This window comes from Cynocephalus volans, chromosome 5 (genome assembly GCF_027409185.1).
Source record: "Cynocephalus volans isolate mCynVol1 chromosome 5, mCynVol1.pri, whole genome shotgun sequence".
In the NCBI taxonomy this organism is placed as follows: domain Eukaryota; kingdom Metazoa; phylum Chordata; class Mammalia; order Dermoptera; family Cynocephalidae; genus Cynocephalus; species Cynocephalus volans.
This window is the reverse complement of record NC_084464.1, coordinates 17469825-17703178: the sequence shown is the minus strand read 5'-3', so window position 1 is coordinate 17703178 and position 233354 is coordinate 17469825. Positions and strand designations below refer to the sequence as shown.

The 233354-nt window shown below is 41.4% G+C and overlaps 3 protein-coding genes and 1 long non-coding RNA gene across 9 annotated transcripts; 2 read left to right on the top strand and 2 right to left on the bottom strand.

The window, feature by feature from the left end:
• Nucleotides 1-3009: 3009 nt before the first annotated feature.
• On the bottom strand, nucleotides 3010-10093 carry FAM217A (family with sequence similarity 217 member A). The gene is given in 7 exon segments (XM_063098200.1): nucleotides 3010-3056; nucleotides 3059-4218; nucleotides 7308-7375; nucleotides 7468-7542; nucleotides 8168-8181; nucleotides 8310-8394; nucleotides 10031-10093. Coding segments are annotated over 7 exon segments (1512 nt in total).
• Nucleotides 10094-10824: 731 nt separating this feature from the next.
• On the top strand, nucleotides 10825-62543 carry LOC134378891 (testis expressed protein 56-like). The gene is made up of 4 exons (XM_063098199.1): nucleotides 10825-10870; nucleotides 17420-17615; nucleotides 38915-39113; nucleotides 62267-62543. Exons 2-4 carry the CDS (start codon nucleotides 17426-17428, stop codon nucleotides 62541-62543), a joined length of 666 nt encoding a protein of 221 aa, XP_062954269.1. The 5' UTR covers nucleotides 10825-10870; nucleotides 17420-17425.
• Nucleotides 62533-78223, bottom strand: ECI2 (enoyl-CoA delta isomerase 2). 6 transcript variants are annotated; one of them, XM_063096541.1, is made up of 10 exons: nucleotides 78113-78223; nucleotides 75467-75619; nucleotides 73944-74042; nucleotides 73530-73718; nucleotides 71719-71788; nucleotides 70398-70500; nucleotides 69121-69241; nucleotides 65191-65280; nucleotides 63509-63652; nucleotides 62533-62851 (listed from the first exon to the last, which is right to left on the bottom strand). In XM_063096541.1, exons 2-10 carry the CDS (start codon nucleotides 75587-75589, stop codon nucleotides 62696-62698), a joined length of 1095 nt encoding a protein of 364 aa, XP_062952611.1. In that variant the 5' UTR covers nucleotides 75590-75619; nucleotides 78113-78223; the 3' UTR covers nucleotides 62533-62695. The 6 variants fall into 6 exon arrangements, with proteins under 6 accessions (XP_062952611.1, XP_062952608.1, XP_062952607.1 ...); XM_063096538.1 differs by lacking the exon at nucleotides 78113-78223 and adding an exon at nucleotides 77865-77950; XM_063096537.1 differs by lacking the exon at nucleotides 78113-78223 and adding an exon at nucleotides 77865-77949 and having other exon boundaries at nucleotides 75467-75629.
• On the top strand, nucleotides 78119-221127 carry LOC134377815 (uncharacterized). The gene is made up of 3 exons (XR_010023575.1): nucleotides 78119-78342; nucleotides 199767-200078; nucleotides 220443-221127. It is a non-coding gene; the product is annotated as an uncharacterized LOC134377815 (long non-coding RNA).
• The last annotated feature ends 12227 nt before the right edge of the window (nucleotides 221128-233354 follow it).

Genomic DNA, 233354 nt, shown 5'->3' with positions numbered 1-233354 from the left:
AAATAACAGTAGAAGTTGGCTTCCAACAGGCCTGAAAAGTAGCCTAACTGTTCATTTCTACAGTTTTCCCCCCAGCTTTGAACTTTCCCTTTCACTGAATTCATATGTATTGGCTAGTTGAACCAAGTTCTTCCCCCCATCAGTCTATAGGATAATCTTGAGATGGCTACATCTCTGGTTCCTACAAGCTTGCTAAGTATGGTCTCATTTAAACGCATAGAAAAAATCCCAGCAGTTGTATTTTTACCAATTGATCATGACATGTTAAAATTATTAGTTCCTTCACCTTGTGATTGAAATTGGCAATTGACATTTTTGACATATTTCAAATAATTTTGGACTATAATTGAAAACCACCTGGCAGGTGTTTCAGTAGCTCTGTAAGTCTCATGGCATCGTGAATAAAGTACCCTGGTTATGTTTCCAATAAGTTTGCCCATAGGAACCTTGTTTCCATCCATTTACCACATATTTCAGTCTGATGATCTAGCAGGTAAACTCATATCCAAAATTTAAAAAAAAAAAAAAAAAAGTGCCCTTATCCGAGATGTCAAAGCCCAGAATCAGTTTTTTCACTTATATTAAAACTGACCAAAGCAATCTCTAGTGCAGGATTCCTACACAGTACCCCTTACAGACTTTATTATTACCTCTACCTCTACTTATTATTTTCCTAATTCCTGTTTCCCATCTCCCATGCCCACTCCCACTCCTGACCTCACTGAAAGTCAGGGTTTGTGTCTGTTACCTCCACATCATGACCCTGTGTGTGGCACATGCCTTGTAAGAAGCAGGATATTAATTTTTTAGGAAATGTTATTTCTACACTGACAATTCAATACCAAGGCAGCTCATTCTTAACTGGTCTGCCCTTCTGTGTTATTCTTATTTCCCCGAGGTATTTTCTGAATATTTTCCTGAGTATTCTCTATATGCCAGGCAGTTTTACTGTTAGTCACTTAATCCTCACATGGAGATAAAAGATATTCTGCCTAATTTACAAATCAGCAAAGCGAACCACATAAAGGTTAAGGAAACTGCCTCAGGTGTTAGAGCTGTTAAATGGTAGAGGCTGGGTTCGAATTCAAATACTCTGGGTATGGAGCCAGTGCTTATGTCCTCAATGATGGGAAAAGTCCACCCGTCAATCAAATACTTTTAAGTGTCTACTACCTGCCAGGATACAATGATGAACAAAACAGGTGTGTCCCTTCCTGAAGCCTTTACAAATAAAAATTACATCATTATGACTTTAGAGGTGAGGGGATAAAATCCAAGTAGGTGAAAGTAGAAATGGATACAAAGGGCTGGTCAAAAGTAAGTTTCAGGACTTGAGGTATAGGGACTTGGAAGAATGAAAGTAAAGATGGTTGGCAAGAACAAAAAAGGTTATTGTAAGTTGGAATTGAGTGAAAATATAAGCTCATTTTTGCATTATAATTCTGTGAAAGGAATACTGTGCCACTTTGAAAGGAATAATGAGACTAACTATGGGATACAGGTAAAATTCCATTATACTAAGGGAGCCTGACCAGTTAAGTTTATTTCTATTGCTGTTTTGATATGGTTCCAGAACATTCTTTGAAATTAACCTAAAAACTAAGCATGCTTCCCGTGACACCTGCCTGTAAGAAAACTACTTGAGCCTTACTCTTTTACTAAAGGTAGAGAAGAAGAAACAAGCTACAGTTGCTCTCTTACACATTTGTATGAATTACCCTTTAATCCATCTCACCCATCCCTAACTCAAATATTCCATCTCATTTGTGGGGGATGATACACAAAAACTTACAGTGGCTGTCTTGTGTGTGGGGGTTGGAAGTGGGGAGAGGACTCTTACTTTTTATTTGATACTTTTGTGTAATGTTTGAAGCTTTAATCATGGATGTTATTTTTTAATGTTTAAGAAAAATTTGAATTCATCAACCATCCACTTAAAACTAAATCACACTATACCTTCAAATATCGAAACCTCAGATTTATGCATGTTAACATCAAGTCTTTATATGTTTCAAAGTATGAGCCAAGAACCACCTACATTGAAATCATCTGGGATGTTTCTTTATAATGTGTCCATGGATCCCACTCCCAAAGATTGTTTCAATAAGCCTGTGCAAGACTACTTTTTTATTTGTTTCCCTGACTGTTATGTGCAGTAAAGTTAATCATGCAGTTTCCCTTTTTTCATCAGTTAATGTGTTAAGCTTTAGCTGTTAAGAGTGTCAACTAACCAGGGATAAGACCCAGTAACATAGAGCCTTGAAAAAACCTCCACTAACATGAGATTTTGGCTGCTCTGTGGACAGTGATCCAATTTTTCCATCAACATTTTAAAACTATTAGGTCTAAGTGGAAGAGGGTTATTTCATGCCTAAACCTGTAGTTGGGCCTCAAAGAGAATTTATCTTACTTTCATGTATATGACAAAGAAGGGTCTGGGAAACAAAGTTTTTAAGGATTTGGTAGGATCCAGCAGATCTCATATATTAATTTAACAGAACAACAGCTTCTTTAGCTGTTAAGGGCCAATCAAATGCCTAAAAGATAGGTCAAAATGATAGACTTGTGGAGATGGGGAGGGAGAAAAAAATAGGTACCAGAGTGGGAAGGACTAAAAAAAAACACTGATAGAGGTAAGTGCAATTCTTATGAGTATAATAGAATACAATAAAAGACTACCGCAGCAATAAATCAATTATACCATTTATGGATGATGGAATTATACTGGAAAACAATCACTACAAAAGAACAATCTTTTGAATAGTCTACTTTGTGCAACATCTCTTTAAAACATGCAAAAGGTTGTCAAAAATGTCAATGTAGAAGCCCTTGGGTTTATATATAGTCAACTCAGCAGTGATTTTCACGTGTTCCACTCCACATCACATCAAGTAATTATTTTGTGTGGTTTTTGTTGTTTTTAATACCTGTATCTTGGAATGATTTAACCATATTTTAGGTGGGCTCCTTGGAATAGATTTGTTTACACTGAGATGCAAGAAAGAAAAGTTATTTTTGGTCAATGGGTAAACACTTATCAGCTATAAATGAAGGTGACAGTTTAGCTTCTGAATATAAAATGGTCTGTTCAGTACTATATTTTTTCGGTAAAGTTTCGTTTTGGTCCTTGGTGCCTTAATTTCTTCCCTCTGATTTTCAGGAAAAGACACAGGTACAGGTGAAACTGGTATTGGAGACCTTGGTGGCAGACATCTTGTTGAGACCATTTTAGCCAGTGATTGAGTTGTTTGGGCAGTAGTAGGCTTGGATGAGAGTTCTTGGCACGGATTTAAAATGGAACTTTTGGGATTCTTAAGGTCTTCATAAGTTGCAATCAATTGTTTTGTGGTTGATGAATTTTTTAGAGATGGTGGTCTAGAATTCCATTTATATTTGCCAGCATTGCTCCAATTCCATTTGGAAGCATTCTGTTCAAGCCTGCATGAACCAGAATTGTTTTTTCTTTTTTCTCGACTCTTATCTACACAAGATGTCTGAAGACTCAAAGCCTCAGAGAGTTTTGGCTGTCTCACTTTTGGTATGGCTTTGGAAGAAGAGGGTTGTTCAGTAACTGCTGGAGTACAGAAAGTAGTCTGTAGTCTTGGCTTCTCCTTTTGTATAGTCGCATGTTGTAATCTTTCCAGTTCCAGTAAACGAGTTATCAAGTGTTCAATAGAGCTTTCTGGAGGTTCCATTGTTGCTTTCCAGTTTTCAGATTTTGAGAGAGCTAATTTATGCAAGTCCAGAGTATTAAAAGGAGGAGGGAGAAAATCAGAATATGGATATACTTCATGTGGTTCCTCAGTGAAAGATTCTTCAGAGTTTTCTATTGTTTCTGGCTTTAAGTCCAGGTCCATCTTTCTGAAATAGCTGAGTAAAGTATCATTCGCCTTCTCATTTTCTGATAAATCACTTTCATCTGTTAAATTTTCTTCCACATTGCTGTTTCCATATTTCAAATTCCAATTTGGAGCAGATAAAGTTTCATCATTGTTGTTTTCTATAATTGAACATGAATTAATATGAAGCTCATTTCTATCCTTAAAAAAGTCTCCATCAGCGTAGGGCCAGCACAGACCTAATGGCATCGGCAGCCCAGGGTAAGAACTGACTTGCTTATCAACTGCAGCACTTGTTGATAAGTTGTTCAGAGTGAAGAGCTTTGTGGGATTATTGGTTACATGAATGCCAGTTTCCATTGGAGATTTTTTGAATTCCCTTTAAAAAATAATTTAGTTAATGAATGGTTTGTTGACTAGAATTAAAATTCTATTAAAATGATAAGTAACTTTATCGAAGACTGGTTAATGTTCAGTTCCTAACAGAAATATGTTAATTTCCAAATATGCTCTAATTATACAAAACTATATGTTTTTTAAAGTTATAGATTAAAATATTAACTGGGCATCCCTTTGTGCAGGCACAGATGATTAGATTATGATACCTAAAATGGCTAACTGTGGCTATAAATAACACTCACTTAAAAGTGCATAATTATATATATTTATCTATATTGTCCAGGCAATTTTGATGTCTGAAAATGAGGAAATCCAACTCAAACTGAAAATACAGTGAAATGTTTGTTTATTGACACGGAATTAGACAAAAGGAAACTTTTAAAGAATGTAGTTAGGTTACTTAATAAAGGCTTCTATGCTAGCCACTGTGGTTTGTAAAAATTATTCTAACAAAAAGGAAGCAAACAATGTCTATCTATAAAAAAAAAAAAAAAAAAAAACAGTCCCAGATAGAGTCCCTAGTAATTTTCATTAAAATAAAAAATTGCAGGGCTGGCCCCGTGGCTCACTCAGGAGAGTGTGGCACTGGTAGCGCCAAGGCCGTGGGTTCGGATCCTATATAGGGATGGCCGGTGCGCTCACTGGCTGAGCGCTGTGTGGACGACACCGTGCCGAGGGTTGTTGCTCCCCTTAACGTTCAGAATAAATAAATAAAAATTAAAAATTGCAAAAAGCCAGGCCATAGAACACTGAGTTTCTAGGAGTTTTTTTGTTTTTTTTTAAAGATAACTAGAAATACTGCCATTAAAAGACTGGATGCAAGGGCCGGCCCGTGGCTCACTCGGTAGAGTGCGGTGCTGATAACACCAAGGCCACGGGTTCGGATCCCTATATAGGGACGGCCGGTTGCTCACTGGGTGAGCGTGGTGCTGACAACACCAAGTCAAGGGTTAAGATCCCCTTACCAGTTATCTTTGAAAAAAAAAGATTGGATGCATTCTTGCTTCAAATGAATGAAAGTTGAGTTGACACAGAGTCTCAATATCATTTTGCTTCTTTTAAGGCCAGTTTACATCAAAGATAAAGTAACCTAGAAGGATTTTGAAAAATAGTTAAATTTCTACAGAAAATGATAAAAATTTATTCATTTAGCTAAATACTAGGCATACTGCCTTGCCTTTGAAAAACCACAGGAAAATCACTTTAAATCTACAATTGTTAACAGATACGAGCCCATGTATCATAGTAAAAAGAGCATGAAACCTGGAGGCGGAAGGCCTGGGTTTGACCCCTTTGCCACCAGTGAATGAGTACAATGGAAATGATAATAAATGCCTACCTCAGAGCTAGCTGGCCTGAGAAGCAAGACAAGTTATATGAATGTACGTTGCAAGACGTTAAACACTAAGTGAAAAGTTTCATTATTTTTATTCTCTTCACTTGTTTATGGTACACTGAGGAGAAAAATCTTTTTAAAAAAAATTATTTTTTTTAACATTTACTTGTACATATTTGTGGGGTACAGTTTGTAGTTTCAATACATGCATATGCTGCACAATGATTCACTTAGGGTAGGTGGCATAGTTTTATACTGTTAGTCCACCACTTCAAGGAGAAAAATCTTAATAAAATATTTCATTGGTACCAAATTTCCACCTCTGCAACGTTATTAAGCCGACCTAATATTAATAGTGAATACCTATCAAACACGTTCTGTTTAGTCCTCACAACAACCTCATGAGATAGGCACTTTTACCTTCTACATTTTACAGACAAGAAAACGGAGGTATAAAACAGTTAAGGTCACACATTTAGTAAGTAGTGGAGCTGGAATTTGAACCCAGGTGGTAGAATACCATGTCCGTGATCCTAACCTACATTGTACTGCCTCAATTTATGGTTGCTCCTCTGGTACTAAGATAAAATCCAGGGCCGGCCCGTGGCTCACTCGGGAGAGTGCGGTGCTGATGACACCAAGGCCCCAGGTTCGGATCCCATATACGGATGGCCGGTTCGCTCACTGGCTGAGCGTGGTGCTGACAACACCAAGTTAAGGGTTAAGATCCCCTTACCAGTCATCTTTAAAAAAAAAAAAAAAAAAAGATAAAATCCAATTCACTTAATTTGACCTCGTACCTTGAAATCCTTGTTTCCCGCTGAGTTCTTTCTCATAAAAAGATAGCCTCTCCTATCCCCATCAGCACCAGCATTTCCTTAGGACATGAGTCACCACAATTCCCTTTAGCACTTCTTAGTTTCCCGCTTGAATTAAAAATCATAAGGTGAGCTTCACTCGGGGCCCATGTAGGTGACTTTGACTGCTATCAAAGTGAACACTCTACTGTTGAAACTGGATAAAAGAGAGGCATGGAACTCAGGATCTCCATGAACTAAGACACTGAATATCAAAGTGACACAAAGCAGTGCTCAATAAGTGTTAATTTCCAAATACTAGTAACCTGCGTTTTTAAGAAGCATCCTAACTGGTTCTAATGCACAATGAAGTTTAAGAACCAAAAAATAAGAATTCAAACGAGGTAAGGTCCGAGAAGAGAGACCCTGGAGTGGCTATGAGCATGGACCAACCTACTTTTACATCCTAGTTCTACCATTCATTAATTGTGTGACTTTGGGCAAGTTACTTAACTTGTCACCATGCCTCACTGTCTTCATCTTTAACAGGGATGACAATAAGAGTACCTGCCTTAAAAGACTGGTGTGAGAATTTAATGAGTTAATACATATAAGGAGTTAAAATAGTGCCTGGCTCATGGAACAGTACTGTCCTATTAGAGGTCCTTTTCCTTTCAACGAGAAGTGCAAACTCTGTCCATCTAAACCTTCACTATAAGGGCACAGTAAACTCTTAACTCTACCCACGTAGTGATTATCTTGTGGTGTCTGCAGCCACTCCTTACTTTAAGGTGTATTTCTATAATTTCCCACTATTCACACACAATACTTTTTTCTTCTGGTTGTCTTTGGTCCTTGAATTTCAGGTAGTTAACTTGTCTGTATTTAAATTTATTTCAGTAATTTAGTGTTTTACAAAAATAAATATTCTCTCACCTGTTCTCTATCGTGCTTCCTTCATTAAGAGGGTAACTCCATAACTGAAATATCTCTTGTTTACTATTCTGATAATAGAAAAAGTCACGGATAATATTTTAGAAACTGCAATGAATTTTTTAAAAGTAATACTTTAGGAGTATGATGAATAAAATCTCACCTGTGTTCTTTTGTGGGCATGCTCTGACAAATTAAGTTCTAGCATCAGTTGCTCTACTGGAATTTCCAAATGGTTCTATAAAGCAGCAGAAAACTTTTAAACACCCGATATCTGTTTTCCCTGTTCTTGTTCTAAGAATATATAGCTCTCGTTCTAACCAAGGAATATATAGTAAAGTCCAATGATACTACCTTTATACATATGGAAATCATTTGCTTTTACTGATTCAGAAGCAATATAATCTATTATAAATACCAACTAAACAGTGTTAACTAATGAGCCTTGAATATCATTAAGACTGTCTTTGTTTTACAGTTAAGTGTTTTGTATTTTGATCAAAAAGGGCAAATGAAAAGATTAATTTTCTACTACTTCAAAACAAAATATTGACCATTTCATCTGTTTCAAGTCATCTTAAGGACTAAGACTACTTCCCTTTTGGCAAGACTAGAAAACACTATATTCACTACAATGTCAATTCCCATTTATAATATTGTTATCCTGGAAAAATCTTAATACAACAAAATATTAATTTAATGACCAGTTTGCATCCCTGTAAAACAGTAAAGGCTTTGATTTGTTGGAAGAACTCTACAGAAATGAAATTTAAAGTTTAACTTGGAGTAAGAAAATTTTAAACTACATATAATTTTAAAACAATATGTTTTGTGAATTATTTAAAACCAAACATTATCCTTACCTTGTTAATTTTGCCTGAAAGAATGTGTATGAAAAAAATAACAATTAATAGTTACATAAAACTGGTTATATTGAAAACAATCCCCCTTTAACATGAGTGATTATTCATTCCAGTATAAATATACACATCTAGAATTTCTTACCACCTGCTGCACTGTCCCTTTCAGGTGAGAGGATTTGATTTTCAGGAACAGGTACTTCCACATCCAAATTCCAGTGAGATAAGTTCTAAAACAACATATGTTCGGGAATAAACTTAACATTAAGAAAACTTAAAAAGCTCAAGTACATAATCTTACATGTTCTTTGGGTCAAGTATGACAAAAGGCACCTAGCTTCATGACCTCCTCTCCCTCTTACAAGAATATTATCAGCATCTTCGAGAAGCATGCAATTTTCTCTTATTAAACCATTATCAGCTTGATAATACCTATGTTCAAGGAAATGGAAAGGCTTTTACAATAATTTATGGTTTCACTCTCATTTTGTTAAACGTAATGACACACAGGTTTTTAAAATTGATTTTAAAAATATAATAAAATGTCCTGTTCAGTGTCTCCCTGGTACACAATGGCACATTTATCAAATTTTCTGTATCTGAGCACCAGATCTGAAAGCCTACAAAACCTTTCTAACAACCAAAGAAAATCTCTAGTCCTCATGTTCTATTCAACACTAACCAGCATACTACTCATTCTGGATTCCAGATGTTGAGAAACACTCAGGAAATATTCAAAAGAAAGCCAAAAAATGATGACAAGGGAAAGGTACTAATATCTACTGAGCATTTATGTTCCAGACATTGTGCAGAATGCTATGGGGAAAAATGTGGGGGGTGTGTAGGGGAGAATTACAATAATTCATCCTGCAAAGTGAGGAGGTGATAAGTTTATAGGAAAGTAATTTTTTAGGAATGAACTCAGTTTTTTTCTATCTCAAATGAGAAAAACTCTTGTACATTAAACTTTAACCAAATGAAGTTTAGATATTATTAGGTATCATATCCACACTAAGGATAGTACTTAGGTACAGGGAGAAACAAGCTTCAGTACAGCATAGGGATTTAATTTATCCACAAAGAGGTGTCTCCTGATAGAAAAGATAGTTGGAAGGGAGGCTGCAGATTACCTTTCTCTGGAGGTTTTCGAAAAATAAAATGAATAAAATTAATTCTCTGCTCTCTGGGATAATACGTATGACGTCTACTCCCTACATGAGACTCACCTGGGGAACTTCTTTAAAAAATTGTTGCAAAAAAATACTACAGATTCTGATTCAGTAGGATAAAACTGAGGCCCAGTTATTCTTTCAGCTATGTGATCCTGGTACACTAATGAACAAAATGTACATGTGAGAGAAATATCCCTAAAATGGTAAAGGGAAGTTGATGAAGACTGTGCTATTGAGGTCATACAATAAAATAAACATAACCACATTTGTCTAATGGTAAGGAAGGCTAGTCCACTAAACACCAAGTCAGATAGTTTGCAAATTTCTTAAGGGTTGGGACTTGGTTATACTTTTTGATATCCCACCTACCTAACCAATATTTTTCACAAAGTATGTGTGTGAGAAAATAAAAGTGAGCACTGCTTGACTGATAACAAGGTAGCATCTTGAATAAAACCCAATTCTGATTAGAAATATTTTGAGATTTGGAGAGAAGCTGGCTAACATTCCCATCGTTCAAAGCCATAAAAATTCTCCATTTGATATTCCAAATGTGCCAAGAGGAAAAGTCAGTACAGAGTGCTCACAAAAGCAAAAGCAGCAAGGGTATCTCAGCAGTAAGACGCAATGGGAACTACGTCTTAGCAATGGGAGCTGCTGCCCAAAAGTTCAAGTTAAACAGCATCTGCCATACCTCACAAGAGATGTCCGACACACGTGGGGTGGTGCCACAGTTCTCACCATTTCTTCTCCCCATTTTGTTGTAGCTGCTCCTCTGTTTCCTTAAAACCCTACACAGTTGTGGGACAGGCACATTTATAGGTAAGATTCAGCTTTTACGTAAAAGAAAGCATGAGCTTTGGCTTTCTATCTAAAGGAGGTGAAGAAAATACTTAGAAAGCGTAAGAGAGGGACTCTCGGGGCAGGGTTGAGGTAACAATACGAAATCAAACAGAAACAAGGGGCAAGCCAGACCCAACACGGGCGCTGGCAAAAGCAAACTGGAAGATCTGACTGACAGAAGATCAGGAAACCAAGTTCAGGGGTGAGAAAGGAGATATCAGATAAGAAGATGAAGTACGAATTGGAAAATATATGGTGAATTATCTGGCACTTGTAACACAGGGCCATTAAGTTTGCTTTTAGTCACTCAAAACAAGTGCTCCATTCAAAAGCAGGGCTGACCTTACATGTAGACAAAGCAAGCACCCCATGCACGTTTCAGACACTAGAAGGCCCACGGGCCAAACGTCTTCCACACAAACTATCACAGTGTCTAAAACACCCGCTACCGTTTAAAGTAAAAGGGATTGGAAAGCCACTGTATAGATAACAAAGGAATTAGGTGGGATTGAGGGATGGCTCTCTGGGAGGAATCACAAATTAAAGCCGCCGCAGTAACCAGTGTGTTTGCCAGTCGTTTACAATTCGTCGTCTCCTGGAAGGAGAGGTGTGTCCTCAAAAACTAGGAGACACGGTTCCGGTCGGTTTCGAACCGACCCGTCCTGATCCACCTGCTGTGTGTGTGAAGAAGGTAGGAACCGGGAGGTCGCGGGTTGGGTGGCCCTGCCGGGGGCCACCCAGGTGTGTGCCATGGAGGGGGGCACCAGGCGCCTGGGCCCGGGGGGCCCAAAACCACTGTGACTGCGGGCCCAGGGCAAGGAGCTCCGGGGCGGGAGAGCGGGGAGGCGCCCGGGAGAGACTGGCCGCGTTTCCCTCCGCGCTGCGGCCGGCCTCGGTGGCGGGCCCCGGGGCCCGGGCCTCTTACCTCACGTTGCCGTCGGCCCGCGTGTCCTCGCCGGCGTACCGGGCGGGCGGCGTGGAGGACGCCCCCTCCGGCTCGGCCGTCCTGCAGCGGGAGGACAGGGCGGGCGGCGGGCCGGGGACCCAGGCCGCGCCCGGGGAGGCCCGCCGAGGCCGGGGCAGCGCTCCGCGGGCTGCCCACTCGCCGCGTCGCCCGGCCACCAGCCTCGAGCGGGGCGCCACCACGTTCACCGGGATTCGGGGGCCGTGGGGCGGGCGGCGGCCCCGGCTCGGAGCCTCGCGGGGCTCACCCGGCCGCCAGCCCCGCGGGACGCACGACGCCGCCGGCAGAGGGCGCCGGGCCCCTCAGGGGCGGCCCAGCCCGCTCGGCCGTGCCCGGGTCCAGCGGGTCACGGCTGCGGCGTCCCCACCGGCCCCCGGCAGGAGCCCCGCTCGGCGGCCTCCGCTCCGTCCCGGTTCTAATAAAGCCGGGGCCTCTGCCCCAGACTTCCCTAGACCAAGCTAGACATACGCGCAGGCATGCATGTGTGTCAGTGACAGCTCTGCTTACACATGTGACGTATTAACTAATAAGGAGGGAGGAAGAGAGGTGTCCTAGGAGAGCAAGGCCACCCCTGGCCAGTCATCGGTCTTAGTACGGGAAGCACAAAAGTCAAACTTTTCTGTCTAGGACACATTTAGTTCGGGGGGGCTCCATTTTGTACCCCCAAATGTGTATCTCTTAGTGCAGTTTCATGAAGTAAGTGTGTGTGGGGGGGGATATCTTCCCTCTCCCATAACGGTTGGACATAGAGAAAACTTTAAAATAAGACTATTATGTAGGTAAATTAATACCAAAAAATGTCAATTATATTATTTATAATAAAGAATGGACATTTGAAGAAGAAACGTTTGAAATTATTTGCTGATGGTACTAGAGTGTTTATCATGTTCTGTTGATTGAACACCCTGATCTAGATTCAAACCCCCAAATGTTTCAATAAGCATCTACATACCCTGGTTCTTAACACCTGGGGGGCTGGGATGCCTTGCCCCTTTGAGAATCTTTCCAGAAAAAATGCACATGTATACCAAACGTGGAACACAATTTCAAGGGCTTCTCAGATCTTTGATGCGTCACCTGCACCCCCATCGCACAGCTGGGGGGCTGCTCCTCCGCTCTGTCTCCTTCCTCTGCATTTCCATTTTCTCCTGGGAAAAGCCTTCCCTTTAAAGAAGCCCTTCCCACCCACTCACTCTTTCATAACACTCTGTTTTTATTTATTTCTTTGTCTTCCTCAAAATCTTGTTTGTTAATCCTGTTTGTTTCCTTCGTTTGTCTGTCTCTACCCAGTAGAGACGGTGGTGGCCTTGCCCGTCTAGTTCACTACTGTTTCCTGTCACTTTAAAACGGTGCTGGGCACAGAGTAAGAACAAAGTAGGTGAATGGATAAGATCTGTGCAGCCTCATTCCCTGAGACCTCCTTGAAGGTCTCCCTTCTAGGCCCTCTCCTCCTCCAGGCTATTTTCCATATTCTTGCTCAAAATACAGACCTGCTCAAATGCCCTCCTAATGCCTAAAGGATAAAATTCGAATTCTGCAGCCCGCCTTTAAGTGTCTGCTCATCACCTTACCAGTGCCTACTACATGTCAAGCAGGTCAGACATTTTACAACTTTCCTGAACGCTCTCCTCAGGGACATATATATAAGTTTTACTTTTCTTATAATAATAATAATGCCTTCTTTAAGCTCACCTATTTTTTTTTACCTCTGCGTAGTTAAAATCTAGTCATAATCTCACAAGTCATCTTTCCTGAATAAATTGCTACCTCCTTCAAGATCCCTGTTTCAGCTTATATAATAATGATTTATTTATAATTCCTTACTCACCATTACATTATAATTATTCATTTGCAATATCTCAATCACTATCTTTTCAACACCTTAAAGGTGAGACGTGCCCTTATTCTATCTAGCCGAGTGCCTGGCATATAGTTGGTACTCAATAAGTGTTTGAATTAATCTAATTACTGCAATAATATTTGCTAGAATGTATGATGTGGTTACTATGTGCCAGGCATGTTGCTGAACATTTTATATGGATTAACCAATTTAATACTCCTAACAATCCAATGAAGTAGGTACTGCTAGTTATTCCTATTTTATAAATGAGTAACCTGGGCCTTGAACATATTAAGTAACTTTTTCCAACTTACAATCTGAAAAATAGTAAATTGGGGTAAGCATTGGGGTCCATGTATTCCCAGCTAACCTTTCTACAAATATATCTAGCTGGGAAACTTTCCTCTCTCTGGAGACAGAAATTATATGAGTGTGTGGGGGTTGTGTGTGTGCGCACATGCATGAGAAATTCATGTATCTGGTTTACACATCTCCCATCTTCCTTCTTTTATGTCTCTGCATCTCTTTTTCCTTTTTATCAGAACTGGAACTGATTCCTGATCCCTTAGACTCCCTCTGGGATTTGTCATCATAAAAACATCTTCTAAGATTCTTTTTGTCTTTGATATAACATATTCTTAAAAACCTTCCTTCCCTGTTATCATCCATACTCAACTGTTCTTCCTTTCTCTGGAAACTTTTGAACGCTTTGACATCAGCCCCAAAATCTAGGCTGCCCCTCCCCTCATCACTAGATGTGAAAGGTTGTGGTGGCGTGAAATACAAGAGAAACCATGAGGGGATGTTTCCCTCCCCACACCCGAGGGTCTGGTTTGGCTCTTGGCATGCCAAGAGAGTTGGACAGTGGGCCATTTTCCATAGTAGCTCAGGTCCAGCTTTAACCTCAATCCTTGGTCCAAAAGAATGCACCTTCCTTCCAGACCATCCCAAAGTCATGCCCAGGATTCAGTGTTTAGTGGTCATCTCAAGCTTGTCTTACTTTTAATCTGCACCTCTTCAGCTAATCCAGAGTGAAACCATTTTTCATAAAGTAAAAAGTAGATGTGCTCTATCTCATGGCATTTAGCAAGCTCTTACATTAACTGCAACAGAGGTGGTCTAAATCGGAGGAAAAAAAGAAAAGCTTTGGGCCAGTCACTCAGCAGGTCCAGTAAGCAAGCTTCGCTCCCCACCTCAGTTTCTCCTCCTGTGAGAGGTGAGAGTATTGACCACCAGGTAATTCTTCTGGAAGCATTTTGACGTACATTCTTTTTCATCATCCAGGGTTATGCAAAGAAATGTCAGTAACAACATTTCTTAGTTACTAATTATTCTATGGGAGAAAGGCTTCTGTTTCAGTCTACCTCAGTCAGTACCTTTCACTTTTCAGTATTATTCATGCCTTTGCCCCCTCTTCCCTTTATTTTTCCCTTTGGTATTGCCAAGATCACAGCTGGTCACGTACTGTAGCAGAATCTTGTTTAGTGCAGTTATGTAAACATTTTCAGAAAGTCAGAACAATATTTTCTAATTAATGATATGCATTTTTGTTCTCAAATGAGATGCTAAATCAATATGGGCAATTCGTATTTAGCACATGGCTTAGCTAACTAGTCTCTTTTACTTACGTATTTTTTTCCTTTTCCAGCAACTACTTTATCTTTTGAAGTGGCCAGCTATTTTTATCCCAATTTAGGATTTCATTTCTGTGAACATTCATCTTAAATATCCTAACTTTCTTGTGTTTGTATAATTCCTTTTAAAAAAAAATATAGGAAAATATTTCTACTTTGGAGTTTTGTTTTAAAACTTAATCTTTAACACTTTGCTCCCTTATCTCTTATTTGGGAGGCCACCATTTTGTTGCAAAAATAAGAAATCTTTAAAATCTATTTATTCCTAGAATAAATGTGATGGTGACATATATGAATATATTTCCAAAAGGAATAAGAAAAACACATACGTCGGTAAATACTAGATCTGCCTCTCTCACAGCTAGTGCTTTTCTCCATCATATACTTCCTGCTTTATTTTGATTTTCCTGCAATACTTGATTTTAGCAGTTTGAAATGCCTATTCTCTGTAGCTGAGTTTTCCTAACCTTCTATCACAAACTCACTTTAAATTGTTGTTGAACTTTCAGCATCAGAACTTACTTTCTGGAGCTAGGAAAGGTGCAGCTTGGATCCTCTTTCTGGTAGTCGGGATCCTTCCACCTCATTTGCTGTGAACGGATCACTCTCTTTAGAACGCTTTCTTTAAGAAACTTGGAGATGGTCTTCTCTCTTTGAACATTACTGAACACTTTGCCTTCTGGAAGCCAGCTGATCTTGTCCCATCCACCATGGCAGCACGGAAGGGGAAGGTGTTCGGGAGACACAACAGCCCTCTTTGGAACAAAAAAAGAAATTGCTGTTTACCTAAAAGTCATGAATAGAAGATCAGCCTAATTAGAAAAACAGCCCAGAGTCCTGCAGCTGCTACACTGCGTCATCAATTTTGTTAATAACACAGCACTGGTACCTAAGCAGGCTGCTGCTGGCCATAGCAACTCATCCTCAGTAAGAAAAGGAACGCTGGCTTAGAATTCTTTCTAATATTTTCTTGGGAGAAAATAATTGTGTATTAAAAGCACAGTTTCAAAAAGGTAAATATATTGGTCATTGAAGAATAGAACTGGAAATAAGAAGAATACAAAACAAGATACAAAATGGAAGCCTTTGTTCCATGAAAGAGCATCGGTACCACAGGCTGAGACCCGGTGGGCTGGGGTCAGATCACACAGCAGAACATTTGCCAGCCTTCAGCCATGAGTTTCAACCCCATCCTAGACAGCATCCCTCCCACCACACCATGTAAGAGAAGGTGAATGAGATTGATTCTTGGAAGAAGCCTTACTCATTGGGGAAAATATATATATATATTCATTTGATAGTTTATTTTTAAATAAAATGTAGTAATTGTGACCTACTTCTCGTTTCAAACAAGATAGCTATAAACTTTCCATCAGTTGTTATTTAGAATAGCGATTAAGAACGTATGCGTCAATTTACATGGAGTGTAAAGAATCACGTTTTAATAGATCATTTCCTTAGCATGTTGAATAGCTTAAAATATGGTTTGTTCTTTCCTATTTATGTAAATCATCATTTAGAGAAATGCCCTCAAGTTTGCTCGGAAGAAGCCAGGGGATATGTCTTCCAGCTGCCGGAATATTTTACTCCCTTCTCCCTTACCCCCACCCATTCCCTTCTCTCTCCAAAAAACACCCATAAAATTATGGGAATCACTTTTTTTATTCAAGTGGTTCTTACTAGTTCTGTAACATATTTTAAATATGTTTGTGTTTGAAGTACACGTTTTTTGTTTATTTTTGGAAGTTTTACTTTTTAAGTTTGCAAGTTGAAAGTTAAGTACAGTTTTATATCTCCTGCTCTGGACACTAATGCATCATATGGTATAACCATGATGTTTTTACAGTCTTGGCCAGGGGTTTTTAAATTTGGTAAAAGGCTGGCCAACACTACCCGCTTCTGCCACAGCATGCTTGGCCCACGTGCCTTCCCCTGTTTCTCACCGTTCTGCGGTGTGTTTCCCCAGCTAGTTCAGAAAGAGTCGAGTAATTACAGGGAAGCTGGCTCCACGGGTGAGGCAAGCTGAAATTAAGGAGTAGCTATAACAAACCCTATTCTATGCATTTTTGTCCCAAATCCGGGAGAAGTTCTTGGCAGCTTCCATCTTGCTCAGGGCTGTGCTGTCAAGTTTGGTGGTTGGAGGTTACTGAGTATGTCTATCGTCCTCTGCTCTTTGGTCTACAGTGCAGAAGAGCTTCTTACCAGTAAAGCTGGAAAAGAGCCTTTTTTGCTTGCTTACTTTGCTTCCTCAGTATTAGTTTGGATAAGAGAATGAGAAGCAGTTTGGCTTCCTACCTGTGCTAATCTGGACATTTCGTCAGTTTTAGATGCTGAAGCTCTTTCCTCAGTTCTGCCGAGGGCGGTGCTGATGTGACTACTCCCTCTCAGGGCCTCGTAGGTCTGCGGAGCCTTAGTTATATGCAGACAGGGTGCAAGCCCTCCTCTAAGTGCCAGCTGAGAAAATGACACTGGGTGTGTGCACCCCGTTTAAACTTTCCCCTGTATAAAAGTCTCTTTTTTCCTTAGGAATTATCCAGGTCCAGACAGGAAACTGGAGTTTCCCTGAAAGACTTGGCAGGATATTTTTGATGGGCTGTTTTCCTTTCTTTGAGGATGTAGGATGAGCACTCAGAGGTTCCAAACCAGTGTCTGGGCCATTGTGACTCTCGGAATGCCTAAGCAGTCAGGGACCAGAAGGCAGCCCCAGGACGTCTCCTGGTGATGCAGGGAAGTTCGGAGGAAGAGCCATGGAAAGACCCTCCATCCTCACATCCTCCACTTCTCCCTCCTGTAACTCCACAGCTCGCCATGAAGTCAGCCCTCAGTTCCAGTGCAGTGAAACTTCCACCGCTTGACAAATGTCAGAAGCGGAAAAACTACGCCCACCCTGAAGTTCTGTGCCACACCTTTGAGACGCTCTCTAACCTTCACCAGCTGCTTCCAACTCAGCTGACGGAGGTACTTTACTCCTACAAGAGTGAAGAGGACAAAAAAAAAGGTGTGTGGGTAGAGGGTGGTGTGAACTCGTCAGTAAGCATGCATTTATCTTGGTGCAAACTGCCTCTTTAAACCGCGAGTAGGAACTTACCCTTTACATTGCAGGTGTGATGGGTTCCTGAGACCCATGCCCCGTCTGTGGGCTGCAGCCCCACACTCTCAGAGCTTGCTGTGGGATTTACCTGCACCCTGACCCCACTGTCGCTCTTCATGTTCCTTTTGTTTAAAGCATCTTTTATGAGGCAAGAGAGGTCTGTCACTCTTCTTTAGGCGAAGCTTACCTGTGGGAAGATGGAAAGGGGACTGAGTGGGGAATTCTCTTAAATTTACAATTTGAACTTTAGATTTGATGTTAAGATGAGTGAGAGGATTTCCAAGTTGAAGGTCAGCTTTTGAACATTATTCTTTGCTCTATTCCCTACTACTCCTTCCTCCTACTGCCACAAGTGTCACCCCAGAAAGGAGCTGGATATGTCCCCGAAGATCGCAAGACAGGGCGATTGATGACTGCACTGATTTGCAGAACTGGGGAGCCTACCTTTTGAATTGTTTGGGCCTAAGTAAAGGACAAACGTAGATGTCAGCCCCCTGTGCTCATGAAGTTACAAAGCAAATTAGTGGCTGCCACAGTGATTAAGACACAATACTGGGAAGGAAGGAGGGTGTTGGTGTAATGATTTTAGACCATTACGGTAAATTTAGCCATTGGTACTCTGATTAATCAATCCCTAACCCCTGAATCCAGAGAATCATGAGTTGATCCCAATATCCGGTTTACATTATGGATTACATAAAAAATACTTATAAATCATCTGCAAGAATATAAGCAACCTAATAGAATAGATAAATGTATGGACAGGCAATTCACAAGATGAACTGCAAATCATCAATAAGCATGAAAGATGAGGGCCGGCCTGTGGCTCACTTGGGAGAGTGTGGTGCTGATAACTCCAAGGCCACAGGTTTGGATACCGTATAGGGTGGCCGGTTAGCTCACTTGGGAGAGTGTGGTGCTGACAACACCAAGTCAAGGGTTAAGATCCCCTTACCAGTCATCTTTAAAAAAAAAAATAAGCATGAAAGATGTTTAAACATTCCCATCATCAAGGAAGTAAAACAAAAATCAGGGAGATATTTTTAGGCCATCATACTGGTCAAATTTTAAAAGATCAATAATGTTGAACATGTTGGGAAATTAACACCTTCACATACTATTGATGACATTTTAGTTGATTCAGGCTTTTTTGAAGGATAAATTCAAAAGACTTTGTCAAAATTTCTTTCTTTTTTTTTTTTTTAAAGACGACCGGTAAGGGGATCTTAACCCTTGACTTGGTGTTGTCAGCACCACGCTCACCCAGTGAGCGAACCGGCCATCCTGGGATCCGAACCCGTGGCCTTGGTGTTATCAGCACTGCACTCTCCCGAGTGAGCCACAGGCCGGCCCTGTCAAAATTTCAAATGTGTGTTTCTGCCTGATTGACACTGAACTTGGTGGAGTGTAAGCAGAAAGTAGTTTTTGTGTTTCTCATAACTCCTTCTTTTGGCCCATTTTGTTGACCTGTTGTTCCTCGTCCTTGCTGAAATTACAGGCAGATTTCATAGCTTTCTTGGTCATGGTTAGATGATAAGAAAAAGTCCAGTATAATATCTAAATTCTAAATCGCATCCAGTTTCCAATCTCTCTGCTTCCCAGTGCTCCAGCCTGATTTAGACTCAGAAGCCAGGGGAAGCATAGCAGTGTGGAGGGTTTCTTTTCTCTTTCTTGCTCCAACTCCTCCCTCACTGGCTTCTGTTAGGTTGACAAGGATAGGGGAGGGAGGGAGGGGAATGAGGAGCTGAAAAGCTTTTCTTAACTGGTAAAATACCATACTGTTGTCTGGCATTTTTGCCCTCTAGGAGTGGCAGCTGTTTCAAGATGACCTTTTCTCTCCTGGACATTTGTGTGGATTCTTTGGCTATTTCCCATTGCTGGGGGTCTCTTATTTGCATAGCCTTCTGCAGACACTTCCCTTCTTCTATCCCCACTTGTCTTAGTCCATAAAGGCTGTTATAACAAAATACCATAGACCAGGTGGCTTATAAACAACAGAAATGTATTTCTCATACTTCTGGAGGCTGGGAAGTCCAAACTCAAGGCAGATTTGGTGTCTGGTAAGGACTTTCTGGCTCATACATGGCATCTTCTTGCTCTGTCCTCCCATGGTAGAAGGGGCAAGGTGTCTCTCTGGGGCCACTTTTATAAGGGCACTAATCCCATTCATGAGGGCTCCATGCTCAGGACCTAATCACCTCCCAAAGGCCCCACCTCCAAATACCATCACCTTGAGGGTTAGGATTTCAACATGCAGATGTTGGGGGACACAGACATTCAGACCACAGCACCACTTCTTCTCCAGCTTCTGTATCATGCACTTTTATCCTATTTCAACTGAGATTGCCTCACCTTTTGATGAAGCCCTCTTGAGATCTTATTCAAGATTACTGAAAACCAACTACTTTCCAGGGGGTTTACATTTATCTCTTCAAAAAAAAAAAAAAAAAAACTTTAGACAAATTAAAGTTTAGTTGAGCAAAAAACAATTTGTGAATCGTGAATCAGGCAGCCCCCAGAATCAGAACAAGTTCAGAGCAGCTCTGGGGCTGCCACGTGGTTAGCTAAGATTTATAGACAGAAAAAGGAAAGTGAAGTACAGAAAATGGAAGCGAAGTAGAGAAACAGCTGGATTGGTTACAGCTTGGTGTTTGCCTTATTTGAACACAGTTGGAACAGTTGGCTGCCTGGGATTGTTATGAGTAGGTTACAGTCTGTTTGCACATCAAGTTAAGTTACAAGAGTTGGTTACAGTCTTTTGCAAATCGAGTCAAGTCACAAGAGTAGGTTATAGTCTGTTTACACATCAAGTTAGGTTACAGTTCCCTGTGTCTGAAGAAACCTTTACATCAAACTTAACTTAACAAGTCCCCCCTTTTGGTCAACCTCTTAATTTTGAGAGATTGGCCAAAACTTTAGGCATTGACATCACTCTCTGTGACCACCATAAATGGACTTATTTGGCCTCAAATTCCACTGGGAAATAACAGAACAGTAGGTTTTATAAGGATGAAACAAGGAAACAATGACATAAAAAACTGATAGGTCAACATTACGTTACTTCAGATTACTTTTTTGTAAGGGTTAGAGCAGAAGGGTCTCCCTTAATGTGCGAGAATCTCCTGTTTTTAGGAGAAAAAGGGCTGTTCTGAGATCTGTCTGCTTCTTAAAGTTTCATTCTGGTTAAGTGGCACTTAACATGAGTGACTCCATTTGGGCTTGGTCTGATCTGTTGGGGATTAGTGCAGGAGCTCAGTCCAAAACAATGGCCTCCCATGATTCTGTTGAATAATTCTCACCTATGTGAGAGCCAGACCAAAATTTAGGGCATCAGTGCTACTCTCAGTTACGATCACTTTGGGTTTCCAATCTCAACACATCATTTACAGGTTACAGTGTCCTCATTATAATGCTTTTCTTTGACTTTTTGTCATTCCAGTTGAAGACAGACCATTTGACACTCTACAAATAGCTGCATGCAAACATGTAAAATTTTGAGAAAATACAGTTCACCAGAGAGTCTACTATTTTGACTATCAGGAGGATAATACAAACAGTTTGGAGTATGCTCCTTAGCCAGGGCCCCCATGAACCAAGCAAACCAAAATCAAATAGATTAAAGAATGAGCCAGATGGAGAGTCTACCCATTTTAACCAAGCAGGCTGTTAATCTCCTGCAACTGAGTCTCTGTAATACCCAATATATCCACCCATGTGCAACAAGAAGTGTCAGCAGCTGCAGTGATTCTTCCCCATTCATCCAGTAAGTAATCTAGAGCAATTCCATTATCCAGCACAGCTTCAGCAAGAGAATGTAAAGAAGTCTGTTGTGCAACCATAGCCTTTGCAGTAGAATCTGCTGTAGAGCCTATTGTGAGGTATAATTTTTTAATCATTGCATCATTTATATTTACTTCAAGCCATGAAAGAAAAAAAAAAAACCTAACCTAATAAATGATGCCCATCCAGAAGGGTTAATGCCTTCTTGCTATGTTCTCTTTAACCTATGATGTGGGTTAAGAGGAACCAATGTTCGGTCTCTGACTGATTATGGAGCAACAAAGATACCATTAAAATTTCTAGCCCACACTGGCCCTTCATCATTTATTCATCAGGTATAAAGTTGCCCATTATAAAGCTGGCTGCAAAATCCTCTACAAATAAGAGTATACCCCCACAGGTGCACACAAGGCAACTTTTTTAGTTCTATTGTTCATAAATACATTGCTTGGAAAGGCAAAATTAACAGTTTGAAGCAAAGGGTCTGAGGCAAAGTTATTACTGATTAAAAGAGCGCTATAGTACCCTGGCACATAAATCACTTTGTAAAAAATTCCATTAGGGCTTTTGGTACTAACCTGTCTTGTGATATACTTGTTGGTCCTGGTTCTTGTATCCCATTATGGAGTTAAGTTAAAACGGAGCTCATAAATCTTACCACTAGTACAATTTGAACAATAGTCATATTGGGGATTTGCCAAAGTTACCCATTGGATAAACCAGTGAATCCCCTATGTCATGCAAAGATCTGGGTTTGGCATGACAGATTCAACACTCCATCAACTTACCCACAGAAGCTACTGATTGTGCAATTCTAATTATAGCTTTATCTTGTCAAGCAAAAGAGGTAGGCATAAGTGAGGAAAAATAAAAAGAATAAGAGTTTGACAATGGCAGAGAAGTCTTGATCTGGGAAAGCTGTCCACATCGAGGATGCCATTGGCTTTTGGGGAGAAACTTTCCTGTTTAGCTTTACCTTAAGGTCTCCAATGGATGTACAGTTCCAAGAGTCTGGAGGAGCACTTGAGCTGTGAGATGTGAATCCAAGGTTGAAGGTCCCAAAGTTTTGCTGCAGTTTGGGTGGCAAGGGTAATCTTTCTCTGATCCTTTCCAGAAGATCCAATCTCTAGGTTCTAGATTGTGATGGTTTTATTGTACTCAGTCAGTGGATCATAAAAAGCTTCTATCTGGTAAAAATGCGCTTTGGCATAATGCATTAAAGCCTTACAACATTTAGTCATACCAGGGTTTAGGAGAGCAGGAGATACATGAGGTTCTATTATTAGAGGCATAAACTTCCAGTAACTGTTTCATAAGGGGTCAACTTATGTTTTCCCCTGGAAGTAGACCTGATTGTCTTCAATCTGCAATAAATTTGACCAAGGCAATCCAGTCGATTCAGGCTAACTTAGCATGAAAATCTGCTGAAGTATTTCCTTGGTATTTAATTCTTGTCCTGCTTGATGTGGGTTAGCAGTTTTATAAACCAGTCAGTTTCTTCACTAGAGTTCTGGAAATTCTCACCTAGAGCAATGGTGTGATCTAAGGTTATCAGAAACCTGTACTTGTCAGATTCCTTTTTATCATTTCCATGAACCTCCTTGAAGACACGAGACTTTAGTATTACAACCATTTGTAAAGAGCTTTCAAAAGAAGCATCAGAATTAGTCAATTAACCGTGGACAACAAAATTTAAAATGATCATGGTTAAAGATGCAAGAAGTCTTTGACAAGAAAATTTGATCATTTCTTTGACCTATAATAATTTAATGTAATACCCATAATTATGACTGATAACATACCAAAACATATCAAAACTTTAGGAATCTCCTACAATTTTGGACATATAATAATATTCATACAAAAAAAGGTTAAACATCATTTCTAATTTGACAATATTTCATGTATAACTTACACATCAAACAAGCCTGTTTATTATCTCTCTTTTGAATGCTTCATGGCCAAAGTTAGTTTGAAGTCAAAATTTTTAATTTTATTTTTGAAATTTGATTTTGGGAATCCCGTCAAATATGTCAAAGGATCAAACTAGGATCACAGGTTACTGTAAAATAATAGTCATTCATTTAGCCAAAATGATCATTAAGATTTTGAAAAGCAAAAACCTTTACGCTTTGATAGAAAGGAGACTCAGTTTCCAAATAATCAAAAGACCAAATAAAAACTACATGAGGCTATAAAACCAATTCTAGTTTTGTATAAGTGTACTTTTGATATTAGTGCTCAATCTTTAGAAAAACTTATAACTAATTCTCTTCTAACGTTAGCCAGCTTGATCACATATACAATTTTTTTCAAAAGATTTATCTTCCACAGATCTTCTCCAACCTATCCTCTTTCTCATTTTAGAACAATCAATTATTTTACTTTAGGATCAAAATTACCCCCCTTTTTTTTCTTAACTAAAACACATATTTTTACTTTCCTCGCATAAGGAGTGGTTTTAATTACCATGTATTAATTATAACAATTTTTAACTGTAGTAACCTTAATTTCTAGTGAAAACCTAGGAAGTAATTAATTTTGAACTACTTTATATAGCATTTTGAAGATAAGAATCATTTTATAATTTTTAGAAACATGTTTCCTCATAACATAATTTTTTCATGTTTATTAACAGACCCAAATATATTTAGCTTCTCTATACTGTATAAAAACAAGATATTGAAGTATATATGTATGTACACACACACACACACACACACACACACACACACACACCCTAAACCTATGTTTAGTGCTGGGGGTGAAATATGTCTCCCAAAAGTGTATGTGTTGGAAACTGGATCCCCATTGTAACAATGTTAAGAGAGTGGGAAGTCCTATTATGGTAATAGAAAGATGGGGCCTTTGAAAGATGATTAGATTGTGAGGACTGTGCCCTAGAACTGATTGATCCATTCATAGAGTAATGGGTTGATGGTTTAATTGGATGGTCATGGGTGTGGTTCTGATGGCTTTATAAGGAAAGTGAGTGAGTTTAGTTCTCTTGCTCACCCCTTTCTCACCATGCAACATCCTTCATCTCTGTGGAGAGTCACCACCAGATGTGTCACCTGGACATAGGACTTCCCAGCCTCCAAAACTATAAGAAATAAATTATATTTCTTTATATATTACCTAATTTCAGGTATTCTGCTATAAGCAACATAAACGAACTAACATATTCAGCAATCAATGTTTCAGTATTTTAATCTACTTACAAATAACTCAGATATTTAATGAGTATTTGTTCTTTAATTTAACATAACTTCAAGACTTTGATGTTGCTTTGCCTCCCACGGATTTGTCACCCCTTTTCCCCTGGGTGATGGAGCCTCTAAAGATTACTCAAAGCCCATCTCTTCTGAGCAATGAGAAGCCCCAAAAAGGGGTTAATCTCCTGGAACCTTCAAGAGCAAGGCATTACTTCCATTTGGGAAATTAACCATGAATTGGTGTACTCTTCCCGCACTTATTCTCCAGACCAGGAAGTTTCAAGAAGAGAACATAGGTGGGGTTTTTGCTAAGTATAGTTTAACAAGTTTAACAATAGAAGCTGGGAATATTCACTAAGACAGGCAAGGTGACATTCCACAATGCAATTTTCAAGAAGTTAAGTTGATCCACCAACAAAAGCTTGACCTTAGCAAACATTCTCTTCTTATAGCAATTTCCCAGTATCTTTACATATCAATCATTAACCTGTCTGTCTTTGAGCCAGCAACCTTGCTGTGTTACAATTCTTTATCTTACAACAGAGACTATAGCCTGGGGAAAATTTCCTGTCCTTTTGCAAGGTCAATATTTGAAACTGCAAGGCTTTGGAAAACCAAGCCCTGTGAAATACATTTGCTTTATGCATGCTCCACTCTTCGAATTACTAAAAAAGAAATTCGAAACTATCACAAGTTCATCTATAAACTTTTATTCTGTTACAACAAAGGATTGAGTCAAGATATTTTCCCTTTTCTTAATTGACCTGATTATTAACCTATGTGATTGTTACCTAGTTTGCTCATTGTAACTTCTTTCTTCTGACTTTTTAAATTTCTTCAAACTGAGATAGAGTGGACTGGTTTGGGACCCTGTAATGTTGGGGGATCAGCAGGGGTCCCTCTGGTCCATCCAACCTTTGGTAGATTTAGTCTTTGTTCTAATCTCATCACTGTGTGCTTTACTTATGCCATTTTTAATAACCATCTAAATTTTTTTCTTACCCTAAATTTGCATTTCCAAAGGTCAGACAAGGTAGAAAATTTACATATCTAAAGCACAGAGCTGAGACTCAGGCCTAAATATCACGATTTGCCCAAACCAAGGAAGGACAGGTTGGCCAGGAAAAGCACCTTAAACAAAAGGCTTGTTATGTACATTTAAACCAATGCCTTTTCCATTGTAAGAGTTTCTGCTGATTCAATTCTTTCGTCCTGGTGAATGGAGGCAGACACACTTAAAAAGGTGATTTCCCTTATAGATGTAAATTTCTTTTTTTAAAACAAGTGTTTCAAAATAGCTAGCTAAATGCCAGAAAAGTCTATTTTGTAGACTGAATTAGTTCAATGGGTGGTCCTTTTAACTCAGCTTCTGCTTCTTAGCTAAAATTACTGAGTTCAGGTCAAAGCTTATTAACAAATAGGGCGAAGAAAACATTCTCTATGCCTGGAATCAGCATAGATATCTCTGAATAAGAAGCAAGCTTACTTTTCCTGAAGACCTACCTTTTATAAACACTTTATCCAGCTTTCTTTTTGCCTTTGGGGAGAGATAGCAACTGAGCAAGAAGGTTAGCAGATTTCATTTTTCTTTACCAAATACTCGTTTAAGCTTTTTTTCTGCCTATTGTAAAGTCTTTTGACAGAGGTGCTAAAAATTTTTAAATCTTTTTAGGAGCTTCTTCTTATCAATGGGTTTTCTGGATAAGCCTAATTTCGGAGCCATCATTTTTAACTGCACTGTTGTTCATTTGGAATGTTCCACCAGAATTTTAAATAATCTTTAATAAGATCTTAATATCTATGTATGCATATGCTACTTCTGGGGCCCACTGTTGCCAGTGTCCATGTCCTGCTGCTCTCTGCTCAGAAACAAAAGTCTCATCAATCCCAAATGCTGGTGTGAGGTAGGAAGTTTATTATCAGATGTCTGAGGAGACAGCCTAGAACTATCTCCCCAGTCCAGATTTTGTGGGGCTGGTTAAAGAGGAGCTGAGGGAACAGAATGTGGGGAATGAAAAGCAAGAGGGAGGGGGATGTGTAAGGAGCCAGGTGCAATCTCGCCATGACTCCTGGTTTCTGTTTCTGTCTTTGTTATCTCATAGTCCTGCTGGAGAGGTGGAATCAGCATAGCTCTATGGATGTCTTCCATAATTTCCCTTAGATAGTACATACAAGTCTGCAATTCCATGCTGACCAGAAAACAGCTTTACGTTCATGTAAACAATGTCATCTTGCCCCATAACCAAGGTTTAAAATAACGAATAACCATGGGAAAAGAGGGTACTCAGAGAAATGCATGTTAAGAAAAAAAACTGTGTCCTTTTAAAATCCTTTAGATCCGGTGTGGTTTTAGGTCCCAACACGACTTCAGTCCTGCTACCTTTGACAACAATAGTTATACATGTAAAGGTAGGTATAGCTGGAAGGTGGAGTACTCAGTTCTTCAAAAATTAAGGATCCCATTTTTATGTTAAATCTTGGCTTTGGCTCTGAGATGTCCTTGGTCAACTTAGCCAAAGATTTTTCTCAACCTAAGCATACAAGAAAAAGAGACAAAGAGGATAAAGCACAAATTCACTGCGAATTTCCCAAAGCCTGAGTTCATACCCCCTGCAGTAATTTCCATTTGCTATCTATCAGTTTCTGTCTGACCCAGCCAGACATCTGAGACCTCTAACTGGATCCAATACAGTTAATTATCAGATCCTATCTGATCCTGGACCCAGTCCAGTTTTTGTCACTACTTCCAAACCCAGTCCAAATCAAAAATGTGGTCAAGCTCAGACAGCTCAAAACACAAATCCGTGGAGCTTTCGAATCCAAGAGAGAACTTACGTACGATCCCCTGTTGCTGTGAGAGAGCAATGGATGCACTGAGTCCTGTAGGCTCCCTGCCTGTTCACTCAATGTTTCTGGGGGTTGCTGGGAGCTCTACTTCAGATCCCACTTCTGGCACCATCTGTTAAAAAAACAAACAACTTTTAGACAAAATTTAAGAAAAAATGATCAATTGTGCAAAAAATAATTTGTGAATTGGGTAGCCCCCAGAACCAGAACAGGGTCAGAGTGGCTCCAGGACTGCCACATGACTGGCTACAATTTATAGGCAGAGAAAGGAAAGTGATGTACAGGAAATGGAAGTGATGTACAGAAACAGCTAGATTGGTGACAGCTTGGTGTATGCCTTATTTGAACAAGGTTAGATCACAGTTGGCTGCCTGTGATTGTCTGACTCAACTTCTTGTTCCAAGAGTAGGTTAGAGTCTGTTTACGTATCAAGTTAGGTTCCACTCATGATGTCTGAAGAAACCCTTAGGCCATACAATTTAACAATGTGTACAAATGCAGCCCTGTTCTCCAGACTCTCACCCAATTGGTGAAAGTACAGCTGATTTCTAACACTGCCCTCTTTTCTCATGGCCACAGGCAGCTATGGTCCCAGCCATTCACCATTAAACGTTGTCAGGTGTTAGGGGTTGAATTGAGTACGCCCCAAAAGATAATATTGCAGTTCTAACCCCCACTACTCCAGAATGTGACCATATTTGGAAATAAGCTCTTTACAGGGTACAGATGTAATCAATTTCAGATGAGGTCATACTGGAGTAGGGAGGACTCTTAATCCAATACGGCTGGTGTCCATATAAGAACACAGAAACACATCTGGAGAGGATGATCATGTGACAACAGAGGCAGAGTTGGGGGAGTGATGCATCCGTAAACCAGGGAATACCAAGGATTGTTGGAAAACACCGGAAACTAGGAAGAGACAAGGAAAGATTCTCCCATACAGGTTTCAGAGGGAGCATGGCCTTGCTGACACTTTAATTTCTGACTCCCAACTTACAGAACTATGACAAATTTGTTGTTTTAGCTCACCTAGTTTGTGGTACTGTTACGACAGCCCTAGAAAAATAACATGCAAAGTGTTAGGGAACATAGTCCAATTCTTCAGGCCTTTCTCTTGGATCAGTTGAACAATTTGTCCCTCAGATGTATGAATTTTCAACTGAAGAATTTGTCCCTGGATATTTGTGCTAAACATAATAAAACCAAAAGTCAAAATCATATTAGTTAACAGAAAATTGTTCTGATGTATGCATAAAAGGAAATTGAAAGCATTATTTCCAAATGTTGGAAACTAAGGAAAGGCTGAATGTTGTTATACACAGCCCATTGAGGGATTCGTCCTCCAGGGACAAATTGTTCAATTGATCCATTCTCTTAAAGTACCTCTTAAAGCCAGAGGGGAGGGGAAAGGAAACGCTATAGTACACCGCACTAACACAACTCTGTGCCTAAAGAAATTCTCAAGTGCCTTAAAAATACTTAGCTTTTTCTTATGTAGATAGGTATGTTGCACATAGATGGGTATCTGGCACCTATTGAATTTTTCTCAGACTTTGGAACCTTAGGACAAAACTGAGACAACAGAAAAATTTATATTTTCACACCCTGTTACATATGCATGTCCTTCAAATTAGCAATTCCACTTCAAGTTATTATCATACAAAAATATTGCACCCGTGTACACAGATGCATGAACATGAATGTGCGTTGAAGCGCTGTTTATAATGATGAAAAATTGTGAACAGGCTAATGTCATTCAAAAGCAGAATGATTAAATGAATGGATATATCAAAACTGGAATACTATGAAAAAGAAGGTTGACATTAAAATATTCCCAGATATACTGTAGACTTTTAATAAATGAGCTACAAAAGAAAAAACACAATATGAATCCATTTATACTGAAAGAAAACTGTACATTTGTACATATAAATATGTATGTAGATACATAGAAAAGAGTCTGGGAAGGAGACTCAGCACATTCAGGACAACGGCTACCTCTGGAGGAAGTGTAGAGCTTGGAGAAGGAAGTTGAAGAAAAACTTTCCATTTTTACTATGTAGACTTCTCTGAGTTGTTAATTTTATTTATTCCAATGGAAATATTTTCACATATTATTTTTGTAATTAAAATGCAATTTTAAAATAGAAAATGCAGTGAGCGTTTACACGAGGTTGGAAGCCAGTTTTCAGAAGTGCGTGATGCAGCTGCAGTAAATAGCACTGGAGGGGTGCTATGGGTGAAATGTGTCCCCCAGAAGTTCATGTACTGGAAACTTCATCCCCACTGTAACAGTGTTAAGAGGGTGGGAAATCCAATTATGGTATTCAAAAGGTGGAGCTGCCTTGGATTGAATGTCCCCCCCAAACTTATTCCCCACTGTAACTGTTGAGGGTGGGAAATCCTATTATGGTAATTGAAAGGTGGGGACTTGAAGAGGTGATTAAGTTGATGGTTTAATGGTGGTTATGGGTGTGGTTCTGAGGGCTTTAAAAAGAGAGCACATAGGCCGGCCCATGGCTCACTCGGTAGAGTGCGGTGCTGATAATACCAAGGCCGTGGGTTCGGATCCTATATAGGGATGGCCGGTTTGCTCACTGGCTAAGCATGGTGCTGACAACACCAAGCCAAGGGTTGAGATCCCCTTACTGGTCATCTTTTTTTAAAAATAAAAAAGAGAGAGAGCGCATGAGCAGCTTTCTCTCTCTCTCTCCTCTGCCGTTTCCTGCCATGTGAGACCTCTGCATTGCTATAAAGCCACCACCAAAGAAAACCCTCATCAGATGTGTTCCCTGCACTTTGGACATCCCAACCTACAAAACTGTAAGGAATAAACTTTGTTTTCTTTATTAATTACCCAGTTCCAGGTATTTCATTATAAGCAACTGTAACAGACTAATACAGAAGATTGGTACCAGAGAAGTGGGGTGTTGCTTATAACAAATACTTGAAAATGTGGAAGCAGATTTGGAATGCAGTGTTGAGGAGAGGCTGGAAAAATTTGGAGGTACAAGCTTAGGAAAAGCCTAGATCCTGGTGAGGAAAGTTTGGAATTTCTTAGAAACTGCTTAAGTGGTGGTGACCAGCATGCTGTTAGACATATGGACAGTAAAAACTATTTTAAAAGGTCTCAGATGTAAATGAAAAGGGACTTATTGGAAACTGGGGCAAAGATCACCCTTGCTATGAACTAGCAAGGAACTTGGCTGCATTCTGTTCATGCCCCAAAATTTTATGAAATCTGAAACTTCAAGGTACTGACCTAGAGTATTTGGCAGAAAAAATTTCTAAGCAGCAAAGCATTGAGGAAGCTGCATGGTCACTTGTGACAGCCTGGGCTGAGTTATGGCAGAAAAGGCATGAGGTAAAGCCTGAATGTATAATTAAAAGGAAAGCAGAGTGTAAAGATTTGGAAAATTTGCAGCCTGCCCATAAGGTAGAGAAGCAGAGAGCATTTTCAGGAGAAAAATTGTGCTGCCCAGCAACTGTTTGCTAAGGAAATTAGCACAGAAGAAAGGGATTGTCAAGAGAAGGGAAAAAAGACCTTGAAGGCATCTCAGAGATTGTGGAGGCTGCATCTTCTGTTACAGACCCACAGACCTAGAGGGGCATAATGGCCTTGGGAAACAGGCCTGAGGTGCCCTTCACAGGCTCCCTGCTCTGGGCCCCTTCAGGAAGCTGCTTCCAGCATCACCCCCAGCTGGTTTGGCTACTCCAGCTGTGGCTAAATTGGCCTCAGATGTGGCTGGACTCACAGCTTTGGAAAATACAAGCTGGAAGCTTTGGCGGCATCCACATGGTGTTAGGTCTGCAGAATGCCAGAGCTGTGGAGGCTTGGTAGCCTCCACCCTGATTTCAAAGGATATATGGAAAAGCCTGGGGGGGCCCAGGAAGAGATCTGTCACAGAGACAGAGTCACCACTGACAGCTTTCACTAGAGCAAGGCCAAGGAGAAACGTGGGTTTGGAGTTGAAGCAGAGAAACCCTATCAGTTCCATGCCTAGTGGAGCTGTGGAAGTAGGACCACCATGGAGACCCCAGAATTGTGGAGCTACCAGCATACAATGCCAGACTGTGAGAGCTGAAGCATGGCCTCAGACCAGGAAAGCCATAGAAGCAGAGCTGCCCGAGGACTTGGGGACCCAACCCCTGCACCCGTGTGCAGAGGACATTGAACATGGAGTCAAGGTACATGATTCGCCAGCTTTAAGATTCAATGCATGCCCTGCTGGGTTTCAAACTTGTTTTGGACTTGTAACCCCATTCTTTTGGCCTATTTCTCCCTTTTTGAACAGCAATATGTACCCTATGTTTGTCCCACCGTTGTATCTTGGAAGTAGATAACTTGTTTTGATTTCACAGGTCGGACTTTGGACTTTGGACCTTTGAGTTGAAACAAATTAAGACTTTGGGGATGAAATTAATGTATTTGTATGTGAAAAGGACATGAGTTTTGTAAAAACTCATTCTGCTTTGGATTGAATGTCCCCCCAAAACTTAATCCCCCCTGCAACTGTTGAGGGTGGGAAATCCTATTATGATAATTTAAAGGGGGGGGGCCTTTGAGAGGTGATTGGATCGTGAGAACTGTGCCCTCATGAATGGACTAATCCATTCATGGAGTGACAGGTTGATGGTAATGAGCTATGGGTGTGGACTGGGGGCTTTATAAGGTCACGTGGGAGAGCTCTTGCTCATGCCAATTCCCACCATGTGACACCCTGGTTGCCATGGGACCCTGTAGAGATTTCTTACCCAGCAGAAGGCCCTTATCAGATGAACCACCTGGACTGTGGATGTTCCAGCCTCCAAAACTGTAAGAAATAAATTTCATTCTATATAAATTACCCATTTTCAGGTATTCTGTTATAAGCAACAGAAACAGAATAATGCAAGAGAAAGAAATGTTTCCTCTGTGACCAGAGTTTGTGTCTTCAGACACCTGGCAGTGTCCAATCATTAGGGACACATTGGCCTCTGAGGCCCTGAATTCTTCACTAAAAGGCTGTTTTATTTCAAATGCCATTTCCAAGAGTAGAGTGATTGCCTTGAAAGTGCATCCTGAAGAGATGGCCTTATTTTTCACACTTTCATCTGTCAGATTATGACTCTGATAATGGATATTGATGTCTCCCTGCTATTGTGTCTAAAGCCTTTCTCCTAGTAGGAGTTTCTTTTGACCTTAAAAATAGGTTTAGTGCCTTCCCCTGCCAATCCCCTCTTCATCTGCAGGGAAGCTTTGCCTGTATTTGACTATATTGGTTACCCAGAAATGATTACATGATGAATGAAAGGAAAAGAACTAAATATCTATAACTAAAAGCTTAGGTTTTTCTTCTATATTTTATTTTATTTTTTTTGTTTTTCTCTCTTTTCTCATTTTTTTCTTTTCTTTTTTTATTTTTTCTTCTATATTTTAAACAAGAAGTTAAACCATAACAACAACATAAAAATGCAAAATGAAGATCATTATGTGGATTTAGACAGACTGCTGTTCAGATAATTGTCATCAAAGGCCTCTACTGCAAGAGGTACTCTTCCTCCCACCCCATGCCACAGTACAGCAATGTAAGAGGCTACACTGAGATCTCGTTACTCCTGGTTGTGTGATGTTTAATGCATTCTGCATACCAGTTCCCTAAATGACTGACTTGCACCAATCAAAATGTCAGATGTCGGAGGAAGTTTAAAGCTTTTGTTTATTGTTTTTAATGCTAAAAAAAAAAATACTTCTCTTGGTTAATTCCCTGTTTTCCCCCCAAATACTTTGGAAGGTTGCTCAACTGGATGGTGGGGACATGTGGGAAGAGTGGTTTCCACGGAGTAAGTGGGCTTAGGGATCAGACCTGGGGGCAACTCCCAGAAGCCATGTGTATGGGTCACACACTGGCAGTCCCACAGTGACTGCCAGATCCATGGCATTAGTAGGAACATGGGAAAACACAATTGTGAGGTGCAAAGAAACAAATCACCTGAAATCCTGGAGTTTTAAGTTATCTGTTTTTATTTTCTCTGGTGTACACACACACACACACACACACACACACACACAGTGGCTTGTTGTTTATATATGTATATTATTAGTGGTTTATATATCTTGTCTATGTTGATTTGTATAAAATGTGATTACTCATCCATCCATCCATCCATCCATTTATCCATCCGTCCATCAAACATGTATTTTATTCCACATATGAGAATAAGAAATAAAATATACCTTCAAGCGGGTCAGTCCGATATCTCCAAAATTTCATCTATAAGTTTACAATCAATATTACTTTATTTTAAATAATTTTTTTAGGTATCTCTATGCTTATTGTATTTTTTTCTGAAAACCAGAACACTTGCTTGTAATGTCAAATAAGGCTGACACTAAGGCCTGATTAAATATTGAATGCAAGTTCTGAGTTTTTTATCTCATTTTGGTGTGCAGTACTGAAATATAATTATTCATACTGGAGAATATGAGAATTTGTAATTTTTGTTAAATGTTGTTCTCTCTCTCTAATTTATCCCTAGCTTCTTACAAAGAATTTTAGACAGTTTATGATATTAAGATATGTATATGCAACAAGACGATCAAAAACAACTCACTGAGGCAAAAAATAAAAGAAATTAAAAAGTGGATCTTACCAAATACCTAAATTGAATTAATTAATTCAGTTGAATATCAAATTTAGCTTTGAAATTCTGTCAAATACTGACAATGGAAGCAAGCAGCATGCCATTGCTGTTGTTAGAGTGTGCTCATGAGAGCTTCCTGCAGGCTCCAGCTGATCACTGAGCTAAGTAAACTTCTACTCAGGGCGGTGTGTGGAGGCTGTCTGGCACAGGGCTTAGACCACCAGGCACGAGCCCCAGTTTACAGTCCTGTTCTTGATTCATTGGAATGGTTTTGAGGCCTCTAAGGATCAATCTCTATACCACGTCATAACGACGTTAGTCAGATTGCCAAGCTGTGGTCCTGCAAGCCAATTCTTGGTACTTCAGGGCCTCTCCTGCTACTGTGTGTGGAAGGGACTATTAGTCTGAGAAGAAAAAGGGAGCTGAGCCAGGTCTGATCTTATTCCTATGCAGGCTCACCCTGAATCGCTCTGAGGCTCAGCTTCTCTTCCTGCATCAGGTTTATGACAGCTCTTATTTTCTAATACACCCAAAAGGATTGCAGAGCTACTCAGGTCTGATCTGAAAACTGGCTGCTCATTTTCAAATTGTTACCAGCTGGGGAAGAGATACTTACACTACAATATGCCAACTATGTCACTTACATAGTATTATTTTAGTACTGCACACCAAAATGAGATAAAAACTCAGAACTTGCTTTGATCATTTAATTGGGCCTTAGTTCCAGCCTTATTTGACATTACAAGCGTTTCTTTCTCTCTTTGTCTGTCTTTTCTTTCTTTCTTTCTTTCTTTCTTTCTTTCTTTCTTTCCTTCCTTCCTTCCTTCCTTCCTTCCTTCCTTCCTTCCTTCCTTCCTTCCTTCCTTCCTTCCTTCCTTCCTTCCTTCCTTCCTTCCATCCATCCTTCCTTCCATCCATCCTTCAGGTCTTCTTTCAGATCCTTGCCTACTTCTCCTGGTCCTTGATGTTTGATGGAGCATCTCCCCAATTTTTAAAATGACTTCCCAAATCCCCTTCTTCTATAATGAGCAGCAGGACATATAAAGCAAATTCACTGTGCGCTGGTTACCAGCTTAACTTGTCTTTGTCCAGTGAGACAGAGCGCCCCCACACACAACAAGCTACATGAAGCAGATTTATTACTTGCAGATAGGCAGCGGGGAACAACCGAAGCCGAGGGTCCATTGTGAGCTGGCTCCCCAAGACTCCGGAAATCTTCCTGCAGTAGATGGATTCTCATCTGCATATTCCCCATTTGCACCATGGCTGAGAAACCCCAGGGTAACAGGACTCACTGGGCTAGAACACTGAAGGACATCCTGTTTCTAGTCAGGGGGCTAGAACAGAGCTCAGCCTATTATGACCAGCTCCCCCTTAACTCAGAATGTTGGATTACCAGCACATGCCACAGTTATTCTTGAGAACTACAAGAAATAACTTGTATTTCTTTCTCCTCTTGAGAAAGGAGGGAGAACTGGATCAGTCCAAGGCCACTGGAGAAATGTTCTGCAGCACCTACCTCTCATGGAGCTGCTGGCTGACCAGCAACGGATGCTATTTCATTTCTGATATTCTAGGATATAAGCCCCTCTGGTATTGACCTTGTCTTCTCAATGTGGTTACCAGCTTGTCTGTCATCATAACTATACCACTGACCATCCAGAGAGTTCCAGCAGTTGGCTGCAAATACGCAAACCCCAAGTCTCAGCTATTGGAGTCCTCAGAAACAGACATTGCCACTGACATAACTGAAAAGTAAACATGCTATAACAGAGTGAGGAAAATCAGTACATTTTTGGCTACAAATGAAATTTGTGGAATCTGGAATCAGAAAGGACTAATAAGGTACTGTACTGTCTATTTCAATTGCTTATAACAAAATACCTGGAACTGGGTAATTTATAAAGAAAATGAAATTTATTACTTATAGTTTTGGAGGCTGGGAGGTCCAAAGTTGAGGGAACATATTTGGTGAAGGCCTTGGTGGTGGTGACAGTGATCCAGGGGTCTCACATGACAGAAAATGGCAGAGCAGAGAGAGAGATTGCTCCTCATGCACTCTCCTTTTAAAGCCCTCAGAACCACACCCTCGACCACCATCTTTGATCCATTCACTAGTGCATGGTCCTACAATCTAATCACTTCAAGGCCCCCCCTTTCAGTTACCATAATAGGATTTCTCACCCTCAACAGTTACAGTGGGGATTTAGTTTGGGGGGGGGGACATTCAACCCAAGACATTCTGCCCCTGGCTCCCCAAAACTTATGTCCTTTTCACATACAAATACATTTCATCCCCAAAGTCTTAACTTGTTTCAGCTCAAAAGTCCAAAGTTCAAAGTCCTATCTGTGAAATCAAACACATTATCTACTTCTAAGATACAATGGTGGGACAAACATAGGGTACACGTTCCCATTCAAAAAGGGAGAAATAGGCCAAAAGGAAGGCGTAACAGGTCCTAAACAAGTCTGAAACTCAGCAGGGTGGACATTAAATCTCAAAGTTGGAGAATCATATACCTTGACTCCATGTTCAATGTCCTCTGCACACAGGTGTGGGGATTGGGTCCCCAAGTCCTTGGGCAGCTCTGCTTCTATGGCTTTTCTGGTCTCAAGTGATGCTTTAGCTCTTGCAGACTGGTGTTGCATGCTGGCAGCTCTACAGATCTGGGGTCTCCATGGTGGTCCCACTCTCATGGCTCCACTAGGCATGGTGCTGATGGGATTTCTCTGCTGCAACTCTGACCCCATGTTTTCACTCAGCATTGCTCTAGCAAATGCTGTCTGTGGTGACTCCACCCCTGTGACAGATCTCTTCCTAGGCCCCAGACTTTTTCAAACATCCTTTGAAATCAGGGTGGAGGCTCCTCAGCCTTCAGAGCTCTGGCATTCTGTGAGCCTGCAGATCTAACACCAAGTAGATGTTGCCAAGTCTTCCAGATTATATCTTTCAAAGCTGCAGGTCCAGCCATGCCTGGGGCCAATTCAGCCAAGGCTAGAGAAGCCATAGCAGATGGAGTACTGGTGCTGGAAGCAGCTTCCTGAGGTGGCCCTGGGCAGTGAGCCTGTGAAGGGCACCTCGGGCCTGTTCCCTGAGACCATTTGGTCTCCCTAAGCCTTGGACCTGAAGTGGAAGGGTTGGCCCCAGAAGCTTCTGCTATGCCTTCAGGGCCTTTCCCCGCTTCTCTTGATAATCCCTTTCCTTTGTACTAGTCTTAGCACCATTGCATTTTTCTTCTGAAAATGCTCTCTGCTTCTCTACCACATGACCAGGCTGCAAATTTTCCAAATCTTTATACTTTGCTTCCCTTTTAAATTGTGGCTTTACCTCATGTCTTTTCTGCCATAACTCAGCATAGGCTGTTACAAGTAGCCATGCAGCTTCCTTAATGCTTTGCTGCTTAGAAATTTCTTCTGCCATATACTCTGGTTCACAACTCTTAGGTTTCAACTTCCACAAAGTCCTAGGGCATGGACACAATGCAGCCAGGTTCCTTGACAGCTCATAGTAAAGGTGATCTTTGCCCCAGTTTCCAAAAAACTCCTTCTCATTTCTATCTGAGATCTTCTCAGAGTGGCTTTTACAGTCCATATTCCTGTCTGCTTTCCGGTCACCCCCATTTAACCAGTCTCTAAAACATACCTAACTTTCCCTGGTTTTCTTGTCTTCTAAACTTTCACCAGCATCTAGGCATTTTATAGCCTGTTCCTCCAAATTCCTCCAGCCTCTCCTCAACACCCAGTTCCAAATCTGCTTCCAAATTTTCGAATATTTGTTATAAGCAACACCCCGTTTCTCTGGTAGCAATTTTCTATATTAGTCTGTTACAGTTGCTTATAACAAAATATATGGACCTGAGTAATTTATAAAGAAAACAAAATTTATTGCTTACAGTTTCAGAGGCTGGGAAGTCCAAAGTTCAGGGAACACATCTGGTGAGAATCTTGGTGGTGGCAACAGTGACTCGGGGGTCTCATGTGGCAGAAATGGCAGAGCAGAGAGAGACTAACCTTCTCATTCATTTTCCTATTGAAGCCCTCGGAACCATGCCCCTGACCACCATTATTAATCCATTAGCTATAGCATGGTCCTACAATCTAATTGCTTCTTCAAGGCCCCACCTTTCAATTGCCATAATAGAATTTCTCACCCTCAACAGTTACAGTGGGATTAAGTTTTGGGGGGACATTCAACCCAAGGTAGGTACACTCCCAGATCTTACTGAAAAAGCATGCTCTTATTTTAGGATGAATCCTTATGTTGTAACCCTTGCTCAGGCAAAATTGCCAATAAAATGGAGCCCCAGGTTATGAAGCCAGACAATAACATTAATGTTCACTCCATTTCTTCTGAGAAGCTTCAAAATGCACATCTCTGATTAAGTATGCAATAAAAGTGAAAATGAGATCATAACAATAATGATAATAATAATTGTACATTAACTTGTCATTTGTTTGAGAATCATGCACAAATGACCAATGGTGTTTGTGTGGCCCCAGTATGACTCATTTGCTTGTTCATTCATTCATTTATTTACAGTACATGTGTTAGAAGTCTAGCACCAGGCTAAGATCTGAGTGTTGCTCAGTAATACTGTTGGAATGAAGGAATAACAGAAGCTAAATAAGAATTATTAAGTGGCATAAATATTCTTTCTCATATCAATGCCATGTTACTCTTGCTATGCAAAGATGGAAAGGAATGTTGAATTGTATTGATGCTTATCCTATTACCAGGTGAGAACGCTGAACTCTCTGGCTTAGAAAGGATCTTAGCAAGACATCAGTTGCCAAAAGAGATTCATTTGACCCCAAAGCCAAGTACAATGCCCATACGGAAAAGAAAACTTATCAACAATGTAACTGATGAGTGGAAGAAGTGCCACTTGTGGAAGAAAAACACAAAGGAGCCTCCAATGTCCACCATAGTTGTCAGGTAGGCTTTGTCTCATTTTTGTCCTATGTGGACATATTTAGAGATACACAGGGTGATCATAAGCTTACTTTACACCTTAGCTAAAAAATGATTTGAGGTGGCCTTTGAGATATACAGTGAGCATGAAAACAAGCACTGGTCTGTGTAAAAGCTCATGATCCCCCTTTTCATACACCCCAAAGCTGCTGGAGTAGCCCTCATTGGGAGAGAACTCACAGAGATGGAAGCTGTGTGTGGGTCCCCCATAGGCTGTTGCATTTTAGACTCCTGAGCAGAAATCTTTCAGAGCCACTGTGGGATTCTTGGAGAGTGACCCGATCACTGAGCTGTGGAAATTTCTGGCTACATCAGTAGGGAAGTGCCAGCCCCACTCCCACTGTTAGCATGATCAAAGGCTAGGATACAATAGTATGACATGGTAGAACCTTGGCCTATCCCTAGTCTGCCAGATTTCACACTGAGAGAAATAGGGAGCCATTGCAAGGTCTTAGCTAGAGTGGGGACATGATCTGACTCATCCTCTCTGGCCTCCACGGAAACAAGGGTGGAAGCAGGAGACCTTTTACAGTTATACAGGTGAGTGATGATGGGCTCAGACTGGGTGATAACAGTGAAGGTGTGGAATGAATTGGATTCTGACTCTCAAAGTCATAAGCTTTGGTTATTTGGTCATTATCTTTTTTGGTACATTTTCTTCCCTACTTATGCCAGATCAATGGTGTTTCTCTATCTGTTTCTTTAGTATTGCTGCATAATACCTGATAAATAATGCCTACACTTTGCACATAGTAGGTATTCAAAAAACGTTGTTATGGAGAAATGTACACTTTGCTATAAAGACAGAGTCCTGGCCAGATGCAGCTGTCCCAGAATCGAGTGGAGGTCAAGATGGTGGAAGAGGAGAGCTGCCTGCTGCTTTTCCACCACGAGTAGAAGCAGCCTGAGGCCCGCGCCAGATGCAGCTGTAGCAGAATCAGCGCAAAGGAACGGCTTCGAAAGGGTGTCATTACCCTGCTGAGAACCGGGAATCTTCCCCCAACTCACGTGCGCGACCCGCCGGTGCACCACGGCCAGCGTCCCAGTCGCAGCTGCAGACGTGGAAACATGGAGGCCTGAGCGGGCGTGTGTCACCCTGGGCTGCAACGGTAACCGCGGCTTCTGACCCCCGCCTCCACCCGCAGTCCCTGGAGCTGGAAGCAAATCAACCGGCAGCCGAGACAGGGAGACGTCCAGCGGGAGAGGCAGAAGCTCCGCAGAGACCACACGCCCTGTGGGCCGCCACTGCCTGATCCAACAGGTAGGCTTCACCACTGCCACCCGGCTTCATTCCCAGCCCAGCCCAGTGCACACAGAGCGGGGAGTCGTCCGGCAGGGGAGGCGGGAAGTCCACAGGGTCCATGCTGCTACCGTGCAATCCAGCAGCAGGTAGGCTTCACCGCCACCACCTGGCTCCATCCCAAGCCCGGCCTAGTGCGCACAGAGCAGGGAGACATCCTGCAGAGGAAGGGGAAGCTCTGCAGAGACCACATGCTCTGTGGTGCCTCGGCGCATCCCAGCAGCCCGGTCCAGAGCACAGGGAGTCACTGAGGTAGCCATACAGAATTGGCAACCACAGCAACATCTTAGTCAGTCAATAGTGTCAAACCTGTGGACTGTGAAACACCCTGCCACAATGAATAAACATCAAAGAAAAGATACCAGAAATACGAAAAATCAAGAAAGTACACCACCAAAAGATAATAAATCACAAGCTCTAGATCCTATAGAACAAGAAGCCCTTGAAATGACTGACAAGGAATTTCGAGTGATAATTCTAAGGAAACTGAATGAGATACAAGAAAACTCAGCTAGATATCATGATGAAATGAGGAAAAGTATACAGGACCTGAAAGAGGAAATGTACAAGGAAATCAATGCCCTGAAAAAAAATGTAGCAGAACTTGCCGAACTGAAGAAGTTATTCAGCGAAATGAAAAACACAACATTCATTCATGACAAAGATCCTCTATAAGTTAGGTATAGATGGAAAGTGTCTCAACATAATTAAAGCCATATATTACAAACCCACTGCCAATATCATCCTGAATTGGGAAAAGCTGAAAGCTTTTCCTTTAAAAACAGGAACTAGACAAGGATGCCCACTCTCACCACTCCTATTCAACATAGTGTTGGAAGTACTAGCCAGAGCTATCAGAGAAGAGAAGGAAATAAAGGGCATCCAGATTGGAAAAGATGAAGTCAAACTGTCCTATATATTGAACAGCCTAAAGCCTCTACAAAAAAACTCTTGGAGTTGATAAATGATTTCAGCACAGTAGCAGGATACAAAATCAACACACAAAAATCAGTAGCATTTCTATTCTCCAATAGTGAACATGCAGAAAGAGAAATCAAGAAAGCCTGCCCATTTACAATAGCCACCAAAAGTATAAAATACTTAGGAATTGAGTTAACCAAGGCTGTGAAAAATCTCTATTATGAGAACTACAAACCACTGCTGAGAGAAATCAGAGAGGATACAAGAAGATGGAAAAATATCCCATGCTCTTGGATTGGAAGAATCAACATAGTGAAAATGTCCATACTACCCAAAGTGATATACAAATTTAATGCATTCCCCATCAAAATTCCAATGACATTTTTCTCAGAAATGGAAAGAACTATCCAGACATTTATATGGAATAACAAAAGACCATGCATAGGCAAAGCAACGCTGAGCAAAAACATAAAGCTGGAGGCATAACACTACCTGACTTTAAACTATACTACAAAGCTATAATAACCAAAACAGTATGGTACTGGCATAAAAACAGACACACTGATCAATGGAATAGAATAGAGAACCCAGAAATTAACCCACACACCTACAGCCATCTGATCTTTGATAAAGGCACCAAGCCTATACACTGGGGAAGAGACTGCTTCTTTAGCAAATGGTGCTGGGATAACTGGATATCCATATGCAGGAGAATGAAACTAGACCCACGCCTTTCACCATACACTAAAGTCAACTCAAAATGGATTAAAGAATTAAATATACACCCTGAAACAATAAAACTTCTTAAAGAAAACATAGGAGAAACACTTCAGGAAATAGGACTGGACACAGACTTCATGAATACGACCCCCAAAGCACAGGCAACCAAAGGAAAAATAAACAAATGGGATTATATCAAACTAAAGAGCTTCTGCACAGAAAAAGAAACAATTAACAGAGTTAAAAGACAACCAACAGAGTGGGAGAAAATATTTGCAAAACATACATCTGACAAAGGATTAATATCCAGAATATACAAGGAACTCAAACAACTTTACAAGAAAAAAACAAGCAACCCAATTAAAAAATGGGCAAAAGAGCTAAGTAGGCATTTCTCTAAGGAACATATACAAATGGCCAACAGACATATGAAAAAATGCTCCACATCACTCAGCATCTGGGAAATGCAAATCAAAACTACACTGAGATACCATCTCACCCCAGTTAGGATGGCTAAAACCCAAAGACTCTGAACGATAAATTCTGGCGAGGTTGCAGAGAAAAAAGAACTCTCATACATTGTTGGTGGGACTGCAAAATGGTGCAGCCTCTATGGAAAATGGTATGGAGTTTCCTCAAACAATTGCAGATAGATCTGCCATATGACCCAGCTATCCCACTGCTGGGAATATACCCAGAGGAATGGAAATCATCAAGTCGAAGGTATACCTGTTCCCCAGTGTTCATCGCAGCACTCTTTACAATAGCCAAGAGTTGGAACCAGCCCAAATGTCCATCATCAGATGAGTGGATATGGAAAATGTAGTATATCTACACAATGGAATACTACTCAGCTATAAAAACGAATGAAATACTGCCATTTGCAACAACATGGATGGACCTTGAGAGAATTATATTAAGTGAAACTAGTCAGGCACAGAAAGAGAAATACCACATGTTCTCACTTATTGGTGGGAGCTAAAAATAAATAAATAAATTCACACACACACACACACACACACACACACACACAAAAAAAAAAAAACGGGGGGGGGAGACATAACAATTACAATTCCTTGAAGTTGATACAAAAGCAAACAGAAAGGACATTGTCGGGAGGGAGTGGGGAGAGGGAGGAGGGAGGGAGGTATCAGTAATGGGCCACAATAATCAACCACATTGTATATCGATGAAATAAAATTAAGAAAAAAAAAAGTGAAGACAGAGTCGTCCCTGATTTAAAGGTATCAGATACAGGGAGAGAGTTCCAGCTCATGAATTTGTCTGTATTGGAAGCATCCGCTGGGATCATTGCCCTGGTGCATAGTATCCTTGTCTACTTTTTTTTCAGTGTTGCCAGTGGAAAAACTTACCAATTTGATTTTAAAATCCATAGCCAAAGAAGGCAAAGATATATATAAAAGAAGATGGTCATTAGAACCATGATGTTTTCTGGACAATGCAAAGACACTGAATTTTTTGTCTGGAGACAGGTAGAAGTTATTTTAAATGATGATCCCTGATTACTCAAGTTAAGATTATTTGACCAGACTTTGGAGGCCTATTAAACAAAAAAAATTCAAGTTTCACAACCATAGAAGGTTTATACACCTCAACTTCAGGCCATGATATCTTCATATGAAGTGATATATCTTACTTTTCATCCTAATTTGGTTTCTGAAACTATAGCTAGATTATCAGAATAAAAGAAATGCCATATTTTTTTTTTCAAATTTCCTTCTACAAGTATTTATTTGCTTTCTTTAAAAGCAGGGACGTCTTATCTATTTTTGTATTTCCAGTGTTGCAGGCTGTGGTCTTTGGGAAGCAAGTGCTGAGTCAGAAATAAGAGGGCAAAGGTTTACTGGGGGTGGTGTAACATACAAGTGTGGGGGAGGAATCCTGTTGAGCAAGGACTCAGGTGGAGAAATAGGCTCCACACACCAGTGGGAGGAGCTGCAACGTCACGTTGCAAGGGGTGTGGATGCAAGAAAGGTTGGAGAATCAGAGCTATTATGCAATCAGTCTACCATGAACCGTTTCTCAGTTGCTGACTCCATACTACTGAAGGATCTGCTGAATTGACTGGTCTAGTTCTTGCCCTATCACCTGGTCATGTGGTGAAGTCGGTTACTTGATAATTCTTTGTGACTTGGCTGGCACCCTTGAGAGTATTCATTCTTTAGCCAGGGCAAGCCTGGCTATTGTTGAGAAATATTATCAAGACTAGCTTTGTCCTTATCTAGGCTCCGCTGACAACCTTCCTGAGTCGTGCCCTTGGGTAGCTGTAAAATGGTGCTGATAATACCTCATCTTTGCGTATTAGTAGTTGTAACCCTCTGGTGGAAAAATGACTGTGAAATTGAGTTTTGACAATTGTAAAGTACTATTTGAATGTATAGTACAGTATTTTTACATATTAGATGGAGGCAACTACAGCTACTAACCTTGAACTTGCACTGACAAAAGTTTGTTCATTTTGTGATGTGTGTCCCACTAGAATAGAGACGGCAGGGCCTTTCTTTCCATGGCAATAGCAGTTTTAAGGCCACAAAACAGGCAGACCATACATGAGGGCTGCTGGCTTTGACAAAGTTTCTTCAATTCTCTGCTATGTAAATAAATCAGGCACAAAACCCGGGAGTCCTGGGACCGTGCTGGTAAACAGATTTTCTGAGAGTCTAGAGGTGCAGATGGTGGTATATTGTCCCTGCTGGAGAACTTGGCAGGATACCAAGCCTCAGTTTTATAATACTCAAGTCCCTACTGGATACTGCATGTAAATGATAATTACTTGTAAACTGTATTTATTGGATCAATATGTCATATTCATATGGGTTCTAGGGCTTAATTTTTTTTTCTTTTGCAAAGTGTGACAAAAGCAGGACTTGAACAGGAGAGGGCTGTGTGTTTTGTGCAAGGACTTTAGATTTCAAAATGTTTTTGTTTTATTTTATTTTATTTTGTTTTCCAAAATGTTTTTATTGTATCAACATGGTAGCAGCTGAAGACAGGGCCTAGGAGTCAGTAAATTTTATTCTGCTCCCGTCTCTGTCATAGATATTTTCAGCTAAGCCTGACTTGGGGCCAGCTGGCAAGAGGCAATCATTTCTTCTCTGTACTTACCATTCATCTACTATTGCACTTACCTTACTGTAGTAGAAACATGTTTGTTTCCTACCCCAATCTAAGCTCTCCACTTGGAGAAAAATGTTTCATGTTGTTTACTGCAAGCTAATACCACAAGATAAATTAAAAATATAACTGGTTATATGTAGCTAAATGAAAGCTTCTATGTCTGTTTCTCCCCCACTTTTGTTACTTGTTCTCCAACCTAGACAGGGCCCATTGGTCCCTAGAGCTGTGAAAGCCCTGGGCAGAGCCATCTGGTCCTCCTGATATTGTTACCAGAGGAGAAGTTCCCAAGAGGTCTGATGGCTGACCTCAATCCACCCCATCTTCTACCAGGTTCTTGACTCCACCACAGGAAAGAATTCAAGGGCAGAGTAGGAGCAGAAAGCAAGAACAGGTTTAATGTAGAGAATAAGAAATACACACTTCACAGGGAAAGTGTGGGCTGGCTTCAGATGCAGTGAGCACAGCCCCACCTTCTTCCTGGATTCTACTTTTACAGTTTGGCTCTCTATAGATATTCCTGCTGTCTAATGAATATTCAGCTATGGGGGTGTGTTCCCAGTTATGTAAGAGGTTATGTAACATAGCCTTGCACATGTTCAGTTGGTTTGGAGCATGCTCATTGGTCAAATTTCACCAAATACACTTAAAATATACTAGGTGCTCTCCAGTGGAGGTCATTCATAGGATAAATTTCTTTCTACTGAGCATGCTCAGGGACTGGAATTACACAAGTCTGCCTCCTGCAGTCTCAGTCTCCACATGTTGGTGCCAGAAATAGATGCAACAAGCAACAGTAGCTCAGGTCCCAGAGGAGGAGCTAAAGTTCTAGGGGAGTCGTTTGAGACCCAGGGGAGTTGGCTGAAACCCAATCCTAGGGAAACTGAGCACTTCTTATCTCTCAAGATGATAGGGAAACTGAATTCAGGAGAGGCAAATGCCTTCCCAAGGGCAAACAACTACCCAGGGGCAGAGCAAGAGTGAGAGCCACACTTGAACATGTTGAGTTTCTTGTCTACCCTGATTCACCAAAGTTGATCTGTCTGTCAAGGCCCTGGGTTTACCTGCAGGCCAGAGTAAACCCCACTGATGGACATTTCATGTGATGGCTAATTCTGTGTGTCAGCTTGGTTACATCATGGTACTCAGTTGTTTGGTCAAACACCAAGTTAAGATGTTGCTGTAAAAGTGTTTTTCAGATGTGATTAACATTTAAATGAGTAGACTGAGTAAAGCAGATGACCCTCTGTAATGTGGGTGGGCCTCATCCAGTCAGTTGAAGGCCTGAAGAGAAAAGACTGAGGTCCTTTGAAGGGGAAGGAATTCTGCCTACAGACAGCCTTTGGACTCAAGATGCAACTCTGACTCCTGCTGGAATTTCCAGCCTGTCAGGCAGCCCTTAAATGTCAGACTTGTCAGCCCCAACAATTGCATGAGCCAATTCCTTAAAATCTCTCTCTCTCTCTCTCTCTCTCTCTTGCTCTCTGTATATAGACATAGCTATATATTCTATTATATATATTCTATTGGTTCTGTTTCTCTGGAGAACCCTAGCATATTCCAAAATTCATCATTTACATAATTCCAAAAGGGCTTAAGTAAGGATTTTTTTTTTTTTATATATTCTAAGCAGAATGGACTCACCATGAAAATTCATGGTATAAGCCAAATTGTCTGGAGAAAACTGAGGATTAAGCACTGTATATTTCTGAAGGAAGGAGAGGACTCTGTTGTTATACCTCTCTCTTCCTTCATGGGCATTGTTCACCTGGAAGCAGAGGCAATCCACCAGGCACAGTGCTGAGAGGAGGAGTAACTGGAAGCCTCAGGATAAATGCTTTGCAATGAGTTATCACTGACCCAATTTGAGAAATCCACAGAAAGTTCTACGAGGTGTCAAAGAAAACCAGAGCCAGAGAGAAATTGAAGTGGTGAAGACAAATTTTATTCAGGACTGTTGAAGAGGGAAGAGAGACCCCAGTATAGCACTCCATTCTGAATATACTAGGGATAATCGAGGATTTACAGCCAAGGAGCAGGGAGTCACTTATTGATTTGCATATGTTGAGCCATCCTTGCATCCCTGGGATAAATCCCACTTGATCATGGTGTATAATCTTCTTGATGAGTTGTTTTAATCAGTTTGCTAGTATTTCATTGAGGATTTTTACATCTATGTTTATCAGGATAATTGGCCTATAGTTTTCTTTTTTATTGTTGTTGAGGTCTTGCCTGGTTTTTGGCATTAGGGTAATGCTGGCCTTGTAGAATGAGTTTGGAAGAATTCTGTTAAAAATAGTTCTAGAAGTATTGGTGTTAGTTCTTCTTTAAAAATTTGGTAGAATTCAGCAGTAAAACCATCTGTTCCTGGGCTTTTCTTTGCTGGGAGACTTTTAATTACTAATTCAATCCTGTTATTTATTATTGGTCTGTTCAGGTTTTCTATTTATTCTTGGTTTAATCTTTGTAGGTTGTAAGTGTTCAGGAATTTATCCATTTCCTGTAGGTTTTCAAATTTGTTGGTGTACTTTGTTTATAATAGTCTCCAATGATCTTTTCTACTTCTGTGGTACCAATTGTAATGTCTCCTTTTGTATTTCTGATTTTATTTCTTAGGGTCTTTTCTCTTTTTTTCTTGGTTAGTCTAGCTAATGGTTTGTTGATGTTGTTTATCTGTTCGAAAAAACAACTTTTCATTTGATTGATCTTTTGTATTGTATTTTTAGTCTCAATTTCATTTATTTTTGGTATTATTTTCATTATTTATTATCTTCTACTTATTTAGGGTTTGGTTTGTTTTTGCTTCTCCAGTTTCTTAAGGTGCAGTGTTAGGTTGTTTATTTCAAATCTTTTTTATGTGTTTGATGTAGGCATTTGTTACTATAAACTTTCCTCTTAATACCGCCTTGGCTGTGTTCCATAGGTTTTGGTATGTTGTGTTTCTTCTTCAATTGTTTCAAGAAATGTTTTAATTTCATTCTTAATCTCTTTTTTGATCCATTGGTATTTCAGAAGCATGTTGTTTAATTTCCATGTATTTTCATAGTCTCAAAAGTTCCTGTTATTATTGATTTTTAGTTTTATTCCATTATAGTCAGTAAAAATGATTGATATGATTTCAGTTTCTTTGAACTTGTTGAGACTTGTTTTGTGGCCTAACATATGGTCAATCCTGGAAAATGTTCCATGTGCTGATGAAAAGAATTTATATTCTGTAGCCATCAGATGAAATATTCTGTAAATGTCTATTAGGTCCATCTGGTCTGTGATGCCATTTTGTAGAGTTTGGATGTGTTGTCCCCCCAAAGCTCATGTTGAAATCTGATCCCTGATGTGGCAGTGTTGGGAACTGTTTGGGTCATGGGGGTGGATACCTCATGAATGGATTAATGCCCTCCCTGTGGGGAGTGAATGAGTTCTAGCTCTATTAGTTCCAATGAGACCTGGTTGTTTAAAGGACAAAGAGAGACAACCTCTGTCTCTCTTGCTTCCTTTTGCCATGTGATCTTGCACCTGCCAGATGCCTGCCACTTTCCATTATGAGAAGCAGCCTGAGGCTTGCACCAGATGCAGCTGTCCCAGAATCATGAATCAAATAAAACTCTTTTCTTTATAAATTAGCCAGTTTTGGGTATTCTGTTATAGCAACATAAAAATGGACTAATACACCATTTAAACCTGATGTTTCTTTGCTGATTTTCGGTCTAGATGATCTATCTGTCCAATGCTGAGAGTGGGATGTTAAAAATCCCCAACTACTATTGTGTTGGAATCTATCTCTCCCTTTAGACCTGATAATGTTTGCTTTATTTATATGAGTGTTCTAGTGTCAAGTACATATATATATATTTATATATTTATAATCATTATATCCTCTTGCTGTATTGATCCCTTTATCATTATATAATGCCCTTCTTCATCTCTTTGTACAAGATTTAAAGTCTATTTTATCTGATATAAGCATAGGTATTTCTGCTCACTTTGGTTCCATTTGCGTGGAATATCTTTCTCTATCGGTCTGTGTGTATCTTTATAGATAAGGTGTGTTTCTTGTAAGCAGTATGTGGATGGGTCATATTTTTTTAATTCATTCAGCCAGTTTTGTCTTTTAACAGGGGCATTTAATCCACTTACATTTAAGGTTATTATTGATATATCAGGTCTTACTACTGTCATTTTTTTTTATTGTTTTCTGATCGTTTTGTATATCTTTTGTTTCTTTCTTTCCCTCCTATTGTTTATCTTTGTGGTTTGGTGGTGTTCTATACTGACAAGTTTTGATTCTTTTCTCTTTCTAATTTGTGTATCTGATCTATAGGTAAGTTTTATATTTCTGCATGTTTTCATGATGGTCATTATCATTCTTTCTCTTCTAGATGTAGGACTTCCCTCAGCATTTCTTGTAAGACTGGTCCATTGGTGATGAATTCCCTTAGCTTTTGCTTGTCTGAGAAAGATTTTATTTCTCCTCATTTCTGAAGGTGTGTTTAGTGTTTCTGGCTGGCAGTTTTTTCTTTCAGCACTTTGAATACATCATCCATTCTCTCCTGGCCTGCAGGGTCTCTGCCAAGAAGTCTGCTGTTAGTCTAATGAGGATTCCTTATATGCAACTTGACACTTTTGTCTTGCTGTATTTAAAATTCTCTATTTTTTTTAACTTTTGTCTGTTTGACTATAATGTGCCTTGGAGAGGAACTTTTTCAGTTGAGTCTATTTAGGGTCCTTTGAGCTTCCTGTATCCAGATGTTCATATCTACCCCAAGTCTTGGAAGTTTTCAGTTATTATTTCATTACATAGTTTTCAATAACTTTTTTGTTTTCTTCTCCTTCTGGAATGACCATAATTCAAATATTTGTTCACTTAATGATGTCCCATAAATCTTATAGGCTTTCTTCATTCTTTTTACTTCTCTCTCTCTCTCTCTCCCTGGGTTATTTCAAAAGAGCTGTCTTCAAGATCAGAAATGCTTTCTTCTGCTTGATCTAGTCTATTGTTGAGACTCTCAAATATATTTTTTATTTCATTCAATGAAATCTTCAGTTTCAAGATTTCTGGGTTTTTTGAAATGATATCTGTCTCTTTCTTACATTTCTCATTCAGATCATGAATTGTTTTTCTGATTTTGTTGAATTGTTTATGTGTATTCTCTTGTATCTCAGTAAGTTTTCTTAAGATTATTAATTTAAATTTCTTTTCCATCAAGTTGGGAATTTCTGATTCTTTGGGATCAGTTACTGGAGCATTATTGTGTTTCTTTGGTGGTGTCATGTTTCCTTGGGGTTTTTTCTCATTTTTATTGTTTCCCTGAATTGATATCTGTACATCTGGTGGAACAGTTGGTTCACTGAGTTTTATAGAGGGGCTTGTGTTGGGAAAGCCTTTTACCACAAATGTGTCTTAGGTTGTCAGTTTGGTAAGGTACATTGGCTTTGTTCTAGATGGGTGCAATAGTGCAGACTCTTTGCAGTTTCTTTAGTTGTAATCCACATTTACTTTGTATGTGAGTGCCTCATTGGCCTGGGTTGGGGGGTGGTTTGTGACAGTGGTGTCATAGTTTTGCTTGAATGGGCTTGCTGGATTGGTTCTTGGGCCAGGGATATGTGTGTGCACACTGTGAGTCAGTCATCTCAGGGGCTGGCTCACTGGGAATGGGGTTGCTGGGCTGATTCTCAGGCTGGGGGTGTGGGTGTGGCACGTCAGAGTCTCTGGGACTGGTATGTCAGTGACAGGGTCACCTTGCTGATTCTCTGATTGGAGGTGGGCCTGCCAGGGGCATATCAGCTGGGCTGTTTCTTACTTGGATATGTGGGCCTATTATGGCTCAAAAAATAAGGGGTGAGTCACCAGGGGCTGTTTCTGTGGGCCAGCAGCATGGGCATGCTTTGGCTTGGCTAGCTGGGTGTGGGTTTGCCAGTGCCTGGTCTGCTGAGTTGCTTCTCAGGCTGGGTGTGAGATTGTGAGGTGGGTCTGCTGCTTCTCTGATTGGAGGGCATAGATGTGCTTTAGCTCTGCCAGCTTGGGGGTGTGTTTGTTTGGGTAGGGACTCCTGAGCTATTCTTCTGGGTTGATAGCATGTGTGCACAGAGGCTCATTCAGTTTGCAGGGGGGGTCAGTCCTCTAGTAGTGGGTCTGCCTGTTTGATATCTGGCTAGCTTCATGGAGATGCAACAGTTCAGCTGGCCTGGTGTTGGCTTCTTGGACATGCAGGACTTAAGTCACAGCCACACCTGGGACCAGGCTCCCAGCTGCCAGGATTTCAGTAGCTACTTACATGAGTGTGTTAGAATAACAAAGGAGCCTTAAAGCTGGGGAAGCTCTGTGGCTACTGGCCCCAGGTCAGGGTATGCTCTCACAGTGGCGCTAGTCTTAAGATGGCACTGTACTGCATCAGCTTTGGTCACAAGAGTGGGCATGTACAACGTGTGCTCCTGTTCTAGAGCAATGCAGTGTATATTCTAGGCTGCTCTCCACACTTGGCTCTGGGCTGTAAGGGATGTGGTATTCTCCTGTAATAGGAATTGCAGTTTTCTGTGGTGTGGATGGGGACAGGTGGGGACCTTCTGCTTACCTTTTCTGCACAAAGGAAAGTCTTTCCTGTGTCACTCTCAGTGCTGGGGATATGATGCCTGAGGCCATGTGCCTTTCTCCCCTCCATCCCGCTATCCTGGGCTTTCATGCTCCACAGGGATCTCACCAGTCTCCTGCTGCACTCCTGCACTCTCCCACGGACACTGCCATCCATTTTTAGCTGTTTATTAGTTGTTTTGGTCCTTTTCTGTGGGAGGTACCTATAGTCAGCCATCTTGCCTGTGTCTCCCATTTTAAGCATTTTTAAGTATACAACTCAGTGGCGTTAAGTACATTCACGTTGTCATGTAACCATCATCACCATCCATCTTCAGACCTTTCTCATCATTGCAAACTGAAACTCTGTACCCATTAAATAATAACTACCTGTTCTCTTATCCCCCCAGCCCCTGGTAACCACCATTCTCCTTTTTGCGTCTATGAATTTGACTACTCTAGATACCTCAAATAAGTAAAAACATATAATATTTGTCTTTTTATGGTTGGTTTATTTCATTTAGCATAATATCTTCAAGTTCATACATGTTGTAGCATGTGTCAGAATTAACTCTTTTTTAAGGCTAATAATATTGCATTGTGTTTATAGACCACAGTTCATCCATCCATTCATCTGTTGATGGACATTTGGGTTGTTTTTACATTTTCCCTCTTGTGAATAATCTTGATATGATCATGGGTATGCAAATATCTTTTCGAGTTCCTGCTATTGAGTTCTTTAGGTTATACTCCCAGAAACAGAATTGCAGGATTGTATGGTAATTCTGTTTAATCTGGGGGGTAAGTAGTGTATTGTTATGCACAGGGGCTTCAGCATTTTACAATTATACTAGCAATGCATGAGGGTTCCAATTTCTCCATATTTTTGCTGTTAACTGAATTGAGGCTACAAAGGCAAATTTGAAAATTTATAAGATTTACTGTGAACCAACTTGAGAATCAACATGGCAAACACAAGCTAACAGAATTGGGAAGTGCTCTGAAACTTTCCATCAGGTTACAGACTTACATAGCAAAATTAGAAAAAAGAATAAAGAGAGGGCTTTTCTTTATCATAGTTGTCTCTTTTTTATTCGCTATTACATAAGAGCCAATTATTGGTTCTAAACTACAACATGCAGTCATAGATCTATAACATAGTCATAGATACATTTTAAGCAATTGTTAGAAAATTTAGTAACTTTCTATGATGTCAGAAACCTGGGTTGAGGTCTTTGTTGTCAGCAACTCCTGGAACTTAGGATAAGGGTTTCTGATAACAGGATTTTTCACTCAAGTCATGAGGCAACCCTTCAAGGTATTTATTACTATTATTATTATTATTTTAGAAAATTGCTTGTGTAGTTGAGTCAGATGCAAGTTCTTATTGCCAACACTTATTTTCTGTTTTTGTTTGTTTTTTAATATAATAGTCATCCTATTGGGTATGAAATAGTATCTCCTTGTGGTTTTGATTTGCATTTTCCTAATGATTAGTGATGTTGATCATCTTTTCAAGTTCTTCTTGGCCATTTGTGTGTCTTTGGAGAAATGTATACTCAAGTCCTTTGCCCATTTTTTTTTTAATGGTTTTTTTTGTTTCATTGTTGTTGAGCTGTAGGAGTTCTTTACATATTCTTGATATTAATTCCTTATCAGATAAATGATTTGCAAATATTTTCTCCCATTCTGAGGGTTTCATTTTCACTTTGTTGATAGTGTTTTTCAATGCACAAAATTTTAAAGTTTTGATGAAATCCAATTTATCTATTTTTTCTTTTGTTGCTTGTGGTTTTGGTGTCATATTCAAGAAATTATTGCCAAATCCATTGTCATGCAACTTCCCCTTATGTTTTCTTCGAAGAATATTATACTTTTAGCTTATATTTAGGTCTTTGATCCATTTTGAATTAATTTTGTTTTGTTTTGTTTTGTTTTGTCCTTTTTTTGTGACCAGTAAGGGGATCGCAACCCTTGGCTTGGTGTCGCCCGCACCGCGCTCAGCCAGTGAGTGCACCGGTCATCCCTATGTAGGATCCGAACCTGCACGGCAGGAGTGCCGCTGCGCTCCCAGCGCCGCACTCTTCTGAGTGCGCCATGCGGTCGGCCCTTGAATTAATTTTTATACATGCTGTCTGGTAATAATTCAACCTGATTCCTTTGCATGTGGATCTTTAGTTTTCCAGTATGATTTATTGAACGATTGTCTTCTCCCTATTGAGTGGTCTTGGCATCTTTATCACAAATTATTTGACTATATATGCAAGAGTTTATTTCTGAGTTCTCTAATTCCATTGGTCCATATGTCTGTCTTTATGCCAGTACTGCACTGTTTTGATTACTGTAGCATTGCAGTAAGTTTTGAAGTCAGGAAGTGGGCCTGCCAACATTTTATTTTTTAAAGTCTTTATGGTTATTTGGGGTCCCTTGAGATTCCATATGCATTTTAGGATAAATTTTTCTATTTCTGCAAAGCTCATTGTTGGGGTTTTGACAGGAATTTTATTGAATCTGTGGATCACCTTGGGTGCTATTAATATATCGCTAATATTGTCTTCTAATCCATGAATGTGGGATGTTTTCCCACTTATTTCTTCTGTAATTTCTTTCAGCAATACTTTGTAGTTTTTATTGTACAGACTTTTGCCTCCCTGGTTAAATTTATTCCTAGATATTTTATTATTTTTGATGTTATAAATGAAATGATTTTCTTAATTTTGGGGGGAATGTTCACTGCAAGTATATAGAAATCCAAGTGATTTTCATGTGTAAATTTTGTATCCTGCAACTTTGATAAATTTGTTTATTAGTTCCATTAGTTGTGTGTGTGTGTGTGTATGTAATGTTTAGGATTTTCAACATATAAGATCATGTTGTTTATGAACAGAGATAATTTTAGTTCTTTCTTTCCAATTTTGATGTTTTTTATTTCTTTTTCTTGCCTAATTATATTGACTAGGACTTCCAGTACTGTGCTGAATAGAAGTGGCAAAAGTGGAATCCTTGTCTTGTTCCTGTTCTTAGAGAAAAGCTTTCAGACTTCCATCATGAGTGTGATGTGTGATTTTTATATGTGGACTATATTGTGTTTAGGTAGTATTCCAAATTGTTGAATGTATTATACAACAGTGCTGAATTTTGTCAAACACTTTTTTTCCACATCAACTAAGAGATCTTTTTTTTTTTTTTACCTTCATCTTGTTAATGTGGTGTATTTTCATTGATTTTCATATGTTGAAATATTTGCGTTCCAGGAGTAAATCCCTCTTGGTCCTCATGTATAATCCTTTTAATAAGTGGTTATATTTGATTTTGCTGGTATTTTGTTTGGGGGGGGGTTGCATCAATATTCAGAAGGGATATTGGTTTGCATTTTTTTTTTTCTTTCTTGTAGTGTCTTTGTCTGGCTTTGGTATCAGGGTAATGCTGACCTCATAAAATGAGTTAGGCAGTGTTCCCACGCCTTCAATTTTTTGAGAGTTTAAGAATTGATGTTAATTTTTCTTTAAAAATTTGGTAGAATTTACTAGTGAAGCTATCTGGTTCTGGGCATTTCTTTGTTGGAAAGTGTTTGATGACTAATACAATCTCCTTACAAATTATAGGTCTATTAAAATTTTCTACTTCTTTATGATTCAGCATTGGCAGATTGTGTGTCTAGGAATTTATCCATATCATCTAGGTTATTCAATTTATTGGCATACAGTTGTTCACAGTAATCTTTTGTATTTCTGTAATACTGGTGGTAATATCCTCTATTTCATTTATTATTTAAGTCCTCCCTTATTTTTTTTAGTTAATCAACCTAAAGATTTTTCGATTTTGTTGATCTCTTCAAGTGAACTAACTGTAGGTTGTGTTTATTTTCTGTATTGTTTTTTATCCTCTATTTTATCTCTCCTGTAATCATTACTTTTCCCTTCTGTTAGCTTTGGGTTTAGTTTGTTCTTTTTCTAGTTTCTTGAAGTATAAAGCTATGTTGATAAGATTTTTCTTCTTTTTAATGTGTTTCTAGCTATAAATTTCCATCTTACCACTTTTTTTGCTTTATTGCAAATGTTTTGGCTTGCTGTCTTTTCATTTGTATCAAAACATTTTCTGATTTTTCTTGAGATTCTTTCTCAATCCATTGGTAGTTTCAGAGTGTGTTATTTAATTTCCACATATTTGTGAATTTTCTAGTTTTTCCTCTGCTGTTAATTTCTGGTTTCATTCTGCTGTGATCAGAAAAAATATTTTGTATGATTTTAATCTTTTAAAATTTATTAAAACTTATTCTATTGCCTGTTCATCCTTTCCCTTTTAACCTATTTATGTGCTTAGAACTAAGGTGAGACTATTTTAGATCCAGCATAGAGTTGGATCCTGGTTTTATATCCACTCTGCCAATCTATGTTTTTTGATTGTGAAGTTTAATCCACTTACATTTAAAGTAATTACTGATAGGGAAGCACTTACTTTTGTCATTTTGTTGTTTCCTCTATGTCTTGTAGGGGATTTGGGGGGGGATTTTTTGTCACTCGTTTTTTCCTTTCATTGTGTTTAGTTGATTTTTTGTAGTGAGACATTTTGATTCCCTTCTCATTTTCTATGGATTTTTCTATGGATATCTCATATTCTATGGATTTTGTATGTGTGTGGTTATCATGGGCATTACATATAACATCCTAAAGTTGTGATAACCTATCTGAAATTGATACCAACTTAACTTCAATTGAATACAAAACTCTACACCTCTATAGCTCTATCCCCCTTATGTTATTATTGTCACAAATTACATCATTATGTATTGTACACTTAATACTTAGTTTTATAATTTTTTATGCAGTTGTCTTTTAAATCCCATAGAAAATAAAAAGTAACAAACTAAAATTACATTAATATTATTTATATTTGTTCATGTATTTACCATTACTGGAGAACTTTATATTTTTGTATGTCTTCCAGTTACTATCTAATATTGTTTATTTCAAACTGAAGGACACCCTTCAGCATTTTTAGTAGTGCAGGTGTAGTGGTAAGAAACTCCCTAAGCTTGTATTTGTCTGGGAATGTCTACATTTCTCCACCACTTTTGAAGGAAAGCATTGCCAGATGTAGAATTCTTAGGTGACAGGTTTTTTCCTTTAAGTAAATTAAATATCATCCCATTGCCTTCTGGCCTGCAAGGTTTGTGCTGAGAAATCCACTGATAACCTTATTGGGGATTTCTTTTACATGATGAATCACTTTTCTTTTGCTGCTTTCAAGATTCTCTTTATCTTGGGCTTTTGTCAGGTTTGATTATTATGTATCTTGGTGTGGGTCTCTTTGGGTTTATCTTATTGGAGTTAATTGATCTTCTTGGATTTGTGTAGCTATGTCTTTCCTCAAAATTGGTGTTTTCAGCAATTATTTCTTCAAATAATCTCTCTGTCCCTCTCTCTCTCCTCCTGCTGGGACTCCTGTTATGCATATACTAGTCTGCCTGATAGTGTCCTGTAAGTTCCTGTTTACTTTAAAAAAATTTTTTTTAAAAATTGATATGTAACAGTCAACACATAAATAACTTACAGGGTATAAGGTGATATTTTGATACATTATATAATGTGTGATGATCAAATGAGGGTAATTAGCATATCCATCACCTAAAAGGTTTGTTATTTCTTTGTCCTGACCATATTTGAAATTATTTCTTCTATATGAAAATATACAATAAATTGTTAATTATATTCATGTAACATTACTATAGAACACTGGAACTTATTGTATCTAGTCGTAAGTTTGTATTTGCTAACCAATTTCTCCCTATCTCCTCCTCCCAACCATACTTCCCAGCCTCTAGTAAACACTATTCTACTCTCTATTTCTATGAGTTCAAATTTTTAGCTCTCACATATGAATGAGAGTATGCAGTATAGCATTCTGTGCCTGACTTAAAATATTTAACATAATGTTTTCCAGGCTCATCTATGTTGCTGCAAATGACAGAATTTTATTCTTTTTTATCTGAGTAGTATTCTACTGTGTATATATATGATATTTTTTAAAAATCCATTTATCGGCTGATGGACACTTAGGTAGATTCCATATCTTGGCTATTGTGAATAGTGCTGCAATAAACATGGGGGAGGGGTGCAGATATTTCTTTGGTATGCTGATTTTCTTTCCTTTAGATAAATACCCAGTAGTAGGATTGCAGGATCATACGGAAATATATAAATATATAAGAGGGGACTTATTTGGGGAATTGGCTCATGTGATTATGATGGCTGAGAAGTTCCACTATAGGGTGTCTGCAAACTGGATGCTAATAGTATGGCTCAGTCCAAACCCAGAAGCCCCAGAACCAGGGAGGCTGATAGTGTGATTCTCAGCCTGAGGCCAAAGGCCTGAGAGCCAGAGATGCTGCTGGTGTAAGTCCTGGGACCGAAAGTCTGAAGAGTCTCAAGTTCTGATGTCCACGGACAGAAGAATTTATCCCAGCTCCAGCAGAAAGGGTGCAAGTGATTCACCTTTTCCTCTGTTTTTGTTCTTTCTGGGCCCCCAGTGGATTGGATCTTTCCTACCCTGTTCACTCAGACTTTTCTCTCTCCTGGAAACACCTTCATAGACACACCCCAAAAAATGCTTTACCAGGCTTCTATTTATTCCTTATTCTAGTCATGTTGACACCTAAAATTAACCATTAAAGTGGCAGAGAAAACAAACCCTGTAGAACCAGTTGAAGTGGTTTCCTGAGTGAATGGAGTATACCAGGTGGTAGAACATAGTGAGATTTCCCTGGCAACAGCTCAAAAATAAAGCTCAGGTGGATGACTGCTGTTCAGTGTGGGGAACATTGTCAAGCATTTTTCACCATACCATTTCTGAGAGATGTTGTCAATGTATATGAATCTCAGTTGCAGCACCATGTTGATCAAAAGAAGATTCCATATGTGGATTCCTAGGGGCAGTTAATTAAACCAGAGAAACCAAATAGAATAAAGATGAAAAAACTTGTCTTTGATATTTTTCAGTTTGCAAAGAAGTTTGTGGTATATGAAGTATTATGGGAAGATAAGTTTCCCTCACTGAAGAATGCAGACAGAATGGGAAGGACAACCCTACTACTGCCAGGCATGCTCTGATATCTCTTCATCATTAGGGGTCCTCAATGCTGGAGGCCACTTCAAAGATAAAAATGGCTCTCACCTTGCAGCAATTCCCTGTGTGAAGGATGTCAATGATATGTCAATTCACTGTGGAATCTCTCCCTCATCTCCTATGCTGGAGAACAGAAAGTTAAAAAATTCCACGCACCTTTAATCATTGATGGGAATGGAGTCCATGCGCTGGTAAAATATAGCATATGAACCAGCTACCAAGTTCTACCACAAAAGGAATAACTTTTATTTTTGGTAGACCAACTGTGAGCCTACAGGATCTCTCCCAGAAGACTGAAGTTTGAATATCCACAGGGTTTCATTTTGCTTGTTGAACTCTTATAACCACTACTGCAAATTTCCCAAGATCCAGGTGATTAAACGTCAGGTAGCATTTTTATGATTCTCAACTCATGGAAGGTTTTATTTATATTTTTCAATTTTATTTCAAGGAATACATTTGCCATACAGGAAATTTCCTACAGGTTAACAACTATAGTCAGGATATTCAACATCACTGGAAGCATTTTTTTTTTTTTTTAAGTTGTAAATAGTAACAATACGTCATTGTATATGTCAAAAGATTTCTATGGTGCTAAAAGTCTGTTTTATCAAACATTAAGCATTTTGAAGAAAATAATTGGACAGTAAAATAAACATATCTTCTTTGGGGAAAAAGGTATGGGCTTACTTCTGTCACTTTGTTTTCTCGTTGTTCTGTATATTCTTTGTTCCTTTCTTCCTCTTTATTGCCTATCTTTGTGGCTTGGTAGTTTTCTGTAGTGATAAGTTTTGATTCCTTTCTCTTTCTCATTTGTGTGTCTTCTCTACCAGTGAGTTTTATTCTTTCACATGTTCTCATGATGATAGTATTGTCCTTTTGCTTCCAGGTGTAGGACTTTTTTAAGGATTTCTTGTACAGGCTGGCCTAATGGTGATGAATTCCCCCAGTTTTGCTTGTCTGAGAAAGACTTTGTTTATCCTTTTTAAAAAATTTATTATATATTTTTTTACATTTTAAGATGTTGTGGAGCAGTTGGGGGAGGGGGAGAAGGAATTAGGGAGGGGTTCAGATGGGAGGAAGAGGAAGGGGGCTGTGGTCGAGGCCTGTGGCACCCCCCTCATTCTGGCAGGGGAGCCCAGGAGTCTTCTGGTGGCGGCTTGGTCATGGCTTGGCTGGTTGCAGACATGGCGGGGAGGTGCCTGGCTGATCTCCATTTCTGAATGATGGCTATCCTGGATACAGTATAGATGGCTGGCAGTTTTGCTTTGTTTTCCTTTTAGCACTTCTAATAAATATTACCATTCTTTCCTGGCCTATAAGGTTTCTGCTGAGAAATATGCTGTCAGGCAGATCCCCATCTGTGACCTGATGCTTTTCCCTTGCTGTTTTTAAAATTCTGACTTTGACTTTTGACAGTTTGAATATAATGTGCTGCAGAGAGGACCTTTTTGAGTTGAATCTATTTGGGGATCTTTGAGCTTCCTGGATCTGGATGTCCATATCTCTCCCAAGACTTGGGAAGTTTTTAGCAATCATGAGGGTACTTCAAAAAGCTCATAGAAAGATTTATATTACCTTTTAATTCCATTTTTCCACAAACTTTTTGAAGTACCCTTGTATTTCATTGATAGCGTTTTGATGCCTTTTTCATTCCTTTTTCCTTTTGGAACTCCCATAATGCAAAAGTTTGTTCAGCTTTCTTCATTATTTTTTATTTTATTGTCTGACTTGGTTATTTCAAAAGAGCTGTCTAGAAAATTTTAAAAAATTGTTTTCTCTTTGATGTATTCTATTGTTAAGCTTTTGGTTGTTAATTTCATTCAATGAATCCCTCAGTTGTAACATTTTTGTTTGGTTCTTTTTTATGTCTCTGTTGAATTTCTTGTTCACATCATAAATTGTTTGGCTATTTGTTTATCTGCATTTTCTCATATGTTGTGAGGATCTGGGTGTCAGGGTTAATGCTGCACCTCTGGTTCCAGCTGCTGTTGCAGTGCGGCAGCCCTCTGGGTGGGTGTGGTGGGATGTTGGCAGGGCCTCAGGGATGTGGAGAAGCTGGGGCTATCGGGCCCCAGGGTAAGATGCACTCTGGTGGTGGCTCTGATCTCAAAATGGTGATGCTCCGCAAAGCCTGGATCCCGGGAAGGTGAGGGGACACTCAGCATGAGTTCTCTCTCTAGAATAATACAGTTGCATGGACTCCAGGAAGCTCTTTACTGGGCTCAGGACCTGCAAGGGCTGTGTGGCTCTTTTGAAGCCAGGACTGCAGGTGCTCATGGTGGGAATGTGGACTGCTGGGATTCCCCACTTTCCTTGCTCCCCTTAGTGAGGAGTCTCTGGCCCAGGCTGGGCACTTTCCTTCCCTTTCTATGCTACCATCCTGACTCCATGCCTCGGGGGGTCTTCATCAACTTTTTGAATTCCAATGTTCTCCCCCAGACACTCTATTCAGTGTGTGGTTATCTACTTGTTTTGGTCTTTCTTTGCAGAGGAGGCAAGTGCTGGGTGCATTTTGATTCCATCTCCCTCTATTCACTTCTCTTAAATTTTTCTTCTTTTTGCTCCTCAAACTCAATAATTTCATATGACCTGTTTGCAAGTTTGCTCTTTCTTCTGCATATTCGAGTTTGCTGTTGAACTCCTTTAGTGAAATTTTCAAATCAGTAATTTTTTGGCTCAAAAATTTGTTTAATTTTTTATAATTTCTATGTCTTTATTCATAGTCTCATTTTGTTCATACACAGAATTAGGGGAGACTCTTTCTCTGCTCTGGGAATCTCTTCTCACTCTTATTCTTTAACCCCCAGGAGGTTCTTTTCTGGCCAGAAGATGTTTTTCTTTTCAACTTTTATGAAGCCAGCCACGCCATGCCCACCACAGCACCATCCATGATGGGAGTCTGACTTGGAGGCAAATATCCATGCTCAGGAGAGATCCTAGCACTTTCCCACAATCTGGGAAACTCATCCCCATGCAGTTGCTTCTCTTTATTTTGACGCCCTCCCATAGTTCACCTGCTTTTGTTTAACTTCAGCATCCTTAAATAATTTTTTTTTCATATTTTCCCCAGAGATTTCAGTTTTAATTAGCAGGAGGGATGGGCAGGAGTTGGCTTCTGCTGCTACAGTGGAACTGGAGCTCTCTGCCTGGGTTTTTTAAATACCACATTAAACAAGAATGAGGATTTTGTAACAAACAAGGAAAAATTAGATACACAGCAACGCTTTCCAATAAAATGGCCCAATTTTCCCTTCATGCCTCTTTATTAAATTGGGGGGTGTGTAGAAGAAACTAAGATTCTTATTTGTTTTCTAGTAATACTACTCTTTCCATTTTCTCCCTTGCTAGATGGCTGAAAAAGAACATGCAACCCACTGAGGATCTCAAGTCGGTGATCTTTAGGCTGTCAGCGTTCGGCCCAATTCAGTCAGTCACCGTTTGTGGGCGTCAAAGTGCTATAGTGGCATTCGAAGACATGACGTCAGCTTGTAATGCTGTGAATGCTTTTCAAAGCAGGGTTCCAGGCACAATGTTCCAGTGTTCCTGGCAACAACGATTCATGTCGAAGGACGTAAGGCTTTCTGTTACCAAAAACCTACGTGAATTCTTAAAGCTTGTTTTATGAAAGTTTTTATTCATCGGGGCTGTAGTGAAATATAGTTGATATTTTAACACTGAAAAAAGGCACAATGAAGTTTCTTTAGTTCAAGTATTAGAAATCAGAAATAATAGCACATCCCTTCCTTTCACATGCTTAACTTTGCTGGAGTGTAGTCATCACAGTTTTGCTTTTTTGGATAAGAAGTTCATGACTGCATTCATGCATTCATCTGACAGCCACCTTCCCTGGATTACCCTGCATTCTTCAGCATTAACAGCATGCAGCTTTTCTTTCTCTGTATTTCTGATTATCTCTTTTGAAACTCTCATGGCCTGGAAAGACAAAACCAACAATAAGGTTAAGTTACTCTAGTAGGAGTGGAATTATTCCATGATTCTGATTCTTGTTTCTCCAATATTCATTTAATTAATCCTATTAAATCTTAAGATACATGTGTAATATAATACAGTGCTTCTCAAACTTTAATGTGCATACAAATAACCTCAGTAGGTGTGGGACAGGCCTGCGATTATACATTTCCAAAAAACCCCAGATGGATGTTAATGCTTCTGGTTCCAGGACCACATTCTGAATAACAAGAATATAAGAGTAATCAGTCACTAACCACTACATATAAATACAAAAATGCCACACAGTAAGAATCTCCTAAAGTACAATCAACCTATCTGGCTTCTCACTTGAATTAAAAAATAAAAGTGCTTAGCAAATACTGCCTACTCTTCTCAAGTTAACCCCCAAAAGAATTGTCCCTCTGCCCTTGTATCATAGAAATGGAATGTGTTTGGCAAGTTTTGTAAAAATCAGTATTTCTAAACTTGTTATGGTTATTTTTAATCCCAAATTTAGATGTGCTTAAAGCCAACAAAAGATATGTCTTGTCTTTCTTATGACATACTCTCCTAAGGCAATACATTTTTCCCTTAGGAAGTAATTTCCATGGTTCCTACAAGTAAAAGATGAATACTAACATTTGGGGGGAGCTTTGCGTATGTTTTCAGCCTGGTCCAAACTTCTTTCTGAAGAGTACTATCAGGGAAAACCTCAGTGACGAGTCCTTGAGCACATGCCTCGCCTGCTGTTAACTTCTTTCCAAAAATAAGCATCTCAGTTGCCTGAAATGAAAACAAGGTTAAGACACTAACTAACCTAAAACAAGGCTTCAGTTAACTTCAGAATTGACTGCTTTCAGGAGACACAGAGGGATTTACTCATGGTCTTTTGAGGTTGCTGGTATTTCTCAGTAAGGGAGAAATTGATGACTTCAATAAGCAATAGTTTGCAAACTGTGCTGAGACCACTGCAGGCTCTCTGGAAAGTCTGGAAGGGCTGCTGCTGTGTGTGTGTCTATGTTGGAGAAGCAAGATCAGGAAGCCCAGGGCAGAAATGACCTGAAGCAGATGCTGATTCTATAACCCATGGTAGCTATGATTTTCTGTTGTGTACACTATAAACCATTACAAAAGAAAGAAAGGAAAAAAGAAAGAAAAATCATGCTCATAGGGTCAAGCTTGAGAAACTTTTACAATTCCGTTACCTGGAAATTGTACCCAGAGTTCTAGCTCTGAGAATCTTCTTTGCACAGGTACTCATATTAGTTCTATTTCACTGAAGGAAAGTGAAGGAGAATTATGTTTAGTTTCTAAAAAAAACTGAGGTCTCTAAGCAGGTATCCTCTTTACATCTGCAATTCCTCTTCCAGAAGAGTCAACACCTCTTCACAGCCAAATGCTCTGAGCCCTAGTTGAGTCTGTATAAGCTTTCAAAGCTCAAACCTGTACAACAATTCAGGGTATGTGACAATTCAGGGTATGTAATAAGAGTTAAAAAAATATATATGTATATATATATATAGATACGTATATATATATACGTGTGTGTGTGTATATATATATATATAGAGAGAGAGAGAGAGAGAGAGAGAGAGACAACAAAAACCTAATAGTCAACAAAAACAGGCTCAATTTCTACTCCCTCCCCGACTTTGAGGTGTTGGAGAATGTTCACTAAGGTTTTCACTGAGCCCTGGCTCTCCAGTCTTGCCACGATGCCCTTGGAGTCACGCCACAGAGCACAGGCAACTAGATTTCCATAAACATAGTGAGAGACCTGAGCAGCCATTTAACCACTGAGTCCACACAGGCTGGCAAAATAGGCTGATGGAAACACTGTTGCGACTGGGAGTGGCTTTGGAAGCAGTAAAGCCCCGTAATGCCTCGTGTCTCCTGGTACTTCACATGAATATGACTCTGAAAGGGAGCGTGTTATCATATCACTCTCAGTGGACACTGCTCATCCATAAAGCCATGAAGTGGTCCCTGAGTTCAGCGAAGAAGGGAGGCTGGCACAGCCCTGGTCCTCCAACGGACAGATGCCACACAGTTATGCAGGACGAGGTCTTGTACTGCCTGCAATGCAATGAGCACCAGGCAAGCGGCTGAAAAAGGAGTGTCCCAGTTTGGGAAGTTGCAGAGAGAATTTCTAGTTTTGCCATAGTTTGGTTCCTCCATACGTAAAACTCCTAGAGTTGAGGAGCAAATAATTTGCTTCTGCCTTTTTCATCTATATCAGCAAGGGATAGAGAGAGAGTATGGGCTTACTTTTAGAATAGAGATGACTCATTAATTTTATTTTTAAGCTTTCCAAAAATTACCTTGGCAGAGCCCATTATCTTTGGAAAGGTGTACGAGGAGCATCCTTCTGGACTCTGGCCTAGGTGACTAAACGGAGTATGAAATGTTGCCTATTTGAAGGGAGAAAAGAAAACCATTTTTTCATGTGATTTTTAAAAATCACGATTTGCTTACAACTTCACAATACTTAACTGAAGAAAAAGTTTTTTAAAATCAGGATTTTGTGGTATAACATACACACAAAATTCACTCTTTTAAAGTGTGTAGTTCAATGAGTTTTAACAAATATAGAGTTATTTAGCCACCACCACTATCAAGATGTAGAACATTTCCAGCACCCCAAAAGTTCTCTTGAGCCCCTCTGTAGGCAATCCCTTCCTCCCACCCCAAGCAACCACTAACCTGTTTTCTGTCCCTGTGGTTTTTGCCTTTCTAGAATGTTCTATAAATGGAATCCTACATGCTGTAGCCTTTTGAGTCTGCCTTCTGTCACTTAGTGTAAAGGTTTTGAGATTCACCATGCTGCTGCTTACATGAGTAGTTTGTTCCTTGTAATTTCTGAGTAGTAACCCATTGCATGATGTATCAATTCACCAGTAAATGCCATTGGTATTGTTTCCAGTATTTTGGTGATTCCGAATAAGGTTGGTATGAAAAACATCAAGTTGTACACTTTAAAAATAGACAATTCCTATTTGTCAAGTATACTACAATGAAGCTGAAAAAAGTGTCTTTTTCAGATATCACTGACAAAAAAGGTTTTTATGAACATTTGTGTACAGGTCTCTGTGTGAATATATGTTTTCAATTCTCATGGGTAAATACCTAGGAGTAAAATTGCTGGTTTGTGTAGTAAATGTATGTTTAACTTAAAAGAAGCTGCCTAACTGTTTTCCAATGTGGCTGTACCACTGGACATTTCTATCAGCCGTGTATGAGAGTTCCAATTGCTCTATATCCCCAGTAAGCCTTGTTATTACAGGTCTTTTTAATTTTAATTATGCTAGTAGGTGTGTAGTGGTGTCTCATTGTGGTTTTCATTTACATGTCCCTAATGATTAATGATGTTGAGCAAATTTTCGTGTACTTATTAGCCATGTATGTATGTTCTTTGGTAAAGTAACTGTTAAAATATTTTGCCTACTGTTTTTTAAGTTAGACTGTTTACCTTATTATTCAGTTGTAAGAGTTCTTTATATATTGAGCTTACAAGTCTTATCAGATAAGTGTCATGCAAACTTTTTCCCTGGTCTGTGGCTTATCTTTTCATTTTCTTTATGGTGCCTTTCTCATATGGTTTTAAAAGACATTTATACTTCATTTTCTGTGGGTCAGTTATTCTTCTCCATTGCCCACTTCTACATTAGGTTGTTGATCTATCACTTTATAGACATACTTTAAAAAATATTTTATAGGGATTAGCCTTTCTTATGTGAATTGAAAATTGTTTTCTCCATCTGTTATTTCTCCTGATTTTGCCCCAGAGGTTTTTTGATCACCTTGAAATACTAGAATCGATTTCAAAATTGGTTATTTAGAATATAGTCATTTTTATTTTTTTCTAGATTTAAGAAATATTTTTGTATTTCTTGATGAACGATAAATACTTAAGAGCATTAATTTATAATTAATAATATGTAGAAGAATATTTAGATTTCATTTCCTATAATTAGACATGGTGTTATTTTTAGTGCATATTTGTTAGAAGATATGCGGCATATAAATCAAAATAATAAAAATACAAAAAGGAAGTTTTTATTAATGCCACTTTTCTTCTTTTTTCTCCCAAAAGAAAGCTTATTCAAGAAAATATACTGAGAAGACACAGCCTAAGGAATGTAAGCAGAAAACTGGAAAAAACACCAACCATAGCTAAACGTAGTCACAAACAGGTACATACAAAGCTGACAATGAGTAGCATTTAAACTGCTTCCTTTCAGAATAAAGCAGTAGATGCAGTTAAGGATTTAGACTCTGGCATCAGACCATTTGGTGACTTTAGGAAAGTTTCTAACCCTCTTTGTGTCACAGTTTCCTGATCTGTAAAATGGAAATGAGAGTATCTATTTCTTAGGGCTGTTGTGTGCATCATATATATGTGTGTACACATATAATGTGTTATTAACAGAGTAACTAGTACATACTGAGCACTCAAATATTTATTATTTTTATGATTCCTACCTTTTCATTAATTCATACAGGAGATGTGCCATTTGATGACAGAGAAGCTAATAAGCATTATTAACCATTGCCTATAATCAAGACTTGATAAAATGCACTAATTAATATTTCGATTATATGGGTTAAATATTAACCCATCATTTAACATGGCATTTATTTATGAAACCAATAATGGTAAATCCTGTGTAAATGATTCCTCTCCACAGGTTTTTCGTTTAGTATCTTTCCCTGATTTTAAATTTTTGGGTTTTTTTTTTTTTGTGTGTGTGTGTGTGTGATGAAACCCTGGAATCCCTGATTCCACTGATGATTAGTTTAATTCAGTTGGGTGAACCAGCGATCACTATTTGACAAATAAATTTTACTTTCAGCCAAATTTATTAGCGTCATATATATATATATATATATATATGATGTATACTAACAATAATTTTGAAATCAGTGAGAAAATCAGGACAAGACTCAGATACGATATTTGCCCTCTAAGTACTGAACAATAAGATCTCCAAGTTCAGGTCAGGAACTACTCATCCACCCACTGTTGAAAGCAGGTCAATGATTAACTAACTGATCAGCTAACACACAGAATGTGAACTCAGACTACTGACTTCTGCCTCCAAACAGAAACTTCCACCTACAAGGGTTAGGCAGCCTAGCACCTAGAATCTCATTTGCTATTTTTATGGGAAAAGTATTAATAAGAATTAGATCTGCCAACATGTCCAGTGGGGTTCAGTGGAATCCAGCAAAAGAAGACCCAAAGAGTTAAGGACCCTAAAATATGATCCTGTCTACTGGTGAAGATACCTCTTAACAAAACTAGGAATCTCTTCAGTGGTAAAAACCAAATGTTCCCCACAAGGTTGCAGACCATCAAATTTTACCACCACATAAGCAAAACTCAGTTGCAAAATATGATAACCCTAGAGGTGGGTATTAGTTCTATGGTAAATGTTCTGGGGTAGAAGTTCTAGGATAAATATTCATCACATCTTTGCTTATAATGACAAAAGTTGGAAACAGCCTAGGGTCCCAGCAGTCAGGGGCTGGGTAAATCAGATAGGTTAAATAACCCAAATGTTAGCACTGGTAATCTCAGAGTGGTAAGACAAGGAGTGTTTTTAACTTAAATTTTTTCTTTGTACTTTTCCATATTTTTCACAATTTTATTTTCCACTATGACATATAAATTATTACTGTAGTAAGAAGAAAAAATTAAAATCTGTATAATTCAATGGTGAACACAGGCCAAATTGTGTTCTTGGCAAGAAACTTCTCAGATCTTCCATTTTCTTATGTGCAGAGGAGGGAGTGAGAGTAGATAAAGCTCACAGTCCCTTCTTATCCTAAAATTCTGAATACCAGGATTCGTTTACTTAGAAAAAAGGGTCAAATAATCCACTTGCATGACCTGCAAAGATGCTGTCCACTCCCCCCCCAACCCAATAACAAGCTTTCAAGCATCTCTTGAGTATTTTAGAGTAATATGAACATTGAAAAACTGTTACATAATTTTATTAGACTATAGAACCATCAGAGTTGGAACAATGTTCACAGCAATAGTAGTGTTTAGAAACACTCAAGTTAATAATGAAGGAAAAATAAAATCAGTCAAATTAGACTAATTCTTTGAGTAAAATCTAAATTTAGTCCATTCTACCACAAGCCACATGTAATCATATACTATTAGCAAAAATCAAGGAGAATTCACAAGCTCTCATTTTCTCTCTACTTGTTTACCTTGTATGAGTTTCTGGGAGCTGACCTACCCTATCGGAAGCATACACAGCATCAAATAATCCAAGGAGGGTGACAGAAATTCCCACAGCTGGACCATTTACCACGGCAATCAGAGGCTTAGGAAAATCTATAAAACAGCCTACAAAATCCCTACAGAAATGGAAATAAAAAAAACATTAGATGTTGCAAAGCATTGTTACTGAAGTATAGAAAAGGCAGCATGAGTCTGAAATGACAAACCCTTTTGGCTAGGCTGGATATTTCCCACAACGCTAACCAGCAGGGGCTCCCTGTCTTGCCACCTCCCTGGCTTCCACCCCAGATTCATCCAGGACATCCATTGGAAAGGCACTCGATGGAAACCCAGGCAGTGAGTCCTACAGATTGACCCTGGTTCAAATTTTATATGCTAGACAGTAAGTTCAGGGCTGTAAGCCAGCTGCTGTCTTAGAGTTTAGGGCAGGTGACTGAACATGTGCTGCAATATTATAGCACAGTGGGAATTAGAGACCCAGAAAGGACAAATGAGATCGAAATCATGAAGGTTTTGCTCTTCTTTTTGTGTTTTCCGTGACTACTTCAAGTCTCCTGTGACTAGCATTCATGGAAGTCATCCATTCCTCTTGCCAGATGAGAATTTGTTAAATTCCTCCACCTCAATACGAGAGAATTTTACAGTCATGCATTGCTTAACGATGGGGATATATTCTGAGAAATGCATCATTGGGTGATTTTGTCATGTAAACATCACAGTGTACTTACACAAACCTATATGATATAGCCTACTGCACACCTAGGCTATATGGTATAGCCCACAACTCCTGGGCTGCAAACCTGTACAGCATATCACTGTACTGAATACAGCAGGCAACTGTAACACAAGCATGTGAGTAATGCATTGCATTATGATGTCACGATGGCATCCTAGATGATAGGATTTTTCAGCTCCAGTATAATCTTATGGGACCACCGTCTTGTATACAGTCTGTTGTTGACCAAAACGTCACTATGAGGTGCATGACTGTATTTACAACTGTAGAGCACCTCCATGCCTTCCAGTCAACTCTCATGTAGAGCAGCAGGATGAACAGGTATCAGAAATTTAAGTGACAGAATGAATGCCTGCCAACCAACAAAGGTAGTCTGCAGAAATACGCCTGTGCAACGTCACAATGAACTACACTGACACAGAGAAGGAGGTATTTTGCTTCTGCTGAACTAAATACCACTTATTTAGTTCAGCAGAAGCAAAATACCTCTTTGATGCATAAGAATTAGTCCTCTGGATCAGACATGTCACTCTTACCTCAAAAAAAGAGCACTATTTTTAGCTTTTTCTTCTACTCCACCAGAGGGAATATCAGTGAAGTTAGACAGATCATTTCCACTGCTGTAATAGTCACCATTTCCTGTAAACAATAAAATCAACAGACCCATGACCATACATTCATTTTTTCATTCAATAATTATTAAGTATCCACTATGTGCCAAGCTCTATGCTAGGCTCTGGAAATACACTGATGAACCAGCTATGGTTCTTGCCCTTACAGACTAGTAAGCTGGACAGTGATTTAAAAACACACGAATAAATGTAGCAAGGTAACTGTGATACAAAAGAGAGGTGCATGATGATATGAGGGTATGTAATTGGGTTTGGTCTAATCAGGGAGTTCAGGGAGGGACTTTCCTAAGGAAGGGACAACTGAACTGAGATCTGAAGACGGACGCAAGGTTGGCTAGAAAAAGACGGGGAAGGATGATTCACACAGAGGGAACAGCATAAGCAAAGTTCTTTGCAGGGGGTATGCCTGGTGTATGTGGTGGGCTGAGAAAAGAGCCTCTGTAGCTGATGCAGACAAAGCCAGGGGGGAGAAGGTGGTTTAGGAGGAGGACAGGCAAGACAGACCATGTGGGGCTTTGTAGATCCTGTTAAGTTTTGCCTTTATTCTAAGAGCCATTGAAGGAGTGCATATGTATTTAATTAAAATATAATTTACATACAATAAAATGACCAGTTCTTAAATGTTCAGTTCAACGACTTTTGATCATTGTATATATATGCATGGTCACCATCCAAAAACAAGATACAGACCATTCTCCATCATCCCAGAAAGTTCCTGTAGGCTCCTTTCTAGCCATACCATCCCCCTGCCCCAAGACAATTACTTTCTGACTTCAATCACCAAAGATTAGAACTTATGCTTACTGCAGAACTTTATGTAAATGCAATCATACAGTATGTACTCTCCAGTGTTTATATTATTTTGCTGAGCTATTTTTTAAAGATTCATCCATGTTCTTGTGTGTATCAGTTATTCAGTCCTTTTTATTGCTGAGTAGTAGTCCGCTGTATGAATAGTGACAATTTGTTCATTCATCCATCTCTTTTTGCACATTTGAGTTGTGCTGTTTTTGGCTATTGTGAATCAGGCTCCCATGATTGCTCCTGTACAAGTCATTATAAGGACATATACTTTAATTTCTTTTGGGTAATTGCCAAGGAGTGAATATCCTGTGTCCACAATATTTTTTGTATATTTATGAATTAGAGTATCACAGCATCTAGTAAGGGACCCCCCGCCTCAAAAAACAGAAATTTAATTAAGAAGCCCGAGAAGATGTCTTACCTGTTAAAACAGTTATAGCTGAGTCATCCTTGCTTGCAGCTTTAAGTGCGAGCATAATTTCTTGATACATCTATGTGAACAGGAAGACAACGAAAAACAAAGAACTCTGAAAATGGGAATTATCACCCAATGGATTCACTAAATGTCCGTCTGCAAGCCTGCTCTCAGCAAAGTGCCAAACATTTATGTTGGTTCTATTTATAACCAAAAGGGTGGACCAATTTCAGGTGCTATGGTAGATACTAGGGGCTATAACCACTTTTTTCCAAAAGTGACCAAAAAAGATACAGTCCCGAGCTTTTGGAATTAATAGAGTATATAATGCTCAAATGGGCCGGGGTGGAAAGCATGGAGCAGTAGGAAACTGAGAGGAGGTGCTGAGGCTTGCCTGGGGTGGGTAGCACTGGAGGTGGTCAGAGCAAACATTCCGCGAAGCAACGTCTCAAGGAGGAACGAGTGTCCCAGGCAGTGTGGGAAGTGTTAAAAAATGTCAAAAGGCTAGGATTTCCAAGACACTGTAATGGTATTCAAGGACAATGGCCTCCAAATTATAAATCAGCAACAGTTCTGAAAATCTTGGATGTGTGGCTATAGCTTTTAATGCATTTAAAGCAGGTGCAATTTCTACCTTAGATAAGATTGTAGTATGTGAAAGAATAATAAAAGGGCTGATATTTACAGATACAAAGACCCTGAAAAAATAAACACATGGACTTTACATAATATGTAAGTAAAGATGTAATTTCCACCAAGGGAGAAAATAAAGAAATAATTCCATTTTTATTATAGTTATGATGACAGCACAGCAGGGTGACTGGCAAGAGCCAGGAACAGGAGATGGATCTATCAGCGTTTTGATTTAGGTTTTCCTGCTTATTAGTCACGTGAACTCAAGCAAGTTACTTCTTAACCTGTCTAATTATTTTACTGATTAAAAATGAGAACAATAGGCTCTTGTGAGAATCAAACCTCTGTGTGGAGAGTGCTGACGCTTATTAGGCCCTCTGTAAAGAGTAGCTATTACTACTATGGTCATATATAAATGAGTTAAGAGAAAATGGAAACAAAGTTTTCTGAATGAAATGCTTTATTGAGTGGCACATATTCAACTTCATGAAATTCTTACTAAAGACTATTTTAAGTTAGTATACTCTTTCTACCACAGTGTAGATTATAAACCAAATGGTTCCAGTCTTCTCAAATTTTACTCCCAGTTCAGCACTAAGCATCCAATTAATCACCTATAATTTTTTTCAAGGGGAAGGGGCTAAAATGGTTTTTTTTATTATCATTTTAGTTCACAAGAGATTCAAAGGCTAAAGTCACCCTTGTGAAGCAGCTCATTTAAAGCAGAGCTGGGTTATGATTTATTTAGGATAAAGCCCTTCTCTCCTTTCTCCCTGTATTTGTACAAAGTAAAGCTCCATGTGAGCAGAAAAAGACTCATTCTAGAGTCTAACTGATATGAAGATTCTTCTGGAGACAGATTATAACCAATCTTACAGGGTCTCTATGCATATTGACTTACGTTGACATATATTTCACTTATACTAATTTAATGTATTTGTGTTTCCATTAACAGGAAAGTTGCAGTGCCTTTTGGATATGTGGAATCTGCCTGAAACTCACAGACTCCAAACAAAGAATGCACAAATTTGTTGTAATAAGTAGCCACAATTCGAATCTTCCTACACAAATCAAACCAGAGACATCACCAAAATAGGAATGATGCTGAAACTTGACAGTTTTTGAGTGAAACAAGTAGAGGGGAAAAGAAGAGCAGGACAAATTCTCAGGGCAGGTAATATTACCTGAGAGCTGATGGCATTTTTTTTGGTGGGCCGGTTTAACATGATCTTTGTGATGCCATCTTCGGAAGTCACCACCAAAGTTTCATATCCAGGTGGTTTCCTGTAGGCTCCAGGCTCCACCTGGCTAGAGGATTCAGATGGAGGACTTAAACTGGACACCAAGTCCACATAGTTCTGCCTTGCAGTTTCCTGAGGAGAAGATAACAAATAGCTTCAGCTCACTGTCAGTGAATAAGCATTCTGAGAAACTTATTATACTAATAAACAGCACCTTGAAATAAAGAAAAAGACAGAAGTTTTGATTCAATAAAAACACTCCAAGATCTCAAAGGCTCCACTGATAATGGCTTGATGAGAAGTATCAAGGGTCCTTAGAAGTACAGCAAATAAAAGCAGAGTAACACATGAACTCACCTTGGGCAGGCTGCCAAGGGCATTCCATGCATCCCACTTGGCCTTATTGATCAAGTCAAACACACCTGGTTTGGGCAAATTACAAGGTCCTTCAGTGGCCTGTGAAGAGGGGCAATTAATGGCCAAATGTCCATGCAAACCAGAGACCTACATATTTAAGATCCATAAAATCCACAACTAGCAAGAATGCCTCCCCCAAATCCTATTACAGGGTATGTAAATTGATCTGAACTTTCCCCTTGCTCTCTTTTTGAGGTTGTTGCTTAAAATGCACAACAAAAAAAAAGACTGGAGAGACAAAAGATGCTATTGGGTATTAGTCCCTTAAATAAGTTATTACTGTCTGCATATGAAAATAATGCAAGATAAGGGTGTTGGGAAAGTACTTCCTAAAAAATTCTAATTGTTCACTAGTCTTATATTGATGAGCACACTTGCACATATGATCAAAATACTCAAGCAAACAATCTTCCAAAGGAGCTAGTCAGCAAACATCTGGAAACCCACAGTATATTCTGAGAGCCCATGCAAAGGTACAGAAAACACCACTAATTCACAGCATAACTTTCTCAGAACCGTGTGAAAATAGTCTTCCAACCAAAGAAGCTCACTCTAGCCTCAGCATCCAGTTTTTACTGGTGCTCCATCATGGAAGCATGATTGTGTAACCCGAAGCCCCTACCCTAAATCACACTGTTACTACCTTGGTGAGGCCAACTCCCCAGCCTAAATCACATTGTTAGACTATTCAAGCAAACAAAGATGCTCCTATTAGGCATGACAGTTCAAGGGCTTGGATAAATTCTTCACTATTCAGTACACACCCATATGAAAGTAAGAGAGGCTCATACCAATCATAGAACAGTAAAATAGATAACACAGGAGCCCAGAGAGGCAGACATGCCAGAGACATCTTTGGCATTGCAACTTAAAAGCTTTAGTTTTTAAATTTTGTTGTAAGAATTTTCAAACATATACCAAAGTAGAATAATATAACGAATTCCCAATATCCATCACCCAAATTCAACAACTATCAAGTTTCTTTAGTTTCTTCATCTATCCTTTTCTTTTTTGCTTAATTTTTTTAGTGAATCCCAAACATCATGTTACCTACTATACATTATTTTAAAATATCAACATTTTCTTATATGACCATGACACCATTAACAATAATTCCTAGGTATCTTCTAATACCCAGTCCACATTCAAATGTCCTCAAATGTCTCAAAATACATTTTCAGTTGATTTAGTCCAGTCAAGGGCCAAATAAGATCGACACATTTGAATGTTATATCTTATAAATCTCTTTTACTGTGGAGTAATCCTGAGGGGCTCCTTTGTGCCCTAACAGTATTTCAAGGTCTAATATGCAAGAAAAACTCACAAATATGCACTCTTCAGAGGAAAGGCAGCAATACAAATCCAAAATATTAAAGCTGCATTTTAGTAAACATACAGCATATCTATTTAAGGAGCCATTTACTCAAAATGGCCCTAAATAATGTTAGACCTTAGACATTTACCTGCTTATATAGTGCGTAGAGTTTTAGCTTCACTTCATTTCCTGGATCCTTCTTCAAGAGTTTCACCTGATTCATTGCATTTTCGAAGTCTTTCTGACCGATTCCCATTGCTGTTCTGCTCATGTGCAACTGAACTACTGGGAAACCAATGACCTGCGGAGGACTACAGTTAGGCAGACTGATTTATACTTGCTCCCAGTCCTTACATTTCTGCGGTCTGTTCCCAACCCTTACATTCCAAAATGCCATGTTTCTCTATAAATATTTTCTCTATACTTGCCCCAGCAAGCTGGCTGCAAAAGGTTAGCAGTAAGCATTCCTAGATAAATCAATGCAGAAGCTAACTGTACTAATGTTAAAATAAAGGAAAAGGAATCCAGAGAGGTATTTTTAAGCAATAAAAATTAAATAGAGATAAAAGAAGCCAGAATGAGAATGACTAAATTTTGCAATAGTCAAGAGGCAAACGAAACGCATGCAAAGACAGAAGTGGCAGGAGACCAAGGGGGTAAAGTGCACAGAATTTAGTCACTTGTCCCAAGGTCATGAAACAGCTTCTGCACTTACTGATTAACAAAGTATCAACTATTATCAGTTCAATTCTTGCCTCTCTGGCCACAAAACGTGTGTCCCAACATACACCCAGGTGGAAGGAAGGGACAATGGATGAAGACACAAGAAATGTTCAAAAGGATAGATGAGCAGTTGCTGGCACTCCAGACAGAGCCACCGCCTTTTCAGCGAGGTGAAATGTAGGTAGTCAGTGAAGCAGGGCTCAGCTGGTGTACCCCGTCCTCAGGCAGGATGTTTAACCAGCCAACCAGGAGCAGAGCAGAAACAGCAAGCAGTGCTAGGTGACAAGCAAATTTTTAAAAGCACGCACAGTAAGTGGGGGTGGGGTGGTGAACTTCAATTCACAGTACTGAGTCTACAAGCAAAAATGGATGTTCACAATTATGACCCTGATAATGACGTCAGTGGCATCAAAGATTATTACAATAATACGGTTACAAATAAAGCCCAAACCTAAGAAAATGCATCACCTCCCCTGCAATTACTGTAACTTGCAGATGATACAATGAACTCTAGGTTCAAACCCTTAAATACGTGTAAAATTCAGTAAAATCAGTCAACAATAAGTTTTATATTAAATAGTTTTTTCCCCCAAAAAGGAAAAATTCTGCAACCTACATGAATTTGGCACCAAATTCCAAAAGGAAAACTTAAAATGTCCACAGAAGGCCTAAATTTGCAAGTCCCCACAAAATGTGGCTGTAAGGTAAATGTGGGACACAGACCTATTTCACCCTCCCTATGCATACCAGATTCCCCCTCCCACTGGGAAACTAACCCCGGCCGAGGTAGTTTACCCCAAGGAAAGGCACGGCTCCTTTAAGACAAATGGAAGACAGTAGGAAGGAAGCAGGAGCCCAGAGTAAACGAATTAGCATGTAAGTGTAGTTAGAATAGCAGTGTTAACTCCGGGCCGAGTTAGCTTATCTACTCAGCCAGATCTCCTGCGAACTCTGAGTCGAGTGAGGGTCTACCCATGAGCACGCGACAGGTTTACTTTCCTTTGATCCGTTCGCTATGTAACCGTTGTATGTGGCCCGTGGCGGTGCGGATTTCTAGCTGACGGCCGCCATCGGCCCCTCCCTAAGTCTAACACGCTGACGTCTCTACCTATCAGCCCGGCTGAGTTCTTGGGAACAGGCAAACACGACGCCAGGGCCCTTTCAGATTTGGGGCTCCCACAATACAGCGGTATTTACTAATTTGAAAATAAATTGCAAAAACATGGCTATTTAAGAAAAGACACGAAGTGGGGAAAACCGTTCATAATTTCACCAACTCAAGGTAACCATCACGTTCCAGGTTTCGTTCTCTAGCACAGAAATCCGTTTTGGGGCGTTACAAAGTTGTGACAGTGCACCCCATCGCTTCACTTCGCGTCACAGCGAACGTGCTCTCCCCAAATCAACTAGACTAAGCCCACGTTCCGCAGCGCTCAGCGAACAGCCTACAGCCGCCGGGCGTGCTGGGCCGCGCACCCTCCCTCCGCACGCAGCCCTGGCCGCGGGCGCTGCGGGGCGGCCCACACGCCGGAAGCCGGGCGCGGGGCACGGCGCGGAGACGCGGCGGCTGCAGGGCCACAGCCCCGGGGCCTCCCGGCACGTCCAGCCCACCCTGCCGGGCCCAGCGGGCAGGGAGACCCGCCTTTCAGAAGGTCATTCCGGAGCACCGTCTCCGGAGGTGGTCTCCGCAGGAAAACCATGAAAGCAAAATGCTGTTGCTACCCAGAAGATAACAGAGAGTACGGCTCCCACGGGCGGCCACCCCAGCAAGGACGCGGCGTCCAGCGAGCGACTTTTGGCCGGCGATGAAGCTCCACGTTTACCTCGAACACCAGCACCGCCCCAGTCTCCAGGCTACCTTCGCCATCGCCGACCCCGAGCGGGGGCGGGGCCTAGCCTCAGGGGCGGGGCCTGGCCCCAGGACGGGGGCGGGTGAGAGCTCGAGGGCGTGGGCGGGTCAGAGTTCCAGGGCGGGGCCTGGCCCAGGGCGTGGGCGGGTCAGAGTTCGAGGCGGGGCCTGGCCCCAGGGCGTGTGCGAGCCAGCGTTCGAGGGCGGGGCGCGGGAGCTCACCTCCGTGGCCAGGCGGTGAGGGCCGGCCTGGGTCCCAGCAGATTGCGAGCTGGAGGCGTGGGCCACTCCTTTAGCCCCGCGAGCGCCCCCGCGGCGCAGTAGGAGAGCGATGATGTGTAACCGGAACACCCCAGCTCTGCGAACGCTGCGGCTGCCGGAGCCCTGTGGAGCCTCGTGAGGAGTCGCTTCGCCCCAGGGCGAGCCGTGAGCTCCGGGCGGAAGGACAGGAGGTGGGGTAATAGTTGAGGGCGTGTGGTTAAAAATAACCATGGATTCGCGGGAGGTTTGCAGACCTAGTAGGACAACCAGGGATCAGAAGTGGCCAACGGAATATTTTAAACCAACTTTATCATGTCAGTAACCGTCTGTGGGTATATTTGAGTTCTGCCGTAGCATTTGTAAAGTATGTTCTTTGGGGAAGAGTTCTGAAGAGTTGGAAAGGCCTTTGGCTGTCTCACCTTTGCCAGTGCGGCAAAACGTAAACGGCGGCAGCAACAAAATCCTCTAAATCCGGGGGGCTCGGGGCGTACTATCCAGGTACGCCTGGGTTTTTTAGATACGTGTACCTGATACTTGTCGACTACCTGTAGTGAGCCAGGTCATAATTCTTTCAGCAACCCTGTCGGAAAGTGGTATTGCCTTGTTATGCAGAGGTGGAAATTAAGACCCGGAAAGATTAATCAGATGACTTGACCAAAGACTTGAGACTTGCTACGTGGGCAGAGTCCAAGTTTTTAGTAACTGAATTATTCCATCCTGATGACCCTGGTGTTTCATCAGACAGATCTGGGCGGTGGTATGGGTGGGTAGTAAGATTGAAAGCCAGGTAGAGGACAAGTTGGGCTTATTCCAAAATCTTTCTCCTGATGCTACAAAGTAGTCATTGGTAGGCTGAGCTGTCTCTTAAAGACCCTGACCCTCCCCAGGCATATAGGTGATGTGCAAGTAATAAAAATGCAGTAGTCAGAAATTGCAGATACTGGGAAATTCATTGATCTCCAGGAGATGAAACACCTCTGGCATTTTTTTTTTTCTTTCTTTTTTGACCGGTAAGGGGAGCGCACCCCTCCGCACGGTGTGGTCTGCACCACGCTCAGCCAGTGAGGGCACCGGCCATCCCTATATAGGATCCGAACCCTCGGCCTCGGCGCTATCAGCGCCATACTCTCCTGAGTGAGCCACAGGGCTGACCCAAACATTTTTAAAATCTCTTACCGGTAAGCATGTTTAGACAGTGAAATCTTTCACAGTATAGGTGAACTCTTCTCAGGCTTATACCTCTCATGTTTCACACAGAGAAGCATGGGGTGTAGGAAATTAGCTGTCTTTGTCAAAGTAAGATTTTAAAAATATAGGAGCATATGTCAAAGATTTACTTAACTCATTAATTAGCAGGATGGTAAAGACGAGTTTGAAAGCCTGGTTTATATGAGGGGTATTCAAAAAGTTCATAGAAAGTTCCCATTATCCTTTAATTCCATTTTTCCACAAACATTTTGAAGTACCTTTGTATAGTCAAGGTAAAAAGAATGCGGGACTAGATTGCAAAGTTAGGTACAAAACTGGTTGATATCCTATAGAGCAGTAAAACCATAACCTCTGGGGCAATGTTTTTTTCTATTGGACAAATCATTTGTATCCCTACCAGCTGTCATTTTCTAAAGTCCCATTACATGTCAGTGTTTTAGTGATGGGAGATGGTTGAGGAGACAGACGTTTCTGACAGAGGGTTATCCTGGGTCCACTCTTGATCTACTAAACTTCTGCCTAGAGTCTAGGCTGCCATGGCTGGGTGGGGTGGCGGGTTCTCAATGAAAGGGAACCGTTGTGAGTTGGGTAGCACTCCACCTTGAGCATGAAGGTCATTGTATATCATAGAGTTTGGGTTCTGTGCTGAGATCGGTGGAGAGCCATTGAAGATACAGCTGGCATCTGTGGCCATCGAGTTCTCAGTGCAGTCACAGATTCCCACTACATTTTCTGAGTGTAGTGCTTCTGGATAGAATAAGAAATACAGAAGCCCACTCAAGAACTCATCCAAAGCTCTGATCTCCACTCTGTTATATGATCAGGTCCCCTGGTGTTTATGAAGATCTTGGGGAGAGGGTTGTCCAGTCGGATCCTGTGTTATAGTATTGATTGCCGGGTTCGGTGCTGCCGAGGAGGGGAGTTGACGTTCTGGGAACAGTAGTCTGCCCTTATTTGCAGTTTCACTTTCCATGGTTTTACTTATCCACCATCCACCATGGTCCAAAAATATTAAGTGAAAATTCCAAAAAGAATTTATGTTTTAAATTGTGTGCAGTTCTGAATAGAGTGATGAAATCTCACGCCCTCTGCTCCATCCCAGTCAAATCCACATTGTATACACTCCCTGCCTATTAGTCACTCAGCAGCCAGCTCCGTTATCAGATCAAAAGGTCACAAGAAGAAGGGTGAGTACAGTACAATAAGATATTTTGAGTATGGAGTATGCATAAAGCAAATGTACTTCACAGGGCCTCATTTTCCAAAGCCTTGCAATTTCAAATATTAACCTTGCAAAGGACAGGAAATTTTCCCCAGACTATAGTCTCTGTTGTAAGATAAAGAATTGTAACACAGCAAGGTTGCTGGCTCAAAGACAGACAGGTTACTGATTGATATGTAAAGATACTGGGAAATTGCTGTAAGAAGAGAATGTTGGCTAAAATCAAGCTTTTGTCAGTGGATCGACTTAATTGCATTATAGAATGTCACCGTGCTTGTCTTACTGAATGTTACCAGCTTCTATTGTTGAACTTGTTAAACTATACTTAGCAAAAAACCCACCTATGTTCCCTTCCTGTAACTTCCTGGTCTGGAGAATAAATGCGGGAAGAGAACCCCAAGTCGGGGTTAATTTCTCAAATGGAAGGAATGCCTCTATCTTGAGGGTTCCAGGAGATTAACCCCTTTTCGGGGCTTCTCACTGCTCAGAAGAGATGGGCTTTGAGTAATCTTTGGCAGCTCCATCACCCAGGGGAAAAGGGGTGACAAATCCGTGGGAGGCGAAGCAACATAAAAGAGAGAGGGTATCACATTCACATAACTTCTAGTACAGTATAATCATTCTGTCAGCTGTAATCATTCTATTATTAGTTATTGTTAATCTCTTACTGTGCCTAGTTTGTATATTAAACTTTATCATAGGTATGTATATATAAGAAAAAGCATAGTATTTATAGGATTCTATACTACCTGCAGTTTCAGGCATCTGCTGGAGTCTTGGACTGTATCTCCCGTGGATAAGTGGGGACTACTGTATAGAGAATTCCAGACCTTCCTAGCAGTCAAGGTGCCCAGGAGAAGCTGTCTCTGGCTATAAGGAATCTTAGGGACCAGGGTGTCCACAGTGTTGCACTCAGTGGTGGTGCTAAATGTTTCTTTTTTAAGATCTCAGAGTAGAATCTACCATGTAAATCTGTCAGTCATAATGATTATTTTCATTTCAGATACTTAAATTGTCAGATACTGCTATTACAGCTTGTGAAAAGTCCATCGCATTCAGTCATGAGGAACTATTCTGGCACCACTGTCCAATTAACTGCAAACTGGAAATCTGGAAGAGTCCTCGATTTCCTCTTTCCCACTGACATCCACATCTGTCAGTCACCAACTACAGGCAGTTCTGCCTCTTAAATATTGATTTTTTCCCCCTTCTCATTTCCCTGTACATGGTCGTAATTCAGGACCTCATCCAGTTTTACTGTAGCAGCCACTTCCCAGTTTTGCTGATTCAGTCCCACCTTTGCAGTCCATTCTCTCTGCTTCCTGACTTATCTCCCTAGGTTGTAAATCTGACACTACACTCACAGTTCTCCTCTGATCTTCTCTTGTGACTGGAAATCTCACAGTGAGTCCCCTTTACCTTCTTAACAAATGCAACCTTCTTCACCTGGCATATGAGGTCCGCAGGAATGTGCCTTTGCCTACATGCTCACTCATCTCTCCAGCCCCACCCTGCACCTTCTGCTGCAGGTGAACTTGGGATGCTCAGCTTCTCTGAGCCCCCACATTCCCATGATCTCTCCACATTCCCGGGCACCAGCATATCCAGGAAATCTCCTCTGACCTGTCCATTGGGTAAGCTCTCTCCTCTGAGCTCCTCCAGTCTCCTGAGCTGCTCTTTCTCCTAATACCTATGTCACTGTGTTCATGTCTGATTAGTAATTTGTCTCATTATTCACCCAAGGGCATACCCTGGGAAGAATTCTGCCCTGTATTAAACTCCATTTCCTGTTCCTTGACACACTGATTGACACAAAATACTCTTAATGTTTGTTGAATGAGGGGTGAGTTGAAAGTTTCTGCCTAGCCCATGATTTTCCACATGTGCTGTGAGTCAATTGTTACCTTTTTATTAAGTTGTCAGAAGGTGTTAACATGAGTGTCTTTGTGCTTTGAAATAGTTCTTTTTCAGTGAGTGGTAGCTCGAGGGGAAGGAATTTACCTATTGTCAGGTTCTTGTGCTGAAATGGATTAGGAAAAGACGTACCAAGAAAGTGTGATGTTATTTAACTCTTTACATTTCTGGGGGGAAATTTATTATAACTTCTTCTATTAGTCATAAAGATTGTTAGTCCTTCTTCTATGTTTTCTGTCAAAATTTTTTCCTGCTTCAGTTCAGTGACATTGCTCGAGTTAAATTAATCCTATGTTATTATTATACCTTCTTTACAAAATTAATCTGCTTTTTTTTTTTTTTTTCTAGCTAGGCTTTGTATAACCTTCCTACACAGTCTTACGTGCTCATGTGAGAGATGTTAAAAACAACATGCTGGAATCCTATCTGCTTTTGAGTGTTGGTTCTTATTCACAGTTAACACATTAACCCACCTTGTGCTCAAGGATTTTTCAACTACTCTTCTCTAGCAAAATCCCCCTCAGGTATCCTCTCTGAGAATGATTGGAACTGATTGATATTACTGTGTAAGAAGTGGCTTTTTCCCAGAGTCATTCCACTTTTTTTTGTTTACACCAAAGCTTAGCATACAACCTGTCCAAATGATTAGAAAAGAACAAAAACGACAGCTACTATAAAGTCAGCTGAGGAGAGTCGCAAGAGAGTCATACAGTATGTATTAAGGCCAGTGTTGTATAATTTACTTATTCAAGGGCCAAGGAAGATTAGAGCATGGCATCCGTGGTTGATGGAAGCAGGTGGCATCCTTGTTGACTAAGCAAAGGTCATCCAGCCTTCTCCTCTCTGTGCAAGAAAGAAGTAGATGAAAAATTCATCCATAAATCACCAACTCAAGACTTTAAATTTATTAAAAAGACACAGTCGATCATCATTATTTTCGGATTCTGTATTTGTGAATTTGCTAAAATGTATTTGTAATCCCAAAATCAATATGCACGGGGCCTTCGTACGATTCACAGACATACCCAGAGGGGTGGAAAATCTGACTCACCTGGAGTACATGTTCACAGCAAGGTCCAACAAGGTGATGCTCTGCCTTTTCGTTTCAAGTGTCATACTGTAAACAGGTGTCCTTGTGGTCTCTTTAGTGCCATGTTTTTAATATTTTTGTGCTTTTTGTTGTTTAAAATGGCCCCTAATATAATGCTGAAGTGCCATCTAGCGTTCCTAAGCACAGAAGGCAGTGATGTACCTTTCAGAGGAAACGTGTGTTGGATAAGCTTCATTCAGGCATGAGTTACAGTGCTTTTGATGAGTTCAATGTTAATGAATTGACAATGTATATGAAATAAGGTGTCTTTAAACAGAAACACACATGAGACTGGGGTACGTATTGACTGGTTATTGAGAGTGTTGTAACCAGAGGTCCGAAGGAATCTAACCTCGGATTTCCCCTAGAATGATGGTTCAGTATTAACTTATTCCATGTTTGCTGTGACTTGAGAAAATCTGATTATCATGAATAATGATAATTAACTCTGCATACAGTTGTCTTAGCTTGAGTTCTCCCAGAAGCACACCCCAAGAAAAAGTTTATTTGGGAAATGATCCCAGGAAGCATTGGTCTGTGAGTAGGGAAGTAAGAGAGGCAAGGAAGGGCTGGCAGTGAGGGGTGAATTACCCAGCAAGTCACCTCTGTGGACAGATGAAGCTCAGTCCCACTGGGGAAGCCTGGGGCTGGTGAAGAGCGCATGCCTCAGAGTCGTCTTTCATGAGGGGAGAGAGAGGTGAGTTATTTCCAGGTATTTGAGGATTTTTCAGATACTTTTCTTTTATTGATTTCAAATTTGATTTCATTATGTCCCAAGAGCATATTTTATATGAATTTAGTTTTTTAAAATTTGATGCAGTGTGTTTTATGGCCCCATAGATGGTCTGTCTTGGTGAATGTTACATGTGCCTTCAAAAGAATTTGTATTTTATTGTTGTTGGGTGGATATTATTTAAATGTCACTTACCAATTATCTGTCTGCTTCTTCTATGCATTACTAAGAGAGGAATGCTTATGTGGCCAAGTATAATTGTGACTATTTATTGTGAATAAATGTGTCTATTTATCTACTGGTTCTGTCAGTTTTTGCTTCATGCATTTTGGAGCTGTGTTGTTACATGGGTACAAATTGATGATTTCTTGATGAGTTGTCCTTTTGATCATTATGTACTGTCCCTTTTTATGCCTGGTAAATAATTTTAGACTTGATCTCAAGTCTAATTTATTTGATGTTAATATAGACAGTACAGCTTTCTTTTTATTAGTGTTTGCATGGTTTATCTGTTTCCATCCTTTTAATTTTAATCTATGTACATTATAATATTTAAACTGGGTTTCTTGTAGTAGTTTTTTTTTTAACTTCCAGATTAAACTGGGTTTCTTGTAGTAGTTTTTTTTTAACTTCCAGATTTGGAATCAGGTGGCAGAATAGACAATACCAGTGTCACTCTCTCCCACAATCAAACGATTTAAAAAGCAATGACTGCCAAGCTTGGGCCCCTAGAGCTCAGGGGAAGAGGAGGAGAGACCTACAGAGTTCGTGAAGGCAGAAGAAGCCAGGATGAGAGAAAGGAAGGACCACTCTGACTGTTTCAAGCCTTGACCACTTCAAGGCTGGCCCTGGTGAGCACACGGAGCAAGAGCTGGCAAATGCCACTGCTGTGCCCTTCATATAAAGTTGCTTGGAGACTGCAGGGGAGAAGAGGGCCTTGGTGGCCTCCAAGGCCAGCAACACCACTAACAGGGTTCCCATGGACCCAAATAGGAGCAAGGGGTCACAACAACTGAAAAAATGAGCCACTCAGAGGCTGGTGAGTCATTGAAAGGGACTGGCACATGGCCCGTCCTATGGGAAGTGTTTAGAGCGAGGGCCCACTGAGGTACAGTATGGGCAGCTGATCTGTCCTCCCATTAGCACAGGCCCATTCAGTTTCACCTGGTCAGGGATATAGAACTGCAAGGGGTGCAGTTTGCTAAAAAGACTCAGGCCCAGACAGAGTTTCCACACAACTGAGGTGTACCAGACCTCACAAGACCCAGAAGTGATTACAGAGCCAACAATTAAAACCTGAGCTGCATAAAAAGCCTTCCCCAGGGAATCAGCAGCAAAGCAGCAATTTAGCTCAACCACAGGGCTCAAGTGCTGGTTCCTACAGGAAGTTCCCCCATTTTAGAAGTAACTGAAGGACAACAAATTAGTTCCAGTGCAGAATTTATACTGTTCAGAATAGTGAATAATCCAACACAACTAAAAGAAAAAACCAAAAAACCCACAGATCAGAAACAAGGTACTGATATTAACCAGTAAAGGTCTAACACTAACAAAGAATACCTATAAAACCTTGAAGACTAGAAACCCCTCAGGCTCCTAAGAGAGGTCAGGGTAGGGCTGAGGGTCTCAGCCACCACCCCCCAACTCCACATCCAGCCTGGCGACAACCACTGAGCTGCTGCTGGAAGTTCCCTGGGCTCCTGAGTCAGGGTTGGGGGACCAAGGGCCTCAGTCATGCCACTCCAGTGTCCACATCCAGCCCAGCAATGACCACTAATCCACCACTGGAAGCTTCCAGGGCTCCCCTGCTAGAATGAGGGGGATGCCACAGGCCTCAACCACAGCCCCTCTCCTCCCTCCTCCTCCCACTGTATTTCCTTCCCCTTTCCCATCTCCTCCCCTCCCCAACAACTGCTCCACAACATCTTAGAATGTAAAAAAATTATTTTTAAAACATCCACTCTGACAGTCTTTGTTTTTTAAATTATGTATTTAGACCATTTACATTTAATGTGATTAATTGCTGATATAGTTGGATTTAGGCCTACTATTTTATTTTTCTCTTTGTCCCCTCCATTTTTTGTTCTTTTGTTTCCCCTCCCTGCCTTCTTTTGAATATTTTTTAGTATTCCATTTAAATTTATCTATTAGCTCTTTTGCTACATCTCTTGTATTTTTTCTCCAGGGATTGCTCTAGGGATTATAATATGTGTATTTAAGCTTTTAGTTTACTTAAAGATAATATTTAACAACTTCAAGTAAAATGTAGAAGACTTGCAATCGTATAGTTGGATTTACCCTCCTACCTTTACATTGGAGTTGTTATGTGTTACAGCAGATGCCCTCCCAAACAGTGTTGCAGTTTTGCTTTCAACCTTCACACATAGTTTCAATAACTTTAAAAAAGAAAAATATTTAACCAGATATTTATCATTTCTGTTGTTTTTCCTTCATTCCTCAAGCTCCAACTTTCCTTCTGAGAACATTTTCCTTCAGCCTTAACTTTCTTGAGCAATTTCTCTTTGAATGGATATATTGGCAATGAATTCCTTTTGTTTTCTTTCACATGAGAATACCCTTATTTTACTTTTATTCCTGAAGGATATTTTTCACTGGGTATAGAATTCTGAGTTGACATTTCTTTTCTTTTGGCACTTGAAAGATTTTGCTCCACTGCCTTTATATTTTCTGATGAGAAATTTTAGTGTTCTATAATATCTGTAGTATTTGAATTATTTTTTTCCCTATACAAAATGTATAATTTTCCTGTGGCTCCTTTTAAGATATTTTTCTTATCTTTGGCTTTCAGCAGTTTGATTTTGATGTATATAAAGATGGTTTTCTTTGAGTGTATCTTGTTTGGAGGTTGCTGAACTTCTTGAATCTGTGAATTTATGTCTTTCACCATATTTGAGGGGTTTTTAGTCATTATTTCTTCAAGTATTTTGTCTGTCCTAATATTTTTCCCCTCTTCCTCACTGACTCTAATGACATTGAGATTGTTCCACAGGTCCCTGTGGCTGTTTACCTATTTCTTAATCCCTTTTCTCTCTGTTCTTCAGATTGGGTAATTACTATTGATCCATTTTTAAGTTCCCTGACACTTTCCCGTGTCATCTCCATTCTGCTTTTGAGCCCATCTAGTACCTTTTTTATTTTACATATTCTATTTTTCAGTTCTCAAGTTTCTTCTTGGCTCTTTTCAAATTTTTTAAAATGTTTTCTCTTTCCCTGCTGACACCTCATATCTTTCTTTTCAGTTCAGGGTGCTCACATTTACCTCATGGGGGAAAGTTGTAGTGGCTGCTATAAATTACTGACTCCCATTGGTCTGATTTTACACTGCTTTGTGGGTTTGGTCTCTTGCATTTGACCCATTGGATTTTCTCTGCATCTGACATACCTGCTTTGGGACTCCACCCTGTGTGTTGGGCTCCCCCACCCTCACAGCCTGGTCCTGCATTTGACAATGTCATGTCAAAGGTATGACTTGGGTCCCTAGCTCTAGGCTATTGGATTTTGCTAGTTCCCCACACCCCCTCAACAATGTCTTCCATTGTGCTGGACACGTTGCAATAAATTGAAGTGGACTCATTGATGGAAAATTCACAGGTTCAATCCAACAAATGTAATGCTTTCTTTATTACAATATGATTATTCTCTTGAATAACTCATTTCATTCTAAGCATCTGTGGAATTTCATGGAGCAGAAATGTAGTGCACATTGCTGACAGACCTCATAAATCTAATTACATGCCTTACAGAGATTCCATAGGTGCCCATGTCAGATAGAATTAAGATATTTAGAGTGTTGCTATCAATCACAGGGAGTTAAGACTGATAACTTACTTACATGGTTGATAATAAAATGAATGATTTGCCATGGTCATGTGGTTCATTAAGGTATTGGCAGCATTTAGCAAGGCTGGCAAATTGACAACATTCATTCATTCATTTATTCTTCAATCATTTTTTCAAAAAATATTTATTGATCATCTATTATGTGCCAGGCTATTGCAGAGGACAGTGTTGGAGTGAATTTGAGGCTTTCTGGTAGATGATTGGGTACCTTGTGGAGTGATGAGTTTGCTGAGGAGAAGTTGTGGAATGGCAGGTGGCTGATCTTTCTGCTGATACAGAGAAAGGACAAAGAGTCTCCAGCAGAACTTCTTCAAAGAAGCCACACACTGGGGAAGAAGGATCCATGTGTTTGCTATAACAACAATAACATCAATAAGAGTTCAATAACCTCTTAAGGTCAATGACTTAAGCTCACCATCGTTAATAGGCCACAATATGCCACATGTATTATCCAAAATTACCTCAGGGATAGGTAAAATTACTTCTGTTATTTTACAGATGAAGAAATTGAAGCACAGAGAGTCTAAACAGCTTGCCCAAAGTCTCACTGTTCATAAGCGGCTGTCTGATCTGGAAGCTCAAACTTTTAAACACGGTGTTCTCTCTGCTGATTATTCTTATGGGTGAACAGAGCCAAGGGCAAGGATTAGTATGAAAACATGCAGGGTTTCTAGTAAGCAATACTTATTTTTGTTAAGTCACAAGATAGAAATATTGTGTCAAAAAGTCAAATAGCTTATTATTTTAATCCAAAAAAGCTAATCTTTGATGAATTGAATTTAGGTAAATGAATTTGATATTAATGGAAAAGAATTACAGATTGGAGAAATGAGATGGAAAAACCTCTCAGGAAAATATATTTAAGGGTCTGAGGCAACCTGACATTACTATGTGAAGATTCTCACTTTTTTAAGAGAAACAGATGGAATTGTTAGACTCTAATTTTTGTTCACAATTTTTAAAAATTGTGGTGGGCCGACTCCGTGGCTCACTTGGGAGAGTGCAGCACTGGGAGCTCAGTGGCATTCCCGCCGCGGGTTCGGATCCTATATGGGAATGGCCGATGCGCTCACTGGCTGAGCGCAGTGCAGGAGACATCAAGCCAAGGGTTGTGATCCCCTTACCGGTCACAAAAAAAAAAAAAAAAAAAAAAAATTGTGGTAAAATACATATAAGATAAAATTTACCATGTTAGTCATTTTTAAGCATACAGTCCAGTAGTGTTAAGTACATTCACCTTGTTGTGCATCCAGTCTCCAAAACTCTTTTTATCTTGTGAAACTAAAACTCTGTTCCAACTAAATAACAATGTCCCATTTTCCCCTGCCCCTGGCAACCATCATTCTATTTATTGTCTCTGTGAATTTTGCTACTCTTGGTACTTCCTACTTTCAGTTCTTTTGGTATATACCCAGTTGTTGATTATTTTTTAACTAAGATTCTCCAAATATCTGCAAATCCCTTTTGCAGAAGATAAGCTATATATTGTGATAAGTGAGGAGAATAGGTAATTTCTGCAAGTTTTTGGAATAAACCTCTATTGGTTTCCAAATTGTGGTATTTTTTATTAGAAAAATAAGACTAGAAATTAATTGCCCTTCATTCAATCAGTTGAGTTAAGAGAGTTATGACAACTATCACCATGGGCCCATAATTTCTGCCCAGGGTACATCAAAAAAGTGTAAGCCCCTCCTCACTTTGGAAAATGTTGCAATAGGCTGAAGACACTCAGCTGGAAAACATGGTGCTCCCTTGGTCACAAACCCTCAGTTAAATAAGAGGCATCAGCCAAACAACCAAAGGGTACCTGCTATGGGTTAAATGTGTCCCACAAATGCTCATAGATTAGAAACTTGACCCCCATTGTAACAGTGATAGGAGGGTAGGAATCCTATTATAGTATTTGAAAGGTGGGGCCTTTAAGAGGTGATTAGATTGTAAGGACTGTGCCCTCGTGAGTTGATTGATCCATTCATGAAGTAATGGGCATGGTTCTGATGACTTTAAGAGGTTAGCTCTCTTGCTTGGCCCATCCTTACCATGTGACACCCTGGTCACCATGGGACCCTGTAGAAAGCCACCACCAAGAAGGCCCTCACTAGATGTGTTCCCTGGACCTTGGACTTCCCAGCCTCCAAAACTGTAAGAAATAAATTTAGTTTCTTTATAAATTACCCAGTTTCAGGTATTCTCTTATAAGCAACAGAAACAAAATAATACAGTACCTCCTTCAGGAGAGGGTTGGAAGCAGTGTGGGCAGTATCTGAATTTTGCATACCACTGCATTTGATTAGGAATGAGGGGACCATAAAAACCCTTTGAGCCAGTTTCTGACCTCTGATATCCTACAATTTCCATCTCCTTTCAATTAAAAGAATCAAAGTTTGGTCTGAGAGGAGAGACCACTTCCTTGTTTTGTAGGTCTTAAGATAAGAGTCGAGGAACCTTTTTTTTCCCCACTTCAAAAAGAGGGCCAGAGTCAACACTAATCCACATGGCACATTTCTATGTGAATGAAAAAGGGTGGCCCAGTTGGGCATATGCAACCCCATGAGCTCAGGGTTTGGACAGCACCTGACTTGGCAAACCAAGATGGCTGGATCTCAGCCCCCATGTGTCCTTTTGCACAGGCACCCTTAGGCAAGAAATAGGCTTGCACAACTGTGCTTGTTCCAGGCACTTTGTGGCCCAAGTGCCTGGTGCCTTGTGAGGTGGAATAAATGTTTGTTGATAAAGCAAAGCACTTGGTATTTGCCTTCACAAACAGGAAGCAGCTGTTTGTGCAAGCGGACTTGAAAGAGTTGGTTATGAGAACTCCTACTGTGGACTGGAGTGGTCAAGGAGGACCTTAGGAATGTTGGATACATGGGGATTGTGGAAAGATGCTCCATCTTCAGAAGATATTTTATCTACTTTCTTTCATTAGCCAAAGACCATACTACACAGAAATTAAATATTTTTATTTATTTGTTTTTCCATTTTATTAAATTTATTTTTTCTTAAAAATGGCAAGTTTTTAGAACAGTAGCATGCACTGTTGTAGGATATGCATTATGGTATCCACTATTGATCTTCTTTAAGAAATCCTCCATAGAATACAGAGAGCTCTAAAGTTCTCTATGTCCCTTAGAGAATTCTGCTGTATCATACATCCCAGGGAATAAGGACTCAGTACAGTAGAATAAGAACTCTCTCTGATAGAGAATTCTGTAGTATCATAACTCCAAGGGAATTTGCTCAGTCGAGTAACAGTATATTTTTAGAGAAGTAGTGGATAAAATGTGACACTATCCATAGGCTATTTCACCTTTTCTGTTACTGATGCTGTATATTAAAAGGCAATAAATCCCTTCTTAACTCTAAAGTAAATTCCTTCTTACTAAAATAAAGTTATGGCAGATACACCTAGGACCACAAAACTTTTTATTGTAGCTGGGGTTAATTTGCTTAACTGTGAATTTCTAGGCAGTGATTTCTTAAACCTTGTACTTAGCTTTATTAATTTTCAAAAGCCAGGACCAACTTGTATGCTGTTGTTATACTATTCCGAACTCATATTGAGTACTAATTGCTAATCTCAAACCCATTTAAAAAATAGTACATTGTGTTCTGGATAGCTTTATTCCTTTTTATTAATTTCACGCTGAAATTTTTGTCTATTGAATGCTGTAATCAAACTTTTCCCCATGAAACTTTCCACAGAAAAATGTTTACTTTCTTTGGTAGATTACAGATGCTCAGAATTGGAGTTCGTTCCTTTATGTCTTCAAGAGGTGTTTATTAAGCAGTTGCCATGTGCCTGACCTGTCTAAGGCACCAGGAAGATGGGGGTGAAACAGACACGTAAAGGCCTTGCTTTCAAAGGGCTCACCTTCTTAGCAGAGAGAGACAAAAAAGAATTGTCAGACAAATAAATAAAATAATTTCAGGTACTAAATATTGTGCAGAAAATTACTTAGGACCTCATAGGTTATAGTCAGAGTTTGGATTTTATTATAAAGACAAAAGGAAGTTATTGAAAAATTTAAAGTAGGAAGTGTGAAGCAAGTTCACTATGCGGTGGTTATCAACTTAGCTCTGTCGGGTGAGACAACACCCACATACCGAACAAGTTACAGGAAGCGGGTTTATTACTTACAGATAGGCAGCAAGGGACAACAGAAGCCTAGGATCCATTGTGACCTTATCCCCCAAGGCTCAGGAAAGCTGCCCTGGGCAGATGATGTCTCATCTGTACATGCCCCACATGCACTGCAGTTGAGGAATCCCAGAAAGCAACCTGCCCTAAGTTTTATTCCCCGGGGGCTGAAGTGTTAAAGGACATCTTGTTCCTAGGGGAGGAACAGAACAGAGCCTGGGTGGTTCTGCATAGCCCCTCCCTGTCTCAGGATGTTGCAGGACATTGCATTCCCAGCACATTTTACGGTTATTCTTAGAAAGTACAAATAAGAAAGGGGGAAGAACTGGGTCAATCCAAGGCCACCTGGAAACTGTCCTGCAGGAAGATATCTTAAAAGATCAAACTGGCTGCAGTGCATGAAAATGGGTTACACAGAGAAAGAGTACTTGGGGGTGTTGGGAGGACATCAATGTCAAATAAAGGATGAACTTGAACTAAGGTGGGAGCAGTGAAGATGGAAAGAAAGAAGGGTACTCTATGAACTTTAGAATAGGCTTTTAGATCACTAGGGTTATAGTTATGTTGTCCAAAAACTGATGCATGCTTTACTTTCCCTGATAGTAATATAACTCTTATTTCTGATTTATATTTGTTTATATTAGCTATAATTTCCAAAATATAAAATTGTGAAGGTTATAAGGGACATCTTTCAGGGTTATAAGTGTGATGTTGGCTTTTGGTTTAAGACAATCTTCAAGAGTTTTCAACAGAAATGGGTTATGAATTTCATTGGATATTTTCTTGGTATTAATGAAAGGATTCTATTTTTTACTGATGCCTTCCATAAAACTAATACATTTGTTAATATAAACGACCATTCTATTTTTTGTCCCTATGAATTTGACTTTTCTAGATACTCAATAAGTGAAATCATACAGTATTCGTCCTTTTGTGACTGGCTTATGTCACTAAGCATACTGTCTTCACGGCTCATCCATGTTGTAGCACGTGTCAGAATTTCCTTCCTTTAAGGCTGAATAACATTCCATTGTATGGATATGCCATGTTTTGTTCATTCATTCATCCATTGATAGATGCTTAGGTTGCTTCCACCTTTTGACTATTATTTATTTTTTTTTTTTAATTTATTTTTATTTATTTATTTATTTTTTTTTAATTTTATTTTGTCAATATACATTGTGGCTGATTATTGCTCCCCATCACCAAAACCTCCCTCCCTTCTCCCTCCCCCCCTCCCCCCCAACAATGTCCTTTCTGTTTGCTTGTCGTATCAACTTCAAATAATTATGGTTGTTATATCTTCTTCCCCCCTCCTGTTAGTGTGTGTGTGTGTGTGTGTGTGTGTGTGTGTGTGTGTGAATTTATATATTAATTTTTAGCTCCCACCAATAAGTGAGAACATGTGGTATTTCTCTTTCTGTGCCTGACTTGTTTCACTTAATATAATTCTCTCAAGGTCCATCCATGTTGTTGCAAATGGCAGTATTTCATTCGTTTTTATAGCTGAGTAGTATTCCATTGTGTAGATGTACCACATTTTCCGTATCCACTCATCCGATGATGGGCATTTGGGCTGGTTCCAACTCTTGGCTATTGTAAAGAGTGCTGCGATAAACATTGGGAAACAGGTATACCTTCGACTTGATGATTTCCATTCCTCTGGGTATATTCCCAACAGTGGGATAGCTGGGTCGTATGGTAGATCTATCTGCAATTGTTTGAGGAACCTCCATACCATTTTCCATAGAGGCTGCACCATTTTGCAGTCCCACCAACAATGTATGAGAGTTCCTTTTTCTCCGCAACCTCGCCAGCATTTATCGTTCATAGTCTTTTGGATTTTAGCCATCCTAACTGGGGTTAGATGGTATCTCAATGTGGTTTTGATTTGCATTTCCCGGATGCTGAGTGATGTTGAGCATTTTTTCATATGTCTGTTGGCCATTTGTATATCTTAGAGAAATGCCTACTTAGCTCTTTTGCCCATTTTTTAATCGGGTTGCTTGTTTTCTTCTTGTACAGTTGTTTGAGTTCCTTATATATTCTGGATATTAATCCTTTGTCAGATATATATTTTGCAAATATTTTCTCCCACTCTGTTGGTTGTCTTTTAACTCTTTTAATTGTTTCTCTTGCTGTGCAGAAGCTTTTTAGTTTGATATAATCCCATTTGTTTATTTTTCCTTTGGTTGCCTGTGCTTTTGGGGTCGTATTCATGAAGTCTGTGCCCAGTCCTATTTCCTGAAGTGTTTCTCCTATGTTTTCTTTAAGAAGTTTTATTGTTTCAGGGTGTATATTTAAATCCTTAATCCATTTTGAGTTGATTTTAGTATACGGCGAGAGGTATGGATCTAGTTTCATTCTCCTGCATATGGATATCCAGTTCTCCCAGCACCATTTGCTGAAGAGGCAGTCCCTTCCCCAGTGAATAGGCTTGGTGCCTTTGTCAAAGATCAGCTGGCAGTAAGTGTGTGGGTTGATTTCTGGATTCTCTATTCTATTCCATTGGTCAGTGTGTCTGTTTTTATGCCAGTACCATACTGTTTTGGTTATTATAGCTTTGTAGTATAGCTTAAAGTCAGGTAGTGTTATGCCTCCAGCTTTATTTTTTTTGCTCAGCATTGCTTTGGCTATGCGTGGTCTTTTATTGTTCCATATAAATGTCTGGATAGTTTTTTCCATTTCTGAGAAAAATGTCTTTGGAATTTTGATGGGGATTGCATTGAATTTGTATATCACTTTGGGTAGTATGGACATTTTCACTATGTTGATTCTTCCAATCCAAGAGCATGGGATATCTTTCCATCTTCTTGTATCCTCTCTAATTTCTCTCAGCAGTGGTTTGTAGTTCTCATTATAGAGATTTTTCACCTCCTTGGTTAACTCAATTCCTAAGTATTTTATTTTTTTGGTGGCTATTGTAAATGGGCAGGCTTTCTTGATTTCTCTTTCTGCATGTTCACTATTGGAGAAAAGAAATGCTACTGATTTTTGTGTGTTGATTTTGTATCCTGCTACTGTGCTGAAATCATTTATCAATTCCAGCAGTTTTTTTGTAGAGGTTTTAGGCTGTTCGATATATAGGATCATGTCATCTGCAAACGGACAGTTTGACTTCATCTTTTCCAATCTGGATGCCCTTTATTTCCTTCTCTTCTCTGATTGCTCTGGCTAGTACTTCCAACACTATGTTGAATAGGAGTGGTGAGAGTGGGCATCCTTGTCTAGTTCCTGTTCTTAAAGGAAAAGCTTTCAGCTTTTCCCCATTCAGGATGATATTGGCTGTGGGTTTGGCATATATGGCTTTAATTATGTTGAGATACTTTCCCTCTATACCTAACTTATAGAGGATCTTTGTCATGAATGAGTGCTCAACTTTATCAAAAGCTTTTTCAGCATCTATAGAGATGATCATATGGACCTTGTGTTTGAGTTTATTAATATGGTGTATCACATTTATTGATTTGCGTATGTTGAACCAACCTTGCATCCCTGGGATGAATCCCACTTGATCGTGATGAATAATTTTACGTATGTGTTGCTGTATTCTGTTTGCTAGTAATTTAGTGAGGATTTTTGCGTCTGTATTCATCAAGGATATTGGCCTGTAGTTTTCTTTTTTGGTTGTATCTTTACCTGGTTTTGGTATCAGGATGATGTTTGCTTCATAGAATGAGTTTGGGAGATTTGCGTCCGTTTCAATCTTTTGGAATAGTTTGTAAAGAATCGGTGTCAATTCCTCTTTGAATGTTTGGTAAAATTCTGCTGTGAATCCATCTGGTCCTGGGCTTTTCTTTGTTGGGAACCTTCTGATAACAGCTTCAATCTCCTTTATTGTTATTGGTCTGTTCAAATTTTCTACGTCTTCACGGTTCAGTTTTGGGAGCTTGTGTGTGTCCAGAAATTTATCCATTTCCTCCAGATTTTCAAATTTGTTGGCATATAGTTGTTTATAGTAGTCTCGAATGATTCCTTGTATTTCAGATGAATCAGTTGTAATATTGCCTTTTTCATTTCTAATTTTTGTTTTTTGAGTCTTCTCTCTTCTTTTTTTTGTTAGCCATGCTAATGGTTTGTCAATTTTATTTATCTTTTCAAAAAACCAACTTTTTGATTCGTTGATCTTTTGAATTGTTTTTTGGTTTTCAATTTGATTAAGTTCTGCTCTGATCTTAATGATTTCTTTCCGTCTGCTAACTTTAGGTTTGGATTGTTCTTGTTTTTCTAGTTCTTTAAGGTGAAGTGTTAGGTTGTTCACTTGCCATCTTTCTATTCTTCTGAAGTGAGCGTTTAATGCAATAAATTTTCCCCTCAATACTGCTTTTGCAGTATCCCACAGGTTTTGGTATGATGTATCATTGTTTTCATTAGTTTCAATAAATTTTTTGATTTCCTGCTTGATTTCTTCTTGGACCCATATGTCATTAAGTAGAATGCTGTTTAATTTCCATGTGTTTGTATAGTTTCCAGAGTTTCGTTTGTTATTAATTTCTAGTTTTAATCCATTGTGGTCTGAGAAGATACATGGGATAATTGCAATTTTTTTGAATTTATTGAGACTTGATTTGTGACCTAATATGTGATCTATCCTGGAGAATGATCCATGTGCTGATGAGAAGAATGAATATTCTGAGGTTGTTGGGTGGAATGTTCTGTAGATATCTGCCAATTCCAATTGGTCTAGAGTCTTGTTTAGATCTTGTGTTTCTCTACTGATTCTTTGCCTAGATGATCTGTCTAATATTGACAGTGGGGTGTTCAGGTCCCCTGCTATTATGGTATTAGTGTCTATTTCCTTCTTTAGGTCTAATAGAGTTTGTTTTATAAATCTGGCTGCTCCAACATTGGGTGCATACATATTTATGATTGTTATGTCTTCTTGATGGATCAGTCCTTTTATCATTAAGTAGTGTCCCTCATTGTCTCTTTTTATGGTTTTTAGTTTAAAGTCTATTTTGTCCGATATAAGAATAGCTACTCCAGCTCGTTTTTCTTTTCTGTTTGCATGGTAAATCTTTTTCCATCCTTTCACTCTTAGTCGGTGTGAATCTTTATGGGTGAGGTGGGTCTCTTGCAGGCAGCATATAGTTGGGTCCTGCTTTTTGATCCAGTCAGCCAGTCTGTGTCTTTTAATTGGGGAATCTAAGCCTTTTACATTAAGAGTTGTTATTGAAAGGTGTTGATTTATTCCTAGCATTTTATTGGTTGTTTGGTTGTCTTAGGTGTCTTTTGTTCCTTGCTTTCTGATTTACTGTTTGTTTTCTGTGTTTGTTGGTTCCTTAGGTTGTAGATAGTGTTTTTGTTAGCTTGTTTTCTCTTCATGAATGCCATTTTTATTATACTAGCGGGTTTAGATTTTTCTTGGGTCTTTATGGCAGTGGTAGTTATTTTTCAGGAACCAAACCCAGTACTCCCTTGAGGATTTCTTGTAAGGGTGGTCTTGTGGTAGTGAACTCCCGCAGTTTTTGTTTGTCTGAGAAATATACTATTTGCCCCTCATTTCGGAAGGGTAGCCTTGCAGGGTAGAGTATTCTTGGCTGGCAATCTTTGTCTTTTAGTATTTTGAAAATATCATCCCATTCCTTTCTAGCTTTTAGGGTTTGTGATGAAAAGTCTGATGTTAACCTGATTGGGGCTCCCTTATAGGTGATTTGACGCTTCTCTCTTGCAGCTTTTAAGATTCTCTCTTTATCTCTGAGTTTTGCCAATTTGACTATGACATGTCTTGGAGAAGGTCTTTTTGGGTTGAATACATTTGGAGATCATTGAGCTTCCTGGATCTGAAGATCTGTGATTTTTCCTATACCTGGGAAGTTTTCTGCCACTATTTTGTTGAATATGTTTTCAATGGAATCTCCATTTTCCTCCCCTTCTGGAATACCCATGACTCGGATATTTGATCGCTTATGGTTGTCTGATATCTCTCTCAGATTTTCTTCAATGTCCTTGATTCTTTTTTCTTTCTTTTTGTCTGCTTGTGTTATTTCAAACAGCCCATCTTCAAGTTCAGAGGTTCTCTCTTCAACTTCGACAAGCCTGCTGGTTAAACTCTCCGTTGTGTTTTTTATTTCGTTGAATACCTTCTTCAGTTCAGCAAGTTCTGCTACATTTTTTTTCAGGACATTGATTTCCTTGTACATTTCCTCTTTCAGATCCTGTATACTTTTCCTCATTTCATCATGATGTCTAGCTGAGTTTTCTTGTATCTCATTCAGTTTCCTTAGAATTATCACTCGAAATTCCTTGTCAGTCATTTCAAGGGCTTCTTGTTCTATAGGATCTAGAGTTTGAGATTTATTAACTTTTGGTGGTGTACTTTCTTGATTTTTTGTATTTCTGGTATCTTTTTTTTGGTGTTTATTCATTGTGGCCGGGGGTTTCACAGTTCACCGGTTTGAGACTAATGACTAACTAGGATGTTGCTGTGGTTGCCAATTTCGTATGGCTCCCTCCGTGACTGCTCAGTTGGCCTCTAGTGCCTTGTGTGTGTGGTTGCCTCGGGTCTTGGGCTTCTCCGGGGAGCCACCTTTCTGGTCAGCTTGGACTCTGCTGGGCTGGTGGATCACGTACCACAGGGTGTGTGATCTCTGTTGAGCTTTCACTTCCTGTGCAGGACTTCTCCCTGTTCCGTGTGCTCTGGCCCAGGCTGTTAGATCATGCAGTGGCGACCCCCACCTTTTGACTATTATTAAAAAATGCTGCTATGGGTATGGATGTACAAATATATCTTTGACTTCCAGCTTTCAGTCCTTTTAGGTATATACCCAAAAGTGGAATTGTTGGATCATATGGTAATTTTATTTTAAATTTTTCGATGGCCTGCCATGTTTTCCACAGTGGCTGCACCATTTCACATTTCTATCAGCAGTGCACAGGATTCCACATCCTTGTTATTACTTATTTTCTGTTTTCTGATAGCAGCTTTCCTATTTCTTTTAGTTTGTAAGTAGTCATTAATAATAATTTTTAGTTTCCCTTTTAAACTCTCCAGGAGGAGAGTTTGATTTATCACAATAAAGGATAAACCACATTTTGAATTCATCCTTATGTATAATAGCACATGTATGCTTTTATTTCCCTAATCCTCTCCTCTTCAATTTCTAGTCTTTGAAAATTTATTTAGGGGTTACAAATACAGATTTTTCTCACTGTCTGGATGTATGGGTTTTTTAAAAAAGTATCTTTTGTTTTGAAATATAATTATAGAAAAGTACATAAAATATGTACAATTTTATCAAGTAATTATTAGTAATTTTTCATTATTTAAAAAAATTTTTTTTTGGTGTCTTGCCAGTCTGGGGATCTGAACCCTTGTCCTCAGTGTTTGTTATAACAATGTGCTGTAACCAACTGAGCTAACCAGACAGCTCTTTAAAAATATTTTTAAGAATAGGTTTTGTCTTTTGTAGTCAATTTAGTATCTGTGGCTACGATAATTATTTTAACTTAATGCTGTGTTTTAAATTATTTTTAGTTCTTAATGTAATTATTTTCATATTATGCCAGCAATTCTCAACCTATTTAGAGTGATAGAATCAGAACCTAATAAAATCTTCAAGGCTATGATACATCTTACAAGGAAAATGCATGTATTTACATGTCAACAGTTTATAGCTGCCTTTCAGGGGACTTAAGGGCAACTTTCAGTGCAGTAAGAAAATATGAACTTAGTATCTCTTCTTTAATGAGTTCCAGTTTTTCATTTATGTTGGTGTGCTCAAGTATTATTTAGATCATGTAAAGCTGCATTCATGGGATGTTTTTTTATCTCTCTCATAGTTGAAATAACTTTCTGCTGCCTTTAAACTTAACTGGCAACTTGTTTGTGTACTATACAAAGGGGTTCTCTCTCAAAACACCAGGAGGCATTGCTCAGGATCTTAATGAAACCTGAGGAACCTTGATGTGTATTCCTTTGCAGCAGTGGTGTGAGGGCTGGGCTGGAGGCCTGGTGAGAGTATTTCCCAAATACAGCCCTTGTTTTCAGCCCTCTGATGTTTACCTCTGATGTTATATCTGATGCCTCCAAGTTCTGGACTGTCGAGGGTTCTTTCCTTCTGTGTGTTCTTTAGATCATTGCTTCCATCTTCCTGCGCTATCATTTACCTTTCCTTAATTTGCTTTCTTTCAAGAAATTTGTGGACATCTGTAGTCCACTAATGTCCCCTCTCTAAATTCTTTCATTTATTCATACATTTAAAAATTTCTTTGATATCAATTTTAATGAGATTTCTTGAGGGAGTGGGTATTAATATGTGTGGTCAATCAGTCATTTTGAGCTGGAATTTCAAGCAGAAGCCTTGTTATTAATGTCAGTCAAGGTTGGTTTTAAGGCAAAATAACTATATGTGACAAAGTGGCCAGTTTCATGATAATGGGACCTATGTACTATGGAAATTGCTCATGATTTTTATAATCCTGATAGCATAGCATCAAAACTGCAGGAAATAAATAAAGTAGGTGAAAACTCTATGGTAGTAAAAGACATTAACTTACTATTGCATCTTATGACAAATAATGTAGATTTTAAAAAAAGAAAGTTCCCTCTCAGACATTTCCCAAAAGCCATCCTAATTCCAACTCTCCAGAGGCAAGCATTTTCAACACTTTCAGTTGTTTTCAAATGATGTACATTCAAGTACAGTTGTAGTGGATTGAATTATGTCCCCCACAAACTCACTGAAGCTTGAATTGTGTCCCCCAAGTTTTATGTATTAGAAGCTGGCCCCCACTGTAACTGTTATGAAGATGGGAAATCCTATTAAGGTAATTGAAAGGTGGAGCTTTGAAGAGGTGATTAGATTGTAGCACCCCACAGTGGTGGATGGATTAAAAATGGTGGTGAGGGGTGTGGTTCTGAGGGCTTTAAAAGAAGAGAGTCTGTGTTTCTTTCTTTCTGCTCTCTCTTCCACCATTTTGCAATATGATACCCTGAGTTGCTGTAGTCACCACCAGGACAAGATCCTCACCAGATGTGTTCACTGGACTTGGGACTCCAAAACTATAAGGAGTAAATTTTGTTTTCTTATAAATCACCCAGTTCTGAGTATTTTGTTACAAGCAACAGAAATGGATTAATACAGTAGTGATTCTAAACATATGGTCCAGTGGCTCCTAGAAGTCTCCAAAACCCTATTAGAGGATCTTAAAACTAGTTAGGATCCCCAAAAGGGGGGTCAAAGTTGAGGTCAAAACTAGTTAGTGTTTAGACCATTTACATTCAATGTAATTACCATACATTTGGATTTAGGTGTTCCATTTTATTATTTGTGTTTCCGCCCCTTCTGTTTTTTATTTTTCTGCTTTCCCATTCCTGTCTTTTGTGTTATTTTAAAAGTTTTTTTTTGTCATTTCATCTTAATTTATTTTGATTTTAGCTACATATTTTGGTATAACTTTTTTAGTAGTTGCTGTAGGGATTAAAAAAAATACAAACCTAACATTCCAAAGGCACTTTAGAATCAATATTTTGCCACTTCAATTGGAATAGAACTGGAATATAATAACCATTATATAGATCACTTTACCTTCCCCCTTCAGGTTTTAAGTGTTTTACATATTACATCTGCATATGTTGAAAACTCCATCAATATTATACTCTATATAACATTGATTTCAGCCATCAGACATATTTTAAAGAACTCAAAAAGAGGCAGTCTGTTTACCAAGACATTTACCATTTCTGTTGCTCTTTTATTCCTCAAGTTCCAAGTTTCCCTGTGGGATCATTTCCCTGTAGCCTGAAGAACTTAGTTAGCAACCTTCTTAAGCAGGTCCACTGGTCATCAATTCTCTTAGTTTTTCTTTATCTAATAACATATTTATTTCACAGGATTCTGAGTTTACAAGTTCCTTTTTTCAGCCCTTTAAAGTGTTGTTCCACTTCCTCTGCTCCCCATAGTTTCTGATTAGAAATCTGCCATTATTCAAATTGAAAATCCTCTATTAGCAATGCATTGTTTTACTCTGGATACTTTCAACATTTTTTTCATTGTCTTTATTTTTCAACAACTTTATTATGTTGCATCTTGGCATCAATTTCTATGTGTTTAACCTTTTGGAGTTTACTCAGCTTTTCAAATCTGTAGGTTATATCCTTTGCCGAATTTGGGAAGTTTTCAGCCATTTTTTCAGCACTGCACTCTTTCGCCTCTCTTCTAGAATTCCAGCAACACAAATATGAGAATTTTTATCATTCCCCACAGGTCCTTGAGGTTCTGTTTGTTTTTTTTAGATCTTTTTTTCTTCTTCCCTATTGGTCTATCTTCAAGTTCACTAATTCTTTTCTCTGTCATATGGTGTTGAGCACATTTAGTGAGTTGTTGTTTGTTTATTTACTTATTTTTGTATTGGTTATTATATTTTCAGCTCTAAAATTTCTGTTTTGTTCTCCCTTACATCTTCTATTTCCTTAGTGATAAACTTTGTATTTTAACTGTTGTTTCAAAAGTGTTCAAGATTGCCCATTCAAGTATTTTAGATTTGTCAGATAATTCCCATATTTGTCATTGTGTCATTGGCATCTGTTGATTGTCTTTTCCCATGCATGTTGAGGTTTTCGTGGTTCTTCACAATTTTGTTTTGGGTGGAACTTGATCTGGTTAAGTTCAGGCCTCAGGTTTCAACCCACCTTCTCTGGGCTGTGGTTCCAATGTCAGTTTGATTTTCAAATCCTTTCAGTGCTATTCAGATCTGTCCCAATTGTATCTCCCCCGCTCCTGTAGTCAGTCTGGGACCTGGGGAGACCTACTTGTTAACTCAGTTCTCCACCTCTGGGGAATGATAATTAGGATCAGATCCGTACATGCTCAGGCCAGGAGTCAGCCCAGGAGTTCATAAACCTCTTTATAGGGTTGCTTTCTCAAGCTCCTCTCTCTCCACTCTCTTCCTGGTACCTCTGGTTCCCCAAGGCTCCCTTTTATGGTTGTCAACCTCTTCCATGACTACATTGTAGCAGAGTGAAAGCGGGATGGGGGGCAGAGAGAGAGACAGAGAGAGAGAAGAGGAACAATAGTGTTTGATGCCACTTCCTTGGTGCTGCAGTTCCACCAGACTGAGAGCAAGGTTTCTTTCCTCAGAGCTGTGGCTCCTGAAGTTTTCTGTTGCTGGTTTCTTTGCTGCTGTCATGGACTCTGCTGTGGGCTTGCCTGTGGGTTGCACTAGACAATGAAGAAAAAGGACAGAAAAATACTGAGGGATTTCCCCCACTCTCTTTGTGCCTTAGGAGACCAGAGCCGCTACCATGCCATCGTAATTAGCTAAAACTTCTGTGTTCTGGAAGAATCATCATTTTCTCTTTTTACATTTTCATCATCAGCTTAATCACTTGGCCCTCTTTGGAGCTGTTTTCATCAAATAAGTGACATTTTTATTACTTCATGATGGTTGCTGAGTCTGCTAAGGGGAGAGGAAAAAAGCAAGGCCCCCTCTCCCAACGGAGGCTGGATTGGCCAATTGGCTTGTTCTGACATCTGCTACTGAAATTGGGCCCCAGAAAAATTACTCATTGTTCCATATTGTGTAGACCACTGGAAATGCTTGAGAAAACTCAAATCTGTGAATATCGAATAAAAAATGACTAAGCACCACTTGACAGTTGGGTCCTGGTCAACATGTGTCTCATAAGAGACTCAGCCATGGCATTTTTAAGGAGAAGGTTAGAAATCTGGGTAAAAGCCCCTATTACTTTCTATTGTTTTTGGAGATTGAGATACATCTACCAAAGCAAGCCTTGAACTTGTGTTTCTAGGAGGGGGCTTGGTGAATAGCTTTACTTGGGATGGGGTAGGTGCCCTCGGGGCACATATCTCAAGCTTAATTATAGTTTTCCAGGAGTGGAAGAGACTTGAGACACTATCTGACCAAACCTCTTTCTGCAGAACAAGAAACTAGAGCCAACAAATGAAGAAAGAACCTGTTGAAGGTCACATTAGGTCACATCCACACTTGGGGGTGGTGTTCTTTCCTTCCACACTATCTGGTGTGCCTGGTACATGCCCTCATTCCTGCAGCCCCACTGGGGCTACAAAGGTATATATAGTTCCTTGGGGAAAAATCACCCACTTCAGAAATTTTGAAAGCAGAACAAAAGTGGCAGTGTTCTGATGGATTTTGATAAAAGATGAAGAGGTATGAGTGTCTATTTGTGACATAAAGAACTTTCTACTGAATGCAGGTGGCAGCCAGAGACACTGGAGTTACAATGTATGGAACACATTCAAGAGAAGTCTTTTGTTTTGGCAGGTCAAAGTGTAAACTTTGCTGGAAGGAAGTTTGCTCAGAGGACTGAACTGCCACTCTAGAGTTTCTAAGCTCTCTTGTGAGCATGAAGTTGAGATGCAGAAAGCTGGGACCAGCTCACTGAACAGAGAAATAGACATGAAGACACCCAGGTCTGCAGATGACTTTTATCCTTGAAAAGTGATGGGCCATTCAGTCATTCAGTGATTAAGCTCCTAGTGTGTGCAGTGTCCTGGAGAAATAATGTTGGGTACACCCAGACCTGGTCTCCAGCCTTTGCAGCTTTCTGTGAAAGACAGGAGATAGACACTGAGGCAACAAGCACCCAAATAATTGTAAAATCATGGTGGTGATAAAGGCCCTGGAGGAAGGGCACAAGCAGGGGTGGGGAGTAGAGAACAGCCGGTGAAGCAGCTCCTCTCGGCCAAGACTGGGTGGCATAAACTATAGCTACTTCTTGAACTGAACCTGCCCTAATCCCCAAAAGACACTCATTGTGAGGCACTGTGGAGTGCTAGTTTATTGCAATTGCCATGTGTTTATGAGTAATGGAATTTTAGATTTAGAAGGGACTTTGGTCATCTTCTAACCAATATCCATCCTTCCCCATCCAGGAAACATCTCTACAGCATCCCTAACTGGGGGCTGATCCAGTCACTCCCAGGCACGGGGAATAGAGTCCAATTATGCTGTTTCCATATAGGCACATGTTCTTTTAGTAAGACTTCTTGGGGCACAAGTCAGGAAACTGGGGACAATATACTTGGCTGTACCAAGGTAGTCTGACGAGAGAGAAGTGAATACTCTTGAGCCCTAATCCATACCTAGAGGTGCCTGGGACAATACAGCTATGTAAAGACACACTCAGAAGACTACCAGCTTTAAAACTGGATACTCACCATCCAGGAACACCACGGAAATGTCACATAAGTGAGAGAAAGTTCATGTGGGATATAGTAAATACCCTTGATCCTCCGGTGCCCCCGACCCACCCTAATTCCTGCCCACATGTTCATTTGATAATGATGTATTAAAATCGATTCTACACTGTGAGGTGCTTATTTTTGAAATTAATAGATCTTATGATGGTTTGACATTTTTGATGCCGAGTGGAAAAACACCACACTCAGCTATGCCAAAGTAAAGGCAGTGATTCGGCTGTCTCCCCTCCCCCATTCCTTCCCAGGCTGGTGGTCAGAAGTCACAGAAGTCCCTCTGCTGCCACCTAGTGACGACTGTGTGATACAACTACACAGTCTTCAGAGAAAAAAGTTCAGAACCGCGTCTACATGTCGAAAAGGAAGCCTGCGGTTCCATCCTAATGCTCTATTTTGACTTGAAAAAAAGAAAAATTAACTCTTATGCACATCCCTTAAGAAAATACACCTATCAAGGATTTATCCTCACTTTCAAGAACTTAAAAGCTATGCTAGCAATTCAGGGAGGAGACAGAAGATGCATTTAACAACCATCTCTAGAAATACTAAATTTATCTAAAAAATGCCTCTGGTTCTCTAGCACGTAAGTTTCTTTATGCCCCTGGGTATTCCTCTGAAAGCTAGGGGCTGTCAAACCTTAGTCCCCTGTTGGTGATCTATAGCTTTCCCTTTAAGTGGTTTCTGAAAGGATTAAAAAAAAAAGAAAAGTTGAAATTCTGATGTCTGAATGATGAAGGAGAATAAAAGAAAAAGGCCATAAATCCTGGCTCCCTGGGGGCAGTGGCTGAATTTTATCAATCTCTGTGACCATTGTGCCACCACTGTTTGGTCACAGTATAGGGCACATGGCACCTTGTGCTCAGTAAATGCTGATGAATATGGAAGAGCAAGGGGCTGACACCCTCACCCTTGTAAGGGTTCCGCAGATGGTCTGGGTTTGGTTGGAACATTTGGTATGGTCTCTCCCTGCCACTCTCTCAAATTCAATGCAGCATGGTTGGAATCAATCACAGACAGATTGAGGTGGGCACTGGGGGTAGAGCAGGTCACAGACAGCCTGACGGAGGGGTGTCCTGCCCGACCTGTCATGCCGTGCTGCCCACCTTTCCTTCTGCACCACAAAGTGGCAGGTTCCAGAAGCCATGTGGGAATTAAGGCAGTACGAGCTGACTGCAGGTCTTGGGAGAAAAATGTCTGGACAGCACTGCTGCAGGTAAGCCAAGTGCGTTAGTCAGGGTTCTCTAGAGAAATAGAACCAACAGGATGGAGGGAGGGAGAGGGAGAGGGCGAGACTGATTTAGGGAATCGGCTCACAAAATTGTGGCGGCTTGGCAAGCCCCAAATCTGCAGGGTGGGCCTGCAGGTTGGAGACTCAGGGAAGAGTTACAGTTTGAGTCCAAAGGTGGTTTGCTGGTAGAATTCCTTCTTGCTCAGGGCAGGTCAGTCTTTGTTCTGTAAAGACCTTCAACTGATGGGACGAGGCCCATCCACGTTACGGAGCGTCATCTGCTTTACTGAAAGTCTGCTGATTTATATGTTAATCTGATAAAAAAAATATTCACAGAACGTCCAGAATAACATTTGACCAAATATCTGGGCATGGCGTCCCACTCAAATCAACACATAAATTAACTGTCACAGCTGGGCATCAGAGAATTATTTAGAAGATGTGCTGAGTGGCTGTCACTGATGTGGGGGCATTCAGTTAGACAGCAGCAAGACACTGGAGCCATCCCCAGGAACATGCACTACCCCTGAATCCCAGGCAGCAAAAGGGCTTCCCTTCACCCTTGCCTTCTGCTCTCCACGACATGGCTCATGGTTTAAGAGGAACTTTCACAATACGTTTCTCAGGATAATATAAGGAGAGCGAGGAGAAGGTTTGCTCTTTCTTGCTCTTGCCCTTTCTCACCATGTGATAAGCAGGTTACGGTGGGACTCTGTAGAGTTCCCACCCTGAGAAGACCCTCACCAAATGCACCCCCTGGACCACGGACTTCCCAGCCTCCAAAACTGTAAATTTCATTACTTTATAAATTACCTCGTTTCAGGTATTCTGTTATAAGCAGCAGAAAATGGACTAATACACCACCTCAGTCTGGCTTTGGGTCAAATAGTAAAAGAGGAAATTTGCTTTTGCTCTCCTACTATATTTATATAATAGCATGTCGTCGTACTGCACTGTATTCCTTTGTTAACTTGTCTCTACTAGATTGTGGGTCCTCAAAGAGAGGGATTGTGTTAGGTGCTACTTTCTTATCACCTGCCCATCACAGGTGGTCACTGAATGGTTGGTGAATAAATGAATGAAGGAATAATGTCATTTTTGCTGTTGTTTATAATTGAGGGTGCGTGGGGTTTGGGGCATTAGGACCCTGGGAAGCCTCATAAGAACCTCAGACTCAGATGTCCACATCCGAACTCACCTTTTACCCCTCCCTCCAGCTGCTCTCCACTTTTGCCCCCTCCCCACCTCCACACACACTTCATCATCAAGCCAGAAACCCCATTATCACCTTTGGCTCCCCTGCCACCCCCTCATTTCCCACACTCAGCCATCAAGTCCTAGGACTCACCCCTTCGGTAGTCCTTGGTCCCCACGCCAGCTCCTGCCTGAGCTCCTAACACTCATCGCCTGGATCCTGCGACTGCTGCCTGAGAGGTCTGACTCCCTTCCAGCCAGTTCCGTCTCTGCCAGGGAACTTTTAAAAATTCACATCTCATCATGTCACTTCCCTGCCTCTAACCTTCTAGTGGTTCTCCAGGCTGTTAGGATAAAGTGCGGGGTGTGACCTGGCCCAGAAAGTTCTTTGTGGTCAGCCCCTGTGAGCTCCTCTTGCTTAATCTTGTCACTCCCCAGCATTGGCCTTTTGCTGCAGTCATACAAGCAACTGTATCCCCATGAAACTTCAGACCTCTCCCCTTCCTCCTCACTTAACTGATTTCTACTTTCCTGGTCATTTCATGTTTTATTTTCAGCATCTCTTCCCAATCACTCCTTAGGGGACATTTTGTCTTCATGTTGCGTGCAGGACTGTGGGTGTGCCAGTTACAGGCTCTGCCCTCCCCTTAGCCTGGGCCCCTGGATCCTCATCCCAGGTTTGGTAATGTGACTGAAGTGACACAAGGAAGGACAAGAAATGCTAGGCACTCGTTCATCCAGCTCTGGAGTTCTGGCTGGTTGGTCAGCATGTCCTTGCTGGCTGGATCCCTTGATTTGCTCTGTCTTCATTAAGTTTTCTAATTGGTCCCATTTTGCTTGAGTTGGCCAGAGTAAGATTCTGCACTTGCAACCAAAAAACCCAAATCAAAACACCTCTAACTCTCCACAATGCAGCTTCTGGAAGATTCCAGGCCTTCTAGCCTGACTGAGAACCCTCTCTCCTCTGCTCCCAGAGACCCCACAAGTGCTTCTACCAAAGCCCTGACTGCATGGTTCTGATTTGACCACTGGTCTCTGCAGGCTCGAATGCCTTTATAGCTCTGATACCTAGCATTGTCCCTGCTTCAGGATCAGCATATGATTAATGCTTGTTGCATTCCTCATTAAAAATAAACAAAGAGAATAAGGAAAGGGCAGTTTCACAGCAATCAAGAAAACAGATATTTATAGGGATCAAATAAAATTTTTTTCAACATTCTTAATGAAAATCTTTTAAACATATATAAATCCTCTGCTTTAAGCAACGTAAACTGAACACATCCAGCCCTTTATTGATGACTCTGTGAATACCCTCGGTTGCTCTGAGATGCCCTCAGGAGCTTCTCAGCGCCTTATCTTATGCACCACATGGCCCAAGGATTGCTTTGTATTTGGTGGGTCTTTAGCCTCTTTCCTGTGACCATTGTATTAGCTCCTATTTTTTAATGTTTCCTTGATGCATTATTTAAGAAATAGTTACTGAAAGCATGCCTCGTGGCAGGCACCACACGAGATATTAGAAATGCACAAATGCATTCTCAAGGGAGGGTGGCAGAGTCAGACAATTGAGCAGAAATATGGTATAGTCACCCCTCAGTATCCACGGGGGATTGGTTCTAGGATCCCTGTGGATACCAAAATCTGAGGATGCTCACATCACTTATATAAAATGGCATAGTATTTGCATATAACCTAGGCACCCCCTCCCACATACTTTAAATCATCTCTAGATTACTTATCATACCTAATACAAGGTGTAAATGCTATGTAAATAGTTGTTATACTATATTGTTTATTTGTGTTTTTTTAATTGTTTTTTTTCCCCAAAATATTTTCGATCTGGGGCTGGTTGACTCTGTGGATGCAGAAACTGTGGATACAGAGGGCCAACTGTATAAATATAGATGCATGAGGGATCTTTAAAAAAGTTTGTGGGAAGATTTGTATCGTCTTTTAATTCCATTTTCCCACCAAACTTTCAAAGTACCTTCGTCTGTGCTGGGTGCTCAGGAGCACATAGGTAGGGTCCCTAATCCAGACTGAGGTTAGAGGAAGTTTTCTGGAGGTGTCACCTGGAACGAGCCTTGAGGGAAAATGGGCATCATCCAGGTGGAGAGGAAGGATTTTCCAAACCTGCATCTGTGCTACGGGACACCTCACTCCTTCCCTTCTCCTAGTGATGGCTGCTCCTCTGCTCCATCATGGACTGCTCTCCTCGCACCCTCCCACCCCCCAGTTAATTGGTGTTATGGGTGGGCTAAGTGCCACTGTGATTGTTCAGGTGGCAGTGGTATGCTGCCACACTGAGCCCATTCAGTTCTTCCCCAGGATGCTCTGAATTGTTAGTGAAACAGGGGCTCTTTCCGGAGGTAAGAGCAGGAAGAGGTGAGACCCAGGAGTTGGCCTCCATGCTTCTTGCCTTATAAAGAAAGCTGTCCCACAGAAAGGGAGAGTGGAAGCTTCTGAAGGTGGGCACAGATATAGTTGAAGAGTCCTGAAGCACACAGACTCTGACTTTGGTTGTCCTTGAGACCCAAATATGGCTTGCTGGTCAACCCTTCCTTGGCTCACGATTCACTGTAGTACCTTCCAATAAGTTCTTTATTTAATAAATAATTTATAATAGATAACTAAATTCTTAAGAAATAATTTAAGGCTGTTCTCTGTGGAGTGTCACTCTCCATAATCAGAAAACATTCTGACAGATGCAATGTCCTCATTGCTGGGGCATTCACTTGTCATGAGTCAGTCAATGCTGGAGGACAAGCATTCTTGCTTAGAAAACTGGTCTGCATTGCAGAGGAATGGTTTTAAGAGCATAGTGAGTGTGGTCATCCAACATGCTTGAAGTTTCTACACAGATGGAGCTACAAATCTGAAATATTAGGGCATGCGGAGAATATTAAGGATGTTGGAGGCAGTAGTCATACAGGCTACATTACTTGAAGACCATCAGAGGAGGGGCTGTCAGACACTGCATTCAGATACCTGTGCCTTGCAGACCATGCACTGGTCACCCAGTAGGAACCTTCTGTTTAGTCCTGTCTCCTCTGATTGTCACCTCTTGCAGAGTGACAGAGATGCAAAAGATTACTCAGAGCCCATGTACTCAGAGCAGTGAGAAGGCTGAGGGGACTGCACCAGGGAAAACTCCTTCAAGACAGGAGAGCCCAGGCACAGCCCCAAGTCAGGTTTTGTTTCAATTTTTATTGTAAAGACAAGAAAGTTACAGAAGAAACACAGGTGGTTAATCGATCATTGTGAAAACATAAATAAACTGGCTATGTGACAATCTTCATTAAAGCAGGTATAGTTTAAAATAGTTCAAGCAATTTACCATCAGAAAGAGTCATAAAACTAAGCTATGTGACTTACAAAAAGAAACAATGAGATAATCACCAAAGAGCTTAACTCCCCAAGAAACTCAAAGAAACAGCTTAGGGCAAAATGTGGAACATCCCCCAAGCACTAACGAGCAGATTATGCTTGAAGATTTTAGCTCACGTACTTTCCCAGCATTTAGGTTTAGCTGCACCAAGGGCAACTGCCCCCAGAGCAATCACTATTTGCTGTCCTGCAATTCTCTTATCTACACCAAAGACTTTAGTTCTGTGAAAGTTTTCTGGTCTTTCTTAATTTTAGCAGTTCTACGTGTTTTCCGAAAGGGTTGGGCTTTGGCCCCCTAAGCTAGAGGCTCTGGCCTCCTAAGCTACAGGACTTTGGTCCTTCTAAGCTACAGGCTTTAGCTTAAACTAAGGACTTTGGTCCTCTACACTACAGGACTTTGGTCCTTCTATGTAATAGGCTTTGGCTCTATGAAATACAGGTTTTATTTCTATCTCATTAATGTCAATATCCTCTACATCTGATCTCACAGTGCCCTTGGCCTTGGCTTATCACATCAGCACCTAGATTACAGCTGTCTGCTATTAACTCAGTCCTTTAACTCGTCCTACTTCTCCATAGCATAGTCTTCAATGGCCTGCTTACATACACTCTTCCTGGTATATAACTACTCTCTGGAGTCTGTTTTACCTTATTATGTACAAGCTAAAGACTTGAGGGGACCCTTGAGCCACAAGGGGGCTCAAGCTAAGGGGCTACTCAAAGCCCAGCCAGACAGTCATTGGCTGAAAGAACTATAATAATTTAAGGAAATTCTTCTTGACTTTTAGAACAGCCGAGGCCCAGCGGGACTGGGGATGATGATAAAACCCCTGAAAAGTGAAAAGCAAACATAACTAAAAAGAAAAACATCTGGGGTCCCCATCTGAGGGTGGGGAGTATGATGAGAGGGTCTTGGTGGCTGCTGGGATTGTGTTCCTGAGCACCCAGCATACAAGGGAACTTCAAAGCTCCAGCGGGGTTGTCGTCCACGTCCTTGATTGTTCCAAGACTGGTGTGGTCTGGGGAAAATCAGTCTTACATCAGTCCTTGTTTTAATATTTTTTCCCAGATGTCTCTGAAAAAGCGTGCATGCCCATGGCTGGAGCTCAGCCCTGAGTCCCAGCTGTTGATAAAGTTCAGCAAAGGCATCGACCTCTGTCCTTGTGGAGGGAACAACGTTCAGTCTAATTTTCAATACCAATATCAGTTCTATTTGTCCTTAGACTTTGTTCTTTCTTTTCAAACCTCTCAGGTACCCTAAAAAGGTCAGGAAAATAGCAGATCTTTGAGGCACTTTCATTTCAAAGTGCCAAACTGAACAGGTTTTCAATGGTCAAGTGCACCTCAATGGAAGTACACTACTATGGGTGCTCTTGCTCCTGTTTGGGCTCTTGCAGGAAAACAAAAAGTTTTCCTACTGCTTGGAAAACACCTCGATGGATAAAGTGAGGGGTAACAGAGATGCTGGAGCAGCAACAAGCTCCCCATTTTCCTGGCACTGTTAATTTGTGGGCACTCTCATCTGATTCCAGTACATTGCCAAGTTTATTTTTTTCCTGGTATAAGAAATTTGGAGGAGAGATGAGAGAGAAGACTTCTTGATGAGACAGCTTTTAAATATAGAGTCAGCTCTCCCTTTCTGAGGTGAAAGGAGCCTAGGGAAACCAGGAAAGCAGGGTGGTCTCCTCTTGGGTGACAGCCTTCAACGGCACTGAACAGTGGCCTGGCTGGAGGCAGGAGGGGACACGAAGGAAATAGAACAGCCTGGGTGACTCTCAGGTGGAATTGACCCCGAATTAATGAAATGATGGTGCTAGGATAGGTTGTGAAAAGTCTGGGGAAACGCCGAATAATGTATGACCTGCCGGGAAGGAAGTCAGTAAAACAGATTCTAAAAGCCCTTGCCGAAGCCTTAAAGGAGGTGGTCCACATAGTGGGGGCACATCCTTGCCGAGGGTCTGCAGCCTGAATCGGAATGAGATGGGATTGGTCCTGGCGTACCGCAGGCTGCAGGAAGCCAGCTAGCTTTATACTGGTCAAATGTAGCTATGATGGCTCCGAGTGACAAAATCCCTTCTAATTTCTGAAGGAAAGGGGCAGTGTTCCAAGAAGGCCATGAGAAAATCTGCAGAATATATTTCCAGTGCACATAAGGGCATATTTCAAAATTATCACTTAAATTATACACAGATTTATCTCCTGCGCCTTGGGACTCTGCAATGGAGTGGAAGGTAGAGGGTGGTAGCAATACAGGGATGAGATTTCCAACCGACCTAAAAGGCCAAGGCAGCTGGGGAGCTGCCCTCATTTCGGACAAGGAGCCTGCACTTCCTCCGGGCTTTAACTGTCGAGAACAGCAGGCTACCGCGTGGATCTCCTCGGGCTAGGGTGCAATGGGGGCTTTGTGCCCACTTGTCCTCGGCTACCAGCTGCCTGGACCTCCAACACAGAGCCCTGTGGGGCTGCTGCAAATGGTGTCAGAGTCACTTGGGAGATCACGGCTACTGGGCAAGAGGCGAAGAGAGCAACAGGGGGGGCCAGGGTCCCCAAATCCTTAGAGCAGGAGCCAACTGTATCCACAGGCCTTCGGGAGAGTTGTGCAGGGAGGATGAGCGGGTGCCCGAGGCAGACTCTCTGCTTATCCCTCTACCGCTTTGCCCCCTGAATCCTGGGAGGAGACCCCGGCCCTGGATTTCTAGGCTCCTGTCCATATTGTGTGAGCCCCAATTAACAGCTCAGCAGACCGACTCGTGCAGAATCAGTTCTTCAGCAGTTTTGTCATTTGGTGAATTGGTTTTTGAAAAAGTGATTTTTGGAGGAATGAACAAGAACCCCCAGGGCCTGTCTCGCAGTCTAGTAGACACAGGTAGGCGGGAAAGTAAAGCGACAGAGAAGCTGTGCTCAGCCTGAGGGTGAGCTGGAGTTTCAAAGTGCGATGCCGCAGGTGGGAGGAATTTTCCCGAGGCAGCTGCAGAAGTCAGTGGGCAAGATCTGCGGCCGAGGAGACGGTCTCGGGGAAGCGACACGCGGGGGCTGTCGGGGACAGGAGGAGAAGGGCCGCTTTGAGCTGCTGCCGGGAGCAGGAGGGACCCGACAGAACGTCCGGTGACTTTGCGCTGTGGTGCGTGCGGTGAGTCACCTGCTGCCTTGCTCCCACCCACGCGTTTGCGGTCCTCGCTTGCCAGGACCGTCGTTATCTGAGACAGTCCGGCTGCGCGACTCCAGAGGCTGCCGCGGTCGCTGCGGCGGGGCCCCGAGCCCCGAGCCCCGAGCCCCGAGCCCCGAGCGCCGAGCCGGGCCCCGGCGGAGTCCGCCGCAGCAGCGCCCTCTAGCGGCTCGCCTGTCGTCGCTGCTGTTCCCCCGCGGCGGGCTCCGCTTGTCCCGATCTGTCCCATTCCACTCGCCCTGGGTTTCGTTGCCGTCATTTTCTTTGCAATGGCTTGCTTTCTGCTCCCGAAACGCCCGCCTTTTCCCACTCGTTCTTCCTCTCATTCAATGCACTTCAGAGACTTGCAGTTAAGATTCTTCCTTTTGTCCGGCCGATAGGCTGATGAGTTGGGGACGAGGCTCAGGGGCTGGCCGTACCTCCACCTGCCCCACGCCCGGGAAGGAGATGGTGTTCCCCGTTCCTCTTCCTTCCCTTCTATAAAATGGTGGGGGTGGACTTAAATCATCTACATTTCCTTTTTTTGTTTTGCTTTTGTTTTTAAGCAGCTTTGGGAGGTACAGTGGACCGTTTTAACCACCTTAGATGAGGTATGGTGACTACAGACGCAGATCAAGAGAAAGAGACCGTGGAGAGTCACAGTTTCATTACGCCCACAGTTCCCTGGGGAGGACAGGGCATGCCCCGTAGAGCCACTCAGGGGAAGCATGGGGTGGTTCAGAATACAGGGGGCGGGCAAGTGCCCTTACTGTGGTTTCTGCAGGAAGGAACAAAGGAGGCAGGACTGGCAGGTTTAGAATTGGCTAGTTTGACTAATACCAGGCTCTGCAGCATAGGGGCTGACCCTGGTTGTCTGGTTCCCAGCCCCGGGATGAGTAGGGTTGGCGACAGTGAATCAGTGTGAGAGCCTGATAAGGGAGGGGGTTGGGGGTGTGGACTTAAATCAGCTGCTCAAAAAAGGGAACTGATGGGCCTCTAGCCAAGACCTCAAAACTGGATCCAGACAGTATTTTAAAAGACTGTATTATACTGACAAACAATAAGCTGCACATATTTAAAGTGTACATTGTGATGATCTTTGACATATGTAAACACCTGTGAAAACATCACCACAATCAAGATAGTGAGCATATCCACCCCCAGAGGTTTCCTCGTGCCCCTTGGGAATCCCTGCCTCCCCAGGCAACAATTGATTTGTTTTCTGTCACTACAGATGAATTTGCATATTCTGAAATTTTATATAAATAGAATAGTGCAGCGTGTGTCCTCTTTAGTCTGACTTTTTTCATTCTGCATTATGATTTTGAGATTCAGCCATGTTGCATGGGTCAGTAGTTTATTTTTTTATTGCTGAGTAGTATTCATTTAATGGATACTGTACCACTGTTTCACAGTCACCTGTTGGTGAACATTTGGGTTGTTTTCAGTTTTGGCTGCTATTACAAATAAAGCTGCTGTGAACATTCATACACACTTATGGACTTCTATTTCTGTGTGTGTGTATATATGAGAAATGAAAAGTACATACATAAACATGTATATGTACATATATAAATATATATGTGTGGACTTTCATTTCTCTTGGATGAATTTACCTAGGAGTTGAATGGCTGGGTTGTATTATATGTGTATGTTTAACATTTTAAGAAAAAAACTGTTTTCCAGAGTGACTGTGCCATTCTACACCCTCCCCAACAGTGTGCAGGTGCTCCAGTTGCTCCACACCTTTGCCAGCACCTGGTGCAGTGAGTCTTTTCACTTTTATTCATTCTAGTGGGAGTGTGGTGGCTTATTGTAGTTTTAATACGTGCTTGCCTAAAGACTTAGGGGTGAGCATCTTTTCATGTGCTTATTTGCCGTTAGTCTGGCTACTTTGGTAAATTGTGTGTTCAAATCTTTTGGGTATTTTTTTTAATCGGTTTACTTGAATTCTTATTGTTGAGTTGTAAGAGTTCTTATCTAATCTAGATACAAGTCTTTTGTTGCATATGTTTTAGAAATATTTTCTCACTATCTCTCTTACTTTTTTATTTTCATGTCCATTTTGAAGGGCCAAAATTTGAACTTTGATAAAGTCACATTTGTTTTTTCTTTGATACTTTGTACTTTTTGTTTTGTATTTAAGAAGTCTTTGCCAAAGACTTCTTTGCCAAAGTCTTTGCCAAAGACCAGTAAGATTTTCTCTTCTGTTTTCTTCAAGCAATTCTATAGTTTTAACTCTTACATTTAGGTCTATGATCCATTTCCAGTTAATTTTTGTGTATGGTGTTAGAAAAGGTCAAGATTGATTCTTTTGCATGCAAATATTTAATTGTTTTAGTGCCTGTTTGTTGAAAGATTATTCTTTCCCCCTTGAATTGCCTTAGAACTTTTGTGAAAAATCAGTCGACCATATGTGTACATAGATCTGTTTCTGATATCTGCTGTTCTATTTGTCAACTTGTCTATCTTTACACTAAAATTACAGTGTCTTGGTCATTGTAGGTTTATAATAAGTCTTGACATCAGGTAGGGTTAGTCTTCTAACTTTGTTCTTCCTTTTCAAAGTTGTTTTGACTATTCTACTTCATACTCCTTTGGTCTTTGCCAATAGCATGCTATTTTAATTATACTACAGGGGTTATACTACATCTTGATGTTTACTGGGGCTAGTCCCTTCAGAGTGTGCTCTTACCCACTAGGAGTAAGGTGCTGAGCTGGAGCAGACATAGCATGTCACCCCACCCCACCCCGGCCCCATGTCCCTGCTCCTGTATGGCCTGTATTCTCCTGTCCCCAGGGAGGGTCTAGGGGAGCAGTCTTTAGAGCCCAGCAGAGCATGTGGGAGGGAGAAGGGAAGCAGAAGCCTGTGCTTTTCTCCTGGGGAGTTTTTGACTGAAGTGTGCCTGCTGAATAGTGCGGGAGCCACCTTCCAAATAGAAAGACACAGTCACGTTCTGTCTAGAGTTCTCAAGCTCTGAACATTTCAGACATAAAAACACATTTGTTTTGAGAATGATGGTGAATCACAGTAGGAAGGGGTGGAAGAAATTCCCATGGCTTTTCTTTGAAATTCTTTCACAGCAGCATGACAGGATTTGTATACAGAGAGAGTTTATTGGCAGGTTCCGAAGGCGAGAGAGACAGTGCTGTTATTTCAGGCTGCCAATGATCTTACATGTATCTCGTGTCTTTTCTTCAAGGATTACAAAATGCTTTACAAATGTTACATTGCCAGACAGTCATTTAATCCTTCCAGCACCCCCTGTGAAATGAAGAACACAGTTGAATGGTTCAGATGAATGCAAATGGCCTCCCACCTAGGCTCACTCATCCCCAAACCGAACAATGAATGAAGGCTGCATTTATTCTCAAGTGCTTGTGGGCTGTTGATGGGGCCTCCCAGAGCACCTACCCAAGAACACCCACCATCCACCATCCACTGGATTCTGAACGCTAGTCATCTAGGAGGCCCTTGCTGACAGCCAGACAGGTATTTCTCCAACAAACTTAAGCATCTTTTGGGAAAGAGATCCTGCAACCTCTCTAGGTAATCCTGTTCAGACAGAAATATTTGTGTTTTTTTCTATAAAAATCTTATTTTACGTACAAATTCTGTATGCACATATATTTAAATGTATACATTTATAAATTGTTCCTCAGGAGAGAGGAGGAGTAATTCAATTATTTTCTTTAGAGAAACCATAGAATTTTAGAGCATGAAGGGAAATTGTAAATCATTGCGTCTTTTTTGTTTTATTAGTGAGGCCATTGATACACAGAAAGATGAGTGACACTTGTAGCCCATCGACAGAGTAGAGTTAGGCCTGAAACCAGCTTTCTGGAGCTCCTGTTTAGAGCTCCTTCCACACACCCCAGCTCCCCACTCTCCTGCCCATGCAGATATCCACTGTCAATCCCAGCGTGGCCTCCACTCAATCTCACCGTCTTCCTCTACCAGACGTCCAGGCAGCCCTTTCGCTCGATGGAGTTGGCATGAGCAGGGTGGCTGAGGTGAGCACAGGCTTTTGAGTCAGACAGACCTAGAGTGGAGTCCCGGGTCATGGCATTAATAGCTGGGAGCTTAGACAAAACTACTCAATCTTTCTGAGCCTTAGTTCCTTCATTTATAAAGTAGAGATAGTAGTTATACCTACCCCACTGGTACAAGTTGTGTCAAGCCATGTCAAACAGCACACTTATGTAAGTGCTCAGCACTTGTTGGCTGTGATTTTGACGATGACCACGACGGTGATGCTAATGATGACTCCTCTGTGCCATCCCGCTGTGCCATACTCCCATGTCACACTGAAATCAACTGGGCAACTCTGTCCCTTCATCCATCTCATATGCGCTGGAGAGTGGTGTGGCCTTGCTCACTCGTTCATCCTGCCTGTTCTCCTCAGCTCCTTGGAGCTGGATCCATAGGTGTGCCCACCTGCTGCTTGAGGATGAATCCACACCCCACTGTCCATATCAGTCTGGGGCTGTGTCCCCCTCAAAACTTATATACTGAAGTCCTAACCTCCATGACCTTAAAATGTGACCTTATTTGGAAACAGGGTTGTTGCAAATGTAATTAGTTAAGATAATGTCATACTGTGTAGTGTGGGCCCTGGATCCAGTGTGACTGGTGCCCTTATAAAAAAGGGAAATTTGGACACAGGCCGACATGCATACCAAGAGAACGCCATGTGAAGATTGGAGTTATGCTGACACAAGCCAAGAGACTACCGGGGGGGGGGGGGGCACCTGCAATAGATCTGTCAGTAACACCTTCGGAGGGAACATGGCCCTGCCGATGCCTTGATCTTGGACTTCTGGCCTCCAGACACAATACATTTCTGTTTAAGCCACTCAGTTTGTGGTTCTTTGTTACGGCAGCTCTAGGAAACTAACGCAGGCTATAAATGAACATGCTACACTGTGCCCAGTTTCCAAGGGCTCGGTCATAATGGCTGGGCTCCCTGAGTGGCCCCCAAGTCTGTCTTACTGCCAGGAAGCCCAGAGTTTGGAGGCCAAGGACAGCCCTCAGCTGCCCATCATGTTGGCTTTTTCTGAAATCATTGAGTACAGAATGGTGCTTGTCTAGTCCTCTAGTTTCGCCTTTTAAGATTGAACTTTCACCTGTCCCCAGCTTACAGGACTCCCCCCAAAACCAGATCCTGCTTGGGCATCTACAGCTTGGAAAGCAAACCTCTTGTCTATGGATAGATCTGGAACAGTGACAGCCTACTGCTGGGCTCCTGGGTGTTTAACCTCTGCCCGGCCCCCACACGCCATCATCCATCCCCGTGTCCACGCCTGCTGTCAGACCTGTGCACTGACTACTTCGGGAACTAGAACCGAGCCTGCTGTGCCCTGTGCTTGAACCACTTGTTGGCTCTCCCCTGGCCCAGCAGCATCGCCTCTGCCAGGCACCAGCTCAGAGCTTCCGGCCTCTGATTCTGTTGCTGAGCAATCCACAATGACGCCCTCTGGACTTCCCGAAGATAAGGCAATTATGGCCTCAGATAAATCAAATATTCTCTGTAACAATTTATTATATCCTTTTACTCTTAAAAATGTTCATTGTAGAAAAATCAGAGGAGCAGAAAGAAAGAAAAATAATAACCTATAATGACATTACTTAGAGACACACACTCTTAATATTTTGGTTTATGTTCTTTTTAGACTTTTTTTCTCATTTCACTTTTTATTTAATTGCTTAATTTTTATTTTATCAAAGTAATATGAGCACATATTTAAAAAAAACTCAAATAGTTCTAAAAGGCTGCTAAAACTCATCTTGAAGCTTGATCCCCATCGTAACAGTGTTGAGGGTGAGAAATTCGACTATAACATTTTAAATATAGGGGCCTTTGGGGGTGATTGGATTGTGAGGACTCTGCCCTCGTGAATGGGTTAATCCATTCATGGGTTAATGGGTTAATGGATAAATGGGTTATCACAGGAGTGGCTTTGTAAGGAGAGTAAGTGGGCATGTTAGTAGGCTCAGCCCTTTCACCATGTGATTCCCTGTGCAACCTCAAGACTCTTCGGAGAGTCCCTGTCAGGAAGACTGTCCTCACCAGATGTGCCCCTTGAACTTGGACTTCCCAGCCTCCCAAACTGTAAGAAATAAATTTCATTATCTTTATAAATTACCTACTTTCAGTATTTTGTTATAAGTGACTGAAAACAAACTAATGCAAAGGCTTATGTAAAATGCAGTGGTTCCTGTACTGGCCAATGGCCACAAAACAACATGCAGCCATTCCTGATCTCTGCCCCACTCCCTCAAGATTCCCATGTAGGGACAAGCACTTTTAATTCTTTTATCTGTCTCTTCTGGCATTTGTACATCTAATCATTCCCAAAATTTAGACATTATCTACTGACTTCCTATTGTGGTAACTGAAGATTTAGCTTTTTTGCAATGTCTTACCTCTGAATCCCTTCCCCCATTCTTTCAACATAGTCATTCCAGTTTGGAAGAGACAATATTTATAACATTAATGTACATATACAGATAATCTTCACAGCTGAAGGTTGGAACATACCATGATTATTTCCTCCTCCTTCTTCAACTAAAGCTGGAAAAACCCATCCCCAGAGACCCAGAAACCCCATTCCTACAAATCCTTCCAACAGACATGCACATACATGTACACCAAAAGACATGAACATTAACATTCACAACATTAGCTGTAGTGCCCCCTTATCCATGGGGATACGTTCTAAGACCAGTGGATGCCTGAAACTGTGGATAGTACCAAACCCTATATACAAAGGTACTTCAAAAAGTTCATGGAAAATGGAATTAAATAATATGAATATGAATTCTTCCACAAACTGGATAATATGAATCTTTCCACAAACTGTTGAAGACCCCTCTTTTACTATGTTTTTTTTTTCCCTATGCATACATGCCAACGATAAAGTTTATAAATTAGGCACAGTAAGAGATTAACAACAAAAACTAATAATAAAATAGAACACTTATAATAATATACTGTAATAAAAATTATGTGAATGTGGTCTTTCTCTCTCTCAAAATATCTTACTCTACTTTTACTCACCTATTTTGGGGCCATTGTCGATCATGGGTAACTAAACCACAGAAAGTAAAACTGTGGGTAAGGGGGGACTACTGCACTTGTAAAACAAAAAAGAAAGGCATGAGACCCAGAAAACCAGGAATACAATGCAGGAGAAAAGACAAAGGGAATTACAGGAAAATCCCAGCATAAGAGCTGCAGAGGCAGCCCCGAGGGTGAGCAGCACAGGCAGGAGCACGGAGGTGTCCAGCGGGGTATCTTTGGGGAGAAATGGAACTGAAGGATCATCTGATGTCACTTAACTTGAGAATAATTGCACAATGAGGCTAGGAGATGTGCATAAAGAGTGAGCAATGGACACAAAGGAAACTAAGTAAATCTGATACATGGTTGCAAATATTTTTCTTCCTTTTGATGACTTTATTTTTCACAATGTACAGAAATTCTTAGCTTTTCCAATTCATCAGTCTTTTTCTTTAGGGATCATTTTTTTAAATGTCCTGTTTAATAAATCTTTTCCTACTCTAGGGTCATGAAGACATTTTCCTATTTTCTTTTTAAAAAACTTTATTTGTGTTACCTCTCATATTTAGATTTAAAAAAAAAAAAAAATCTCCCTGGGCCTGGTTTTTGTGTATGATGTGGGGCAGAGGCCAGGGTTTATTTTTTTCCCTAAAGATGTGCAATTCACCCGGCACCATTTATTAAAAAGACCTTTCTTTATTCCTTATCAGTGGCACTTTTGTTGCAAATCGGGTGACTTTTCCAATTCATCAAACTTTTCTTAAAGACTGATTTTTAAAAAATGTCCTTTGAGAGATCTTTGCCCACTCATGAGTCTTTTTCTGTGTGGGGGTCTGTGTTTTTATTTCTTACTGTGTGGGTCAGCTTCCTGACCTCTCTATACTATCCTATTAGTCTATATTTCTCTTCTTTCAACAGTACCATGCTGTTTTAGTTGCTGTAGTTTTATAATAGACCTTGATAAATGTGGGGTTTTGTTGTTGTTGTTGTTTTTTAATTTAAAGATTGTCTTTCTATTCTGGGCTCTTCCATTTCCATAGGCATTTAGAATAAGTTTATCAATTTCAAAAAAAAAATTCTGCTGGGATTTTGATTTGGATCACATTAAATCTATAGTTCAATTTTGCAAGAATGACATATTTACAATATTCCTTCAATTCTTGAACATGTAATATTTCTCCATTTATTTAGGCCTTTTAAAATTTTTCTCTAAAACTTTTTGTACTTTTTGTTTATGTAGAGGTATTGCAAATCTTTTGTTATATTTTTCCTATGTATTTCATTTTTGCTGTTGCTATTGTATGTAGAGTTTGCATAACATCATTCTCTAATTTTTTGTGGGGGTGGCATATAGAAGTAATGTTAATTTTTGCATATTGACCTTATAGTCTTCAACATTACTAAATTTTTTTTTTATTCTAATAATTTATCTATATATTTTTCTTTTTAGATTTTATATATATATATACAAACTTATTGTCTGCAAATAATAATAGTTTTATTTCTTTCTTTCCAAGCTTATACTTTTTCTCACTTTTCTTCCCTTACTGCAAGAATTTCTTGCAAACTAGTGCCTCCAGTAGCACAACACTGAATATATCTTGTTTTATTTTTTTTTCTCTCAGGAGAAAAGATTTTAACTTTTTACCAATAAATATGGTGTTTGCTGTAGAATTTTTGTAAATATTTTTGTTGTATTATTTAAAAAAATTTTAAGTATTTTATTTATTACTTTATTCAACCTGTTCCTAGTTTTCTAGATTTTTTATTTTTAATCTTGAGTGCATGTTGAATTTTATCAAGTGCTTTTTCTTCATCTGTTGAGATATTCACATGATTTTTCTGCCTTACTCTATTAATGTGCTCAATATATTGATTTTCAAATGTTAAACCAAAATTACATTACTGAAATAAACCCTATGATTTGTGGTGTGTTATTGTTCTTACTTGGCACTAGATTCAATTTGCTAATATTTTGTTAAATATTTTTAATCTTTGTTCATGAGATGGGCTTGTAATTTTAATTGCTTGTAATATTCATCTCAGATTTTGATATCAGGTTATGTTGTATGAACAGAATAATTTCTGAAGTATTCCTCTTTTTCTGTTCTCTGGTAGAGTTTGTATGGTACTGTAATTATTTATTTTATCTTCTAAATAGTCTAGAAGACATCACTATTGAATTTTGTGGAGTTTTCATTTTTATTGTATTCTGTCATTGTTGGATATAGTATGCTATATGTGCCAATTTGATCTAGTACATTAATTGTATTGTTTAGAGTACCTATATTTTCACTAATTTTATTTTTGTCTGCATCTTTTATCAGTTTGAGGTATATCAAAATCTACCCTATGAGTGAGTATGCATTTGTCTATTTATTCTTTTTTTTCTGTAGTTATAAACATTAAACATCTTCCAATATGCCTTTCTTTTTTAAAAAATTTTATTTTATTGTGTCAATATACAATGTGATTGATTATTGTGGCCCATTACTGAAACCTCCCTCCCTCCTCCCTCTCCCCCCTCCCTCCCAACAATGCCCTTTCTGTTTGCTTGTCATATCAACTTCAAGGAATTATAATTGTTGTGTCTTCTTCCCTCCGCACCCCCCCCCGCCTTTTTGTAGAGGCTTTAGGCTATTTGATATACAGGATCATGTCATCTGAAAACAGGGACAGTTTGACTTCATCTTTCCCAATCTGGATGCCCTTTATTTATTTACTAAATAAATAAATCCTACATATTGATATCCAGTTATCCCAGCACCATTTGCTGAAGAGGCAGTCTCTTCCCCAGTACTTGGTGCCTTTGTCAAAGATCAGATGGCTGTAGGTGTGTGGGTTGATTTCTGGATTCTCTATTCTATTCCATGGATCAGTGGGTCTGTTTTTATGCCAGTACCATTCTGTTTTGGTTATTATAGCTTTGTAGTATAGTTTAAAGTCAGGTAGTGTTATGCCTCCAGTTTTATTTTTTTTTGCTCAGCATTGCTTTGGCTATGTGTGGTATTTTGTTATTCCATATAAATGTCTGGACAGTTTTTTCCATTTCTGAGAAAAATGTCATTGGAATTTTGATGGGGATTGCATTGAATTTGTATATCACTTTGGGTAGTATGGACATTTTCACAATGCTGATTCTTCCAATCCAAGAGCATGGGATATCCTTCCATTTTCTTATATCCTCTCTAATTTCTCTCAGCAATGGTTTGTAGTTCTCATTATAGAGATTTTTCACATCCTTGGTTAACTCAATTCCTAAGTATTTTATATTTTTGGTGGCTATTGTAAATGGGCAGGCTTTCTTGATTTCTCGTTCTGCATGTTCACTATTGGAGAATAGAAATGCTACTGATTTTTGTGTGTTGATTTTGTATCCTGCTACTTTACCGAAATCATTTATCAACTCAAAGAGTCTTTTTGTAGAAGCTTTAGGCTGTTCAATATATAGGATCATGTCATCTGCAAACAGGGACAGTTTGACTTCATCTTTTCCAATCTGGATGCCCTTTATTTCCTTTTCTTCTCTGATTGCTCTGGCTAGTACTTCCAACACTATGTCAAAAAGTAGTTGTGAGAGTGGGCATCCTTGTCTAGTTCCTGTTCTTAAAGGAAAAGTTTTCAGCTTTTCCCCATTCAGGATGATATAGGCAGTGGGTTTACCATATATGGCTTTAATTATGTTGCAATACTTTCCATCTATACCTAACTTATAGAAGGTCTTTGTCATGAATGAATGTTGAATTTTATCAAATGTTTTTTCAGCATCTACAAAGATGACCATATGGTCCTTGTGTTTGATTTTATTAATATGGCGTATCACATTATTGATTTGCATATGTTGAACCAACCTTGCATCCCTGGGATGAATCCCACTTGATCGTGGTGAATAATTTTATGTATGTGTTGCTGTATTCTGTTAGCTAGTATTTTATTGAGGATTTTTGCATCTATATTCATCAAGGATATTGGCCTGTAGTTTTCTTTTTTAGTTGTATCTTTACCTGGTTTTGGTATCAGGATGATGTTTGCTTCATAGAATGAGTTTGGGAGACTCGCCTCTGTTTCAATCTTTTGGAATCGTTTGTAAAGAATTGGTGTCAATTCCTCTTTGTGAATCCATCTGGTCCTGGGCTTTTCTTTGTTGGGAGCCTTCTGATAACAGCTTTAATCTCCTTTATTGTTATTGGTCTGTTCAGATTTTATACATCTTCTTGGCTCAGTTTTGGGAGCTTGTGTGTGTCCAGAAATTTATCCATTTCCTCCAAATTTTCAAATTTGTTGGCATATAATTGTTTATAGTAGTCTCGAATGATTCCTTGTATTTCAGATGTATCAGTTGTAATATCGCCTTTTTCATTTCTAATTTGTGTTATTTGGATCTTCTCTCTTCTTTTTTTAGTTAGCCATGCTAATGGTTTGTCATTTTTATTTATCTTTTAAAAAACCAACTTTTTGATTCGTTGATCTTTTGTATTGTTTTTTGGGTTTCAATTTCATTAAGTTCTGCTCTGATCTTAATGATTTCTTTCCATCTGCTAACTTTGGGTTTGGATTGTTCTTGTTTTTCTAGTTCTTTAAGGTGAAGTATTAGGTTGTTCACTTGCCATCTTTCCATTCTTCTGTAGTAAGCATTTAATGTGCTAAATTTCCCCCTTTTGCAGTATCCCACAGGTTTTGGTGTGATGTATCATTATTTTCATTAGTTTCAATAAATTTTTTGATTTCTTGCTTGATTTATTCTTGGACCTATATGTCATTAAGTAGAATGCTGTTTAATTTCCATGTGTTTGTATAGTTTCCAGAATTTTGTTTGTTATTGATTTCTAATTTTAATCCATTGTGCTCTGAAAAAATACATGGGATAATTCCAATTTTTTTGAATTTGTTGAGACTTGATTTGTGACCTAACAGGTGATCTACTCTGGAGAATGATCTATGTGCTGATGAGAAGATGAACATTCTGAGGTTGTTGGATGGAATGTTCTGTAGATATCTGCCAAGTCCAATTGGTCTAGAGTGTTGTTTAGATCTTGTGTTTCTCTGCTGATTCTTTGCCTAGATGATCTGTCCAATATTGAGAGTGGGGTGTTCAGGCCCCCTGTTATTATGGTATTAGTGTCTATTTCCTTCTTTAGGTCTAATAGAGTTTGTTTTATAAATCTGGCTGCTCCAACATTGGGTCCTCCTTTTTAATCCAGCCAGTCAGTCTGTGTCTTTTGATTGGGGAATTTAATCCTTTTCCATTAAAAGTTGTTATTGAAAGGTATTGATTTACTCCTAGCATTTTATTGATTTTTGTTTGGATGTCTTAGGTGTCTTTTGTTCCTTTCTTTCTGATTTACTGTTTGTTTTCTGTATTTGTTGGTTCCTTGGGTTGTAGATAAACTTTTTTTTTTGTTTTCTCTTCATTGTTGCCATTTTTATTTTACTAGTGGGTTTTGATTTTTCTTGAGTTTTTATGGCAGTGGTAGTTATTTTTCAGGAACCAAATTCAGTACTCCCTTGAGAATTTCTTGTAAGGGTGGTCAGGTGATAGTGAATTCTTGCAGTTTTTGTTTGTCTGAGAAATATACTATTTGCCCTTCATTTCGGAAGGATAGCCTTGCGGAGTAGAGTATTCTTGGCTGGCAATCTCTGTCTTTTAGTATTTTGAATATATCATCCCATTCCTTTCTGGCTTTTAGGGTTTGTGATGAAAAGTCTGATGTTAGTCTGATTGGGGCTCCCTTATAGGTGATTTGACACTTCTCTCTTGTAGCTTTTAAGATTCTCTCTTTGTCTTTGAGTTTTGCCAATTTGACTATAACATGTCTTGGAGAAGACCTTTTTGGGTTGAATATGTTTGGGGATCTTTGAGCTTCCTGGATCTGAAGATCTGTGTCTTTTCCAATAACTGGGAAGTTTTCTGCCACTATTTTGTTGAATATGTTTTCAATGCAATCTCCTTTTTCCTTCCCTTCTGGAATACCCATGACTCGGATATTTGAGTGCTTAAGGTTGTCTGATATCTCTCTCAGATTTTCTTCAATGCCTTTGATTCTTTTTTTCTTTTTTCTTTTTTTTGTCTGCCTGTGTTATTTCAAACAGCCCATCTTCACGTTCAGAGGTTCTCTCTTCAACTTCCGCAAGCCTGCTGGTTAAACTCTCCATTGTGTTTTTTATTTCCCTGAATGCATTCTTTAGTTCAGCAAGCTCTGCTACATTTTTTTTCAGGGCATTGATTTTCTTGTACATTTCTTCTTTCAGGTCCTGTATACTTTTCCTCATTTCCTCATGTTGTCTAGCTGAGTTTTCTTGTATCTCATTCAGTTTCCTTAGAATTATCACTCGAAATTCCTTGTCAGTCATTTCAAGGGCTTCTTGTTCTATAGGATCTAGAGCTTGAGAGTTATTACCCTTTGGTGGTGTACTTTCTGGATTTTTCATATTTCTGGTATCTTTCCTTTGATGTTTAGTCATTGTGGCAGGGGGTTTCACAGTCCACAGGTTTGACACTATTGTCTGGCTAGGACGTTGCTGGGGTTTCCAATTTGGTATGGCTACCTCAGTGTCTACTCAGTTGGCCATTAGTGCCTTGTGTGTGTGGTTGCCTCAGGTCTTGGGCCTCTCTGGGGAGCCATCTCTCCGGTAAGCATGCACTGGGCTGGGCTGCTGGGTCATTCAGCGCGGCACCACAGGGTGTGTGGTCTCTGCTGAGCTTCTGCCCTCCCTGCTTGATGTCTCCCTGCTCAGTGCACACTGGGCTGGGCTGCTGGGTCATGCAGTGGCACCACAGGGTGTGTGGTCTCTGCCGAGCTTCTGCCTCCCCTACTGGACATCTCCCTGCTCCATGTGCACTCCTATTTATTCTTTTGTTTGAAGAATTTATGCTTTATGTATTTTGAGGCTATGTTATTAGATGCATATGTATTTAGAATTGATAGAAGTGATATCTTTGTGGTGGTCTAAGCACTTCATCATTATATAGTGACCCTCCTAATATCTTGTGGTATTTCTTGCCTTAAGAGCTACTCTGATTATAGCATAACTACATGACACTCTGGACAACAGTACTTAGCTCTGTTTTTACTCACTTTTTATCCAATATGATTTTTTTGGCCTCTTAATTGAGGTATTTAATCCAATAGAGATATATTTGGGTTTTTATCTGCTATCTAATATTTTCTTTCTATTTGACTTAGCTGTTTATGCTTCTTTTTTCTAGCTTTCTTTTGGATGATAAATTAAAAAAATTTTTTTTCAATTTTCTATTTGTTAGTTATACATATACTTTTAGAAGCTATATTAAAGGTTATAATAAACATTGTTGACTAATCACTGTTGAGTACATTTACTACTTCCTTGATAATTCTGGCTGGCACTTTAGTATATTTTAATTCCCCTTATTCCCCCTACCTCACTGCCTTTTCTTACCTTGAATTTTAATTCAAGATATATGTTAAGAACTGAATTATATTTGAAGCCCTAACCCCCAATGTGACTATATTTGGAGATAGGGCCTTTAAAAGGCTAAATGAGGTTACATGAGGCCATAAAGGTGGGGTTTTAATTTAACAGGTCTGGTATCTTTAAGAAGAGAGAAAGGCACCAGAGATACATGCAGTCAGAGAAAAGACCATGTGAGGATGCAGTGAGAAGGTGGCCATCTGCAAGCCAGGCAGAGAGGCCTCAGGAAAAACTAAATTTGCTGACACATTGATTTTGGACTTCCAGCCTCCAGAACTGTTGAAAAATAAATTCCTGTTGTTTAAACTACCCAGTCAGTGCCATTTTGTTACAGTAACCCTAACAGACCAATGCAATATATTTTAAACTTCAGAAGATATAACTACCCTTGTCTTGTATTGTAAGTATGCATTTATACTTTAAATACATATACCATATCTAGTGCTCTTCATTCCTGCCTGCATTTTAGCATGTCTGTCTGGTATGTTCCCGAATAACTCCTTTCAGTGTTTCTTATAGTGCAGGACCGATGGTGATGAGTTATTTTTCTCTTTCTCTTTATTTTTTAGCAGTTTTATCTTGATAGATTTATATGCATTTTTAAAAAAACTTTATCCTACTTGGGGTTCCTAAGTTTCTTCCTTTCAAAAATTTTTTGTTTATTTTTTAATTGAAACATAATTGATTATATTTACAGTGTACAGAGTTGAATATCAGTATTTTTATGCACTATGTAATGATCAAATCAGTATTGTTAGCATGATCATCATTATAAATTATAATTGTTCTTTGTGTCCATTACCCAATATTTCCCTAACCCCCCTCTCCCTCCACCTTTCCCACCTCTAGTAACCATAGATCTGTTCTCTCCTTCTGTAAGTTCAATGTATTATTGTGGTTTGTTCTTTCTGCTCTTCTCTTCTCTTCTCTTCTGCCCTCCCACCTTCCCTCCTTCTCGCTCTCTCTCTCTCATCCTTTAATCCTTTTTTTCCACTTTAAAAACCACCTATTGCATTTTTAATTTCAGATGTTTTATTTTTCAGTTCTAGAACTTGCATTTTTGGTATAAGTTATAGAGTCACAAATAAAAGAGGAAGTACCATCTGCCTTTACACATTCAATTTTTTTTTATTGTCTCCTCTCTTGTAGTATCAGTCACCTATTTTCACAAAGCCACTGCATAACAAACCACACCAAAGCTCAATGGCTTTAAAAAAAACAATGGTTTATTCTCTCTCTGATGTTTGTACATTGGCTTGGGTTCATTTAGTCCATGTTGAGCCACGTTGGGTTCAGTTCCAAGCTGCAGGTTGGGTCCAGATCTGCTCTGTGTTTTTCCCATTCCACTGGGACCAACATGCTAGTCAGTGCGGTTCTTCTCATGGTAATGGTAGAAACATAACAGGCAAGACAACAGGCAAGTGACTTCTAAGCCTCTGGTCACATCACACCTGCTAACATCTGATTGGCCAAAGCCAGCCACATGGCTGAGTTGAAGGTCAAGGAGCGAGAGCATATACTCCCCCTCGAGTGTGAGGAATTTCAAAGTTACATAACAAAGGACATAGATATCAGGGAGTGATGGAGAATCAGCCCATATTTCAATCAACTATGCTTGTTGCTCTTTAGGATTAAAAAGTTGTTTATTCTTGATTTATTGGGATTTTGCAAGGAGTGAAATTATATGTTCAATCTTTCATTTTAGCCCAGAATTTTTATTTTACTTGTTTCTTAAGAGATTTGTATCTATTAACTATATTATATGATGCATTTCAAAGGTCAAGTTCTATCTATTTTAGTTTTCTATTGCTGTGTAACACATTACCACAAATTTAGCAGTTTAAAACAACTCACGTGTATAAATTCATAATTTCCATAAGTCAGGAGTCTGAGCATTGCTTTAGGGTCTTCTGCTCAGTGTATGTGCCAGGGTATGTTCTCATCTGGAGTTTTTTTGTTTGTTTGTTTTTGCTTTTTTTTTTAAAGATGACCGGTAAGGGGATCTTAACCCTTGACTTGGTGTTGTGAGCACCACGCTCAGCCAGTGAGCGAACCGGCCATCCATATGTGGGATCCGAACCCGGGGCCTTGGTGTTCTCAGCACCACACTCTCCCGAGTGAGCCACGGGCCGGCCCTCATCTGGAGTTTAATGTTCTCTTCCAAACTCACATGCTTGTTGGCATAATTTGGTTCCATGAGACCCTAGGACAAGGCCTATCTACCTGTCTATTTGCAGATGGGATAACATCTAGGAGTATTTAGAGTCCAATGTTTTGCCCTCTGGGTTACTGCAGGCACTGAGAAGACATCAGCACTACAGGCCCTGGTTGAAAATACAACTATAGACATAAGATGGTAATTGAAGAGCATGGAGACAGATAAGATGTATCCTGGGGGTTCTCACACATTGCAGTAGAAGGTGCTCACAGGTGGACAGAAGAGGCTAATGGGGAATGAAGAAGTTGCTACTCAGAAGCCTGAGCACAATGCAGACGGGAAGCCTGGTCCTTGCAATAGCTCAAGTCTTGTAATAGCTGTTACTTAATGAGTCCTTCAGTGACAGGCATTGTCCTAATATTCACTTTTCATCCCTTATCTATTTATTTCTCACAACAACACTATGAGGTAGCTACTGTTATGACCTCTATGTCCAAATGAGGAAACTGAAGTCCAGAGATGTGAAGTAACTCTTTAAAAGTCACAAAACTTGTAAGTAGGTTTGAACCCCTGTATTGACCAGCTGCCAAAGGAAAACAACAACAAAAAATGTGTAAATAGGAAAAGGAGCTAAGATTAAAACTTAAAGAATCTTTCTCCCAAGTCTGGACTCACGAGCAGCGCCCAGTAGGACCTATAAGCAGATGGTGCACCGCAGACAGCAGAAGGTCGAGTGCTGGGTGCCGGGCGTGTCACAGACAAGATGGCTTTCAGGCTCTGGGAATGAGGACAGGGCCATGGATGGTATCAGCAAAGCGGGCTTGCTGTTGAGTACCTCAGTGCTGGGCAACAGCTGTTAAAATTCTTTCCATTTGGGTGAGAATTGTCTCAGAACTTGGAGAAGCTCTGAACTGTTAGAGGAACAAAAATGGTGTAATATAGGGAAAGCAGGGTTAGGATTAAGGTAGGAACTGACAGTTTAAACATTCCTTGTAGTCAGGTCCGATGTTCCAAATCTGACTTTTCGCATCCTGAGGGCTTGGGCAGCTCTAGCCTCTAAAGCACAGAGTAGACCTAGTCAGGAGCAGCAGTGTTTCATGTCCAGCTTGCTTTTTAACAGGATAAAGACACAATTACCATTTAAATTGAGACACACCCCTATGAGCTCTTTATCTCTTTTGCCAGAATCTTTTATTTCCCCTCCTATACATACTCCCCAAATCAAAAACAAAGTGATAAAAATTGAGGTCAACGTATGAAACTTTGAGCTTCTCTGTGAATGTTCTTTCTTCAGAGCAGCTTGGTGTAAAGAAGAGGACTCTGGCTTCAGAGAATGACAGATTTTGGTTTAAATTCCAGCTCTGCTTGCAGGTAATACTTGTGAAAACCTTAGCAAGCTCTGTACAAAGTTTACCTCTTTGTACAATAGTGATAAGACTAAACTATAATCATTATATATAATTGTACAAAGATATAATTCCATAAATAAAATTACAAAACAAAATTTAGAAAATTATATATATAATTTAGAAAATTAAAAATAAAATTAAATTGTAAATTTAATCTATAAATTAAATAATAAAATAAAAATTGTACAGAACATATAATATATTCACATACATAAATCATTGCCAAAAAGAGTCATATCAAACATTATCATTTGGTTACTTATTAATGAAATAACCTTATAAGTCACAAGATTGGCTTGCCCTGAGCTTAGCAAATCATCCTGATTCACACTGATCACTTTTGGGAGAAAAGAACAATCTGTGGCAAGGTTTGGGACATATGTACCAGGAACCTTCGTAATTTATGGTGTTGGTGACACCCTTGAGGGTAATTAGCACCATAGACCACTACAGTAGATTGCTCTGACTTAGAGGTACTTAAAATATTTCAGACATCCCTCAAAGTACAAAAATAATATAACAGACACATACAGACACTACTGATGTTAAATGTATATTAAGATGTTGTCATGTTTATTTAGATCTTTTTAAGAAGCATTAAAACATTCCTGGACTGGCCTGTCAGCTCGGTTGGTTTAGCGTGTGGTGCTGATAACACCGAGGTACAGCGTTCGATCCCTGTACTGGCCAGCCACCCCCCAAAATAAGAACAAAAACCAAACACACAAGCAAAGCCAAAATGAAACAAACAAAATTCCTGAACATTCCTCTTTTGGCTCTTTCGTATACATAAACAATTATACCATTTTTTGTTTGCTTTAAAAATTTAAATAGATGGAAAAAAACTTAAATAGATATAAACGATATAATCTAGGTATTCTTTGCAAATTACCATTTTTTTCACTCAACAATATGATTTTGAGACTAACCATGTTCATATACATATATCTACCTCAGTCATTTTAACTGCTTAAAAGTGTGTCACATACAATTAAACAGTTTATTTATTTATTGCCCCTACTCAGGGCCATCTACAGCCTTTCCTCCTCCCTTCCTACCTTTCTTTCTTCCTCTTTTCCTCCCTCTCTTTCTCCTTTTCTTCTTTCCTTTTTCCTTTTTCTATTAGGAACAGCAGTGGGCATCCTTTTGGAGGTCTCCTTGGTTACGTGTGTGAGTTTCTCTAGGATACATCCCTGGAAGTGGGACTGCGCAGCTAGGGAGCTTCTGAGCCTCACTGTCCATCTTTACCTCACCAGCTGCTGAGAATGGCTTTCCAGAGCGATTGTTTCCATCCTCTGTCCTCCCCACTTCTCCACATGCTTGCTAATATTTGGTGCTATCAGACGTTAATTCTGCCCATCTGACGGGTGTGACATGTTATCTTGCTGTTTTAATTTGCATTTCTCTGAGTTTTATTGAGATTGAGCAGTTTTTTATATGATTATTGGACATTGATTTCCTTCTCCATGAATTCTGCTTATACCTTTTGCTCATTTATCAACTGGCTCACTGCCTTTTTAAAAATCAATTAAAAGAATAACTCTATGTGTTATAGATACTAATCTTTTATCATGCTTGTTGGCTGCCAATGACTTCATTAAATGTGTAGGTTGGTTTTTTCATGCTTGTGGTTCTTTTATCATAAATATGTGTGGTTTTTTTTATTGTGGTAAAAACACAAAACATTACATTTACCGTCTTAACCATTTTTAAGTGTACAGTTCAGTAGTGTTAATTATATTCACACTATTCTGCAACAGATCTCTAGAACTTTTTCTAGATGTTCTAATTTTTAAGAAAATAAAATCAGTAAATATTTTTCCTTTATAATTTGTGATTTTCATATCTTAAGAAATCCTTCTGTATCTGAATGTTAAAAAGATATTTGTCCACTTTTTTTATTTTCACATATTTTCCTTTTTTTACATCTAGGTCTTTAACCCATCTGGACTTTATTTTTGTGTATAGTGTGAGATAGGGAACTAATTTTATCTTTTGCCATATGGGCAGTCATCTCTCCCAACATCATTTATTGAATATTTTATTTTTTTCTCATTCATTTGTAGGGTTACTTTTTTCATATACCAAATATAAAATATACTCATATGTGGTACAGTCATCCCCCCTTATCCATGAGGGATAAGTCCCAAGTCCCCCAGTGGATCTTGAAACCAGCAATAATACTGAACCCTACCTGTACCCTGTTTTTTCGGTCTGATAACTGAGACAGCTGCTGAGTGACTAATGAACAGGTGGCGTATACAGCATGGATACACTGAACAAAGGGATGATTCACGTCCTAGGCAGGATGGCATGAGACTCCATCACATTACTCAGAGCAGCATGAATTGTTTATTTCTGGAATTTTCCTTTTAATATTTTGGACTGTGATTGTCCATGGGTAACTGAAAACATGGAAAGTGAAACTGCAGGTAAGGGGGTCTCTTGTATACCTTTTTCGGTGCCCTCCTGATGACTTCCAATTGCCATTATTTTATCTCTGTTCCTGAGGACTTTTAAGAAACCACAGAGGCTAAAGTTCTGGGAAATCAATGCCCGGTGGGGGCAGTTTACAAGCAAAGTCAAAAGAGTGGGCTTGTGAATATCCCAGCTCCCTCCCTCTCTCCTCAGGCAATAATTCTGAGACATGTGTTAGACCTTTTCTCAGAGTTTTTCCACTGGAAATAGTACCATAGCCCACTGTTGTAGCTGGCTTAGCTATTTTACCCTTTATAAGCAGCCTCTCACCCCATCTCACTTTTCTATACCTCCCAAATAAAACTGCTTGTGTTCCAGTTCTTGTCTCGGTGATTGCTTCTAGAGGAGGAAGTTGTATGGATGTACTTCCAGGCTCTCTATTCCGTCCCACTGTTCTGTTTGTCTGTCTTTGAAGCATTCAGCTTCTTAAAGCCACTGGATTCACCCTTGTGTCACATAGCAGGCTGACATAAGAACAGGCTTTCAAAATCCTCATGTGATCCTTAGCTTTGTCCTCTGCCATGTGCTCTCATTTGTCAGCCTTACCATTCTGCTTTCATTAGGATGCCCTCGCCCTCGTGATTCACCTCCCCTGGTTCCTCACCCTGTTACTCAGCACAGCATTGTTTCCCCGCTGTGACTTCAGACTGGCTTCACTGGAGATCATTTGGATTTTCTATCAGGCTATAGTCTTTGGATCCTTGTTCGTGTAAATATCACATAAACAAGTCTATCATGAAAAGATAAAATAAAAGTGAAGGAGGAACAGGGTGCAGACATTTGGTTGTTATCTACATGATGCTCCTTAGTGTACTTCTTGGATTTTCATATTACACCTTGATGAAAAAGTTGCAATTCCACTGTGGTAAAAGAAGCAGAACCGTGCATTGATTTTACAATTTACTTTATAATTTATGCATTTTCTACTTTTCTAGCAGGCTTTAAAAGGTTATATATGCCTTTTACCTTCCACTTCTGTATCTCACTGAAGCAATGTGGCCTAGAACTTTCTGATCAGTCATTCTTCAGATCAGAGCACTTTGGAACACCCAGAGGAGTGTTCAGGCAAATTACCTCTAGTTTCTTTGGAGGAATTAGAAATTAATTTCTGAATCCACTGTATATCCTTTATAATCATATATCATGATCTAAACATAATTCTAATTACACAGTTGTGAGTGAGTGTAGTTATTGTTAACTAATACTGTAGTTGTCTACTTAAAGTCTTGAGTTAAAAAAAAAATCTACTATAATTATTATTATATGTAAGTGTCTGGACCCTGAAAACCCAACCCCAATAATCATAGTTAAAATTCTAAATTCCAGAGTAAGCAAAACCAGGAAAATAGCCCCACACAGAATTCTTGTCTTACACTTATTATTTCTGTCTAGGAGAACTGCACATTTCTACAATACAGGTGAAAAACCTAAAAAAAGTTACCATATAATTATATTAAATGGTACTAGTATCAGGGAGGGAGCTTGATACAGTAAAGGTGAGAAAAATTAAAAGTCGAGAAAAGCCATTCAGTACATTCCTCTGTCAAGTTTTGAGAACACTGGAGAATGCTTATTCTTTAAGAATTCCAATTCTGCCCAATTTCCATTTCCAGTTGTTTCTTTCAGGGTTCCACCACCTGATCCTTCTCAGTCCTACAGAGTACCGGAAGTATAAGCTATGACTCCAAATTGTACAATAAGTCTGGCAGAGTCAGTCTTAATCTTTTAGCTTAACTATTTTTTTGTAGGTGGCTATGTTGTTTACAACAAACATTACTCTTGACACACTGTGGGTTTTACGTATTTTACATACATTTTTCCACTTGTCACCACTGGGGTGATTTGGTGAGGGACACACTTTCATCACAAATTAATAAGTGCAACTTTTCCAGGAATCTTAGGTGGTTAGAACTTTTGGCAGGAACAGTTCCAACACAGTGATCTATTCTTTCATTTGTGCAGCCCCCTCCCTGTGGGTGATTCCTACAAGATACATTTTCTCTAGGATGTTGCTGTGGTTGCCAATTTCGTATGGGTATGGCTCCCTCCGTGACTGCTCAGTTGGCCTCTAGTGCCTTGTGTGTGTGGTTGCCTCGGGTCTTGGGCTTCTCCCGGGAGCCACCTTTCTGGTCAGCTTGGACTCTGCTGGGCTGGTGGATCAGGTACCACAGGGTGTATGATCTCTGTTGAGCTTTCACTTCCTGTGCAGGACTTCTCCCTGTTCCGTGTGCTCTGGCCCAGGCTGTTAGATCGTGCAGTGGCGACCCCACCGGGTGTGTGGTTTCTGTCAAGTCTCTGCCTCCGTGGCCGCACGTCTCCCCACTCTGTGCGCACTGTGCTGGGCTGGGGCGTGTCTTCTGCACCCCTCGTCTATCAGCTGGGCCTTCAAGACCCTGCTCGGCACCGCCTCGCCCAGGAAGTCTACCAGGTTTCTGCTAGGCACAGACGACCAGTCGCTCTGGGTGCCTTTGTAGCACTGTGTAGATCTTTCTCGGGTCTTGTTCACCTTTGTATCCCCCCGGAATAGACTGAATCTAGCGCCCGCCTGCAGCCAGCTCTCCGGCAGGTTCAAGCGGACCTGGGAACTCTCCTACCACACTATTCCCAACCAGAAATTCGTTAGGCTTTTTTTCAAACTGGTGGCCGCAGAGATGGTATCTGCCTCCCAGTAACAGGAAGTTTACCGGGGGCCGGAGTCCAGGGTGTGGTGGAGTGACAGTCGGCCCCGCCCGTACTTCCTTGCCCTCCCGACACTGGCCAGGGACGCCCCATGCCACCAGCCCCGCCAGAGAACCGCGGAGGGAGTGGGAGGGGAGGCCAGCCCGCAGGCTCCGGAAAGCCCTGCGCCAGGCCAAGTAAGTGGGAGGGCTCAGTGATGGCCAAGCCGGGCGGAGCTGCTAGCACCTGGGAAAATGGCGACAGCCTCGGGGCGGTGAGTGGCCTGGTGCTGCAGGCGGGAGCCGGGTGGGCGACAGCCCCCCGAACAGAGCTGGGCCAAGGGTCACTCACAGTGCTGTGCCAGGTCGGGTGCTCACTCTCTGTCTCTGGTTTGTTGCCTTCCCTGTTCTCAGCCGCTGCCGCCTTGGGCTGTTCAGTCGCGGCGCGGCTCGGGCGCTCCCAGGAATCTTCTTTAATGCCGGCCTGAAACCTCGAATCCTGAATAGGGCAGCTGGCCGCCTTCAGCGCGGCCCCGGCCTCCGGGATCCTGTCTGCATCCACAGCAGCCCTAGCGCCGTGTTCCCTGTTTCGAGACTCGCTTTTGCAGCTAAGAAACAGTTCTTTTCCTGCTCCACACTTCAAAGCTGTTGCCTGTAAGTGAGCTACAAGATACATTTTCTCAATGGCTGGATTGGAGGACAGTTGAGTAGCACAACCAAAGATCATTCCCAAATCTCTCTCTTCATGCCAATCCTAAGGTCCTAAACTGGAAGACTTCATGAATACATTGGGCAGGCAGATTCATGACAATGAAAGAAATATTTTCAAGGTGTCCTTCCCCTAACTCATGTGTAGCTAAGTGCTCAAATCTAGATTCAACTTTCCTTCACCCATAATGATGCAGGAGATAGAAGAGGGATTTCAGAGATGAATGAACTGGCTCTAGATGGCATGCTAAGAACCTATAAGTTTGTTGTAGTCATCTGTATGCAGATGTGTTTAAACATCACCATGGAGACATCTCCTCAACAGTGAAATAATGAGATGGTAATGAAAGAGCTGGAATATAGTAAAATAAATAAGCAGCCATAGTTACTGTTGAAATCAGAGTGCAGAAAAGGCAGTTGAAACAGGAAGTGAGAGGAGGGGGTCAAAGGGAGGCAGAGTGAATTATATTAAAATCTAGTATCAGGACTTGGAATTTAAGTGTTGCAGATTTAGAACCAATTTGAGGCCTACCCTTGTTTACTAGTATGATGCATAATAAATTGAGTTTTGATTTCTAAAGTTTAGCTTCCTGACTTGCTAAAGTGCTCAGGCTTTCAATGGTGCGTGGGGATTAAACAGTGAGGTCTAAGTAACTCAGTTTCTGCTGGTCCAGATGCAATTGTTCAGTAATTGTCCCAGCTAGCTTGGTGGACCACTGGAACACTGCTGGGAGAACAACATCTTTTGGAGAGCTGCACAAGCCTTTGTGTCAGAGCAGAGCTCGACATCATTATGAAAGGAAGAGCTTTTTCCTTCTAGGATCCAGCCCCTAAATTAGGGACAGCTCTTGTAGACCCTTGTTTGAGAGAGAATACTAGTGTCCCCCAAAGAGGACTCATTCAGCTAGACCACCCCAATAGCTCGGTGGTCCCCCAACCACCACCATCTTTGGTTATAAAAATATCTCCACACCTAGATTTCGAGTTTCTAGAGAAGAGGTCTGCAATATTATTTATCTTTGATCCCTCAGCATCTTGCACATTGTGTATGTATAGTTAGGTGGAAGCTCAGTGAGTATTTATTAAATTATTAATCAGAGGAGAGAGAGAGAGAATATCTCTGTGTAACTGGAGTGGCTTATTTAAAAGTTTGGCACCAATCCTATTTGTAGTAAATTTGAAACACATCTCTGGCATTGCATCTTAAACAGTGACTCCTACTGAATGGTAAGCACATCCCAGGTAGACTGGGAGGCTCTGCTCTCATGGCCTATGTCCACCCGTCATAGCCTCCTGTGCAATATACCAAAATTCCTGGATTTTCTGAGAGTCTCCTTGCATTTTTGAAGACTACTCGCTTCGCGTTTTCTCACAAAGATGAGGAATAGCGTTATACAGTAGTGAATCACTGGGACCCCCTCGTGGGCATGGCTAACAATTGCATCCCAGTCTCCAATTGTTCGAAATAATAGCCCCTAGCATCTTGCCGTGGGGCTGACTTGCTCACTCTTTACTGGAAAACCTGAGCATAGTCCCCTTCCATTGCTTCCCAGCCTCACCCCCTGGAGAGCAAGTGACCTGGAATAGAAGGATGCTAAATTGGTATGCTTTATTTCGTGTAACAAGGCGACCCTATTAATTGCTTCTTCCTTGAGTTGGGTTTTAAAAAAACCTCTCCCTGTAGACAGAGATTGGACTGGCATAGAGCGCACTAGCCTCCCACTGGGGTTGGTGCAACTCTTCCTCAACTCTCTCCCCACCTCCCTTGGTGACTTCTTTACACCAGGAGGCAACTGGCCTTCATGGTTCTCCTTCAACAAATACTTTTTCTCCCTCCCAGACTGGTTTCCATGGGAACCAAACCAAGAGGGAACATTCTGGAGAGGCAGAGTTTGTCAAGCAAGGTGTGGCAAAAACAAGTGGCATGTGAGGAGAAGGCAGTCGTCTCAGGATTACATTAGAATTGTGAACAAAAATGCACGGGGGCAGCAGGAAAGCACAACAGATTTTTAAATGTTTTAAAATATTGCTATTCAATGGGAGCGAAAGACCTTGAAAAATCCAAAGGCCACAGAGCACCTGCTGTGCACAAGGCACGGTGCAAAGTGCTAGGAAGGTTCTAGAAGGCAGACGTGACCCTCCCTCAGGGAGTCTGCAGCCTCCCGGGAGAGGCGAGGTGTGCACAGCAGACCTCAAAGCGTGCAGTGCACGGGACCCGCACCGCTGGGCCGAGTCAGGAGAGACTCTTGCTTTTAGGCCAATTCCATTTACTTTTAGAGGCCAGTCTTTCTGCACTTGGCTGCTCTATTATATTAAAATAAGCAGCGAGAAGAACAGAATCTATACCATGTTGAACCGAAGGGAACTCAGTCTATAGCTCCGGTTCTCAACTAGACAAAGGAGGAGTTTTAAAATCTGAGAGACAGTAAGACATGATTTTATAGTTTTGGTGATGATCCAAGGTAAAGACAGAGCTGGATGAGAGGAGGGGAAGGACAGTGGTTTACATCCTTAGCTACATCACCAGGGGAGCTTTAAATAATGCTGATTCCCGCCCCACCCTGGAGATTCTGATTAACTTCGTTTGGGTCCGGAAAGCCCGGATGCTGAGATTTTTAAATCTTCCCCCAAATGATTCTAGTGTGCAGCTCAGTTTTAGAACCTCTGGAAGACCCTGTTCCTACAGCCTTCCTCTTCCATCTACTGCAACACGCACACACGCACACATGCACGCACACACGCCGGCACGCACACACGGATGCACGCACACACGCCGGCACGCACGCACACAAGCCCTGCTCCTGTCATTTCCAGCTTTGCAGAAAATGGATTAAATATAAATGGAGTGGGACAGAAGTTTCAGAATACTCAAATTCAGTAGATACATAATTATCTGTTTAATATGCTAATGAGGAAGTGATGTGCCTGGAGGTGTACCGCTGCAGTGCATTATGGGAAAGACTTGAAATAAGTTCCCACAACGCTAATGTGCTCTAACGTGCCTCTAATGTGGTTGCTGTAATGTGACCCTTGACATAGTTCCTCCAGCCAGCTGCGATCCTGACTCTGTGCCAGTATTAGTGAACTGATGTCTGTGCCAAGGATCATGAAAATAGAATCTGGTTTTTAGTGCCAGTTATGACACATCTCATGTCCCTATGCTTCCTTTCTCTGTTCTGGTGTCTCTGTGGCTATCTTCTCTGTGCATTTTCTTTATACCTATGCTTTTCCTTCTGAAACTCTGTTCGAAAACCAAATGCTTGACAGAACTAGGATAACTTTGTCTATTTTCTGACAACAGTCGACTTGTACCTATAAAGGAGTAATGTGTTTATTGTGGAAAAGTACTACATGTAACACATGTGATTTTCCTATGTTTTTCCTTGGTTAGAGTGATGGTTTGTTGCAGTTGGTGAGGAATTACCTATTTGGTGTGATTTTAGCAGTATTAAGAAAGTCCTGTCTTCTGCTTACAGAATTACTGTTCAGGAAGACTAGACTGGTGGTAGGCAGGATGGGAGGGACCAAAGAATTGAGGCAGTTAGAGAGTTCATGCAGAAAGGCTGGGGCGAGATAAGGAGGTCCAAGCTGGAGAAGAAGCAGGAGAAAGAGATATTCTGAAGGTATATTTGCTAGGCTATTGTACTTCTTAGGCAGGAGCGACAGGGAAAAGCCCAGCTGAACACAAGATTTCAACCCCGTATGAAAGAAAGAGTGGCTGTGCTGTGTACAGAATCAGGGCGGACAGGAGAAGGAAATGATGGTTGGGGGCTGTATGTGTTGCTATAACAGAAATACCTGAGACTGGGTAATTTATAAGGAAAAGAGGTTTATTTGGCTTACGATTCTGGGACAGCTGCATCTGGTATGGACCTCAGGCTGCTTCTACTCATGGCGCAAAGCAGCAGGCAGCTGGTGGATACAAGCAGATCACATGGCCAGAGGAAGCGAGCGAGAGAGAGGAAGCGAGAGAGAGAGAGAGAGAGAGAGAGAGAGAGAGAGAGAGAGAGAGGAGGGGGAGGTGCCAGGGTCTTTTTAAACAACCAGTTCTTGTGGGAACTAATAGTGTGAGAACTCACTCACTAATCCTTCTCCCCCAGGGAGAACATTAATCCATTCATGAGGGATCCGCCCCCATGACTCAATCAGTTTCCAACACATTGGGGATCAAATTTCCACATGAGTTTTGGAGGGGACAACAAATCCAAACTCCGTCAGGGGCTGACATATTGGGTCTTATGGATACATTGAACTTGAGCCACTAATGAAAGTCCAGATACAATTGTTCAGTAAGTATTTGGAAGCTAAAGAGAAAGTTTAGGACTAGAAACACTGATCTGCCATCTTAGACAATAGTTAAAGTTGTGGGAGTATTAGAAATTAGCACAGGAGAATGTCTAAAACGTAAAAGGAAAAAACAATTCTACAGTTTTGTAAGAATTCCAGCGTTTGTGGTATCTTTACAGGAAAGTGTGCCCACGAAAAACCAGGCAAAGGGAGAGAAAGAGAACCAGACATGACCTGAGTCATAGAAGGAGAGCTTCTCAAATGTTGGTGGTCAGTTCAGGGAGATGCTATCAAGAGGTCAAGTGGGATGTTGAAGTTATGAATTTGCTTTTCCCAAAATGTTTTTGGAATAATAATCCCAACACTTTTACCAATAGATTTATTGAAGACAATTACAATTAAATTTTTGTGTATATGCTCTCAATTCTCCATTTTATACAGTTGTACCCACTATCTTCATTGTCACAGCATGCAGCTATTTTATACTTTCTCTGTCTCATATCTTTCATTTAGTCTTCATTGAACATTATATTTAATGCTCACTGCTAATATTTAAGTAGATGTCTCTCCAAGGCATTTTGGTTGATTATAGCTCTTTTTCTAGTAGATTCTAAAGAAGAACTCATGAGAGCAACATTCTCTTAGTCCTTGCATGTGGATGACACTTTTTCTGCTGTCTTTATATTTTAAAACAAGTTTGCCTGGATATAAAGTCCTTTTCTTACATTTTCTTCCTTTGAGTACCTCGTTTCTTCTAAGAAAACGTACCACCATCAAAAAGTCTGTTGGTGATCAAATTTCATTTTCTTTTATGTAACTTGGCCTTTTAGCCTGGATACCTACAGAGTTTTTCCTTTCTTGAAAGTCTAATAATTTTACTGGAGTATATCTTGATGTCGATTGTTCTGAGTCAGTTTTCCCAGGTGTGGGAGGTGTACTATAAATACATAGGTAGTTTTAAATCTCTTTTTATTTCAGGAAAGCTTTCCAGGATTATAGTTTTTAGCATGTATCCTGTTTTCTTGCTTTGATTGTCTTCTGCAGGTACTGTTATTCATTTATTGCATTTTCTTCACCTGTCTTTTATATTTGTCACTTTCTGCCTAATTCAATTTATCTTTCTCTTCATTTTTACTTATTTATTTAAATTTTTTAGTGTTCTCTTTTATTAAGGCATTACCTGTTATCTTTAATTGCTTTTGTGTTTCTTCTAATTTAGTTTTCAGTTCTGAAATGATTTTTCTATATTTCTAATTCTTTACCGAGTTTTTTCGCTTTATTTCTGAGATTTTCTAATTCAGATGTATGCTTTCCTTTTATATATTTTATCACTTTCTTGATGTCTGTATTAGTCCATTTTGTGTTGCTATAACAAAGTACACTGAACTGGGTGATATATAAAGAAAATGAAATTTTTCGCTTACAGTTTCTGACGCTGGGAAATCCAAAGTACATCTGGTGGTGGCGGCAGTGACCCAGGGGTCTCACATTGTAGATTGTGGAAGCAGAGAGAGCAGAGAGAGAGAGGAGGTGCTAGGTCTTTTAAACCAGCTCTCACTCACTCATGAGAACTCACTCATTAATCTCCCCACCCCAGAGAGAGCACTAATCCATTCATGAGGGATCCACCCCCATGACTCAATCAGTTTCCAACAATGCCATGTTGGAGATCAAATTTCCATATGAGTTTTGGAGGGGACAACACATCCAAACTCTATCAATGTCCTTTCTGCTCATTTTGAAATATTAGGTTATATTTTTCTTCTGTCTTTCTAGAATTTGAAATTTTTTTTCCGAGTGATATTATTCTGCTTCTTTATCTCCTTGAATTCAATCATTTTTTATTGATCATTTTTAAGTGAAATTAGTTTTCTTGACCCTTTAGAAAGTGATAGGGTTCAGAAGAGCTTTTCTAACTTCACAGATTTCCCTCTTCTCATGATTTTGTATCATTAGAATCTAATGATTCAAAAATACAGCAATTTGCTTCCTTAATTTTTCTGCACCTATTCCTCTCCCCCGCATTTATCTGCACTTTCTTTTTCTTTTGTGCCTATTGCCCTTGAACTGCTCGATTTGGATTCTGTTTTCAGAAGTTCCCTCTCAATATGGGACAGGACCTGCAGGGAGCGTTGGCTGTTCTTTGAGTTCACAGAACATTTCGGCCCCTTCAGAACTTCTGTGGGGCCCTTTGAACTTATTTATTATTGAGCTGTGCAAACACCTTCCAGTTTTGTCTGCTGTTCTCTCATTGGGTGGCTGAGCTTTTCAAGTGAGCCACTAATGGTTCTCTTGGAGTTCTTGGGTCCTTCAGATGCCCTGTTGCTTCTCTTGACTTGCCTTGGTGCAGCTGCTGATGCCACACAGATCTTGTAGCTGCCAGAGCTTTGTCTGCACCTGCTTGGAGTTTGGAATCTGTAGGACATCTTGTCAACCTATTTATATTGTAGATATTGACCAAGGGCCTTTTGTTTTGCTGTCCTAGTTTCTTTGATTACTTTCACGGAGGGGGGTTGAGGAGGTTAAAAAATATGATACCACCACTGCTATTTTTCTCATCCCCATTTCTTAAATAATGGTTTTCTTAGATTTCAATTCTTGACCCTCTATTCCTTTTACATACATATTTTTAAGTAAACTTGTCTGAGTTTCAGACAGCTTATGTCAGGCCCCACGGTGGATGCCAGTGCAAAATTTATGACACTCTTCTCTTCAGGTACCTACATGTGGTGATACTCTAAGGGCTTCTTCAAATGTAGTTTATATGCCATCACCAAAGTGATTTATTGAAGCAATGTTTTGAAATGAGTACATATTTTATGAAGTTTACTTAGGTGCACATATATGTATGTGTATAATATGTATGAATAATAAATCCAGTAGGATTTTAATATGGGTGGTTGAAATGTTATTTTTAAGTAACAACATTCTTTAAAATATTAAATAAAGTGTGGTCACCAAATTCTCCCTCGCACCCAAGGATAAATAATTGCCATCCTTTATTCCACACTTGCTAAGCACTTTACAAACAGTGCCTTGTTTAACTGCCACACAGCCTCATGGAGTCAGCATTTGTTTCTGTGTTTTACATGGCTGGGGAAGCATTAGACATACTAAGGCTTGGCTGAGGTCCCATAGCTACTGGGTGATAAAGCCAGAACTGATGAGCAGGTAGCTTGGAAGGTAAGTCTTCCTTCTGAACCATTGTGCTCTGTTGTCTCTCCCTCACTCAGTGGTTTGTAACCCTGATGCACATTAAGATTACTGGAAAACTTTAAAAGAGTACTGGTGCCAAATTGCATAATACAGACAAATTGCATCAGAATCTCTGGGGTGATGCCCAAGCATTTCTATCTGATAAAGGCTTCCTAAGTAATAGTAATGTGCAGTCAAGGTTGAGAACCATTGCTAGTAGTGATTAACCACTGTGGCTAAGAACATAGTATAGATTTATTAATTTCTAGCTCTCAGTGTTCCATGATATTTATATCCCAACTTGTGTGTTGAGACAAATCCTCTTTTCTCAGTTCAATTCAGTATTCATATTATTAATCACACACACACATACACACACATGCACACAGAGCTCTTTATATCCCAACCTGTACGGTGGGACAAATCCCCTTCTTTCAATTCAATTCAATGTTCCTATTATTATTTTCTCTCTCTCTCTCTCTCTCTCTCTCTCTCTCACATGCTCAGAATCTCTCTTCAGACACGCAGTAGTAGGGATCTCAGGCCCCAATTTAGGTATATTCTCTGGATGCCAAGGTCAAACATAGAGGTGGAATGTCACTCATCCAAAGACTGCAGTGGGCCAAGCCAAGAAAGATGACTTGAAAGGCAAATCTTAGGAGAGACAGAATCAAAAGTTTGGCAGAGAGTCTTTCACCCAGAGAAGCAAGACAGAAACAGAAAATCTAGGGATGAGGCCTCTGGGTGTTGAAATAGGGATTTTTATAGCGTGTTGCTGATACTGGATATGGGTCACAAGGGAAACATAAATGCAGAGTTTACTAACTGCCAGCTCATTGATGCGTTTCGTTTGTCTTGCACCAATATTTAAAAAAACTTGAGTCAAAGTTGAAAAACTAGGAGACTGCACATACAAATTGAGTTTCTTTTTTTTTTTTAGTTTATTTATTTTTGGCCACAAAACAAGTCTTAATACATTTAAAAAGACTAACATCATAGAAAATATATCCTCTGACTACAATAACAGAAGGAAATTTAGAAAATTCACAGATTTGTCCAAATTAAACAACATTCTCCTAAATAAACAAGAGTAACAAGAAAAATCACAGGGAAATTAGAAAATAGTTTGAGATAAAAATCAAAGCACAGCATATCAAAATTTATGGGATGCAGGGCTCATGAAGTGCTTAAAGGAAAATTTATACTTGTAAACACCTATATTAAAAATAAGAAAATCTCAAATCAGTAATGTAAATGTCTACCTTAAGAAAATAGAAAATTAGTGCAAACTAAACCAAAACAAATATAAGTAGGAAATAACAAAGATTACAGCAGAAATATATGAAATAGGGAATTAAAAAACAATAGAGAAAATTGACAAAATCAAAAGTTGATTCATAAAATTTGCAAACCTTTATCTAGATTGACCAAGAAAAAAAGAAGACCAAAATTACGAAAATCAGAAATAAAGCAGGGGCATTATTACATCGTCATTATGATTTTTGTGATAGATTTAGTTTCTCTTTCTCATTTGCAGTTTTGTTCTGACAGTGAGTTTTTTGTTCTTTTTTATGTATTCAAGGTAGTGATTATCATTTTTCAGATTCCAGATGCAAGACTGCCTTGAGGATTTCTTGTAGGGCTGGTCGTGTGGTGGTTTTGATATGTCTGGAAAATACACTATTTTTCTCTTATTTCTGAATTGCCTTGCTTGGTACAGTATTCTTGGCTAGCAGTTTTTGTCTTTTAGTATTTTGAATACATCACGCCATTGTCTTCTGGCCTGTAGAGTTTCTGTTGGGAAGTTTGTTGTTAGTCTGATAGGAGCTCCCGTATAGGTGACTTGGTGATTTTCTCTTGCTTCTTTTAAGATTCTCTATTTGTTTTTGAGCTTTGCCAGTTTGACTATATAAAGTGTCTTGGAGAGGATCTTTTTGGGTTGAATCTGGGGAGCTTTGAGCCTCCTGGGTCTGAAGGTCGTGTCTTTCCCTCTACTTAGGAAGTTTTTCATTATTATTTCATTGAATAGGTTTTCCATGCCTTTTCCTTTCTCCTCCTCTTCTGGAACACCCATGAGTCAAATGTTTGTGTGCTTAATGTTGCCTGCTATCTCTCTTAGATTTTCTTCATTTTTTAAAATTCTTTTTTCCTTTTCTTTTTATGTCCACCTGGGCTATTTTGAAAAGACCATCTTCAAGATTAGAAATTCTTTCTCTTACTTGTTCCAGCCCGCTGCTTAAGCTATCTGTTATGTTTTTTTATTTCATTTAGTAAATTTTTCGGTTCCAGGAGTTCTGCTACATTCTTTTTAAAGGTATTAATCTCTTGGTAAATTTCCTCCTTTATATTCTGGATTTTTTTTTCTTTCTTGTTTCATTATGTTGTCTGGCTGAATCTTTTTGTATATCAATGAATTTCCTTAAGATTGTTGCTTGGAATTTCTTTTCAGTCATTTCAAGGGTTTTCTGCTCTAGAAAATTACCATATGAAAATTACTATATTCTTTTGGTGGTGTCATACTTTCTTGAATATTTGTATTTCTCGTATCTCTACGTTGATGTATGGTCATCTGACAGAGCAGTTGCTTCTTCTGTTACTCTGGAGTTGGCTTTGAGGAGAGAGGCATCCTCTTCTTTTTCTGGTCTCTGCTGGTGACTCTCCTGGTGTCAGTGCAGTTGCGTGTCTGGCGGGCTGCCTGCAGAGAAGCTATGGTTACTACTGTGGTGTTGAGCCACTTTTGCAGCAGCTGTGGATGTGCCAGTGACTGTTGTGGGCCACCTGTGCAGAAGTAGTGTTTTTGGCATGCTCTTTGCCTGCTCTGGGCAGGGCATGCTGCACTCACCTCCTGCCTAGGACCCCAGGCATGCTCTGCTGCTTGCCTGCTTCCAGGTGGAGGGGGCTGCTCTCAGCTCCTGCCTATGATTCCAGGCAAGCTCTGCTTCAAATTGAATTTCTAGCTTTAAAAAAATCTGAAGATTTGGCAACAGTTGGGCCTTGTTCTCAGAGGGCCACAATCAGTGGCCCTGAGTAGTGGCCCTGTGTATTGACCCCCACTTTCCAGTTCACCATAGCTTCCACAGGGTTCATGGAAGCTATGATAGGTTCTGGGACTGCCAATATTCTCATGTATTAACATTGGTGGCTTTTGATTTAAGATTGCAAACCAGCCCAGATGCTAAGTACTTGTTGAGTATCAAGTTTTCATTTATTAATTTCTACGGTCACCTTTGCTTCGCTCCAAACATTCTACACGATGTTGTGGCTGCCTGTTTCATTAGTCAATGGGCCTGGATGCACATGTGCCAACTCGTTCGTTCGCCCTTTCATTCGAGTGCCACATTCTACCCTGGTGTGTTCTGTCCTGCATGTGACCTCCCTGTATAGTCCACATTTGGTGTTCAGGGAAGGGGTGGGTCCATCTTGCTGTGCCTCACATGGGACTTCCAGTGTCCCCGACTCTGCAGCAGTGGATTAGAACTGAGGCAGTATCGCTGCATCACAGAGTGCTCAGATCGTGGGGCTACCTCAACATCTGCTTCACCTCTTCTTACCCACCTTTCCTGGTGAGCTTTTGTAGGCAAATTCCTTGAAAATGTCAAATGAATTTCTAACTATTCCTCTGAAGAATATGTTTGCTTATTTGTTTGTTTTTTCCTCAGAGTTGGCCTGGTCTGTTTTCCTGAAGGGTTGTTTCTCTAATTTTATTTAAAGACATTATAATTGACTTCCTTAAATTTGGCTGACCAGTTTAGGGGAAAGTCTGAATGTTCTGAACTTTGTATGCTTTCTAGTCGGGGTTGCCCTCCTTAAAGACATCAGTAACAGCAAAAGAACGGATATCAGATATTTTCATAAAGAGCATTTTCTCCTGGGAAAGAATGAAAGCCTTGGAGTCTCTTTACTAGCTGCAAAATAAAAAAAGCAATCAAAGAAACAAACACACCAATAAATACATAAATTCCAGAGAAACATTTTGCCATTTATGGTTTGAAGGGCTAAGCACATACAATCACATGCTTAAAGTTTATTTCATTCATTCTTTTATGCATTCCAAGAAAAAAATATATACAAAACTTGGGTATAAAATGAAAGGATGACCATGTCCTTTAAAAAAAAAATCTTTCATTTATTTAGTTTTTGAAAATATATTTATTAATTATTATTATTATTATTATTATTATTTTATATTCTAAGATATTGTTGTGGAGCATTTGCAGGGGAGAGGGAAAAAGGGAGGCGGATAGGTTGAGAGGAGGAGGAGAAAGGGAGGCAGGCATAGTCAAGGCCTGTGGCACCCCCCTTATTCTGTCAGGGGAGCCCAGGAGGCTTCTGGCAGTGGCTTGGTCATGGCTGGGCTGGATGCGAACTTTAGGGGATCATGGCTAAGGACCTTGGCCATCTACTGCCTAGGCTCAGGAGCCTGGGGAACTTCTGGTGGTGGCCTGGTAGTCATTGCTGGGCTGGTTGTGGACATCAGGGTAGTGTGGCTGAGGACCTCAGCCCCCCACTTCCCCAGCATGGGAGCCCATGGTGCTTCCAGCAGCAGCCTGGTTGTTGTCACTGGGCTGGATGAGGACTTTGATGGGGGACATTGCTGAAGCCCTCAGCCCTCCCTCCACCCTGGCTTGGGAGCCTAGGGGAGTTTCTGTTCCTTCTAGGTTTTATAGGTGTTCTTTGGTGGTGTTAGGCCTTTACAGGTTAATATCAGAACTTTGTCTCTGATCTGTGGGGTTTTTTGTTTTTTCTTTCAGTTCTGTGTTGGATTATTCACTGTTCCCACCAGTTAAACTCTTCACTGGAACTAATTTGTTGTACTTTGCTTACTTCTAAAATGGGGGAACTTCCTGTAGGAACCAGCACTTGAGCCCTGTAGTTGAGCTAAATTGCTGCTTTGCTGCTGATTCCTGAGGGAAAGCTTTATGTGCAGCTAGGGTTTTAATTGTTGGCCTTGTAAGCACTTCCAGGTCTCGTGAGGTCCACAACCTCACAACCTGGGTTGTGTGGAAACTCCGGTCTGGGCCTGAGTCTTTTCAGCAAACTGCACCCCCTGCAGATCTATACTCCCGACCAGTCTCCTGTGCTGATTAGAGGGCAGATCAGCTGCCCGTGCTATACCCCAATGTTCCCCCAGTGGTCCAGTCTCCTGCACCATACACACTCCAAACACTTCCCATGGGGCAAGTCGTATACTGGTCCCTTGCAATGACTCAGCAGCCTCTGAGTGGCTCCTTTTTTCAGTTGGCTGTGGTCCCTCACTCCTGTATGGGTCCTCGGGAACCCTGTTAATGGTCTTGCTGGCCTGGTTCCACTAAGGCCCTCTTCTCCTCTGCAGCCTCCGAGAAACTTCATATGAAGGGCACAGCTGTGGCTTTTGCTGGCTCCTCATCTGTGTGCTCACTAGGGCTGGCCTTGAAGTGGTCTGGGTGTGATATGGTCGGGGCAGTCCTTTCTTTCTCTCATCGTGGCTTCTCCCACCTTCATGAACTCCGTAGGTCTCTCCTCCTCTTCCCCTGAGCTCTAGCAGCCCCAGCTTATCTATTGCTGCTTTTTAATATTTGCAAATTGGTTGATTGTGGGAGAGAGTGATGCTGGGTACTGTCTATCCTGCCATCTTGATTGTAAGCACATAGATATCTTTTAAACAAAAGTTTATGAGTAGACAACAAAGGGTAACATTCCAAGATCAATACTATTACTAACAATAGCCAACCAACCATGTCCTTTTATTGTCAAGCATTTGTTGAGGAGGATTGTTCCTTTGTTTCACTTATTATTTCCTATTGATTGTGGCCCAGATTCTGTGAAATTAGATGTTAATTTGTAGATTTATAAGGTGGAAATGAGTTTCATCCAATAGAGATGCAACATGATTTCTCACCTTTAGAAAAGATAGCTACAAGGTTATGTTTTGGTTTTATTGCTATGAGGGCCAATAATCAGTTTTTCATTTAACTTAACAATCTTATTCCAACATTCTTTCTTCTAGTGCCTATATATGCTCAATCTCTCCAATTTCCTTTGAATCAGCTTTACACTTCTGTTAGTTCTTTCATTAATGAGTAAAATGCCTTTTTGAAGTATGTTCAATCTGTATTTGTGTGAATTGTGTTTTTAAGTTTTTAAAAATTATCTCCCCCACAACATTTTAGGTGGCCCAATCTCCTGTTCACATGCAGACTTTCTTTCCTTGGTTGCTGTGGGCTACATCAGGCAAAATTTTGGAAGTCATTCTGTAATTAATGTATAAGATTAGCCTTGTTCAGGAAGACAGAACTGATCAGTTAGTTCCAGTTTAGGGGAAGAGAAACCAGATGAAGTGATTCATTCATAAAGCAAAAGCCATTTAATGATGTCTCTGCTCATCACACATATCTCCATTGCTGTCATGGTAGTGCCAGGCTCACTCTCGCTGAGGGAAGCAAAATATTTGCTGCATTTCTCTTTTGACATGAGTCTTTCTGAGGTTTGCTTTATTCACTCCATTCTATTTCCCTGAGTCACGGGATCCAACAGGAGGAGGCTCGTAAGGCCTCTGGCCTAAGACACTGGAGATTATCAACAAACTCTCTAAATAAGGTGTCCCTGAAAGGTTAGGTATAAATCCATTTTAAAAAACCAAATAAGCTGGATGTTTTCTCTATTGTAAAGAGAACGGATTACTCAATAATTGTGAGGAAATCACCGGGTAGCTCTGTTCTAAAATGATGTTAGGTTCTGTTTAAATAGCTTTAAATGTAACGTGGAGGGAAAAATATATCAACTGTTCCAAGTATTGAGATAGGTTTGGAGAGTAAAACAGTAATGAATTGTCTGTGAAATGATATACAGTCATGTGCTGTGTGACATTTTGGTTAATGATGGACAGTATATGTGATGGTGGTCCCATAAGGTCATAATGGCTATTCTATATAGCCTAGGTGTGCAGTGGGCTGTACCATCTAGGTTTGTGTAAGTGAACTCTATAGTGTGTGCACAACAACAAAATGCCTAATGATGTGTTTCTCAGAGCTATGCCCATTGTTAAGCAACACATGACTGTAATAAAAAGTGATAAAGTTTTGAAAGCTGTGTGGTGTAATATTTCCATACAAATGTTATCTATCCATACAGTGATTATAATGTAACCTGAATGTCCCCAAGTCTATAGATAACTGAGGTGCTACCATTTCTTTTATATCCAGATAAAATAACGAGTCCATAGCTTAAGTTATGGATCTTAGTAAATTCAGTCCCCTCTTAAATTTTTCTGAGAATTCCTGGAGAGCATCTGTCATCTGCAAACTCCAGTTATCACACCATTCTAGACCACTTTTGGCTGTTGGGTTTTCTCCCTGGTCCCCTCTCTGTATTTCTTTATTGTTTTCTGTGGTTTAATTCATCCACCAAAATGATCACAGCCCTTTCTTTATTTCCTAAGAAAATGCTAAAACAAAACCTGACACTAATTTAGCAGGTAATAAGAGTCTGCTGAAGCCATTGGAGGATAACAGAGAGGAATTAAAAAACAGGAAACAACTCAAAATACTCTCTCTTCAGAGACCAGCCTTTTATTTTATCATGATTGTGAAGAGAACTTTCGTTCTCTTTTACTGGTCTTCTGCATTCCAGCAAACACCTTGGGTCTTACCTTTTATAACCAGCAACTCTCTAAAATTTGAAAAAAAAATTCTTTTTTTTTTGGCAGCTGGCCGATAACAGAAATCGAACCCTGGACCTTGGTGTTATCAACACCACACTGTAACCAGCTGCACTAACTGGCCAGCATCTCTAAAAATTTGTTTCCCTGGACAACAGACCAAATGCCCATCTTGGGAGCACCTTTCACTCACCTCCAGGGAATATGGAAGTTGCTCTAGCAGGTTTTTTTTCTTACATCTACACTAAGAAGATCACCTGTATGGAAAAGCCAGATAAATTGCCAAGCATAGGGAAGACCTTAAAGCCAAATTTTAGAATATGTGACACTACCTCCTAACTGATTTGCTTTTCATATATTGACCTTGCATCTAGTAACCTTACTAATTTCCGTCATTAAATCCAATGGTTAGTATATCATTTTGAATATTTTATGTACAAAATCATAATATTTTCAAATGAGACTTTTACATTTTTCTGTACAAAACTTTATACCTTTTATTTATTTTTCTTGGTCTTATTATAGCAACTAAGATGACCAATTCAAAGGTGAAAGAAGGGGCAATACTGGACATCCTTGTCTGGTTCTGAAAGTCAGGATAAAGTGTTCAATATTTAGGTATCTTGTTAGCTGCAGGCTTTTGGATTTGAGGAAGTTTCTTCCCAGTTCTAGTTTGCTAAAGGATTTTTATTATGAATGGGTATAGAATTTTATCAAATACCTATTCTGAATCTATTGAAATGGTTATGTATTTGTCCTTTATTCTTTTAATGTGGTGAATTGCACTGATTGATTTTTAAATGTTAAACCAATCTTGCATTTTTGGGATAAACTACACATGCTGAATTTGATTTGTTATTATTTTGTTCTGAATTTTTGAATCTTAGTCTGACACAAATTTGCTTATAATTTTAGGTTGTTTAATAATATCCGTTACAGATTATGGTATCAAGATCTCATAAAACAAGATGGAAAGTGTTCCCTTGTTCTCTGTTTTCTAAAGAGTTTATATATGATAGGTATGATTTCTTCCTTAATAGTTAGGAGAATTTACCAGTGACGCTATCTGGAACTAGAGTTGTCTTTGTAGAAAGGTTTTTCATTATAAATTCAAATACTTAGACAGGTACAGGACTATTTAAATTTTCAATTTTTTGTGTGACTAATGATGGATTTTGGATGTGACCAGTGCCATTGTGCACACAATAAGCACAAAATAGCCGCCTGCCTTGTCTTCCACTCCAGCACCAAAGCTCTCCCCCCCTCCTTCCCTTTATGAGAAGCCTCCTGACTTAAACCGAAACCCTTTTGTTTCTGCAAGGGTACAATTCTCCCCACTGGTTGCCTAGTTTCCACATTAGCATAATGCCCCTCCTTGGTGGTATCAGCCAGCCCTTGGTGCACTATATAAGCTCCCCACACCTGATGCTGCCTTCCATTTTGAGGGCAGCCCCAGGCTGCCCATCACTTTGAGTGTAGCCCAGCAGATTCTTTTCCTTTAATAAATCTTGAATGGTACCCCATGTCTCGGCTCACTTTCTTTCATTATGGTGCCGAAACCTGGGAAGGTGCCAAAACCTGGGAAGGGTTTTGGCCGACGTTGTTGGCCAGTCCCCTCTCTCTTCGGTTGATTGGCCCTCAGCTGTCCTTCCCGGACCCTGCCAAACTGGGTACACTCAGGTCTCTCTCCTTTTGCCATTTCAGACTAACACATCCAACATCAGCCTCAATTCAGGGTGAGTGAGTGGGTCAGTCCTCTCTCATCTTAGGTTCCCCTGACTTGCTCTCTCTCTCATTCTGGAAGCCCAGGCGCCTGGCTGCAGGAACCTTTCTCATGCTCCCCAACTATTGAAGGACGGTCCATTAGCAGGTCATGCTTTTCTCTCAAAAAGGAGGTGGACAGCAAAGAGGACGCTCTTTGTTGGCACCGTTCTTCTACAAGGACTGCCCATTTCCTTTCTCACCCTCTAAGTGGGATCCTCACAATCCAAACATAGACATCTCATTTTCTACTGTACTCCATGCTCTATACCTCCTGGCCAATTTCTCAGCCGCCAAGGAGACATTAAAACTTGGACGCCTTGTTACAATGGATCCTAGTGGCCATAAGATGGCACTCTCGATTTATATACTCTCAGAGATTTTGACAACTTTTGTCACTGGAACAGCAAAGCCTAGAGAGATTCCTTGTTCAGGCCTTCTCCTATCTCTGAATGCATTCTTCTCTCTGTCAAAACTGTTCTATGTCTCAAATTCTCCTAGCTCATGCCCGACCTCTCTTTCTGGACTCAGATTAATCTTTTAATCCATCAGCCTACTCTGCTCCCTGTACAGGCCACCTCGACTACCTCTGTATGCTCCAAATCCTTCACCAGCCCCTCCACATTTTCCTCTCTTCCCTCTACCTGGTCTCAAGATGCTCGTCCTCAGCCACTCAGCTCCTCCCTTTCTCCCCCTTCATCAGGTAACAACCCTGCCTCAGCTCCAGCTCCTTTATATCCCCCTCTGTGAAGTGGCTGGGATGGAGGGAATTGTTAGAATCCATGTATAGGCAACAGGTCTGGATAGCAGCCCAATAACAGGCAGACAAGGTGCACACTCAAAATAATAAGCAGCCTGTGGGAGCCATTGCTGTTCCTTGCATGAGCCCAAATTAGGACTACCAGGCTGGCCACAAGGATTGGGATCCTTATGACCTTCAAAAGGCTACTCACAAGTCAGTCAATTATGACAAGCTTAGAGAAATCACACAGAGAGCCACTGAAAATCCCAGCAAGTTTCTAACCCACCTCTCTGAGGCTTTACATGGTTACACACATCTAGACCCAAACTCCCCTCCAGGCAGGGCCCTCTTACACTACCTCCTCAATGCAGCTTTCAAGGTTTTTAACAATAGGGAGGAGGAGGAGAAAAAGGACCGTTTTAAAAGAGATCAGGCCAAATACCAACTCCTGGCTAATGCCATTCATGGCTCACACACTCCAAAGCCAGCTGCCTCAAGAGGCAAGCCACCCAAGAACTGCTTCAAATGTGGTCAACCAGGCCACTTGGCATGGGCCTATTGTAACCCCAGGCCGCCTCCCAGGCCCTGTCCTCACTGCAAACAGCCAGGTCACTGGGGAATTGACTGTGCCACTCGCCAGAGACAGAGTGGCCCAGTCCCCAACCTACAGCCTTCGGTTTCATGGCCATCCCTACTGGAGCTTCTTGACTTTGCCCAGGAGGAGGACTGATGATGCCCAGTGCCTGAGGCCCCCACAGAGATCACCACACATGAGCTCAGGGTAACTCACCTCATAGCAGGTAAGCCAATCTCTTTTGTCATTGATACAGGGGCCATTTACTCTATCCTTCCTGAATTTGCAGGACCAACAACCCTGTCCTCTATCACAATAGTACGGGTGATGGGATCAGAACACCACCCACAGATCACCCAAACCCTTTCCTGCACCCTACTTCACATCCGATTCACATGCAAATTTTTAATAATGCCTCAATGCCCAGCCCCCTTACTGGGATGGGACATTCTTTTCAAATTCAAAGCTACTCTTACCCTAAACACTTTAACTCTAGCTACAAGACTCCTGTTACAGGCTGCACCCTGACATGGTCCCTGAGGCTTCTACCTTCCCCTCCCCCTCAGACAAGGTTAATCCCTAGTATGGGACACTTCTTCACTCTCCATTGCTACACACCATTCCCCTATGCTTGTTAAATTGTAGAACCCCTCTTTGTTCCCTGATGTCCCATAATATCCCATCACTAACAAACACCTAATAGGCTTAAAACCCATCATACACAAACTCCTTTCTTAGCATCTCTTATGGCCTGCCCACTTGCTTTTTAATACACCCATCCTTCCGGTTATAAAGCCTAACAACTCATACCATTTAGTACAGGACTGATCCTGACACATGCCGTTCCCAACAACTTACTGGGACAGTTTTGCTCCAGGGATTTCGGGATAGCCCCCACTTCTTCAGCCAAGTCTTAGCTCAAGGCTTATCTGAACTTCCCCCAACCTCTAGCACTTTAATACAATATGTGGATGACCTCCTCCTTTGTAGCCCCTCCTATGAGGATTCACAGGCCCACACTGTTGCTCTCCTTAATTTGCTGGCCTCCAGAGGATAGCGAATGTCCCTAGCAAGGCCCAAATTTCTTCTCCTTCAATCACCTACTTGGGAGCCCACTTCACCTCCAACACTAGAGCTAATTTCTGAACTCCCTACTCCTACCACAAAGGGTGAAATCCTTTCTTTCTTGGGTCTTGCAGGGTACCTGTGCCTATGGATTCCTAACTTTGGTGTGCTAGCAAAGACACTTTATGAGGCAGCCAAAGGGGACCCTGCCATTCCTTTAGATCCCACAAAGCCCATTCATTCTCCTTTCCAGCAATTAAAAGCCACTCTCCTCGCAGCCCCAGCTCTATCCCTCCCCAACCTGTCTTATCTTTTTATCCTATACATCACCAAAACCTAAGGATTGGTGGTCGGAGTTTGGGGACAAGAGGCAGGAGATATTTTCTCCCCGGTTGCATACCTCTCTAAACAACTAGACACCACAGCCTGGGGATGGGTCCCGTGTTTACAGGTCTCGGCTGCAGCCACACTTTTACCACAAGAAAGCTCTAAACTAACTTTTGGGCAACAAATAGTCAAGACCTTCTCAGCCATAAGGCCAAGTCAATTCTCTCTCCTTCCCACCTACAACTTATTCACCTGACTTTCATTGAAAATTTTCAGTTCTCCTTTAAACCTTGCCCTCCCTTAAGTCCAGCCACTCTCATCCCAAAACACTCATGACCCTTAGAACACAATTGCATGGAGACTTTAGACCTCTTTCTCAATCCCTTTCCATGCATCTCCCCACATCCCATTATGCAGCCCCAACAGACATGGTTCATACATGGGAGTGCCGTCTCCATGCCCGCTCCCTGGGTGGGTTATGCCATAGTAAATCTAACACAAGCTGTTGAGGCTGCCCCCTCCCCACTAACACCACTTCCCAACAGGCAGAACTCACTGCCCTCACCTGTGTTCTCACTCTGGCAAGTAACAAAGAAGTCAATATATACGCTGACTCTAAGTATGCTCACCACATCCTACACTCTGCGTGGCCATATGGAAGGAGAGAGGATACACGACCACTCAGGGAGGGCCCATAAAAAATGGACATTTTATCAAGATACTTCTTGAGGCTGCACAAGTCCCAAAGGAGGTTGGGGTTATACACTGCAGAGGACACCAAACCTCCAGTGACCCCATAGCCCAGGGAAAAAACTGGTGGATCTAATTGCAAAACAGGCTGCTCAATCACCAGGCCCCCACTCTTCCTCCCTGGCTCAGGTCCTTCTCATGGCCCCAATTCCATTACCCCAATACACACCCCATGAAATACAACACCTCCAACAGTTGGGAGCATAGAGGAAGGACAACTGGTGTACTCTCTCCAGTCACTATGTCCTCCCTACTACACAAGCTGAGCAAATTCTTTTAGATTTCCATAATTTGGTTCATATAGGCTATGAACCCCTACTACACCTTCTTCAGCTCTTATATTACTCTCCCCACATTACCAAGTTACTAAAACAAGTCACTCAAAATTGTCCTTTGTGTACTCATTGCTCCAATCAAGGTGGCCTCCAAGTTCGGTCCTTTCCCACCCACCAGGCCAGAGGATACACTCCTGGTCAGGATTGGCAAATTGACTTTACTCACGTGCCTCCCCACAAAAAGACATGCTATCTTCTAACCTTAGTAGATACCTTTTCAGGTTGGACCGAGTCTTTTCCCGGCACTTCAGAGGATGCTACAGCAGTAACGCATGCTCTCACCTCAGAAATCATCCCTCATTTTGACATCCCCACCAGTCGCTCACTCACCTATGGGCTGCCCCCCACAAGCCCACAGGCCTCAGTCCCTTTGAGCTTATGTATGGTAGGTCCTTCACTCTCACACCTCTCCCTTCCAGCTCATCGCCTTTAGGCCAGTATCTCCCTACTCTTGTTTATTAGGGATCTTCTTAGGGAACAGGCCAACCTTCTATTACCTCTTCCTTTCCCCACTACCCCCTCAGACTTTAAGCTGAGCCCAGGACAGCAAGTGTATATTAAAACCTGAATCCCAAAGCCTCTCTTGCCATGTTGGAGAGGGCCTTATACAGCACTTCTCACCACCCCCATGGCAGTAAAAGTACTAGGAAAGGCCCCTTGGTATCACTTATCCTTGGTAAAACTAGCACCTGAGACTTTACCCAAAAATCTGTTAACACCAAGCCAGAGGGGTCCCTGTGCTCAGCCCCCAACCCAACACCTCCTTACACTTCATACATTTTAGGACCCACAAAACTAAAAATCTCCAGGACCTCCACTCTTCCCCCAATCCCAGAAGGATGATCTTTCCCCCAGTGATTACCCTCTCCCTCTTGCAGGCCCACTCCACGTCCTTCACACAAGAGCTACTCCAAGACTGGTCCCGACCTGCTATTGTGGTTTGCCATCATGGGACATGATAAGTATATGCCACCCTGTGTCCCTAACCTTTACTTGCTACAGGATTGGCCAGTGCTGTCCCGGAAGATTGTATCATTATAGGAAGATTTCTCCTGCACTCCTTTACCTCCTATCAGTAGGATGCTTCTTAGCAATTTCACTGTGGCAATGTACCCTTTAAATTCTTTTGGCTCCCTAACCTTTCACATCCTTCCCGTGTTTTTCCTCCTATCTAAATGCTCCCCCTTACCTGGAACATGGAGTTTCCAGGTCCACAGAGATGACACAGTCCTCAACAAATCAGACTGGTCCTTGAGCGACTCATCTGTCTCCCACTTTGTGAAAAACTTTTTGTGGTCACCCCCTCCCTGTCGCTGCAGCCTGCAATATTTCCACAAATATCTCTTCACTTTCCTCTAATGTCACCTCAGCAGGGACTGTCAGTGTTGTGCGGGGCCTGCCCACACCCTGCCTCACTAACACCAAATGCTACCACTCACTTACCCCCCCATCCATGCGCCAAAACCAGAATATATTTCCTTTGTAAAACTATGTTATCCTGTTGCCTGGCCCCCAACGTGATTTCTTGCATATTCATTTGGCTCGTCATGACATCACCATCCAGACAGATGGAGAGATGGAGATAGGACTGGGACTAACCTTGCCCCCCCACACACACACCCAGGAAGTGCTCCTGCCCCCTTAGGGCACTAATTATACCTTTTAATTGGGGCAGGGATCCTTCCTGCAACTGGGACTGGCATAGCGGGCCCTGCTACTGCCTCTCAATTCTACCAAAAACTCTCAGAAGAACTAAGCATAGACAGCATCTCCTCCCTCCAGTGACAGTAAATTGTGCTTTTCAAGAAATTTGTGCATTTTACCTAAGTTGTCAAATGTGTTGCAATAATATTGTTCACAATATCTCTTTATTATCTTTTAATATATATTGAATCCTGATATTGGCAGTTTGTGTTCTTTTTACCTTTCTCTCTTTTTCTGTTCTTTCTGTTCTTTCTTTTTTTTTTTTTTTTTTGAGGAAGGGGGGCCGGCTGGTGCAGGGATCTGAACCCATAGCCTTGGTGTTACCAGCATGTGCTTTCCCAAGTCAACTAGCCTGCCAGCCCCTCTTTTCCTTGATAAGTCTTGCTAGAGAGTTATCAATTTTATTAGTTTTTCCAAAGAACCCACTTTTGACTTTGTGGATTTTCTCTCTTGCTCATTTGCTTTCTATTTCATTCCCTTCTGCTCTTATCTTTTTTATTTCCTCCCTTTTATTTTACTTGTCCATAATTTGCTATTTTTTTCTAGCTTCTTTTTATTTATTTATTTTAATTTTTTTCTAGCTTCTTGATATGGGTACATGGATAATAGATTTTTCCACCTTTCTTATTTTCTAGAGCAGGCTGCAATATACATGGAGATGTGCCACTCTCATAACCCTTCCATGTTACACTTCTCTGTGTAATGCAGATGCAAAAAAAGATTACTCAAACCACCATGAATGCGATGAGAAGCCCAGAGGGACTGTACCCCAGCAACTCCTCTGTTAGAAGCAGAGAACTGGGTGTAGCAGCCCTGATTCAAAGTTAGCTTCTGTTTTTTATTGTAAAGACAAGGAATTTTCATAAGAAAACGCAGTTGATTCCACCATTACAAAGGGACACAAGGACATGGGAAGTGTTACAAAAGTTATCTATGGCTAAGTACAGCTTAAACAATGGAAACTAGTAACATCAGTAAAATTAACAATGTGACGTTCCAAAGTAAAATTAGTGAAAAGCTAAGGTGGTCAAACTGGCTCATTATCTAAAGTATAACCTCTCCTTAAACAAAAGTGACATTCTTATGATAAAATATAAGTACAATTATCTCTAAAGTTTCCCCCAGCAGACAGCTTGCCCCTAGCAAACATTTTTTTCACATCTTTCCCTTCAGCAATTCTTAAAATCTCTTAACAGGATAGGTATGACAACCACCTGTTAGCTCTAAAATCATTAAAGTACACAATCCCATAGCTAAGCAGTGATTAGAGCTGAATAGATGGGCTGTTGCCCTCTGGCTGTAGGCTGCTGTCTCCTGCCTGAGGGCTTTTGACCTATATATGTATTTACCCAAAAACCCTATTCTAAAAATCAAATGAGAATCAACATTATTTAATTAGAATTGGTTAAATGGGCTTTTGTCCTCTACCTGTAAACTGTGGTCTCCTAACTGAGGGCTTTTGCCCCATACATGCATTTACCTAAAAACCCTATTCTAAAATCAAATGAGAATCAAGATTTCTAACCCTCCACATTTCCAGACAACTCTGCCAGCAGCTGTGAGATGGTCATCTGACAGCCTCCAGCTGTCACTTCCCTCAAGGTGCAACTTCATTTTCAAGCCGAGGTCATGCTCTTCTTGGAGAAGCCTCCCAGCCAGCATTTCAGCAAAGAGGCAATGGCTGATTGCATGCTCTTCTCAGGGCAGCCCCAGCCTGAACCAGGTGGCGGGGCAAGGGCCTGGCCATTTCTCCCCAACACAGAATGCTTCCAAAGGCCCATCTTTGCTCTGGAGCTCCTTTTTGGGGTTCAGAGACTTGGCGGCAAGTCTGCATCATGGTCTGATGGTGCCCCTGCCCAGTCCTGCTGGTCATTATGAATGGTTATTAGTAAGTTGCGTATAGGCCCTACAGGCTGATAAGGCAACAGCAAAGGCAATTTTTAAAAAACTGAGAGCAATTAACAAACAATTGAAAAAAATTAAGTATGAGAGTTTGCAAAGAAGTCCTTATGCCTTTACTAGGCTAACAGAAAAGGCTGACTGTGAAGCACAGGATTTGAGAGTCCTGGCCTATTCCCAGTGCCCATCCCTCCCTATTGCAAGTGAGCACTCCACAGAGCAGGAAGACAGAAGTCTTTCTACCACAAGGCAGTAGGTGCCACCTCAGGAGCTGTTCCCCTGCTCCAGGCTACCGGACTTAGAACCAGGGTTAAGTTGCAACATAAGCCAATCAGGAATATGAAGGGTCAGCTAAGGGAGGAGAAGCTGATAGCCCAGCTGGCATGGACCAGCAAGGGGGGCCTAGGATCTGAGAGGGACAATCAAGAAATGTTGAACTTAACACTGGAGAGGAGAGAGTTTCTTTACTTATGGGAAACTCTTGGTATGCAGGATTTAATACCTTGGAAATGTGGCCAACTTACTGCTAGGGTGGCTCCCTAAGGCTTGGAAAAAGCAATGTCCCATGCCTAGCAAGGTCAAATACCTGACTTTCTCTGGCAGATGGTAGAATAAGGCATTAAACAGCTTAAGGGAGTGGGCATGCTGAAATGGGTATACCCAGTGAGACGAGCCAGCCACTAGAAGGTTACATTCCACGGAAAGGCCTAGAGAACACACATCCACCAAGGCCATCCAGAACGAGCCCATGAGAAAGGCCTCAGTGGTCAGTGGCAGCTCCCCTCCGCAGACTAGCACTCAGGGCAGGAGAAGCTGTCACAGAACTGGGCTCACTGATGGCAATTAGGATGACAGAGCTCAAATTAGGATGACGCAGCACTCAGCCACCAGAAGCCAGGTGGTCCTCATCACAGCTACCAACACAGTCAGAGTGGCAGCGGGGAGGCCTGTGCCATGGGAGGTCGTGGAGGGGTTAACAGAAGAAGGCACTCCCGAGGACAAAATAGCCGGCAGCCAACAAAGTGTGTGTGTGTGCACGCGTGTGTGCATGTGCGTGTATTCAAAATACAGGAAGAATGGATAAATAGGAGATTAAAAGTGGCCACCTTGCAAAAGAGGTACAATCCCTTGCACAGTTTCTGGGGATTTTCTAATGACTTAAAAAAAAACTTAATTTCTTGTTTAATTCCATACTTTTTATTATTGCAATCCTTCAAAATTTGTTATGACTTGTTTTTGTCCTAGTATATAGTCCATCTTGATCAATGTTTCATGGCTCTCTTATTTTTAAAGAGGTAAGCAAGTAGTAGTTTTATCAATTTTATTTTTAAAAATTGTATATATTTAAGGTGCACCACACTATGTTTTGATACACATAGATGCAGTGAAGCTATTACTACCGTCAAGTAAATTAACATATTCATTATCTCACATAGTTAACTTTATTTATTTATTTTGTGATAAGAGTACCTAAAATCTACTCTCTTGGCAAATTTCCAGTATACCACACAATATTATCGAATATAATCCTCCTGCTGTAAACTAGGTCTCTAGACTAACTGCAGGTTTGTACCCTTGGACCTCCGCTCCCCCACCTTTTGTAACATTATTCTACTCTCTCTCTGTTTCTATATATTTGATTTTTTAAAAAATTTTCACATGTTCATGTAAGTGATATCATGTAGTTTGTCTTTCTGTGTCTGGCTTATTTCACTTAGCATAATGTCCGCTAGATTCATCACTTATCCCTCGTTTTTTGTTTGTTTGTTTTTGTATTATAATAGCCATTCTAAGGGGTGTGAGGTGATATCCTCTTGTAGTTTGAATTTGCATTTTCCTGATGATTAATGATGTTGAGCATCTTTTCATATATCTGTTGGCCATTTTTATGTCTTCTTTAAGAAAATGTCTATTCAGGTCCTTAGTCCATGTTTTAATCAGGTCATTTGATTTTTGGCTATTGAGTTGTGTGAGTCCCATACATATTTTGGATATTAACCCCTTATTAGATATACAGTTGGCAAATATTTTCTCCCCATCTGTAGGATACCTTTTCGTTTTGTTGATTGTTTCCTTTTCTGTGCAGAAGATTTTAATTTGAGGTAATCCCACTTGTTTATTTTTGCTTTTGTCATTCTACACAGAAAATCATCTCCAAGACCAATGTCAAGAGCTTTTGCCTTATGTTTTCTTCTAGGAGTTTTTTTGTTTGTTTGTTTTTGTATTTCAGATCTTACATTTAGGTCTTTAATCTATTTTTAGTTGATATTTGTGAATGGTGTAAGATAAGGTTTCAGTTCCCTTTTTTTGCATGTAGATATCCAGTTTTCCCAACATCAGTTATTGAAGCAACTATCCTTTTCCCACTGTGTCTGCTTGGTGGTTGTATTAGTCCATTTTTGTTGCTTATTACAAAATACCTGGAACTGGGTGATTTATAAAGAAAAACAACAATTATTGCTTACAGTTTCTGAGGCTGGGAAGTCCAAAGTCCATCTGGTGGTGGCAAAAGTGACCCAGGGGTCTCACATTGCAAGATAGTGGAAGCAGAGAGAGCAGAGAGAGAGACAGACAGACAGACTCTCCTCTTCTTTTGAAGCCCTCAGAACCACACCACTTTCCACCATTTTTAATCCATTCACTACTGCACAGTCCTACAGTCCAATCACTTCTTTAAGACTCCACCTTTCAATTACCATAATAGGATTTCCCACCCTCTTAACAGTCACAGTGGGGGCTAAGTTTCTAATACATAAAACTTGGGGGACACAATTCAAGCTTCAGTGAGTTTGGGGGGGACATAATTCAATTCACTACAGTGGCCTTGTGGAAGATTGGTTGATTGTATATTTTAGTTTTATTTCTGGGCTCCTTATTTTGTTCCATTGTTCTAATGTCTGTTTTTATGCTAGCACCATGCTGTTTTGATTAATATTGCTTTGCAATGTAGTTTGAAACCATAAATAGAGTGCTTACAGCTTTGTTTTTCTTAATCAAGGCTATTTTGGCTACTTGAGGTCTTTCGTGGTTCCATATAAATTTAAGAATTGCTTTTTATATTCCTGTGAAAGATGTCATTGGAATTTTGATAGAGATTGCATTGAATCTCTATATCACTTTGGGAAATATGGACATTATAATGATATAATTCTTCTAATTCATGAACATATTTTTCCATTTATTTATGTCTTTTTCAATTTCTTTCATCAATGTTTTATTTATTGCTTTCTGAGTACAGCTCTTTCCCTCTTTGGTTAAATTTATCCCTAAGTTTTTTTTGGTTTTTTTGTTTGTTTGTTTGTTTGTTTGCTTTGTTTTTTGGTGCTATAGTAAATGAGGTTTTCTTTCTTTCTTTTTTGGATAGATTTCAATTACTATAAATAAATGCAATTAATTTTTGTATGTTGATTTTGTATCCTGCATCTTTACTGAATTTGTTTATTAGTTCTAACAGTTTTTTGATGGCATCTTCATAGGGTTTTCCATATATGGAGTCATGTCCTTTGAAAACAGTGACAATTTAATGTCTTCTTTTCTGATTTGGATACATTTTATTTCTTTTTCTTGCCTAGTTGTGCTGGCTAGGACTTCCAGTACTGTTTTGAACATAAGTGTTGAGAGTGGGCATCCTTGTCTTGTTCCTGATTTTAAAGAAAAAGCTTTCAACTTTTCACCACTGAGTATGATGTTAGCAGTGGGTTGTCATATATGGCTCAAAATTTTTTTTGGTAGAATTATCTGATTTATTGCTTTCCATATTTAACTTTCAAATATTTGCATTTTAAAATTATTGATGCTTCCCTTCAACAATATAAGGATCTTGAAATGCACTAACTCTAATCACCTCATATACTGCAATTCTCCAGTATTTTACTTCTAGACTGTTTTTCCATTTAGTATCTTCTCATTTCCATTGTTGCTATGATAGATTAGCAGTCAGTCTAGTTGATATTCATTTGTTGATCTGCTTGGCTTCCTTTCAGATCTCTTTCTATCTAATGTTCTAAAATTACACTATAATAAGTCTGGGTGTTGATTTGGGGTGCATTTGTTAGGCTTCCTATACCTGAGCATTAATGTATTTCAATAATTCTGGAAAATTCTCAGCTATTATCTGCAGAACATTTTCTATTCCTCTATTGCCTTATTCTAGAATCTGGTTAGACAGAGGGTAGAATTTTTTATCATGTCTTTTAACCTCTATTTCAAGATACAAATTTTAGATATATTGATAATTCCTTGCTTTCTTGATGAATCTTTAATGATTTTGCAAATATTTTTAGAACAATATTAATATTATAATTTTTGCTTCAACCATTAAACTTAATTTAGAATACTTAATAGGAGAAAGCACACCTATTGTATTTACCCATATTTTGGTTTACTATGTTAGTTTTTTCCTCTCTCGTGTTCTAAGGTTTCTTTAATAGTTTCCTTTCTGTTTAGAGAACTTCCTTTAGCCGTCCTTTTAGGGTAAATGTGCTGGTGACAAATTCTCTTAGTTTTTCTTCATCTGAGAATATTTTCTGTATAATTATCAATGTTCTTAGTTGTACTGGTGGGAAAAATAGGGGAAAAGTATGCCTACCCCACCTCCCAATGTTTCCTTTTTAAAAGAAAAAAATCAAAATTTTTAGGATTTTTTTTTCTGTTGAGAAGATGTGACCAGATTACCAATCCATCATTTAAAGGCACTAGAATGTGCCTTATGTTTTGTTATTTTTGTATTTTGTTATTTTTAACTTTGAACTGTTCTTTTTTATTAGAAATTTATCTGTGGGCATTCTTCGACGCCTGGGTTGAAGTTGAGAATTCCTGCTGGTCACTTCAGAGCACTGCCCATCGATGCCCACCTCAAATTAAATTTTCCTTTTGAGGATTTTTAAACTACATACACAATAGGAACACAAATCCACAGGAAATTCAACCTGTGGTTATGAATTCCCAGGGATTGTTTTTGTTGTTGCTGTTGAAGTTTATTTATTTATTAATATCATTTTTTTTATATTCTAAGTAGTTGGGAGGGAAGAGGAGATAGGAACAGGGAAGGAAATAGGGTGGGATAAGGAGAAAGGGGGGCACTGGCTGAGGCCCAAGGCACCGCCCAGGGGATTGTTTTGACTATATTGCTTCTAATCCTAGGAGTGAGGTATTTCCTTGCTGCTCCTTTCTGCTCAGTGAAGCTTCACTGTGGGTAAAGATCTTCGGAGTCCCAGCTTTTTATGGGAATTTTATTTTTATTCCTTACCTTGAGTATGCTCCAGGTCCTACCTTCTGCCTCCTGTGTCTGGTACAGTCTTGAAAACAGAAGCTCAGGGATTTCAGGTTTTGGCAAAATTCTTCCTGGGTGGATACTGGCTTTAGCACTTCCAGACTTTTGCATCTCACTAAACTTGGGAGATTGATGTATACTTTACTTTTACACAAGCTTAATGTACAAAAAATATTTCTAGAAGTGTCTTTTTCAGTATTTGGATTACTTTTTTTGGGTGGGTTATTCAGGGGATCCAATCAATCATACTGCCAGAAAAAGAAATTTCCCACAATATATGAATTTCCTTTATAAACTCTTTATTTTCCTAGCACACGTGTCTTAGCTGAATATGTTATAGTTTTAAAATATTTAATGATTTAACATTTTTTATTATTACTTGGAGATGTTTTTCTGAATAGTTTTAATTTTCTACCTTTAATTTACTGTCAGTGTTCTTTTTCCTTCTTAACCCTATTATATAAAATGGGCTATTGAAAAATGATCCTCTAAAAAGCTGTAACATCAGCTTGGTATGATTAAATGTCATGAAAGTGATGTGGCTTGATGTTTTGGCTGCATTATCACTTCAGGTCTTTGCCACTGGATTGAGATTCAGGATAGATAACTTGGAGATCAGAGGTGATTTACTGTCTTATTCATACATAAAGTGAAGGGGGGAATTATTCTACATTTATCTGGAAATGTTCATGAGACATACTGTCTCTCAAGAAGCAATTGCAGATGTAGGAATTAGAAATGAGACCAGAGTGACTATAGAAAAGTTATTCCAGCCAAATTAACAAAATTTAAGGAAATAATTATGTTAGAGTGGAAGAAGGTTGCCTTTTTCTAGATCTATTGAGCATTAATTTTGGATCAGGCTCAAGAGACAGCTCAAGAGGACACACATGTGGACACACACTTGCATACCTACACATATACACACATACTGCAAACACACACACATAATTAAGTAGTTGCGCAACTGGGGGAATTCTGGCAGTGAGCCATTGGGTTTTGTTTTAAATTTTTATCCTCCTCCCCCAATCCTCAAAATAATATGTATTCATTAGAAAAACATTGGAAAGTCCAGAGAAATCACCCATACTTTCTAGTTAAAGTAATGGCAATATTTTGGCATATTTCCTTTCTTCTTTTGTACTTTTATTAAATATTGATGAGCTTGTAGGAATAATTATACTCAATCCCACTCTTCTCCACTTATGATTCTCAATTAGGTATATCCTCATCTTTCTAAGTAGTATTTTAATCATGGCAAAATATTCTTTCATGTGGGTGGTTTACAATTTTCCTAATGCCCTCTTATTAGATGTTAAAGTTGTTACAAATTTTCCAATAATAAAATGAGTCACTGTTGTCCTCTATTTTGGTCCTAGAAAAATAATTGAAGGTTACTTCCATGTGTCAGTAAAATCCCCACGAGGCTCAAGATCACCCATCTATCCGTTTCCCCAGCATATTTCATGGTGGCTTTCCCACTGCCAACTCTTACCCTCATCTTGCCGCAACAATCTTTTCAAAGGATTTCTCCCAACCACATGTGCCACATGTTCCCCTTGAGAGGAATTCTAGTTAATAAAAGGGGGGCATGGTAAGATAGATGTGCCCAGGACACATTCCTGCTGAAGAAAAGGACCAGAACAACTAACAGACAGTTAAATATCAACAGGGGCATCAGCAGGAGAATGTGGGAGTGAAGCAAGAGACTGGTGAGATCACTGTGGCGCATGAGAACCCAGAATAGTAGCATTGTGAGGAGAGAGGGTCACATGGCCTCAGCTGCCACAACTCCAAACTGGGATTGGCACAGAAAGAATTTTCCCTTGCAGTGAAAAGGTATTCAGAGAATCCATACCAATCCCCATCCTCACCACAAAGGCCTGCAGATCCTTTGGCAGCACAAGCCCAGATCCAAGTATGGTGAGCACCCTAGAAAACACACACTATTTCTCTAGAACAGTAGCAAAAACAGTGCACTTCCCACCCCCCACCTTTGGGACCTAAGTCAATGCAGGATGGTACCATCCTGAAACTACAGCTATTGCAAGAGCATGCCCTGCCCTGGTTCCAGTAGCCACAGCACTTCTCCAGCCTTAAGGCTCTGCCCTCCACCAACCACATTCAGGAGAGTCTATAATGCCCTGATCTCTCTGGCATGAGCCCTGGGCTCACAGAGGCTGTGACTCTATTCTGCAGCCTGGGAAACCAACCCTAGTCTTGCTGAACTGACACACCCTCACATTTCCAGCCAGAGATCAGACAGGCAGACCCTCCTCAGGTGGACTACACCCAATTCCTCTCCTTAATCCCAACCCCACCAGCTGACTGAGTTATGTGTGCCTGAGGCCCCAACCCAGAAAAACAACTCACAGCTCTCTACCCTAACAAATATGTCCTTGTGCCAGTGGAAATAAAGTGCATCCACCCCTCCCAGAGAAGTGGCCAGTCTGTTCCATCCTGAACAGTCCTTCCTAGTAGCCTTGCCAATAGTCCCAGAAGTGGCTGCACTGGCCCCCTCACTGCAGGACTACCCCCACCCCCACCCCCACCACCACCCAGAAGCAGCTGGATGGGTCCCTTCACTGCAGGCCTGCCTAATGGCCTCACCCACCACACAAGCAGCAGCTAGATGGGCCTGCTCACTGCAGCCCCACCTAGTGGCCTTGCCCACTTCCTGAGAAGTGACCCAGCAGCTCTGCCCATGACAGTTCAGTTCCGAAACCACAGAGGAAAGCACAACCTCATGGCCATTGCCATCACCACTGTCCAGCCCCAGGGCATTTCCACTGCTGCCAACTTCTTCCTATACAGCAGTCCATCCCACTCCCTGCCAATGCCCAGTCCAGGTGCCACCAGCTCCATCTTGCCCATACATGGGTATTCCTGCCTTTTACCAGGCAAGAGGAAAGATGAACAAGCAAGGACCCAGAAGAAACCTCCACATGCAGGAAAGAGGAAAGAGAAACCCAACCTAGGGTCATTCATTCAAGCTGAGGAACTTCAGTACACCCCAGTGCACCTATCTCAGTCATGGAACATTAGCTAGGGTGCCAGCAGGTCTTCCCAGGGTCACCTACCTCCTCCAAGGAGAGACAGGGCACCCAAGCACTTCTCCCAAGAGCTCAGCATGTCACCCATGACTTCAATGACCCAACACACATAATTCATCTATGTCCAGTGCCTAGGACATAGATGCACTCACTCCAATGTTGAGCATGGTCAAATTAACCACATGGAGACTGCACTACTGTGTCTTTCCAAACAAAAACTAAAACACCCTACACAAACATCAATACAAAGCACATCTATAGGAGGGAGTCTCTCTCTTCAAAAGCCACTATGGAGTAATACAAGAAGCAACTGCTCCACCAGATGACCAGACATCAATGTAGGGATACTAGAAATATGAAAAAACAAGAAAATATGACATCATCAAAAGAATACAATAATTTTCACATACCAGACTCCAAACAACAGGAAAACTTTGAAATGACTGAAAGGAATTCTAAGCAAATATCTTAAGGAAACTCAGTGAGATATAAGAATGCTCAGATAAATGACACAGTGAAGTGAGAAAAACTATCCAGAATATGAAGGAGGAAATTTACAAAGAGATAAATACCTTAAAAAACAATGTAGCAAAACTCTTGGAACTGAAGGATTCATTTAAGAACAACAACAAAACAAACAAACAAACAAACAAACAAATACAATTGAGAGCTTAAGCAGCAGGTTAGAGCAAGCAGGAGAAAGAATTTCTGATCTTGAAGAGAGTCTTTCTGAAATAACCCAGGAGGACAAAAAAAAATTTTTTTTTTAAATGAAGAAAATATACAAGAGCTAGCAGACAATCTTAAATGCACAAACATCCAAATCATGGGTTGTCTAGAAGGGGGAAGAAAGGAAAAGGCATTGAAAACATGTTCAACAAAATAAAAACAAAAAATGGTCCAGGTATTAGGAGAGATATGTAATTTCACATCCAAGAGGCTCAAAGATTCCCCAAACAGATTCAATCCAAAAAGATCCTCTTTGAGACACATTGTATTCAAACTGTCAAAAGTCAAGAGAGAATCCTAAAAACATCAAAAGTGTCAAGTCACCTATAAGGGAATGCCCATTGGACTAACAGCAGATTTCTCAGCAGAAAACTTAAGGCCAGAAGAGAATGGGATGATATATTCAAAGTACTAAAAGAACACACAAACAAACAAACAAACAAAAAACTGCAAACAAGAATACTATACCCAGCAAGGCTATCCTTCAGAAATAAGAAAGAAATGTATTTCCCATACAAGCAAAAACTGCGGGAGTTCACCACCACATGATCAGTTCTACAAGAGATCTTCAAGGGAGTCCTGCATATGGAGTCCAAACAATGATAATCACCACCATGAATACACAAGAAAGAACAGAATCCTTTGGTAGAGCAGACATGCAAATGAGAAGGAGAAAGAAACTATCTTACCACCTCAAGAAACCAACAAACACTGAAGACAAACAATAAAAGGGAAGAAAGGAACAAAAAATATTTTGAAAACCACACAAAAATCAATAAAATGCCAGGAACAAGACAATACCTTTTAATAACAATGGTAAATGTAAATGGATTGAATTTTCCACTCAAAAGACATAGACTGGCTGAATTGATTAAAAAACTAGACCCAACTATATGCCACCTACAAGAAATTCACCTCACCTGTAAAAGCATACAGACTGATAGTGAAGGGATAGAAAAAGATATACCTTGCAAATCAAAACCAAAAATGAGTAGGAGCTCCTATTCTTAAAATCTAATAAAATAGACTTTAAACCAAGAACTATGAAAGGAGACAAAGAAGGATATCATATAATAATAAAGGGATCTAACCAGCAAGAGGATATAACAATCATAAATATATATGTACTCAATATCAGAGCACCCAGACATGTGAAGCAAACACTATTAGACTAAAAGAGAGAGATAGACCCCAATATAATAATAGCAGGGAACCTCAACACTTCTCTCTCAACATTGGACAGATCATCTAGGCAAGAAACCAACAAAGAAACACAGGATTTAAACCACACTTTAGATGAATTGAAGTTGACGGACATCTACAGAACATTTCACCCCACAACTAAAGAATATATATTGTTCTCATCAGCACATGAAACATTCTCCAGAATATACCATGTTAGGTCACAAATCAAGTATCAACAAATTTTTAAACATTAAAATAATTTCAAGTGTCTTTTCAGATCACAATGGATTTAAAGTAGAAATGAATAATAAGTGAAACTTTGGAAACTATACAAATACAAGGAAATTAAACAATGTGCTTCTAAATGATATATGGGTCAAAGAAGAAATTAAACAGGATATCAAAAAATGTCCTGAAACTAATGAAAATAAAGGCATATCATACCTACGCCTGTGGGATGCTGCAAAAGCAGTACAAAGAAGTAAGTTTACTGCAATAAATTCTTTCATCAAAAGAACAGAAGACTTCAGATAAACAACCTAAATTACACCCCATTAGCTAGACAAACTAAAAAAAGATGAGAGAAGACCCAAATAACAAACAAAATAAATGAAAAAGGAGACATTGCAACCAATACCACATAAAGAATAATTAGAGACTATTATGAACAACAATATGCCAATAAATTTGAAAATCTGGAGAAAATGGATAAAGTTCTGGATACATACAAACTACCAAGACTGAACAAATAAGAAATAGAAAATCTTAACAGACCAATAATGAGCAATGAGATTAAAGCACTAATCAGCAGTCTCCCAAAAAGGAAAAGCCCAGGACTGGATGGCTTTACTGCTGAATTCTACCAAACCTTTAAAGAGGAATTAATACCAATCCTTTTCAAAATATTCTAAAAAATAAAAACAGGATATTCTCCCAAACTCATTCTATGAGGCCAGCATCACCCCAATACCAAAACCAGACAAAAATATGAAAAATAAAAAAAACTACAGTCCAATATCCTTGATGAACATAGCCCAAAAATCCTCAGCAAAATATAAGCAAACAGAAAACAACAGAGCATCAAAAAGATTATACATCATCACCAGGTGGGATTCAACCCAGGGATGTGAATGGCTCAACACACACAAGTCAATCAATATGATATATCACCTCAACAAAATCAAGGACAAAAGCCATATGACTATTTTAATAGATGCAGAAAAAGCATCTGCTGAAAAAATTCAACATCCTCTCATGAAAAAGACTCTCAACAAATTAGGTGTAGAAGGAAAGTATTTCAACACAATGAAAGCCATGCATGACAAACCCTTTACCAATATCATCCTGAATGGGGAAAGGCTGAAATCTTTTCCTTTAAGAGCAGGATCTAGACAAGGATGCCCACTCTCACCAATCCTATTTAACACAGTATTGGAAGTAGTAGCCAGAGCAATCAGGCAAGAGAAAAAAGAGCAAAGGGCATCCAAACTGGAAAAGATAAAGTCAAATTGTTCCTGTTTGCAGATGACATGATCGTATATACAAAAGAATGCTAGAGCTGATAAATGAATTCAGTAAAGTTGCAGGATACAAAATCAGTATACAATAATTAGTAGAGTTTTATATTCCAGCAATGAACTAGCAGAAAAAGAAATCAAGAAAGCAAGCCCATTTACAATAGCTACCAAAAGAATAAAATACCTAGGAATCAACTTAATCAAGAAGGTGAAAGATCTCTGCAATCAGAACTATAAAACCCTTCTGAGAGAAATTAAACAGGACACAAAAAGATGGGAAGACATCTCATGTTCGTTGATTAAAAGAACTAATGTGAAAATGTTCATACTTCCCAAAGCAATCTACAGATTCAATACAATCCCCATCAAAATACCAATGACATTCTTCACAGAAATAGAAAAAACAATCTTAATATTCATATGGAGCAGTAAAAGACCCTGAATAGCCAAAGCAATCTCGAGCAAAAATAAATAAATAAATAAAGCCAGAGGCATAACACCATCTGACTTCAAATTATACTGCAAACCTATAGTAACTAAAACAACATGATACTGTCATAAAAACAGATACTTGGACCAATGACACAGAATAGAGAACTCAAATCAACCCACATATTTATAGCCAACTGATATTTGACAAGGGCAACAGGAGCATACATTGAGGAAAGGACTGTCTCTTCAATAAGTGGTGTTGGGAAAACTGGACATCCATATGTAGAAGAATGAAATTAGACCCATACCCCTCATCATATACCAACACCAACTCGAAATGGATTAAAGACTCAAATATAAGAAACTGTAAGACTCCTAGAAGAAAACATAGGGGAAACACTCCAGGATGTAGTACTGGGCAAAGACTTTATGAATAAGACCTTGAAAGCACAGGCAACAAAAGGAAAAATAAACAAATGGGATTATATCAAACTAAAAAGCATCTGCACAGCAAAGGAAACAATTGACAGAGTGAAAAGACAACCAACAGATGGAAGAAAATATTTGCAAACTACACATCTGACAAGGGATTGTTATCCAGAATATACAAGGAATTAGTTCAAACAACTTAACATTAAAAAACCAAATAACCCAATTAAAAAATAGGCAGCGATGGTGTGCCTGGTTGCAGGAGAAGGGGTCAGTCCCTAGATCCATACCTCAGGATCCCAGGTGGGCCCCTGGCAGTGGCGGTGTGCCTGGTTGTGGGAGGAGGGGTTGGTCCCTGGCTCCATCTGTTTTTACTTTCTGAGATATTATTGTGGAGCAGTTGGGTGGGAGGGGAGAAGGGAAGGGGGAAGAAAATATGGTGAGAGAAGGAGAAAGGAGCAGGGCATGGTTGAGGCCCATGGCACCCCCCTCATTCCTGCAGGGGAGACTAGGGGGCTTCCTGCGGTGGCTTGTTCATTGCTGGGCTGAATACAGATGTCAGGGGTGTGTGGCAGAAGCCCTCAGCCCCCCACTTCCCTGGCTTGGAAGCCCAGGGTGTTTCCTGTGGTGGCTCAGTGGTCATTGCTGGGCTGGTTGTTGGTGTTGGGGGGCATGGCTGAGGCTTCCAGTCCTCCCCTTTCTCTGGCTTGGGGGCCCGGGGACTTCTGGTCCTTCTAGGTTTTACAGGTGTTCTTTGGTGAAGTGAGACTTTTACTAGTTAATATCAAACTTTGTCTCTGGTCTGTGGGTATTTTGTTTTTCTTTCAGTTCTGTGTTGGATTATTTGTTGTTTCCACCACTTAAACTCTGCACTGGAACTAATTTGTTGTCCTTTGTGTACTTCTAAAGTGGGGGAACTTCCTCTGGTGACCAGCTCTTGAGCCCTGCAGTTGAGCTAAATTGCTGCTTTGCTGCTGATTTTTGTGTGGCTCATGTTTTAATAGTTGACTTTGTACGTACTTCCAGGTCTTGTGAGATCTGGTAAACCTGGGTATACAAACTCTGGTCTGGACCTCAGTCTTTTCAGCAAACTGCTCCCCCTGCAGTTCTATATTCCTGGCCAGTTTACACAGAGTGGGCCTGTGCTGATTGGAGGGCAGATCAGTTGTCCATGCTGTGCCCCAGTGTTCCCTTGGTGGGCCCACCTACCCTGCTGCCTGCACTCCAGACACTTCCCCTGGGATGGGCTGTGCGTCAGTCCCTTGCAATGACTCACCAGCCTCTGAGTGGCTCCTTTTTTCAGTTGTGGCTGCTCAGCAAGGAGCCAGGGACCACCTCCTCCCCCATCCAGGCACGTTGCCACTGCCTTGGGACTTGAGGCATGGAGCTGCGGACCAATCCCCCCCATCAGGCAAGGAGCATGCCAAAAACACCACTTCCATGTGACCACAGCCACCACAATAGCCATGGCTGCTGCAAAAGCAGCTAGACTCTACAACCACCATGCAGTTGGCCCACCAGCCACTTCAGTGCATTGACACAAAGAGAGTCACCAGTGGAGACCAAAGAAAAGAAGAGGATGTCTCTCTCCACAGAGCCCCTTCCAGAGTGACAGAAGAAGCATCTACTGTACAATAACCGTGGGGGACCTGAACACACCTCTCAGCATTGGACAGATCATCTAGGGAACAAATCAACAGAGTAACCATTACTCTTTAAGGAGAGAAGAATTCTTGGGTTATCAGAGGTGGGAGGCAGGAGGGAGAGGGGAATGGAGAGAAATTGGAGAAGGGGCATAAAGAATAAGTATGATTTGTAATTATATATATGCTAATAATATTGATTTGATCAACATACATCAACATTGAACCCCCAAAATATGCATAATCAATGATGATTCAATTAAAAAAATAGGCAAAGGAGCTAACTAGGCATTTCTCAAAGGAAGATATATGAGCGGCCAACAGACACATGAAAAAATGCTCAACATCACTAATCATCGGGGAAATGCAAATCAAAACCACACTGAGATATCATTTCACCCCAGTTACACTGGCTATTATCAATAAGACAGAGAATAACAAATGCTGGAGAGGATGCAGAGAAAGGGGACCCTCCTACACTGTTGCTGAGACTGTAAATGGGTGCAGCCATTATGGAAAATAGTTTGGAGGTTCCTCAATCAACTACAGATAGAGCTGCCATATGATCCAGCAATGCCACTGCTGGTATATACCCAAAGGAATGGACATCATCACATCGAAGGGATACCTGAACTCCCTTGTTCATTGTAGCTCTATTTACAATAGCCAAGATATGGAACCAACCTAAATGTCCATTGAGGAATGACTAGATAAGGAAAATGTGGTATATTTACACAATGGAATACTACTCTGCCATAAAAAAGGATGAAATTCTGCATTCACAGCAACGTGGATGAGCTTGGAGAAACTTATGTTAAGTGAAATAAGCCAGACACAGAAAGAGAAATACTGCGTATTTTCATTCATAAGTGGGAGCTAAAGAAGAAAGAGAGAGAGAGGGAAGGAAGGAAGGAACAAATGAACGAAGGACAATCACAGGAATACACTGAACTTTTGGAAAGAGAGAACAGAACTGTGGTTACCAGAGGTGGGAAAGAGAGGCGGGAAGGTAGCGAGGAATTGATTAATAGACACAAAGAATGATTACGTTTTGTAATGATGTATATACTAACTATCCTGATTTAATCTTCACTTACTGTACACAAGTATTGACAGTCAACTCGGTATCCCCCAAATACGTATAACCAATTATATTGCAATAAAAAATTATCCATCCCAGTATATTTCAGGTACTATTTTTACCCTGTTGTACACATGATACATTAGTGCCCGGAGAACCAACTGGTGCCCTGTGAAAGTGCTGAATTATTCTTAATCTGCACTGTCGAGCATTTGAAATAAGGCTATTGAGTACTTGAAATGTGGCTAGTTCAAACTGAGATATTCTGTAAGTGTAAAATGTGTCATGAATTTCAAAGACTCAGTATGACAAAATTATGTAAATTACTTATGATAATATTCTTTACATTAATTACATGTTGAAATGATAATATTTTGGATATATTGGGTTAAATGAAATTTTATATTGGAATTAATTGCATTTATTTCTTTTTACTTTTTTAATGAGGCCACTAGAAAATTTAAAATGACATGTGTGGCTGGTATTGTATTTCTATTGGACAGGCTGACTTAGAGCTTAGAGTTGCAGTCTCCTACTATGACTGGACCTTAAAGAAGAGAGATGGCTCCGTGGTCCAGGGCCCCATGCTACCGTCTCCTTGCTGGAAAGCACACCCTCTCTCTGCTTCCTGCTCAAACCTCCAGAATCCTGCTGAAGGGGAAAAAAACATGTTAGCGGGTTTTGTCCTGTGCCCCATCCTTTCCCGACATCCAACCAATCCATGGTGCATGAATTACAGCATTTGGAACAGAGAATTAGGTAGTGGGGAAGAGAACTAACTCAGTTGGTTGGTTCTGCATTAAACTGGATAGGGGCAGATACTCCCAGGTGGAAGAAATCTACAGTACAGTGCTCACCAAAAGCTCCGTGACTTTGAGCTTTGACTGCAGCTTTGAGCCATTTTCTTCTCCTCCACCTGACTTCAATCACTCCCTCTGCAAAAGCCCCAAAGCTCCCCTGTGCCTGCTTTCAGGGATTCAGAGCCAGGACCCTGTAGACCTTATTGCCATTTCAGCTGCCAGGCAGATAAAAAATGGTGCATAGCAGAGCTCCCTGATCTGAGCAGCTCGGGAGGGGAAGGCTGAAGCTGGCACATTTGAATTCGGCAGGAGGTAGAGATAACTGTGCTGGTTTCTTTAGATTCAGCAGTTTCCCAGGCCTGCCCGGACAGTTCAGCCTTTCAGACAACTCAAGGACCTGGTCAGAAAAAGTTGAGTTAATGAGTGAAGGTGGACACACAAGCCTGACCCCTGCTGCAGCCATGTGTCTGTGTTCAGTCCTTTGTGGAGAGATGGCCCAGGAGCAGCACAGAACCCTTTGGCTGGGCACCTGCCCTCGGGTACAGCTGCACGTGGCTCCTGGTTTCTGCACTGTTAGGACTCCCAGGGCAGCTGAGGTTACTAGTTTCCCTAACCTACTTACAAAATTGGCCAAGCTCTCATGCAAGCAAAAGTTCTTTCTGCTTTTGATTATTCCTGTAGGGAACCTCTGTGGGTGCACGGGGTCATATTCCCTGCTATGTTTGTTTAGTCTCTTTCCACTCACCCCTTCCCTTTCAGCCTGGCAGAGGCAAGGTCTTTCTTGTGGCTCATGATGCCAGTTGAGTCTTACCCAGGTGTGGCCAGAAGGGGCCTGGCAGTTTCTCCTTTGAAGCAAGAACTTTCCAGCTGCCTGATTCCTAGGAACCACAGTCTGGGAGAAGAGACAGATACCTGTGTATTCCCCACTGAGTGGCTTTTTGCTGTGGGCTGAGCTGTGTGCTAGTCTCTGGGAACTCAGATAAATGAGGCATAAATCCAGCCCCGTGGACTTTTATAGCTTATGTCAGGTGATGAGAGTCATCAAAGAGGTATGTACGGGGGGTGGGCAGGAGCTCAATGGAGGTGTAGGTAGATTTGAGCAAGCAGGAACAGGAGAAGGGATCATGGACATTTCATGAAGGTGATTTTTGAGCTGTTATTGAAGGATGGGTTTGTCTTGGCTTTAGCACAGGATTTCTCAATCTCAGCAGTATTGACACTTGGGACCACATAATTTTTATTGTGGGATTGTCCTGTGCACTGTAAGATGTTTAGCAGTATCCCTGGTTTCTCTCCCCAACATACCAATAGGACCCTATCCAATTGTGACAACTGAAAATGTCTCCAAGCATGGGGTGCCACGGGGCAAAATCACCCAAGTTGAGAACCATTGCTATAAAGTAATAGGTAAAAGAATGTTCTGGAAAGAGTAAAAAACACAAGCAAAGAACAGACCCTACCTGATTATAACAGATGGCTCCATTTGCCTGGAATGAAGAGTACATGAAGTGGACTCTTAGACAAAACAGTGACTGGCACACAGTAGGGGCTCCACAGTATTTGCTGAGTGGAAGACAGCCTGGGATCACTTTACAGAGGCATGAGAACCCTGGAGAGTGAAGAGGGAATATGGGAAAGAATCTGATGGTTTACATTTTGGAGGTAGTGATCTGATGTCTGTAAACATCCAGGCAGAGGTATACATAGATAGTTGGAATGCAATGGTGGAGCTTAAGAAAAAAGTCAAGAAGTGAGAAATGTGGGCATTATGTGCACACGGGCCGTAGCTAGATGAAACTGCCAAGTGTGGGGCTGCCGAAGAAGAGGGCCACATCCAGATCTCTCAGAGGTGCCAACATCCATGGGTGCATCGTAGAGACCAGCAGTTGTCCAGTTATCTTTCTGCTTTAGCTTTATTGAGGTATAATTGATATGCAAAAATTGCACACATTTAATGTATACGATTTGATGAATTTGTACATATGATGCACCTGTGATACCATCACCACAACTAAGGTGGTTGTTCATCATTATGCATTCTCACCGTAATAACAGAACCCAGATTTTTAGATGGCCACAGACTTCTCTGAAATGAAGACTGTATATCCTAACCTCTTTTGTTACTATGTGTGGCCATGGGACTAAGGTTTGGCCAAGAGACCTGACAGTGAGTGTCATGTAATTGCTTTCAGTAACACGTCCTAATAGACATGTGGCATGCGTCCTTTGTCCACTTTTACTTTGTCCCATGTTCCATCCCATTTCCTGGAATTCCATGTGGAGGGCTGGAGTCTAGCAGCCTCTTCAGATCATGAGGATGAAGCAGCAGCACAGGCATGGGGCCAGGGCTCCACACCACTTTGTAGATCCACTATACCAGCCCTTGACGATTGCCAATCCTCACACTTAGACATGAGGGAGACACGAGCTTCTATCTTGTTCAAGCCACTGCCATTTTGGTCTCTGTTGTTTGTAGCCAAACCTAATCCCAACTGACAGCATGAGGAGTGGCAGATGGGGAAGAAGTGTTGGAGAATATGAACAGGGGTGAGACAGCACCACCGAGACAAGGAAGGGCAGAAATTCAGCAAGGTGGTGGCCCACAGTGTGGAGATGATGAAGCCTGAGGACAAAGATTTAACAGCCCAGGAAAGACTGTCTCAGGTTAACCCTCAAGCAAACTGTGAAAAGATTCCTTGCAGCATCTGCAAATACCCAGGGCCTGCCAGCTTAGCTACATCTTGGGATCTGGTAGATGCCTATATACCATGGGGGGAAAAATATTTGCAGACTCATTTCATGCTGTATAGAACATGTATCAGCCTTCAGAGAATGACAGACCCACAGTCGCTGTGAGAAAGGTTGTCAAGATGACTAATGAAGTGTTCCAGGCGTAGAGGGCAGAGCCTGAATGAAGAGACAGCGCCCTTCCCCCACTCCCTCCCCTTGGCTAATGCTCTCAGGTCCCTCAGATCTCAGCCTAAGTGTCACCCCCTCAGACAGGCATTCCCTGGACCCCTGCCGTAGCCTCTCACAGCTCCCTAAACCTTCCCTCCGTATTTCCCCCCGTTTTTATCTACACATTAACATGTATGGTATCAGCCTTCCTTGATGGCTCGTAAGTTCCATGAGGCCTTGGACCCTGTCTGGTTTGCTCACTGCAGTGTCTTCAAGCACCGGCCCACTGCCTGGCAAAGAGCAGGAGCGCAGTTCCTCCCAGCAGTGCTGGCACCAGACTCTTGATGTTTCCCTGCACAAAACTCCTGATGTTTTGCTTATTGTGTTCCCTGTCTATGTGGGAGGTGGGGGTGGGGGAGACTTTTCTGATGTTGCTTTCCCTCTTGGCTTCTAGTGTTTTCATCTAAAAGATGGTGATAAAGAAGAGAGAGGGGAGTGTAGAGTTTCTATTTAACATCTACCTGTATTAGGGGTGAATGGAGTTTTACTTAATTCCTCATTCACTCATCGAGGGCTCAAGGGAACCAATTAGCATACTAGGACTGTGGGTTCCCAAGGGTCTCTCAGAACCTGGGGGAGTGCAGGAGGCTCCTGAAGTTCCCCTGAGCGCCTTCCAGGGTGCAGGCACACTAATAGGTACTGCACGTCAGTACCCGGCAGGGCGTTAGCTCTGGCACGGAGGAGGGGCAGCGTCCCGACCCTCCCCACTTCTGTCCTCTACCTCCTTCCTCATCTGCTGCACTTCTATGACTTGGCTCAAATTGTTCCCCTCCTGAATGTCCTCTGCCCCCTGTCCCTGCCTCCCAAATGCTACCTATTCGCAAGACTCATAATATATCCCGGCCTCTCAGAGAAGCCTTCCCTCGTCACCCAGCAGGCACTGCCTTTCTCCTCTGAACTCCAACATCACCTGCCACCTCGCCTGCCTTTGAACACCAGCCTGTTCATTCTTGTGGTGCTGCCGTTATTCTCAGATGGATATCCAGCTTCCTGAAAGGCGCTGCCTTGGGCTTCTGTGTAGCCCGTGGCTAGAATGCCTTGTACAAAAAAGGGATCGGTAAATCGCAGACGGTTGACTGATTGCAGCATCCTGCTCCTTAGCTATGCTCTCCTTTGCTGAAGTGGAGAAGGAAAAACACACACACACACACACACACTCTCTCTCTCTCTCTCTCTCTCTCACACACACACACACACACACACACACACACACACACACACACCAGCAACCCTTGCAGCCCTGGTTGTGATGCTTTCATGGCTTCTCATCTGGGACTGTTAGGTAGACATATTACAAGATGCTGGGAACTTAATTTATTTTCCTGTCTCAAAAATAATAATAATCTGCTGTGGCTAGTAACTTATAAACTGTAATAGATGATTATAAGTAGGATGCATGTAATTGTTTCACAGCAAGCTTCAAATATACACATCAATTTCAGTGTCTCTTCTTATTGGATTTCTTGATGTGTTAAAATCGATCTGAGATCTCATTGAAATGTAAACTATAAACTAGCCTCTGAGGCTCTGAAATCTGGAAAGATGGGACAAGAGAGAATAGTTAGCCCCTTGGAGGAGCACATGTATTTGGTGGAATGGTTAGCAGGTTCTACTTTGTCAGCTGAAAGAATGACAGACTCATTCTCACCAAGCTGCCGTGGCTGCCTCTAAGTCGCTCCCCCTCAGCTCTCCTCCACATCAAAGGCATTGGCTGGGAAGGGCACACAGGCCACTGTCAGAACAGTAACTTCCTCTTGTGACATAACAGATTCTCATATCAAAAGCTCCATTTGCAGCCATTCCTCACGATGACAGTCCTAACCTCCTGTTTCAGTTGCAGCAGGCTCTTTTCAAGCAACGTGGTCATGTCAGAAGTGCTGCCCCTTATGTACAGCACAGCTTACTCCGAGGTCGTAGTAGATGTGCACTTAGCAAGGGTAGGAGTAACACAGACAGAGGTGGCTGTAATGAAGGTCTTGGGACACACCTTAAAACTGTCACCACATCTCCAGGCATCAACTTGCACAAGCACGCTGCTGTGACTGCCCAGTTGATGTCGCATAAGGCAGCTCTCTCCTTCCCAGATTGAAAGCTCCTGTCTGGGCTGGGCTAAACCTCTTTCTTCCACATTTCAAGTCGTTATGCTCATTTTAAGTATGGTATAAAAAGTTAAGAACTGATAAGCCTACATTGTTATTGAAAACATTCTTGCTAAAGCAGGTTGAGTCAGAAATAACTGATGACTTCCAAGAGACAAATATTAGAACCAAACTAAGTGACAACTTCACAGGGCAAACTGCCCAGGTTAAAAGAAAGGGAAATGACTTCCTTCTGACAGGAGGAATAATCCTAACATGGAAATCACTGGATTTCCTGATAGCATATGTCTAACCAGGTGGCAGGACTGTATGTCCCTTTTTTATTTGCATATAGAATAAAGATTTTCAAGAACACTTAGTTGTCAAAGAGATGATCAGTATTTCTAAGAAGGCAACATAATGCCCTCTATTTGGAAGATGTTAGTTGGCTTTGCTTGCTAGAGTTCCAAGATTGTAGGAAAGCTTTTTGTCAGGGTTTTTGCCACAGAACACTAAGGGAGAGTCCAATGTGAAGAAAATTTTGATATGCTTTAGACAGTTGCAATCTCTTCAAATCGACAAGTGATAAATGAAGCTGTGATTGACGGTGGTTAGTGGTTTTCATGTTTTCCTATGATTTCTAAATACCCTGTAACTGAGACATGGCTGTTAAAGAGCGTGTATTCTGGAGCCTGCCAGACAGTCTGGGTCTAACTCTTGGCTCTGACATTGACCAGCTTAGTTTTTCTATGCTTAGGTTTCCTCATCTAAAAAATGGGATAGTTACACCTGACAAAGGCTTTTAGGAGGATTAATAAAGGCTTATAACAAGGCCTGTCACATACCAAGCACTGTATAAATGTCTGTTGTTCTGCTATTACTGCTACTATTACTGGGGGTGGGGAGGGAAGCAATTTTTAAGAATTACAATTCAGAATTATTGAGAAAATAAATTTAAAGAGCATGAACTCTGAATTTAGACCGGCTGGATTTCAAGTTCAGGATCTGTCACTAGCTTGTGAATGTAAGCAAGAAAATTACACATCTTTAAAAGTTAGTTTCTTTGTCTATAAGGTAGGATGATATTAGTATACACTCAGTAGGGTTGTAAGGGTTAAAAAATGAAAACTTGGAAAGTACTTAGCTCAGTCTTTGCACACAGTAAATGCTCAAAAATATGAACTATGTTTTTTATATCATTACCCTATTGCCTTACCTTCTTTAAAGAATAATTTCAGTGGTGTGTTATCAGTTTAAATTTAGTGATTTATTTATCTTGCACATTGTAGAGCTAGGGCTAGGGTCTGGAGCTCACAAAACCCTCAACCCATTCACAAACCCTCCACATGAAGGTCTACGAGCTAGGTAACTGGAAAAAGGTCCTTGGAGACTTGGTTGAAGGAATAGTAAGTTTTATTCAGCACACACACATCTAAGAGTTAGGCAGTCCAAAGAGAAATTCAGAAACTCAACTGCTACTGGCAAAGTCCAAAGAAAAACTGAGCAGCTGCCATCAAAGTAAACATGTTCTATTTTTACAAGCTCTCTATGGATCAGCAGTTCAGGCTGCTGCTCCACAAATTCTGAAGAACACACAATAGCAACAAACTAAAAAGATACATTGGCACACATGCACACTAACTCCACCCATACACAGCTTGTTTACAAAGAATGTGCTGCAACCATTCCCCAACCAGACCTGAGGTGACGGGGCCTGACTAAACTATTCTATTTTCCCCACACACATCTATGCTTGTCTGTTTGAATAAAGTATTGTTTTTGTAACATAAAATGAAACGTATAATTGAGCAGGAAAGTATGGTCTTTTTTTTCTCACTTAAATGTATTTAGGGAATATCTAATGATTCAGGTCACAGGCCATTACCGAGGTCCTATATTTTACCTGTTGGCAACCATCCTAATAACAAGCAGAGCACCAAAGAGAAAATACACATCTCCAAAGAGCCAGCCTCACAAACCTAAAGTACAAAATGGTGGCAAATGCTGCACATGATTAAGTGAAACAACAGATTTATGGAAATCCACATATTTCAGAGACAGCCAGGCTATTTCTTTAAAAGTATAGAAAATAATCTTACAGAATATGTTTTGAAAAAACTCAAAAGAAATACTAAACCAAGGACATGTATTTTCATTTCATAAAATGACATGGTAGAAGTGAATACCTAGTATCATGGTGGTATGTGGTTCTCTAAACAAAGCAGCATTGATTGAACAACGCAGAGATAAAAGACAGACCATTCAGGGATTGCAGCTGTGCATCCCGCTTTTTGTTGACTTCCTCAGGAATGGGTCTGAATTAGGATGAGATATAGCTGAAGTTAGAAGGACTGTCAGAACCTTAGGTGGAAAAATAAACAGATGTACAGAGTATTTGAGGTCAGGGGTTAGCAAACCATGGCTCATAGGCCAAATCTGGCCCATCATCTGTTTTTATATGTAAATAAATAAAGTTTTATCAGAACACAGCTGTGTCCATTTATTTAGGTATTGACTATGGCTGCTTTTGCGCTACAACAGCAGAATTGGGTAGTATGACAGAGACTGTATGGACCATAAACCCTAAAATGTTTACTACCTGGCTCTTTACAGAAAAAGTTTGCCTACTCCTGGTGTAGAGCCCCTTGAGCCCATTCACAAACCCTTCACATGCAGGTTGAGCTAGGTAACCAGCAAAAGCATCCTTGGAGCCTTGACTGAAGTAGGAATCATCTGTATTCAGCATGCACAGGGCTAAGAGTTGAGCAGTCCAAAGGAGAAACTCAACTGTTACCAGCAAAGTCCAAAGAAAAACTGAGCAGCTGCTAGCAGAGCAAACATGTTGTATTTTTAGATGCAAGCTCTGCCGGCCAGCTTCTGCTTCACAAACTCAAGAACACACAATAGCAACAAAACTAAAAAGATACATTGGTGCACATGCTCACTAACTCCACCCACACACAACTTGTTTACAAGAAATGTGCTGCTCAGCCCCCAACCAGACCTGAACCAAGGGAGCCTGACTAAATTATCCTATTTTCCCCACACCTGGTCTAGACAAAAGTTAACCAGTTCTGTTCAACTGAGGAACCATAAACAGCATTAAAAAACAAAATGGGGAAAATATTTACGACATATGTAGCAAATAAAGGGTTAGTAGCTTTAAAATTGTAGCCAGAAAGCATAAGTTATAAAATGTAAAATACAAAAATATATTGTTTTCTAAATCAATAAGAAAAACATGAATGGTACAAAAAAAAAAGATGGACAAAGGCCACAAATAGCCAATTCACTAATGCAGATCTATGACTGGACTGTGAGCTTATGATAACACCACTAGTAATCAAAGACATAAAAATGATAAAACTATTTTGCCAGTAAAATGGCGAGCACTCTTGTTTGTTGTCATCATGGTCATCATCTTCTTCTTCTAAAGATAATACTCAAGGTTGAAGTTATGGGGAAAAGGGACTCATGCTTGAGTATAAAGTGGGGTGAAATTTCTGGAAGGAATTTGGCATTATGTTTCAAAACCTTTAAACTTTTAAAATTTTGCTTTCCCTTTGACCTGTAAAATTCACTTCTGGGAATTTTTTCTTAGGATATAATTGGATGAGGCATAATGATATCAAAACAAAGATGTTTATGGCAGCAAATTTGGAAACAACGTTAACTGTGAATAAAACAAGATCGGTTAAATAAAGAAGGATATATGCACACAATATATTATGATGCAGGCATTAAACATTATAAATTAGTGTTATGTTTATTAACATGGAGAAAGTTTCCCAATTAAAAAAAAATACATTAGAGCCAACTGGAAAAGCAGAAGCTCTAGCTTGAGGCTTATAGGACAAGTAATGTGAGCCTCGGTAATAAAAACACCATGTTGTAGACTCATCAACCGTCAGCACCGGAAGTATCCCTGGAGAGTCCAGACCCTCTGCAAATGCTGAAGTCCAAGTCCCAGAGTGGAAGTAAGCTGACCAGAGTCACACAACCAAACTGAGACAAGAATCTGAGTTTGCTGTGAAAAAGTGTTCTTCATGGACCCCATCACACCCTGGACAGAGACATCTGGAGGCTTCCTGGGAAATTTTACTGTAATAATACCCCATGCCCCCACATAGCTTAAGCATGTGTCCTATATGTTTTTTACCCCAAATCATTTTGCTTTGTATTCAGTAAGCTATTGGATATGTCTGTCGTTTCTGCGCTATTGTAAGTTCTTTGGTAACAGAGAGCAGAGATTATGTAGTTCCTATATTTCTTTGCAGCTTATTAGATAGTGCTTTGAATATAGGGAATATTCAAGTTCTTCAAGAATATTTGTTGTCTCTGTGTCATTGGTTGGTTGGTTTAGTTTTCCCCTTTCACATGGGCTTAGCATGGCACACAGACTCTGAAGCCAGACTGCCTGGGTTTGAACACTAGTTCTGCCATTTTCTAGCTGTGTGATGCTGAAAAGGCTCCTTAACCTCTCTGTGTCTCAGTTTCCTCCTCTGAATAATAGAGATAAAGATAGAACTTACTCCATGGGGTGTTTTGAAAATTTAGTGGTTTAATATTTGCATAACACTTAGAACAATGTTTTGGCACGTAGTAAGCACCACGTGTTTGTTAAAAAATTAGTTTAGCTTAGGAAAGCTCTGATCTGTCTGTACATGGAGGGGGTTACATGGAAAGAAACCTCACCCAAATAAACATATGAGGATCCCAAATGCCATTTTCCAAATGTATTAGGAGAGAAGTCACGGGGGAAAACCGAGACATTTTTGTGGCAACTAAACACCAAAGCAAGAGAACTTAGTGTCCTAAGTGTAGAAAAAAGAAGAAAAATGTGTATTTAGGAACTCATTTGCCTCTGAGTGTTTCTTTGATAAACCTACTGGAATGAAAACCTAAGAAAATCATCCGCCTTTCTTGTGAGGAGATGGTCTGTTCAGAAGCAAGGATTACCTTGCTTTTCTATCATTTTCCTGGGCGTATCATTTAAAACTGCAGTCAGCTGCACATAACACAAACCTAACTGTAGTGGCTTAAGCAAACAGGGATTTGTTTTTTCAAAAGCCACAAGAAGTCCAGCGACAGACGGTGCAGGCCTGGTGCAGGCCTGGTGCAGCCCCTTATGACGAGGTCAGGCCCCGAGCCTTCCTGTTCTCCGTCCTTCCTCTGCGGCTTTTGTTCTGCTTAGCCCAGGTCTCCGAGCCTCCAGGCCTCGGGTCTGCATTTCAGCTGAGAAGAAAGAGAAGAGAGAACTAGCAAAAGCAGCAACACCCCCCGGGTCTCCACTCTTGAAAGCGGCCTCGGAAAGCCCACCGAGAAGTTCCGAGTGGGTCTCATTGGCCAGAACTGGGGTCACATGCAAGTAAGTGTGGGGAGGGAGGTATTTTGGCTACTCACACTGACTCTCCTACACTCAGGCTCTGCTACTAAGAAAAAGAGGATGGATATTGGGCCGGCAACCAGCAGTGGGACCTAATTGGAAGGAAAGCAGAGCCTTTCCCTGAGACGGGGAGAATGGGGGAGAAACGGTTTCTTTGGGGGAAATTAGGAGTGCTGTTTGAATATGTGAAGTGTGAGGTGCTTATCAGATATCCAGATGGAGATGTTAAGTCCTCTGTTAGTTATACACGTCTGGAGCTCAGCGGAGTGCTCAGAGCTCAGGATTGGCGTCATCAACATATAGGTTACTTCTGTTTTTCTTGTAAAGATGAGGTGAGCCCCTCAGCTGAGAGTGGAGAGAGAAAGAGATTTGAGGGCAGGGAAGGGATAATAAATATAGTTCTCCAGGAGAGTGTGAGAGCAAACTTACTGGGGTAGTAAGATTGCTGGGGACTGAGTATGAACTTGTCAAACCAGTCAATCAAATAGTGGGGTTTTGGGGGGAGCGGTTGTTGTTTGTTTGTTTGTTGAGCAGTATTTGGTTGCTTGGATGGAATCAAACAATATTAGATTTGCCCAGGCTTGAAGTTTTTCTGGTGAGTGTGAGGAAGGGAGAAAAGGAAAAGGGAGCTGAGAACGATCACAAGCTCATTCTTTTAATTATGTGATGAGTATTGAAAATAGTTGCAGCTCATAAACTTGTGGTCTTGGATAAGGTGAAAAATTATGTTGTAGGAGTATGAGAGCCAATATGTCTGAAGGATGAGAAGTGGCGGTCAGATTATGGGATATTTGAAAAAGGGACTTCAGGCATGGTGTGATTACTAGTGAGTACAAGATCTAGGGTGTGGCTGAGAGAAGGGAGGAAAAGATTGCTGTGCAGAGAAGTCCAGCATCTGAGAGATGGGTGTGGGCTGGGACATTCACAAGGATGGCAAAGGTACTGAAACAAAGCCAGGACAAAGAGGGGAGGGCTGATGAGCCAGGAGCTAATGCCATAAAAGCGTGGCAGCAGAGATGGTGCAGGGTTTGGAGGTGGTGACTAGGAAAACAGGAGAGATGGTAGGTGGCCCATTGCGATGGTGTGAGCTTCAAAAGAAGGTAGTGTCACAAGAGCCCAGAAGAGTGTGAAGACAGAGTGCTCTCTGTTAAACGTGGCAGAGCAAGGCCCAAGAGGGCGGGAAGAGCACCCCATTCTCTGAGTACAGACAGGGGCAAAATATTGGGCATTCAGGATTTGTGCCCTCAGTATCATCAAATGAGAGGCATGTTTGTCTCCTGAGGAGCAGGAAGGTGGGGATGTCTGGGGAGTAAGGACTCACGGTTTGGAATAAAGTTTGATGAGAATGAGAAAATGTCCTTTTCCAATGACAAGTAGGATTGTCAGAGCTTTCTGAGGTGGACAGTGATGAATTTGCTGTGGCATCAGGTAGATGCTGTGATGGTTAATTTTATGGGTTAACTTGACTATGCCACAAAGCAGCCAGGTATTTAGTTGAACATTATTCTGGGTGTGTCTATGAGGGTGTTTCTGGAAGATATTAGCATTTGAATCCATGAACTGAGTAAAACAGATGGCCCTCCCCAATGTGGGTGGGCCTCCTACAATCTGCTAAGGGCCTGAATGAATAAAAAGGAGGAAAGTTGAATTTGCTCCACCTGGATGCTTGAGTTAGTGTAGGTTTTCTCCTGCCCTCTGCACTCCTGAGTCTCAGGCCTTCAGACCTGAACTGGAACCTTCGCCATCTGCTCTCCAGCTCTCAGGCCTCCAGCTACACACCTGCTCTCCTGCGCCTCCAACTTGCAGACGGCAGATTGTAGGACTTCTCAGCCTCCATAATCACATGAGCCAATTTCATACAATAAACCTCTTTTTAGATGATATATATATCCTATTGGTTCTGTTTCACTGGGGAAACTTGACTGGTACAGATGTCCTAGCTATAGGACTTTTGTATATCAAGCTCCACTGTCTGGGAATAGGAGCAAACAAACTGAATTGATCCAGATTGATTTTGTACCAAGCAGGTATGTGGGATGTGAAGGAGTCAAGGGGGATTGTGTGTACAGTTTAAGTGATTACCTGTGGAGCTCAGAGCAGGTGGAGAAGAAGGCAAGGTCTCCAAGGAGTCATAGGCTGGGTAAGAGTGGAAGGTTCCCTGTCCTGGAGGAGTAGACTTTGAACTCGTGATCACCTACCCCTAGAGGGGTTTCAAGAAACCAGGCACCTGCTCTAACATTTCTAAATTAACACCTAATATTTTTCAGCTTAAGCTTAGGTAGTAGTAGTAAAGGACGTAATTTTCAGTATATTATAAATACTGATATTTTAAAATAAAATGGTTATATTTCTGATTTTAATGTGTCCAACCTAAAAGCCACACTTTTCTTATAGCCACCAGCACAGCTGTTCTCTAACAAAGGAATTTTTCCAACATTCCTTTTTACTCCTCTTCATATTTTCTTCCTGTTATTCCTAAAGAATGTTCTCCCATCTTAGATTCTTATGCCTGAAAGTCTTTTATTGTTGACACTATAATATTTCCCCATAATAGAAAAAGGTATATTTCCTATGAACATTAAGCTCTGAGTATTAACTGTTTTTTTCTGGATTGTGTTTCCATTACACTTACTGCGCCACTGATTAACAACACCCACACGCATGCCTTCTCGGGTTAAGTCAGAGGAGGACAGTTGTGAAAGAGGAAGCAGGAAGGACTGGTGAGACGCAAGTTCACTCTGCAGAGGTGGTTTCAGAACAAGTGCTGTGGTAGGTTGAATGATCAGTCCTGATTCTCTACTCCACCACAGTAAATCCACACACCCACAGCCTCACCATGGCCTCCTGGAGGGTAAGGGTGCTTCCTGCTCGTGGACGTGGGGCTTGGTTTCGTGACTTGCCATCCCCAGTGAAATGTGAGTGGACATAGCATGAGCATAGGCTTGAAATGTGTTTGTGCAGTTTGGTTTAGCTGGTAGCGCTTCTGCCATTGCCATGAGAAGACCGTGCGCTGGGTAGCAGCCACCCTCCAGCTAGGCCCCAAATAAGATATAGAACTGAGCTGCCTCAGCCAGGGCCTGCTGCATAGTCTCAGGGCCCAGTGAAAAATGAAAATTTGAGGTACTGGCTGGGGGCAGGGAAGTTAATCCCCACTTCCACTGGTTTGTCACCCCAACCCAGGGTGGATGGGAAACCCCAAGGAGGTTGCAACCTCTGTGCTGGGATGCACATACCTAGATTCTATGTGGACAAAAATCCCCACCAACTGCTCACCAAATGTGCCATGGCACTGCCAGCCTGGGGTGGGGATGGCCACCACCTTGCCCCACCTCAAACACCGTAGGATAGGGTGCGTACCTGACCCTAACCCTCCCTTTGTCCCTGTCTGCAACCCTGCCGGGGCAAAGAGCAGTAGTGGTTGCTGGACAGGGACCCAAGAACCCAGGCAGACACCGGAGAACCTATCCTGGAGATTGGGGATGCAGGGCCAAGCGTGAGTTGAGTCTCTAAGCTCCTAGCATATGCTCCATCAGACTTCACTTACAAAACGCAAATGTGCACTGGCCATCTCAGAGCACTGAAGGCCAAGTCAGAGTCCTGAGTGCAGAGCCCTGATCACACGACATGGAGCCAGCCTGGCCCAGCCAACTGCAGCCTAAAGAGGGACACCTCTCCCGACCCACAGTTGCCGTGAGAATAAATTATTGCTGTTTTAAGCCACAAAGTTTTGCAGTAGTTTGGTCAACAGCATTATTGTGGAGATAGCTGAATGATACAAATGACATTCAAGAATCTAAAGGTTCAGGATCTAACATATTGATCCTACAAGTTCAGGATCTAAAATATAGTTTTTGTAAAACCACTCATGCCCATGTACTCCTTGGAAAGTCTCACGCACCCCCAAGGGTACATGAAGCCCAACTAGAGGACTGCTGGCCTGGAGATCAAGAAGTGGGGGTATATGTGACAGCTAACAGGGGAGGGGGGTGTGGCCAGCCAGTGGGGGCCTGGACTTGGTCGTGTAAGGTGACACAAGCTGTGGACTGACGAGCCAGGATGTGAGGCTTTGCAGAGCTGGCAGCACTGCATGTCCAAGTGGACTTGGGGGCACCCATTAAGGGCAGTGTTGTCTATAGGCTATGTGAATGGGCCTGCAGTCACACAGGTGACCTGGACTGGAGTCCCGCCTAGCCCTCATATTTACCTGTGTGGCATGGGCATGCTCCTTCTCCTCTGAGGGCTTTCATTTCCTCATGTGTAAGTTGGACGTATAATAGTAGCTACTCCATAGTGGTCTCCTGAGGATCCCACAATCCATGTAAAGGACTTTGTCAGCACCCTCTAGATATTAGCTCCTTATTATTATGCAAGATGATGGGAGTTAGGTGCCTGTATTGTTTTCCTAGGGTTGCTGTAACAAATTGCCATAAACTGGGTATCTTAATACAACAGAAATTTATTATCCTACAATTCTGGAGGCCAGAAGTCTGAAACTAAGGTGTCAGCAAGGCCGTGTTTCTTCCAGGGGGTAAAGGGCAGAATCCTTCCTTGCCTCTTCCCACGTCTGCTGGCTCCAGGTGTTCTCTGGCTTGTGGCTGCATCATTCCAGTCTCTGCATCTGTGGTCACATGGCCTCCTCTTCTGTCTGTCTAATCTCCCTTCTGCCTCTCCTTATGAGGACACTTGTCACTGGATTTAGGGCCCAACTGGTTAATTGAAAATGATCTCCTCATCTCAAGATTCTTAAGTTAATTATATCTGCAGAATCCTTTTTCCAAATAAGGTCACATTCACAGGTTCTAAGATTAGGGAGCAGACATATCTTTGGGGGGCCATCATTCAGCCCTCAACGGTGCCCAAGTCTCCACTGAATGTGCTGGAAGCACCCACTGGCAAGAAGCCAAGAGGATGGTAGAGCCAGAGGAAAGGGATTCCATAATGACTGATGGATAACACTGAGGGGGTGGCACAGGCTGACTCCACTTGCAGCCACACTGGGTGCAGGTGACCAGCACCTTGGGGCAGAGGGATTCAAGATGGACACTGCTCACAGTAGGAGGAGAGGGAGAACAGAGCGAAGCCCCCAAAACTACAGCGGATTCCTGCCTGGGGAGGCGTGCATTTCATGCTCAGAAGATGGACTGTGCCTGTGAGCAGATGGAGGGAGAAACCTTGAGTGAACGTGTGTCATGGCTGGAAGGATGCCAAGGCCGACTGGTGAACCCAAGCCAGCACCCTGCCATCCCCTGCCAGGGCCCACCGCCACCTTCCACTCACCTAGCAGTTCTGGGTCCCTCACCTTGAGTTATCTTCAAACTGTTCCCCAAAGCAAATCTGTTCTTGCAAGGCTTCTTAGGCCCTGAGTGCCCTTAAGCAGTGGGGCGGAGCTGTTTTGGTGTCAGAGGAGCGGTCGAATATTTTTTTCTCCATCTGTAATATCACTACACAATCCTTACAGAGCAGAGTGTGGCTTTCTTTTCAGAGTTGACACCATATCTGTATCAGTGTCGTTAAATAGATCTACTCAGCTCTTCGTACCCTCTATCATACAGGACCATTGCGCTAATGGAAGGACTTAAATCAACCCCGAAGGGACTGATTAAGGTTTATAGATAATTGTGCTATCAATTAGGATAAATTATCACATGTTATTTGCATATGTAAAGGCCACCCTAGGAATTCTCTGGCTTCTCCCTTTTTGAATTAATATTTGGAAGGAAGAGAACAATTAAACTATTCCAGAAAAAGAAATTTGCAGAGCCCCGATGGCAGTAGTTGGCTTTGTTTTAAGTTCTAAAGAGAAATTAAGAAGCATCACGTTAGATAGGTCAAAAGAAGAGGAAAGAACATTTGGGGCAAGGAAACTTGTATAAAATTCACTTTAAGCCTTTTGGGGGGGGGGTTGGGGGAATGCACCTCTTTGAGGATCTGATAAAAACTGCAGATTCTTTCCCCAGACAAATGAACATAAGCACATACATGCAGAATTCCCCGTGCATCTCTGCAGGGTACTCAGACTCTCTGAGCTTACCCACAAGCTCTTAGGGGGATTTAAAGACGCTAGTTAAGGCCCTCTGGGGCATGACAGACTCAGAACACTAGAAACATCAATTGGAACAGATGGTAGATATAGGAGAAGAGAAGATGAGGTTGGAACACTAGGTAGAAAGACTTGAACAACAAGGTTAAGGGGACATCACTATATTCCATAGTGGGGATGGAGGCTGGGAATATTTGGGGCAGGATGCATACTGAAGACTGAAGAAGGGATCCCAGATCTTGACCAAGTTGCCTTTCTGGGCTTTAATGGCCTCGTCTGTAGAATTAAAAAATAACAGTGCGTAATTTCCCTTTTTCATAGGCATGTTCTCAGGGTCAGCATGAGAATAAATTGAGATAACACAAGTGAAGATGTTTTGTAAACTTTTCAGATTAAAATAGTGTTTTAAGAAGATTAATTAGGTTGTAACAGGGTAGGTATATTTGAAAGGGACCTTAACCAGGAAAACAACCATCTTTGGGGTAGCTAAGAGCAAGCAGAACATTTCAGTCAGCCCTTAACTTGGGAACTGACAATCATCAATTCCTCGAGGTTAGCAGAAGAATTAAGAGACTGCCCGGAGATGCAATCACCCCCCCTTATGCTGATTTACTTCAGAGGCTGTGCACCTACAATTAAGGACTGAAACTAAGTTTCTTGTTTTTCTTACCTCTCTAATCAGCTGCAAACAAGAGGAGAGAGGCAAGACAACCTAGCTGGTTGTAAACTCCCCCTCTTACTTAAAGGAAAACTGCATCCACGTTAATTAGAAATCCAAGTCAGGTATTTTTATGATATTTGACTAAGGTTATTATCCTTGAGCTCTCCCTAGGAGATAAGGACTCTGACCCTGAGGTAACATCGAGGACTTGAAGACGACCACAGACTGTGATGCTGAAGTTCCCAATCCATCATGGGACCCTGACATCTGACTCAGACCATCTGCTGCTCCCAGATTCCCCCTTTTTCTTCAGAACAAAGACACTTACCTCATCTTCCCACCTCTTCCTCTTTATAACCCCAGAACAGGCATCAGAAGTTGGGATTATTTTAGCCTGGTCATCCCCCAGATGCTGGTTATCTGAATAAACCTTTCAATCCTTGCACCAACTTCTGGACTTTTGAGTCATTTGTTTAATGTGAGAGGGCAAGCAGAGCCTGGTCTGGTGGTAACATATTCACTCACAGCCTCAGCTCTGGGGCAGGGAACACTTAATGTGGTTTGAGATTGTTAGTCAGGGCAAGAGAATGAGAAAATCCATAGACACATTACAAAGTAAACCAGGTGGAATGAACTTATTATTTTTGAAGTAAAGGGTAACACTCCAGGTAGATTATTACTTTTAAATGTGAATGGAAAAGTCTTGAGTAACATCACGAAGAAGGTGGAAAATATTCATCCTAAAGCTCTAAATTTTTTCAGAGGTCTTTCTTCCAAAACCAGATGGTGAATGAATTAGATTCTCTGTGAATTATAGAATATTACATTTTATAACCAAACCAAATTGATGTCTTATGCCTGGAACCAACGCACTATTGAATCTATTGGGAGCAGCTTAGATTATCTTCACTACTGATTCATGAAAAAGGTTTTGGCAAATGGTCTCAGGCAAGGAATCAAGCCAGGAACAGCATTTGTCATACCAGATGGGTTGACTCACCCTTTGGATGGAAAAATTCACCTGTCTTTTTCTGAAAACTGCCTGATGATCTATTAAATGGACCAGGGACATTTGTTATATATCATTGGACGAGTCTTGTTTATTCAATGTATATGTGCTTGTGGGACACTCCATTGGGTGCTAAGAGTTATCTATCAAGCTGGTCTTTTAGAGAAACTTAATAAAAACCCATTTGGACATCCAAAGGCCTTCTATTTGGAAGAAGAGATAGAAACTGGCCTGTAGCCACGTTGGGAGAAAGAAGAAATTATTAGAAGTTGAGAATCTACTACACAAGAGACAGGTGAGGTCATCTACTCTACAGAACAGTGAATAAGAGATTGTCCCTTGATTGGAGACCACAGAGGTACCTTGGTGTCTTGACGCCAAAGGTAACTCCCTAAAAAGTTATTTAGATTCAAAGTTGTGAAGATTGCTCTTCCCCCAACTTTGCCCAGCTGTTCCACACTCATCATTTAAGGTTCAGCCGAAATGTCACCTCCTCGGAGAGTCCCCCGATCTCCCTAAGCAGCTCCCATGCTCCCTAGTCCCGTCCCCAGCACACAATCCCATTACCCTGCTGCATGCTCACTGGTTTCCGTACCAAGTTACCTGTTCAGTGTCTGCCTGCCTCCCAGGCACGTGAGCCCATGAGGGATCCAGTCTGTCTTGCTCGCTCTGGGTCCTCAGCCCCTAGCACTCGTCTGACCCATGTTTGTTGAGTGGATGAATTTGGGAAGCTTTTGAAATACTGAAAAAAAACCCTGATTTGCTTACCAGCTTTTAGAGTCCCACACCTTTTCTACTCTTTATTCTGAGTCTTTTGAATGCTGTTCTTACATGACGTCTCCCTTTTTCCACTGCTGCTGTTCTAATTTGGAATTTCCTTGCATTTGGATGGCTGCAACAGCCTCTGAAGTGTCTGCCTGCCTTGGCTCTCCATCCCCTCCAGGCCATTCTGTAACCCCTTGCTGGATCAATTTTCTATTTCCTGTTCAAAAACAAGCCATTGGTCTGACTCTCAAGTTCCCTCCTATGTGCTCCTGCTTCCCAGCCTCTTCTTTATGTACCTGCGATTCAGTCAAGTCCATGTCCTCCTCCCTTTTGCATATGTATTCATGCCTTTTTCTGCCTCTGCGCCTTTGCACAAGTGGTTCTCTTCATTTGCCCAAGTATTAGCCAGTTTTTAAGGCCCAACTCAAATATTCTCTCCTTCGAGGAGCTTTCCCTGATTTCACTAAACTAAAAGCAACCTCTGCCTCTTTAAACCTTGCAAACACTTTATCTGTCCTTTTCTTACAGTGTGAACCACTTCATAGAAATGTCTGGCCCCCTCCACTAGACCACGATCTCCTCGGGGTGGGGACTAGGTCTTAGTCACCTTTGCCTTCTGCAGAGCAGCTAGCACAGAACCTTGCAACAGGAGATACTCAATAAGAGTCGAAGCATGAAGGACCATTTCTGATTTCTTGTTTGGGTCTCTATTTATTTATTTATTTTTATTTTATCATTAACACAGTGTAAACATTTTTTGTGGCCCTTTACCGATTTCTCCCTAACCCTTCCTCCCCCTCCTTCTTTCCCATCTCTGGTTGGGTTCAGTTTTATTTCAAGACCGGGAAAATCCAAAACATCTTGGAATATATTAGTCATGATTATTGCCAAGAGAAAGAAATCTGTGTCCTATTTGAAGAACTGTCTGGAGATGGATTGCGGTTTGGTTGGTAAAAACGATCACAGCCCTTTACAATGGGCAGCGGGCTGTCAGGGGCTTTACTTCATCGGATCCCAACCTTGTGAGGTGAGCAGGTGTGTTGTAGGTGTCCCCATTTCACGGCTGAGGAAGCTGAGACTCACGGAGGATAAATTATGTGACGTTTGACAGCTAGTAAGTGGTAGGACGGGTCCTGGGGTCTTGTGATTCCAGATGGCATGCTCTTTCCTCCAGCCGTCGTATTGGGCCAAGCGGGCTGAGGTGGGTGGAGACTATGATTAACTCCTGCTGCGGTTCTCAGAGATGGCCCCAGAAACTCCACTGTTTCCACATGAGCATTCATCTGGATGAGAAAGATTGAAAGTAAACTAAGCTTTCATTTCAAGAAGTTGGAATAAAGAACATGTTGAACCACAGGAGAGTTTGATTAGACAGTGATTGCAACATTTTATGAATTAAATGGAAAGGATGCTTACCCGTGAACTATGAACTGATCAAGCTCAGGAGTCTGTGCCTGACTCCTCACTTCTCCTAGAACATATAAAGCATGTTACCAGCAGCAGGAGGTGAGAGGAGGGTGGGCATTAGGCCTCGGCAGACCTGAGTTCAAATACCAGCCTTACCACTTGCTGGCTGTCTGGCTTAGAAAATTACTTGTGTGAGCCTACATTTCCTTATGAGATAGTTATTGTAATTATGTCTCAGGTGCTATAAATCTATTATCCCATTCAATTTTCCCCCAGACTCTAGAAAGTAGATATTGTTATATTATTTTTTATGAACTTTTACTCCTTCCTCATTCTATAGACAAGAAATGGGTTCAGAGGAGTTAAAAGCCAGCAGCAAGAGGTTACCCATGAGTCTATTCATGACTCAATATACCAGCTTCCATCTATATAATAAGGATGGGAAAACCCATTCCAGCCGGGTTCATGTGACAGCCAGATAATAAAATGTATTTGAAGTGTTAGGATGATATTAATTAGATCCCTGTTTATTTATTTTAATAAATGTTTGTAAGTAAATAAGTATATCCAGGTATCTGTATTTCTTTAAATTGTGTTTGAATGATAGACTGTTTGTTTAATGATGATGATTAGTCAGTCAAATTTATGTTTATACTTAGCTTTTTTTTAGCAAAGACACTCCTGGGGAATGCTTCCTGTCAATACCTGGAGCAGAAGCCAGGACCACCCTTCACCTGGTGGCAGCAGCTCCCACTAGCTGAGAGAGGCCCTAGGACACCTAGAGAGACATTCAAGTCCTGCTCTTGCAAAAACAAACCTATAAATGATGACGGATATCACAAGCACAATAATGAGCTGTGTTACAACTGGTGTTATGTTTAACGGGGAGCTGCAGAAGTTAATCAAGGAAAACAAAACCTGGGAAGAAAATGTTGTAGAAGAATTATTGATGTTGTATTCAATATCTTGGTATATTCTTAAGGTAAGCATGTTTTTTTTTTTACCGTAGCTGAGAACACATGTGATTTGTTATCTTGCATAGTGTGTTTCACTTGCTGTTATCATAAGCACTTCCCTGCATCACTGGAAGCTCTTCACAGCCATTACTTTCAGTAGTTCCACACTATGCCATTGTATGGATATACCATAATTGTCCTCACCAGTTCCTTATGGTTAAATAGTTGGGTAGTTTCCAGTTTTTTTGGTGTTATGATGAGAGCTGCAGTGAACATACATGTAAACTTTGGATTCCTTCCTTTGCAGTCTGAATTCTCTAAGGCCATCCAGGTTTGGGAGCTGAGTAATATGTACAAACTCATTATATTTCTTAGGCACAACTTGGTTTCTGGAATGTAACAAAATAGGAAGGTCAACCATGGGCTGCAAGGGGTCCTGGAGAGCGTTGTTGAGATTCTTGGAGACTGGAGAGAAGTGTTCCTTGCATGGGCTCTAAGTTCACAGCTTTCTGAGCATGAGGGTTGTGATGGTTCATTTTTGGAGTCAACTTGACTGGGTTAAGGGATACTCAGATAGCTGGTAAAACATTATTTTGGGGCAGCCAATGTGGACAGGCACCATCTAATCAGCTGATCAGCTGAGGGCCCTGAGAGAACAAAAAGGAAGAAGGAAGGTGAATTCTCTCTTTCTCTTCTGGAGTTGGGACACCCTTCTTCTCCTACTCTTGGACATCAGAACTCCAGGTTCTCCAGCGTTTGGACTCTGGGACTTGCACTAGTGGACCCCTGGGTTCTCAGGCCTTTGGTCTCAGGCTGAGAGTTATACCATCAGCTCCCTGGTTCTGAGGCCTCTGGATTGAACTGAGCCACGCTACTGGCTTTCCTGGTTCTCCAGCTTGCAGACAGCCTGTTGTGGGATTTCTCAGCCTCCATAATCTAGATACCAATTCCCCTAACAAAATCTCCTCTCTCTCTCTCTCTCTCTCTCTATCTATCTATCTATCTATCTATCTATCTATCATCTATCTATCTATCTACCTACCTACCTACCTACCAACCTACCTACCTATCTACTCATCCTATTGTTTCTCTCTGGAGAACACTGACAAAAACAAAGGACCATGGAGGGTCTCCCCTGTAGTCCTCTGTGGGGGTCATGCCAGCCCTTTTTCTTTGGACAGTCTGGACTCATGTCTCAAGAGCTGATGGCTGCGCTGCTGGGCCAGCCAACGTACTTCTTGAAGTGTTATTCTTTTTCTATTTTTTTTTCCTACACCTATGCTTTTTTTATTGAGATATAATTAACATACCATAAAATTCACCTGTTTAAAGTGTGCTATTCAGTGATTTTTAATATAATCACAAAGTTTTGCAACCATCACCACTAATTCAGAACATTTTCATCACTCTCAAAAAGAAACCCCATACCTGTTAGCAGTAACTGCCCACACTCTCCTCCCCCAGCCCCTGGCAACCACTTATCTACTTTCTGTCTCTGTGGATTTGCCTATCCAGACTTTATATAAATAGGATCTACAATATATGGCCTTTTGAGTCTGGCTTATTTCATTTAGCATATTGTTTTCAAGGCCAACTATGTTGTCATATGTATCAGTACCTCATTCTTTTTATGGCTGAATAATATTCCATTGCATGGATATACCAAATTTTGTTTACCATTCACGAGTTGGTAAACAGTTGAGTTGTGTTCATTTTTTGTCTATTGTGAATAGTGCTGCTATGAACATTTGTGTACAAATTATTGTGTGGATATAGCTCTTCAATTTTCTTGGGTAGGTATGTAGGAGTAGGATTGCAGTTCAACTCCATGTTTAACTTATTCAAGAATAGCCAAACTATTTTCCAAAGGGAAACATCATTTTACATTTCCACCATCAGTGTAGGAGAGTTTCAATGTCTTCACATCCTCTCCAACACTTATTTGTCCATATTTCTTATTACAGCCATCCTAATAGGTGTGAAGTGGTATCTGATTGTGGTTTTGATTTACATTTTCCTAATGACTAAATGATGTTGAACACATTTTCCTTTGCATATTTGTCTTTGTTGGTATATATTTGCATACCATTTCTATCTATTCAAATCCTTTGTTTGCTGCTATAGGTTAAATGTGTCCCCCAAAAGTTCATGTATTGGAAACTTGACCCCCAATATAACAGTGTTAAGAGGATGAGAAATCCAATTATCTTATTTAAGAGGTGGGGCCTTTCAGAGGTGATTAGATTGTGAGGACTGTGCACTTGTGAATGGATTGATCCATTCATGGAGTAATGGGTGTGGTTCTGATGGCTTTACAAGGAGGACAAGTGAGATTAGCTCACTCTTGCTCAGCCCATTTCTCTTGCCATGTGACACCCTGAGTTGACAGCCTTCACCAGATGTGCCCCTTGGAGGACTTCTCAGCCTCCAAAACTGTAAGAAATAAATTTTATTTACTTTATAAATTACCCAGTTTCAGGTATTCTGTTATAAGCAAGAGAAATAAACTAATATGCCCACTTAAATTTTTTATTTGACTTTTTATTGTTGAATTGTAAGAATTTTAAATATATTCTGAACACTATGCCCTTATCATATGTATGATTTGCAAGTACTTTCACTCATTCTATAAGTGGTCTTTTCTCTTAATAGTGTCCTTTGTAACACAAAAGTTTTTAATTTTAATGAGGTCTGATTTATCTGTTTTTTTCTTCTGTTGTTCATGCTTTTGGTGTCATGCCTAAGAAGCTGTTGTCTAATCCAAGGTCATAAAGACTTACTCCTATTTTCTTCTGAGAGTTTCATAATCTTAGCATTTACTCTTAAGTCTCTGATTCATTTTGAGTTAATTTTGTACACGATGCGAGGTACAGGTCCAATTTCATTCTTTTGCATGTGGATAACCAGTTATTCCAACACCATTTGTTGAAAAGACTATTGTTGCCCCACTGAATTGTCTTGGCACCCTTGTCAAAAATAAACTAAAATACGTAGTTTTATTTGTGGACTGTCAATATATGCTTATCCTTATGCCAGTACCACACTGTCTTGATGAGTGTAGATATGCCATAAGTTTTGAAACTGGAAAAACTGTGTCTTCCAACTTTGTTCTTTTTCAAGATTGTTTTAGCTATTCTGGGTCCCTTGCATTTCGATGTGAATTTTAGAATCAGTTTGTTAATTTATGTAAAAATGGCAGCTGGGATTTTGATAGGGATTGCATTGAATCTGCAGATCAATTCAGGGAGTCTTGCCATCTTAACATTACAATGTCTTCTTGAGTGTTATCCTAAAAAAAAAAAAAAAAAAAAAAACAGACCTACAGGCCTCAACAGTCACTCAGCTTACACAAGCAAAAATTATTGTTTCCCTGCAACACAGGCCACTCCTGATCCTCCAGCTACTTTTTAAATGGAATGCTTTGCCTCATAAATGAATTATCTTCTTTATACCAGACAAGCTCAACTATGTATATTTCCTTATTAGACCTTAATGATTTTGTTTTAGTAAAGTTATTAGGAGTAGATACTATATGAATTTCACTAGAAGATAAAAAAGCCAATGCAAAAAACAAGCATTCAAACAACTGCGCCACTTGCCACAGAAGGACAGGTGGATTTTGATGAGCATGAAAGGTTCTGGGTTCTCAGACTACTGTGCTGTCCCCAGGGGATCAGGAAGAGCTGGTTCTGAATCCCAGCTGCTCTTCATTTCCCTGCCTTGGTGTGCAGTTTTTTAAAAGTACTTAATTTCTTTGAATCTGTTTCCTCATCTTTATAATAGTGGTGTGATCGAGGTGCCCAGATGACCTCATGGGCCTGTGTCTGTAATAAAATTCACACATTCAGTGACAAATTATAGTTACCAGAACCCTCTTGCCCCACAGTCTGGCTGCCAGAAGCCCCCTTCGCAGTGTCCCCCACTTGTTTCTTTGAATCTCCAAAGGGTGTCAGCTGCAGTCACCTGCTCCATTACATTTGCCCCAATGCACCTGTTCCCCAACCTCTCCCCACCCCCCATGTCTGCAGGGCTAGGAAGAGTCCTTGTCATTGCATTGCCAAAACCAGGCAAAGTTCTGTTTTGGGATTCATTCCAAGCTCCCTGTTCTAAGGGCACCAGAGCTGTGTTATTTCTATGCAGACATGAAGAATGGTCTTTACCACTCTAAATGCAGCAAGCAGCTCTACTCAGTACTGGAGTTTCTGAGTCATGGTTGAAAAATCCAGTAAACCTCAAGCCCTTGTATTCCTGATCATATGCCAACCAGACTGAAGCACTTAGAGGGGAAAAGATACGATCCTCTCTCCACCTCCTCCCTTGCTTTTCCCTCTCCTCATCTCAGCTTAGCCTGTTCCTCCCTCCCAGGTCCTCACACAGAAGCTTAGAAGTAGACAAGCCCAAGAGAAGAAAAGGAGAGGTGGGGGCCACCTCACTAACAGCAGCTGGCACCTGCTCTGGGGGAAAACGTGAGGTCTCTGATGGCTGGAAATGGTACCTACCCCAGACATGCTGCGAGATTAACTAAAATGGAGCATTAAAGTCCCTGGCAAACAAAAAAAAGACATTTGCCCCAGGGTTTCAAAACATCAAAGGTACATTTATTTTCCAAATACTTCTCACTGTCCCACTGGAAATTTGCCTGGGCCTGTGCTTCCAGGAAAGACTGTCTGGGACATTTCCCCCTGCCCCAGCATGGACTTTTATGGCTCCACTGGAGTCCAGCACGCAGATCACACCTGGAGTCAGAGTTCCTTCTCTGCTTATCTGGTGAGACCCTTGGGGACGACGGACCGTCTCAGGGACGGTCCCGTGCCAGGGACCACGCACAGAGGGTGTCTGCTGCAGCACACCCTCGCCTGCCCACTAGGCACAGGTGTTTCGGTACAGTCACTCCCCTTAGCTTCCACCAAAAATAGAAGCTTGTTTCATCCACCCTCGCAAGGCCTTTCCCGAGACCCCTCCTCCCCAGAATCCCGGGTGGTTGCAGCCCACAGCCCCTGCCCACGCAGGCGCGGGGGAGCCGGTTCATTCTCTCTCTTTCTCGCTTTTATTGGAGCCCAGGTGCTGCGCCGGGCATTCTGACAATGCTGCTCCCTTTTCCAATCTGGCCAGACGCGACACCGCGTAATTGCGCTCTGCTGTCCACCTGCTCCCCTGCGGCCGTCCGGGACCCTGCGGCAGGTGGGGCCGGTTGCGCAACCTCCCGGGCCTAGTAAGGGATCAGAAATGCCAATGTGGGTTACGTAGGTGGGTTAGGCAGGTGGCGGGGGAGGGCGTTCTGTTAGGGAGTCGTGAGTCAGGAGCGTGGCAACGTGAATTCTCAGTTCTCCGTTTGGTTTCATTTCAACAAGGAGCTATTGGATGTCTGGTGTGTTTGCAGAAGTGTGATAGATGATTCTAGATGTCGTAATACAGAAGTCGAGGAAGGGCACTGAGAACCAGGCCCTGAGGAAACAGTACCAAAGGACAAAGTCCCCACAGTCACAGCACTCACAGTCCAGGGGGAGTCAGACATGAGCAGCAATAAATACAACACATCATGACACACACGAGGCTACCTCAGAAGGTTCCTGGAGAAACAAACTGAAGGATGAATCTCTCTGCGAATACTCGTATAATGGGGGAAAATGCATGTGAGATACAGGGAAAAAAGAATAATTCTTTCTGAAGAGTCTGTAAAGGCTGCAGGGAAGAGAGGTGATGTCCAAGCTGAGTTTTGAAAAATGTATATAACTTTGCCATGTGGTCAAAAGCATGTATCATTCTTGCTTGAGGAAACTGGGGTGGGGGGCTTTATTGCTCCCCATAATCTCCTTAGGCACCCTTCAAAGCCACCCTAAATAAGCATTCTAAGTAAAAGTGGCGAGTTTGCTATGTGAACTCCAAGACAAGTCTGTAATGCCTGTTTCAATCCTACATATTAATTTGAGCTGCCGCTGGGGGGTTGTGGGTTGGGGCTTTGGGGACAAAGGGATTGACAAGTAGTTCTGGATGACTGGGACAGAAACAAGCATAGACGAGACCATAAAGGGATTTGAGTGCCATGCTAAAGGGCTTAAGCTTTATCCTGTAGGCGGGAGCTGGTGAGCTGGTGGCCCTGTGAAGGTTTTTTTTTTTACAATCTTAGGAACTTCTTTAACTCATAAAGTTGTAAAAGTCAGTACCTTTCTGGCATCTCAAAGCGGAAGATCTGACACCACTGGATTCAGACCCTGCTATGAGCTGGAGCCAGGGACATCTCTCCCTTTGTCTCAGTCCCCGCTGTTCCCTCAGGCCTCCCAGCAACCCACCTGGAGGAAGCGGGGAGCCACTGGGTTTAAGCAGGAGAGTCTGAGGGTGACATTTGGATTGTTAGAATGGGTGGGTGACTGAATGTGAGAGAGGGGCGCTGGAAGCAGAGAGACCTGTCCGTCAGCAGTAGAGAGGAGGGGACAGATTCAAGTAAAGTCAGCAATGGGCCCCCACCACCCGCCCATGCATGTGCGGGCACACACAGGCTCGCAATTTATGGCAAAACTGCTCTTTCTCCTTCAATGCTTTGAATTCTCAGGTCTCTTATGATTCCTTTAACCCGTCTAGAATTATTCATGTTCAATTTTAAGACCATTCTCCTTTGAGAGGGGAGCGAAGTGCAAATAGCATTTTTCTCTGCCGTTTCTGCCTTCTGCCCCCACCCTTGGAGATGGAGCTGGGCTGTGCACTGAGGAGAACTTTAAATCCTGGACAATTGATTTTCTCCCCTTAGAGGGTCCCTTGCAGGATTAAGCCACATATTTTTCAAACTTCTCTAGTGTTCATCCCCCATAGTACCAGTGTGATATTCTTCCCATGCTCAGCAAACATGTATTGATTAACTGGAAGGAAAAAAACAAAGGAGAATTATAGGGGAAAGGATGGCAAGGTAATAAAAGAGGAGGTACCCTCACTGACCCCAGAGCCATATGTAATCCACAGCTAATCCCTTTCCGAATTATAACAGCTCATAGAGGAGAGAAAGACTGAATTTCATTCCTACGTCCGAACTTGCATCCAGTCCTCTGTTGGGTGACCCACCTGGAGTGGCTCTTAGCTCTGTTTCTGCAGCAGGATGGGAGAAGGAGTTTCTGATGCCAATCAAGTACCAAGCAGATGAAAAGCAAGTGGTACTGTTTGTCTGGCAATTAATCTAGCCAGTCTCTGTCTTCGACTGCTAGAGCTAATTTCATTCATAGGTGCCATGTTATTTGCTGATTTAAATATCTTGTTCAGTGCCACTTTTCAACATCGCATTTTTAAGTAAAATAATGTTTCCCTTGCATGTGTCTCAGTTGCAAATGTCAGTGGAGATAGAAATGAAGGTTTGAAAATTCCTGCTGTGTATTTGCTTTCTCTGGCTCAGGACATGTGCGGCTGTGGTGTGTTGAGTGGGTGGCAGGGACTAGGACAGAGGTTCACTCATTCAGTCAACAAGCATAGTGTGAGTTCTCGGGGAAGCACATCCTGGCTTCAGGAGCAAGGATTTTACTGGCACTGTGGAAGTGAGGAAGTGAGACAGAGAAGAGGGCAGACAGTAAAGGCAGCACAGCTGAGTCAGCTACCACTGTAGGAGCTTGAGCATGCGGGGAAACGGGTTGGTTATCTCAGCCGAGGGTTGAGGGAGCTGGGGTGTTTGTACACCAGTTCCCATCAGTCACTGGTAGAGAACTGCTCCCAGGGAGCATGAATTCCCTGGAACTTCTGCCCTGCTGCTGGAGTAGGCAGAGCCAGTATTGGTGGCCAGGAAATGCTCTCAGGCAAAGGAGTGCAGGTGCTGGCAGCTGGAAGGGGGCTCAGTCTGTGCTAAAGGAGCTATGGGTGAGGCAGTGACAGGATCTGCTACATATCCTCTGAAGACTTCCTGTGTGCGAGGCAGTGCTCAATCACATTACAGAGATGGATTTCGTCTCTGCCTTTGTGAGCTTTCAGCTTAGTGGAAGAGACGACCTGGCAGAACCCAAAAGAGGAGATTTTCTGGGATGGTGGGAAAGAGAAGTATGTCAGAGAAGACTTCCTGGAGAAGGGGGCATCTAAGCTAGGGCTGAATTAGGACTAAAAATATTAATGTGGGGGAAGCAGCATGTGCAAAGGTCCTGAGGAGAGTGAGTTTGTGGCAAGTTTTGAGAAACTATAAAAAATTTGATATTCGTGGGTTGTACAGTTCAAGAGAATAAGGGAATAAGGGTGAAAATAAGGGTGGCTGAGGAATCTGGAGGGGACCAGATGGTGGAGAAGCTGGAAATTCTTAGAGACAATTTCTTCCCAAGACCAAATCTACTTCTAAATCAATCGTGATTTCAAGTCCTAAGTGGTCGCCCCTCATGTCTCCCTACCTGTCTTGATCTTACACACAACTTTTTCTCTTACACAAATTCAAACAGAATTTTGAGAACATTTTTTTTTTTTTTTGTCCTTTTTTGTGACCGCTCTCAGCCAGTGAGCACACCGGCCATCCCTATATAGGATCCGAACCCGCGGCGGAAGCACTGCTGCGCTCAAAGCGCCGCACTCTCCCGAGTGCGCCACAGGTTCGGCCCTTGAGAACATTTTAAATACAAAAACCTAACAAAGGTTTACTTGGTTTTGTTGCGGATTAAATTAATTTATAATTGACAAATTATTCCTGTTCCTGATTCAGTGACTGGTTCAAACAGTATTTATAAAGCAGCCCCTGCCCATGAGAAATAAGGTATGTCATGTTGTATTTTCTAAAGGTGGCTGCAACATTACCTCCTAACCTACACCCTTTTACAACATGACTTTGACACTCCTCCCAATGAGAGGTGGGCTCTGTGTTCCTGCCTCTTGGATTTTGATGTGATAGCGATACTGTGTGACTTTTAAGCTAGGTCAGACTCCCCTTGGTTTTCTAGCGATGCTTGTCTTTGGAACCCCAGGGCCCTGTCTAGGAAGTCCAAGGCTGTCAAGCTGTGAGGAAGCCCAGGCCACACAACAAGGTTATATTTAATAGCCTGTGACAGCCCCAGTTGAAATTCTGCCTGATAGCTAGCATCAAATGCCAGATATGTGAATGAAGACACCTTCAGATGATTCCCGCCCCCAGCTGTCAAGTCTCCCCCCATCATGGAATCATCCTAAGCCCTTGAACCCTCCTTGCCAAGGCTCCAGACCTTGGGGAACAGAGATAAGGCATCTCCATCGTGCCCCCTCTGAATTCTTGACCCACAGATGCCATGTGCATAGTAAGTTGGTTGTTTTAAAACCCTGCATTTTGGGGTACTTTGCCATACAGGGATAGATAAGCACTACAGTGGGAGAATGGGCTCACGTAGTTGAGTCGTTTAGAGTACAATCGAACACTGCCAGTGAAAGACTGAAATTTGTGCTGCAGCTCATAAGCACTGTATGGAAGGAAGGTCACAGAAAAGAAGCTCCACAGTCATCTGGAGTTTTCAGCAAAGACTTCTTGGAGAAGTTGGAACTTGAGCCCAGCCTGGAAGGGTTGTTGGCCATCCTGCTTTCATTTATTCCAAGCAGATCCCTGTTTTTCCTTGGACAATCCACTCATCTCCTGTTCTCAGCCATTTGGTCTCCCTGGGATTGGTGCCCCAGCCCCAGAGTGGGCTGTGATTGGCTTAAACCATATGATGGGTTCAGAGCCCAGGAAGCCTGGGGCCACATGTGCGAGGACTTCTTGGAAAGAAAAGCTTAGACTCTTGTCTGTGAAAGAAAGTGAGCTGAGACACCAGGTACTGATCAAGTTTTATTAAAGGAAAAGAAAATCTGCCGGACTGTGCTCAAAGTGGCAGGCAGCCTGGGGCTGCCCTCAAAATGGAGGACAGCCCCAGATGTGGGGGTGGTAGCTCTTATATAGGGCACCAAGGACTGGCTGATACCATCAAGGAGGAGCATTATGCTAATGCAGAAGCTATGCGACCAAGGTGGAGAACTGCGCCCTTGCAGAAGCAAAAGGGTTTCTGTTTTGCAGAAGACACGAGGCTTCTTGTAAAGGGAAGTGGGGAGGGATTCGGTGCTGGAGTGGAAGACAAAGCTGGTGGCTATTTTGTGCTTATTGTCTGCACAATGGCACCGGTCACGTCTAAGATCCATCAGTCTTGAGGCTGCCAGAAGACAAGGTGGTATGAGGTTTCCAGACAACACTTCTCCACTTCAGAGTGGGGCCTGGAGCTGCTGGGGTAGGGCGTGGGCCCCGACTGGGAGTGGGATAAAACATAACCTACAGATTGCAGAGACAGAGTGATTTGCTACATAAGCCCTCCTTGGAAGCTAGTCTTAGTCTAGATTTTCCAGCCTCTTTGTTATATAAACTGTCAATTGAATTTCGGTGATTTGCAACAAAACTAGTCCTCACTGACATCAATGGTCAGGGTATGTTACCTGTCAAGGAGGCCACCGCATTTTCAGCAAAGGGAAAGGGAAACATGTCCCAAAGTACTCATATGTGTCATGGTGTGGCAAGGCCTGTTATGCAAAACAAGGGAGGAAAGTTCCCAAGTCAAAAATATTTGTTTGGTGCCATGTTTTGCCAAACTGCATTTTGTCTTTAGTTGGTCAGTGGGTATGTATCAGCCCACTATATGCCAGGCACTGTGTTGTGTGTTAGGGACAAGACACCGAGTGAGAGTGCTGTGGTTCCGGCATGTGTGGGACTTGAATTCCAGTGGGAGATACAGATGTGAAGACGGTTGTACGTGGGATAAAGAGGGTGCAGGAAGGATGGAGGACACTATGGGAGAAGAGGCCAAAGAAGGCATCCCTGAAAAAGTGATGTTCAGGCAGAAGTCTAAAAGATGAGTAAAGATTTAATTAGTCAGCAGGGGAGGGGCCTGGGGATATTCCAGGTAGACAGGGTAGACGGAATTGACTACAGGACTTCTATGGGCCTTCAACATGTCTTTACACACATGTAACCTGCATTGTGAACCCCCAGAGAGGCTGAGGTATGCAGCATTCCCCAAACTTGTTGGCAAGGAGCTCTGAATGATTTGAAGAGCATCTTGTAAGATGTAGAAAAAATAGGAATGGACTCAGGAATAAACAGAAGTATTCTGGGTAGAAGGAACATGGCCCTGATTGAGGTAAAGTGCATAGGAGGAGAGGGTGATGCTAGAGGCATGCGACAGATGCATATGACAGACAGATATATGCATACAACAGATGGATAGATAGATAAGATAGATAAATGATTGGTATGTAGATAAGACAGCTGGTGGATATGATAGATCAATAGAGAGGTAGGTAGATAGATGATGCATACATATGGTGGGTGGAGGGGTGCGTGGGAGAGTGAGCACAGTATTAGACAAGGTCCAGAGGAGTCAGGATGGGGAGGACTTTGAAGGTCAGGATACATAGCTTGTGCGTGTCTGTGTGTAGACCCGTGGCTGAGGTTGTCCATGAGCAGGGAGGAGGTTGCAGTGATCCAGGCTTGAAGTAATGAGATTTCAGGCTAAAGTGCAGACTGTGGGAAGAGAGAGAAAGGAATGGACTTCAGAGGCCCCACAGAGGAGGAGGAGACAGCAATTATTAATGAATAGATAACCTACAGTGAAAAGAAGGGCAGGAGGAAGCAAAGTTTAGAAACTGGATTTTGAGCCAAAGAGCCTCTCTAGAAAGAAATGAAAAATCCCTTTCTCTGCAGCCATGACTTGCTCACTGCACATTGGCAGAACTATCCCAAGTCACCAAGAGCCTAAGCATTTGCCGAGTCAATAGCAGCTCTGCTAAACCTAGGAAAGTGGGACAGCAGTCAAACATGCAGTAAGTAGAAGCTTGGAGATTTTTGGTGGATTCTAGTCGTCCCATGTAATCCTTCTCACCCACTACTTCGACCCCAGAGACCTGCCTCTATTTTTGTTCACAATTGTCCACCTGAGTGACAGCATCCACCTCAGACCTGTGCAGCCACATTTCATTAAGAGGAGAGAGTGGTGGAAATTTCTTTTCAGGTCAGGATATTATAGCAGGTAAAAAGGAGAAGATATTTAGGAGAATAATAACCTGGCAGTACGCCATTAATCAATTTCTCTCTCTCCCTCTGTCTCCCTCTTTCATCTTGCCTGACCCGACACCCCAAAGCATCCATGATAAGAAATGCAGGCACAGACAGTGTTCTATGAAATGGCCTTCTGCAGAGCAGCAGCCCTGATTAATACAGCCGTGCACACAAGTGATGTGTTTATTCCTTAACTACCACTCTGTCCACTCTATATTAGAGTCAGGATCTGCCATGTGGATTCCCTGGAGATCACCACAAGATGCCCATTGCAGCCTTGAAAGAAGAATCTCTCAGAAACCCATGACTCGAGAAACCCATTCTCTAGTAATTATGAGGGTACTTCAAAAAGTTCACGGAAAAATCAAATTAAAAGAGGCTGTGAATCTTTCCTGATCATTTTGCAGGGCCCTCATACGTGTGAGGTTGAGTGTCTCCAACACAAACACTTGGTCTGTTCATCCTTTGCCCTCCTATAATGAATCAGTCACCCAAAGTCCTGACTCCTGGGCAACAGAGAAGTCCAGCAGGGCACTCTTTGCACTGGAATTTAATCCAATTGTTGAGCACATCCTCTTGCCCCAGTGCTGAGGACCAGGCTCCAGGCTGCTAAGGGCAACAGACAGAGAACATCTAACACGCCAGCTAATCAGACTGTGAACAAGGCCTGGAGCAGGCCCAGACAAGGGGCTGGGGTTTCAGGGAGGGAGCCATCACTTAACTCTGTGCATTAAGGGTGGTGTGTGGGGCAGATGGGGGCATAGACACTTGACCCTGAAGAGCAGGATTTTTTTTTTATATTGCTGTTTTTATTTAATATTGGCAGTGACGGCATTTTCAACACAATTATAAAATCTTTATACTTATCCTTTCAGTGATATTCTATCAAGTTGGGGTAGTATAATTTTTTTTAAACATAATTGATTATACATATCTGTGGGGTACAGGGTTGAATATCAATACGTGTGTGCAATATGTGCTGCTCCCATCAGGATAATTAGTATATTCAACATTACATGATGTAATCAATTTTTGTGGCTCTTTAACAAGTTCTAGCTATTTCCTTCCCCCTCCCCCTTTCCCATCTCTAGTGGCCTCAGTTCTGTTCTCTCTTTTTGAAAGTTCAACCAATTATTGTGACTGTTGTATCTCTCTTTCTTTTTTTATTTATTTGTTTATGTTTTTAGCTCCCACTTATGAGTGAGGACATGTGATGTTTCTCTTTCTGTACCTGGCTTGTCTCACTTAACATAATTTTCTGTAAGGTGACCCATGTTGCTGCAAATGACAGAATTTCATTCTTTTTTATGGCAGAGTAGTATTCCATTGTGTATATATACTGCATTTTCCTTATCCAGTTGCCCATAGATAGACATTTAGATTGATTCCAACCCTTGGCTATTGTAAATAGAGCTGCAATGAACATAGGAGTGCAGGTATCCCTTCAACATGATGATTTCCATTCCGTTGGGTGTATACCTGGCAGTAGGATTGTTGGATCATATGGCAGTTTTATCCGTAGTTGCTTGAGAAACCTCCATTCTGTTTTCCATAATGGCTGCACTAATTTACAGTCCCACCAACAGTGTAGAAGGGTTCCTCTTTCTCCACATCCTCGCCAGCATTTGTTATTCTTTGCCTTTCTGATAATAGCCAGAGTAACTGGGGTAAGATGATATCTCGCTGTGGTTTTGATTTGCATTTCCCTGATGATTAGTGACGTTGGGCATTTTTTCATTTGTCTGTTGACCATTTCTATTTCTTTCTTTGAGAAATGCCTATTTAGCTCCTTTGCCCCTTTTTAAATCAAGTTACTTGTTTTTTTTACTGTTAAGTTGTTTGAGTTCCTTATATATTCTGGATCTTAATCCCTTGTTGAAGCTTTTTAGTTTGATATAATCTCATTTGTTTATTTTTTCTTTTGTGTTTGTGCTTTTGGGGTCTCATTCATAAAGTCTTTGCCCAGTCCTGCTTCCTGAAGTGTTTCCCCTATGTTTTCTTTTAGTAGTTTTATGGTTTCAGATCTTATAGTTAAGTCTTTAATCCATTTGGAGCTGATTTAGGTATATGGTGAGAGGCTCAGGTCTAGTTTCGTTCTTCTACGTATGGATGTTCAGTTTTCTCAGCACCACTTATTGAAGAGGCAGTCCTTTCCCTAATGTACATTCTTGTTGCCTTTGTCAAAGATCAGTTGGTTGTAAGCATGTGGGTTGATTCCTCGGTTTTCTATTCTGTTCCATTGGTCCCAGGGTCTGTTTTTATGCCAGAACCATGCGGTCTTGGTTATTATAGCCTTGTGGTATAATTTGAAATCAGGTAGTGTTGTGCTTCCGGCTTTATCTTTTTGCTCAGGATTGCTTTGGTTATTTGGGGTCTTTTGTTGTTCTGTATGAATGTTAGGACTGTGTTTTCTATTTCTGTGAAGAATGTCATTGGTATTTTCATGGTGATTGCATTGAATCTGTAGATTGCTTTGGGTAGCATGGACATTTTCACAATATTAATTCTCCCAACCCAAGAGCATGGAGTGTCTTCCCATCTTTTCGTGTCTTCTTTAATTTCTTTCAGCAGTGAATTGCAGTTCTTGTTGTAGAGATCTTTTACCTCCTCATTTAAATTTAGTGAGTAGGATTTTGGAAGATGGAGAAAGATATCCAGGCAGAGACAATAGCATGGGCCAATGACCTTGTCAGAGGAGAAAAGGACAGGAAAAGCACAGCCTTGGACACTGGGGAGTGATGTGGCTTAAAGAGTAGGCATTGTAAATGTCATGCTTACTTCTTTATGAATATCAATATAATAATAGATGAATTCTAATGCGTGTTCACTATGCCGGGCACCCAACTATGGGTTTTCCATGAGTTTTCTATTTGAATTCTATACAGTCCAATGAGGCAATGAATGGTATTATTTTCCTGTTACAGATGAGAAAGCTAAGACTTGGAGAACTTCACTCATGTGCCTGAGGTCACACAGCTGGCAGTCTCCAGCCCAGGCCTGTCTGCCCCCCAGCCCAGAGCCATCCCCTCTCACTTGCAGCCATGGAGCATGATGGTGAGCAAGAGTTTCCAGACCAGCTGAAGTTTTAAAATACTCGGATTCTCAGAACCCACTCTCAGAAATGTGATTCAGTGGGTCTAGGGGAGAGGACACTGCTCTGTGCTTTTAAAGACCTCCTGGATGATTGTGATGGGATACGATGGAAACAGAGCTGTTATGAGCCTTGCAGGGCATCTGTCCAAACCTATCTAGAGAGCACTGCTGCCCTTTCAGATCTCATCACAGCAGAAGGGATGTCAGGCAGGACCAAGAAGACAGAGGTTCTAGAGCTGGCCCTGCTGCCAACCATCAGTCTGACTTGGGACCAGTCACGTGGTCTCTTAGGTTTTGATTCTTTGTATGTCAGAGTTGGGTGGTGGACCAGATGACTCCTGAGATTGTCTCAGGCTTCTCTCTTCAACAATTCTGCTAAGCAGTGATAGAATCCCTGCTATTAGGTTTTGACAAATGTAGTGACTGAAGCTTAGAAGTCTATGTTGGTTGTTAAGGCTGCCGTAGCAAAATACCACAGACAACAGAAATTTACTGTCTCATGGTTCTGCAGGCTGGAATTCCAAAATCAAAGTGTTAGCAGACTTGGTTCCCCAAGGGCTGTGAGGGAGAATCTGTTCCGTGCTTCTCCTGTAGCTCCTGGTGGTGTGTTGGCAATCTTCGGCATTCCTTGGCTTGTAGAAACATCACCCAAATTTCTGCCTTCATCTTCACGTGGTGTTTTCCTTGTGTGCATGTCTGTGTCCAAATTTACCTTTCCATAAGAATGCCAGTCATATTTGATTAAGTGCCCACCCTATTCCAATATGACCCCATTTTAATTAATTACATCTGCAATCACCTTATTTCCAAATAAGGTCACACTGAGGTACCAGCGGTTAGGGCTTCGACATGTGAATTTTGGGGGACCCAATTCAACACATAACAAGGTCCAAATGAAAAACACCACTAAGATCAACCCAGATCACTTGAAATCCAGTTAGGTTTTTGCATCAGTCAGGAATGTTTATTGCAAACAGTAAAATTCACTCATACCAGTTTGTACTGGAAAGGTACTTATGAAGGGATGCTTGCTGACTCCAGAGGGGTGGCAGGTCAGGCAGGACATCCACATCTCACTGTGGCACTGCTCTAGTGAAGGCCTTGTCCCTACTGCTCCACCCTCTCCAGTGCAGACACCTCCACTGCCCCCCAGGGGACCAGCGCCTGCAGTGCTGGCTGCCTGACATCAAATTCCTCTTCACCAAGTCCCATACAGGTGTGTCTCAGACCCTCTTAGTGGGATAATTTGGAAAACTACACTGATAGGGAAAATGTGCACAACATTTTACTCAGAAATTCACTCCTGTGAAGTTTTTTTCCTAAGGAAATCATTTAGTCAGAGCCCGGAGATATATGTATAAAAAGTTTGTTCATCAGAGTATTGCTTATGTAAACCAAAACACCTCAATATCTGTCAGTAGTAGATTTGTTAAATAAACCATGATAGAAGTGTGCCCAAGAATGGGGCTACATTAAGTGTGGTGATATGAATCGGTGGTTCTCAGCTCAGTCAGACCCAATACTCCCTTTTTATGATAAATGCTTGTAATGCCCCTGCTATGATTTGAATGTCTCCTCCAAACCTCATATTATAATTTAATTGCCATTGTGACAGTATCAAGAGATGAGACCTCTAAGAGGCGATAGCCCTCAAGAATGGATTAATGTCATTATCACAGGGTTGAGTTAATTATCGCAGGACTGGGCTCCTGATAAAAAGGGTAAGTTCAGCCAATTTTCTCTGTCAAGTGCACACGCACTCTCTCACCGTGTGCTGCCTTCTGCCATTCATGAGTGTGAGGAAAGTGGAGTTGGTTTAGTCAGGCCCCCTCGCCTCATATCTGGCTGGGTATGATTCAGCACATCCATTGTAAACAAGTTACATAAGAGTAGAGTTAGAGCACATGCACACCCCTGTACCCCTTGGCTTGTTGCCACTATTGTGTACATTTCGGTATGGAAAGCAGCAGCTCTGAACTGCTGGTGGCAGAGCTCCTATCTGAAGAATAAAGTATGTACATTTTGCTGGCAGCTACTCAGTTTTTCTTTTGCTTACCTGACTCAGGACCTGCACAGGACAGGGTAGAAGCATCTATGATCCAGTCTGACAATTGGCATAGTTTTCATCAGGATTCTGAGCAGGTAAGGGAGCCACTAGCCCCTCAGGATGGGGAGGAAATGTGGCTACCCCCAAGTATGTGGTACCTGGTGGCTGCTTTCCTGTTGACCAGGGTCCAGCTGTTGCTCACTGTACAATGAGTCAACATGGACCAGGCACTCCACGAAGCAGCGTGGCTTCGAGATTTGCAGTAGAAAGCAGACTTGTTGGAAGCGTGGGTACTTGTTCTGGAGGCTTAAGTACAGCAACAGGTCACTCCTGCTTTTGTCACTGGGGATGATGATGAACCTGATGGTGAGCTGGGGGAGAGTGTGCAACCCCTGGCACGACCTGTTGTGCATCAAGAAAGTGAAGCATGAGCAGCCCACGGGACCAGGTGGGCAACCAGTAGGCAATACGCAAGTGACCCAATATGCCACCTATGTTCCCTGCACTCAAGCTGAGTTGGTTGACTTAGGGAAACAGTTTCAACAGAAACAGGGTGAACCCCTAGCTGCTTGGCTCCTGCAGGAATGAGACCTAGGGGTGGATGGTCTGATGTTCTCTGGTGATGAGATGGAAAAGTTAGCCTCTATCACCATGCACCCATCCCTGTGGCAGTGGCTACAGAATAGCTACAGATATGCACCAGGAGAGGATAACCACTCCTTGGTGGAATGGGTGAATGCAGCCATCCAGACCGTGTGGACAAATGCTGGAGACTGCCTGAAACTGTGAGTAGATGGCAAACATGTGCTGAGCTGATTCAAATAATGTGGGAACTGGGGGTGTGACAGTTCATGTTTAATGTGAACACGTGTGGGTCAGATGATGAACATTTTACCAGCAGCATGAGAGAGTTAGTGCTGCAAAATGCACCATCAATGTCCTTTGGGTCACTGATGGCTATACTAGCCCCATACGTTTGGTCATCCAATACATGAAGTGATGACCATGGTGGCCAGTCTGGGTGAGGCAGGAGGGAGGAGACAAACAAAGGAGATCCAAAAGGTAGTGAACACTTAACCGCCAAGAAATGCTCAGGATATTACCCAAAGGAATGGAGCAAGACCAGCCCTATGCAGATGCGGTTTGACTTGCTTATGACAGGAGTTGATAGGGAAAAAATTAACTGGCAACCAAATGTGGTCTTATTTGCCTTGTGGCAACAATTGCACCCCAAACAGGGTTTCTCTAAACATCCAGAGCAAATGGCAAGGTACTCCCAGTGAATGTAAAATATTTTTTGGTTATTTCTGCCGAGGCAGATGGACTGTTCTCTTTTGGCTAGGGACCAGGCCAAGGTGCTCATCTTTTGGGGACAGACAAGGATCAGAAGCCTCGTGTTGAACTGGCAATATAGTGATCTGAGACAAATGTACAGCATGGGTTGGCACTGGTGGACACTGGCGCAGACTGTAGCTTGATACATGGCAACTGAGATAAGTTTCCAAGGGCCACAGTGAACGTTGATGGCTATGGAGGACATTCTATTACAGTCAAAGCTGTGTCTTTGCCACTGAGCATTGAACAATTGCCCCCTCGTGTATACACTGTGTATGTATCTCCTGTATCCAAATACATCTTGGGTATAGGTGTACTTTATAGGCTACACCTGCAAATGACAGTTGGAGAATTCCTGTTGTGGATACGGACAGTCAAGCCTGTGTTGTGGGGACATGCTAAACATGACCTACAGGTATTACCCAAGCCAAGCCATGTGGTCAACATGAAACAGTGTTGCCTGCTGGGAGGACATGTGGAGATAGGTGCCACTATTGGAGCTAGAAAAGGTCGGCATCATTCGTCCCACACACAGTCCCTTTAACACCCTGGTATGGCCAGTGAAAAAACCTGATGGACCTGGAGGATGACTGTGGACTATCAGGGACTGAACAGAGTAGTGCCTCTTTTGCACACAGATGTGCCTTCAGTTCACAACTTAATGGATCAGTTGATGACTCAGCTAAGAATTTACATACTGGAACTTGCAAATGCTTTTTTCTCTATCCCAGTCTTGGCTGATAGCCAAGATCAATTTGCCTTCACCTGGGAGGGAAGGCACTGGACTTTTCAGGTGTTACCCCGAGGCTACCTGCATAGCCCAACCATCTGTCATGGTTTAGTGGCTGGGGCACTAGGCCCAGCATGCCTTCTGATTCTCTTGAAGATTTAACCAAGGCGGCTCCAACACTGCTAGGTTATTTGGAAAAATGTGAGTGGGCCATATATAAGGGTCTTACCCTTTAGGTGTGTACTTGAAAATATCAGCAGTGGCTGGTAGGTCACTGACCCCTGTGCGGAACAAGCCATGTGGCAAGAGTTGTGGGAATTAGGACATGGAAAGGAAGTAAGTCTTTTCCATGTCACAGGACATTCCCCCTTAACCAGTCCAGGCAATGATGAAGCTGATGCACTGGCTAAGGTAAGTGGCTGGAGAGAGTTCCAGCAGCTGATGTAGCTGGGTGGCTATATTGGAGAATGCAGTATGCTGTCCATAAGACTGTGTGGTCAATGGCTTGCTGGGTGCTGCACAAACCCAAGAAAGAATACCCCTGATGGGCATATGTACCCTTGCTGGCTCACTGGGTGTTGCATGCAGATAGGCAGAAAACCTCAGAGGAAGATGCTCCTACATGGTGGCAGGTGGATCTTGTGGGATCACTGCCAAAGTCAGAGAACTACAGATATATCCTCACAGCCATTGATACAGCTACTGGTCTTCTGTTTGTATGGCCCTGCAAGGCCCTAGACCAGGTAAGCACTATTAAGGTGTTGAATAGCCTAACAGCCATGTGTGGTCAGCCTCTGGTCATAGAGAGTGATAATGGAACCCATTTTACTGGACATGAAGTACAGAAGTGGGCTTCTAAGTTGTCTATTTAGTGGAAGTTACATGTGCCATATCATCCCCAGGCAGTAGGAATGATTGAGAGGTACAGTGGTCTTCTGAAAAAAGGACTAAAGCCATCCACCCAACCCCCATCCCTGAAAGGGTGGACATGGCAGTTATGGCCAACAGTCAGGATCTTAAATGAGAGACTCCGCAAGGGTGGGCTGTCTCCAGTAGAGGTTCTGTTGCATAGAGCTGCAGCACCTGTTCCTGCAACCACTCTTTCCGTGATGGTAAGCTGGCATGTGTTCTGCCAGAGGGATGAGACCTCCCTCTATTGGTGCCAATAATCTTTTCTGTCTTTTCACCCATAGTATTGTGGCTGCAGGCCCTAGAGTCGACTGGACACATACGTACATTCGTGGGGCCAATGTATCGGCTTGCTGGATATGCACCAAGTTTCCTACCAGTGTGGCTGCAGGATTCCCATGGAAAATCACCCCAATGACGACTACTAACTGGACATGTACATGAGTGGGGTTTTCGTGGCTAATAGTTGAAAGGATAGAGCTACAGGGACAAGCCTCAATGCGTATTGAATGTACAATAAGTACGGAGGTTACATGGCTGCCAGGGTCAGCCGTCCTTGCTAAGGGAACATCATGGAAGATCACAGATGCATAGATTGTATGGGGAGAGACCCTGAAGGGGTGGAGTGTGAGGAAAGGGGAGTTGGTTTGGTCAGGCCCCCTCGCCTCATATCCAGCTGGGTATGATTCAGCACATCCATTGAAAACAAGTCATGTAAGAGCAGAGTTAGTGCACACGTGCCCATGTACCCCTTGGCTCATTGCCACTATCGTGTACTTTCAGTGTGGAAGGCAGTGGCTCTGAACCGCTGGTCAGTGGAGCTCGCATCTGAAGAATAAAGCATGTCCATGTTGCTGGTGGCTACTCAGTTTTTCTTTCACTTACCTGACTCAGGACCTGCACAGGATGGAGCAGAGGGGTCTGTGGTCCATCCCAACAATGATATAGCAAGAAGGTCCTCACTAGATGCAGGCCCTTGATCTTGGACCTCCTAGCCACTAGAAATGTGAGCCAAATAAATCTCTTTTCTTTATAAACTACCAAGTCTGTGGTTTTCTGTTATAGCAGCAGGAAATGGACTAAAACAGCTCCCCTTTCTATCCTGAAACAAAATTCATAGATAATGCAACCAATACACATGATTTTTTTAAAAAATCAATATAATGACTCAATGACTTACACATATAGGTTTAGAAAAACAATATATTTATTGCTTTACCTGTAACATAAAGGAAAAATAAAAGAAGAGGAATCTATAATGAAGCTTTCTAACATGTAAACACAAAGGCGTGAGTACACTAGGAGACATAAGAGTGTCAGAAGTTTACCGCATGAACGTCCCTACCAGGAAAGCAGATTCTTCAGGTGTGTGCACTGGAAGCTCAGATTTCAGTACTGCATGACGGAATTTTCCAAAATGAGCAAAGCAAGTTACAATCCTCCCTTAACGTCTCTCAATATTACTGGAAAACATAAAACATGCAAAAATTCATTGTTCTAAATTAAAATGCAGTTTGTATCTTGGCTCAGATTATTCTAAGCAGGCTTTTCAACTATGTGAATGCCTGCATGTGATATTTAAAAATTATGTGGAATAGTGTCTATGGGGGGGACTGACTTGCCCAAAATAGGATGCCCAGCATCTCTGAACCCTCACCCGCTAAATGCCAGGAGCCCCCAACCAAAAAACCTCACAAATTTCCAACTCTTGATATGAGGCAGAATGGCCTCTCTGAGAACCAGTTAGTTTTGCTCTGTGTTTACCGACAGGAAAAGAAGTCTACAACATGTATTGTGAAACCCAACGTATGGTTAAGTGAAAATGTAGGCTTACGGATCAGCATCTACAACATGATTTCATTTTTGCAGAGGGAAAAACATAAAGAACAAAAGACTGCATAAAAGAAAAATCTGTATGTGTGCATGTCCACAGAAGACAAATCTGAACATGTATGTAAACAATATATTAATATGTAAACAAACATATTAACCATAGTTATCTCTGGTGCGTGAGATTACACGTCATTTTCATTTTCTAACGTCTATTTTTCTGTACTAATTTTTTATAATGATGTATTACTTTTATAATAAAAAAAAAACTATTTCCATTTGAAAAATAAAATACTGTCAGCCTTGGCAGTATTGACATTTGGGGCCGGATAGTTCTTTCTTGTAGGGGGCTGTCCTGTGCTTTGTAGGGTGTGTAGCAGCATTTCTGGTGTCCATTCATTAGATGCCAGAAGCACCACCCCAGGCCCCCCAAGTTTTGACAACCAGAAATGCCTCCAGACATTGCCAAATGGCCCCTGGGGGTGCTAATTGCTCTGTTTGAGAACTGCTGTTGCAGAGAATTAAAACTCAGGTTCCAGGGCTGGCTTGTTAGTTCAGTTGGTTAGAGCGTGATATTGTAACACCAAGGTCACGGTTTGGATCCTGGTACCAGCCAGCCCCAAACAACAACAAACAGATTCTATCATCCCTCTGCCAGGGTTCTAGCAATTCTGTGCCTGAGATTCCTCGACAATAGATGACAGTACCTTGTAGGACTGCTTGAGAATTCAGCTAGAAAACGTACCTTTAAATGATCGCACACTTCTTGGCATGTAGTAAAATGCATGATAAATGTGAGCTTTGACTATGGAAAGGAAGAAAGTCTATCCCTCGATATGGAAAAGAAAACATTATAAATAGATAAACACACCTGGTGTAAGAAAGGAGCTAGGCTCCACATGCCGCTGTCCCCAAGGATCTGGACTCTTTGGTCTGGAGGTTGCTGCCTGGGCTAGTTCTTTCCCGGGACCTCGATTAAGTCTCAGCACGACTCAAGCCTCTTCTGGCCCTCGAGCCGCAAGAACAGTCTCGTTCAATTAATAAAAGGTTCAGTCTAACGTATATTACTCCAAACTTAATTTGAAGTGAATGTTCGCCCACTCCTAGGCCTGCATGGGGAGGGAAATGGGGGCTTCTCCCCCCCTCACCCTGCCCCCCAGAGGTTCCAGCCTGTGCGAGGAGGGGACAAAGGCTTCCGTGCCTGGACTGCATGCTCTGCTTTGATGGCCCTTGGGCTTGGCCGATGCTCAAAGTCGTTCTCTTGGGGGTCTGGGGTGTTGTTTCTCAGTGATTCCCGCACGGCCAGCCCCTACCGCAGTTCCCAGAATGCCCTCCTGGGGGCCGCTTCTGAAGTCCCCTTCAGCACCTGGCTCTGGGGTCCAATCTCTGGGGATTGCCCCACCTTTGCAGGCGGCCCCTGGGGCCCCTCACATCTGATCTCCAGGGAACCGCCCCCTGTGATAGATGAAGCTGGTCCCCCACTCCAGGCCTCAGGGCTAGTGGGCAACGGGGCACAGGCACCCCTCTGCACCTTAATCCAGTGGATGTATCCGAGGCCAGCCCAGCAACCCCTGAAGCCCTGCTGCCTGGCCTAGGGTGAGGAGGAGCAGCCAGCCCCTCCCCTGTGCAGTGCTGAGGGGCTGGGGCATGGGGGCTGGGGCCTGGGGGCTGGGGCACGCCCTCCGAGGGAATCACCCAAGCGCGTCTGCCCTCACTGTGGCCTCTTCTGCAGGGGAGGGCTCTGCTGGGTGCCGCTCAGCTGGACCCATGCCATTAAGGGTGTGGGGGACGTGCTCTTGGAGGCTCCAGAGAAAACAGAAAAAGAGTTATTTGAGCATACAGGTGGCCTCACCTCCTGGGTCGCCTGTTTTCCAGAGGGGTTTCTCTGCTGTTCTGAAGGGGTCCAGGCCACATTCTCCCACCTCTTCTCAGGCCCCAGCTAACATCCAGGCTCCTGGGGGAGTTTGCATTTTACGGTGATGGGCATTGCGTTGCACTGCACCAAATGCTGCTAACGGCGAATCCCCTGCTACCTAGCTCCTGGGGAAGCAGCACTCAATCCCGGAGTCCACTAGGCTGCACTTATGTGCGAGCTGGGGGCTTTCAGTGCCCTGCCAGCCTCAGACTCTCAAACGTGCAAGATAAAGAACGTATTCAGGGTAATGAATCAGATCCTGCAGGGCCTGAAAAGGCCACTTCAGTTTCCAGAGCTGCTCAGCTGGAATCCAGGAAATAGTTACAGAGTAGTGGTTATGGCATTCAAAACCTAGTGGGGTGAACTTGGTGGACACAGGGCTAGGACTTCAACACAGGGCCCTTAGGATCAAGTTAGAGCAGAGGTTCTTAGAGTGGGATCCTTAGACCAGCAGCATCAGCTTTACTTCTCCTGGACACATGTCAGAAATGAAAATTCATGGGCTTCACCCTGGACCTACTGAAGAAATTCTGGGGGTAAAGTCTAGCTATTCGTGTTTTAACAAGCCCTGCAGGTGAGTCTGATGTGACTAGAGTCTGAAAAGCTTGCTTTGGAGATACTAAGTGGGGGGTGGGGTCTAAGCACACCTTGTGATTTTCCTGCGGCTCAGGAACCCTGAGGATGGGAATTTGACCTTGGTCCATAGACGGGGTTTAGCAGTTGGTGTGGTAGTGGGAGAGTAAGAAACTGTGATTAATTCATCATGACAGCTTCCCCAGGGGAATAAAGGAGGATGTGATAAAAATAGAAGCAGTGTACCATTCTGGAGCCCAGACAGTGCGACTGGGGCACCTTGTGGAACACAGTCATGAAGCAGCGATTAGCTGGGGACAGCATCAGCAGAGGTCTTGGCCTAGGAACTCCCACCACTCTTTCATTCATCCATCCATCCATTCATTCATTCATTCAACAAGCGTAAATTGAGCACTGATTTGGAGTCACATGTAGTGTGCTCAGCCTGAGGATGCAGTGGTAATAAGACTGATGTTGTTCCTGCTCTCCTGGGGCCTACCATTTAGTCGGGAAGACAGGCTTTAAACAAATCATTACCCACAAAGTCACAGCTGGAAGAGTCTATGAAGTGCAGGTTGTTGTTAGAGCACCCCCAGAGAAGCTGGGCGGAGAAGCTGCAGGGGGCAGAGGGGCAAAATGAGAAGGTCCACACTTGTCCCTGCAGCTATCGACACCTGGCACAGGCAGGTGATATATAAATGTAGAGAATCTTGGTCAAGCAGTTGGTTTTATTGATGTATGTAAAGCATATGGTGATGCAACACAACTTCTATTTCTGCTTGCCATTAACTCATGTTCAAGGACAGTCTAAAGAAGTTAAGAATAAAATAAACAATAGGGTTAAAGTTCAGTAATTCAGAAATCCTTCTATATATGGCAACTCCTCTACTGGCCACTTTTTGGGCTCAGCATTGCATTTAGCGGCAAATGTACCACACAGAGTGAGAAGAGAGGGTGATGTGCAGACAGATGATTAGGGCAAACTTGGGATATGTCTGTAAAGTGCACACAGCTGTGGGTGCAGCCCTGGAAGCATTGGGCAGGAGCAATGAGAGTTCTTTCCTCTTGGCCCTGGAAGCCACCCTGCACCACACAGCTCAGCACACTTACCTGGATAAGAGCGCTAAACTCCGCAGAAGCTTGAGTTATATCCATGTTATTGCATTAACAAGATGAGAAAACGTGAAATAAAACTTAGAGAAATATTCATTAAAAAGCAGCGTATTTGGAACCTTTCTCTCCCATCTCCAATTTGTGCTTTCTAATCTCCTCTCAGATAACAGTTTTTTGAATTTGACTGTAGGATACTAGAACTAAACAAAAAATTGACTATCTTGATTCAGGTGTCACTATTTGGATTATAGATGCCATTTCTTTTTCCATAGGGAAAGATAATGAATCCACTCTTAATGGTCCCATTTATGCTCAAATTATAACAGCTCTGGAGACAAGAGGGCATCTCAACGTGTTCCGTCATATTTTCTTTGCATCATAATCTCTAGATCACTTCAAATCTGCATTTAACCATCACCACCCTCAATTTAAAAGATTGTCCAGAGTTTAATAGGGCCTTCAAAATCCATTTAGCTTACATGATGCGTGACTGAAGGGCCATCCCTCACCCGCTGAAGCTGGCTCCATAAGACAATTTCACACAGTGGTCCCAGGGTAAATGTGTTTCATTTAAGCAGCATTTTGTTTGATGTAGGATTATCATAAGTAGGTAAGGTATTCCCTGAAATAAGGCTTATTCAGGATATAGTCAATCTACTTTCAATTTCTGTGTAAGGATAAGGATGTTTATCAGATCAACTCCTCCTATTTGGGGAGATGGTTTATTTGTTTGGAAATTATTGGTGAGGTCTTAAATGTATTATAGACTTGAGCCCTCAAGAATGAGGCAGTCTTCCCAGATGTTTGAAACTACATTGTCCCAGAAGTCCCCAGCTCCTTGGGCCTAAAGAGCAATAGAAATTCACAATGATAAGACCTTTCTTGGTCCCACTGCACTGCCCAGGACAGGCACCCATGCTGCTTCTCTACACAAATTGCTATCCTCTTCTTCAGGGAGTGTGCTTTGACTACGCCATTCAGTTCTATTTTATTTTAAAAACTCAGTCTTTCTATCAGCAATGGCCTTGGAATGAAACCATCTGGACTTGAGTCCTGGTTCTGTCACTTACTGGGTAACTATACTACAGAGTATTTAAATCATACTATAGCCCCGAAATAAACCTACGCACACAGCCAACTGATTTTCAATAAAGGTGCCAAGAATATACAGTGGGGAAAGGACAGCATCTTCAACAGATAGTGCTGGACAAACTGGATATCCATATTCAGAAGATTGAAACTAGACCCCTATCTCACCATACACAAAAATCAACTCAAAATGGATCAAAGACCTAAATTTAAGACCCAAAACTGTGAAACTGCTAGAAGAAAACATAAGAGAAATGCTACATGAAATGGGAATGGGCAGTACTTTTTTGAGCAATATGACAAAGGCACAGGTAACCAAAGAAAAAGATGCACAAACGGGACTACATCAAATTAAAAAGCTTCTGCACAACAAAGGACACTGTCAACAAAGTGAAGAGACAACCCACAGAATGGGAGAAGGTGTTTGCAAACTACACACCAGACAAAGGGCTCATATCCAGCGTATACAAGGAACTTAAACAACTCAACAGAAAAAACACAAATAACCCATTTTTAAAATGGGCAAAGGACCTGAACAGACATTTCTTAAAAGAAAACATACAAATGGCCAACAAGCATGTGAAAAAATGCTCAACATCACTAATCAGGGAAATGCAAATTAAAACCACAATGAGATATCATGTCATTCCAGTTAGACTGCTCTTATCAACAAGACAAAAAGTAACAAATGTTGGTGAGGATGGGGAGAAAAGGGAACCCTCCTACATTGTTGGTGGGAAGGTAAATTGGTACAGCCACCGTGGAAAACGGGTGGAGGTTCCTCAGAGATCTACCCCATGACCCAGCTATCCCACTACTGGGTATATGCCCAAAGGACATGAAGTCAATATATCAAAAAGACACCTGCACTCCCAAGTTCATTGCAACACTATTTACAATAGCCAAAAGATGGAATCAACCTAAATGCTCATCGATGGATGAATGGATAAAAAAATTGTGATGTATATACGCAATGGAAGACTGCTCAGCATAAAAAAACTGATATCATTTGCAGCAACATGGGTGGAACTGGAAACCATCATGTTAGGTGAAGTAAGTCAGGCACAGAAAGACCAACACCACGTGATAACACTCATATGTGGAATCTAAAAAAACAGACAAAATAACGTGGTTCTCATAGAAGTAGAGAGTAGAATGATGGTTACCAGAGGCAGGGGTGGGTGGGGAGGAGAAGTGGTGGACTAATGGGTACAAAACTATGCTGTCAACCCTCAGTGAATCATTGGTGCAGCATATGCATGTATTGAAACAACATGCAGTTCTGTTTTATTTTAAAAACTCAGTCTTTCTATCAGCAATGGCCTTGTAATGAAACGATCTGGATTTGAGTCCTGGTTCTGTCACTTGCTGTATAACTAAACTGCAGAGTATTTAAATCATACTATAGCCCTGAAATAAACCTATGCATTGGTACCCCACACCTATGTACAAATAAATGTTAAAAATAAATTTTAAAAAGTTTGATCATGAAAAGTGATACTATAATAAAAATAAAAATATGAAATCCCATTTATATGTATACGGTTATATTGTGTAATAGAAGGAACAAGAAGATTCTTTCACATTACATTTGAGGCTTGCATTCAGTGCCATTCCAGTACTGACTGAAGATGAAAGAAGCAGTCCTTTTCTATTCTCAAATGCCAGCTGTCCATTTCAACCTGATCTCACAAGGATGAGAATGCTGGGACATTGATTTGCTCAGGGCCCTGCACCCCAGAGAGGACAACTCACCCTCTGCGTGGGGTCTAGCTTAACCCCCTTTTGAAAACTATAGACAGGGTTCTGGGACCAGATGGGCTCCAACATGAGCCGTGGTGAGAGGGGCCTGCAAACACAGGGATCTAGCCTCCCTCTGGTGATTGCAACGTCCTGCCAGAGTACAGTGTGTCCTCATCTGGTGGATTCGGCACCAGAATCATGGACATTTGCACTTTCCTGTGGTGGGATTTTGACAAACTAGACTCGGCCACCAAAGGTGTATACAGATACTGAAACCAGGTTATATACGATACGGCAGAGAAAACTGAGCCTGAAGAAGAGAAGACTCCCCCCCAAAAAATCAGAGACCTCAATGAATAGGACCCAATAAATGGCTATTGAATTAGCCAGTGAAGGATGTAGTGAGAGAAGCTCCATCTGACTCCGGGTGGCCTCTGTGCTGCCCACAGTGGCCCAGGCCAAGCGGCCACCATCAGTGCCATGCTGGGATATTTGCAGGCCCGAGCAGGCTCACCCACCCCTGCCTGTCACTCACCACAGCAGTTTGAAGCTTTGGGGCAACCAAAGTTCCTCTTGGGACTTTTCATAATAGTTACCAGCAAGCTCCAGGAAGAAGAGTTGTCAACCATCACTCAAGGGAAGAGGCAGGATTTTCTGAGCTCTGTGCCTCAATGGTAGCGATGCTCTTCAAGTGAATACCTCTCCACTGTTTCCCGAGAACCCTGGTACGCACATTACCCTGTGTCTCAGAACATTTTACCTAAATTGCACTAACTGCAGTAGCCATCTGATCTCTTCACTTTTAAAACAACTTTTTGGACTTGCACGATAGCACTGGTACCCAGCGTCTGATGAGGTTCAGAGTCCGTGAGAGCTCACAGCCTCACGGAGGCAACTGCTCACAAAGAGGAGGTCCCGACCTCCGAATGACGCCTCCCACCTCTCCTCATCACAACGTCCCCGTCCATGTCATACCACGTGAGTCATTATGGTGTTGAGAGGGGGTTGAAACTAAAAAGCACTGTAAAGCGAAAAAGTTTTATTCTTTCTTGGGCAAGCCTTGTTCAGAACGCATGTTTTGGAGCAGGCTGGGAGACATGCTCGTCCAAATAGGTGTCACGGTTCCAGTGAAGTCTACTGAGATATTGTCAACCTTTTGTCTTCTTTTAAGCCACTCTAGGATCTTAATAAGTGCTTTTAACACTAAAACAATTTTTTTTTTTTTTAATCGAGGTCCTGGAACTGGAAACATGGGCAAAGGAACACAATGCGGGTGCCTGGAGTGTTTGGTTTGGGGGCAGGAGTGGAGAGAGGCTGCCAGGAAAGAGGGGTGCAGTTCCACAACCTCGGCTCAGTGCCCCTGCCCCACTGGCTTCCAGAGAGGGGTGAGGGCAGGATCCAGCTGCCTGGACCTGACCCAGGGGTCGCTTGTCCTCAGAAAGAAAGGTGAGCAGTGCTTGGCCTGGATGTTGTTCAGAAACTGCCCTTGACAGAGGAGCCCTGCCCATATTCCCACTTAGGGGCTGATTCACCAGTTTCCAGAATGACTTTACCCCACTTGTAATCTCATCTCAACTAACAAATACCAGCCCCCACCCTGGTGCTGGTTTGCTGGACCGACGCCACTGGGGAAGGGCAGGAGAGGATAGCAGTGACCTTTGCAGGGCGCACGCTGTGCTCTCCAGCGTTATGAGCAGCTCAGCTCCCAGAGGGGAGGCTTCTCAAGTTTATCCTTTACGGTTAAACTCAGGGTTATGATGGGAAAGTGATTCTGAGTAATAACTACTTCCTTCCCCTTGAGCCCCCACCATGAAAAAGTGGTACTTCCTACTTAGAACTTCATGTTCAGTAAACATAGCTTTCAGTTCTGTAAAGAAAAATAAATTGCTTTCTAAAGGGCAGAGGGGTTTTTGCTGCGTGCATTGATCATTCATTCGCCTTTCACTCCTGGGTGGTTTTCCCTGACCTCTGTGAGGATTGCGTACCCCAAAGACATGGCAGGGCCTGAGCTCTAAAAACACTAGTGACATTCCAGGCAGACTGTGAAATTTTGCAGTAAGTCTAAAAAACACTCTCAAATCAAATGACAAGGTAGGTGTTATTTTGAACCCACAGGAAAATTGGTACCAAAAGGCTATTGCGTGTGTCTGTGGCCTTACCGTACTCCTGGTACTTCAAGCTCCACTGAAGCGAGCTGCTCTCTGCCACGGTGTCCCACCTCCCTCTCCCCCCACCCCCAAGATGTCCTGGGCCATGAAGGGCTGAGCAGGAACGGTTGTGGGGGGCCACATTTTCAAGCCTCCAACACCTCTGGCTGGAGACCTGCCGTGACCCCAGCCTTTGGTGTTGCAGTCAGTTCCCATGGTCAAGAGTTTTTGTCCCAGGAACTGCAGAAGTGTGAACAGGAAGTGGCTACACTGCATGTCTGCAGGAAGTACACATTTGTTTTTAACACTAGCAGGCCTCCCTGAAAGCCCTGGGTCTGACGGTGATCACGGAGGAAGGCCCCAGTCAGAGATTCAGTCTCCTCCCTGCCCCTCACCCTCGGAGTCATCCCAGGGATGTCCCCAGCCTTCCTCATCTACAAAACGAGAAGCCAGTGGGTCTCAGAGAGTTCATAAGAATCATCTGGGTGACATATTAAGAATAAGGGCACCTAGGGCTACTCCCAGAAACTGACTTTAAAAGCTCTGCATTAATACTGATGCTGATGGCCTGTGGACCACAGTTGGGAAAGTGCTGGACCAGACAGAAACCTTCTGGCCCCAAGAGCCTCTGATGGACCCTCGCTGGGATATTCAATTTGATTAAATAAATTTGTTTCATTTATTATCATACACATAAAGCCTTTTTTAATTATTGGGGTATTTACAGTCTATTTATCATAATTACATTTGGAAACATTTAAGAGAGAATAGTTCTAAGGTTTCTTTGGGCAGAGGGAGACGTATACAAAGGAAACGGGGGGGGGGGGCAGTCGGCTGCATAACAGGCCCTGTGAAGAAAGTGCCTGGGGAAGATCTACCTCCCGCTGCAATTCTGCTCACGGCACAGTTGCTTCGTCCCTTGTTTCTCTCCTCTCCTGTCTCCCTCATCTCCCCTCTGCTTTATTTGTAGACTCCCTCAATTAGAGGTGGTGAAGTTGGCAAGGGAAACAGCTGCTGCCAACTGGAAGAGCAAGTAGGAACCGCGGATTCGGGGCCTGCCAGCAGTTATCTCAAAGCTTGACCAGGCTGGTGGGCACATCTTGTGCCATCGGGAAGCCCCCTTTCTTTGGCTATTGTAGATTTTTATCAGGAGCCATCAGTAGTTTTTCCTCACACTGACAGCATCGAACCTTGATCAAAAGCCTTGAGGATAGCCAAAAAGCTTCTGGTTATTACGAAAAAGTTGAGGGTCACAGCCTCAATCACAATACAGCCAGAATTGCCAGATAAAACACTTTTGGATCTTTGCATCTGCTAGTTCAAGTACTTCAACAGTTATTGCCCTTCTAGTTATCGTACAAATTCCTTGTACCACTCATTCATTCACTCATTCAACAAATATTCATTTAGCATCTATTAGGTGCCAGGCACCAGGGATACAGTGTGGACTGAAGACATAGACTCCGCCCTGCAAAAGCCACTTGTCATGAGTGTCACAAACAGAGGGACCATGGCGCTATGGCCTGAGAGGTCAGCAGCATTCCTGATGAGACAACAGTATACTGAGACTTGAAGACCAGTAGCAGAGAACTAGATGAAGTAGGGTGTTCTACAAAGAGAGAACAGCGTGTGTAAAGCCACATGACAGGGAGGGACAGACGGGCACAAGCTACTGAAAAATAACCTTCATGCAGGAAGTAGCAAATGGTATCCCTCTTTGATAAAGGAAAAGGCCAAAATTGTGACCTCTCTGCCTCCCGTGGGGATTGAGGGACGTTCTTGGAGATGAACAATGCTGCCTGATACACGGTCTTATGATACTTTCTATTGAATTTTGCAGTAGAAAATTTAAAGCATGTGCTGTTCTATTAGGAAATCTCTGTTAACCTTTCCTTTGACTCGCACTTCCAAGTAATAAACCACATGTTGCTTAGTTTAATTTTCAGGTTGATAAAGTTTCCTTTCCTGTTGCTAATTTAAGTCACTTGAAGTGAATCTTGATTAATCTTGGATAGAAAGTTTTGTCTTTCTTAATTGAAAGCATTTTTGAACCAACAGTATACTGCACTAAATTATTCAGGAAATAGTGCTAGAGCTAAGGAAATCTTTTCTTTCTCATTTTCTTTTCTTTTTTTTTTTTTTTTAAATCCCAGCTTTCAAAGGATTAATTTCTTCAAAATCTTACAACAATCTTACTGAAAGGACTTATTGAACTCTCAGTTGGCTGCAAATGACTTATCTCTGCTAATTAAAAATGAAAATCTTTCCGGCTTCTGGTGTCGACGTGCTGCACAATTCCAATAATGATCATGCTTTATATTTATATGGAGCTAATATATCACTTCCACAGATTTTTATCTTATTTAAACTTCCCAACCTCTTGTAGCTGGTGGAGGGTGGGGAGGAGATAATCTCAAAAAAATGATAAAACAAGATTGCCTCTCATCATAAACCATAAAATGTTTAGGTAACGAATCAGAGCTGAAACGTGTAGTCACTTTCAAAGGAAAGATTGAGTTTAAGGTGTTAGCTAAAGACAGAATGTCTCGTGTCTCTCAGGAGAAGGACGAAATCCAAAGTCTTCCCTGGGACCCACAAGCTCGCTCCAGTGTGATCTCACCCCCTCCGACTTCTCCGGTCCCATCTTCCGCTGCTCTTTCCCTCACACTCTCAGCCCCAACCAAAGCCCTGTTTGCTGTTGCTGGAACCAACACAAAGCTTGCTCCTGCCTCAGGGCCTTTGCACTCGCTGTTCCCCTGCCTGGAATGCTCTCCCCTGACACTCCT

Coding starts and splice junctions, on each gene's coding strand:
- LOC134378891 (XM_063098199.1), top strand. CDS start 17,426: ATGAAGTCAGCCCTCAGTTCCAGTGCAGTGAAACTTCCACCGCTTGAC. Junction 17,616..38,914: donor TGAAGAGGACAAAAAAAAAG/GTGTGTGGGTAG, acceptor TCCTATTACCAG/GTGAGAACGCTGAACTCTCT. Junction 39,114..62,266: donor ATGTCCACCATAGTTGTCAG/GTAGGCTTTGTC, acceptor CTCCCTTGCTAG/ATGGCTGAAAAAGAACATGC.
- ECI2 (XM_063096537.1), bottom strand. CDS start 77,908: ATGGCGAAGGTAGCCTGGAGACTGGGGCGGTGCTGGTGTTCGAG. Junction 70,501..71,718: donor AGCTATAACTGTTTTAACAG/GTAAGACATCTT, acceptor TATTGTTTACAG/GAAATGGTGACTATTACAGC. Junction 62,852..63,508: donor ACGCAAAGCTCCCCCCAAAT/GTTAGTATTCAT, acceptor TTGTCTTTCCAG/GCCATGAGAGTTTCAAAAGA.